Source organism: Callithrix jacchus, chromosome 14 (genome assembly GCF_049354715.1).
Source record: "Callithrix jacchus isolate 240 chromosome 14, calJac240_pri, whole genome shotgun sequence".
NCBI classification, from domain to species: domain Eukaryota; kingdom Metazoa; phylum Chordata; class Mammalia; order Primates; family Cebidae; genus Callithrix; species Callithrix jacchus.
In genome coordinates, this window is record NC_133515.1 from 55,847,134 (window position 1) to 56,135,491 (window position 288,358).

At 34.9% G+C, this 288,358-nt stretch overlaps 2 protein-coding genes and 1 long non-coding RNA gene across 16 annotated transcripts; 1 reads left to right on the top strand and 2 right to left on the bottom strand.

Moving 5' to 3' along the window:
- The first annotated feature begins 5,808 nt into the window (after positions 1-5,808).
- Positions 5,809-87,562, top strand: FANCL (FA complementation group L). Of its 8 annotated transcripts, none has more exons than XM_008980667.4 (14): positions 5,809-5,946; positions 15,685-15,743; positions 17,859-17,952; positions 20,944-21,000; positions 26,506-26,606; positions 43,327-43,423; positions 48,628-48,711; positions 80,793-80,943; positions 83,151-83,234; positions 83,502-83,547; positions 83,630-83,711; positions 84,937-85,053; positions 86,663-86,734; positions 87,032-87,562. In XM_008980667.4, the coding sequence occupies exons 4-14, from the start codon at positions 20,947-20,949 to the stop codon at positions 87,065-87,067; spliced, it is 924 nt and encodes a 307-aa protein (XP_008978915.3). In that variant the 5' UTR covers positions 5,809-5,946; positions 15,685-15,743; positions 17,859-17,952; positions 20,944-20,946; the 3' UTR covers positions 87,068-87,562. The 8 variants fall into 8 exon arrangements, with proteins under 8 accessions (XP_008978915.3, XP_002757784.3, XP_008978914.3 ...); XM_002757738.7 differs by having other exon boundaries at positions 17,892-17,952; XM_008980666.5 differs by having other exon boundaries at positions 17,892-17,952; positions 48,628-48,696.
- Positions 86,963-190,952, bottom strand: VRK2 (VRK serine/threonine kinase 2). Of its 7 annotated transcripts, none has more exons than XM_078349290.1 (14): positions 190,783-190,952; positions 188,222-188,362; positions 155,492-155,541; positions 154,673-154,742; positions 153,200-153,287; positions 151,166-151,271; positions 149,745-149,837; positions 123,520-123,652; positions 114,500-114,620; positions 111,443-111,501; positions 107,058-107,224; positions 100,286-100,447; positions 88,273-88,352; positions 86,963-87,471 (listed from the first exon to the last, which is right to left on the bottom strand). In XM_078349290.1, exons 1-14 carry the CDS (start codon positions 190,853-190,855, stop codon positions 87,423-87,425), a joined length of 1,392 nt encoding a protein of 463 aa, XP_078205416.1. In that variant the 5' UTR covers positions 190,856-190,952; the 3' UTR covers positions 86,963-87,422. The 7 variants fall into 7 exon arrangements, with proteins under 7 accessions (XP_078205416.1, XP_078205417.1, XP_035128405.3 ...); XM_078349291.1 differs by lacking the exon at positions 190,783-190,952 and adding an exon at positions 190,490-190,717; XM_035272514.3 differs by lacking the exon at positions 88,273-88,352.
- Positions 190,953-197,599: 6,647 nt separating this feature from the next.
- LOC118147141 (uncharacterized) lies at positions 197,600-204,767 on the bottom strand. The gene is made up of 4 exons (XR_004733292.3): positions 204,681-204,767; positions 204,001-204,354; positions 200,501-200,603; positions 197,600-197,713 (listed from the first exon to the last, which is right to left on the bottom strand). It is a non-coding gene; the product is annotated as an uncharacterized LOC118147141 (long non-coding RNA).
- Positions 204,768-288,358: the final 83,591 nt, after the last annotated feature.

Here is a 288,358-nt window from a genome sequence, read left to right on the forward strand (position 1 = left end):
AGTATCTTTGAAATTACAGTGATCGTATTGGATCTTTAGTCTGAAAATTTGTCAAATAGAGTATACATTTTTTTAGTAATGCCATGCCAAAAGAGCTCTAATTTTTGTGTGCATGTGAGAAGGATTTCATACTGTTACAGAAATGGAGAGTAGCCCATCTCATAAACATTCTCAACTTTATTCTTATTAATAGAACTCTAGGTAATATATTCAGCTAAAAAAAATCTGCATGTCCCAGCCCCTTTTCATAAGGGAATGGTCAAAAAGTCCTTTCTGAAGGACCTCTGAGAAAGCTATTATTGTCCTTTCCTCTAGTGATGATTAGAGTTCTGGCAGCCATTTGGGACTGTGACGGAAGGGTCAAGAAAATTTCAGCTCCCTAATGTCTGACTCAAATTGAGATTGATTTTCAGCTCTGTTAAAGAAAGTTTATCTGTTTATCTTAATTTTTAAATTAAGAAGTTCTTTTAACTAATGATTTGACACTAACAAACTACATTTATTTAGCTGATATCCTCTAAGCCTTAACTATGTGCCACACTAACTCTGAGTCTGGCACTATAAAACTTCTGTCTGAACAACTATTCATTTGATTAATGCAGTAACTTTCTGTTATGGCTGCACAGTAGAATCAGATATGATAATTTAGGTTTACTAGTCTAGGGTAATGGTCTTAGCTTGTATTAGATTTGCCTAATTAAAACATAGATTTGTTTTTGTTTGTTTATTTTTATTTTTTTGAGACAGACTCTTACTCTGTCAGCCAGGCTGCAGTGCAGTGGCGTGATCTTGGCTCCCTGCAACATTTGTTTCCTGGGTTCAAGCGATTCTAAGTGATTCTATTGCCTCAGCTTTCCAAGTAGCTGGAATTATAGGTGCACACCACCATATGCCACCAATTTTTGTATTTTTAGTAGAGACAGGGTTTGCCATGTTGGCCAGGTTGATCTCGAACTCATGATCTCAAGTGATCTGCCTGCCTCAGCCTCCCAAAGAGCTGGGATTATAGGCCTGAGCAACCACTCCTGGCTCATGAATTGGTTACACACATACTTGTTAAAACAGATTGGCAAACCTTTCTTCCTGAAATGAGAGATCCAATAGGTCAGGGCTGATGTGTTCTTTTAAGGTAATGCTGATGCTGCTGGTCCAGCGATCATACTTTTGAGAACCTTTCAGCATTACCTAGGCATCTATGTATTAAAATATGTTTTAATAATTTTAATGGTTTAGAGACAGTATTAGAGACTTTTATTGAGAATTAGTAAGATTAAATCTGTTTCCTCTCATTCATTTTGATCAATTAGCTCGAGTTTTCCAGAGTAAAAATGAGGCATTTGTGCATCTTCTTTCCTCTTTGAATGTTGAATGTCCTTTTTTCAGGGATGGAATTGCTTTGCTTTTGGTATCTTCCGGCAAGTGTGATTCACTAGCCTCAAGCAGAATTTCAAAATAAACATACAGTCATTTTTCTCTTTGATATTTGTTTCTGCATCCTTCATCCTTAACATCTACTCTTCCCTAATCCTATGTACTTATTATTCTCTTTCTTCTCCTAACCCTATAACTATGGCCTTTTCAAGTTTGCACCCCCTATAAATAGATGTCTTCTACTCTGCCAGTGTCAACAGCAACATCTATTTCCCGAGTTGTAATTTTTGTTAGGTGCTAGTAATCTGAGGACATTTCTCTCAGTTGCTTCTCAAAAAGTAAAAAAGAGCTGTTATCTCTCTAATCAGTGGCTTTCCCTGGGTGTGGAGATGCTGCTTCCTGGAAAGAGGGTCTTTGTGCTTTGCTAAGAAGCGGGCTGTTTAATAATTTAGATTCTTTAATACTTTTGAACAGCCTGTTTACCTTCTTATCCTTTCTTTAGATGATGACGCCATATTCTTCTGATCCCAGCCCAATCTTTGTAACTCATCACTCTTTAGCAGACTTAACCCTTAAATGCTCTTTTGTTCACCTGTAGTTGGGTTGTGAGTATCATTGCTCCTCAACTCTATGGCTCAGAGTGAAGCAGAAATTACTATTCTGTACCTGCAATGGATGTAGATTCACTCTTGGTAAAACTTACCTACTAAGGGTGCATGCTCCGAAAGAGTGGGGGGTAGGGTTGTAGGAGCCAGCTTATCTTCTCCGTATATCACCTGCTAAACTTTGGTCACATAATTAAGTCTTTGTAGTTTATTTCTTATGAATATGCTTTTCTCAAGGCTGAAAAATTATTCACCACATCACAATGTATACACTGCTATTTAGTGATTGGTTAGAAAAACAGGCAAGAGCAAATTGATCTTTCAAATTAATAAATGCTTTTGCATTATCAAATGCAAAGGCCTCCCTATAATTCTCAATTTTTTAGGTAGCATTTCACACTACTGATCATGACTTAATCTTAAATATCTGCTCTCTTTTCTATCCTATCTTCTCTGACAGTGCTATAGAGAATAGGATATTGCTGGCTTGCCTTTCCAGTTTTTTAAAAAACTCTTTTAAATGGCTGTTCTTCCTTCATTTTCCCCTGATTTTCACATTTCCCAAGGTTCTGCCTTCATTTCACTTCTCAGCAGACTCGAACAATCTCTCCCTTATTAATCTTATTAATGTTAATGGCAGGCATCCCATCCTCTTCCATTACTAATGGGAACTGGGAGAAGAAACTCTTGGGACGTAGCTGAACATTTGGGCTACATAATAGGGATAACAGATGCTAATTGGAATGGTATAAGCATTTTACATTTTAATTTTTAATTTTAAGACTAATAATTCTCCTTTTAAAAATTAAAATATAAAAGATAAAAGTCTCAATGAGCCATTATCCCCATTCTTTGTTCCCATCTCCCTCCCCCAAAGTAACCATTGCTAGTAATATAGTCCAACTTTATTTATATATTTGAATATAAATGTTATAATAGAAAGCCTACCAAGCTGGAACTTGTGCTTTTTATTTATCAAAATGTTTTGAGATATTTTTTCTGTGTTAGAATATACAGTTCTCTTTTAGGCAATAGCATTTAAATAGTAGTAATTTTTGTGGCAAAGTATATAAATGAAATCCTGCCTAGGATACCTTGTGGAACTTGAACTTCAATGAGGAGCTTCATGCAGTTTGTCAGGGTGATTCCAAAATTGAAATCATGTTGGTGGTGGTAGAAGCAGTTCCTTGGCTTTCTGGTCTTTAAATACATTGAGGTTGTTAATTTATTTTTTTATGTTGGGGTGGCTGACTTCAACTGGGCTATATAAAAGCAATGGTTCCAGCGCCCTACATATGAATTGATGATGGTAGTGAGCATCCAACTTTCAGTCTTGAACACCTAAGCATAATGGCCAAGTCATTGAATTATAAGGTCTTTAAATGGTATCTTACCTTGTTCCATGGTCCTTGGATTTCTTTGATTATAGATTTTATAGATAGGGAATGCTCATTTACAAGTTCAACTATCAATAACAATGACTTGGATGTCTTTTCTTTAAAAACTAAGATGGTAAATTAGCAATAAATACTCTGGAAATCTCCAAGTATAGTTACGTAGTTATGGGAATTCCGAATCAAGGAGCCAACTGCTTTTGGCAAGTGGCTATGCTGTCCAGTGTATCAATAACAAAGGTGAGTATGATGTAAGGTCACAGCCAAGACTGTGTTCTAGGAAGTGACTCCTCACCAGACACCAAATCTTGTCTTTGTATCTTGATTTTGGACTTCCCAGTCTCCGTAACTGAGAAATTAATTTCTGTGTATTACCTATCCAGTGCATGGTATTGTTATAACAACCCAAATTAAGATATTTAATAAATAATTAGCAAGTACAGTGCAACAGGCAATATGCTAAACGATTAGGGAGAGTAATAATTTTCAGAAGATAAAAAAGGTTTCCAAAAAGACATAGCACTTGAGATGGGCTTTCAAAAAAGGGTAGAAGTTCCTTGGGGAAAGTGTGGTGGTGGGGAAGTTTAGGGTATTGGATATAATACAGGTTTTAATTCACTGATCAATTATAAAGTGCTTGAAGTAAGGGACTATATGTCCTCTTAATGTTTGTGTTGATCCCACTTTTGCACAACCTTTACTTTATTCTTATCAGAAAACACATAGCATGGCCATCCTTAATCACTGAGTTGCAAAATAAAGGTGTTATGTCCTGCCCCTGCAGACATTCTCAAACCTAAGCATGCATCAGAGTCACCTGGAGAGCTTGTTAAAACACAGACTGCTGGCCCCTATTCCCAGTGTTTGGGATTCCCTAGGTTTGAAATAGGGACCTGTAGGGAATGAGAAACATCTTTCTTTCCTGTCACTAGATTCCTGGTTGAGTCCCCTATAAGAAAAGACAGATTAACAAGAGAAATGCATGCAATTTTGTTTAAGTTTTTTGTGGCATGGGAGCCTTTAGAAATGAAGCCCAAAGAAACAGGAAAACCTGTGCATTTTTAGAAGGAACAGTAGACAGTTGTGGGGAAGTATGGTTGGACAAAGGAGGCATGCTGTAATGGTAATAAACTGGGGTGAGTTGTCAAAAGTCTTTTTGTTCAGGTTATTTTTTATGTCCCTATTTCTTTAGAGATAAGGATATTTCTTTCCTGTGGGTATAGGAAGACCACCTCTGGTTGGAGGATCCAATGACCTGCCTTAGAAAAGAAGGATGGGAGAAGGTCAGAAAGTGATCTTAGGTTTTGCTGTTTTCTCAAATAGCAAGGGGCTGTATTTTGGGGTAGCATGTCCTGAACCCTATCAGTGGTGAAAACTTGTATTTCTACAAAGTTCCCAGGTGATGTTGCTGCAGGTTCTGGGATCAAATTTTGAGAACCACTGCTTTAATGTAATTTATATCTAACCACAGCTGCAGCATGCATGTTTTCTGTAAGCATTCAGAATGCTGTGAAATTCTTGTTAAACCTCAAGAATCTTCAAGATGTCCAGTTCTGTCTTGAGGGCAACAAAGATGGGTAGGGGATATAATAATCTTTGTGCAACCTTTGGCACATTACAATGATGTTCTGCAACTAGAAGGGCTCAAATGTGATGCATTGAACACTAACTGGAAAATCAAATAATCATATGGCAAATATTAATAAGTTTCTTATTTAATCAACTTTCTATAAGATGGGATGGATAACATTTTTGAGTTAGAAAAAAGTATAGCAAGGGTTGTCAGAAAAAAATTAAGTTCATCAAGTCCTTCAGCAATCTTCCCTCATGTTTTGCTTTACATATTTGTGAGTGCCATACACAGAACTAAGTCCAGTGTTGACTTGAGTCTGATCAGTACATATATAGGTATATATGTGTGTGTCTCAAATATATCTGAATAAACTTGGTAAACCATAGAACTGAAATATATATGATATATATGAATGTTATAATACATTACATCACAATAATTGATACACAAAATAATACATTATTCTGTATATTAATGGAGAGAGAACAACAGCAAAGACGGGGATGCGAGAGGTTCAAGACAGAAATGCTACAACGTCCAGGCTGTGAAAGTCATTTTATTCTGGAAGAAATGAAGCACCAAAATTGTAACAGTCTTTCAATAACGTCAAACAGAATCATCCAAAGGGCTCCTGGAACAATCGAGGCTAGAACGATCTTGGTCAGTAAGTCCTGCGGACTTGAGAGCAACCTTTCCTCCCACTACCGGTTGGGGAGCCCCGATGTCGTCTCCCGCAGAGCGCCACTTGGCCTGGCCTGCGCTTTACCTTTATTTCCGCCCGCAGAATCCTCCAGGCTCTTCCCGCCAAGGCTCGCGTTTCCGCTGAGGCGTCTGAGCGTAAGCGGACTGCGCATGTGCAGGGCCCGGCCGGTCTAGAGCTTCTCGGTGTCTCTCCGGACCTCGAGCCATGGCGGTGACGGAAGCGAGCCTGTTGCGCCAGTTCCCGCTGCTTCTGCCCCAGAACAGGTCGAAAACCGTGTATGAGGGATTCATCTCAGCTCAGGTACCCGCCCAGTGGTTAAGAGAGCCTCCCTCTCGCAGCGTAGCTGCTCCCAGAAGTCTGTGACAGGATAGGAGGTTAGGGGCCCGGACTTGTGGAGATTGAGAGGGGCGGCGCGTAACGGCTTTCCGGAGACTAGGTTTGAGAAGCGCCGCTGTCGCTGCCACCCGGGTGGGCGCCGCGCGGGATGGGGAGCGAGGACGCGCGCGGCAGGGAGCGGGGGCAGGGGCCACGCCTCCTCTCTCCCTCGCCCCTCCCTGAGTTTGGCTTCCTTTGTTCGGTATCTGTCCCGCAATTGACTGTCCTTTAGTTTGATTTTTTTATTTTTGTAAAGTTTGCCCTAACTTGATTTTAACACCTTCCGTCTCCACGGATATTGATGAGTTCATTGGGGAATCCGGGCTAATTATATTCGTGTTTTCTGTGGAAAGAACATTTTGGAAGAAAACCTTATTTTGGCTCTCAGCCAAGTCATATGTACCTGAACACCCACAGTTGCAATATTTTTTAGAAGAGGCATGACAGCAATGGAATTAATTACCTTTGCTGATTCCAGTGGCCCCTCTTAAGGAGTTTTATTACATTTACTAACACATGTGTAGGGTTTTGAAGTTTATACAGTGCTTTCCAGGTAAATAGCTCATTTAATCCCCAGCCCTTTGAGGCAGAAATTTTTAAAAGAATCATCATTCCCATTTTATGGTTGAAGAAATCAAGGCATGGGAAACCAGAGACGTTATTTGCTGATGTTCTCATCAGAATCCCTTAAACACAGGCTGTGTGATTCCAGTCCTGGATTTTTTTTTCTCTCTCGATGGCACCAGGATACCTTAGGTTAGAATTTTGAGTATAGACTTTTCCTTTCTGACCGTTACACTCAACCTGTGCCCCCTTCCCCATCACACGCATAGTCTTTGAGTATATGTGGAAATTACCATATGACTATCACAGAAAGTAGAGGTTAAAATTCTTTATTCCATATGAAATCCACCTTTCCCTCTCCAATTAGAAGTATTTTTCTTAAATTATCTAGTTGAAGACATGATTCTCGTTTAGACAACATTTAGAAAAGTGATAAAGTATTAAGTTACATTTTTTTTATTTTAGAGGAAGCATGTTATACCTAATTTTAGGCACTTTAAGTAAAATACTATTCTCATGTATGTCTATATCTGCTAAGGCCTCTTAGAAAACAAGTACAGCCATTAGAATTGAGAATAGATGAAAATTTTGTTTATGACCATGCTATAGCTACAATTTTAATTTGTACCTGCCTTACAGTTTATTTAAATCTTAACCTAAAAACTTAACATGTCTAAAAATACTTTGTATACATTTCAGATTTACAGAAAACTAGCAAGGATATACTGTACAAATAATTCTGGTATACACTTTACCTAGATTCACCAGATTACATTTTCTCCATTTGATCATTATTAAGTATGTGTATGTGGGTAGGCATATATATATATATACACACATTATTTTCCAGAACCGTTTGAGGTTAAATTAGGCATAATTCCCCTTTATCCCTAAATACTTGAGCATATATTTCATAAGAACAAGGACACACTCAACCACATTACAGTTAATCAAAATCAGGATAATAATGATATGATACTATTATCTAAGATAGAATCCGAATTTCAAATTTTATTTACGATACAGTTGTATGTTTTATACCCCCAATCCCCTACCATCTGATCTTAAGATCTCACATTACATTTAGTTGTCTTTTCTAACCTGGAACAGTTCTCAGTCTGTTTTGTGTTTTTTTATAAGCTTGACATTTTTGAAGAGTACAGGTTGGCTTTTAGGTAGAATGTATCTCAGTTTGGGTTTGAATGATATTTTCTCGCTATTAAATTCAGGTAATGTATTTTTGGCAGGGATACTAAAGAAAGATCTTTGTGTCCTTCTCAAGGCATGTGAGGTTTACCTGGTTGGTTCCATTATTAATGATGTTAACTTTCCTAACCTGGTTAAGGTGTCACCTACCAAAGTCTCCTTTTGTAATTGATAAGTACTTTTGGGGAGGTACTCTGAGTCATCAAATTTTCACATTCTCTGGTTTTAGTATTGACTTATGCTTGAGTCGACTGTTACTATCATGATTGCCAGATGATCATTTTCTAACTCTTGTCATTTCAACTGTGTTTATGAAGTGGCAGTTTATTATAAGGAGTAGCATTGCTTGCTTTCTCATTTATTTAGTTATATTAGAATGGATGCATGGATTTTTAAAAAAATTACTTGATTCTAATCATTATTTATTTTGATCTCAAATTGTCCCAGGTTTGGCTAGTAAGCAGGTTTTGTATATATAAGTTTTTAAGGCTTTGCATTTCATCTCATCACTGTCTTAAAAGTATCCTATAGATTCTGACATATAGTCTTTTTATTTATTTATTTATTTATTTTTTTGAGACGAAGTTTCACTCTTGTTGCCCAGGCTGGAGTGCAATGGTGTGATCTGGGCTCACCGCAACCTCTGCCTCCTGGGTTCAAGTCATTCTCCTGCCTAAGCCTCCCAAGTAGCTGGGATTACAGGCATGTGCCACCATGCCCAGCTAATTTTTTGTATTTTTAGCAGAGGCGGGGTTTCTCCATGTTGGTCAGGCTGGTCTTGAACTCCCGACCTCAGATGATCCTCCCACCTCAGCCTCCCAAAGTGTTGGGATTACAGGCGTGAGCCACCAAGCCTGTATGTAGTCTTATTATCACTATTCTTAGAAATGATATTCTTGACTATATAATGTCAATTTATAGTTCTGTGTACCTAATAGAAGGTTTTAAACATTTTCTCATGGAAGTTCCTTTTTGGTTTTGATTTTTGTTGCTGATTTCTAGTTTTTCTTGTATTGTAAGTAGACAGTATTGTTTGTAAAAAAAAAAAAAATGTCTCCATGGAACTTACTAGTACTTTTTCCTGTGATCTAATATACAGTCAGTTTTAGGTGTTGTCTTTATTACCAGATTTTCTCTTTCCTTTTGAGTGAGCTTTGCTAGTTTGTGTCTTTCAAGGAATTTGTTAATTTCATCTAAGTTTCTGATTTTATTGGCTTAAAGTTATTTATAATAGTTCCTTACTATCCTTCTAATGTCTTTAGGATCTGTAATGATGCTCTCTGTGTTGGTTATCTTTTGCTGCTATTTACTTCAAACCTTAGTGGCTTAAAGAATTATTGTCTCACTGTGTCTGTCGATTTGCAGTTTGTGAGCAACTTGGATGGTACTTCTTGATCAAAATCTCTCATGATTGTGCAGTCAAGGTGTTTGCTAAGACTTTGATGATCTAAAACAGGGTGTCCAATCTTTTGGCTTCTCTGGGTCACATTGGAAGAAGAATTGTCTTGGGCCATACATAAAATACACTAACACTAACAATAGTTGATGAGCTAAAAAAAAAAAAAATCACAGAAAAATCCCATGATATTTTAAGAAAGTTTATGAATTTGTGTTGGCTGCATTCAAAGCTGTCCTGGGCTGTGAGTTGGTCAAGCTAGAGTTGGAGGGTTTGCTTCCAAGATTGCTCATTCACATGGCTATTGGCCGTGAGGCCTCAGTTTGCTACTGCCCTTAACAGGAGGCCTTAGTTCCTCACCAGACGGATCTTTATAGTGTTGCTTGACTGTTACCAGAACATGGCAGCTAGCTTCCCCTCAGTGTGTGATACAATAGAGAGATCAGTAAAGATGCACATTGTCTTTAATCCGTTGGCCTCTGAAGTCACACATATTTACTTCTGCTTTCTTCTGTTTGTTACATGCAAGTTTCTTAGTCTGTATTCAAAAGGAGGGAAATTAGGCACCAGCTCCTAGAGGTAGAAGTGTCAAATAATTTATGGATGTAAGTTAAATATACGTTTCATCCTCATATCTGATTTAGGTAATTTATGTCTCCTTTTTTTCCCCTGATACATCTGAATAAAGGATATAAATTTTACTGATTTCTTCAAAAAACCTGCCTTAATTTCATTGATTTTTTTTTCTATTATTTTTATGTTTCCATCTGATAGATTTCTGATCTTAACTGATTTCTTCAGATGGAAGATTATTGATGAGATCTTTCTTCTTTTCTAATACAGATATTTACTGCTTTAAATTATCCTTTAAATACTGGTTTAGCTATATGACACACATTTCGGTGTGTTACAGTTTTGGGGTTTTTTTTTTTTTTTTTGAGATGGAGTCTCACACTGTCGCCCAGGCTGTAGTGCAGTGGCATGATCTAGGCGCACTGCAATCTCTGCAGGTTCAAGCAATTCTCCTGCCTCAGCCTCCTGAGTAGCTAGGACTACAGGCATGCGCTACGACGCCCAGCTAATTTTTTTGTATTTTTAGTAGAGACGGGATTTCAAACATGTTGGCCAGAATTGTCTCGAGCTCCTGACCTTGTGATCCGTCTGCCTCAGTCTCCCAAAGTGCTGGGATTACAAGTGTGAGTCACTTTGCCCGGCCTAGTTTTGTTTTTATTCAGTTCCAAATGCCTTTTAATTTCTACTTTGGTCTGTGGCTCACTTAGAAATATGATTATCTTTCTCAGTATTGAGGATTTTCTAGATATATTTTTGTTATTGATTTATAATTTAGTTTCATTTTAGTCACAGACTATAACTTGTATGATTTGAATATTTTAAATATTTATTGAGCATTAGTTTTATGGCCCATAATATAATCTATCTTGGTGAATATACTGTGTGTACTTTAAAAAGAATGAATATTCTGTTGCTATTGGGTAGAGTATTATATAAATGCCAATTAGGTCAAATTGGTTCATAGTGCTACTCAGACGCTCATTGGGTAGCACTGTGCTCATTGATTTCTTTGTCTGCTTGTTCTATCAGTTAGTGGGGGGGTGTTGAAATCTCCAATGATAACTGTTGATCTTTCAATTTTTACTTTAATTTCTATCAGCTTTTGCTTCATGTATTTTGAAGTTCTGTTATTAGGTACATAAACTTTTAGAATTGTTAAGCACTCTTAATGAATTGACTCCTTTAGGATTATTAAATGACCTTTTATTCTTTAGTAATAATGTTTGCTCTGAAATCTGTATTTTCCAATATTGATGTATAGATTCTTTCTTTTAATTGGTGTTACCATAGTTTATCTTTACTTTTTTCTTTATTTTAAGCTTATTTGTATTTTAATATTTAAAGTGTGTTTCTTCTGTGCTTTGCTTTGTTATGCAATATGGTACTCACTGCCTTTTACTTGGGGGTGCTTAGACCATTTACATTTAATGTGGTTATTCATATGGTTGGGTTTAAATCTACTCTGTTGCTGTGTGTTTTCTGTTTGTCTTACATACTCTTTTTATTTTTTTCTATTTTCTGCATTTTACATTATTTGAATTCTTTTTTATAATTCTGTTTTATCTCCTTTGTCAGTTTATTGGCTGCATGTTTGTTTGTTTTTAACTAGTTGCTTAAAGGGTTTATAATATGCATATTAAATCTATCATGGTCTGCCTTAAAGTAATATTAGGATTCCATTTTTTATGCACTATTAGTTTATCAGCTGTATGATTTTGTCTCTTTTGAATCTGTAAAGATGTTACTGTACTGTCTTGCACTGTTTTCTGTGAGAAATCTCTGCTCTTTTATTTGTTCTTCTGTAAATAGAATTTTTTTTTTCTCTGCTTGCTTTTAAGATTTTTCTTTTTGTCATTGGTTTCAGTCACTCTGATGTGTGTTGTACCTTGGTGTAGCTTTTTTCATGTTTTTCCTTCATAAGGCTTGTGGAGTTTCTTGGATCTGTGAGTATATATTTTCATTTAATTTAGAAAAAATATCTGCCATTATTTTTTCTTTGTTTCTTTGTTCCTCTTTTTCTGTCCTCTGGGTTGGGGACTCCAAATATGTGCATTTAGGTCACTTAAAGTTTTTACAACTCACTCATGGTCTCTTCACCTTTTTTCTCTCCATCTCTTTCTCTTTATTTGGGATATGTCTTCAGGTATACTGATACCTTCTTTTATAAGGTGGAATCTGCTGTTGATACTATCTAGCATATATTTTTTTTGAATCTCAGATATTATATTTTTTGAGGGAGTCTTTCTTTATATTTTTCCTATTTAGTAAGCTCATGCTTTCCTCTACCTTCTTGAAAATATGAATTATAATTATAATTGTTTTAATTTTTAAATCAGGTCTATCATCTGTGCCATTTTTATGTCTGTTTCTCTTGATTTTTCTCTTAATTGTGGGTATTGTCTTGGTTCTTTGCAGGAAATGTATGTGCTTGGTGTATTTTGATTGGATGCTGGACATAATGAATTCTAACTGTTGCACGCTAGATATTTTTATTCTCGAATTTTCTTGAGATTTCTTGTGAGCTACAGTTAAATTACTTCTAAACAGTTTGATCTTTCCAAGGTTTACTTTTAAGTTTTGCTAGGTAGACCCAGAGCAGACTTTAGTCTAAAGGTAATTAGGCCCTACAAGTGAAGCAACACCTTCTGAGCACTCTAATGGCTCTTACATTACAAGGTTTTCTACTCTGGATGGTTGGAACATGGCTAATACCCAGCCTTGTATGAGCATCAAGATTGTTTTGCAGATTCTGTTCCTGTATGTTCTGGTGTTTTCCTCATATCCATGGAGCAAGCGGTACTCGGCTGAAGACTCTTTGCCAGGAATCCTCTGAAATTCTCTGGAGTTTCTCTGTGTGTATTTCTCTACTCTTCATGCATCTCTCTCCTGCTTCATACTATACCTTGTGAATTGTACAAGAAATGGCCTTCCCTTACTCACGTGTTTCTTCTCAAATCAGGGAGAATGATATGCTCGTATTTGTCCATCCCTATCTTGCAGGCTGAAAATACTGCCATCGTAGAAACAGTTTTCACATTTATTTCCTTTTCAAGATCACTGTCCTGCACTGCATGTTGTTTAGTGTCTGAAAATCATTGTTTCATATGTTTTGTCCAATTTTTAAATAAGGAAGGAAGATAAATCCTGCCCATTTTACTCCATAATGGCTAGAAGCGGTTCTCTTCAGTTTCTTAAAATTTTCTATTTCATTCTTGCTTAGTTTTTTAATTTGCTTTAAGAAGTCTGTTTCCAATTATATTCTGCTTCATATATAATTTATTTGATCTTTTAGCTAGAGATGTGGATTTTTTTTTTTTAATTTTGAAAGTCTGTTACAATACATCTCAGAGTTGATCATTGTAAGTCACTTTATCATGTGGCCAATTATCCCTTTTGGTGTGTGGAACTCCAGGAAGTGTACTTGGATTATGTTTTTAAATATTTTTTCTACTATTTTGTTTTTCTTTCCAAGATCTCCAATTGTATGTTCTCTGGACTTTTTTTGGGTCTGTTTTCCATTTCATCTCCTTTTCTCTGATGGTCTTTAATTTTTTTTCTTTTCTCATTTGGTAATTTTCTTGCTTTTTCTTTGCTCTTCATGACTTTTGTATGTAATTTTGATCTTCCTTGGACTCTTTGTAAACTTTTTCTTCCACTTTCATATAATTTTGTCTTTTTCTTCATTTTCATTCCACCCTGAGTTTATTCAACTCATTCATTTCTTCCTTTACATTTTTTAAAATATAATTTCTTATTCTAGTTTTAAAATGTATGATTTGGATACAAATGCTCATGTAATCATATTTCATTCATTATTATAATTTGTTTATAGTTTCTGAGTTTTGTTTGCTTGGGGTCTGTTATCACCTAAAATGTTTGGAGTCTCATTTTCTTTTTTTTGTCTCATAGTTGCATTGATGAAAACAATATCTTTGCATTCATGGACATTTCGCCTGTTTGCAATACTTTATAAAATTCCTATTCAAGAATACCCTCTTCTGTTGGGGAAGCCAAGTGCAATTTATTTAATGGATGAAATGCTGGCAAGTGCTAGGTGGGAAGGAATTAGTTTTTTATTTGCTCATATAAGAGCCTATGTTTCCCACTCTTCTTTTTCCTCCTAATAACCAGTTTCCAAAAGGTGTCTCTACCTACCTTTTCTCCTGTCTTCTACCTCTAAAGCATTATTTCCCAGGACTGGCTCCTTGACTTTTGTGTTCACATTAAGTCTTCTCTTTGTAGGTCAGTGTTCTTATTTGCCAGAGCTTGTTTTTTTTTTTTTTTTTTTTACATTTAGTCCTCCTAGTCTCTCTTCCATGCATTTTTTTCCGACCTTCCTAGCACTCTTAAAAGAGTTGCTGTGGGAGTCACAGAATAGGTTCTGTTGGAAAGTACTTTATATTTTTCTTCTTAAAGGTAATTTGAGGTTTATTGTATATCTTGTCTTCTGACTGAAAACATAGGATTTTTGTGGTTTTATTTATTCTTAACATGTTAATTAATGTAGCTTTTCGGGATGATATGTGGGGAGATTTAGGTTTAGGCAACTGTTAATATTTCTATTCCCTGAAACCCTGGTGGAAAATCTGGCTTTTTTGAGAACAATTAATATTTTTAGATGCTTTAACTAAAAAGCTAATTTTAGTCATTTTCTTGAATCAGGAAGTATTGTGGCATGTGACATAGTATTTGACCTTTTAAAATGGCAGGGCTTTGCAAATAAGGGACTTTGGAATTTTATTCTTTCAGATAAGAGCATGTATTTCTGTAGCAGAAGAGTTCTATTTTTCATGTAAATTGTGAATTCCAAATTGTTCTTACACCTATGTGTGGGATGTCTATAATGTTAGGTTAAAGTTGCTACATAATACCTTTTAGTGCTTTAATGAAATAGTGAATTATTGTTACTTGACCTTTTGAAAAGGTCAGTAGTACATTTTGTTTCATTTTTTTAAAGGACATTTAAATGTAATGAAAGTCAGAACTGTAATATTACCATGAAAGTAAAGGTTATGGGGTACATTTAATTGTGTTCCTCTGTTTTTGAAACTGCTTTGAGGTAGACTGCTAAAATTCCACATGGTAATTGTTTTTTGAGAATTTTATTACTCTTTTTCATTTTATTCTGTTGGAGTAAAAGATTACATTTCTGTTTGTCTTTTTCTGCTATTTTTGCTCAAATTTCATGTGTATTGTCCTATATAAGTTACAAAGTTTAAACTACTTACCCATTCACTTTTCCAAGAAAGTAAAATGTAATAAATGCCTCAGAGGTCTTTCTTCTCTTAGAAAGATTCTTGAATGAAATTCTGTTTGTTCAAATACATAGTTAATATGTTACTGATATCTTTAAAAAGTTAGAGGCCCACTAATGGGAGAATTAAATATACTCTGATTAATAAAATTATTTTACTTATGTCTGTATATTTAGATTGTGTAACTAAATATATTTTCATTTTATTAAAACTTAGAAAGTTGAAAACGTGAAGCCTGTGTTATGTTATAGATCCTTAATTTATATTTTGATTTTTTTCTTCCATTTTAAAGCAATTTGAAGGAATTTCTTTTTTCAGAAATTTATTTCCTAAGAAATAACACTGAAATTTTTTTCTGTGGGCCTGTGTTAACAATTTTGTAATATGTCTTGTGTTTATGAGTGACTTTCTCTTTAAAAACAAAATCTTATCTGAGTGTTTTGATTTCCCAGTAACTACAAAGTTTCCGTAAGCCAGTTTTGAGTTATTTTCCCTCAAATGCAATATTCTGTTGCTTATATTTTGACAAGTATAAACATGTGGATACATTTGATACCTTTTAGGAAATAAAGGAAAACATTTTCTTTTCTATATGATTCTCTGTTTAACTTCTCTTAGCATTAAATGAAAGATAAAAATTTGAGTGTTCCTTTTCAATATTTTCCACAGGGAAGAGACTTCCATCTTAGAATAATGTTGCCTGAAGATTTACAACTGAAGAATGCAAGGTGATGTGGTGTTTAGTTATAAATGTGCATTTTTGCGTTTTGGTGGGACAGGCAGTGCATTTGGTATAAATTGATTCTAGTGACTAGAGTTTTGCCTAAAATGCATATAGTCATTCGCCCCAAAAGAAGCATCTCTGATTTTTCCAAACCAATGTGGCTTTTAAACATTAGTTCTTTCATTTTTTTTTTAATTTAAAGCAGTAAACAGCAGTTGTGTACGCTTCACTAACCAATACTGAACAGATATATAAGGGGACAATACCAAAGGAGTAGAAAATCTTTTTTCCAACTTTTGACTGATATTATTAATGTGTATATTCATTCTATGGGAAGACCCACATCAGTTCATTCCTGGCATAAATTAGGTACCAATATTGAATGTTGATAGATATAACTAGTCAGCATATGGGACTGAAAATTTAGGTACCACCCCAAAATCTCAATTCTGTTTCTAATTATTTCTGTAGAAGAATGGAGGAAAAGGAATCCAGAGATATTTATGAGTAGAATTGAGAGGATTTTGTGACTGATTAAAGTGTAGGTAGGAGGAGAAAAAGGAATAGAAGATGCTTTTCAAGTTCCTGACTCCGATCACTAAGCTACAGAAGACGTCACAGATGGAGAAGTAGAAGAGAGATTGTTTTAAGGCATATTGGGTGTGAAATATCAAGGGGAGCTATTTAGTAGGTAGTAACGTGTTGGTGTGAAACTAGTGTGTGAGACCTGGAGTGTGGATGTATGTGAAAGTTACAGTAGATGAAGGTTTTGGGACCTTGATTATGAATAGGCTTTTTGGTGCCTGTATCTGGACAGGAGGGGAGTGAAAGAGAAGGCCAGTGACAAGACCTTGGGGCATACCAACATTTAAAGGACTGGTCACTAAAGAGGAAGTTAGAAGGAGACTAAGGATTGACCAGAAAAGAGGAAAATTTGGACAGCAGAGTCAAGTCAAATAGAGAGAGGCTTAAGCAGAGCATGGTTAGCAGTGCTGAGGATTGCGAAGAGATAGGTTAGATGCGAGTAAGTTTTGTGTGGTGGATGAAGCCATATTGGATTTTGGACTGGATGAGTTGGTAGAAAGGAATGGAAACAGTATAAACGATTTTGAAGAAAAAGATGGTTAAAGAATGGTATGCATTCAAGGAGAAGTTATGTTTTTCAAAGATAATATATATTTGAACAAGTTCATTAAGGAGAAAAAACTAACAGAACATAAATTAAGGATACCACAATAAAGGGATAATTAATTGAAGTGACCAAGTTGGTAGCAAGGGATAGAGAGCACATTTCGAGCCCAGTTACCAATGGACATTTGAATGAACTACTCTGCCACTAACAGTGGAGACAGGGATGGGTTTGGGGGTTTTAAGACCAAGAATGGAGAGAGTTGTGATGATTTGAAAAGGCCATGTTGGGAAAAACTCAAGACAGGCTTCCTACTTGTAGGTAAGTAATTTTTAGAAAAGTTACTTAGCAGTATTGGGAGCACAGCTGAGGTGAGCCCGTAAGTGGATGAACATTAACTTATCACTTCTTATACAATTAATTAAAAGTATGTATCCTACTAGCCAGGCTTTGTGGTGGGTATCTATAGTCCCAGTTACTTGAGAGGCTGAGGTGGGAGGATTTCTTGAGCCCAGGAGTCCAGGTTGCAGTGAGCTATTCTTCTACTGCAGTCCAGCCAGCCTGAGTGACAGAGCGAGACCCTGTCTCTAAAGAATTAAAAAAAGTATCTTTTTAGTTATCTTAATCAGGAATTTGAAGATTATATTGCTACTCATGCTTTTTCAAATACATGTTGGATACATTATATTTGATGATATATTATTATCAAACTATTTTATTTACCCTACCTTGGAAAATAATCTACTTCAGTAGAAAACTTTGCTTTGGATATGTTAAAGTTAAAAAACCAGATATACTGTTTGCATGTAATTTACTGATTGCAGTTATTTATATTTTGAAATGAAAATAGTACTGACAGTTTGAAGATAAAACTTTCAACAGTATCAGTGGTAAAAATTTTATTAACAGAATTATGCTTGTCATTTTTCTGTATGTACATGTATGTTTGTGTTAGCATACAAATAAGTTTTTCCTTTTATTTCTGAACAGTGAAGAAACCATTTTGTCTCATTAAAACTTTAGATTATTATGCAGTTGGCAGCTGAGAACAATACTTAATGGATACCATCAAATAGTACAACAGGTAAGTCCTTTTTAAAAGGTTTATGTTTTAAGTGAGGATAAGAAATTACAAAATTTATTGTTCTTTAAAGACCTGCTTTGCAGAATGTTGTAACAAACTGGTTTAATAGTTGTTGAGTTTTGTAGCTTTCATCTCTGTGTGTTTTTAAATTTCAGTATCTGCAGGAGATGTCCATGTAGCCTTTGTGTTGAAACTGATTTCCATTCTTGAGACATTAGGTTCTTCAAATCCATTCACCCTTATCTATATCCATCACTTCTTGAGTGATTTTTCTTCTGAGGCTGAATGGCGGTGATAGGGAAAAAAAAAATCAGACCCATTTAGAGCTGTGGGATATCTGTGGCAAATATGGGATTTTAGCCCTAGATTTTAGCAACAGCAAAGGTGTGGTAGAAATAATTTAGGATCATGTGTACTTGCAAAATAAGAGGAGATAAAGACTGCTTAGTTGGGATAATAGGCAGGATTAATTTCTTCTTAATGTTTAGGTTCCTCTACCTGAAAATTCCTTTAAAGATTAGAAAAAAAATCAGTTACTGAAGCAAAATAAAGACATACTACAATTCCTCTTTTAGATAATAGGTGTTAGAATTGCATTTCTGTTGGTGCTTTATGCATTTGTATTTTTTTTTCTGATTTCCTGTATTTCTCTGTCTTAAAGGCCGGCTATTATCTATGATAATTGACAATCACAGTCACTCTCCCATAAAGCATTACTGAGCTGCAAAGAAGTATAGGAGATAAACTATTTGATTTGTAGAATGAAGGTTGTCACCCTGGTAATATTACATAAATTTTTTTAAGGATATGTTCAAATTATTTCTCTGTTTTCTTTTCACTTCTCTCTTTATCCCCTTGACTATTTAAATTGTACACCAAAATTTAAGAAATGAATCTATTGACATATTTAAATAGCATGGAAAAAAATGGTTAATGTGGTGTAATAGTAAGATTTATTACTCTGTTTTTCTCCACCAAGTCATCAAGAGGATTCCTAGAAAAAAAACCCAATTATTTATTTTCCCTTGCCCCCCAATTGGTCAGGTAGAACCCAGTGTTAGTTTAAGTCTTCTTTTTATTTCAAAGTCCCAGTGAATATTACTACTCTTTTGTTGTATCATTTTTAATTTTAGTAAATATGGGCCAGGGAGTCAACAAACTTTTTCTGTGAAGAACCAGATAATAAATTTTTCAGGCTTAGTAGGCCATAAAATCTCTGTTGTAGGTACTCAACTCTGCCCTTACAGCAACCATAGACAAGAGGTAAGTGAATAGGTATGGCTACATGACAAGAAAATTTTGTTTACAAAAACAGTATTGAGCTGGATTTGGCCTCTGGGCTTTAGTTTTCAGACCCTCCCAGACCCTGTCATTTATTGATCTCCTGTAATAAACTAAGGGGAAAATACAATATAGAAGAAAGGATAGGCAAGGATTTGCTCTACATACACCCACTCAAAGCTATGTTAAGATGTGAATCATATGTGTTCATGCCTTGTTGAAAACAGTGTAAAACTTGAGAATTTTCTTGGCTTTCTTTTTTTTTCTATAGTTATTTTAAGAATGAAGGATTTCTAGGAAATGGAATAACTTATTTATTCTACATTAGAAATTATTTCCTTTTTGCCATTTTATTATAACAGTTTTTACTTTAGTGAATGATTGTCTCCATTTTTACTCATGTATTAGTTGTGAGAGATCAAAAATCACAACCATAGGTAGTTTTTAAGGTCAAGAGAAAAGTAAAAGCTATTGTTAATCAATGATTGCTAATTTATTGCTGTAACTAGATTTTAAAAATTATATGGAGTTGACTGATTTTTATATTTTATATTCCTCTTCGCACTCACATCACTCCTATACTTCTTTCTTTTTTTCTCTTCCTCCTCTTTCTCCTCTTCTTCTTCTTCTTTAAAAAAAATAATGATGAGGCTGCTAGATCTGCTAGACATGGTAGTGATAAAAGGGCGTCAGGGCAGTGCTGGATAGAGAAGAATGGGTCCCTGGTGAGGGCTCCACCCACGGACCTAGGTGAGAAAAGGCACTCCTGCCTTCACACTCAAATGTTGCATTTCTTAAGACCACCCCGGCCTGCCATACCCCCATCCTGTGCCTATAAAATCCTGAGACCCTAGCAGGCATACACATACAAGCGGCTGGATATCAAGAGAAACCTATCAGTAGAGGAACATATGAGCGGCTGGACATGAACAGCATGTCAAGAGCACACCGACAGGCTCCATGCCGGCAGGCCATTGACTGGCAGAATGAAGTGGAGTTTAGCCTGGGTGATTGGAGAGCCTGGGCCGCTGAGCAGTCTGGCTCCAGGGGAAAACCATCTCCGTTTTGGCTCTCACATCTGCTGAGAGCTACTTCTCTTCAGTAAAACCTTGCACTAATTCTCCAAGCCCACATGTGACCTGATTCTTCCCATACACCAAGGCAAGAACCCTGGGATATGGAAAGTTCTCTGTCCTTGCAATAAGGCAGGGGTCTAATTGAGCTGACTAATACAAGCTGCCTATGGAAGGCTAAACTAAAAGAGCATCCTGTAACACACACCCACTGGAGTTTCAGTAGCTGTAAATATCCACCCCTAGACATTGCCGTGGGGTTGGAGCCACAGCCTGCCCGTCTGTGTGCTCCCCTAGAGGTTTGAGCAGCGGGGCACTGAAGAAGCCAGCCAGACCTCCTTTGCATCTCTGCGATGGGGACAAGGGATGTAGTAGTAAACAGTGCTCAAGGAACAGAGCAGTGTGTGAGGTTTTAAGTGACATTCTAACACAGTTTAATATATCTCAGCAAAATAGTTTTGATGGCATTAATTATTCTTTCAAAATGAAATTGGTAGTAGTAGTAAGGTTGATGACTTCATTTCTTATATTTTTGCTAATCTTTTTTTCATATTCACTTGGGCCTAAGTTTTATTACATTTTAGTGAATAGAATATTTATTGTGCAAATGAAATTAATTGGAAATGTTTTGATCTAGAGAATGCGGCACTCTCTTGATCTAATGAGCTTTATGATGGAGTTGAAGATGCTTTTGGTAAGAATTTTTTTTCTGGCCCTGTTACCAAACTGTAAGTCTTGATTTCATTTCTGTAACTCCTTTAAAAACTAACATTAGAATTTATCTTCTTAACTCTGAGTCATTTAATGTTTTCTTTTACTGTGTACATAAATGTAGATGATATATTGCTTGAACCGCATGAGGGACATGACTGTATGAAGGAACCATTTTGATTGTATCACAGACTAGGTACTCTTGATACTAGTGTTGGGCAGGTTGTGAAGAGATAAAATGCACTCTTGGCCTGTCAGAGAGTTTAACATCTAAGGAGAGATTAGGTAGTCCCACTTAAAGGTATAATATGATGTATAAATAATTTTGTATATAGCTCCAGATATCTGAAAAACTTATTAGGCTTCATTTCATATATACTTTTACATACATACTGTTTATTAAATTAATCAGTGTTGCGTAAGATACTTGATTATTTTGTTTATCCTGTAGACATTTTATTATTTTCTTAAAACCCAAGTTTATTTTATTCCCCAAGTTTTCAACATAAACCAGAGAGAAGATTATAGCAAATACTGCTGGGACTGACCAAATTTTAACATTTTGCCAATCATAGTTCCTCTTTCTACTTTTTTTTTTTTTTTGAGACAGAGTCTTGCTCTGTTGTCCAGGCTGAACCACAATATTGGCTCACTGCAACCTCCTCCACTGGGGTGTCGGCAGTTCTCTGCTTCAACCTCCCGAGTAGCTGGGATTGGAGGTCCCCACCACCATCCCCGGGTAATTTTTATATTTTTAGTAGAGACAGGGTTTTACCATCTTGGCCAGGCTGGTCTCGAACTCCTGACCTTGTGATCTGTCTGCCTCGGCCTCCAAAAGTGCTGGGATTACAGGTGTGAGCCACTGCACCTGGCTTCTCTTCTACTTTTTTTTAGAAGAAAGACACTGTAGTATTTTTTTTCTATGCTTTAAGTTCTGGGATACATTTGTAGAACATGCAGGTTTGTTACATAGGTATACAAATGCCATGGTGGTTTGCTGCATCCATCCCCCCATCATGTGTATTAGATATTTCTCCTAATGTTATCCCTCCCCAATCCCCCCACCCCCTGCTGTCCCTCCGCTAGCTCCCTCACCCACTGACAGGCCTCGATGTGTGATGTTCCCCTCCCTGACACCGTAGTATTTTAAAGGAAATTCTGGACATTGTATGTATCCCTCTGTAAATATGTTAGTGTATATCTCTTAACAACTAAGTGCTTTTTATCTGTTTTTAAATATACTATTGTAATCTCAACAAAATTAATCATTTCTGATAGCTACTTTGTTTGTACTAGTATGCAAACAAGGTCCACACATTATATTTAGTTGATATGTCTCTTAAGCCTTATATAAGACTTATAAGATACTTATATATAACAGCATCTCCTCTTTACCTCACCCTTTTTATTCATGCCATGCATTTGTTGAATAAAACAAATTATGTGTTCTATAAAATCTTCAATATTCTGGATTTGGCTTGTAGGATATTCATGGTTTATCTTTTAACACACTTCTTTACTCTCTTTGTAATCTGGCAGTAAGATCTAGAGGCTTCAGCAGATTTGGATTCATTTGTTTGATTACTTGGTGCTCTCTATTTATATTACATTAGGACATGCATGATATCTGATGGTTCCGCTTTTAGTAAATTTAAGATTGATCAGTAGGTTTAGATCCATTTAGTATAGTTTTCCATCAGCCTATCGCCCAATGATTTTAGTATCCAGTAATAATCATTATTGCCTATATCTACTATTTTATTAGGATTTACAAATGATAATTTAAAAAATTCCATCATCTGCACTTATTAGTTGAAAATCTTCTATAGAGAAGAACTTCTCATCAGTTTGGTTAATTTGAGATATGGTTTGGCCGGGCGCGGTGGCTCAAGCCTGTAATCCCAGCACTTTGGGAGGACGAGGCAGGTGGATCATGAGGTCAAGAGATCGAGACCACCCTGGTCATCATGGTGAAACCCCGTCTCCACTAAAAATACAAAAAGTTAGCTGGGCATGGTGGCGCATGCCTGTAATCCCAGCTACTCAGGAGGCTGAGGCAGGAGAATTGCCTGAACCCAGGAGGCGGAGGTTGCAATGAGCCGAGATCGTGCCCTTGCACTCCAGCCTGGGTAACAACAGCGAAACTCCGTCTCAAAAAAAAAAAAAAAAGAGATATGGCTCATACTGGAGAGCTGGATAAGGGCTTGTTTCTCTTCCTTTTAAAACAGAAACCAATTTTTAGAATAATGAGTTGGTGCCTAGCAACTGTAAGAGGGATCTAAAGTTTTTTTGTTTCTTTTTTTCAGTATCTTTATGAACTCATACATTTTTATATATTTAATTAAATTTCATTCATTGTAGTCATTTTCTTTTTTATGCTTAAATTGTCCCATTTTTTGGTCAGTACAAGCCTCTTCATGTTGACTACTGAGTTCTTTTAATATAATCCAAGTTTCTTTGCCTTCTGATACCAGTTGCCCTAGGCTCATTTATTCCTCTTATCCCATAACTTTAATCAGCCATTTATCCCAAGAATCATGATTTCTTTGTGGGAAATCGTATTTGGATGCCTTAGTCTGGAAATTTGAGTGTTCACTGCTATTATTTCTAAATCTTTTCAGTGGACAAAGCTAGGAAGAAATACTTTTTGGAAAGAATATAATTATGAGTTTCTATTGATATTTGCAATTCAGATTTGGGATTATAGGGCTTTTACTTCTTCACTTGTATGTCTTTTACTCTGAAAATGCTATTTGCTAATGATGCTGACATCATTATGTTTTTTGCTATGTTCTGCTTGTTCTGTTTCATTGACGCTTTTCTTGTCTATATGTTTATGTTTATATAAAAATTGCAATACTAATATTGCTAACAGTGGAAAGTTTTGCTATTTCTTTGTGAATCTTGTTGTTGAGATCATTTTATTCTTAGCAGCTACTACATATTGATAACTTATTTGCTATATATTTTTTCTTGAGTCATTTTTTAATGCTAATAACCTAAGATAGGACTTTGATTAAATATGTGAGATTGGAATAGTAGTGTAAAGTTAATTTCTAAAGTTTGAATTTTGATTTGAGTTTATAAATCCTAATTAATAAGGGTTATCAAAATTGATTACAAATTACATCAAAGGCCTTAATGCAATAACATTAAAAAGGCAAAGTAAACAGGTGAAGCATATTTGGTTCACATCTGCTTGACATTGGAGAAAAGTTTGAAACATTTATTTTATCTTTTTATTATAACTTTAATAAACTACACAAATACAAGGAAAGACTAAGGGAATCAGAGTAAAAATATAGATACCATGTCCTATTAAATTATTCCTATCAAAAATACCTTTATTAAGTTTTAAGTTTAGGTTAAAACTAAAATAAAATTTTAAGATCTCTGATGTACAGTATCTATTTAGTACATTCATTCCATTTCTGAATAAAAATAGTATATTTTAGCTTTGTTCAGAAATTATGGACAAAGTTGGTGATTTTATTGCTCATTTAAGATAGCATACCTAAAAATATAAGAATTATTAGTGTACCTTTACTAATAGGGTTCCTATACTATAATCACCAATGAATATGTTGAGAGCGATGCTCAAATGGAATTAGTAGTTATTGAGCTTATTTAGGAAATGTTGTAAATCTTCCATGGAGTTTCCTGGTAATAACTATCCATATAGTGGGGGTTCAGTATATATTTAATAAATGAATAATTACCTATATTTTAAAATAATCCTATGAGGTAGGTTATTTTATTTCTGTTTTGGAGCTGAGCCTAAGGCCTAAGGCCTAAGGCCTCAAAATAGGAATTGTTAAAGTCAGGATTTAAAATGTTTGTTTGTAAAGCCTTTCTGCTATGTACCTTTGCCTCCTTTTCTATGAAGAATGTGTTGCTTCTCTGCTTTTGCCTTTTTACTTGTTATGGTTCTAGAGTAGGAGTAACTTGCCTGACTTAAAATAGAAGATAGAGTTTATAAATGTCATAAACCTAGGATTAAAAAGTATTTTTACTGTTATCCAGGTTTATTTTTACCTTTAATTTTGTGGATAGCAGTAATATTTCAGAATAAAAACAGAAATTTCAAAGTGTACTATATTAACTTAATGCATTTTATTTAATGATAGTACAGCACCATCTTAATAGTATTAGGTTGGTGCACAACCTAAATATGAATTTATTTTGGTGGACTATCAGTCTATTTTTAGGTAACATTAGGCATTTATACTATAAAAAAAGGCAGTATATGCCTTGTCTTCTAGGAGCTTACTCTCTGATTAAATCCATATTGATATTCTCAGCTTTATGGATCTGCTTTCACAGTTTTTTTTTTTTATTATAAAGCAGAGTCAGAACTAAGTTGAAGTAGTTCCAGTTAATAGTTCTAATTTGGAAGTGCTGTTTTTAACATATATTCATTCTAATGTGATTTCAATATCCTATCCTCATTAAAAAAATTAACATAGGTAAAAAATAAGATTAAACATATACTTAAAAGAACAAAAATTCCAACCTTTTATTAGGATTGTATTTTTCAGAAGTGTTTATAATTTCCAACTTGTCCCTATCTAGTGTTGTTATTTATTGTGGCTGATTTAATTATTTATTTACTTTTTGTAATAGTTTTTGATACTTCAGACTATATGAACATCTAAGTAATTTGTAGATACATATATTTTTTACTTACCTTATTTGTCTAGGTTAGTAACTTCAAAATAATTGGTAATTTTAGCTTTAACAATTCTAGTGATGTTTATATATCTTATAAAAAGTTTTAGTTTTGTTTGGGAGAAACCAAACCAAATGGATAGCATAATAGCCAGATGGATAGCATAATACTTCAGCTTACTTGCTTGAAGAGTAGTACAGCGTGTAAGTCAGTGACAGAAATTAGCATGTAGATATTTATTCTGATAGTGAGGGGATTTTGTTTGTTAGGATGAGGTTCATAGTGATTCATAATCTGGTTCATAAGCTGACATACAAATATGTTAGTTTAGGTAATGTACTCAGCCTTCAGGCCGTTCTTTTGAGGTACTTAAAAAAATGTGTGTCTGTGTGTCTGTATATATATATATATATATATGTATATATGTGTGTGTGTGCGTGTGTGTGTGTGTGTGTGCGTGTGTATATATATATATGTATCACATGTTCACGGTAGTAAAGAGATAGTGAAGACTTGAGGATAAATTTAATAAAAAGTTTTTTTAAAAATCTGATAGGCATTAGTCCAGGAGAATATTAAAATCTTAAGTTCTTTTCATGGCATAAAAATTGACATTTTACATGACCTTCACTGCAGTCCTTTAACTTTTTCTTGTCTTTTTTTTTATGAGCAGGGGAACGAGTCAGCCAGATTTTCTATTAAAAAATGGGCAATTTTGTTAGGCACTAAGAAGATAATGAAATTAGGTTTTGCAATCAGGTATTAACAGTTTGTTGTCTTGCATTCCACAGCCAATTCTGGTTTTCTTCTTTTAAACAGGAAGTTGCTTTAAAGAATAGACAAGAACTATATGCACTACCTCCTCCTCCCCAGTTCTACTCAAGCCTTATTGGAGAGATAGGAACTCTTGGTTGGGATAAGTATGTCTGTTTTAAAATATGTTTTAAAAGCCTTTGTTTTATATGTTTTAACTTAATACATTTCTAGTTTTAGCAATTTATTATACCTGATTTTAGTCAAAGTGTTTCATTGTAACTAGATCCTTATTGTTGCTGTGAAATAAAGAGAGGGATATCATCATAAAACATTGGCTTACAAAGTGAAATGCTAAGTATAATTTGGAAAAAATGACATTTTTATGTACACAGTAAGATGTTACCGTAATAGGTATTTTTCATTGAACATACAACTTTTTTTTTAAATTTTCTGTATATGAAGAGTAATGTTTAGACTTATAAAAGAGACTGGAAAAATTGCAGTATTTTTGGAATAATTCTAGTTATTTTTGGTTAATATACAATTTGGCATGTCTAAACTTATATATATATATATATGTAACATTTTAAGTGCTTTTGTAATTTGAGTAGTAAATTTTAGCAACTAGGGTTTGGAAGAATCATCTAGCTTTCTTTGAAAAAGAATGATTTCTTTGAAGAAACTAATGCATAAAGAAACTTCAGTAGACATGTATGCAAGTTGTTAAAATTTAATCTATTATACCACCTGGAAAAAATATGATGATTTCCTTGCTATTCAGTTTCTGAATTTAGCTTCCTTCTGAGTGTGGATACTTGAAACATTGCATTTATCATTAGGTATATTATAACCTTTCTACTTTGAGCTAAAGCAGCAGTAAAGATATGCCAATTTAGTTCTTATCACTTCTTAACCAGTATCAATAGTATTTTAGTATTCATTTATTATTTCCATTTAGATTGCTCCATTACTAAGATAAATCAAAGGCTGACATAGTTACAATGGGAAACGAATGTGCAGTTTTTTACCACTAAGTGTTTCTGAATATGTTTTAAATATCTTATTCATCTGTTTGTTGTTTTTTAGCTATTTTTATGAGTTGGCCTTTTGATAATCAACCTAAAAAGAACCAGAAAATAAAATCGCCATTTAAAAGAGAACAAGAAACATATCTAAGTGCAGAATATATGTCCTTTAATATATTTTATACCAGGCCGGGCGCGGTGGCTCAAGCCTGTAATCCCAGCACTTTGGAAGGCCGAAGCGGGTGGATCACGAGGTCAAGAGATCGAGACCATCCTGGTCAACATGGTGAAACCCCGTCTCCACTAAAAATACAAAAAATTAGCTGGGCATGGTGACGCGTGCCTGTAATCCCAGCTGCTCAGGAGGCTGAGGCAGGAGAATTGCCTGAACCCGGGAGGCGGAGGTTTCAGTGAGCCGAGATCGCGCCATTGCACTCCAGCCTGGGTAACAAGAGCGAAACTCTGTCTCAAAAAAAAAAAAAAAAAAAAAAAAAAAAATATATATATATATATATATATATATATATATATATATTATACCATTACCTGATAACTAAAGAGAAACTAGTCTTAAACATATTTTAGAGCTCCAACGTATTCCTATATAAATTTGTTTCTAGAAGTGATAAAAATGCACTGTGATTATTAGAGAAAGAAGCAGAATTATTTTCTTTGTCTTTGCCTTCTACTTCCCTTTATATTCCTTAAGAGACATTTACTTAGAACAGTTTCTCTTCTTATCTATAGATAATTTTTTTGTTTTGTTTTGAATTACTAAAATTTGACTGAGTAGGCCATACTTCTTTTGGTGTACCTATGTGCAGAGATAGGTTAGCCATTCCTCCAGTCATAACTTTAGGTAGATTAATTTTTTATAAATACTTCTTTACCTTACTGCCTTTCTGGTTAGTAGTCAAAGTGTGTGTGATCTGTACTTAAGAGTCAAGTTATTTAAATACTGGTCTTGATAAAAATTTCAGCCTCAGATTTCAGCTGTTAAAATCTTACTAAAATGATTGCATGTAATAATGTTTCACTGTAGATGGACTGCTTAAAGTCTCTGTAATCTTATTTTATGTTTTCTCAATTTTACTCGTTGATTTTAGAACTGAACTATTTTCTTTTGCTCTCTAGTATCATTGCTCTTAAGGATGGCATTGACTTGGGTTAAAGGATGTCATATGACATAGCCCTAAGATACACAATAGGGATTTTATGTTTGAATGTCTTGCATTTTATGATACAGTACTATCTTTATGAGATGCCATGAAAGAAGTTTTATCCTATTTCATCCTATTTCTGATGCCAGAAAAGTCATGCTTTGCCTGACTATTAATAATGTAAACTTAATTAATAATGTAAACTATGTAATTGACTATGTTCTCTTTGACTTGGCCTCTAAGAAAGTTAAAGTCAAATTTTTGGCACACTTTTTAGAGCCATGCTGGATATAGTGGATATAGGATTTATATTTCTCTTTATTTTTTTTTTTTTGAGACGGAGTCTTGCTCTGTTGCCCATGCTGGAGTCCAGTGGCGCCATCTTGGCTCACTGCAACCTCTGCCTCCCGTGTTCAAGGATTTCTTCTGCCTCAGCCTCCTGAGTAGCTGGGATTATAGGCACATGCCGCCATGCCCAGTTAATTTAGGATTTATATTTCTGCATGCTAATCTTATCCTGACTTTTGTTCTCTTGTTCAAATCAAGGGCATATGTTATCTATGTGACTCATCACTGTTGATCTTGATTACCTGATTGAGGTAGTATTTGTCAGGTTTCTGCATTGTAAAGCTACTGTTTTTGCCCTCTTTCCATGCTGTACTCTTGGGAAGCCACTCTGTATAGCCTATACTTAAGGAGTGGGCAGTTATGCTCACCTCCTTTAGGGCAGAGTATTTACACAGATTTGTAATTTTTCTGCTCAGATTTTGTTCTCTCTGATTTATTTATTTTTTTCAGTCATTTATTTGAAATACTGTGAACTCATGGAATATTTGTTTTATACTTTGGGTTGTAATCTAATACTATTTTATTTTCTTGCTCAGTTTGTTCTAGCTTTGGCCATTGAGAGCTCATTCATTTGTCTTCTTTGTCCTTTTGACATGCCCCATAATTAATTGTGGAGATCTATATATATCTCCACAATTATATGTGTGTGTTTATATATATGTATATACTTTGTTTACTTTGTTATAACTATGCAAGCTAAGTATATATATACATATATATGCATACGTGTGTGTGTGTGTGTGTGTGTGTGTGTGTTTGTGTATAATTGAATATTTCCTTACTTTCTGGGACTGGAAGAAATTTTATATATTTCCTGCCCTTGTCCTAGAATCAGCCATTTTTCCAAGGAGTACTAGTTGCTTTTATTTGTGAGTGGTATTAGAAACCGGGATGTAGTTTCTATGGGTGCTTTTTGCTATTGGTGTGTTGTTGTTTCTGGGCCTTCTTAGCTGAAAACAGGAAAAAAATATGTTTTTACTAAATCGTGTGTACATATCTGTAAATTTTTTTTTATATAACCATTGGTGTCTATATTAAGGTAAACATGAGTTTATACTGATGTCTGCAACTCCAGTTGCAGACCACATGTGGTTTTCTATCCCACTTGCTTGGTATATCTGAAATTCCATTACCACATGTGGTTTTCTATCCCACTTGTTTGGCATATCTGAAATCTCATACTCCAATAGGGACAAATCCAGTTCCTATTATCTGTTATCCATTTACTTAATTGTTCAGTTGCAGTATACATGCAGAGCACTATCATAATTATTAACCTGTACCTCCCTGGGTAACAGCTTTATCAACTATACAGTGCCTGTTTTTACAGATTTTTTTTTTTTTTTTTTTTGCCTTTAGTGTTATAGGCTTCACTCATTTTCACAGTTACTTAGGTTAGAACTCTTTTCTCCACTCTCTTCAATGTACTTCTTTCCCATATTTGTAACACAGATTGTTTTGTCACATTCTACATTTCATCCTGCATTCATTTGAAAAAATGATTTTAGGATATATAGTGATGCCACCATTTTCTTTCCAGATGATGTTTTTGTGTCTTTTTAATTTTTCTTCATCAGTTTTGCAAGAGCCATATCAATTTTTTAAGTTTTCTCAGACTCAACTTTTAGCGTTGTTAATTTTCTCTGTATTTTTAATCATTAATATCTGCTTATTAAGAATTTAATTCTTTAGATTTGCTTCCTTTGTAATTTCCCGAGATAGATATATAGGTCCTTGAATTTTTTTTCAATTTATCTTACTTTATTATATATTAATTTAATGCTATAAATTTATAAGCAATTTTAGGTAGATCCCATAATTGATGTTATAGTCTTATTAGCAGTTAAAACTATTAATTTTCTTGTGATTTCTTTTGGCTTATTTTGTGTATCACTTAATTTTCAAACAACTGGAGATCTTTGGGCTATTGAGTTCCAGTTTAACTCTACTTTGGTCAGAAATCATGCTTTTAATTATCTTAATACTTTGAAGTTTACTGGGACTTGCCTTATGGCTCGGCACCTTGTCTAAGTATGTGTTCTATTTCCACTTAAAAAGCTTATGTAATCTCTTGCTAGGTACAGTGCTTTACTTTATGCATTCCTCACATTTTTAAATTATGTGTGTCAGATATCTTATATGTTCAATTATTTTTTTATTTTTTTGTCTGCTTGTCGTAAGATCTCTGGAGAGAGCTCTGTTAAATTCTCCCAGTATGATTTTGAATTTTTGGAATTATTTTTGTTCTCAGAAATTTTGCTTTATGTCTACTTGCAGTCATGCTATTGGTTGCTTACACATTTATAATTGCTATATCTTCCTTGTTGTTTTCCCTTTTTTTATTAGGACATGTTTCTTTTCATCTCTAGTAATATTGGTATCTTAATGTTTACTTTGTTATAACTATGCAAGCTAAGTAGTTACATAATTTAAAAATTTCTCTTTACCATTTGCATCTTTTAACTATGCAAGCTAAGTAGTTACATAATTTAAAAATTTCTCTTTACCATTTGCATCTTTTAAAACAGATTTTAATGCTTCATTGAAATTCTTTATCTTTTTCTCTATTTTCTTTCATAGTTTTGAAATATTTTTCTTGCTAGCAGCCCCCAGACCCTGGAAGAGGCAAGGAATGGATTCTCTCCTAGAGCCTCCAGAGGGAGCACATCTCTGCTGACACCTTGATTTTTGCCCAGTGAACTGATGTGGAACCCCTGGCCTCCAGAAATATAAGACAATAAATTCCTTTTGTTTTATCCAAGTGTGTGTGTGTATGTGTGTGTGTGTGTGTTTTCTAAGTCTATATTCTGGATTCCTTTTTGTTTTTATTTCTCTTTATTTCAGTCATACAGGGTCAGCTATTCCTTATTATTCCCTTCCTCAGTCTCTGCTGCCAAGGGTTAAATGATGGTTTAAAATATTTAAAAAGCTGTAATAAAATAACATCAAAAGATGTGGGAAGATGGATCGGGGGGGTCAGGAATCATGAAGGAGGGTAGAGAAGAGAGCCTTTTTCTCCCCACCCACTCTACCCCCGTGCTTAGACTCCAACCTGGGCAGTAGGGAGAACTACCCCATATCTCTCTGGATACATCCCAGGTTTAGGTGAGGTCAGAGGTCAGGGTATGAAAGTGCTTGTGTGTGTGAACTGGAAGGTAGACAATCTTGAGTTCTGTTTTTACTTTTTTATGTATGGTTTATTGTCACATGATCCTGTATCTTGGCATCCCTAATATTTTTTCAAAGCTAGAGGGTTTTTCTCCATTTTTATAACTGATTCAATATAAAATTGAAATATTATATAACAAAAAATATAAAATCTAAAATCTTGTCTCTGCTCAGTAAGGCTATTCTTTCTTTCCAAAGGAACTGGTGAGAGGAGATAAATGAGGAAACTGGCTTAATTTGGAGGCATTCTAGTTAGTGTACCTTTTCTCATTGCCCCTGCTGGCTGTTCTTCAGCATTTGCTCTTGGCCATTCAGACTTCAGTGCTATGTAGTGCTATGTTAACTATTGGATTATGCATAAAATAGTTTAGAGGCCCCAGATGGTATTATTTCCTTCCATACAGGGTTTAACTTTTCTCTTCCTGGGAAGATAGAGTGGGAACAGATTGCCAAAAGGTCCAAGTGGGTTCCCGGTGGGTTTTAGTTTTCAAAGGGATTAGTACACCTCTGATTGCTCCCCTCCCTCTCTAAAGTTATAACCTTTCAGAGCTTCCAAGCAAGAGCTAGGTATATTCATTGGGATTTTCCCTTGGTAGATCCTAAACTCTAACCTTTGTCTCTCCACAAGTCCTGTTTACCTCTCAGTTCGAGTCTGGGGTCCATTTTTGACAAAGCTCTATCTACTTTCTTTGCCTTTCTTTTAAGAGCAGCCTTTCAAGGGTTCCTGCAGAGATCCTGGGGTATTCACTGAGACTTTGTCTCAATGGTAGGCTCTGAATTCCAATTAATTTCTCCTTGTATTATGAGCTTTCTAAATATTCTTTCTTTTTCGTTGCATTTCTGCTTGACTGTTTATCTTCTTATTCCCTACAGCTTAAGGATTTATTAGAAGTTTAGAGGGAATATTGGCAGAATGTTAGGCCAGGTTGTGGGCCTACCTTTCCCCAGATTCTGGCCTTTCAAGTCTGTTATTTTTCTCTCTGTCCTCAAGAGTTTGCCAGAAATGCTGCTTTTTTGCCACTTAATAGCAGCTCTCTGTCAGGGCCCTTTGCCCAGATCCTCCCTCTCTTGCCCTGTGCCAGAATTGATAAATATATTGAGGAAAATGGCTTTAGAATGTTGGCTTACTTCACTTCTGTTCCCCCTTTTTTAGGACTTTGGTCCTTCAAGGCCTGGTCAGCTTAGCAGTTCTTTGATGCTTTCCATTTTTTTCCCCTTTTCCTTTTATCCACCTGCTTTAGTTGTTCACTATAGAAGTGTTGGTCTTTGGCAGGCTATTCCATTTAGGCCATAAATAGATGTTACATATAATTTTAAGTGTACTATATTATGATATTGAGGACTAGTTGATACTTGTTCATGAGATCAGACTTTATTTGTTAAGCCACTAGTCTTGAGTAGTATTTGGGATGGTTGGAGCCTTTTTAAAAAATTAAGCATAAAAATGATGAGGAGAGATAGGAAAGAAAAGCAAAAAGTTGAGATGCACTAGCAGCAGTGCCCACTGAGGTTATGATTAGTTTTGAGGCATTGATGTCATGGGCCTAGTCATTCTTTAGGTATAGATTGATGGAATAAAGAAAAATTATTTTGATTTATTTTCAGATGCTTAATGTTGAGATTTAGTTTTTAGAGCATAGTTGGGAATGTAAAAAGAGTTCTGCGAGGACAGAGGAAACATTCTAGTTTTATTTCTGTTGTGTTGAGATAGTGAGTTTGATGTGGTCTACCTGAGTGGATCTGACATTGTTGAGAGAAGTCCAATAACAAAAATCAGTTGAAGCATTAAGGATATGACATAAGATTTTTGAATCACTCATTTTTTTACCCAGCTAATAATATTTGTGGACTTCCTATAATGAAAGGCAGTATGGATACAAAAGGCGACTTAAGATTCCTCATGGGCCAGGCATGGTGACTCATAGCTGTAATCCCAGTAGTTTGGGAGGCTGAGGCGGGGCAGATCACTTGAGTACAAGAGTTTGAGACCAACCTGGACAACATGGTGAAACCTCATGTCTACAAAATACATACATACATACATACATACATACATACATACATACATACATAAATTAGCCAGGCATTGGTGGTGTGTGCCTGTAGTCCTAGCTACTTGGAAGGCTGAGGTGGGCGGATCACTTGCGCCTGGGTGGGTCGAGGCTATGAGATACTCCAGTGCATTCCAGTCTAGGTGACAGCAAGACCCTGTCAACAACAACAACAACAACAACAAAAACAAAGAATCTCATGGAACTTATATCTAGTGGAAGAGTCAGAATTTAGGTAGATGATCATAGTAGTACTTAATTATAACCATGATAGGAAGGGTAGAGTATAATTATAGGATTTTTGAGAGTCATTAGAAAAAAAGTTATAAGAGAAATACTGCAAGTATATGAAATATTTTATGGAGTAAGTGTTTTGTGAGCTAAATAGAAAGTATTGTTTTTTGCTTTGTATTATACCCATTGTTCTAATGTAGGAGAAAAGGGAGCAGATGTCTAACCTTGATAATAGATGAAAGCCAAAAATAAGTATATGAATATCTCTACCGTATTTCATTTATCACAATATTATTGTGTCTTCTTTTCACTAAGATTGTTACATATAGGAACTGCTTTTTATGAAGTTTCTGCTATGTGCCACTGACTGTGCTAGAGACTTCATGTATTTTTATTTAATTTCTCAGGACAAATTTTAAGATAAAAATTTTTATTTACAACTTCTATAAAACAGGTGTATATAGACAATGCTGGGCACATAACACTACTCATTTTGTTGAATGGTGCTCCCTGTAGTTGTCCCATAGAGCAGCTCTGATATGGAGCCTTTAATAAATTCTCCCCAGCTACTTGGAGATAGTCACACATTCAAAGTGAAACTAATAAAAAGTATCTTACCACAAATAAAATCGACTATTTGCAAAATTAACACACTCTTAGAGAGTTTCAAAATCTGTTGTGTAGATTTGTGAAAGATTATAGTTTAATTATAATGAGTAGGGTGGATGAATGACTTTTTTTTCCTCTCTCTTTTTTTCCTTTTTAAGACAAGGTTTTATTGTATTGCCCAGACTAGTCTCACACTCCCGGGCTCAAATGATTCTCCTGCCTCAGCCTCCCAAAATGCTGGGATTAACAGTGTGAGCTACCATGCCTGGCCTAGGATGGATAAATGACTTTCAATTTAGTTGCTGTTTTATACTGTTTAAAAATAAAGAATGTGTTAGCAGAAGAGAAGCGATGTGCATGGATTGTGAGAAGTCAAAGAAGATAATTGTGTTAGTGTTAATCCATTATTGTCTGGTAGAGCCACAAAACCAATCAACTTTATTTTTATGAGTTAACTCTTAAATTAGGTCTAGTACACTGATACTCTGATAAAACTGGGTTTCAGGACCTGCTGATCTGAAGCTGAGACCTGAACTGTACTGTGTGCACACTAGAATTGCTACTGTTTGAGGACCCACCTGAGGAGCTGGCTAAATTCTTCATTTAAAATACCTTTTGAAATGACACACACACAATGATTTGCATGACAGATTGATTTAAATGTATTTTCAGAATCTTAATTCTTTTTAGACTGTCAGAAAGTCTATATTTTCCTTATACTGTAAAAAATAATCTTGTAGATTTGTCAGTTTAATCATAAAATCCAATAAAGAAAAATGCTTTGTTAGGTAATGCTGACCTTGCTGTGTTTTTAAATTACATATTTGGCATTTCTAATAAGTTCTGTAGGATTAGACATTATAAACATTTTAAGTTGGAAAAGAAAAAGAAATATGTAAAATAAGATGAAAGCTTTCCTTTCTTTCCTGCCTAAATTTGCATAAGTAACAAGGAGCCAAATGTTAATCCCCAAGACAATGGGGAAAATGTCTTCAGGGCATGCCAGAGGTCTTCATGGCACCCCACCCCCCCATCATAGGCCCAGAGGCCTAGGAGGAAAAAGTGATTTCGTTGGCCTGGCTCAGGGTCTCAGAGCTGTGTGCAGCCTAGGGACTTGGTGCCCTGCATCCCAGCTGCTCCAGCCATGCCTGAAAGTGCCCAATATAGAGCTGGGTCCATGGCTGCAGATGGTGCAAGTCCCAAGCCTTGGCAGCTTCCACATGATGCTGAGTCTGTGGGTGCACAGAAGTCTAGAATTGAGGTTTGGGAACCTCTTCCTAGATTTTAGAAGATGTATGGCAATGCCTGGACGCCCAGGCAGAAGTTTGCTATGGGGGCAGGGCCCTCATGGGGAACCTCTGCTTGGGCAATGTGGAAGGGAAATCTGGGGTTGGAGCCCCCAAACAGAGTCTCTACTGAGACACCACCTAGTGGAGCAATGAGAAGAGGGCTACTATCCTCTAGACCCCAGAATGGTAGATCCACTGACAGCTTGCACACTGTGCCGGGAAAAGCCACAGACATTCAACGCCAGCCCATGAAAGCAACTGGGCGCGGGGATTGCTATACCCTGTGAAATCACAGGGAAGGAGCTGCCCAAGACCGTGGGAACCCACCTCTTGCATCAGTATGACCTTGATGTGAGACATAGAGTCAAAGGAGATCATTTTGGAGCTTTAAGATTTGACTGCCCTGCTGGATTTTGGATTGGCTTGGGGCCTGTAGCCCCCTTCTCTGGCCAATTCCTCCTGTTTGGAATGGCTGTATTTACCCAGTGCCAGTACGCCATTGTATCTAGGAAGTAACTAACTTGCTTTTGATTTTACAGGCTCATTGGTGGAAGAGACTTGCTTTGTCTTAGATGAGACTTTGGACTGTGGACTTTTAAATTAATAATGAAATGAGTTAAGACTTTGGAGAGCTGTTGGGAAGGCATGATTGGTTTGAAATATGAGGATGTGAGATTTGGGAGGGGTCAGGGCAGAATGATATGGTTTGGCTCTGTGTCCCCACCCAAGTCTCATCGAATTGTACTCCCACAATTCTAATGTGTCGTGAGAAGGTCCTGGTGGGAGATAATTTAATTGTGGGGGATTTTCCCCCAGACTCTTCTCATGGTCATGATTAAGTGTCATGAGATCTGATGGTTTTATTAGGGGTTTCTGCTTTTGCATTTTCCTCATTCTTTCTTTGCTGCCATCCATGTAAGATGGGACTTGCTCCTCTTTGCCTTCTGCTGTAATTGTGAGCCTTCCCAGCCATATGGAATAGTGTGTTCAATTAAACCTCTTTCTTTTGTAAATTGCCCTGTCTTGAGTATGTCTTAGCAGCAGCATGAAAACAGACTAATATACTTTATAAGATGCATTTATTTTAATAATCTTATGTTCCTAGATAATTCAGAAGTTAAATGGTTCTAGTAGAAATGTGCTGATACTTTTGTCCTTTTTAGACAACATATTTATCATTTAGAGTGAGTACCATTCAACTAGTTGGATTTTTCAAGTTTGTCTTGGGAAAGAGCTGAGTTTTACTAAATATGATGTGCTAACTGGGAGATTGTCAACATATATTGTTAGGTTTTTGATTAAGCTCATTATCTTAGATGCTGATTGCTGGTAATATTTTATATAATTGTTAATGCATTTTTAAGATTTATAACATACTGGGGAAATGGAGATTCTTGTTCTTACTAAATTCATTCCAATAATTATACCAGAGCTTTAATTCTGGCTTATCTGCTGTATGATCTTGGGCAAACTTACTTAATCTTTTTAAGCCACATTTTTTCATGTTTTAGAGGAAGCTGATAATACCTAATAATAATAAAGATTTCAAAGAGGCATGTTATGTGATTCACATAGTTCCTAGTATAGTGTAGGTGTATCAGGTTGTTGAAACATTAGTTCAACTAACAGTGTCAGACTGTGTCTGAGTTTTACAGTACTTAGTGTTATGACTTAATTACAACCAATAATGATAATTTTTGTTGTGTAAAACATAAGACCATAGACATTAATCAGTATGGTTTTCAGTTAAACTGAAAATCTTTATAAATAGGATGATTTTTCTTTATACGTAAATCCATCTTTGAATAACTGCAAATTATCTAGTAGTAAAAAATAAATCATGTTTTTCTAGGTTGGTAATATGTTTACAGTATTTACTTAAAACAGTTTACATTCAGCTATTGTTTAAAACTTACATATGAATCAGCAAACATGAATCAGTCTACCAACACCTTCCACATTTTCATGTATACATGGAACATGGTGCACTGACATATAACATAGAAATGTAAAACTTTCATATTCCTTTTAAAAAAAGTTTGTATTTGGCAAGCTAAAACTTACATGAAAAGAAGTCATGTGAGTTTGGAGAAATTTGAAATATTTTTGGCTGCTATTAATTTAGATGGGTTTTTAGAGGAGATGAGTGTTGGGATAAGCTTTGAAGGAATATAGAGAGCATTTAAAGGGAGGGAATGGTGAAGGCAAGGTTGTAGGAGTAGAAATGTGCGATTTATTTTTTGACTTTGGAGTAGATCATTTACTCACATAAGGGGATTAATATATTAGAGCTAAACCGAGGGGTCTTGACTGCTAGGCTAATGATTCTCTATATGCAGGTGATAGGGACTCATTGAATATTTTTGAGCAAGGGGTTGATATGATTAAAAAGGTATTTAGGAAGATTAATCTAGACAGAAGGTAGAATGTGGATTGGTGTACAGAGAGACAGGAAGTAAAGACACCCATTAGAAAGATTGTTTCTAGTAATCTAGGTATGAAGTAGTTAATGCTTAAATTTGAGAGTGGCAATAAAAATGGAAACTTGGATGCTTTATTAAAACATGAATGTCTTCAGTCTGTCTTTTAAAGCAGTCTGCCTGTTGATGTAAGTACTACTAAAATGCATCTAGGCGGCTAAAGAAAAGAAAAGCTGAGTAACTTAAACTCTTGGTCAATGTAAGTGCAGTATTTTAAGAAATGTAAAACAGATTTCTTCTGCTTTGCTGTACTTGATAACATTTAGCTATTAACAGGGACAACAACAACAAAAACGTCCCTGAAGCTTTAGTATTAACATGTGTTTCAAATGTTTAAAAAACATAAAGAAATATAGCAAATGATAAATACAAAGTGGAGTGCCAAAATAAACTATTTTATTTCTTTAGATTTTATGCTTCCAGTTTTTTATTTTCTTAGTCAGTTTTTGGAATCCGCTTAGCTTAGTGGTAATATCTAAATTCCTTCTAAATACAAATCTTGTTATTTTATGGGGGTTTTGCTAGCATTTTATTTAAAAATTTGAGCTTTCTTATGGTGATAGTTTCCTAAATGTATTATTTAAATGATTTGTATTTTTTAAAATGAATAAAAGTTATTTATTACCTGTTGTTAAAGTGAGATGTCCAACTTAAAATAGACTTAAAAGAAAAATGTAGTGACACAGTCTCTCTCCGTCACCCAGGCTGGAGTGCAGTAGTGCCGTCATAGCTTATTGCAACCTTGAACTCCTGGGCTTAAGCAGTCCTTCTGCCTCAGCCTCCTGAATAGCTGGAACTACAGGTGCATGCCACAATGATGAGCTAGTTTAATAAATATTTTGTAAAGGTGAGATCTCTTTGTGTCGTCCAGGCTGGTCTTGAACTCTTGGATTTAAGTGATCCTCCCCTCGGCTTCCCAAAATGCTGGAATTATAGGCATGAGTCACTGTGCCTGGCCTGAAATAGACTTTCTTAGACAAACTGATCTGATATCACTTGTAAGAGCTTATCACTTTTTTTTCTTTAAGATCTCTTTCATACACCAAACACCAAGATATTTTTTTCTATCATAAATTGATATAAATAGTCTCTATTAGTTATGTCATAAGCTAGGCTGCTATTAACAATGAAATGTAAACCCTCAGTAGTTCAAACAAGGTAGAATTTTATTCATCTGTCATTTAACAATTCAGAGATAGTCAGATGGTCAAGAGTGAGTTGATGCCTGTGTTCCACAAGGTCGTTCAAGAATCCAGGTTTCTTTTGTTTCTCAGCCATCTACTGTGACTGCATTTTTCAGTAGTCACATGCGGCTATTGATATTTACATTTAAATTAACTTAAATAAAATAAAAAATCTACTTGCCACATTTTACGTCCTTCATAGACATGTGGCTGGTGGCTACCGTTTTAAACAGTCCAGATGTCTCATACCTCCGTCATGGTTAGTGCCTTATAGAGTGTTGTTCCTGTCCTCATGATGTTTGCTAGCTCATTTTGGCCTGTCCAAGTTCTAGTTTGCAGGGAAGGAGAATAAGAGGAGGGAAGAGAGGAAAGCATAGTTCTGTTATACATGATCCCCCAAAGGCACACTTTGCTTGTGCTTGCAGACCACTGGCCAAAATGTAGTTATATGCCAGCACCTCTCTTCAGGGGCAGCTAGGACAAGTCACTAGCGGAGTGAACTGGATCCTGCTAAAACTTGGCTTAGTTGAGTGTTGGATGAGGTCAGGAATCCTATTACCAAAAGGAAGAAAGTAAGTTAAATATTAGAGGGCAGTTGACAGTGTAGGTCACATGTACTCAAGCTATTAATTAATGATCACAGTAAAGTTTCTTTCCACCCCTAAACAAAGTGACCAGGAAGCAGCATGGATAAAATGAACCTTGATTTTAAATGGCCATGCTGATATTAACCTGAAATTATAAATGATTTTTACTGCCTTATTTGAATTATGTCTTAAAGTTTAACAAAATTAACCTCATGGCCATTTGAGCTTGCAGGCCATATTTTTGAGCATGGCACTTTTTCTGTAATGTGTTACCTCTCTGACTTGCATTGTTGGATGAAGATAATTTTGTGTTATGTGATTACAAACAAAGGACTAAAGAGCTTTTATCTCTGTGTTATTTTATAGATGTTAAAAAATAATTTTAAATATTGTGATGGTGGGCAACAGTGTAAAGTACAGAAAGTAGTAGGTGGTGGTTTAGTTATTTCTTTCACTTCTCTTAAATGTGCATGTCCTCTTTCTCCCTCTGTATATTATTAATAAAGGTTATGAAATATTTAAGGCTTATAATGAAAAGCAGTTTCCCACATCATTTTCGATCCCCAGTGTTATTCTTTGAGACAAATACTTTGAATATTTATGTTTACAACTTCCATGTTTCAAAACAATCTGCCTACATTCAATATTTGTTTCTTTTTTAGGAATTATGAACTGATTACTGTAACAAAAATTAATTTAGCTAATATATTGTTTCTCTTTTTCTTCTTCTTTTTTAAATTTTTTTCTGTTAGTTTTACTGTTTCTTAAACCTCTTTCACATCCATTCAATTAAAGATGGTATCTCTTGACTTTCAAATTAGCAATTAAGGATTGTATTGTTTCTAATCTTCCATCCTGGTATCTTTCCCATTTCTACTTCCCAATTTTTGTCATCTCTTCCTTTTAAATTGCAGTAGTCAAATATATTTACATTAGTCTCTATAACTATAATTAAGCCTTTTAGCTTTGTGTATTCCTGGGCTCTAAAAATTGTAACTAGTAACAGTTTAATTTTGTACGACTACATAAATATTTTTAACTGAAAAATTAGTGGCAGAGTAATTACAATTTTTAACACAGTTTTATTGTTTATAATTTAGTTTCAGATTTCTGCTTTCCCTTTTCATTTCTTGCACTTAAAAAAACTTCTGTAATTTCTGCCAGTGTATCAGTCATACTCTCTATCCTATACACTGCATTTTTTGCCAGCTGTTTCTGCCTGGATTCCTTGTTCCCTTCTCTTCTGTTTTGTCAGCCAGTGCTCTTTTTTCCTAAAAACTCTACATTTTCCTAAATGTTGTTGAAAATTTGTTTTAATTAATACTATTCCTTCTTGTTTTTTTTCTTTTTGTAACTGTAGGTTTATACCTTTTAAACATTTCCTTATTTTTGAATAATTAATTTTTTAGGAATTAGAGAATATAAATGCATGTGCTTAACATCTTGAATCTGAAGTGTGGCAGTTTTAAGAGTCAGATATCAATGTATCTGAACTTTAGAGTCATGTGATAAAAATGCGGTAAAGATTCACATTCTGGTTTTATTTTTTGGAGGTGAAGGGTTTACAGATATAGCTGAAAGAAATTGTTATTTTTATGTGTATAAAACACTTTCTAGATTAGTTTTACATTCATTTGTTTTCTAAGCCCCTAAACTTTTTAATACAATTTCCATTCTATTTTTGAAGATAGATATTTTCAAATTTAGATATATTTTCATTACATTTTTTCACAGCTACTACATTGTGCATGTCTTGAAATTAGCCCATTTTATCATTATACAGTATCTAAATGGCATATAGTGATATTAAAAAATATGTTTCCTAAGTTAGGAGGCTTATATTCTGAATTCCAATAGGTCTTAGCATTAGTCTGGTTGATAAGTTTTGCAATACTCTTAGATTACTTTTTATCTTTACAAGAGAATACTATTGTAAAAATGTCAAAAATATCCACATGCTCAGTTTACTAGTAAATATACTGCTAAATTTGAACGTTTTTGACGGTAGCTTATGCTACTCAAGAGACCATGTTTTTACAGAATGTTTTATTTCAAAGGCATGGGTTTTCATTGTAGAAAATTCATGCATTTAAAGTAACTTAAAGCAAAAACAGTTGTGCTTGTGCCATATGTTTAGAGTATTAGTCATCTTGCATCCATGAGTAGGTTAAGTTTCAGAAGCTATGTATTGTACAAAAAGAAAATTTATTGTTAGGAGACCAGTCTGTACCTGTGCTTATACAGCATTTTCCTTAGAGGATCAGTTTGAATATATGAACAAATATCAGCTAGATTTTGTATGGTAACATTATTGATAATATAGGAGAAGCTCATTGAGGAGAAAAACAAAGGAAGCATAAAAGTCTCATACTGTACGAAACTAAGAAATGGATGAAAGAGTTTGACAGGAAGTTTAATGTGTACATAAGTAGAGGCTGACAGGAACATGCTGTGTGTGCCAAAGGTTCCAGTGATGGAAAACTGAAACATAGTGCTCACTGACCACAGCATGAGCCTTGACACACATTGTAAATAATCTAGAGATATATGACTGCATTAAGTGCTAGGCTGGTGTATTAACGGCAGTAAATCTATAGAGCAGAAAGGGTTGCATGCAGAAATTCCTCTGATTAATTTTTGTAATGGATTAATAGGAATATAGTAAATATTTTCATTTTGAATTCTACCATCTCTAATTCCCTTCTCCAGCCCTCCCTGGTGTGATCGTTTTTTATTCTCTGCTCACCAGACTTGTATATGTGGATACTTCCTTCAAAACCATCAAGTTAAAAGCAGAAGATGCTTCTGGTAGAAAGCATTTAATCACTCTCAAGTTGAAGGCAAAGGTATGTGCCTCATTAAACTGTTATTGTGATCAGTAAATACTTTGTGAAATGAACTCTGTGAATGCTCTCAATGTAAAGAAGTGCTAGCTAGTTGCTTCTAAAAATACGTACATGATGCTTTAAAACATTGATTTTGGAAAGCTTTGAGGCTTTATTCACCAGGTTTCCAAAAGCCTAGACAATTTCATGTCATATTTTAGTCCAAATTTGATCAAAATACAGACTTTATGACAACTATTACAAATACCATTCCATAGCCTCAGAGTATCATATTGTTAATTTTGTAACATCCTGTGTGGAAGACAGTCGACACTTCGACTATCCCAAGTTGTCCTGAGAAAATCTTTTGCATTTAACTGTTACTATAAATTTCTTTGGTAGTTCTTATTCTTACACTGATCCCCACTCCCTACCACAGACAAGTATGCATTTTTTTTTTTATAGTTTGTTTGCTTTTGCTGGGGTTTTTTTGGCTTAAGTATTTTAAGAATTTGCAGAGGTTATGCCTCTGTTTATAGATCCCTTATAGGACAGTGATCTATAATCACAAATTTTATTGGCACAAAACATGGTTGTTTCATCTTTATTTTTTAGTTCTAGATTGTGAATTTGGACAAATAAGTAGAAAAAACAAGTTCAGCATATTAATCATTTACTTAGTAATCACTGGGGAAACATTAGAATTTGGAGAAAACCAGGATGTCCAACTTTTTTTTTATTGTTCCTAGAAGTCATCAATCAACTCTATTTCAGAAGATTGTAGTGATGAAAAGATCAATTGTGTTTGTCCTTTTTAAAAATGTGTCTGGCATTTAAGCTTTTCACAAGAGAAAATTAATATATAAAGCTGTACTGGATGACATAGAAAAGTTGATATCTTATAGTGGTTCTATAACAGACAGGTTGAAAAATGACTTGTTCTTTCTCTCACACAGAATATGTAGGTCTAATTTTAAGTTCCATATACAGTAAGTGTTGGAAAAAATTAGTGGGATAGAAATCTCATTATTTGTTAAATAAGTTAGATAACTATTTTGATTACATTTAAAAGATTTTTATTTTCCTTTTTAGTTTATAAAAGTGCACTTTTTTTTTTTTTAAGAGAAATTTGTCTTTATCCTTCTAAAAGGTTACATGTTGCCGGTGGCAAGGGTTCTGTTATTTCCTTCAAAGCTCTATTTGTTTATATTTTGTACCTCAATAAAATTTGCCCTCTTTCTGTGAAGACCAAAGCTAAACATTTCATCCTGTCCTCATTTTTACAAGCTCTTCTACTTCCTAAGAAGATGATGCTATAAATCTGTGCTGCCTTTAACTTCACCTATGAGATTATTAATCCAAGATGATGACACTTCATTTATTGGTAATATTCAGAATGAGGATGTGACAATTTAATGTGGTCCATTTTGTCTGCTTTTTTCTTATACCTTTTCAAGGTAGATATGATGATGCTTTTGGTATTTCTCTGGAGAATATTTTCCAGGGTCACTTTTGCAACATCTATAGTTACGAAGCACTTTCATGGATACTCTCTCAAAAAGAAGAGGAAGCTTTATTTGAACAGGGAAGGAATTTAGGCCAAAAAGGAAAGTAAAGTTTGTTTTGGGGGGGAAAAAAAAAGCATGTAATGGAATTTTATATTGGTATGATTTATTAGAATCTTTTTTGGTCAATTTAGTTTAGCTTTTATATATACCACAGTTGTCTTTGAGATGTGGTAATTTCTTCTTTTTTAGGGAAAAAAAAAAAAGAAATCTTTTTTTTTTAGGGGAAAAAAAGAAACTGGGCCGGATTGTCAGTCTTTTTTTAGAGAAAAAAAGAAATTGGGCCTGGGATTGTCAGTCAAACACACTAATAGCTGAAACTATATTTTAAGAATATATGATGCAAAATCTTAATCCAAACTAAGCTTTAAGTGGAATACTAAAATTTTTTCCAATTAATAACATACCTTAAAGCAGACTTTTTTTGACAAATGTACAAACCTGTGTTTCTGTTATTTGATTTTTTTAATATATGGTAAATAAATGCATTTGTTTTATTTATTTTAGAATACATATTCTCCCAATTCTACCACTTCCCCTCACCGTCTCAAAGAAACTCACAAAGAAAACAAATACCCATTTTGACTAGATATCCTTTATTAAAGATAAATATGTAAATAAAAAATAAGTAGAAGTCAACCAGGTGAATTTTGTGTTTTTTTATAGGTACATTTTATATAATACTTATAGTGCATCCTGAACTGTGGGATCGAATTATCTTTGCTTTACGAAAAAAGTAGCCTAGGGCTTCTTCAGCTTTGGTCCAGATCAGAACTGCTTGAGAAACAAATCACAAATATGTATCAGAGGGTGGGCACTCTGTCTCTGTTACAATTTGTGTGTATTCACTTGTGGGTCAGCCTTACTGCTTGGGTAGTTCAGTCACAGAACAGACTTGGTTAAAATTTGTCTTAGAACAATATATTAATACTATAGAGTCTAAAAAATGTTGTGAGTGATAAAAATATATACTTATGTAATCATTATATTTTTTTGTAGTTATTTCATTTGATTTTCTGCAAATGAGATTTAGAGAACTGTGTTTTACTTGAAAATAATTAAATATTATACTTATTTTTCAGTTAATATTCCTATATGTGGAGCTTTTGTTGTTGTAAATTACTTTTGAAAGTAAAGTTTTGATAATTAGTTGCTGGTAGTTTTATATACACTTAGACAACTTTCTATTGAAAACTTAATTTTGATCAAGTTACTTATATGGTATTTAGTCATCTACATTGTAGTTAATACTATTATAACTTAGAAACTATTCTGAAAATGAATATCTAGGATACTAGTTTATATTTTAATATTTATGATAAATCATCCAGACATATAAATACTCTTTTTAAGTTTGTACTATGATGTGAGGTTTGTGACATGACAAGTATTCCTTTAACTCAGATATGAAGACGTTTGCATAAAGATCATTCTAATTTATTATATATATATTGTATTACAAATGTAAAAATATATTTGAAAGATGTCATTATCTGAGAAACTACATACTGGACTCATTTATATATGTAGGATCACATATTTATTATAACTTGCTTTTTTGTTTAACTATTTGTGGTTCTCTTTCCATATCAGTGTATCATTGATACTGTTTACTATACTGAGTCCTAGTTGAATGTAGGATCTTACCTTCTTTCAGTGTAATGAGCTATGTATGTACTTAATGAGGCCACAGATATTTTACTTTGTGTATCTACTCCAAATACAGTTAACATTTCATTAATTTGTTACTCTATCTAGATTGATGATTCATGTAAATTAAAGAGTTGATATTGTTCATTGTCAGCATTACCAAGATAAATAGCAGCAACTCAAAATGAATTAAATTTTCCATTTTTGACCCATAGAGGTTTCAAGTGTACTTTAGGTTATTTTTAAAGAATCCTGACATTTTAGAGGGAAAAGAGATTTTGTAACACTTACAGTTGAGTTCTGTCATTTTTACATTTGATACAGCCAGAGAAATTAAATGACTTGTTCAAGATCATGTAAGTTAATTAGCGGAGCTGGAACTGAAGAAAGCTGAGGTCTCTGTCTACATTTACTTTGAGATAATCATGATTTTTAAATATGGTGTACAAATTGTTTTTCCATGATTATAGCAGTGATACTCTGAAGTACATCATCTGATATTTTTAATTGTCTGAAATAGAACTTCCTCTTTTAATCTCAGCATGATCTTTTTTCCCCTAAAGTAGCCCTGGAATATTTTTATATGGTTTCTTATATATTTGCCTTTGTGTTAATTAGTTCTACATAGCCAGATAACATTAATCAGAGTGTATATTGATAGTAAGTCTTTTTAGCCATCTGATCCTTGTACTTGTAGCTAAATGTTAATTTTTTTGAAAGTGATTTCAAATGTTTTTTAAATACTACAGTGATTTTTTTGTTTTCTTTTGCTTACTCATCGGAGAAATGAAAAATAAGAGGCTGAAAAAAGTGAAAGCCTTAAACTTATTTAAATATTTTGTCAAGTGAAACTCTTCCCAAAACTATTTTTCTTTCATTACATTTGGCTTTTTAAAAATGGAAAGAAATGGGATTTTTTTTTTTTTTTTTTTTTTTTTTGAGGTGGAGGTTTGCTTTCCTTACCCAGGCTGGAGTGCAATGGTGCGATCTCGGCTTACCGCAACCTCCGCCTCCTGGGTTCAGGCAATTCTCCTGCCTCAGCCTCCCGAGTAGCTGGGATTACAGGCACGCGCCACCATGCCCAGCTAATTTTTTGTATTTTTAGTAGAGACGGGGTTTCACCATGTTGACCAGGATGGTCTTGATCTCTTGACCTCGTGATCCACCCACCTCGGCCTCCCAAAGTGCTGGGATTACAGGCTTGAGCCACCGCGCCCGGCCAGAAATGGGAATTTTTAATTACATGTGACTTTGAAGACTCAGAATTGGATTTTAGAGAAATCATGAAGTACGATTCTCTAATAAGTTGATTTTAAGAAAAATTACCTTTTGCCTTTGTTAACTTAGAAACTTGATTTGTCCTCATGACTGCCATTTTTTGTATGACTAGTTGAAGAAATAATTTTGTATTTACCAATCTTGCAAAGGTTTTTCTTGCTAAAAACCATGTTTTATTTTTTCCTAATAAGCCAGAAGACATTTCATTGTTTCTTTTTATTTACCTTTTTGCTAAAATTAATATCTTTAATATGGAAAATAATTTTTTTAAGTTGACAGCTATATGTATTTATTTTTGGGTATTTCTTCTTTTAACTGATATTGCCTATTTAAATAGTGACTGATGCTATTTGAAATTAAATTTCAGACTAGAAGAAAATTAAATTAAGTATCAACTCATTTAACTTCTTATTTTAAAGATAAACAGAAATCCAGTTTGGTTTATTTCTCAAATCATAACTTCAGCAGCTGACACAATACTGACTTAATTCATTACCTTTTACTCAACACTGATTGCTTTGGCACTTCCAAATCACCAAACTTGTACTTCCATAAGTTGTCTGTAAATCAGCTCTTCACATCACTATTAAAGTACAGCAAAAATACTTATATATAATACATCTGCAGTTACAGTACTATGTTTTACCCTAATATATCTAGTTTCCCTAAAATACCTCATGTGATATTAACACACAGAAGCAAAAATGGTCTAATTTTATGCTTTTTTCATAGTATCCTGCAGAATCACCAGATTGTTTTGTGGATTTTCCTGTTTCATTTTCTGCTTCCTGGACACCTCAGGTAAATTCTTCTCAGGTAAATTCTTAAATTTGTTTTAAATAATTAAACAGTACAGTTGTCCCTCAGAATTCATGGGCGATTGTTTCTTGGGCCGTCTGTAAATACCAAAATTCATGGATACTCAAGTCTCTTAATGTACAATGGGACTTTGTCTATATCCTATGCACTATCTTCCGTATACTTTTTAATGCAATGTGTGTGCCATGTAAGTAGTTGTTATACTGTGTTTTTAAGTAGTTTTAGTATTTATTTATTTTTGAATATTTTATGTCTGCAGTTGGTTGAATCTACAGATGTGGAATCCTTGGATAGGGCCAAATGTAACTCTTTACTCAGGTAGACATTATAGGTTATGAAGTAATCTTTTTTTTTTTTTCAGTTTTCTCTAAGCATTTATTTGTAAACAGACCTTCTGTAATTCTTTTTTTATTTTTTATTATAGTTAACGTCTATTTTCTCTTTCTCTCTCCACACACAAACACCCACTCACACCCATACCCACACATAAATACACACGGGTGCGCATACGCACACATGCATGCTCTCACTCTCCATCCAGCCTATAGATATTTATGCTTCATTTTCAATAAACATGCAGAAATACTTTTGACAGACATTTTCTTTTAAATTTAAATTCTAAAGAACTCTGTAGAAAGCGTGAATGGTAACTGAAAAACTAAAATTTTTCATACTGTTATAACTTTAACATTGATTACATAATATCGGAGAATCCTTTTCAGAGAAGAATGATGACTGAAAATGTAAACTTTGCCATTTCTACTCCATTTTTATTGTTTTAAAGTGTTTGTCCTTAGTTTATCTTTGAACTTTGACTATATATTCTTTTATTTTGTGATTTAGAACATTCAATGTTTTCAGTAAAGAATACAGAAGATTCTCTTGCCTCTATCAGTTGAATTTCTCAGTACATTATTGATATTAGCAAGATGTTTTTTAGAAGTGCATTATAAACTATAACATTATAGATATAACATGGTATAATTATCAATATACTGTCATCACCATTTCATGTTTGTGCTATTTAAGGATGTGACACAATGTGATTGGTTAGGGTATGGTTCATCTTTCACCAAGTAAATTGTGACAGTTGATAGCAAAATGGAGACAGCATTTTTATTCTTACACAAAGAGAAAGAACATTTCTAGAGACATTTTACAAATATTCTGTAAATGGAGGCTACTCATTTTGGCTGTAAAATTTTGGTTAGATTTAAGTAAAAAGTTATGCCTTTATTTTAAAATATAAATGCATGAGTAAGGTAAATATATAAGAAATTAGTAAAAAAATAAAAAGCCTAATAGGATTTAAATAGTCTTATCAAGGCCAAAATGCTATTTTAATTATATATTTATCCAAAAATTATTTTTCTTGTATTCTTTTTTGTTTGTTTGTTTTTTAAAGTCCCAATCTCCCCACAGTGGAAATTGAGAAAACATAGCAAAATAAAGTAGAGGAGGGAGCCTGTGGTTTGCTTTTGGTATTTTGATGCATGCAATAAGTAGGATACTATGTTGATTTTTTTTTCTGTTAAAGAATTGAAATTATAAGCAACAACAACAACAAAAAAAAAAGGAATTGGAATTATGCATAAATTTTATAGTTTTTTAAAATTAACATTTTCATTATATCTTTTTAAAAAAATATATACATCTTCTATTTGCCTCTGGAATTTTATTAATGTTTTAAGTGAGATCATGAGAAAATATTATATCTGGGTTGTTTTACTCTTTCCAGTTGTTATTTCCCAATTATAGTTTAATATTACAGTTCCAAGATTGAAAAGTACACTGTTCATGAGTTTCTTTGTGTTTTGTATGTAGACAATTCTAGAAGTTTCCCCAGACTTTTATCTATGGAAAAGTTTGCATTGCCATGAAAAGATTGTTTAGCACTTATTTTATTTTGATATTTAACAAAATTAGTTTGTGACTCTCTACTAAACTGGAAAATCTTTGAAGGCAATTTCTTTTAAATTTTATATTCACATGCTCAGTCCCTTATTCATATCAGCAGGGAATAAGTATTAAAAATATTAATTCAAATTTAAGTTTCAGGGTTAATTGGGTCATACCTGTTTTGTAATAACAGGTATTGACAACATTGTTTTGTAATACAATGTAGAATTAGTTGTAATGAGAGGTATAAATTCTTAATTTGTAGAATATACTGAAATTCTTAACAAAGTACAGATAAAACACCTTTTTATCACAATTCAGATTTGACAAATGTTAATATTTTGTCACATTTACTTCAGATATATCTATATTTCTCTTTCTTTTGGAAATAAAATGTCTTAAGAATAGCTAAGACCTGACCTCCTTTTCTGTTGCTCCTTCTTGTCTTTCCTTTCTTTGCTTCTCTCCCTTTAAATTGTATCTGTTTACCCCAAATTGGTAGATAGGCCATCCATGCATACTTTTTTGCCATATTTGTTAATGCCATATTTGCAGTCTCTTTTTTAATATATAATTTCAGTGATTTATCCATAACGTATGTTTGTCTAGTATATTTATTTTAAATGTTTTATATTATTCCGTTACATCAATCAGCAACTTGATTTATCCGTAGCACTACTGATAAGGTTATTCACAGATTTTGACAAACAATACTGCAGTGAACAGACTTAAGTCTTTCCTTGTACACGTGTATGAGACTTTTAGTGTCAGTTTTTCCTAGAAGTGAAAATACTGGATTGTGGGGTATGTGCCTCTTTGAAGTTACTAAATATTGCCAAATTGCCTTCTCTAATTGGTTGTATAAGTTTATATTCTCATTCTGCAATATATATTGTTTCCAAGCTTTAGTCTCATCTTAGTCTGACCTCCTTATAGATAATACTACAATAATAATTTATAATTATTGTGTCTATAGCCTTAGCCTATATAAAGTATTTTTCCTTTTATTATAAATATTTTTCTATATTTTGATACTAATTCTCTGTTATGAGGAATATAAATATCACTAGCATGTCTTTTAACTTTGTGTATGATATATTTTGTCATGTAGAGTTTAACTTTATATCTGGCCACATCCGTCTCTTATAGTTTCTGTTGTGTCTCAAATAAAATCTTTTACTTTTTTTTTTGAAAAGATACTCTGCTATGGATCAAAAAGTTATTTTTAATATTTAAGTATTTACGTATGAGATAGTGCCTATTTTCTCTATGCTTATACAATTGGAATGTGTCTTCTTTTGTGCAGGTCTGGGGTCATTTCACAGTGTTTCTTTTACACATGCCATTAATATTTTAGAAAGTTTTCAATAGATGTCATTTACCTATAAGAGTCTGGCTGTACATCATAAGGACATTGAGTGGTACCAGCAGTGTGAACTCTGTGTCTTTTAGACATGCTAAGAGTTGATAATATTAGTTTATGTTTTGAAAATAAGAAATGTGAGACTTCTTTGTTATACATGATCCTTTTTAATTGGCTGGCTGGGAACATTTCTGCTTGTGGGAGTTTTTCTAAAACAATTTTTAAACAGTTGTCTCTTAATTTAAATGTTACTGTTGTAGTTTAGTAGCAGAGTTATATTTAAAAGACTGTAAATAGATTTCAGATAATTGATTTTTTAAAAATCCCTCTCTGCTTTTGTGTATTTCCTCTTTGGATTCATTGTTTCTGGACTTTAAACTTGGAAGATTCTTTCTTTCTTTCTTTCTTTCTTTCTTTCTTTCTTTCTTTCTTTCTTTCTTTCTTTCTTTCTTCTTTTTTGTAATATAATAGACATGGGTTTGTGGCATTCATATTAAAAATGGGTAATTTTCCTTATGGTCCCTGTCTTCCTGCTGGGTTGATAATGTTTTGATGTATTTTTCTTTTGCTCTGATGAGAGGTCTGCTGCTGCTGCTCTGACATATTCATTTGGATGAATAATTATAACTTGCACAATGTCAAGCTGAAGATGGTAGGGTTTTGTGCGTCATGACAAGCCTAGTAGCCAGTGCAGGTGTCTCACAGCATGATCAGCAACAGCCAGTGTATTCTGGCTCAGAGGAGACATTTAGAGTAGTAAGAAATCAGCACCAAGGGCAAGGCTGCTGCTACAATTGCTGCCATGATATGTGCCAAAGAAACACAAAGTGCTTCTCAAAGACAAGTATCTAAGCACCTTGTTTTAGATATGTACTTTATTTGTTTGCTCAGTTAATCTTTTATAGATTTTAGCATAGATTATAAGAGTATCTCATGATTTTATTCTACTTCCTAACATCACAAATGCTTCAAAATATATCTTTAATAATTGTTTTAGACTTTTACATACATGTCAGATGTATAAATATTGTTGACTGAGACTATAGAATGCCCTAATGTCAGACTTTAAGTGCACTGATAATATGATTATATAAAAACAAAATTCCTTTTGTCCAGGTCACTGATCAAGCAAAAATGGATGTTAAAATTGCAATTTTGCCTGTATGTATGCCACTAAGTGCAGGCTTGGTGAAGTATTCTTGCCATGGGTAGCTGGAATTTTCAGGTTTAATGTGGTATAGTAAATCGTAGTCTTTATATTTTTTATCATGGAAATCTTATATTCTTGGAATAATGCCATGAATGCAAGAAGAGTAAAACTAATGATAAAGCCTCTGGTTGATAATCCAATGTTGAGTGAAAAATTTGTAATTAAATAAAGCATTCCTATTGCATAGCAGGGAGCATGATCCATTAGTTAGGGCGGCATATTAATAGTTGGGTATTCTAAGTTCTTTTTATAGTTCAGCCATTAATTTAATTGTATTATTTCAGACAAGTCATGTGACTGCCATTTGCCTCAGTTTATATGTACTGTATATGGAAATGGTGAACCCTTTTTCTTTCATGGATATGTCAACAACAACAAAAAATCTGGTTTAAAGCAAACACAATGTTGGGGCAAATCCTCCCAGGTTTTTACTCTAATGATCCTGTAGAAGTTCTTTTGACCAGCCATTTTTTTTTTCTTTCTATTTTTCTCTTCTGTTTTTGTTTGAGGACTTATAAATACTGGAATTTTATTCACTCTTAAATTGGTTAATCAGTCTTACTGTTGCCACAACGGTATGGCTAGAAAGACATCAAAGGGATCAAAACAAAGAAAATTTATTATTGAGATTATGTGATATGATAGAAAAAGTATCAGTGAAGGAGTCATGTGACCTATAGACTTAGTGACCTATCAACTACCTTTCTTTTATTTTTCTTTCTTGATAGCTATTTATTTAAACAGCAGCCTGTTCTAAAAAAGAAGAGAAAGAGGGAAAATATAAGAAAGTCAAATTAAAATATAAGAAAGTCAAATTAGAATTAAAGTTAATATTAATGCTTTTATTTAGGCAGTAGTATTGAGGTGTCACTGTATAATTGTTTTGAAACTATGCTTGTCACTTAACAAAGTTTCATTTTAAAAATATTATTGATAATACTGTGCATTTTTCTGAATAATTCTTAGAATTACTTGGGTTTACGTTTGTCCAGCAAATTAAGAATCAATATGTTCGAAATCTAGAAACACATCATCTCTACATTTAAAGTAGCCATGGTTTCTTAATCTACATGTTACATATTTTTATTGAATTTATTCTTAAGTATTTTAAGATTTTTGTTATTTTTAATGCAATCTTTTTAATTGTATTTTCCAGTTGATCATGGAAAAGTATGTGGGCAAGCTATTAATTTTTTAAAAATGTTTTACTGTGATTAAATATGTGAACATAGCTTCAGGAGTTAGGTTTGCAAGGTGTTTTTGTTATTGTTTTTGTTGTCTTTATAGAAAAAAACAGCCTTCATCTCACCTGTTTCTCCAGAGCAAACACTTTTGACTGTTAACTGATTCTTTCAGTAGTTAATTTGTCATTACATGCTCTTGTATTTATATTACATTTTGTTTCAGAAATTATCTGCTAGCTTCCACCATAGATAATGAGGAGTTTGTTGTTTTCTCTACCTATCCTCACTCCATCCTACCTTCCTGCTTTCCCCAGATAACTATAATTTTGATAATATTCAGTGTTTACATTATTATGAAGATATTTGTATCCTATGTAGATAGAAGTAACATGGTTAACTATGATTATTTTTCCTTTGTCACCCTGGTTTTTATTATTCCTAGAGGTAACTTTTTTTTTCTTTTAACTTTTTCATTTCCTTAGTTTTCTAAGTTGTTATAACTCATTTAACCCCCATATACTAAAATACCAATGATATTTCTAAGTAAATGTGTTTTGTGAGCAGTGGGATGGATATATGACTTTGAATCTCAGTCACTTACTTGCCAGATTAAAGAAGATACTGTGTTCCTATAATTTTAGTTGATTTCTAAGATTATAAAAATTGGTTTAAGCTTTGTAGAAGATTTGAGATCTGTGCATTGTGAGTACATGAGATACTTGAGGAATGGCAAAGGTCTTCCACGAATTTAAAGACCTAAAAAGACTAGTTATATGGAACAGGTTTTTTAAATCAAATGCCTTCATTATGTACATTAATTGATTTACTTGCTGACTTTATTACAGACCTTCACAGTAGGCTTCATCGTTTTTTCTGTATAGCCATTGTAGCATACATAGTATAAAGAGAGTACTGAGTCTGAAAGTCTGGGTCAAATTCTGGCTCTGACCTTGTGTCAATCACTTATTTATAAAACGAGAAATAATATTTGTACCATAGATTGCATATGAGAGCAAATTGAGGTGTTACATACAAAAATCCTTTTGAATTGCAAAATGCTGTACAAATGTACAAAGTGATGTAGGGAGTTAATGCAGTTTGTAAGTTGGTGAACTCAATATAGTGAGAGCTAAAATGGGCAAAGAAATGATCTCTCTCCATATGTAAGTATATGGTATATATATGTATTTATACATATCTATTGTGACAACAGTTATCTATGTATTGAGTTACATGTACTTTAAAGACTTTAAAGACAGCATTTTATTTGTATGCAATAAACAAGGAGTTTTCTGTGTTCAAAAATGAAATAGGGATGGATAACTAATGAAAAATCATGATCAATCTCACCAGGCTATGTAGATGTGGAAGTTGACTACATATACATTGTACTATAAATAATAGAGATAAGAGATGTTGACAGAAATGCTGTTTGGTTTTATAGGTTTTTTTTTTTTTTTTTTTGAGATGGAGTTTCCATTTTATTGCCCAGGCTGGAGTGCAATGGCGTGATCTCTGCTCACTGCAACCTCTGCCTCCCAGGTTCAAGCGATTCTCCTGCCTCAGCCTCCCAAGTAGCTGAGATTACAGGCATGCACTACCACACCCAGCTAATTTTTGTATTTTCAGTAGAGACAGGATTTCTCCATGTTGGTCAGGCTGATCTTGAACACCTGACTTCAGGTGATCTGCCTGCCTCGGCCTCCCACAGTGCTGGGATTTGAGGCATGAGCCACTGTGCCCGGCCTGGTTTTATAGTTTTATTGGTTAATATATTGTTAGTACTTGGATGAATTTAATCCTTAATATTATGGTTTGGAGTAACTCTTCTTATATAGCAGGTGTCCTAAGAGAAAAAATATGAATATTAGTCTCCAAATGGCTCCTTTAATGTTGTGATCTATATTTTGAAATAATTTTAGATAAAATTTATTTTAGGTAATATTAGTGTAACAAATTTATTTTAATTCGAGTATAACTTATTAACATTCTTTCCCTCATGTTTTGTTCCTTGCAGGGACTCTGTCTGGTAAATTGATAGACTATATCTATATGTCTCTTTGTACTTTTTTAAATCCAGGGGCTAATTTGGAATATATGGGTATTTAGATGCTTGTGCATGCATGTATGTGTGTATATGTTTTTTAAACCTTCATTTCTGAAAAATAGATGCCCATTTTGAGAATAAAGATCCAGTAGGTGAAGACAGAAATGATACACTTCAGTGACAAAAAGTGTTAATTCAAATATGACCTCCTCACACATCACTAAGAAACATTAATACTTAGAGCTGGAAAATATTCCCCCTCATCTTTTTGTGCCAAAATTGAAGTTGAATATTAGAAGCCAAACCAATTTATTAGATACATACAGAGTTGGAAAATATTAGAATTTGTAGATAGTAAATGCACTGGGAAAGTATTTGTTTATTTATTTATTAAATGATGTCACTGTTACCAGTTAGTTCCCTGGCTCTGGCTATGAGAATAACATTGGCAGCTAGTGGCAAACTCTATTAATTTTGAACTTATATGGTGTAAAGATTTTTGTGATCCTTTTTTATTTCATTGATTATACTTTGATGAAAAATTAGATATAGCTAACTTTTTCTTCAGGGATGGTGGCACCTTTTGGGATGGTATACATTTTGGGTATAACCTAACTGGAACAAAAAGCTAGTCTTTTGTTTTTTTCTGGTCCACTAATTGGCTTGGCCTTTTTAATTTTTATTTTGAATAGTCCACAGTGTAGGATGCTAGGGATACGTTGAAAGTACCTACTTATTTTCAGCATGTGCTCTAGGAGCTTTTTTTCTTTCACTTTGCAAATATAGAATTGCTATAGTTATTCTGTAATGCCTACAGATGAGATGACTAGGTTTCATTTGGTCCTGTGAGCAGATAGTCTTTTCAAATTAATTTTTTAATAACACTAGCACTTTTTTTTTTTGAGACAGAGTCTCACTCTGTGCCATGCTGGAGTGCAGTGGTGCAATCTCGGCTCACTGTAACCTCTGACTCCCTGATTCAAGTGATTCTCCTGCCTCAGCCTCTGGAGTAGCTGGGATTACAGGCACGCAATACCATGCCCAGCTGATTTTTCTATATTTAGTAAGAGACAGGGTTTCACCATGTAGGCTAGGGTGGTCTCGATCACCTGACCTTGTGATCTGCCCACCTTGGCCTCTCAAAGTGCTGGGATTACAGGTGTGATCCACTGCGCCTGGCCAACACTAGCACATTTTAAAAATGATCAGTGATCAGTTCTAGTCAAAATAACTTAAATATAGAAGAGGTGATATGTTCTTTATGGATTGCTTGACAGATAATAGCATTTGATCAAGCAAATTCAGTTACAGATATACTTTTAGAAAGAGTTGATAACATCAATGAAGCATGTAAGTGAGATCAAATGAACTGAATATTTAGAAGATTTATCACCTCTTTAAAGTTACCTGATTGGAGATACTGCCATTAATACTAAAATTAAATTTCTTAAAAAGATTTATTTCTTAACATTCTCTTATTCTATTGATACTTTTGGAATCCCCCTAAGATAAGGAAAAAAAAAAGAATTATTAGAGGATTTATCTGCAAGTATTATAGGGAAGAATATAAAAAAAATCAAAATTGAAAGCAACGGTTGCAAGTACCAGAAAATTATGCTATTAATTTAAGTGTCATCAGAGCACAAAAGATCACATTCTGGCACTGTGTGGAAATTATTAAAATACTGGAAATAATAGTACTTAAGATGAAGATATTATATTCTAAGATCTGGTTAAGTGACTGACATTATTACTTCACTTCAGGTATTATCAAAGTAACAAAATGCTTTTAAAGATAATAAGCATTACATTATGAGATTGGCAGTGTTCATACTTTTCTGCTTAAGTGCTTTTCTAGTTTAACGTAATTTAATAACAGTTACAGGGAAATAGCTAACATCTTAGTTCCCACATGTATCTTTCCCTCTTCTCCAATATATACACATTTATATATCTATATATACATATAAAAGTAACACAGTTTTATTCTTTAAGAGTTGGGTATATGAAGTCTTCTGCATTCTTTGTCCTTGCTGTGAGGTGTGTTACTATTTTGTGTTTTTAAAGTTCCTAATTATTGAGAAAACTAAGGAGAAGCTGCTGTTTTGTAGCCATTACTGTTCAGAAATCAGAATGACTTTTTAAAATAGCTTTATTGAGATATAACTGATATACAATAAAGTGAATGTATTTAAAGTGTACATTTGGTGATTTTTGACAAATATCTACACTCATTAAATTATCACCACAATCAAGATAATAAACACATCTATCATATCTCAGATCCTCCTTCCCCATTGTTGTCCCTCCCTCTAGCCCTTCCTAACCTTCCCTCTGGGCCTCAGGCAACTGCTGATCTACTTTATGCTGCTGTTGATTTGTTTGCAGTTTACATATAGAATCTTATATAATTCTGTGTACTTTTCTATGCCAATCTTTTTTCCTCAGCATAATTACTTGGAGATTCATCCATGTTGCAGCATGTAATATAGTTCATTCTTTTTTTGCTGAATATTTATGGATGTGCCACATATTGGCCATTTCCTTTTTGATGGAAATATATGGGTGGTTTTCAAAATTTGGCTACTAAAATTTTCTCCAAATTGATCTAGAAATTCAATGCAATTGCAATCAAAATCTGAACAGCTAGCTCTGCTTTTTTTTTTTTCCTAATTTAAAAAATTGACAAAATTGTGGCTAGACTCAGTGGCTCTCACCTGTAATCCCAACAGTTTAGGAGGCTGAGACAAGAGGATTGATTGAGCCCAACAGTTTGAGACCAGCTGGGCAACATGGTGAAACCTCTTCACTCCAAAAAATACAAAAATTAGCTGGGTGTGGGGGCTATACACCTGTAGTCACCCAACGACTCGGAAGGCTGAAGGTGGGAGGATCAGTTGAGCCCAGGAGCTTGAGGTTTCAGTGAGCTGTGATCATACCACTACACTCCAGCCTGGGTGACAGACCCTATCTCAAAAACAAAAGAGAGAAAAGAAATTAAAATTATTCCAAAGTGTTTATGGAAAGACTGTAAAGGTCCTGTAGTAGTTAAAATAGCTTGAAAAAGAACAAAATTGGAAGACTTAACACAACCTGATTTGAAGACTTAATAAATCTGCTTGTTTTCAGGATAATATGGTGTTTTCATAAAGGTAGACAAGTAGATCACTAGAATAGAGAATGCAGAAATAGACCCATAGATAAACAGACAGCTGTTTTCAACAGAGGTACAAAGATAGTTTAGTGGAGGAAGGACAGTCTTTTCAACACATGGTGGTGAGACAATTGGATATCTGTATGTGTTCCCTACTGTGTTTCACTCTTTCCAGTCCTTGTTCCCTGAGTTTACTTCCAATAAATTATCCCCATACATATCCTTGTTTCAGGCTTGGCTTTCTGGGGGAATGTGAAGCTTGGGCCAATTGTCATTTTTATATGCTACAGATGAAGATGTGTTGTAGGACAAGGGTCCAAATATACCAGTCATACTTATGACCCAGAAATTTACCTTCTTAAGAAAATACTGATGTTTGCTTTTTGATTATTTGACTTGTTTTTCAAGATTGAACAAAACCTGTGCAATTATATTTGACCTCCTAAGCAGTGTAACTTGGCAGGCCTTCTTTAAAATCAGTTTATAAATCAAAGGCTGCACTGAGCTTCTCTCAAATGATTTCCTTGCCCCTAGAAAATTGTAATCTTCACAGTTGCTATCAGCTTTCTTTGACTTGTGGCTATTTGAAAAATTTTCTATGACTTTTATATAACTTAACAGTGGGTAATAGGCACTGACTTCTTAGCTGCTCATATACCTAGTTTTTGGAATGTAAGAAAAGTGTTTCTCAATAGTTCAGTGGTAGGTACTGATAGGTGTTTTTGTGTTTAGACCTAAGCGTCCAAGTAATTCAGCAGTGGAAAATAACACTGTACAAGCCAAACTACTGATTTCTTTGACTAAAATTACATTCTTTAGTCATGGAACTAATAAAATCTTTTATCTCCTTATTCATTGACTTGTGCTTCTTAAGCACTAATTTTAAAATGAGATACATTTTAAGACTTTAGAATAATGATACCCAGTTTTCAACTGGTTTATTTCATTTATTAAACATGAATAAAAGTAACTAACCTTGTCCTTGCCCTGCTTGATTATCAGGGTCTTTGACTCATTCATACCTTCTCGCATAAAAATTAGTAAGCATTTGAGAGGCCTAGGAGGGTGGATCACGAGGTCGAGATCGAGACTATCCTGGTCAACGTGGTGAAATCCCATCTCTACTAAAAATACAAAAAATTAGCTGGGTAAGGTGGCACGTGCCTGTAATCCCAGCTACTTGCTGAGGCAGGAAAATTGCCTGAACCCAGGAGGCGGAGGTTGCGGTGAGCCTAGATCGTGCCATTGCACTCCAGCCTGGGTAACAAGAGTGAAACACCGTCTCAAAAAAAAAAAAAAAAAAAAATTGGTAAACATTGCCAAAAGCAACTGATGGTGCTTTAGTGTTATAAGACTATTCAGGAAGTAAAATAAGCCATTTAGTTTTCTTGTAAGGCCATGATTTGGTGACCTTTGAACAGAGTAACTTTGTAATGGTTCATGATCTCAAGGTTTAATTGTCAGATACACTGGTTGAATGGTTTGTTCAGAAATCTTTTCAGTATGTGTGTTCAGAAACTTTCAGTTGCGTTAACACAGAGATCCCAAATACAGATCTTTTCGTGGACAAACCCATATATGTATGGAACAGTCCAGGTAATTCTGATTTAGGTGGAGAGAATTTCAGTAAGTGCCTTAGGTGAACTTAATATTGGATTGATCTCTTAATATCTTTATGCCTGTTCTTTTCAAATCATGTGGAGATGTCTATTTTTGCCTTAAGATTATTTTTTTTAAAAATTCTTCTGACCTTTAATAGACTCCATGTCAGGGAACATTTCCCTGTTAAACTTAGCTTCTGTGCTCCATCTGCATGTAATATTACAGAGGTAGATTTCTAGTTTCTCTTGTTTGGTCTGTGCCTTTTTTTCTCCTACAGTCCTACCCCATGTTAAGGTAGACAAAGAGATTTTTTTAAGTCTATGGTGAGTTGGTGTGCCTTCAACATGGACCTTTGCCGTAAACCTTTTGGAAAAGGTGAAGTAGAATGTGATTTTAGTCAAGTACATTCTCACCTTGTTTTATGTTTCCTGTTTCTCATGATGTTTCCTCCTGTTTTGCAGGATTTTTTAAGGACAAGATGTTGCTGAGAATCACGTTTTTTTCTTCTCATTCCATGCTAAGGCTTAGCTGAGAGACTTCTGTTTTATCTTGATTTTTGGGATACTTTTCTTCTCTGTAAGATAGTTTATTGATTTCAGGGTACTCAGCTTTATATATGTGTGTTTAAGGGTTGTTTTCTGTTCCTAATTCCTGTTGTCTTTAATTTTCATTCTTCATTTCCTTATTATTTTATGTATGTGCAAAACAGATGGCATTTTCCTTTGATTAGCAGATATAACAGTTGTAATGTTTTGGGTGTAATTGTTAGATCTTCACTGTATTTAAGCTGTACAATTGTTTTTTATTCCTGCTAAGAATTTGTGGTTCAAAACCTATTCCAAAACTCCAAGTTTTTTGACTATTGCAATTTTTCTGTATTTTAGAAAATAATGGTATATATATACATATATATAGTGCATTTTAAATACATGAAGATATAAGGTATAATGTAATCTAAATATTTTGATTCTCATATAAAATATTTCTGATTCTGATATCTTTTGATCAGAGAATTGTTATTGTATATTAAATCATATACATTATATTTATGGATATATTCATATTTATTAAACTCTTTATAAACAGGAACTGGTAATAAATGAGATTATATTATCGTGTTTGGCATCTTGAAAGGGAATCTCAGTACTTTTATGGGGAAAGCAATACCTGCTTTATGGATTTGCAAACAGTTATATTTAGAATTCTTGACTTTTATACCTGGAAGTCACCTTAGATGTTCCCTTAGAAGTTGTCTACTGCACCATCCACAATTATAGGTGCAATGTTAAAGCTTAAAGAGGCTGAGTATGTCTTGCTTAAGATCAGATACCTTGTTACCATCAATTTTAGAGCTGTGATTTCCTTGCAAACTGAGTACTTTTATCTTTACATCAGAGAAACCAACATAGACTTGTACATGGCTAAAATGTTAATTTCATTGAATCAACCTTAATGTAGTTTTTGCTATACTGTGAGCATCAGGAAATGAAGGGATGGGTAACAGATCATTTATTTCTATTTCTACATGTACTTTTCTATGATTATAAAAATGTTATAGAAAATATGGCAAGGTACAAAGAAGAGAATAAAAAATTATCATAAAAGAAGATTTTTAAAATATAACCACACTAACTAGGGACCACTGAAAGATTAGAATAAAATCATTGAAGCAAAGTGAGAACAAAACCACTTTTGATTTTTCTGGAATGGATTAAGAACGTGGTTAAAGATTCCATAGGACCTACAAAATGCTGACCTCTTCACTGAGGTTTTGTAATAAAAGCAGTAACTAATAAGGGGAGTGCTGTAAGAGAGGAGCCAAACCATGGGATTAAGGTATCTCAGTTAATGAAGGAAAAGCTGCTTTGGAGAATTCAGACCTTCACTCATTTACTTTATTTTTTTTTCACCATCCTCTAACTCTGAAGCTTTGTGTATTCTTTTACACAGAAGCTCGGCAATTAGTGAAATAATGTTTAAACTTAAGAGTTTGGATATTTTTATTTGATCATGTATAAACTTTTTAGGGAATTATGTCTCTATTCTTCATTTTTATATTATCTGTTCATTTCTATTTTAAATATTAATTTTTCAGTAACTTTATATATATAAAGATATCAGTACATCATCTAATATGGTACAGATATCTTGCTATTTGTTATTTCATTAGGCTGTGAACTTCTCTAGGACAAGTACTATATGTCTTATAATAATGGCTCCCAACTTTCAAACATTTATTCTAACAAGTTAGCATTGTGAGGATTAACACTTATTTCCATATTACAAGTGCTAAGGGAGGTAAGTAGCTTGCTGAAAAGATGCAACTAACTTTGTTTTTTTAATTGTACTTTAGATTCTGGTGTACATGTGCAGATCATGTAAGATTGTTGCATAGGTACATTCATGGCAAGGTGGGGTTTGTTGCCACCACCCCCCCATCACCCATACCTGACATTTCTCCCCACGTTATCCGTCCCCCAATCTCCCTCCCACTATCTTTCCCATAGTCACCCCCAACAGACCCCAGTGTGTGATGCTCCCCTCTTTGTGTCCAAGTGTTGTCATTGTTCAACATCTGCCTATGAGTGAGAACATTGGTGTTTTATTTTCTGTTCTTGTGTCAGTTTGCTGAGAATGATAGTTTCTAGGTTCATCCGTGTCCCTACAAAGGACACAAATTCTTCATTCTTTATGGCTGCATAGTATTCCATGGTGTGTATATGCCACATTTTTTTTGTCCAGTCTGTCATTGATGGGCATTTGGGATGGTTCCAGGTCTTTGCTATTGTAAACAGTGCTGTGATGAACATACGTGTGCATGTGTTTTTATAACAGAATGATTTATAGTCCTTTGGGTATATACCCAGTAATGGGATTGCTGGGTCAAATGGCATTTCTAGCTCTAGATCCTTGAGGAATTGCTACACTGTCTTCCACAATGGTCAAACTAATTTACACTCCCACCAACAGTGTAAAAGTGATTCTCTTTCTCCACATCCTCTCCAGCATCTGTTGTCTCCAGATTTTTTTAATGATCGCCATTCTAACTGGTGTGAGATGGTATCTCAATATAAGTTTTGATTGACATTTCTCTAATGACCAGTGATGATGAGCATTTTTTCATGTTTGTTGGCTCCATATATGTGTTCTTTTGAAAAGTGTCTGTTCATATCCCTCGCCCACTTTTGGATGGGTTTGTTTTTTTCTTGTAAATCTGTTTTAGTCCTTTATAGATTCTGGATATTAGCCCTTTGTCAGATGGGTAGATTGCAAAAATTTTTTCCCATTCTGTTGGTTGCCGGTTTACTCTAATGATTGTTTCTTTTGCTGTACAGAAGCTCTGAAGTTTAATTGGATCTTATTTGTCTATTTTGGCTTTTGTTGCCATTGCTTTTGGTGTTTTAGTCATGAAGTCCTTGCCTATGCCTATATCCTGAATGGTTTTGCCTAGGTTTTCTTCTAGGGTTTTTATGGTGTTAGGTCTTATGTTTAAGTCTTTAATCCAACTGGAGTTAATTTTAGTGTAAGGTGTCAGGAAAGGGTCCAGTTTCTGCTTTCTGCACATGGCTAGCCAGTTTTCCCAACATGATTTATTAAACAGGGGATCCTTTCCCCAGTGCTTGTTTTTGTCAAGTTTGTCAAAGATCAAATGGTTGTAGATGTGTGGTGTTGCTCTGGAGGCCTCTGTTCTGTTCCATGGGTCTCTGTCTCTGTTTTGGTACCAGTACCATGCTGTTTTGATTACTGTTGCCTTGTAGTATAGCTTGAAGTCCAGCAGTGTGATGCCGCCAGCTTTGTTCTTTTTGCTTAGGATTGTCTTGGCTATGTGGGCTCTTTTTTGGTCCCATGTGAAGTTTAAAGTGGTTGTTTACAGTTCTGTGAAGAAGGTCATTGGTAGTTTGATGGGGATAGTGTTAAATCTATAAATTACTTTGGGCAGTATGGCCATTTTCACAATACTGATTCTTCCTAACCATCAGCATGGAATGTTTCTTCATCTGTTTGTGTCCTCTCTTGTTTCGTTGAGCAGTGGTTTTTAGTTATCCTCAAAGAGGTCCTTTACCTCCTTTGTTATTTGTATTCCTAGGTATTTTCTTCCTCCTCCTCCTCCTCCTCCTCCTCTTCCTCTTCTTCCTCTTCCTCTTCTTCTTCTTCCTCCTCTTCCTCCTCTTCTTTCTTCTTCTTTCTTCCTCCTCCCTCCTCCTCCCTCCTCCTCCCCCTCCTCCCCCTCCTCCCCCCTCTCCTCCCCCTCCTCCCCCCTCTCCCCCTCCTCCTCCTCCTCCTCCTGTCTTGCTCTGTTGCCAGGCACGAGGCTGGAGTGCAGTGCCACAATCTCAGCTCACTGCAATCTCCACTTCCTAGGTTCAAGCAGTTCTTCTACCTCAGCTTCCCACGTAGCTGGGACTACAGGCACGCGCCACCACATCCAGCTAATTTTTGTATTTTTTAGTAGAGACAGGGTTTCACCATGTTGGCCAGGATGGTCTCCATCTCTTGACCTTGTGATCCACCTGCCTCAGCCTCCCAAAGTGCTAGGATTACAGATGTGAGCCACCTTGCCCAGCCATTGTATTCTTCTTGTATTAATTGTGAATGGTAGTTTGTTCTTGATTTGAGTCTCTGTTTGTCTGTTATTGGTTTATAGGAATGCTTGTGATTTCTGCACATTGATTTTTGTATCCTCAGACTTTACTGAAGTTGCTTATCAGCTTAAGAAGAGTTTGGGCTGAGGCGATGGGGTCTTCAAAATACACAATCATGACATCTGCAAATAGAGACAATTTGACTTTCTTCTTTCCTAATTGAATACCCTTTATTTCTTTTTCTTGCCTCATTGCTCTGGCTAGAACATCCAATACTATATTGAATAGGAGTAGTGAGAGAGGATACCCTTGTCTAGTGCCAGATTTCAAAGGGAATGCTTCCAGTTTTTGCACATTCAGTATGATCTTGACAGTGGGTTTGTCATAAATAGCTTTTATTATTTTGTGATAGGTTCTATCAATACCTAGTTTATTGAGCATTTTTATCATGAAGCACTGTTGAATTTTCTCTAAGGCCTTCTCTGCATCAATTGAGATAATCATATGGTTTTTGTCTTTGGTGCTATTTATGTGGTGGATTACGTTTATAGACTTGCCTATGTTGAACCAGCCTTGCATTCCCAGGATGAAGCCAGCTTGATCATAGTGGATATGTTTTTTGATGTGCTGTTGCAATCAGTTTGCCAGTATTTTATTGAAGATTTTTGCATCTATCTTCATCATGGATATTGTCCTGAAGTTTTCTTTTCTTGTTGAGTCTCCGCTGGGTTTTGGTATCAGGATGATATTGGTCTCATAAAATAAGTTAGGGAGGATTCCCTCTTTTTGTATTGTTTCAAATAGTTTCAGAAGAAGTGGTACAAGCTCCTCTTTTTATGTCTGGCAGAATTCGGCTGTGAACTTGTCTGGACCTGGACTTTCTTTGATGGGTAAGCTATTAATTGCTGCCTCAACTTCAGCCTTTGTTTTACTGGTCTATTCAGGGTTTCAGCTTCTTCCTGGTTTAGGCTTGGGAGGACGCAAGTGTCCAGGAATTTATCCATTTCTTCCAGGTGTACTGGTTTATGCGCATAGAGTTGTTTGTATTATTCTCTGATGGTAGTTTGTATTTTTGTGGGATCGGTGGTGATATGCCCTTTATCGTTTTTTATTGTATCTATTTGATTCTTCTCTCTTTTCTTTTTTATTAATCTGGCTAGTGTTCTATTTCGTTGATCTTTTCAAAAAACCCGCTCCTGGGTTGATTGATTTTTTGAAGGGTTTTTTTGTGTGTGTCTATCTCCTTCGGTTCTGCTCTGATCTTTGTTATTTCATGTCTTCTGCTAGCTTTTGAGTTTTTTGATCTTGCTCCTCTAGTTCTTTCAATTTTGACGATAGGGTGTCGATTTGAGATCTTTCCTCATTTGTCATGTGGGCACTTATTGCTATAAATTTCCCTGTAGACACTGCCTTAAATGTGTCACGGAGATTATGGTACATTGTGTCTTCATTCTCATTGGTTTTGAAGAACATCTTTATTTCTGTCTTCATTTCTTGTTTATCCAGTGAACATTCAGGAGCCAGTTGTTCAGTTTCCATGAAGTTGTGCGGTTTTGTTCCCTTTATTTTGAATTACTTTCTTAATTCTGAGATCTAATCAATCAAATTAGATGGATTAGCAATCAGTGCTGTGGTCTGAGAGACCGTTATGATTTCCGTTTTTTTACATTTGCTGAGGAGTGATTTACTTTCATTTATGTGGTCAATTTTAGAGCAACTGCTATATGGTGCTCAGATGAACGTATATTCTGTGGCTGTGAGGTGGAGAGTTCTATAGATGTCTATTAAGTCCGCTTGTTCTAGGTCTGCATTCAAGTCCTGTATATTCTTGTTGATTTTCTGTCTCATTGATGTTTAATGTTGACAGTGGAGTGTTGAAGTCTTCCACTATTATTGTGTGGGAGTTTAAGTCTCTTTGTAGGTCATTAAGAACTTGCTTTATGTATCTGGGTGGTCCTGTACTGGGTGCATATATATTTTGGATAGTTAGCTCTTCTTGTTGTGTTGGTCCTTTCACCATTATGTATTTCACCTCTGTCTCTTCTGATCTTTGTTGATTTAAAGTCGATTTTATCAGAGACTAAAATTACAACCCTTCCTTTTTTTTTTTTTTTTTTTTTGCTCTCCATTTGCTTGGTAGATCTTCTTCCATCCCTTCATTTTGAGTCTATGTGTGTCTTTGAGTGTGAGATGGGTTTCCCAAATACAGCACACTGATGGTTTTTGACTGTTTACCAGTTTGCCAGTCTGTGTCTTTTGATTGGGGCATTTAGGCCATTTACATTTAATATTAATACTGTTGTGTGTGAATTTGATCCTGCCATTTTGTTACTGGTTGTTTGTTTTGCCCATTGGTTGACACAGTTTCTTCATTGTGTCATTGGTCTTTACCATTTGGTTCATTTTTGCAGTGGCTGGTACTGGATGTTTTTTTCTGTGTTTAGTGCTTCCTTCAGGAGCTCTAATAGGGCAGTTCTGGTGGCAACGAAATCTCCCAGTAATTGCTTGTCTGTAAAGGATTTTGTTTCTCCTGCACATAATTATGAACCTTAGTTTGGTTGGATATGAGATTCTGGGTTGAAAGTTCTTTTCTTTAAGGATGTTGAATATTGGCCTCACTCTCTTCTGGCTTGTAGGGTTTCTGTGGAGAGATCTGCTGTGAGTCTGATGGGCTTTCCTTTGTGGGGGACCTGAACTTTCTCTCTGGCTGCCCTTAGCATTTTTTCCTGCATTTCAACCCTGGTGAATCTGATGATTATGTGCCTTGAGGTTGCTCTTCTTGAGTAGTATTTCTGTGTTGTTCTTTGTATTTCCTGTATTTGAATGTTGGCCTGCTTTGCTAGGTTGGGGAAGTTCTCCTGGATAGTATTTTGAAGAGTGTTTTCCAGCTTGGATTCATTTTTCTCCATCTTCAGGTATACTAGTCAAGCTTAGATTAGGTGTTTTCACATAATCCCACATGTATTGGAGGCTTTGTTCAGTTTTTTTCACTCTTTTTTCTTTTCTTGCTTTCTCTTTTTTTTTGAGACAGTCTTGCTCTGTCGCCAGGCACCAGGCTGGAGTGCAGTGGCACAATCTTGGCTCACTGCAACCTCCACTTCCCAGGTTCAAGCAGTTATCCTGCCTGGCCTCCTGAGAAGCTGGGACTACAGGCACGCACCACCATGCCCAGCTAATTTTTGTATTTTTTTAGTAGAGAAGGGGTTTCACCATGTTGTCCAGGATGGTCTCGATCTCTTGACCTCGTGAGCCACCCACCTCGGCCTCCCAAAGTGCTGGGATTACAGGTGTGAGTCACCGTGCTCAGCCCACTTTCTCTTTATTTCATTGAGTTGATCTTTGATTGATATCCTTTCTTCTGCTTGATCAATTCGGCTATGGAAACTTGTGTATGCTTCGTGAAGTTCTTGTGCTGTGTTTTTCAGCTTCATCAAGTTGTTTATGTTCTTCTCTAGGCTGGTTATTCTACTTAGCATTTCATCTAATCTTTTTTCAAGGTTCTTAGTTTCTTTGCATTGGGTTAAAATGTTCTTTTAGCTCAGAGAAGTTTGTTATTTGCATCTTCTGAAGCCTGCTTCTGTGACTTCGTCAAAATGGTTTGCTGACTTGTTTTGCCATGCTGGTGAGTCATTGTGATCTCTCTGTTGAGGAGAGGTGTTCTGGACTTTGATTTTTTTCTCCTTTTTGTGCCAGTTTCTTCCCATGTTCTCTGAGTGTACGTCCTCTTGTTAAAGTTGGGGTTATGTCTCCTGCGTGAGGCTTTTTGTTTTTTTTAAAACACAGGTATCAGTGTGCTACTTGAGACAGTCGGTCCGTTGTCTGCCTGTGGAGGTGCTGCTGGGCTGCCTGGGTCTCAGCCAGGCTGCTGTTTATTCTTTGCCTGGTTTCCGTACTGGTGGGGTTAGCCCCGCCATCCCAGTGGCGGGCTCTTTCCCTCTGCTGCGCCCGCTGTTCCTGGGTGGAGGATGTGTTAACTGCAAAACTCTCCTGGGAGAGGAACTCTGGTTGCTGGATCTTGTTGGGGAGGGGCCTGTCTGGTCATATTCTTCTCCCTGCTTTCAACTCTCCCTTTTGTGGGACGGGCAGTTCCTTTTCCCAAGCTTTCTCGGTATTAGTCATCTGCCCTGGTCTGTGCGAACAAGGCACCAGTCTGGTAGGGCAGCTGGCATGAGCAGCCTCTGGGTGGTTCTCAACAAGGCGGTGTTTTCCTGGTCAGTGTGCTGGGTGGTTCTCAACTAGGCGGTGTTTTCCTGGTCAGTGTGCTGCTGAAGTCTTGGAGTGAATGGCTGTATTTTGATTCAGAGAACCGAGGAGGCGATGCCTCCACCTCCCCACCCCTGATCCTCCGTGTCTGATACACTTTCCAGGTGGGGCAGAGCCCCACCTTGCCTTGGCTGGACACCTTTGGGCTGCTTTTGCTGCCTTTTTTTAGGGTTAATCCCGCTGTTCAACCAGTTCCTTTAAAACAAAACCAGTACCTTTCTCAGAGATGTGGATATCTCTCTGGTCCTGTCTCACTTGGTGGTAGCTGCACTTTGGAGAAGCTTCCTTTCGGTCATCTTCCCCCACTTCCCAAATCACAACTAACTTTAAGAGGTGAGCTAAGAATGGGACTTACTTGACTATGGTTTGTGATCTTAGTCAACATACTCTGTTGCATCTTATATTTTCTTAGTATCACCAGTATCTAATATTGAATGTAACACTCAGTAGATATATTATTCACATTTGCTGGACTGAATTGTATTAGGACATTATTCATTTATATTTATTTACTTAATTTTGTGTAACTTGATGTGATGTAAGTGAGGACTTGGATTCTTCAATGCTTGACTCATATAGTTTGTTGAATGTGATTACAAATTGACTATTTTAAGTAAAGATAAAACTATTTCTTCCATAGGTTATTTGTATAAAATGGGTTTTATTTCTTATAAATTCATTCTATACCCCTCAAAAATTCCAGAATTTATCACAGAAATAAAATATTGTTTTAAACATTAGCAACAAAAGTCAAAGTTATGATGAAAATGTTCTTAAGGATGCCTTTTTGTGAATTGTATGGAAGTATGACTCTGGTAACATTTGGACTGAAACAAGAATGGCTATTCTTTATTCTTCCACTAGTGGTTCTTAACCTTATCTACACATTAGAATCACTTGCAAAACTTTTAAAAGTCCCAGTATAAAGGCTATATTGAACTAAGATCAATGAAAAAGGAATGGCTGGAATAGAATTTGTATATTAATGTTTAAGTTTCTTAGGTGATACCAGTGTCATTTTTATTGTGGAGAAAGTTGCAGGTACTGATAATATTTCTGTGGTTTCTTATCTATATCCATAGTTGATGGAAATGCTAAATTTTACTTAGAACTTATATTGTTTTAAACCTATTTAAGATTCTCTGGTTCAGAATGCTTATAGACATTTCAAAGATTATACTTTGTCATACTGTGTGAGCTTTTTTTCTGAGAAGACATATTTCTGTGTTTTAGAGAGGGTTTTAAATATATTTAAATATATAAATTTGAAGATTAATTTTAAAAGGCCAGTTATTAAACGTTTTTTAAATGAAGCATATTAGTCTATAACCTAATCCAGAAAAAATAATTTGGGTTAACTTTCTCAGTTATGATAAATAACTCACACATAATTTTTATCATTTATTTAAGATTTTTGAGATTCATTTCCCTTCCAAAGTTTTATTACAAATTTTCTGACATACAAGAAAACATTGAAAAAGTTTATGGTGAATACTCATCTCCACCATCTGGAGATTTGCTAGTTAATCTTTCCTGTATTTGCTTTGTCATATGTTTTTCCATTTTATCCACCCATAAATCCAGCCATTTTTAGTGCTATCCAAAGTAACTTGTAAGTATCTGAATACTTTCTTCAAATATGTCATCAGCATGCATACATTTAATTCGAGTTCAGTTCATTGTAAAATTTGGAAACAGTAAAGGGCATAAATCCTAGGTGTTCCATAAGTTCCAGTAAATAGATTGCAATCCGTAATCAAGATGCAGAACATCATTATCATCACAGGGTTTTGTCCAGTCCTAGTAAATCCCCGTTATTTTGATTCTTTTCCACCAAAACTTAGTTAGCCTCTTCCAGATATGCTAAACAGAGGCATACAGTATGTACTCTTTTTTACGTTATTTTACCCATCAAATTTCGGAAAGTAATCCATGTTGTGACATATATCAGTAGTTTATTCCTTTTTATTCCTGAGAAGTATAAAAAGGTATCCACTGTAAACAGTAAAAAAGTATATCCATTGGATGAATATACTGAAGTTAATCCTTTCTCCTGTTGATGAACATCTGGACTGTTACCAGTTTTTGGTACTTAGGAATGTAGCTGCTACAAACATTCTAGTAACAGTATTTTTATGGACATACCTTTTCACTTTTTTTGGAGTGAAATTGCCAGGTTATAAGGTAGGAATATATTTAGTTCTTGAATTGCCAAGTCTTTCCAAAACAGTTGTGCTGTTTATATGCTCACTGACGATATATGAAAGTTCAGTTGCTTTGCATCCTTATTGACATTTATTATCTTAATGTTATTAATGTTAGTATTCTCGTTTTTTTTCTGAAAAGTTTCTATTTCTTTTTGGTTTTACTTTACACATTACAAACAGGCAAAAACAAAAAACAAACCTTTAAACAGTGGCACAATAACTCTGTTGAGATGAGAGACTGCTTATGAGAAGTTGGCTATTTTTATCTTTTATTTTTTATTATACTTTAAGTTCTGGGATACATGTACAGAATGTGCAGGTTTATTACATAGGTATATGTGTGCCATGGTGGTTTGCTGTCATCTACATTAGGTGTTTTTCCTAATGCTGTCTCTTTCCTATCGCCCCATGCCCTGACTGGCCCCAGTGTGTGATGTTCCCCTCCCTGAATCCATGTGTTCTCATTGTTCAACTCCCACTTATGAGTGAGAATATGTGGTGTTTGGTTTGCTCTTCCTGTGTTAGTTTGCTGAGAATGATGGTTTCCAGCTTATCCATATCCCTGTAAAGGACATGAACTCATCCTTTTTTATGACTGCATAGTATACCATGGTGTATATGTGCCACATTTTATTTATCCAGTCTATCATTGATGGGCATTTGGGTTGATTCCAAGTCTTTGCTATTGTGAACAATACCACAGTAAACATACGTGTGCATGTGTCTTTATAGTAGAATGATTTACAATCCTTTGTGTATATACCCAGTAATGGAATTGCTGGGTCAAATGGTATTTCTGGTTCTAGATCCTTGAGGAATCACCACACTGTCTTTCACAATGGTTGAACTAATTTACACCCCCACCAAAAGTGTAAAAGTGTTTCTATTTCTTTACATCCTCTCCAGCATATCTTTCCTGACTTTTTAATAGTTGCCATTCTAATTGGCATGAGATGGTATCTCATGGTTTTGATTTGCATTTTTCTAATGATCAGTGATGATGAGCTTTTTATATATGTTTGTTGGCCACATAAATGTCTTACTTTAAGAAGTGTCTGTCCATATCCTTTGCCCTCTTTTGGATGGGTTTGATTTTTGTGTGTGTGTAAATTTGTTTAAGTGCCTTGTAGATTCTGGATATTAGCCCTTTGTGAGATGGATAGATCGCAAAAATTTTGTCCCATTCTGTAGGTTGCTTGTTCACTCTGATGATAGTTTCTTTTGCTGTGCAGAAGTTCTTTAGTTTAATTAGATACCATTTTTTCAATTTTTGGCCTTTTTTTGCCATTGTCTTTGGTGTTTTAGTCATGAAATCTTTGCCCATACCTATGTCTTGAATGGTATTGCCTAGGTTTTTTTCTAGAGTTTTTATTGTTTTAGGTCTTACTTTTAAGTCTTTAATCCATCTTGAGTTAGTTTTTGTATAAGGTGTAAGGAAGGGGTCCAGTTTCAATTTTCTGCATATGGCTAGCCAGTTTTCCCAACACCATTTATTAGATAGGGAATCCTTTCCCTATTGCTTGTTTTTGTCAGGTTTGTCAAAGATCAAATGTTTGTAGATTTGTGATGGTATTTCTGAGGCCTCTGTTCTGTTCCATTGGTTTATATATCTGTTTTGGTACCAATAACATACTATTTTGGTTACTGTAGTTTTATGTAGTATAGTTTGAAGTAAGGTGGTGTGATGCCTCTAGCTTTGTTCTTTTTGCTTAGGATTACCTTGGCTATATGGGCTCTTCTTTTGGTTCCATATGAAATTTAAAGTAGTTTTTTCTAATTCCTTGAAGAAAGTCAATGTTAGCTTGATGGGGATAGTATTGAATCTATAAATTATTTTGGGCAGTGTGGCCATTTTCACGACATTGATTCCTCCTATCCATAAGCATGGAATGTTTTTTCATTTTTTTGTGTCCTCTTTTATTTCCTTGAGCAGTGGTTTGTAGTTCTCCTTGAAGACATCCTTCACATCCCTTGTAAGTTGTATTCCTAGGTATTTCATTCTCTTTGTAGCAGTTGTGAATGGCAGTTCACTCATGATTTGACTCTCTGTCTGTTATTGATGTATAGGAATGCTTGTGATTTTTGCATACTGATTTTGTATCCTGAGACTTTGCTGAAGTTGCTTATCAGCTTAAGGTGATTTTGGGCTAAGACGATGGGGTTTTCTAAATATACAATAATGTAACCTGCAAATAGAGATAATTTGACTTCCCCTTTCCTATTTGAATACCATTTATTTCTTTATCTTGCCTGATTGCCCTGGCCAGAGCTTCCAATACTATGTTGAATAGGAGTGGTGAAAGAGGGCAATCCTTGTCTTGTGCCAGTTTTCAAAGGGATGCTTCCAGCTTTTGCCCATTCAGTATGTTATTGACTGTGGGCTTGTCATAAGCAGCTCATATTATTTTGAGATACATTCCATCAGTACCTAGTTTATTGAGAGTTTTTAGCATGAAGTGGTGTTGAATTTTATTGAAGTCCTTTTCTGCATCTATTGAGATAATTGTGGTTTTTGTCATTGGTTTTGTTTATGTGATGGATTACATTGATTGATTTGTATATGTTAAACCAGCCTTGTATCTCAGGGATGAAGCCGACTTGATTGTGGTGGATGAGCTTTTTGATGTGCTGCTGGATTCAGTTTGCAAATGTTTTATTGAGGATTTTTACATCAGTCTTCATCAGGGATATTGGCCTGAAATTCATTTTTTTGTTGTGTGTCTGCCAGGTTTTGGTATCAGAATGATGCTGGCTTTATAAAATGAGTTAGGGAGGAATCCTTTTTTTTCCTATTGTTTGGAATAGTTTCAGAAGGAATGGTACCAGCTCCTTTTTGTACCTCTGGTAGATTCAAGTGTGAATCTGTCTGGTCCTGGGCTTTTTCTGGTTGTTAGGCTATTACTGCCTCAGTTTCAGAACTTGTTGTTGGTCTGTGGAGGGATTTGACTTCTTCCTGGTTTAGTCTTGGGAGGGTATATGTGTCCAGGAATTTATTCATTTCTTCTAGATTTTCTAGTTTATTTGCATAGAGGTGTTTATAGTATTCTCTGATGGTAGCTTGTATTTCAGTGGGATCAGTGGTGATGTCCCCTTTACCATTTTCTATTGTGTCTCTTTTATTCTTCTCTCTTTTCTTCTTTATTAGTCTGACTAGTGGTCTATCTATTTTGTTAATCTTTTCCAAAAACCAGCTCCTGGATTCACTGATTTTTTTTTTTGAAGGGTTTTTCATGATTGTCTCCTTCAGTTCTGCTCTGATCTTAGTTATTTCTTGACTTCTGCTAGCTTTTGAATTTGTTTGCTCTTGCTTCTCTAGTTCTGTTAATTGTGATGTTTGGGTGTCGATTTTAGATTTTTCCTGTGGGCATTTAGTGCTATAAACGTCCCTCTAAACACTGCTTTAGCTATGTCCCAGAGATTCTGGTACATTGTGTCTTTGTTCTCATTGGTTTCAAAGAACTTACTCATTTCTGCCTTAATTTTGTTATATACCCAGTAGTCATTTAGGAGCAGATTATTCAGTTTCCATGTAGTTGCTGTTTTGAGTGAGTTTCTTAATCCTGAGTTCTAATTTGATTGCACTGTCGTCTGAGAGACTGTTTTTATGATTTCCATTCTTTTCATTTGCTGAGGAATGTTTTACTTCCAATTATGTGGTCAATTTTAGAACAAGTGTGACGTGTTGCTGAGAAGAATGTATATTCTGTTGAGTTGGGATGGAGAGTTCTGTAGATGTCTATTAGGTTCATTTGGTCCAGAGCTGAGTTCAAGTCCTGAATATACTTGTTAATTTTCTGTCTCGTTGATCTAATATTGACCAGTGGGGTGTTAAAGTCTCCCCTATTATTGTGTGGGAGTCTGAGTCTCTTTGTAGGTCTCTAAGAACTTGCTATATGAATCTGGATGCTCATGTATTGGGTGCGTATATATTTAGTATAGTTAGCTCTTCTTGTTGCATTGATACCTTTACCATTATGTAATGCCTTTCTTTGTCTGTTTTCATCTTTGTTAGTTTAAACTCTGTTTTATCAGAGACTAGGATTGCTACCCCTGCTTTTTTTTTTGCATTCCATTTGCTTGGTAAATATTCCTCTATCCCTTTATGTTAAGCCTATGTGTGTCTTTGCAGGTGAGATTTGTCTCCTGAATATAGCACAACAATGGGTCTTGACTCTATCCAATTTACTGATCTGTTTTTTGTTTGTTTGTTTGTTTGTTTTTTGAGATGGAGTTTCACTCTTGTTTCCAAGGCTGGAGTGCAATGGCATGACCTCGTCTCACTGCAACCTCTGCTTCCAGCGTTTAAGCGATTATCCTGCCTCAGCCTCTGGAGTAGCTTGGATTACAGGCATGTGACACCATGCCCAGCTAATTTTGTATTTTTAGTAGACACAGGGTTTCTCCATGTTGGTCAGGCTGGTGTCAAACTCCCGACCTCAGGTGATCCGCCCTCCTCAGCCTCCAAAAGTGCTGGGATTACAGGCGTGAGCCACTGCACCCAGCCTGATCTATGTTTTTTAATTGAGGGATTTAGCCCTTTTACATTTAAGGTTAATATTGTTATTTGTGAATTTGATTCATTATGCTAGCTGGTTATTTTGCCCATTAGTTGATACAGTTTCTTCACAGTGTCTTGACAATTTAATATGTTTTTGCAGTGTCTGGTACTGGTTGTTCCTTTCCATATTTAGTGTTTCCTTCAGGAGCTCTTGTAAGGCAGGCCTGGTGGTGACAAAATCTCTCAGCATTTGCTTGTCTGTAAAGGATTTTATTTCTCCTTTGCAGATGAAGCTTAGTTTGGCTGGATATGAAATTCTGGGCTGAAAATTCTTTAAGAATGTTGAATATTGGCCCCAACTCTTTTCTGGCTTATAGGCTTTATGCAGAGAGATCTGCTGTTAGTCTGATGGGCTTCCCTTTGTGGGTAATCCAACCTTTCTTTCTGACTGCCCTTAGCATTTTTTCCTTTAATTTAACCTTGGTGAATCTGACAATTATGTGTCTTGGGGTTGTTCTTTCTCAAGGAATATGTTTGTGGTGCTCTCTGTATTTTCTGAATTTGAATGTTGGCCTGTCTTGCTAGGTTGAGGAAGTTCTCCTGGATAATATCCTGAAGAGTATTTTCCAACTTGGTTCCATTCTCCCTGTTACTGTCAGTTACACCAATCAAATGTAGGTTTGGTCTTTTTACATAGTCCCATATTTCTTGGAGGCTTTGTTTGTTCCTTTTCATTCTTTTTTCTCTCATCTTGTCTTCACACTTTGTTTCATTAAGTTGATCTTCAATTTCTAATACCCTTTCTTTTGCTTGATCAGTTTGGCTATTGATACTTGTGTGTGCTTCATGAAGTTCTCATGCTGTGTTTTTCAGCTCCATCAGGTCATTTGTCTTCTTCTCTAAACTTGTTATTCTAGTTAGCAATTCCTCTAATCTTTTTTCAAGGTTCTTAGCTTTCTTGCGTTGGGTTAGAACATGCTCCTTTAGCTTGGAGGGGTTTGTTATTACCCACCTTCTGAAGCCTACTTTTGTCAATTTGTCAAACTCATTCTCCATCCAGTTTTCTTCCTTCCTGGCAAGGAGTTGTGATTCTTTGGAGAAGAGGCATTCTGGTATTTGGAATTTTCATCCCTTTTGCACTGTTTTTTCTCATCTTTGTGGATTTATCTGCCTTTGGTCTTTGATGTTGGTGACCTTCAGATGGGATTTCTGTGTGGACATCCTTTTGTTGATGTTGATGCTATTTCTTTCTGTTTGTTAGTTTTCTTCTAACAGGCCCCTCTGCTGCAGGTCTGTTGGAGTTAACTGGAGGTCCACTCCCATCCGTATTTGCCTGGCTATCATCGGTGGAGGCTGCAGAACAGCAAAGATTGCTGCCTGTTTCTTCCTCTGGAAGCTTCCTCCCAGAGGGGCACCCACCAGATGCCAGCTGGAGCTCTCTGGAATGAGTGTTTGTTGACCCCTGCTGGAAGGTATCTCCCAGTCAGGAGGCATGGGGGTCAAGGACCCACTTGAGGAGGCAGTGTGTCACTTAGCAGAGCTTGAGCACTGTGCCAGAAGATCCACTGTTCTTTTCAGAGCTGGCAGGCACAATGTTTAAATCTGCTGAAGCTGTTCCCTCAGGTACTCTGTTCCAGGGAGATGGGAGTTTTGTTTATAAGCCTCTAACTGGGGCTACTGCCTTTCTTCAGAGATGCCCTGCCCAGAGGGGAAGAATCTAGAGAGGCTGTCTGGCTACAGTGGCTTTGCAGAGCTGCGGTCGGCTCTGGCCAGTTCCGACTTCCGGGTAGTATCTGGGCTGGAATGCACCTTTCCTCATGGCAGTCCCTTACAGCTTCCGGTGAGGGAAGTGTATCTTGGCTAGGGGAGAAGTTCCCCGACCCCTTGTGCTTCCCAAGTGAGGCAACACCCTAACCTGCTTTGGCTTGCCCTTTGTGGGGTGCATCCACTGTCTAACTAGTCCCAGTGAGATGAGCCAGGTACCTCATATGGAAATGTAGAAATCACCTGCCTTCTGCCTTGATTTCACTGAGAGCTACAGACTAGGGCTATTCCTATTCAACCATCTTGCCAATCACCAAGAATGTTGGCTATTTTTATTTTTAAAAATACTTTTTCAAATCTCCCTGCAAAATACTATTGAGCTTTGATTTTAATTTTGTCTATATTATTCCTTGGCATTTGTGGTGCCCTATGTAGAACATTTAATTCCATTGTTATTATTTAGAAATAATGTATTTTTTCAGTTTGAGGAATAAATTCAAAATAAAGAGTTTTTTAGTGATTTAATGGACCAGATAAGCAGTTGGAGAAACTGTTAATTAATCACATAGCTCAGTGATGTAAGTTTTGATGTCTACCCTCTAAGCTCATTGAAATTCCTAAGAGAAGTGTTTCTGTGTCCAGCTTGTCACTTTTTTGGTCTTTCTTTTTCCTATTGGAATGTAAAAATACTGTTTAATGTATCTACCTCAAATGGCTAGCTAGTAAAATCATACAATGGCTTTTAGGTTTAAAATTAACTTTTTCTGTAATTAGCAAGTAAATTCTAGTTCCAGGGATGTTTTGTTTTTGGCCATTTTCTTATTGAAAAATTTACTTTAGTTTCTGTTCAAAATGCAGTTAAGATTTTATTTGCAGTTGTGCATAGGGAAATGGATAATGCCATTGAAAATAACTTCAAATAAAAGATGCCACTGTGAAAACCTATCATTTTTTTGGGAGAGGGGTTATCCTTTTCTTGGGTATATAAGGTAATAGGTAAGTACGGAATTTAAATACACATGTAGAAACAGATGGAGATAGAGAGAGAAATGAGAGACAGAGATACACTGCTGTACTGATTTTAAAATTAGCTTCTTGGGAGTTTAATTTTCTGATTTCTGGATTCTGTCATCTAAACTTATAGATAAGTAAAATATACTAGAAGAGAACAGACATTGTAACGTCAGTATCCTCAAAGGTTTTTTTCTCCGGCATTATTAGGCTCTAATTTCTACTCTTACACTTTTTTTTTTTTTAAATGTATGTAGAAGGTTAGAACAGTTGAATCCAACTCCGTGGAACTGAGCCTTGAATTCATCTAAGTGTAAACCTTGAGTGAAGTGACAGAATGGGATGGGTTTTCCTTAAGTATATAGATAATAATAATTTTTAAGGAAGTGGCTAGTTCCTTTTTATCTTAGGGTGTATCATATTCTTGGATTATTGGTGTGGCCAGTTATTTCAGATTGACAACATTTGTAGTATGTTACTTTACATTTTGCTTACTTGAAACTATAAAACCCTTAATTCTTATTTTAAACTATTTGTTTTGATTGATTTTATATCAAAAGTATTTAGTAAGCAGTTGTATCTTTTAAACATACCACATTGTTTTATGAGAAACTCCTTTGCTTAAAAGTAAAAATTGATTTTTAAAGTCAGTGATGGCATTACTTTAGAGCAACTATATTGAAATTAATTTCTGTAAATAATTAATATATGAAATACTGAATTCAGAGGTTGGCTAAAAGTTAAATGTGGAAAAACATCATTGTAACTTCTAATTCTCTAAAAATGTGTAAAACCTTTTCATAGTCTTTGCCTAATTAGGTCCTGAACGTTATTTTTTGATAGTAATCAAATTACAAATAGCACTGCATTTAACTTGATTGCTGCAATAAACATGAAATTAAGATTTTCATGCTAAAAGTCTATAGACACTTTGTATAGGTCCTATATGTTAGCTATATTACATACATTAATATTTATTAAAGTTTTGTGTACATATCATCTTGTGTACTCATTACTATTCCATGCCTGTAGTATAACAAGCATTAAAATATAATTATGATTTCTGAAAACCATTCTTTCTCAGGAGTATAGTCTACTGTCAATAAAAAAAAAATAATTCTGTTAATGCTGTAGGAAGAGATGTGAAACAGGCAGAGTTGACTCCTGTTTACTGGAGTCTACTTTCTATCTAAATGGAACAGAGCTTAACATTTCTATATTGAGTGTATTTTAAGTAAAAGATTACTATTGGTAGAGTGCCACATAACTTATTCAACTTTCATTTTTTCACAGAGCTCCTTAATAAGCATTTACAGTCAGTTTTTGGCAGCATTAGAATCACTAAAGGCATTCTGGGATGTTATGGATGAAATCGATGAGAAGACCTGGGTACTTGAGCCAGAAAAACCTCCACGGAGTGCAACAACACGCAGAATTGCATTAGGTAGGGACAGAAAGGATTAGGGGTTTGTTTCTGGGTGTTTGATTTTATTTTGTATTACTTATGAAAAGTAATTTAACAATGGCAGTAGAACTCAGACTTCTTTGTATGAAATCAACTATTAAAATTTTTTTGGATGAACTATTTTTTTTTTCCTACCTATTTAAATGTAAATATTTTAGGTGAAAATGGCAAGTCCGGAGGTGTTTCATTTTAAGAGGTGATGATCCAAAACATTCAGAAGTAGTGTTTAATTAGCTGTTAATTAGCACAGGAATGGTGGAGCAGGTTATTCAAAATTTACATTACTTTGAACCAGAAAAAAGGGTGTTTGAATAATGAAGTCTTCATTTGTGAAACTTAAAAATTTAGTGTGCTGAGTTCTAGGAATATTTTCTGATAGAAATACAGAGGAACATAAAATAACTTTTAGTAGACCATGCAACTGAAGACTAAACAGAAAGCACAGAGTAAGAATTTAAGTATTTTCTTCACTACAAATATGTGAAACTTATGAGTAAGATATGGTACAAACATAAATAGGTGTGCAGTGTTATCACATTCTCTTGACGATAAAATGGTTATGTATTTTCATTATAAGCAAGCAAAACAAAGTTACTTTCAGAGTTCAACCTCTCTCAAGATTTTAAACTATATTTAAGCTTACATTAAATACCGTAGCTAGTTTTAAGATACTGATTTCTGTCTTTTTTTCTAAATAGATACATTGTTCAAGGATATTTTTTAATTCTGATGTGAATCACATCCAAGTTAGTGAGTAATTTTTACACTGGATTCCTAGGTATAATATAGATTATCTGGGGGGAGAATGTGACATGCATGCTATTATGAGAAGAAGAAAGTATAGTTATACAGCAGTTCTACAAACAGTATCACTTTACTGGTTTGAAAAAGTCTAACTGTGTTTAAAATGGAATAATTAGCCAAATTATGGTATATTTGTGAACAAAATATTTTCTTCACAGAAATGTAGTAATTCATTATTTTCATGGCTCCAATAAAATAATTATTGTCATCAGGTCTTGATTAAATATACTTTTTATTTCTCATTTAGCATAAATAGCCTAGTATTTAATTCATTCTCTATTTACCTTTTAGCTTCTTTTTTCTCCTCCAGGCATGATTTGGTTTCTTAAGACCAGTTTTGAACAAGTTAATGGAAAGATTAGTTAATATGCCCTTATTAAGTGACAGAACAGTCTGGAGCCATTACTAGATGATACTATTGAGGGCTAATAAGAAATTTGTGTTCATAATAAAGAATGTGTTACCAAAAGAGATTTTAACTTTTTGTATTTTTATTTTTCTCATTGAATGGCTAGTCATTTTTTACTAGCCACTGATGATCTCTTTTTGCCAGATGTGTAATAATTGCATTTATGTTGTTGCCTGGCTTAATGAAAGGCTTATTCTATAGTGTACAGAATTTATAAAGACATTTTTACCATAAAAATGAAATCCAAATTGATCTTAATAACACTGTATACCTTCAAGAAATAGAATTAAAATTTCTGAAACTTATGCTGTAGCCCAGTACAGTTAAAAATGTATAAAAGAATCTAGTGCCAGTTTTTTTACGTCTTGGGAAATTAGGTTACTTACTGGTTTTTTTATTAAATGAACAATTGCCATTGTGAATGAAATCTTATGTTAAATTATAAGGGAAAGTTTCACATGCAGTAAAATAATTCAGAAAATGTTTTTATAAATTTTTATAAAACTTGAATCTTAAATGTTTTTACCATTTAATGTATTGCTAGTCTTTTTACATTTGACCATAGTTCTGTGAAATGTAAACTTTTTCAAGAAAGCCATGAAAAGCAATTTAGATGATTATTTCTTAAACTTATGACTTGTGATAGTTTTGATATTGAAGACCTTTATCATTCCACAGAGCATTTTTATTTGAACTTTAATACAGTTGACCAGAATTGAAATCTAATTAAATATATTAATTTGTTGGTTGGCTGATTTAAGATCCCTTTAATGATAATCATAATATCAAAAGTACTTCTTTTGGTTAAATTATAACAATATATTTACTGTTACAAAAAAACTACAAAACATTTGGTTAATCTTTCTGTGGGTATATAGTGAAATAGGTAGCCAGACCAATATCTCTTCATTTTTTATTGGCTTGTTTGATGAACAGTTCTACTTCTAAAAGTTTTAATCTTGTTTCTTTCTAGGGAATAATGTTTCCATAAATATAGAGGTAGACCCGAAGCATCCTACTATGCTTCCTGAGTGCTTGTTTCTTGGAGCTGACCATGGTATGAGATCTGAGATTTAAATATTTTTTAATAGAATCATAAAATCCTTGCCTACCATTGTTAAATTATTAGAAAATATTAATATATTAATGGTAGTTATTTTAAATGAAAATGTCTCAGCATTCTGAACTGCATAATTGTTTTTTAACATAATACATATAATTTTGATTTTTCTAATCAAGTAGTTAAGGAAACATTCTGTATCATATGGCTTTACAAATCATGAGTAAAGTATGCAATTATTAAACTTTTTTTTTTAATCTGAAGTGGTAAAACCCCTGGGAATTAAGCTGAGCAGGAACATACACTTGTGGTAGGTACCTTGGCAATATAATTTTTACTTTTTGGTGATTTTACAAAGTTCATAGCGTATTTTTTTTTTCCCATGCTTTCAGGGATCCAGAAAATAGTGTGTTACAAAATTTGAAAGATGTTTTAGAAATTGATTTTCCAGCTCGTGCTATCCTGGAAAAATCTGTAAGTTTTATCAGTGCTTTGATATTCCAAACAGCATTGCATAATGATGTTTAAATGCTTCTCTCAGTGAAAAATGAGGCTGAAAAGGGAGAGAAGTGGAAAAATAAAAACACAGACTTCTGAAGTACATCAGAGAACTTGTTACCTTTGATTGGTTGTTAACATATGATTGTCTCTTAGAATAAGGGGATTGATTTCAGGGCTGCCCATGGATACCAAAATCTACACACATTCAAGTTCCAGTTTCCCTGTGGGACCCATATATATAGAAAAAAGCCTTCTGTATACACAGATTTCACAGAAACACAGGTTCTGCCTCTCCCCAATACTGTATTTTTGTTCTACATTTGGTTGAAAAAAAATCTGTGTATAAGGAGACCTATGTAGTTCAAACCCATGTTGTTCAACTATATACTTCTTTCATGGTCTTCAGTAGTGAAGTTATTAAGGACAGACATTTATTAAAAATAAGGGGAAAGGTCCAAAGTAGCTAATGAGATGTTTGACTTTTCTACACAGTCTGTTTACTGATGGCTGAAGTACTGATTAGCTTCATATAAGTTGTGAAGCAGTACAGTTTCTCAAAATTGAATAGATACTACCATATTGCAAAAATAATAAACTTAGAATCGATTTTTGACAAGGCTGCTAAGGTTGTAGACTACTAAATGGTGGTGTTTTTCTTTTTCCTTTAGTTTTCTTTTTCATTTAGAATTTTGCTGTTTAGTAATCACTAGCTAATGTGAATTCCTATCTTTATATATTTATTAGGGACATTATATTGATGTATGATATGGGAAAATTACTAACACCCAAACATCTTATCAGCCAAAAATGGAATCTCTTGTTTAGCCTAGCTGTGTATATTTATTGAGTGAAAAAGGAAACACTCTACAATAGCTTTGCTAGGTGTTAAATAGTGATGTAATTATATTTCTTATAATACAGCAATATAGTCACTTTATAAAAACCATCTTTATATCTATAAAACATTCTTACTGATCTTACCTTGTGTTTTAAACACATAGGTGATTTCATATTCTAAAGTAGTTAGAAGAATTGTAATGTTCCCAGCACAAAAGGTAAATGTTAAGGTGATTAATATCTTAATTATCTTGATATTACACACTGTATACATGTATCCAAATATCACATGTACCTTCCCAAATATGTACAGTAATTTAGTGAGACACATATGCTTTTTATAAATATTTTTCTTTTGAAGGATTTTACTATGGATTGTGGAATTTGTTATGCTTATCAACTTGATGGTGCCATTCCTGATCAAGTGTGTGATAATTCCCAGTGTGGACAACCTTTCCATCAAATGTGCTTATATGAGGTAAAAAACAAAAACATCCTCAAGACTTTTTTCAGCTAACACAACATAGGAAGTTTGCCTGTTTGAAAGACACAGCATCTAAAATCCATTTAGTCTATAGTGATCCTCTCTTTGGCCATTAACTCCTTTATCAGATTATTCCAGATGCTATGTCTGCTTCATTTCTTCATCACAGTTACTAATGATGAAGAAATGTCCTGAAGTATCCAAGAAGGGAGAAAATCTATCCAGAATATATTCATGGACTAGCTTATTGACACACACAAATTAAACTGATTGTACATTGGAATCTTTTCTATAAATATCTTGTTACCACAATGTAAACTTCATAGATTTACCCAACGTAGCGGTGCTTGAAAGTGGCAGTAATGAAGTGAAAATGGAATTAGCACTATGTAATACCTATTACTTTTCAGGCTGCATTTAAGAATAGAATATATGCAATACTATATTGAGAAGAATGCCTCTTATGATCAGAATTATCTCACAGCACTCAGGCAATGCCTGTTTATTTACTTTATGTGAAGTCTGCTTTCATTCCTGTCTTTAGTCATTTGCCTTAGTTGATACATGATTAACTGTCGTGCAACTGTATACAGAACACCTTGCAATTGTATGGTGCCTTCAATTTGAGTCTTCCTTAATATCACATCTGTACTTTTGTGATTAGAGGTAGCAGTTGGTGCTATCTGTACTTTGCCATTGGAGAACTTAGGCAGAGACATCTGTTTACCTTATATAAAATCATAAAATACCAGGTTGAATTACAGAAATTCTCCAAGGAAATATGTGCTTTCTTTATAATTGTGAGTATTCATTTAATTTTTAAAAATTGACTGCCTCATGATTATAATCAGTGGGTTGAAAATTAACCCACTGTTAGTGATTAAGACCAGAATTAAGAAATTTTCAAGAGCCTATAGTATCTTTAATAGCAAGAGTTGTTAATTTGTGATTAACAGATTCAGGGAAAGTCTGCACACATAAACTTGTATGCATTATTTTTTATGTATGTCTATTCTGAGGATAAAGAAAATGCATAGCCGGGCACAGTAGCTCATGCTTGTAATCCCAGCACTTTAGGAGGCCAAGGCGGGCAGATCATGGAGTCAAGAGTTGGAGACCAGTCTGACCAACATGGAGAAACACTTTCTCTACTAAAAATACAAAATTAGCCTGGTGTGGTGGCACATGCCTGTAATCCCAGCTACTCGGGAGCCTGAGGCAGGAGAATTGTTCGAACCCAGGAGATGGAGGTTGTGGTGAGCCAAGATCATGCCATTGCACTCCAGCCTGGGTGACAAGAGTGAAACTTTGTCTCAAAAACAAAAAAACAAACAAAAAGAAAATGCATAATTCTCATCAAATTCTTAAAAGGGCCCATAATATGGTTATAAACCAAGTCTGGTTTAGATCTTCAATTCCATGTTGATTTCCCTTGTTGTTCTACATGTTAATAGTCTGCTATTGGCTCAGGAAATATACCCCTTACTCTTGGGAAACAAAATTAATGTAAAGTCTTCTGGAATAAAAACATAATACACTTAGAAAGGGAATGACATTTGGAGTATCTGTAATTATGCTGATGCTTCTCTTTTAAAATCTGCAGTGGCTGAGAGGACTACCAACTAGTAGACAAAGTTTTAACATCATATTTGGTGAATGTCCATATTGTAGTAAGGTAAGCAAATTGGTAATCATATCTCATAAAATGTGCCTTGCTTTCAGTAATATATTCTAGAAGATAGACCTATATAGTGTATCAGCTTATTTAAAACGTTTGAAACACATTCTTTCCTGCATTTTTATTTTTCAAATTCTCTGATCAGAAACATTAAACTCCTTTTCTAGATTTGCCAGGCGATCTGAAAGTTCAGAAAAGTGTTTTCCAAACTGTACTAAGACACTATTTCTAGTATAAAGCAATTTTATTTTTTAGAATGTCCACAAACTTTGTTAAAATATGTTCTTTTTAAAGCCAATTACCTTAAAAATGTCTGGGAAGAAACACTGAAATAAGGAGATAACATTTTGTGAGGAGCTGGAAACTTAAAAGGACTTTCAATATCTTCAGAGAAAATATAAAGCAAGACATACTAAGATCAAAAGGACAAGTATGATGATGCCATAATAATGAACTTCTGCCTTTGTCTCTTCACTAAGAGTAAACTGGGAAACTGTAGACGAAAGTCCTGTTGAACTTTCTAAGTCTGTGATACCTGGACTGACTGTGGAAGTGTATTTATAATACCAAGAAGAATATCTTGACTTCTTGAATATATCTGGACTGGTAAAATCTTGATGAGGTTCATAAAATGAGTTTGGGAATTGTCTGTAGCTGAATTCTTGCGGGAAACTGTTTACTTCATTCAAAAGTTCTTGAGACTCTTGATATTTTTGTCTTCTCCTTGTGCTTTCCTATGGAAAAAATATAGTTTGTTAGATGTAAGTTATCCAACTATTTATTTTGTGTAATGTATAAGAATGCTAAATAAAATATACAAGATCAGGTTTTTGTGTGTTATTTTTCCCAAGAAGTAATTTTTAGGTAAAGATCTTAGATTTTAAGATTTAAACTTTTTAAGAGTTTATAAACATCCAAATTTGAGTGGTTCTTTCTTTTAAACCACATAAGTAGGTAATTTCTTAAATAATTTAAATTGAATTTTCTTGGCAAAACCAAAAAAAATTGGGCTTAATCTTAAGGGGGAAAGATAGCCATAATTAGAAATATTTTGGTCATTAATGGGATTCTTAACCTTTTGATTCCATGGCAACTGAGAAGTGATATATGCTGTATAGTGGGGTAAAGGATGAGGCTTGTACACAGCCAAAGAAAACTGCCTCAGGGGTAGATACAGTGTTACATTTCTAGGAAAGTTATAAAGACTAACCACTATAGACTGAATATATACTAATATAAAACAAATTAACTGATTACTTATATGCATGTTTTGGGAGATATTTCTATGTTTTCATCATTCCTATTGGCCAAAATCCCAGGAATCAGTTAAGATTACCACTTAACTGGCTGAAAGTCGAATTTTTCTGCTTCACTTTGGTGATCTATGGCACACCCTCTCTTAGCACCATTTATCAAGTAACTTAGAAGAGGAGAAATTTATAAAACAAAGCAAAATACTTTAAGCTTGCTCATTGTTAGTTTCATCTATAATAAAAACATCTGACAATGCCATCATTCTCAGAATAGCTACTAACCTCTCAACCTCTAAATTGCCACCCTTCAAACAGCTCTCCCCTTGCTGGATACAGAGTTTTGTAAGTGTCAGAAAGGAATCCTACATAAAACAAAGGATGTTTTGAAGACTTCAGCTTTCTTATAAAAAAAGAAATAAATTACCTGAGAGTTAGATAACTCACTTTAAACTACTTTTTCTGAGATAATAGTCACATTAATGCAGTTTTTCATAAGTTTGTCAGCTTTATTAACTAAAGGGAAAATAAGTGAATAGTTATTCCAGTAGGCCTATAAAGAATAAAACAAAAATAAGCTATCAAATCATATTTCTAAAGTGTAAGGTAATGTAAGCAACATTTACATATAGCTCACATATGGAAGGCTGGGAGATATATCTGGCTTAGGTAAGAATAGAAGTCAAGCTACTATAATTTCCAGAATCATCTACGGTGTAAGCTATACACCTAATCTCTCTTGAACATCAGCAAATAACATATTGGAAAGAACTCATCTAAGAATTTAACCACCTGTTGTCCTCAGTACACTGAGAGGTCTGATTTGGATAGTCTATAACAGGAGTTGGCAAAATTTGGCTTGGTCGGATGCCTGTTTTGTGAATAAAGTTTTACTGGAACACAGCCACATCCATTTGTTTACATACTGTCAATATGGGCTTTTGCACTACAATGGCATAGTTGAATAGTTCTGACAAAAACTATGGAAGATAACCTGAAAATATTTTCTTTCTGGACTTTTAAGAAAAAGTTTGCTGTCCCCTGGTCTATGGCATTGTTGTTTGAGTATTTGAAAGCAAACATATCATCATATCTTATTTAAATGCAGTCCTCATTCAACAGGTCTAGGAATAAGACCTGAGATTCTGTGTTTCTGAGAAGCTCCAGATGATGCCAATACAGCTAGTTTGCACAGTCTACCCTGATAGTTTATTGGTTTTCAGCCTGGGTTGATTATGCCCCACAGAAGACATTTAGCAATTTCTGGAGACATTCTGGGTTGTTACTAGGAGGAGGTACTATTGACACCTAGTAGATAAATACTGGGGATGATGTGAAACATTCTACATCTCAGGACAGCTCCCTCACAACAAATAATAACCCAGCCCCCAAATGTCAATAGAGTTGCTGTCAAGAAATCCTGCATTAGAATAGTTACTGACTTTGAATGTACATCAGAATCAACTGGGAAGCTATGAAAAATATCACTGTCACTTCTACTTTGGCCATGAAAAATGGATATCAAACTTCCCCTTCTGCTGTAAAAATCCATAAATAAACACAAAACAAAATTAGACAAAATATATGAAATAGGTATCTAAAACAAGGCTATGATAGTTGAGGAAAGGAAAATAACACAGACCTAAGAAAGGCCACAATTTAATTAAGATTTACTGCAGACTAGACAGAAAAACCTGGAGAAGTTATAAAATGATCAAGTTGAATCACCAATAAGTTAACTGTCTGCTAGAAGTAAACTCAAAACTCTTTAAAGAAATAACGATAAAATCTGGAGTCTAAAGACCACAGCATCCACAATGTTCAGCATATAATAAAACTATTACACATCAGATGCAGGAAATGTGACCCATAACCAGGAGAAAAAATTAACAGAGATTGAGAGCTGATGCAGATGGTACAAGTATCAAACAAGGACTATAAAACATCTACATAAATATGTTCAAGAAATTAAAGTTGAACATAAGTAATGAACAGATGGGGGGAGGCAGAATCTCAACATACAAGAAATATAAGGTACTTCTGGAACTGAAAAATACAAGGTATAAAATGAAAAATTCATTGGCTAGGTTTAATAGCTGATTTTACAATCAACTAGAGGTCAGGCTAAAAAAAAAAATCCCAACCTGCGATATAGCAAGATAAAAGGATGATAAAATAGTTATTCAGCTGCCTATGAAATACATCAAGTGGTCTAACATGCATGTATTTGGATCTCAGAAAGAGAAATAAGAGGGATTAAGTCATGAAACAAATTGATGAAATCATATAAAACCTTTCCAATTTGATGACAAATATCAACCCATTGATAAAAAGTAACTCAATGAAGCCAAAGCATAATAAAGAGAGCCATCCTTAGAAAACCAAAGATAACAAGCACATCTTGAGAGCCTCAGAAGGAAATAGATTATATATAGAGTCAATGATAAGAGTAACTGCCAACTTCTTACAAAACAAACAAAAACCCACCATACCTAGGAAACATCATTTTTAAAGTTCTGAAAAAGAAAGATTCCATATTCAATGAAGCCTTCGAAATTAAAGTGAGGGGCATCCAATTCTAGACAAGAAAGAGTAAGTATTCCACCTTATTCTATTAATTAAAGAGTGCACAAAAAGCACCTATCAAAACACAATGAAAATTGTAGAAATGACCCTCACTTGGATCTCCACCCGCCTTGTGCTTCTGTACCTCCTATTATCCCAGCCTGGGCCATAAAACAGCCTGCAATCTGGAAACAGCAATATGTATAGACTGAAAAAAACAGAAGTCCACGAAAAACATGCTCTATCTAGCCAATAGCCCTGGGGAGGACAGGTCTACAGGACGGAATCCTTTTATACCTGCTGTACCCTAGGTGAACACCATGAAAGAAGCTGCACGTTTCTTCCTTCTCTCCAGGTGCTGTGGAAATGGGGGAGGGGAGAGGAGGGTACAGTCCTGTTGAATATCACCACCGTGCCCTAACCAGGGAGCACACCTATCCCTTCCCATCAAGCACTGTGGAGACAGGTAGAACCCTGTTGACCATCCCACATTAACCAGGTGATACCCTATCCCACCAGGAGTTAGGGAAATTGTGAGAGAGAGCTCTGACAACCTTTCCCAGACTGTATTACTGAGGTGGTCCCCCTTCCCTTCCCACCAGGACACTACCAAAAGAAGGCAGAATCATATAACCTGTTCCTCCTTGCACTAACAAGCAGATGTGCCTCTCTTCTTCCCCACCAGACACTGTAGAGACTGTAGTAGAGTTCTACCAACCTTCCCCACTTTGCACTGAGCAAACATCAGCAGAGCAACAGCAACCCTCCATGCTGGCCTCAGAAACTGGAGAGGCACTTGCCCTTTTGACCATGCCTGCTGTTCATTAAACAAACAGCAAAGAGTTGCTGGCACCCCACATCTTCCCAACTAGAAAGCTCTGTTCTCAGTAATTGATATAACGACTAGAGCAAAAATCAGCAGAGATATGAAAGAAATTAGTAACGTCACAAGCCAATAGGATCTAGCTGATATTTATAGAGTATTTCACCCCCAAACAGGAAAATACATGTTCTTTTCCACCTGCAGCTGGAACATTAAACCAGACAGACCATATCCTGTCTCATAAAACAAACCCTAACAAATTTACATGGTCAGACTGTAATATGATTAAACTAGAAATCAATAACTGAAAAAAAATCTTCAAATACTTGGAAATTAACATATTTCTAAATAACAAAGGTATTAAAAAAGATAATTTAAACTGAACAAAATAAAAATATATAAATATTTACAGGATGCAGTACAAACAGGGTTTAGGAGGACACTGATAGCATGGAATACTTACATTAGAAAAAACAGTAGGTTCAAATCAATAGCCTAAGCTTCTACTTAAACCAGAAAAAAGGGAAAAAAATATACCAAGACCAAGCTAAAGGAAAGAAATAATATAAAAATCTCAAAATGCTTTAAAATATAAAGACCCCTTTAAATGGGTCAAAGAGATCCCAGGAAAATTTAAAAATCCACTGAATTGAATGGAAATGAAAATACAACACATCAAAATACGTGGGACCTAGCTAATGTCATGTTAGTACTAAATACTTATATTAGAAAAGACAAAAGGTCTCTATTTAATATGTTTCCACCCCAAGAAATTATAAAAAGAAATGACACGTATGTGACATGATGGATTTGTTTTTTAGTGTGAGTTAAATATCCTACAATGTAGACATATATCAAAGCATCACATTGTACCCCATAGATAAGATATATACACAATTATATTTGTAAATTAAAAAAAGTTTAAAAAAAAATTAAAAAGAAATCCGAAGCAAGCAGAAATGGAAATTAGAGCAGAAATCAATAAAATTGGCAATTTAAAAATACAGAAGAATCAATCTAAAGCTGGTTCTGTGACATGAGAAATAAGAATGATAAACTAGCAAGACTGACAGAGAAAGAAAACACAAACTACCAGTATCTGGGAAGAAACAAATATCACTACAGACCCCACAGGCATTTAGGGGATTTAAATAAAGGAATACTATGAATAATTTTACCAACAAAAATTTGATAGCTCAGATGAAATGGACCAATTCCTGGAAAAATCACAAATTACCAAAATGAACTCAAGATGAAATAATAAAAATGCAAGAGATAAATAGTTGTGACAAGAGTCCATATGACCTGCAAAACCTAAATTTTTACCATCTGGCTCTTTACAGAAAAGTTTGCCTACTCTTGAAATAAATATCTGAATAGTCTTACTAAAGAAATTGAATTCATAGCTAAAAAGGAAATCTCCAGGTCCAGATGGTTTCACTAGAGAATTCTGCAAAACATGTTAAAAAGAAACAAAATCAATTCTGCACATTTTCTTCCAGAAATTAAGAGGAGAAGGAAGGCTACCCAACTCATCAGGTCACCATTACCCTGATACCAAAACCAACAAAAACAGTAGAATAAAAAGAAAACAATGGACATCAGGCTATCATGAACACAGATGTAAAACTCCTCATTAAAATACTAGCAAATTAAATCCAGCAATATATAAAGAATAATACACAATAACAAAGGGGGGTTGATTCAAGGAATCCGAGACTAGTTCAATATGAAACCACAAACCAGTGTTATCCACCATGGTAACAGTCTAAAGAAGAAAAATCACATGATCATATTAATTGATACAGAAAAAGCATTTGACAGTATTCAGCACCTATTCACAATGAAAACTCTCAGTACATTAGAAATGGAGGAGCTTCCTCAACTTTATAAAGAACATCTACAAAAATATCTGCAGTTAACCTACTAAATGATGAATGTCGAAAAACTACAAAGAAACCAAATGTTCTTCAATGGTATATCCATACTTCAGATTACTACTGAGCAATAAAAAGGAATGAACTGCTGATGTACATAAAACTTGGATAGATCTCAAGGGCAAGATGATGAATGAAACAAAGCCATCTCAACAAGTTACATAAAATCTGATTTATATGAAATACTCAAAATAATAAATTATAGTGATACAGAATAAACCCACTGCTCTCTGAGGATTAGATTGGGAAGAGGGTGTCATTATAGCATGAGTGATTCCTATGTGGTCATGGAACAGGTCTGTAGGATAACTGTGGTTACTCCATACATGTAACAAAATCTCTTGGGAAACACAAACATGCATGAGTGCATGTAAAAATTGGTGATATCCTAAGGTGGTATATAAATGTCAATTTCCTGCTTTGTAAAATTATATTACGGTTATGTAAAATGTTTTCATTTGCAGGAGTTGGGTGAAAGGGTAGGTAAGGGTATATGGAGGCTGCATGTATTTTGCAATTTCTGACTACAATTACTTCAAAATAAACTGTTAAAAAAAAGAAATGCAGAAACAAAATATAAGTCCATCGCTACCAAAAAAAAAAGTGAAGGTGAAATAAAAATATTTTCAGACAGATAAGTGGTGACAGAATTAGATTCCAGGAAACATACACTACAATAAATGTTAAAGGAATTTGTTTAGGCTGATGGGAAATGATACCAAATTAAGGTCTATTGAAGGCATAAAGAATTCCAGTAACTGTAAATATTGGAGTATTTGAAACTTTTTTCTTTTTCCTTTCCTAATTTTTAAAAAAATGGCTCCTTAAAGTGACAATAACAATGCGTTATGAAATATATTACACATGTAAAAGCAAAATGTATAACAATAGCACAAAGGATGAGGAATAAATGGAAGTATATTTTTATAAGGTTCTTACACATTAAGTCAAGATAGAATGTAATATGATCTATTAAATGTACACATGGTAATTTCTAGAGCCATGCTCTAGAATATGGCTAGTTATAACTCAGATGTGCTGTTGGTATAAAGTAGACACCAAATTTTGAAGACTATAGAAAAAGATGTAAAATATATCAGTAATATTATTCTAATTATACAATTGTGGATATGGCTTAATTAGAGGATATTACTAAAATAAATTCTACCTGTTTTTACTTTTTGAATGTGCTAGAATTTTAAAAATTGCCTTTGTGGCTTGCATTATATTTCTATTAGGCAGGATTGTTATGAGCAGGGATTTGCAAACTTGGTTCTATAAAATGCCTGCTAGTAAATATTTTAGGCTTTTTGGACCATACAGTCTCTGCTGCAGTTACTCAGCTGTGCCACTATGGAACAAAAGCAATCATAGACAATATGTAAGTGAATGAGTATGGCTATGTTCCAATAAAACTATTTACAAAAATAGCTGGTCGGCTGTATTTGGCCCATAGGCCATGGAGCTGACTGACCCTCTGCTCTAGAGTGACCACAACAAAAGAAAAAAAGGAAAGGAAAAAAAGAGACAAACATAGTTTAAAAAACCAAGAAGAGAAAAATTCTCAATTTGTCTAAAATAAAGCAAGAGGGAGGTAAAAAGGGACAAAGAACAAATGGAGCAAAAAGAAAGCAAATTGCATAATGGTAGATTAAATCCAACTACATCAATAGTTACTTCACATGGAAATTGAGAAAATATAGTTACATGAAACAGAAATGGAGCAAATAAAAGATTGTGTCCGTCAGATTTCATAAAATAGCAAGACTCAACTATATGCTAGTTACAAAAGCCATAGATAAAAAGACACAGGCGGATTAAACATAAAAGGATAGAAATGGATATGATGTATAAATATTAATCATATTAAGTCTGGAATTGTTAAAAGACAGAGGAAGTAGAATTCAGGACAGAGTATATACAAATATATAGAAAGATATTTCATAATGATGAACAGGACAGTTCAAGAACATATAACTACTAAGTCTGCATATACCTAATAACAGCATCAAAATCTATGAAGCAAACATGTATGCAAGAGAGAAATGGATAACTTCACAATTACAGGTGGAGACTGTAACATTCCTTTGTCATTAAATGATAAAACAAGAGGACAAAATAAAACAGTAAAGATATAGAAGATTTGAACACTCCCAAACAACTTAACCCCAAACTTAAGTACACAAGGAACATTGACTAAACTGGGCCTTTCCTGGGTGACAAAATAAGTTTCAATGAATTTTAAAAGATTGCAATAATACAGAATGTGTTCTGATGACAACAAAATTAAATTAGAAATCACTAACAGGCCAGGCACAGTGGCTCAAGCCTGTAATCCCAGCACTTTGGGAGGCTGAGGCGGGTGGATCATGAGGTGAACAGATCGAGACCAATCTGGTTGACATGGTGAAACCCCATCTCTACTAAAATACAAAAAATTAGCTGGGCATGGTGGCACATGCCTATAATCCCAGCTACTCAGGAGGCTGAGGCAGGAGAATTGCCTGAACCCAGGAGGCGGAGGTTGCGATGAGCCAAGATCGCGCCATTGCACTCCAGCCTGAGTAACAAGAGCGAAACTCTGTCTCAAAAAAAAGAGAAATCAATAACAAAAAGATACCGAGCAAACATTAAAAATACTTAGGAATTAAATAACATACTAATAGATAATCTACAGGTCAAATAAATCAAGGGATATTAGAAAATATATTGAACTGAATAATGAAAACATAACAAAATTTGTGGAATATAGACAGCTAAAGCACAGCTTAGATATTTATAGGTTTAACTCTGTATGTTAGAAAAAAAGAAGAAAAAATTAGTGATTTAAACTTTCACCTTATGAAGCTTGAAAGAATAAATTAAACCCAAAATAAGTAGAATCAAGGAAATGATAAAGAATTAGTGAAATAGAAAATATATCAATGTTAGGTTTAAAAAAAAAAAAAAAAAATCAACAAAACCAAAGTTGGACTTTTTTTTGGAAAAAAAAAAAATCAATAAAACCAAAGCTGGTCTTTGAGAAGATCAATGAAAATGATAAGCCCTTAGCTAAACTATTAAAAAAAAGAAAGAAAGAAACCAAAAGTTACCATTATCAGGAATGAAAGAGAGGACATCAATAAAGATATTGGTGATGTTAAAGGGGATAATAAAGAATATCCTAACTTAGTGCTGATAAATTTCACAACTAAGATGAGATGGAAAATTCTTTGAAAAATACAAATACAAAGCTGACACAAGAAAACAAGAAAATCTAATGATCACTATATATATTACAGAAAGTAAATACGCAGTTAAAAATTTTCTTACAACAAATTATCGGCCCCAAGGGTTTTCTTGCTAAATTCTATCCAACATTTAAGAAAGGCACATCTTACAAAAACATTTTCTGAAGACAGGGGAATACTTCCAACTTGTATAATTCATAATGACCCTGAAAACAAAACCATACAAGGATATTATGGGAAAACAAAGTTACATCTGCTCTATGTATGAAGTAGCCATCCTTTTTCCTTTACTTTCTTAATAAACTTGCTTTCACTTTGAAAAAAGAAAATTACAGACCAGTATCTCTCATCAATGTAGGTATAAAAACCCTCCATGGAACTGAAATTAGCAGGAATTGAGTTGGAATTCAGCAAACAGAATTCAGCAGGAAAAGACATCATGACTAAGTGGGGATTTATCCCAGAAATAAAAGGTTGATATAACATTCAAAAATCAATGTACTTCATCATACTAGTAAAGGGGAAAAATCATATGATCATCTCAAGAGATCTCAAAAAAGCATTTAATACTCATTCATTATTTACACTCATTTTTTAACAAATACAGTGAAATTTCCTCAGCCTGATAAAGGGCATTTAGAAAAAGCCAACAGCAAACTTAATGGTGAAATAATGAATGCATTCCCCCTAAGGTCAGGAACAAGGCAAGGATGCCACTCTCACAACTTCTATTTAACATAATACTAGAGATGATAGCAAGTATAATAAGACAACAACAACAACAACAAAAAAGGCATATATTGGAAAGGAAGAGGTAAAACTGTCTCTATGCATAGACATCATTAACTATGTGAAAGTCCTACGAATCTATTTAATAAAACCTACTAGAACTAATAAGTGAATTTAGGAAGGTCCCAAGACACAAGATTATATTGTATATCAAATATAATTGATATAGGAAATAAATTCTATCTCTATATACCAGCAACAAATAACTGGAATGTGAAATTTAGAAAATTACTATTTATAATAGGATAAAAAATATTTAGAGATAATTTTAATGGAAGATATATAAGACATCTACACTAAAAACTACCGAACACTGTTGAGAGAAATTAAGGAAAATCCACATAAATGGAGAGAAGTACCAGGTTTATGCACTGGAAGGCTCAACATTGTTGGGATGCCAGTTCTCCATAAACCTGTCTTTAGTCTAATGTACCCCAATCAAAATTCCACTGTACATTTTTTGGGGGAAGGTAACAAGCTACTTCTTAAATTTTATGGAGCAGACCAGGATATAAAATGGTCAGTACATTTTTGAAAGAAGATAAAGGGATTAAAGAACTATAATTGCAGAACTTGCTGTAAAGCAATAGTAATTGATGCAGTGTAGTGTTGGTGTAAGGAGAGATAAGTAGAATAAAAGATAACAGAGCCCGGAAATAGGCCCACTCTTACACAGTTAGCTGACTTTTGAAAAAGCTGCCAAATAAATACATTAGGAAAATATTTGCAACAAATGATGGTGCAAGCTATATGAAAAAGGAACTTTAACCCGCAACTCACACAATACACACGAATTAATTTGAGATGGCTCACAGACCCAACAATGAAAGCTAAAATCATGAGCCTTCTATAAAAATATAGAGCAAAATAACTTTGTGACCTTGAGGTAGGCAAAGGCTTCTTAGTTATCTTTACAGAAAAAAAAAACTATTAAGGAAAAGATTGATAAATTGGACTTCATATAAAAATAACAAATAATATAAAAAGCTTCTGCTCATCTTAAGACACTATTAATTAAATGAATAGGCAGGCCACACACTAGGAGAGGATATCCAAAATACCGATAATCTGAAAAGGACTCCTACAGCTTAACAATAAAAAGACCAATACCCAAATAAAAATTAGAACACTTGAAAAAGATCCTTTATAAGAACACATATATGGTCAGTAAAAACATGTGAAAGTGCTCAAACTTAACAGACATCAGATGAATAATTGGAACCACAATACCATACTAATACACATGTTAGAATGGCTCAAATTAAGAAGAGTGACAATACCAAATATTGGGGAGGAGGTGGAATGGCTAGAACTCTTGTACATTACTGGTGGGAGTATAGCATGGTACTTTCAAGAACTATTTGTAAGCTCTTTATAAAATTGAATATATAGCTGCCTTATGACCCAGCAATTCTACATCTCAGGAGAAATGAAACATGACCATAGAAGGATTTGTGCCAGAATGTTCGTAGCAACTATATCCGTGGTGGCCAGAAACTAGAAGTCCAGATGTCCATTAATAGGAGAACGGACTTGTGAATTATGATATAGTTATACAATGGAGTACTATTCAGTAATGGAAAAAACAAATTACTAATACATGCATGAATATGGATAAATCTCAAAAAACACACTTGAAATAATCCAGGCCCAAAAGAATACATGCTATATGACTGCATGCTTATGAAATTCTGGAAGAGGCAAATCTAATCTAGTGATGAGAATCAAAATGGCAGAACATTCCCTGGGGGAAGAGGACTGACTAGGGAAAAGAACCAAGAGTTTCTGAAGTGACAAAATCTATACATACATATCTCAATATCTCATTGCCAACACAGCCAAAAATGAATCCATTTCTTTGCATCAGTGTTTTCATAGTGCCTGGCTACCCCTGTACACCAGGTGATTTTGGTGCACTTAAGTAAGGGTTGAGAAAGAATCTGGCAATTAGAGATTTCTAGAATCTCTAAGTTTTGTCACCAAGCACAATTTGTCTTTAATTTTACAAACGGGAACTAAGATATGTCTAAGAGAAGTAGTTTTTAACATAAAGACAGACAACAAATAATGCCACGATTTTATACTAGAATAAATGTAAAAGATTCCTATTGGTACTAAAAAAAAGCATTTCTCTCTCTGGATAGACTCGTAGACTTGCTGGCTGGCTGAAGAATGCGTAAGTACTATGCTTCTAATTTTTGTCTCAGCTGCCAAGAAGTTCAGAGCCAAATTCAGTGCTCAGTTTAGTGATTAACATCCCAGCTGCCTGATATATCAATTTTTCTTGGGGTAGGATATATAAGGAGGGGTATTAAATTATCCTGTTTCATACTATAAACTACCCCAAATCCTTTTGGGGAAATGGTGTATAAATCATATAAAAGGTTGGTCATTTTGACAAAATTAAGTATTTTTTCACTGCAAATATAAATGCATTATAGGTTTCTTGTTGTCAAAAAGGTTAGATTAGGGAGGATTTTTGCTGTTATTTGACTGAGTCATCTGCTAAAGGTGAGTCACTATCCACCCAAATGACTGAGTGATATAAAAAACACATCATTTAAAAATACAACTACATTTGCAAGGAAACATTACACTTTTATTTGATTGTAAGGGTTAGACTTAAGGAACCACTGTAAAAGTAGAGCATACGTTAAGAGTCCCTAATGGATCATAGATGGCAAAAGAAATTTAAGTGCACTTCATTATATTCTTAGGATAAAGAAATCAGCTCTGTATGCAAATGTGCTTACTGCTATTCTGTTTCTGTGATAACTGATGTCAGCTGCTTTGATTTTATCAGCTGGCTAGGATAGTTTCTGTCCCTTCTCATTTAACAAAATCACACAATCTTGGCCCTTAGGAGAAAATAAGATGTTTTTATTCCCAAAGGACATATTCTAATGTAACATTAAGTTAAAAAAAGAAATCCCACCCCCACACAACCCTCTTACCTGAGCTGCTTCATTGTTCATCAATCCCATTAGCGTCTCCTCTTTTTGCACTTTTTTGCACGTTGCACAGGACTCAGCGCTTCTCTCACTGTGAACTTTTTTTCCTATTAACCTATTTTGTTCCTGATTGACTTGCTTTGTTGCAATCTTTTGTGAATCAACCTGTTGGTATAAATAAGCAATAATGTATAATGAAAACTTTTGGTATTTATTTTAAAAAAGGCATTTATGCCCAGATTCTTAAAAATTCTAAATTTGCCAAGCTTTAAAAAAAGAAATATAGAGGAAAGCAACAAATGGACATTATAGAAAAACTATGGTCATTGGCAAGATCCAGACCCTTTCTCATCAATGGGCCAAGAGCAATTAAAATTAGTGTCACTGTTATGTACTCTTTAGAAATTATCTCTACAGATAACTTGCTTACTGAAAACAACATTTTTAGAGAAAACTGTCACATTCTAAAACTGCACATGAATTCATTATTAACCTTTGCTGGGATGGATCCAGTATATCTCTGTAGTTTAAATTCTTATTAATTAAAATCTTATTTTTCTATCATTGAAGTGACCCTAATTAATATGAATATGTAAAAGCAGCTTGTGATGTTGCTTACTTTTTTGTGCAGGTAGTTTAACCTTTGAGCAAGATGAATAACAGTTCATGTCATGAAAGGTACCAGTATCAGAGGTTAAGTTCTACAAGCTTGCTGTCTCTAAGGTTTCTTTTTCACACCATGGTGATACCTGGGGGATGCCCGACTCTCAATAACCTTGCAGTAGACTCGGAAATAGAAGGGCAGAACCCACAATACTGTTGGAAGATTGAAAGCTACAGCAAAGGTCCTTATATGAAGTCTTTGTTCAGCAGCTTAATGTTTATAGCAGCTGAAAGTGCCATCACCTTTTTTCATGGGTTAAATAGGGGGCAGAAGATAGGATCAGCACCAAGGGGAAATAATGGAGTAACCAGTGCCAAAATAGAGAATAAATTACTTTGGCTGGGCAAGCAGAGCCTTAATTTGTAGTCTCTCAATTTTTAGCTTTCACTGCCAAGTGTGTTCACTTCTTCCTTCAAAATATGCTGCTGTTTTGTGGCTAGGTGTAAACTGTCACAACAGCACTCTTTATTCTCCCCTCCTCCGGGATCCCAGCTTATAAAAGGATGACAAAACCACTGCCTTTCAGTAACTTGCAAGTTGGAAATGTTTCTTAATCATGTAGGGATTCTTTATTTCCACCACTCCATCCTCCCAAACTACTAGGGAAATTTATGTCACCATGTTCTGGGCCACTTTTCCACTGAGTCATCTTGGAATGCACATCATACCATTAGCATAAAACAAAGGTCTCCCAAGGTTCTTGCATACTATTTTATTCTAATAAAATATTGATTTACCAATAACTGTGAAAATTTGTTCCATGTTATAAATGGTTAGATGAGATTTTCCCTCCCAGCTTTATTGAGATATAATTGAGAATAAAAATTATATATATTTAAAGTATACGACATGATGTTTTGATACATGTATATATTGTGAAATGAATACCACAAGTTATTAACATATCCATCACTTCACATAATCACCATTTTTTTGTGTGGTGAGAATATTTAAGATCTACTCTCTTAGCAGATTTTAAGAATACAATACAGTATTATTACAGTCACCATGCTGTATATTAGATCTCCACAATTCATTCATCTTACTACTAAAAAAGTTTGTACCCTCTGACTAGCATCTCCCCATTTTCCCCAACTCTCATGCCAACAACTACTGTTCTACGCTCTGCTTTCAGTTTAATTTTTTTTAGATTCCACATATAAATGAGATCATATAGTATTTGTCCTGTGTCTGGCTTATTTCACTTAGCATAATGTCCTGCAGATTCATCCATGATGTTGCAAATTCAGGATATCCTTCTATTTATGGGTGAATAAGATTCCACTGTGTGTGTATACATATATATACACACATATATGTAACACTGTAGTTACAAACCACACTTTATCCATTCACCCATATACCCACATATATCAAAATAAGTATAATCAAATATAAGTGTAATTTATCCATTCACCCATATACACACATATATGTAACACTGTAGTTACAAACCACACTTTATCCATTCACGCATATACCCACATATATCAAAATAAGTATAATCAAATATAAGTGTAATTTATCCATTCACCCATATACACACATATATGTAACACTGTAGTTACAAACCACACTTTATCCATTCACCCATATACCCACATATATCAAATATAAGTATAATCAAATATAAGTGTAATTTATCCATTCACCCATATACACACATATATGTAACACTGTAGTTATAAACCACACTTTATCCATTCACACACTTAGGTTGTGCCATATCTTGATTATTGGGTATAGTGTTGCAATGACCATAGGAGTGCAGATTCCTCTTTGACATCCTGGTTTTATTTCCCTTGGATACGTAGCAGGATGTGAGGTTGCTGGTATTTCTATTTTTAGCTAAGATATTATTGAAGGTTTTAGTGCCTCCTATATGCTAGGCATATTAGGTTTAAGAGTTTTTGCCCTGGGAGTCTCTGATGAATAAGCAAATTTGATATAAGATATTCAGTCCTCTGTGAAGGTTCCTGGAAGAGATGATGCCTCCTGGATCTGCTGTTAGTTGGCTGAATGGTTAGGCTGCCCTGCCGTGGGCACTTCTAGCTACTAAACAAAATGATAACCAATTTATGGATAATTCTATTTCTAAGGAAACTCAAAAAATTGTAAGAATGAAGTGGGATGATAGTGTACACAGTGAAACTTTTTCTCAAAGATAAAAAGTAAATATAGAAAACACCCGGACCTCCCTTATAATAGAAGGACACTAAACAAGTGTGTGACATTTTCAAGAAAGTAGCCACGCAAATGAAGTAGTTTTTATTTAATTTTCCATTGGAACTTCACACTGTTCTATAAAATCAAGAATACCTTTGGACTTCTAAAATTTATAAACCAAAAATGTGTTTCTAATTAAGAATTTGTACTTCACTTTCCTCATATACAGAAAATAAACATAAAGAGAAGTTCATAGAATTATTTTCAGACTTAAAGCTTAGGAAAAAATTTTGTAAACTGTTGAATTCTATACAAATCATACTACTACCAATAATAATATATTCAACCCTGGCTGTGCGATGGGAGCCTCAGGTTTAAGGTGAATGAAGGAGTAAACTTTTATTGTCTGAAATGGAGGATAGCTTGAACATTTTAGCGCTGATGTCAGACTGCAGCTACTCCTCTGCCTGGGTCAAGCATTTAGGAAGGGTGGGAGGGCTCATTATGCCCAAGTGTCTACATTACTACAATATAGTAACATATTATATGGTTGCATATTGTATATATGATTCAGGTACCATAATAAGGTGGGAGTCATTGATAAGGTGGTAAAAGGATCCTCTGGGTCATGAAAAGTAGCTTATTCGTGGGTCAAAATGGGGCCTTTAGTAATGCTCCTTTCCAACTTGGCTTTAACATTCTTATCTGGGAATTCTAGAACTTTAGCTCACTTCAGTAAGCATACTTACTGAAATATGGTTTCTTTCAGTGAATTTTGGACATAAAATCCCCATGAGTGGCATAAAGAGGCTGTGGTAGACTTGATGAGAGAGTCTTCTAATTTGATTGGTGGTGCTAACTCGGGAGCCAGTGACTTCTAAGCAGGAACTACTGGCAAGTGACTTCAGTTTCACATCCCTCATTTTGAGTCAAGAAAATAACCCAAAAGATTTTTCATGAAAAAATATCAACATCACTACTCTCTTGACAAAAATTCAATTTCAATTTAACTCCAATAACAATATTTGAGGACTTTTCTGTTCAGGTTTACAGAGAACGGTTCATAATGTCTACTAAAATCCGGTGTTGGGAAAAAAAAGCTTTTTCTTTTGCAAAAAAAGGTGATGTAAGTTTGATGAGATTCTTATGGCAATGTGTTACCTTCTAATACCTAATCAAAATATGTTTTTCTTAAAAATATTATATTTCCCTCTGTATAAGTTTCACTTGTTATTAGAAAAATAACATTTAAGGCTGGGCGCGGTGGCTCAAGCCTGTAATCCCAGCACTTTGGGAGGCCGAGGAGGGTGGATCACGAGGTCAAGAGATCGAGACCATCCTTGTCAACATGGTGAAACCCCGTCTCTACTAAAAATACAAAAAATTAGCTGGGCATGGTGGCGTGTGCCTGTAATCCCAGCTACTCAGGAGGCTGAGGCAGGAGAATTGCCTGAACCCAGGAGGTGGAGGTTGCGATGAGCCGAGATCGTGCCATTGCACTCCAGCCTGGGTAACAAGAGGGAAACTCCATCTCAAAAAAAAAAAAAAGAAAAATATAATTTAAAAGATGTAAACATTCATAACTTTTTTCCCTTGAATACTTAATGATAGTAACATTTTTATATATGTATACTTTTTCTGTTCCAATGTCTTTCTTTAAAATATCTTTGTCCAAAGAAAGTACTAGTCCAGAGTTCATTCACTAGTCTGTTAAATATTTCTATAACTAAATATTAAACTTCATATAACTAACTATAAAGTAACAAAAATGTTACTTTATAAATGGGTTCTGAAGAAATGATTTTAGTTACTAATAAGGGAATTCTGTCTGTGACTAAAAAGAAATTTGGAGCCATGTGACTGATACGCATGTTGGAATGATTTTTGTTAAGGAAGCAATTTAATGTGGAAATTATTCTATATGTGCATCATTCAGGAGAACTGAGTACAGGATAGTTTATACTGTCATACTTTGCATTTGAACATTTTCAGGTTTGGTTTTTGTGGCATTGCAAAATTTGTAAACTTAAAAAATAAAAAGATAAAGTCTAGCCACATATGGTGAGCCCATATCTTATGCTATCATTAAAAATATATGTATGCACTTAAAAATACTAGAGAAATAAGTCATATATAAATATTGATCTGCTGCAAAATATATCGCCTATCATCTTACTATCTATACGTCCAGGTTAATCACATTTGTTAACAAATCAGCAAAGGACTTAAAAGCTTATATTATTTTTAAGTGGTTTTTTTTTTAAACTCATAATCAAAATTTTCTAATCAAAAGGAAAGGAGTAAAATATTCTTGATGGAGGCTCATTGGAAAAAGTGTTTTATATTCTATTCTCTACATATAAAAATGGTGTCACAACAAACACCCTTTGAATTTGATGAAACTGAAAATTCTTGTGCATAATAATTAGGATTTTATATCAGAGGATATAGCTATCAGTTTTTAGAATGGCTTCTTTTATATTTCAATTAAGTTTATGAAACTGAAAAACTACAAAAAGGGAAAAAATCTACTTAAATTAGCATAGATTAAGTGGTGACCATTATTGCAACAAAAATACTATGTCAAGGAAATGGCTCTTTGTTTTGTTGCAAAAGTGATAAAAACACAAAAGTCAATAAAACTGTTAAAATAAGTCTCAGTAATTACCAAGATCAAAATCCAGTGGCTTTTTATTAAACATGAACTTTTGTTCTGCCTTCTGCAATACCTAAATAGTGCTGACAATTGGTTTGTGAGGCACTTGCTACAATAAAATCTAATTGTATCATGAGAGAAAGGTGACAATCAGGAGATCATGAAAAAATTACATATTCTCACTGGTAGTTAATTAGCCATGCAAAACCTCCTCAAACAGATATTCTCTTCTATTAGGAATGATTACTATGCAGGCCTACAGATGTCAATACCACAGTCATTCAAATACTTCTTTTCCTACTAATTGAAGGTTGTAAAGCTCTGGTGCCAAGGTTTTGCTTCCAAAGAGCTAATTTATGACTAGAAGGATATTTTATGTCTTCAGTTGCAGCAGCTACAAAATTCAGCAAATCAGAACCATCTGTGCACTGATACTTGACTCACCATTCATCTAGCAGCCTATCAGTCACATTAGTTTGCATCCTGCATTCTTGGCTCATGAACAAGTGTGATGATCCAAAGTTCATAAGAAATATTAAAAACGAATGGCATCCTGACCCTATCTTATTGTACATGCATCAGGAAAAAAATGCCCTCTACACTTTATTTTTGCATACAGATAGTGGTCAAGGAAGACATGGAGGCTGAGTTGCCTGTCCACTGATCTTGCTAATGGCAGCCTAAGATTTCCACCGCCCAATTAAAAATGCTCAAAATCTTAATTTTTTTATTTTTAAGTTGGTGTTGGTCTTTTGGAAGATGGCAGACTAAAAGAAGAGGTGTAACTTTAAAAAAATGGCTTTTTAAAACCTGGATCTCTGGCATAAACTCTTTAACTTTCTGTAAACAGTTGTTTCCATGGATTGAAATATCAGCATATACAAATAATCTGGTTAAATCCAAGACTATTATCACCACCAAATTATGGCCACATTGGTAGGCAAAAACAGAGGACAATATCTAAAGAAAACCTAAAGAAAAGATGCAAATGATGGCTTTCATTGGTAACATCAGACTAGCTTTACCCTAGTCACATTTCTGTGACAGTAGTGACTGCTTTATTTCTTTCACAGTACACAGTAGGTCATAGATCCTATTTTTCTCTATGAGACAACAGGTCAAAAGAACTTGGAACAAACTTTCTTGGTGCTGAATTAGGAGAAATGGGAGTTAAATATAAGGAAGAAGAAACTTAGTTGTCAGACTTACTTTGAGACCTAAAATAACTTCATCCGCTAGAAAATTATCAATAGGAGGTAATTATAGGATAGCAGGAATATATTACTTACTTTTTGACTATTTGGAATATGCACATTTATACTCTGTCCTTTCGAGGAAAATTCCAGTGGTCCTAAAGGTATTCCATCAGGGTTCAAAATTTTCTTGAGCACTTGATAGTCTGGCTTTTCATCATATGCTAAACTATGAGCACATACCAAAAATTGGGCTATTTCACCTGTGAATTATCAAAGTTTTTACATGTCATTCACAATTGGCAAGAACTGGAAAGACGCCAATAATCTCAAAATCTTTCTGTTATATCTTTTACACACTTAAATGTCCTGAAGAAACTAAAAATGATCAATTCAATGAAAAGAACTTTAAATGATATTCAGAAATGACTGAAATATAGTAACCTACAGAACTGAAAAGATGGGAAAGTTTTTAACATATCTTTGTTGATATGCTTACAATTCACTGATCTTATGAGAGGAAGTACATTTTAATAATTGTAGTGATTCTTATTTATGAGGTACAGCTATTAAGGACTACACAAATAATACATTCGACCATACTTCATACTTTAAGAACTTCTGAGAATCCAGTTAAAGTGTTACTTATTATAAAGCTCTTTACTTCTAAGAAAAAAACTGCAAATTTTAATTAAGGCTTTGATTTTGGGATTATAACAGTATAGTTAGAAAAGACCTTAAATTCCATGTTGTTAGTGAAGATTGACTTCAGAATGCATGAAACCTCCCTCATGTCCTTCATACCTAGCTAGCCTGGTACTCAGCATAGTCTTTTTGATTTTAGAGCAGTGCGATGAGGAGATGCCATCTTTTATTTTTTCTCTAGTATAAATAAATGTTCCCTTAGAACTACACAGTAACTCCCCTTCCCCCAAAAAGGTTAAGAACTACCAACTTTTAAATACAAACAGAATTAGTAACCAACAGTTACAGACTTCACTGCATTAAAATATTTGTAGTTTGCACTTCTGTTTCATATTGAGGTTCAACCTAAGATTGGAAGAGAAGTGGTGATAATTTCAAATACTATTTAAAAACTTTCATTTGTTCACAGAGATGTTTAGATATGCCTTTACCTTTCAAAAACGTATTACTTCCCAGCACTTTGGGAGGCCGAGGCGGGTGGATCACGAGGTCAAGAGATCGAGACCATCCTGGTCAACATGGTGAAACCCCGTCTCTACTAAAGATACAAAAAATTAGCTGGGCATGGTGGCGCATGCCTGTAATCCCAACTACTCAGGAGGCTGAGGCAGGAGAATTGCCTGAACCCAGGAGGCGGAGGTTGCGGTGAGCCGAGATGGCGCCATTGCACTCCAGCCTGGGTAACAAGAGCGAAACTCCGACTCAAAAAACAAAAACCAAAAAAACATATTACTGATTCAAACTCAACTACTTCTTACTTTCTCACTTAGTTGTTTATATCCATGGTGGGAAAACCTGGGAAGCTTCATGGGTTGGTGGGAGTGACTTCACTTTCCCTCCAGGCCTACCTCTATTCAAATGGAAAACTACAGAGGCACTGAGTTTCACTCCCTATAGGGAAAAATTCCAAAAGGAATAGTTAACATCCCTTTCTCCCTATTACAGTTAGAGCGACCACTTTACACCATATAGTCCAGAGCTATTTTCTGGGAACATGAAGCTAATGTGATTAAAATGTGAATTCTTGGCTCTGGGCTTTTCTTCCAGGACACGGTAGCAATTATGCAACCTATTTTTCTCATCTCTAATTTTTTATTTTTATCAAATTCTGTTATCTAGCATTTGGTTAACCAGATCTCTGTTAACTAGCAAGTGCTGCTATTTTATCACCATGTTTATAACTGATGCTTCATGCAGCCCCTTAACAGGGACTGGGGGGTATCCAATTCCTAAATGGATGATTAAAAAAAAGATTAAATTATATTCACTACACTTTAATGTAAATATTGTTGCTTTTTGTCCTTTGAAGATTGGTAAGCCAAGTTTGGTACATATTTCCATTAATCAGAATATACAAAATGAAGAAGAGAGTTGAATGTGTTGAGAACAAATCACTGTTACAAGACAATGGAAAACTCCTGGCACCCCACCAGCTGACAGCAGCTGTGCTGCAAAGCCTTCATGGGACTGGGGTTTGGAAAAATGAGGTACCAGTGAGGTAGGAGAGGGAGAAAAAAAAAAGAGAGCCATTTCCATTATTAATTTATTATTACAAACCTGAAGCTTAGACTATTGTGATATAATACTTGTTTAAATGTTAGTTTTTCAAGATTTGGATTTATTATATTAAGTACCTTGTAAAGTTTACTAGCATATTGCCAGAACTATAAAGCAAAATGCCTTTAGTATGAAATTATATTTTTGAATCATCTGCTTTTTAAGCCAGTGAAATATGAAGTATCATTACTACCAAGAGATAGAAACTTTTGAAACTATTATTATTTTGCTTAGTTGGACATGCATGCTAGAAACTTCTTGGCTGTTTTATTTCATAAAATGTTTCAGTAATAAACTTTTGTACATGAGCTCCTTTCATTTTCATGGTTGTGTTCTTCCTAAGCACAACCTCCTAATTTAAGAGGTCTTCATGTTAATATTAAAGTTTCAACATTTTGTGCTTTGGAAATAGAAATCTGCATTTTATAAATAATAGTATGGACTCAATAAAATGGTTTGTAGTGGAAAAAAAAAACTGGGCATGCCTCCCATCTAGATTATTCATCTGACTCAAATCTTAACTCTAACAATAGAGTATGATAGAATATACACTGATCCACAAGCATTTGGCTTGAACAATTCAGGGCATCTGGGCTTTCTCTTCTAATCCTAAACTGAGCAGGTCCTTTCTCTGCAGGAGTGACAAGAAAGGTAAAAGAGATAAATTTAAATGACATCTTCCCATCTTTCTTTCTTTCTGTCCAGTTGACTAAAACATAAACTGTACGACTTGGTAAAAATAACAATAAGGGCTAGACACGGTGGCTCCACACCTGTAATCTCAGCACTTTGGGAGGCTGAGGCGGGTGGATCATGAGGTCAGAAGTTTGAGGTTTGAGAACAGCCTGGCCAATATGGTAACCCTGTCTCCACTAAAAATACAAAAATTAGCCGAGTGTGGCGGCATGGCACATGCCTGTAGTCCTAGCTACTCAGTTAGCTGAGGCAGAAGAATCGTTTGAACTCAGGAGGCAGAGGTTGCAGTGAGCCAAGTTCTTGTCACTGCACTCCAGCCTGGGCTAAAGAGTGAAACTCCATTGCAAAAAAAAAAAAAAAAAAAATCCAGTAAGAATATTAGCCAAAAAGAGGTATTGCCATTTTGACCAAGTTATTCACAGTTATGAAAACAAATATTTCATCTTCTAACCCATTTCCCCAATAAGGATCTCTCTTGCATGGCTCCCTCAATCAGAAGAAAAGTTCTAAAGAAAGGGGGAAAGCATAGGACTTGCAAAATGTAGGAGGGATGTAGAAAGAAGAATTCTTTCCTCTCCTACACAAATGAAAATTTTGGTTTCTAGTGAAAGGCTGTGAATATAAATTTAAGATGACTTAACTCTCTACTTTTCAACCAGATGAAAACAGATGCTATTTGACCTTAGCTAGAGAGGACGGCATACATATCTACTTTCAGAAGTCAGCCCAAAAGCTAACTTTGAGATTGCCCAATGTAAACGGAAAACAAGATTCACTCTGATTATCTGTCTCTGAGAAAAAAGCAAGCCTGATAGTGGGCACTGGCTTTTTCTTTTAAGACAGTCTAACTCAGTTGTTAAATCAGTGTTGAATAATGTGTTGTGTATGCACATAAAAATGACAGGAATGTGAGTAATTCCTAGTTGACTTGCTATTTTATATTGATAACACTGTCAATTAAAAATTCTAAAAAGTTCTATACTAACTTGAAAGAGAAAACCATTTATGAAGTATACCTCCAAATCCCAAAATCAAATGCCTTTGCTAATAAAAAATTTTCTTTGCTGGCAGTTCAGTCAGCATAATTCAGGTCCAAACAGCATTCAAGTGTTTAATGATTTGGTTTTTTAAATGACTGATGAAAAGCAGTTTTTCCTTAGGTCAACTTTATCTTCTTTCAACAATAGATAGAGGAAAAGTTTTAACTCTAGAAATACCAGATACGGTTGACTATTAAACCCGTGCATGATTCTCACAATAGATATCTTAAAAAAGAGAGAGAGAGAAATGCACTAAGCAAAGCCTAAAACTCCACCTAAGTATCTTCTGAGGTTCTTGTGTTCTAATGTTAAAGATGATCTAAACACTGCGTTCTTTAGCAACCTATTTGCAATTTGAAGAGTTTCCTCCTTTCCACCCTGATGGGAATAGGAGCTGGTGTGTTAAGCAAAAGCTACCAAATGAGAGCAACAAATGTGGTGACCTGTAAATCTTAAGAAAGTAAAAGTTACTATTTGACTTACAGCAACTGCTTCCAGAAGGAGCCCATTTAAGCACTGACTCAGGGAGCTCATCCAACAGACTAAAACAAAATAAAGTAATGCACAATGAATATGTTTTCAACCCTGTGACTACTTTGAATAGAAAACAAAACCCTAATTTTGGTGTTGGTAGGTCACCAAAATTGTGATTTTCAATGCTTTTTTTTTTGGTTACCCAGCTATAATAGGAAAGTAAGCAGAAGTAGGGGAGAACCCTCAATGCCCATAAACTAATTTTATATCAGTAACCTAGACTAACATAGGGCCAGGAAGGTGTGGTCCCTTTTCTTACCCACCATAAGGGTCACAGCCAACATTCCTGTAACAAAAGGCAGGTTATCAGGAGAAAGTATAACAAACTTATTTAATCAGTTTTATATGACACGGAAGACTTCAGAAATGAAGATCCAAAGACCCAAAGAAGTCTATCTTTATGCTTAGGTTTGATGAAGAATAGACAGCTGTGTAGAAATGTGATTGGACAAAGGGTATGATCTAATAGTACTGAAGTGCGGTGGGGGGACCCAGTAAGTCTGTCCATATTCTTCTTGATGTGTGTAGCATTTACTCCTCCTGGGGATGGGGCAGGACCCCTTTGTAATGAGGGTCTTCAAGGGAGAAGGAAGAGGATGGCCGTTTCTACAGTAACGGGGGGTTCTAGTTTCTGTAACCTACTTTGGGGAAGAGGAATTCTGGTTTCTATGACTCTCTTCTGGAGAGGAGAAGGGATGAGACAAGAGGGCAGGAGGTCAGAAAGAGGCCATCCAACAGACTAAAACAGTCTCTTTCAGTTCAAAGGTTCTCAGTATGCCAAAGCACCCCACTTTGGGGTACTGTTTTCTAAGTCCCAATACTGAACAAGGCAGAATTATAGGAATTATAATATAAATGCTTTAACTCAAAGTTTATATATGCAGAAACACAGAAGTAGTAATATTTATCATGATTTTTTTTTCTCAAAAACAACAATAAAAAATTCATGCAAACACTGTATCTGAAGTTTCAGGATTATTTTTTTCCTTAGGCATTTACCACTGGAGAGAAGTTAATTATTATATATGTGCATTGTTCTCCACTGGGCAAAGTTTTATGCTATCCCATAATTAAACAGGTTTGCAGGATGCTCAATTGTTAAGTGTAATGCAAATATTCCAAAATTAAAAAAATCTGAAATCTGAAACACTTCTGGTCCCAAGCATTTCAAGTAAGAAATACTCAACCTGTAAAAACATTCAACTAAAATTATTTATATGTGTGAGTGACTCACAACCTCTGGCATAGGCAGAATAACAATACACACATTTATCCAGAATCACACTATGTCAGGAAAATAAAAGGAATACAGGAGATACAGTGTCTTGGTTGAATATACAATCCCACTCTTAGGGGAATTTCAGTGTCATACCTTCTCAGCAAGTTGAATGAATTATGACTATGTACTATATATAGTATATATATTATATAAATTTATATCGATTAAATTATATAAATTGTATAAATTACATAAATGTACTATACATAAATTATAATTATGTACTATAACAAGTTTGAAAATGTCTATGGTTTATCTGAATTATAAACTTCATAGTATGATATTGGCTTTACAAGTCTATAGACTTACATTATTAATCAAGTCAAAATGAAGATATTAACATATATGAGTCTCCAAAATGTAAATAAAAGTTATGCTTGATTTATTAGCATATTTTATTATTTTACATGACATCCTATTATACACAAATATACATAAGTATATTCATTATGGAGACCTACAATGAATATATATATATGCATATTGATAAAAAACTAAAACAAGTCATACTAGTCTTATTTAAATAAAAACATATAATCATTAAAATTAAAATGCTAGTTTTTAAAAAATAATATTACTTTATTATATTACTCTAATTAGGTAAACTGGTTTGGAAAATTAAATACCAAAACTGTTTATATATGCCCATCATGGTGTTTTGACTTGACCCATATTTCAAAAATGTTACATGAGAATATGGACACATCAATCACTGCAGTAAATAACTGATTTAGTTCTAATATGGACTTACATAAATGTATTAGTTTTGGGTAAGGGACTAGGATGATCAAGATTCCAAGTGGAGGAATATTTCTATACTATATGTCAGTATTTACAAATGTAATATGTATTTTTCTGAATCTGCTGGCTAATCTTTCTCATTATTAAGAACAGATGCCACACTGAATTCAAAGAGATTTCTATGAATCAGCTAATTTTTCCCTAGCTTTGTACTCTTCTGTTGTGATTGTCCTACTTAAAACTTAGCTTAGCTGATGCTTTGCTATCTGTGGATAACTACTGGTGAGCATATCTTGGTATATAATGAAAAACTGGCTATTCTGTGCTCTCTACAATTGACTTTTTCTTAGGCCTGATCAGTGCGAGAACTGCACAACAGTAAAACACCCTGTTCTTAGTCTGACCTAATTCTTATGCTAACTGAATCCAGGTAATAAAAACTGAATGTAGAATATTAAAAATGTTTTTGTGGCTATAAGATTATCTCATATAAATAGCTCATGTAAAAACTGTTTCTTCTTTGAGAAACAAAACATATTCCCTCAAAGATAGAAATAAGAGGTACGTTGCTTTCACTTGAAAAATATAAGCCCTATTTGTCCCATTTCACACTGCTATTTTACACAGTTAATATCAATCATACCAAGCTCAGACTACTTCAACATACTTGCACAATGTTAATTTAAAATACTCTTCCTTGAAAAGACTACCACCTAAAATCTAAGCTTTGGAAAATACCACATAAAGAAACAGCTATTTCACTTTATATTTTGCACTGTAATTCAAGTACATGCCTTTTTATAATGTTAACTTAATGGATTTTATGTGTTAGTTGTTTGGTTTTTTTAAACATATTTTTCAAACTAAAGAAATTTGCCTTGGTTGTCATGTTGGGTGAATGCCAATCTTCTCTGTGTTGTTAGCTCCCTTTAATGTATCCCTTCAGACCTGCTGCAGTATATGATGAAATACTTGAAAATTTGTACTTTGTTTTAGCAGTCTGCACAGCCACAGGGTCCTTCAGGTTCTGATCCCAGGGAAGTTTCCCACACAACCACCGCAGCATGCAGTAGCCAAGGATCTCAACGTCACTTCGTCTGGACAGGGCTAGAGGAGTAAGCATTAGAGAGAAAGATGAGGGATAAGCAAGTCATTGAGAAATGGAGAAATCTTTGGGTGATCTACTACTGATGAAATATGAAAAAGCCAAATGGGCAAAGTGTTTTGTTTGTTCAGCTGGAATAAAACTTAAACGCCCAAGCATTTGGCCCCAATCCACAGACAGGCAGCGACTGGATGCTGTTGAAAGTAAGGGTCAGTTGCCTCACCTCCTCCAACTTCATCTTTCCTTAGTCTGGCTTGTCACATGAACTTGATCCCCATGGCCTCTGACATGATCCAGACAACCCATAACCCGGCACCAACACTTTCTCAAAGAGCCAAGCAGTAAAACAAAGAAATAAATGTCTGCAGCTAAATTGCTAACATATGTTCCAGGAAGTCCATAGGGTCTGCGTTGGTCATGCAGAGACCCTCTGAGTGCAGACTAAACACTGATGGCCTTTCCTGTTCCACCCATACTAGCAGCATTTGAAATTGGAAGAATATGACAAAACTGCCATCTAGTGTGCAGTATTAAAAAACAGGTCTGTCTCAAGATTTTTCAATCACATGAAAATATAATAAAAATATGTCTACTGCTTTGGATATAGGGTTCTACAATTTTATAAATACTATTTATGGATATAAGCAGCAGCAAGCTAAAATTCTGGTCCTGTATCTATATTAAAGTGAGGCAATGGCATTGGAGGCAGCGGGGAGAGGTGGTGGGGAGTAGATTCTGAAGCCAAACAGAGGCTTTCAAAATTTAATATAAGATGGTTTTCCATAAAAAATACATTAAAAGCACATTTACAGGCCCTTGAAAATATCATTTATATCAAGCTATTAAATGCTGTAGACTAATTTCATAATTTAACATATATTTGTAAGTGCCTTATATGAGAAGATGGACAATGAAACCTAGGAAACATCAAACATAACTGAACTTATTAACAAACCACTGAAATAATGATTCAAACATTAGCAAATACCCATAAAATAAACCCATTTTATAGTCATTCAAAATTGTTATAAAACAACAGGCTTATACTTACATTTCTATCATTACTCCAATGTTCATCTGTGTAGGGATACATAATCTCCTAAGAGTAGTAGGTGGCTGTTAAAACTGCTGTAAACAGGTATCCTATTTTATTATCCTTTATGAAATAAACTCTGTAAAGTTACTCAGTGAACTTAGTTTTTAATTTGAAAAGTCATCTACTAAGAACAATGAGGCCACCACATCATAACTACTTTTGGTTACCATGTATAAGTTATTATAAAAGCAGAAGACATGATTAGCTCTTACACTGGATCTTAACTGCTATTAGCGTATTGGATTACTAAAGGCCCTTCAATCTAGCAGAATGCTACAGTCCCAGGGGTGCCATTTACTTTCCGCACAAGCTTCAACAATGTCCTAACGCAAGACCTGGCTTTCATATTAAAATAACAACACAATCTCTACCACACTGTTCTGTAGTGATTTCTTCAGTAATAAATCTCCCATTAATAATGGAATGGTTCCATTTGTACAGATGTGTTCACAAGTCCCTTTTCCATTATGGCAATTCCCGATTACCATTACTTAAAAAAATTCATATCCTCTAATTTTCAAAAAATGATATTCTGGCACCTGTTTGGATGATATAAGCTACACACAAGAGGCCCTTTGAGGAAAAATAATCAGAATTAAAGTAGATTGAACCTTCCTAGCCATTTCCCCCTACCCCTCAACTGAGGGATTAATTGATATGAAGCTGTAAGTAATGACAAGTCATTTAGATTTCTGAAGTCAATCTTTCATAAACTGATCTTCATTTGAAACAGCCCTTTGAGAGTTAACTTTACTTCACTATTATAGTTTGGTCTTACCTAATTAAAATACATGATCACATTTTTCAATCTTTTATTTTCTTTTTTGTATATATATATTAACAACTATGGTTAGGTAAACATTTTACCACTGTTTCTGATAAGTCCTACATAAATACATGTAGTGATAAAAAGAACATCTAATAGTCACCCTTTCCTTTGAAGGGTGAGGGACTAAAAATGTTTATGAGTATATACCTCTATCTGAAATTCCCTCTCAGAAATACAAATTGAGAAGTCTGACTTGTTTGGTGAAGTTAAAATCTTAGACTTTCCCAATGATTGTCTTCTTTCCATCTACTGTACACAGGAGTAATTTTAATACCTGTTAAATTAATTAAAAACAAATATTCTAGACAATATTAGAATCTATGTGTGCTTGTATAATTTACACAAAGAATTGATTATAGTCAGAGACTATTAATGTCTAACTATAAAAAAATCTTTTTTTAATTTGAAAGTTGCTTCTTTAATTATACAATTTTTAAACTCATTTTAAAACATGTTAAGTGAAGCAGTAAATAGAGAGAGCTCCGGACTAGGAATGAGATCCAATTCTAGCCCTGCCACTAACATTTTACATTTTCAGCTTTAAAATCAGATGATACTGTGCAATGTATTTCTTTTTCATATACTTTCATTCATTTGAATAGAAAATACGTTATGCATTATTTTGTTTCTGAGTCACGTATTTGCACAATTTATTGTAATAAACAGGGTTCTTCAATGGCATTTGGTAATTAATATGATTATTGACAATACATTTTCATATAGATGTCATAAAATGAAATGTTTACTTATTATTACTTGAAAGTGTAATGAGATTTAGTTATTTCTTTCTCAAGTTAGTTTCTAAATATTATTTATTAATAGCATCTAACTTACATTGAACTTACTAATATGGAGCAATATACATCACTCTTGTTGAAAGCCTGTGGTATTCTCAATTGTTCAACATTTCTAAATTATCAAGTATTGCCAAAGTAAAAACAATTATAAAGATACAAGCACAAGTGGGGATGTAAATTCTATTTAACTAGAAATAAAATTTTAGAAATGGCTGAGAATAGAATGCATAATTAAAAACAATTGATGTGTTTTATGTAGAGCTGCTACTGTGCCTGGCACTCTACCTGCTTTTTATTATTTCATCTAATCTTTCAAACAATTTAAAATAAGTATTATTAGCTCTAATGACAACAATATGGAGTCTCAGATAGGTTAAATAATTTGCTCAATATCACAGAGCAAAAATTAACAGAGCTCAGCACTGATATCCAAGTCTTTGAGAAACCAAAGCGTGTGCTCAATCTAATAATTACTTTGCTGTTGGGCACAGTAGCTCATGCCTGTAATCCCAGCACTTTGGGAGGCTGAGGTGGGCAGCACTTTGGGAGGCTGGGGAGGTCAAGAGTTCAAGACCATCCTGGCCAACATGGTGAAACCCCATCTCTACTAAAAATACAAAAATTAGCCAGGCATGGTGGCACACACCTGTAATCCCAGCTACTTGGGAGGCCGAGGCAGGAGAATTGCTTGAACCCAGGAGGCGAAGGTTGCAGTGAGCTGAGACTATACCATTGCACTCCAGTCTGGGCTACAGAGCAAGACTCCATCTCAAAAATAATAATAATATTATTATTATTATTACTTTGCCTCCATCACTAGTTTTAATATCACTCAAACAACATTACATACACAACTTCCACAGTGAGGGAGGTGTTTGAAGCAGGCATGTAAACTTACAGCAATAAGACATTCTGATACAAATATAGTTGTTTTGGCAAGGAATAAATAAGTGGAAGAGCCTGAGATCTAAGCTGCATCACTGATGAAATTGTTTCTTTCATGAAACAACTTATTTCAATACAATACAGAAGGATGTCTAGTTAAAATATTTATTTATAAAGTGATAAATGGACCTTTCAAACTGGTATAAGAACAACAGATACGTTAGCTTAGTGAACTCGTCTATAGTCTAAAGACAAACTGGAATAAAATTAACTGGCCCAATTCACCAAATGGACTGAAAGAGGAATTGGAGAAAAAGAAAAGTCTAAGTGTTAATTCCAAGATTAATCTCCTTACTTGCCTTAAGTTTTCTGTTTAGTTTTATTTCTTATATGGAGTAACACTATGGAGTATGAAAACAGCTAGGTTTAGTAGGAAATAATAAAGTGAACTTGAAAATTTCTCCATCAAGCAGAGTTCAAATGCCCAAAATATTAATATATGTGCTAAGACAGTAAGAAAGCAGAAAACATGTGAATAAGATGCTCACCTGGCAAAGTGAATAGTGACTATCTGCAGAACAAATTTAAAGTTTATTCTTAGTTTTCCAAGTGGTAACCTATGTAACTCAGTATTTTGTCAATTCTGATGTGTAAAGATCCAGAATATTTTATAGTGATCATGACTTACTGTAATTTTGAAAAGGATATTAGGAAATACTAGGATGCAATGTGTCCTATTTCAGATAAAATATTAAACCTAGGCCTCTCTTAGTTTTTCAGTACCTTTTAAATTTTAAGCCCCCGTTTTTTTGTGTGTGAAACTTAGGAAAAGTCACTCAATAGAGCAAATGAATCTTAGACTTGGCCAATGTGTATTCTTAACCTGACCAAAAGGCCAAGATATCTATCAAGACTTTAAAAGTCATGTTTAAATGTAAAAACTGGGTATTTGCCATAGAGAAGGAATAGATTACACTACTGTTTATTTATATATTAACCAAAGATAATTTATAGCAGTCAAATTTATATCAAAGAAGAAATCAACAGTATATTATTCTGTTTAATAACAGATCTAAAAGGGCATATTAATATTTTGATGATCCTTAATATTTTATAATTGGAAAATTAATTCACTTTTTGGAATTATTGCTTAAGAATATAAGTATTGTATAAACCACGTCATTTCCTCGAGTTTGTTAGCATGAAAATACATTCTCAGTTTATTTCACATATATTTTGTAAGTTGGAGTGTTAGATTACAGTGAAATGAAACCATGCAAGAAATAACACAAGACTTGGATTTCACATACCATAGCAATTGGCAAAAATTAAAAAAAGGTATGCAATGTATTTATTTCTTTGACACTGAATGTATTAGGTAAACAAATGGACATTTAAAATACAATTTAGATATCCTATTATATGGTCATCAAAGATGTCAAATTAAGATAGGTATTATAGACTCAATGCACAGGTCTGAAGTATTTAAAAAAATCTCAATATGTTAAATGCAGTATATCTCTAGAGAAATTAGTTATTGACTGCATGCTTCAGTGAGTAGAAAAATCTACAAAAATCTATACCACACATTGACTCAAATATTGCTTTTTAACATTACGAAGAAAGTAACAAATTTTAAAATAGTATATTTGACACAGATATAATTCTCTTTAATTATCAGGCAATAAGCCCAACTATGTCAATGTTTATACATGTTAGTTTTTATGAATAATAAAAAATTAATAATAGAAGAAATAAGCCCAACATATGTTATTCTAATTTTATACTAAATGAAGCACTTTAGCCACTTAGAAAATACCTTTAGGTCATTCAAGAGAATTGAGTTTGGAAGAATAACCACAATTTTTAAAAAAATACAGATACGCAGATGTATAGGAGTTCTAGGAATAGTTATTCGTTCATTCATCCATCTGTCCATCCATTCTCTATACATCTCCATGCATATCTTTTGGTTTGTAATAATAGCTATTTTTTCCCCTTTAAACTACCCTCCTTTTATGTAATTTGAATTAGAAAATGCTTAGATGAAATGGCTGATTGGCAGCTTATACAAGTTCCTTCATTATAAAAACTCAATCCATAGAAAAATGAGATTTAGCTTCAGTTTCTTAATAACCTGCTACAAAAAGTAGCACAGAACAGATGGTCTGATTAGTCTAACAGTAGTGTCCATTGAGTGGCTAAGTCGTAAGCCAGTTTTACATTGAAGCTTGAGTATTTCTCTTCAGGTCTCTTGGCCTGACCAGATACAGATAGACCTGACACTTGGCTAATGCTTTGGCACCTAGAAATTCTATATCCTAGTAATAATTTTGTTTTGCTCTTTATACTTTATTTTGCACTATTTTTCCTCAGTATTTATTTGACCTCATAGTTGGACTGAAAAACAGATTTTTCTGAGATTAAACTACATAGTGACTGTATTGAAAGTAAACACATGAATATTTATGAATCTGACCTGCATTTTCCTATAAGCTTTATGGCACTGTTTATTCTGGTTTCTAGATATAGCTAAATGATTATTTATTTTCTAATAAAATCCTCAACTGAAATGTTTTACTTTGGAAAATTAAATGTAAAACATAGGAGTAAACATATTCAAACATTTGAGGATATCAAATTTTCCATTTTATATCACAGACTAAAACTTCACATTAAAATGTCAGCAAATATATATATGGGTGTATATATGTGCACATATGTGCATATATATGTAATGTGTATATCTATATCTACATATATATATCAATATGCCTAGAATTTTAGTGTAAATTCTAATCCTAAATGCATTTAAAATGCATTAAGAAAATCTATTTTATAGGAATCTGGTGGAACCCTTGATAAAAATGAATATCCATTCTATCATATAACTTTTCAGCAAATCCCAAAAATACTTAATGTAGTTTCTTCTCTGAATATACCTCCCAGGGATGTAATATCATCTTTCTGTGATCATTCTTAGTTGTCTTCTCCCCAAAGACTGAGGGTGGTGAAATCTCACCAACATATTCAACGTGTATTAAGATTTTGGAATAAAAATATAAGTAGACTAAAAAATAAAAATGTCTTCAAATCTTTCAAGAGGACAACACAATGAAAATGACACCCTAAACCATGAAATTAATTGAAAAGGTCTTTCAGATTTACCACAGTCCAAACATTGACCATACCAACACCTAACAACTCTGCTCCTCCTTCCACAATCACAGTGGTTTCTTAGCAATTCTAATACTCCAAACTAGATCACAGCAGTATTAGAGCTACCAGTTGAAAAAATAACTCAAACATAAGTTGGTATCATTATTAATATAACTGGACCAATGCTTAAGAACCTGTATGATGAATTTCCAGTTATACCATTATCAAAAAAGTACTTACTGTTTTTAAAAATTCCATTAAATATAATAGAATAAATCTAGCAAAGATGAGAAACAAAATCCACTGATAGTGAAAGAACTTTAGACTGGAAAAAAAAAACCACTAAGAGCATTTAATTCTTACATTTCTTATTCAATTCTCATATTTCCTAATGTAAGATACGCCCCATATTATCTTTAAATGCTCACTAATTTATTAACAATGTGAGTACTGAAAAATCATACAACACTACAAAATTTCTGACTGATCATTACTTTTCTAACCAAACTATACTTAAAAAATATAGTCATTTATTTTACTCTGATCAGGAATAAAAAGCTAATTTCCATTTCAGAAAATGCCGCCTATGAATCTTTCTGAAACGAAGAAGGTATACTTGTTTTACTTTTTCGTTGTCCTACCTTAAGCCACTATGGGTTCTAACAGTCTGCAAAATGATCAGGACCCTCTACATTACATGGTCAATGGTCCTTTTAACAGAAATGGCAATAATACACAGTTGTTTTCACCAACTAAAACTTGTTAGAAAGTATCAGTTTAGGGTAACAGTTCAACAACCATTAAGAAGTGCAAATATCTAATTGACTTTTAGTGAAAATGTGGTCCTTTCAAAGTTGTTTAAAAATTATTTGATTGGTTTAGCATATTTGAAAATACTTTTATAAACAAAGTTTACAAAGAATATAATTTTGAAAGCCAAAGTTTTTCAATCATTACCATTTTTTCACTCGCATAACATTAGAATTGACTTTTTGTCTTGCTGACAGAGCAACTAAGAAAGTACAGTTGCATTGACCATATTGATTGTGAACAAAGCAACCATCAGTGGGACTCGGCACCATATATTTTCAATATTGACCTCCTACTTCCTTTTCCATGGCTTTCTGGGTCGGCTATTGGATTTGGACTGCAGTGTAATAAACAGCTAAGGTTTAATTAATGGTAAATGAATACAAGACATAGGTTATGACTTTAACTAATTAGGGAATTGTTGAATTAAGTCTGCCTTGGAATGCAAGGCAGTACAATCAATATCCAATAAAAGGACTATGTATGTAATTTACCTGCAAATGTGTTTCCAATACCATCAAAATGAGTTTAAATAAGTAAGATATATGAAAGGCGACTGGGAGAGATTTCCACAAATTAACACTTTATAGTTTCAGAAAAGTTATCCTTATTGTTGAGAAATGATATCTTCTAAAGCTTTGGTAAAGGTACAATGGAAAAACAGGAATAATTGTTCACATGTGCACCTTTTTTTTTTCCTGAGACAAGGCCTTGCACTGTTGCCCAAGTTGGAGAGCAGAGGCATGATTATGGCTCACTGCAGCCTCAACCTCCTAGGCTCAAGCAATCCTCCTCCCACTTCAGTCTCACGAGCAGCTGCGACCACAGGCAAGTGTTACCCCTTTTGTATTTTTTTTTTGTAGAGATGGGGTTTCACCATGTTGCCCAAACCTGGTCTTTAACTCCTGGCTCAAGCGATCTTCCTGCCTCAGCCTCCCAAAGCGCTGGGATTATAGGCATGAGCCACTGTGCCTGGCCCATGCACAACTTTACCAAATCTGTAATATACACTTCAGTATAAATATTCAGTGCTGACCTCCAAGTCTAACCTATACGAACTAGTGGTTTTCTGGCTAAAATGAGCATCATGTTCTGCTTATTTGACACATTTTTGCTCCTTCATCACTTGTCATAGTCTATATTTCTTTCCACTGTTAGAAGAAATATTCATTGGCATAACAGGAATTCACTACTTTTGATAAAAGTCTCACCAGTGCTCTTATGTTTCAAACTGACTATGCAAAGGTCATTTCATGCAGCCTCATTACCCTTGACTCTAATCATTCTTCTGAAATAAAAATTAAAAAAAGAAAAAAGAAACCCACCTACTCCCCTGTGGGCATCCAAGCTGGTAAACTCCATTGTCCCATTATGGCCTTTTCTAGGATTTTCCTGATACTGTTTGTGGTTCCCATTGGGACAATATCTGTAGGAAAGTCCATAATCTGCAAGATAAACCTGGAAGACAAGCGCAGAAGAATGAATAATGCCTTTGTCCTCTGAAAATATAACCTTTATAATTAAGTCTTAAGAAACTGATAGGTTAAGAACAGCCTCACATCTACATTTTATTAAACCAAATGGTGCCTTAGGATAAAATATGTACAACTGGGAGCCATAACACATTTCCAACTTAAATTCTTTCTTCATCATTGGCATATCTTATTTCTGAGTTGACTTAGATTTTTAATCTTTTTATTTTGCTCCTAAATTCCCTTCCCTCCAGGTGGGCATCTAGACATCATAAACCACAATATGTCTTTTTATCTATATTCACACAGTTGAGGAAGCTTTGCTTTTTCCTGAAACCCCTCCCTGAAACATAAAACTATTTCAAGCAGGAAGAGGAGATAAGAGCAAACATTCTAAAAGTATAAACTTGATTCTTGAACATCGGTTTGAACTGCACAGGTTCACTTACACGTGGATTTTCTGCTGCTTCTGCCATACCTGAGATGGCAAGACCAACCCCTCCCTCCTCAGTGTACTCAACATGAAGATGATGAAGACCTTCATGATGATCTAATTCCACTTAATAAACAGTAAACATATTTTCTTTTTCTTTTCATATTTTTAAGTTTCTTTTCTTTAGCTTTCAGAATACAGTATGTATAATACATATAACTATAAAATAGGTATTATTCGAGTGTTTATGTTATCAGGAAGGCTTTCTGGAAAACAGCAGACTATTTGTAAAGTTTTTGAAAAGTCAAAAATTAAAATTATGCAAATTTCTGACTGTTCGGGAGAGTGGGGGTCAGCACCCTTAACCCTGGCATGTCATAGGTCAACTGTAAACCTAATGTTATGAGTCTCCATTAACAGGAAACATAATGATAGTGAAGAGACTGTAAGAGGTAATTACTCAACCAAAACACAAAAAAACACCATCATGTTATCATCTGTATTTATGAATGGAACATGGATGCGGAACTTTTGACCTTTCACACGAATCCATATCATCACTGTTACCTTTCAATGTCAGTTAGGATTGCACACAGGGCCTCCAAACAGAATACAGATTGTTAAAAGTCAGATGGCAATTCAAGTGAATTTACCTCAGATTACTTTTGGAGGGAGAAGAAAGGGGGAGAAGTAGTTTTACAGACAGAGCATACATTGAATGGAGAAGTGTTTTGACTAGACATTTACTGTGACGTGTAGTCAGAAAATAGCAGTTTCCAACTATGATTACCATTCCCCCTCCCCAGAAAAAGAAAGCAGTTTCAACTTTGAAAATGTATCATTTCACGTACATTTCTCTAAAATTAAAGGATTTAGGCAGTGTTTCATAATGCAGCTTCAAGACAATAGAGTATTTACAATATTATCTGCACTTAAAATAGATCTATTAAAAGGAAAGTCTGCATTTGAATTTTAGTTTCTTTAAGTTTTTGGTTTTAGGATAGACTCAGTAAGAGATATTTTAAACTTTAAAATATAAACAGCACAGAGATGTGTTGGAGTAACTTGCAAGGCTGTCTGAAAACAAATATTTCACTTTGTCTCTCTCTCCCACAGATGCTGTTTCTTAACATGGCCTCAGAAGTAATTGATCTCTCTGCCCTAACTCAACTAGACACCTCAGGATCAAATATGGAACAGGTTGCTTGCTTTCACTGTTTCTGATGCATTTCTGTCTTTATATCAAGAACTACACAGGCTTCACATTACAAAGCAGATATCCCAAAATGGGACATATTGATAATTATACAAATGGTATTGTATTTTAATACACTAGTTTACTATTTTGAAAAAGGAGCTACTAAGAAGTTTTTTATGTACTCACCAGCACAAAGAAATAAGACTTAAATTTTATGAGGTGCCTACCATGTGCCAAGCAGTATGCTAAGTACCTTACATCCACTGATCCTTTAAGTCCCATTATCTCCATTTTATTTATATGGAACAGAAGTTTAGTGAGGTTATGGGGCTTGTGTAGTAAAATGAAGTCAGGTATCTATGGCAATTCTGACTCTAGAGCTTTTATTCTCAATCACTGTCAAAGGGAAATAGTACCAGACAAGTTAAAAACATAAGAAAGATTTCATTCAAATCTATTGCAATAGGAGAGAGGCGAGTGTAATAGGGAAGAGAGTTTGAACCAAACTTCAATGAAACAAAAGGTAAAAGTTTTAAAAAGCACTGGAGTGACATAGTAGAAAAGTACCAGAGGATGTTATAGTGAGGCTGGTCAATGTGATCATGCTATCTACACTTGCCAATTGGTGCTAAGGCTCCTACCTCCCACAATGACTAATATCCTGCAAAAGAATGACCATCTTGGGTTATACAACTGGCAGGTGGATGACAGAAAACTTAATACCTCAAAGGGAAAGAAAAGAATTTACAGTTTCAAGTATTCTTAAGTTAATGCTCTAAGAAAGAGAGGTCAGGGGCCTGCAGTCAGGAAGAAGCCTATCAAGTGGTGTCAAGCTAAGGGGAATATTAAGGCTATCTTTGTTATCACTAAGCTACAGTCCTCTGGGTTGTGCTAGGTTGCTCAAACTTTGAAGGGCAGTATAGGATTTACATTTAATATAAAGATAAAAACCTGGCCAGTCATCGTAGCTCGTGCCTGTAATCCCACCACTTTGGGAGGCCAAAGTGGGCAGATCACTTGAGATCAGGAGTTTGAGACAAGCCTGCCCATCATGGTGAAACCCTGTCTCTACTAAAAATGCAAAAATTAGCCAGGTGTGGTGGCACACATCTGTAATCTGAGCTACTGGGGAGGCTGAAGCAGGAGAATCACTTGAACCCAGAAGGCAGAGACTGAGTGAGCCAAGATTGTGCCACTGCATTCCAGCCTGGGCAACAGAGCAAGATTCTGTCTCATAAAAAAAAAAAAGAAAAAAGAAAAGAAAAAAGCTAACAATACAACAAAGAAGATATACATTAGCTATCTGCTATTTCGTCCATGAGTATTTCAGACCTAAAAACAATTTAGAACATGCATCAGTACAACCTTGAGGAGCATGATTTCTAAGAAAGTAATCCCTCCAACAACACCACTTGCTGTTTTCCAACCAATGAGAAATGTCATGGTAGTCTTAATAGGAAGTTATAGGTAGGATTCAAATAATCACTAAAAGCAATTGAACAAAACAATAGAGTTAAGACTCCTTTAGCAAATGAACAACCATCCATCCCTACTCTCAACCTTTATATACACCTTTTTTTCCTAGTTTGGACTTTTATCCACCAGCTTAGCATAGGGTTCAAAATATTTTAAAGAATATAAATATCCTTCAGAAAATTCTAGAAAATATTCTCTAAGATTCTCATAAAAGTTTCGCCACCAGTATATGTTAATATATTTTTAAAATATAGATTATGGGGCACTACCAAAGAGATCTAAGAGTGACTGTTTTTGGTGAGTAGAAACTATATGTAAGAAGTCAAGTCAATAATCTGTCCCAAATAATCAAAATGCTGACAAATTAATTTGACTTGTTGGGGCTCAGAAAATAATATTCCAAACGAAGGCACCTTGGCATGCTAAGAACTTTGAATGAAAGGAAACTGAAAGGCCTCAGAAACAAGCCTCAGAACCAAGGTCTCTGTACTTCTGCTCCCAGTTTCTACCATCCTCTTTCTTTCGGGAAGCAGTAGGAGGGGCTCTCTCTGAACTTCCATCATCTGATTAAGGGAAGTTCCTCCAGAAGAAATGCAACTGTCTTAAAACTCCTTCCCTAGGAATCTCATCAAATAACCAGAAAAGATTAGTCACCAAAGAAAAGACTAAAAGTCATAACCACACCCAGACAGGTTTTTCTTCTATTCTTCTGAGGGTAGTTCCGAGAGATTACCTAAGAGACAACTTGTGTTCATAGTAGAGTTCTACCCCTCAGCTTCCCACAATTTGCTGTAATGTCCCCCAGAGCTCAGTACAACTTTGTCCTAGGCCAACAGTCTGTTGTTTGGGCTCATTCATTTCCCTCAAAAGTCATGTGCTTCTAAAACTGCATGTACTTCCCCACTTCCTTCTTCCATATGAAGAGGGTATTTAAACCTCAACCATCTGGACCTTCTTTGAGTCTCATATTTTCAGGACTCCTGTGTCCATGTACACGATAAATTTGTAGGCTTTTTTTCCTGTTACTATACTGTCAGGTCATTCAGTGACCCTTCGGGGGAGTGGAAGAAAAGTTTCCTATCCGTCCTTACAGACTACAATTAGGTCACACTGAGAGTTCTACTAAAATAACTTGCTAGAGATACACAGTCTAAAATTCTGCTAAAACAAAGAAGGTGTGGGGGAGGGGAATCTAGAAAATATTATCAAATAAGGAAAGGAAGGGAAGAAATGAAGTAATATTTTTTGAGGTTCTACTATCTAATAATCATTGGACAAAGTACTTTTCTCAAATTATTTCACTGAATCCAGACAACCACATTCACCCTGATAGCACTGGTTTTATTTTACATATGAATAAGAAAGCTGAGCATCCCAGCAGTTAACTAACTTGTCCAAGTCATAGAGCTAGTAAAGGATGAAAGCAGGACTTGAATCCTGGCCTATAAGACTTCCAAATTCCGTTATCTTTTTAAAAAATACAATATAGAATTAAGAGTTCTGTCAACTCTGAAATTATGTTGAAGTAAAAAATGAGTTTATGCAGAACTAAATCTACAGTAGGGGTCACAGTCTTGGTCCTATTTTTATACACCCTAAAGCTAAGAATAATTTTTACATTTTTACAGAATTGTAAAGGGAAAGAAAAAGAGAAGAAAATGCAACAGAGAACCATATGTGACCCACAGAACTCATAAAAGCCTAAAATATTTGCTATCTGGCTCTTTACAGAAAAAGTTGCCAACCTCTAATCTAAAATAAAACTTGTTTCAGTTCAACTTTTTAAAAATATATTACCCATTTTTTCTATTAAATCAAAAACAACTGGCTAATATTTTTCATTTTAATACAAATATACATAGTACCCCTAGTTTTAAACAAGCCTGTCTAGAAAACTCAAGATTTACACCAGAATCGGGTAGGTGTGATTATTTGTATTATAATAAAACTGGCCATAGGAATATATAAATAGTTACTCCCTAATGCATTTATTTTTATTTTTTAATATAGAGATGGGGGTCTCACTTTGTTGTCCAGGCTGGTCTTGAACTTCTGGGCTCAAGCAATCCTCTTGCGTAAGCCTCCCAAAGTGCTGCTTTATAGGCATGAGCTAGTGTACCCAGCCTCCCTAATGTATTTCAAATGACTTTCCTTTTATGCACTTTTTCTGAATGTAGCAATCATTTCCCTTCTCCATGAGTACACGGGACAGCCCTACCTGCTTCCCTTTGCCTTGACACAGAGATTTTTCTATTATACTGTATTGACTCTCACATGGTACTCATTCTTCTCACCTTTCTTATTTTTTAAAAAAAATTTTGTGAGGTAAATAGGGAAGATGGGTGTTATTGACATTTAATAGATGAAAAATAATATATTCCCAAACAATGCAAGCCACCCCACACTAAGTCCAGCCTGTACAAGGGTTTTGTTATTTCAGTGAACTTCCCAACCCCTCCAATAAACACATAATATGAACTAATGCTTTTATGGGCTTTCAATTTTGATATTTTGTGATTTAAATGGTAGTGTTAAAGCCACTGAGGTGTGATCCCACCAAGAAAGACATGGCCCTTCACTTATGAGGAGTGCAATAGGCTGACACTCACAAGGGGCAGGGCCACTGGGACCTACCACAGCATGTGCACCACGGCTACACTCTTCTTGAGCAACTGATCATAGAGTTTGTGACCATTTCTACATAGGTGGAGTCTTTCTTAATGGGCAATCTTTGCTCTGAAGCTCCCCAATGTCTGGAGGGGGCACAGAGATTCTGTCAGATCTGCATCATGTCTGAAGCTCTCCCTCCTCAATTCTGCCTCTTGTTCCCTTTCCTTTCACAAGTGGTCAGATCAACATCCCACTCTGAAATCCTTCCTTGCTTAATCCTGCTTCCTCCCCTTTTATCTTTCATGGGCATTAGATTCCTGCCTCCAAAAAGCCCTTGCCCTCCTAATTCTATCTCAGTTTCAGCCTCCCTGAGAACTCCATTCTTGGCAAACAAGTAGGGAAATTGAAGAGAAATAAAAAACTACCATATAATAATACAAGCCACAAATTTGCATGAAAATATAGTAGCATCTGTGATACTACATACATGTTTTAACAGATATGAATGATTCTTATGAATATAAACATGCTGCAGCTTCATTCCATGCTTCATTCCCTTTTCGTCATATAGTGATTTTTGTGAATATGCATTTAATTTATTATGAAGATTTTTGCATTATGGTATCTTGTTGAAAAAACAGGAGTATGTTATGCTCTATTGAAATGACATAAATGATTGCTTTTTGTTTTAAAAAAATCATTTAAAGTTGCTGAATACATGTATATACATGTTCTTCCCAATTTATGACACAGGGGTCAATAAATCACAGCCTCAAGAATGGAATGAAGATGAAAGACAAATTAGCCTTTAAGTATGATCATGAAAAACACAAGTTTCATATACTAAGCAGCCCATCTAGAAAATCACCTTCCTATTTCACCTGGCTAGATTTGTATACGGGTATGCCATATTCTCAAGTTCTGCACTTAGTTAAGCCTGTACTTTCAGTTTTCTTTGCTTCCTAATGCTTGTAGGTGTTTACACTGCTTTATTTTTCCAGATGGATGGATAAAGCTAATGACTAAAAAGAACCTTGTGATTTTGTGGGCAATAGAATAAGACCCCATCTCAAAATAAAAACAAACTGTGTGTGTGTGTGTGTGTGTGTGTGTGTAAAGAACCCTGTTGAGTTGCAAGAGAAAGGCCTTTATATGTAGATCCTGTATGGTTTGGCTGGATCTCCACCCAAAATCTCATCTTGAATTGTAAACGGAATTGTAATCCTCATGTGTTAAGAGATGGGCCTCCTGGGAAGTGATTAGATCGTGGGGTAGTTACCCCATGCTGTTCTTGTGATAGTGAGTTATCGTGAAATCTTACGGTTTTATAAGGGGCTTTTCTCCCTTTTGCTTGGCACTTCTCTCTCCTGCCACCATGTGAAGAACATATTTGCTTCCCCTTCTGCCATGATAATAAGTTTCCTGGGGCCTCCCCAGCCATGCAGAACTGTGAGTCAATTAAACCTCTTTTCTTTATAAGTTATCCAGTCTTGGGTATTTTCTTTTTTCACAGCAGCATGAGAATGGACTAATACAGATCCTTTTGAGCACAAGGCAATTTACTGGGTTTTCACCTTGTCCACATGAATTTGCTATTTTAACAATGTACAAAGTTTTTTAGCTTTTTTAAATTTAGGCTTTGGCTCCACTTTTAAAGGCTGTAGGCTCCTAGGAGTTGAGGGACCAGGATAATGTTGTATATACATTTTTGTATCCATAACAGCACCTACTCTAAGGCCTTCTGCACAGTTGGTTTGAATAAATTTTTATTGATTTAATAATTAGACAAACTGAACTAAATTTTTTTAAGATACCTGAGTGCCAAACTTAACAGATACCTGAGTGCCAAGCATAATAAACAGGAAATGTGTACACTTCAAAAAAGAAAGAGAAAAATGAATGTTTACTTATTGAATATATGCTGTCAGAGTATTAAATGCTTTACATAAGTCAAATCATTTAATCTTCATAACCCTAAGAAGTTATTTTAAGATCTTTTGAGAATGAGAAAAAAGAATTAATAAGGCTAGGTGATCTATGTAAAACAAATAAATTCTAGTAACTGGCAAAGCTGAGACTTGAATCTCAATTAGTCTGACCAGAAGTTCTCAGATATTTTCCTTATGCCCCATATAGAAGAAAGGGAGATGGCATAAGCACCTCTACAGGCCTAGAGGTAACGTGTACTCTGACAGAAGCATAAAATCTATGAAATTTTACAGCAAGGAAAGGTTATCTCTAATAGGGAGACTCAGAGAAAGAAGCAACATTTAAGTTGGGTCTTAATTATCTATTAATCAATAGAAAAAGAGAGAGTTAGGAGGAAGGGGAGATCTGGTAAGAAAATGATTCAATCACTTTTGTACCAAAAGCAAACTGGCTGACTGGTGACTAACATCCTAATCCAACTAGTTCCTGGTTTGTCCATTTATGGAGGACTGAGTGACAGAGTAATGGTTGATGCAAAAAAGTAAAGGATGTCCTTCCTAACAAGGGTAAAATCTCCTGCTTTCCTGCTTCTCACGCAGCCAAGAACCCTGAGTAGCAAGCAGCCAGACCAGCTCAAATGGAAACATTTCTCAATGCTTGATACCAGGTTGATATAAGAGATAGGAGAATATAAGCTGAAGTAAGGGGGAAAGACATTTGGAGCTGGCAGAGAAAGAAGCATGACACCAATGTGAACAAATGTCATTGTCCACTGGGATGTGACCATGCATCGTATCACATTTGTTCACTATTTTATGTCCACCATGAAGATTCATGAGAGAATAGATGCATATACAGCTCTCAGAATGAGGTCACTTATGAAGAACAATATTAAGTAAACTAATTTTTTCTGTTGTACAATACCTTATTATAATTTGGACAATTTTGTACAATTAAATCTTTTTAATTAGCACACCTTGCTGCAATGAGAAATGTGTCCATTAAGCTCTCCTAATGAGAGACTGATGAAAATTATACTAGGAAGAAAGTCACTATTCATGACTTTTAAAAATGACAAGCTAGACAACACTTTTTACACTCTATAAATTGTTCCAGAAAATACCATGTGCATAGAGTGAAGACCTTGAAACTGAATGGATTGTTCAGTTCACAGGAAACTAAAAAATGCCAGTTACTTTACAGTATGAACAGCATTGTAGTTAACTGGTTTACAAATAAATAAAAGGTCTTCAACCAGTAAAAAAGAAAAACCTATTGGGAAGATTATATGCATATATTCAGCAACTTTAAAGACTTTTCTTTAAAACAAAAAGCCAACATTTATCTTATTGGAATAGGAAATGATATTTTCCTATTTTTCCAAAAGATACCATAATGCAAAAATCTTCAAAATAAATTACATGCACACTTATAAAAACCACTATATGACCAAAGTGAAGCAGCCACATGTTTATGTTCACAAGAATCACTCATACCTGTTAAAACATGGATGTAGCCTCACAGATGCTACTGTTTTGATGCAAATTTGTGTTTTGTATTATTGCACGAGAAAGTAGCACCCAAGTACTAAAAAGTACTACTTTTTGTATTATCATACAAGAAAGTACTTTTTTGTTTGGTAAGAAAATGATTCTTATAGTACTTTTTTGTTTCTCCTCAATTTCCCTACCTTGTTTGCTAATAATAAAACCCCACAAATGATAATAGTGCTTTATCACAATTCAGTCTAGACGAAGTAACACAACCTTAAAGAGGTGCTAGCTTACTTTCAAATATGAAGTTTATTAGAATAAGCATGAAGATAATAGTTTTCAAAACTGTAGTTTTATTGAGTTGTAAAAAGCCATTTCTGTTTTCTGATGGAAGCAACATGTGCTTATTCTTAAAAATAATCTGCTTTGTATGTTGGATCTTTTTTTCCTCCTAGAACTTATAACTATCTACTCATATTTCCAAACTGAAAATTTTATCATTTTGTATTTACTGAGTGAAAGACTTAATGACATGCTCATGAGGTCATTATACTGAAAAACCACCAGAAAAGCTGTGCCTTTATTATTACTTCATTCCATCTATTGCCCCATCAGGACCAAGACTATGACTGCCTTTAATACTGCCATAGATTCAAGTATCAAAATAAAACCTTAAGGTATATATAGTAATATTCTAAATGACTGTAGCATTTTGACATCATGATCTCCTTTTCTATTCTAACCTGGGTCTTTTAGCAAAACATCAAAGCTGTTGGATTAAATAGGACTGTGACTTAATAGGCTTTCCAGAAATTTGGGGAAAATTCACTCAGTAATTCATAGGCTAGCAGTTGCCTCTTTACTAAAAATACTTTCACCTATTATAGAAAATCTTTCTAATTACAGTCTATTTCTAACTTGTCCTTTTGACACAAGTTCTCAAGGATTATAAGAAAAAAGCCTATGATACTCTCAATTTCCAACCTAACAAGACATATAACCCGTGTTTGTACATTAACGAAATAAAAAAAGCAATGGGAGAGGGGAATCTGGATTGCAGCTACTTAATGGTCTTTCTCTTTGTCTGATTGAAATCTGAACCTAATCAAGACTTTTCAGTATATCAGTAAGTATTATCAGAGCCTAGTATATCTGTAAACGGTAGACACTGGCAAAATGGTAGCTGATATAATTCGACTGTCATTGTTATATTACAAAAAGGTTCATCGTATGTAGGCTGTGTCTACATAAAACACAACTATCCAGCATTGGAAGTAGCCTATCTGCGTTACACTAACTACACATTCCATTAAATTCAAAGACAGTATTTGAGGTCTCCAGCAATAGCCCTGCTGGAGCTACCTGCATAGCCCCTTGGAGTTCTATGGTTTTTAACACCCACTATAAAAGGGTACCTTTTAATCAGTTTAATTTACACAGTTCAAGGAGTAATTCAAAATTCAGAAATGCCACTTTCCCACACTCCCACAACACCTATACCTAGCATTTTGTGAAGCAGGATACTCAAATATTTTGGTCATAAACTGCTATTTGGTCATGTATGCATCTAGCTTTTAGAAATAGAAGTATAACCAGTGGAACTCAGTAGACACTCAATAAACATGTACTGAGTATAGACAGTCAAACATTAATTTTTCAAATGCACGAACTTTCTTGGGCACTATACTTTATTATTGGGGATAGGTGATTTAAATAGACCACCATCTACTTAGAGTATATACATTACTTAAGTATAAATACATTTCTCCTTATGGTAGAAATTAGACCCTAATAGTTCTATTTCCTATAACTACAGGGATTCTATCATCAAACCATATACCTGAGAAGAACTATATACTAAGTCTAATAAATTACCATTTTCTTTATTTAATCAGAATATATGTCTTGTTTCATAAATCTAAAGAGTTCTTATAAAGCAAAATATGAAAAGGTGTCTTTTGTTATCAGCATACCAATCATAAAAAATACTTTATTATTTTCTAGCTGTTACTGAGTGCTTACTACATGCCTTGTTCTGGTCAAAGATTTGTACGTGTTTAAATCATTTGATTCTCATAATGCCACTTTGATTCTTATAATGCTACTTAAATCATTTGATTCTTATAATGCCACTTTGAGTAAGATAACTATTATCCTTATTTTTAGCTGATGAAACAGATCTAAGAGGTGAAATAACTTGGCTAAAAACAGGGGTAACAAGAGGTAGAGCCAGGACTTAGATGCAGGGAGTCTGATTCTAGAGCTCGTATCCTAGACTGAATTCTGAAAATTGAAAGTTACATAAAATACGACTCTAGAAAATAGTTCCAACCTTCTATCAAACCTTTTGCCTGGAACTAAGAGAAGGCAAACATCCTTCTTTTGATAACTTCTTTCTGATCCTGTATAAGAATACAACTTTAGAATAAATAAGTAGACTATATAATAAAGAGGAGATCCCAACCAACATGGTAAAGAACTGCTTGAAGGGCTTACGTGCAAAACAAATCATTTTAGAAGCACTATCTGGTCTGGTCCCACCTGGAGTGGCCATAGGCAAAATAAAGTAGATATCTATTTCTGCCCTCTGTTCTCACCTTTCCCCCTCCTTTTCTCTTTTCCTGTCCTAGTGCCCACAACCGTGTGTGTGTGTGTGTGTGTGTACTGGTATTCATGCTAGTGTGTGGGCAACTTACATGGAACAGAATACTATCCTGAGATTTATATTAAAATTACTTGGAAGTTTTATTATATCAACTTCCAGCCAAAGACTTCTATGTTCCTCTATTAATTTTGCAAGGATGCTGTAACAAGGCATCACAACCTGGTGGCTTAAACAATGAAACTGTATTGCCACATAGTTCTGAAGTCTAGGTTTGGAATCAAGGTGTCATCAGGGTTGGTTCCTTTAGAAGGCTGTGAGGAATAATCTTTTCCATGCCTCTCTCCTAGGTTCTGGTATCTCAGGCACTTCTTGGCTTATAGATGTACTTTCCCCATCTCTTCCCATTGTCTTCCCCCCATGCATGTCTGTCTCCATGTTCAAATTTCCCCCCTTTTTATAAGGAAACAAGTCATACATGTACCCAAGAAGTAATTTCTCATCCCTCCTCTCTGTCCTCCCAAATCTCTAATTACTGACTAGTATTCCACACTTCATGTCCATATGTAATATTATTTTGTATTTGACTATGTTTCTAAGTTGCTTCACCTAACATAATAGTATCCAGTTCCATCCATGTTGCTGCAATGACAGGATTTGATTCTTTTTATGGCTGAATAGTATTCCATAGTACATGTACACTTTTTTTATCCAATCATCCACTGATGGACACTAAGGTTAATTCCATATTCCATAATTCACTATTGTGAATAGTGCTGCAATAAACATACGAGTGCAGGTATCTTTTTGATACAATGATATCTGCTCCTTTTGGTAGATATCCAGTAGTGGGACTGCCGTTGTGAATGGTAGTTCTATTTTTAGTTATTTGAGACATTTCCATACTATTTTCCACAGAGGTTGTGCTAATTTATATTCCTATCAACAGTGTATAAGCAATCCCTTATCTCTGCATCCCCGCTAACATGTTCATGTTATTTTTTGTCTTTTTCAAAATAGCTACTCTTACTGGTATAAGATGATATCTCATTGTGGTCTTAATTTGCATTTCTCTGATGATTAGTGATGTTGAGCATTTTTTTCATATACTTACTGGCTATTTGTATGTCTTATTTTAAATGATATCTGTTCATGTCTTTTGCCCACTTTTTATTAGGGTTATTTTATTGCTTGTCAAGTTCCTTATAGATTCTGGATATTATCCTTTGTCATATGCATCATTTGCAAATATTTTCTTCCATTCTGCAGTTGGTCGGTTCACTCGGTTGTTTCTTTTGCTGTGCAGAGGCTTTTCCGTTTAAGTCTCACTTGCCTATTTTTGTTGCTTAAGCTTTTCAGATCTTAGTCATTAATTCTTTGCCTAGAACAATGTCCAGAAGAGCTTTTTCTTCTTTTACTTCTAGTATTTTTTAATAGCGTCAGGTCATACATTTAGGTCTTTAATCCATCTTGAGTTGATTTTTGTATATGGTGAGAGACAGGGGTCCATTTTCATTATTCTGCAAATGACAATCCAATTTTCCCACCACAGTTTATTGAACAGAGTATCCTTTCCCCAGTGTATACTTTTGTTGACTCTATCAGTGATTACTTGGCTGTAGATATGTGGCTTTACTTCTGGGTTCTCTATTCTGTTCCACTGATCTAGTGTCTATTTTTATACCAGAACCATGCTGTTTTGGTTATTATAGCCTTGTAGTATAATTTGTAGTATAAATGTGATGCCTCCAGCTTTGTTCTTTGGGCTTAAGACTGCTTTGGCTACTCAGGCCCCCTTTTTAGCTCTATGTGAATTTCAGACTGATTTTTGCCTAATTCTGTGAAAAAAATGATGTGTGTATTTTGATAGATATTGCACTGAATGTGTAGATTGTTTTGGGCACTGTGCTCATTTTAACAACTCTTCTGATATAAAGCATGGAATGTTTTTCCATTTGTTTGTGTCATCTACAATTTCTTTCATCACTGTTTAGTAGTTACCTTGTAGATATCTTTCACTTTATTGGTTATTCTTAGGAATTTTATTTCATTTTTATACTTAATGTAAATAAAACTGCCTTCTTGATTTGGTTTTTAGTTTCATTGTTACTGGTGTATGGAAGTGCTACTGATTTTTGCACATTGATTTTACATCCTCAAACTTCACTAAATTCATTTATCAAATCTAAGAGTTTTTTGGAAGAGTTTTTAGGGTTTTCTAAATATAAGATCATACTGTTGGCAAATAGAGATAATTTGACTTCTTTTGAAATTTGGATATATTTAGTTTCTTTCTCTCACCTGATTTCTCTAGCTAGGATATCCACTACTATGATAAACAGGAGTGGTAAAAGTAGGCATTCTTGTCTTATTCCAGTTTGTAGGGAGATTGCTTTCAACTTTCCCCCATTTAGTGTAATTTTGGCTTATATGGCCTTTGTTATTTTGAGTTATGTTCCTTCTATGCCTAGTTTATTGAGGGTTTCTATCATGAAGAGATACTGAATTTTATCAAATGCTTTTTTCTGCACATATAAATAATCATATGGCTTTTGTTTTTAATTCTGCTCATGTGATGAATCACATTTATTGATTTGCCTATGTTGATCCATTCTTGCGTCTCTGGAATGAAACCTACTTGATCATGGTGTATTGTTTTTAATGTGCTGTGGGATTTGGTTTGCTAGTATTTTGTTGAGGATTTTGCATTTATGGTCATCAGAGATACTGAACTAAAGTTTTTTTTTGTTGTTGCTGTTGTTCTTGTTTAGCTTTGGCATAAGGCTCATACTGGCTTTACGGAATGAACGAGGGAGGATTCCCTCTTCCTCAATTTTTTGAAACAGTTTCAGTAGGATTGGTATTAGTTTTTCTTTGCACTTTTGGTAGAATTTGGCTATGAATTCATCTGGTTATGGGTTTTTTTGTTTGTTGGAAGATTTTTTATTACCAGTCCTATCTCACTACTTTGTTATTGGTCTGTTCAGGATTCTTATTTCTTCTTGATTCCACCTTGGGAGGCTGTATGTTTCTAGGACTGTATCCATTTCCTCTAGGTCTTCTAGTTTGTAAGCATATAGTTGTTCATAGAAGTCTCTGATGATCTCTTGCATTTCTGTGGTAGTAACTGTTAATGTCTCCTTTTTAATTTCTGATTATGTGTATTTGGATCTTCTCTTTTCTTGCTTAGTCTAGCTAGTAGTTTACCAATTTAGTTTCTCTGTTTAAAGAACAAACTTGTCATTTTGTTGATCCTTTGTCCATTTTTTTTTTTTTTTGGTCTCAATTTCACTTAGTCCTGCTCTGATCTTTGCTATTTATTTTCTTAAGCTAGCTTTAGGTATGGTTTGTTGTTGTTTTTCTAGTTTCTTGAGATTGGATGCTTGGTTGTTAATTTGGGATTTCTTTTTCTGAAGTACACATTTAAAAATATAAACTTCCCTCTTAGCAGTACTTTTTCCTGTATCCCAAAGGCTTTGGTATGTTGTCTCCATTTTCATTCATTTGGAAAAATTTTTAAATTTTTATCTGAATTTCATCATTGATCCAAAGATCAGTGAGGAATGTGTCATTTAATTTCCATGTATTCATATAGTTTCAAGAATTACTCTTGTTATTAATTTCTAGTTTTATTCTACTGTGGTCTTAGAGGATACTTGATATGATTTTGATTTTTTAAAATTTATTGAGGCTAGTTTTGAAGCCTAACATATAGTCTATCTTGGAGAACATTTCCTGTGTTGATGAGTAAAATGTATATTCTGCAGATGGATAGAATGTTCTACAAATAACTGTCTCATCCATTTGATCTGAAGTTCAATTTAAGTCTAGAGTTTCCTTGCTGATTTTCTGTCTCAATGAACTGTTTAGTGCTGTGAGTGGGGTGTTGAAGTCCCCCATTATTACTGTATTGCTATCTCTTTCTTTAGGTCTTGTAGTATTTGTTTTATGAATCTGGCTGCTCCTGAGTTGGGGGCATGTATATTTAGGACTGCTATATCCTCTTGTTGAATTGATGGTTTTATCATTATATCATATAACCTCCTTTGTCTTTTTTTTTTTTTTTAACTCTTTTTGATTTAAAGCCTGTTTTATCTGATATAAGCATGGCTACTCCTGCTTGCTTTTGGTTTCTGCTTGCAGGGAATATCTTTTTCAAGCCCTTGACCTTCTGTCTATAAGTGTCTTTACTAGCAAGGTGAGTTTCTTGTAACCAGTATATAGTTGGTTCATTTTTTTGCAAAAATCCATTCTGGCAATCTTTATATTTTAATTGGAGCATTTAATCCATTTACATTCAGGGTTAATATTAATATATGAGGGCTTTTTCCTTATAATGCTTTGAAAGCTTTTGAGAAGGTACAATTCAACTCACAGCAGTTCCCAGGGTCAGTTTCTCTATGTGAATGTGCTGATAGAGTTTCCTGCAAGGAAATAGTCATAATGGCTCTATTAAATAGTAAAGATCTTTTGACACACTTGCCTGATCTTCTGCAATGGGAATTTAAGAAATCTACAAATGATTTCGTTACTGTACCTGGCTATATACACTATATCTAGCTCTACTTGTTTGGCTTGACCCATTACTCCTGAACAGTGATTAACTAATTAATAAATTCATTTATGCATTAATCTTTTAAATTTCTCATTGTGCCCTCATCACTTATTTACTGAGTGCTGATTACATTCCATGCTCCATACCAGCTTCTGGAAATATAAGTTGAAATAAACACAATAACTGTTTTCCTATTTATCAGACAAGAAACATGCTCTCCAGATGTACATATATATCAAAGACACCACATTCACTTGTTTCTATACCAGTAGTTTCCTAAATCAGATTTTAGCTAACAACCAGTTCTATCCAGTGAGTCAGAGTCCATGAGAAATAAAAGGGACCAAAGAAATCACGTGATCTAGACTGCTGGATTTACAGAAAGAGAAAGTGTAGCACAAAGAGGTCCACTAAAAAAGTCACAAAAAAAGGAAAAAAGAGTTTGAGTACAATTAGAGTAATTATCTGTATTTCTATATTCTCATATTTTAGGATACATAAGAAAATGGAAGACAAAACTGCACCTTACATTAAGGAATGACTGTGAAGTTTGTTAAGAGTAGTAATTACAGGCCAGGCACAGTGGCTCACACTTGTAATACCAGCATTTTGGGAGGCTAAAGTGGGCAAATCACTTAAGGTCACAAGTTTGAAACCACCCTGGCTGATATGGTGAAACCCTGTCTCTACTAAAAATACAAAACAATTAGCCAGGCATGTTGGTGGTGTACACCTGTAGTCCCAGCTACTTGGGAGGTTGAGGCAGGAGAATCACTTGAACCCAGGAAGTGGAGAGTGCAGTAAGCCGAGATCACGCCATTGCATTCCAGCCTGGGTGGCAGAGCCAAGCTCCATTTCAAAAATAAATAAATAAATAAAGTAGTAATTACAATTCTGATAATATAGTAAATTGTCTTTAGTTTTTAGATATGTACACACACTGAAGTATTTAGATGAAATATAATGATATCTATAATTTACTTTAAAACAAGTAAACAGTTCTTAAAAGTGTTTATAGAACTGATCTGTGAAATCTAGGTATGTAGCAAATTATTAAAGTTCAAAAATAACATATTCATAAAACAGTTCTACTGGGACAAAGAAAAATTCAGTGAAAGTATATATTTTAAAAATAATCCTATTAATTTAAAACTCATAAAATATTAATTTTAAAAGTCCAAATAATTAAAATCACAGAAACTATTGCCTGAAAATATACAGCAGAACCTCACTAGGAAGGCAAGAATAATATGCATGTTAATCTATACTATAACCCTATCTACATAATAGCAAAATACTTCAAAGGAGTCTCACCAGCTATACCTCCTAATAATATTATAGCATCATTAAGCTAAGATATACAACACTACTCTGGAAATAATAAAATATAGAGGTATTACAGTAAGCAATTTTTATATTGTTTATATATATAAGTGAATAAAACTAAATATTATAGATGTTCAACAGAGGAAACACTACTTCTAAATACTGACCATATTATGTGCACATTCCATGAAAAATTCTTACAAACACATTCACACTCCATTTTACAAGCAACCTTGATTGATAAATGAATTGTGTTAGAATTCCCTCTAGCAAACAGTAAATAAGCAGCTTTAATGAGGCTTATGACCCTGCCCTAAAAATATTCTAGGAACTTTGAAAGTAAGTATTTTGTCACCAGATACAGGTCAGGTATTACAATTCCTTCTTCCATATCACTATTTTTTTTTTCTACTTTTCATCTTCCTTAATTGTGCAACAATAGGCAAGACACTTTTGAAACATTGTAAGAAACATTACCTTCTTCAACGAGCTTTATCTGGAAAACACATTTTCACAAAATCACAGAATTTTAGGGCTAGAAGGAACGTTTGAGATCACAAAGTTGAAATCCCATATTTTATACACTAGAAAGCCAAAGCCTATACAGCTTATGTCATTTGCAATTCTGCTCAATGGCAGTGCTGAAACTAGAACCTAGTCTCTTGACTAAGTCCACCACAATTCCCAGGAATCAAGAAGACACCGTGACAAGCATTTTTAAATACCACAGGTATACTAACTTCCACATGTTGACATGAAGAATTATTCTCTACCTCCGAGGGCCATCCTCTTTGACGTAGTAGGCAGCTTTAGAACAGAAACACATGCAGCATAATGGGGCAAGGACCGCTGCAATCAAGGTATACCTGGCACTGAGATGACAGATATTGCATCAAGACTGGCTTCATGCCTTAAACAGTCAATAAAGTATTTCTTGAAGGGCTATAGGAAAGAAATGCATATATATGTATATATGCATTTCTCACAGTGTGTGTATGTGTATATATATATAATGTGAGGAACATAAAAGAAGTACATCTCAATGAGTTCATTCTAGTTCAGAATGTAAGGCAACATGAAGGCAAGTGAGGCCTGAGTGCTCAGAGGCTTAAAATATACATTAGGAGCTATAGGAAATTAGAAAAAGGAAAAGCTCAGTATAGAGCAGAATCATTAAGAAAGGCTCATATAAGCTGTTGCATGAAAAGAATATGTCTCTGATCAACAAGAGGTACCTTTCCAGATGTGAGGAGAGCATCTGCACCACTAAAATAACAGTTGTTATTTCAAACTGCATCAACTTCCTTCAAGTGACACTGGGAGACACAAGCAAGTGGGCATTACTCAAAACACCACTATCATTTTTGGTAATTCCATTATAAGTAAGGAAATCAGAAAGATATATTTGTTTTCCAAATACTAGATCAGCACTCACAAGGCTACCTTTCTAGTTACCAATTGTTCAACACCATATCATATTCCAAAATCAGCAAGGTTTCGAAGAGAGCTTAAACATTTAGGTTAGGTGGTTCAAGAGGATAATATTTACCTACCTATCAATGAAGCACAAATTTATAGTTATAAACATAATATTTTTAAAGAATACAACATAATGCCTAACAAAATAAATGATCAAAAACTTAGCTAAAATGGATTTCTATTGTCTTTTCTAAAGACGTATTGCTTCTGTAAGTATATGTTTTTTAATATAGTCATGCATTGCTTAATGACAGGGATATGTTCTAAGAAATGTATTGTTAGGTAATTTTCATCATTGTATGAACATCATAGAGTGTACTTACACAAACCCAGATAGTATAGCTTTCTACACACCTAGACTATACAGTACGACTTACTGCTCTTAGGCCACAAACCTGTATAGCATATTGCTATGGTAAATACTGTAGGCAGCTGTAACACAATAGTATTTGTGTATCTAAATATATCTAAACATAGAAAAGGTACATTAAAATACTCTATAAAAGATTTAAAAATGCTATAGCTGTATAGGGCACTTACCATGAATGGAACTTGCAGGACTGGAAGTTACTCTGGTTGATTCAGTGAGTGAGTGTTAAATAAATGTGAAGGCCTAGGACATTACTATATGCTACTGTAGACTTACAAAACACTGTACACTTAGGCTACACTAAATGTGTTTAAAAATTTTTTTCTTTCTGCAGTAAGTTAACCGTAGCTTACCATACCATACTTTATAAACTTCTTTTTCTTAACTTTTTGACTCTTTTGTAGTAACACTTAGCTTTAAACACACCTTGTAAAGCTGTACAAAAATTCTTTCTTTCTTTATATCCTCATTCTATACGCTTTTTCTATATTTATTTTTTTCTTGCTTTTTAAACTTGCTTGTTAAAAACTAAGAAACGCTCACACACACATTAGCCTAGACCTATACAGAGTCAGAATAATCAAAATCACTGTCTTCTACCTCTTGTCCCACTGGAAGGTCTTCAGGGGCAATAACATGCATGGAGCTGTCCTCTCCTATGATAACAGTCTCCTGAAATACCTTCTGAAGGGCCTGCATGAGGCTGTTTTACAGTTAACTTTTTTTATATAAGTAGAAGGAATATACTCTAAAATAATAAGAGTATAGTGTAATAAATATATAAACTAGTAACACAGTTATTATCAAGTATTATAGTGTACATAATTGTTATGTGCTATACTTTTACACAAAGAGCACAGGTTTGTTTATGCCAGTATTACCACAAACACATGAGTAACATGTTGCCCTACGACATTACTGTGACTATGATATTACTAGGCAATAGAAACTTTCCAGCTCCATTATAATCTTATAGGACCACTGTTGTATATGTGGTTCACTGTTGACTAAAACATCATAATATGGTATATGACTATATAATTTAATTTTTAATTTTAATTTTTAATTTACATTTAAACCAGTATAGGGGACGAACTACATTTCCTCTACTAAATGTGATACTACCACTGTTGTTATAGTAAGTACTACAACAGAAAATTACAAACTTTCTTTTTTCTTTTTTTTTTTTGAGACAGAGTTTCACTCTTGTTACCCAGGATGGAGTGCAATGGCACAATCTCGGCTCACTGCAACCTCTGCCTCCTGGGTTCAGGCAATTCTCCTGCCTCAGCCTCCCGAGTAGCTAGAATTACAGGCACACGCCACCATGCCCAGCTAATTATTTTTTGGTATTTTTAGTAGAGACGGGGTTTCACCATGTTGACCAGGATGGTCTCGATCTCTTGACCTCACGATCCACCCACCTCGGCCTCCCAAAGTGCTGGGATTACAGGCGTGAGCCACCGCGCCCGGCCCAAACTTTCATAAATAGTTCCCCTCCCCCTAAAAAACTTGAAAGAAGATTTTTAAAAAGCACATAAAACAAGATGAAAACACAGCAAATATAGTAGCAAATGTCTACCTAATAGCACAGCAATAATTTTAAAAAACAACTACAGGAGAAGAAGGAGACAAACATACTAATAAGAGTAGATGTTTAAACAACACTCAGTATGAAACAGCTTAGGCTGATAAAAATTAACTAAAGATATAGATGACATAAACAATATAGTGAATAAGGTAGATCTTTTGAACTTCTGTTGCATTTTACATTCTGAAAATAAGACTATATTTTTCTCAAGCAAACATGGAAGACTGACAAAAACTGATCCACTTTTAAGTCACAAAGCATCAGTGCATTCCAAAGAGTAAATTACTATAAACAATATCATAATAATATTGTGATAATTCTAGGCATTAATAAAAACAATATTTAAAGGCCCTTCCACATAAAAATTTAAGAATTTCCTATTGAACTACTTTTCTGGTGAAAGAAAAATACAAACTTTCCAAAAGAATAAAGAAAACAAAAACATTATAAACCAAAATCAATTAGATGTCATAGATAACAGTAAGCAGAGGAGAATTCATAGCCTTAAACTCTTGTGAAAGGACACCCAACTGGAGAACTAAAATGATGAGAAAGGTAAAATTAAAAGAGTACATATGAAGACATAATAAAAGAAAAATCAGAAAGTAGTAAACAGAAAAAAGAAAAAATCTCAATAAATAAAAATTGAACTTTGTTAAAAATTAACAAAAGGGACTACTACAGGCCACCTTCACCAGGATAGAAAAATGGAGAAAGCAAAATAAAATTATAATACCTAGAAAGAAACAATCATTGAGGCAGCAAAAATTTAAGTCATAAGAAACTACAATGCAGACTACCATGCAAATAAATTCAAAAAAATAGATAACATGTATAACAAGTATAACAGACACTCAAATAGAAATACAGAACTTAAACGACCAATTTCTATAGAAAAAAGTAGAGAATTACAAATAACCACCTCATAGAAAAGCAAAAGAATCTTTCACATTCAAAGACCAGATGGTTCCAATGTAACAGAAATAGTTCTAAAACACAGAAAATAAAACCTCTAAAATCTTTTAATGAAAAAAATATAATGTTGGTACCAAAATATGATAAAGACAGAACAAAATTAGAAAACTATGGATCAATATCACATGAATATCAATATGAAATCACTTCACAAAATATTAGTGAACTTCAACACTGTACTAATATTATGCCATAACAAATTGAGATTTATTCCTTAAAAGTAAGGTTGGTTCAATATCAGAAGCATAGCAATATATTATACCATATGAAAAGATTTGAGACAAATATATGATTATTTCTATTTAGGCTAAAGAAGACTGTGAAAAAATTCAATACCAATTCAATAAAAATAAAAACATTCAAGAACAGAAGTTGACAGATACTTTCTTGACTTTATAAACAGATACACACACACTGATATTCACACATATATTCTCACACATATACACAAACCTTAGTCCTAAAGCCATCATCACATTTAATGGGGTAATATTTCAGGCATTTCCAATAAGATTAGGAACAGTAAAAGATTATTACCACCTTTCTTACTATTTAATACTGCACTGGATGTACCAGACAATGCAATTAGACAAGACAAATCAAATACAAAAATTATAAGAGAGGAAAAACTACTGTATCTACTTGTATCTGACAGTTTTCTAAGAAAACTCTAAAGAACCATTACCAAAACTACTCCAAACCATAAAATAATTCCATAAATTAACAGGATATAAAATTAATGCATGAAAATAAAAATTTTAATAAACAAAAATCATACGAAATAATAAATCCACATTGACAACATCAACAAAAGGTATAATATTTAGAAATAAATGTAATAAGAAATATGCAAAACTAGTAAGAAGAAAGCTTTAAAATAATCCTAAGAAGGGACCTAATGCAAAATTAATGAAAAACAAAAACATTCCTTGTTATATGAACATCTATACATCATAAAGACATCAAGGTCTTCCCCAAATTAATTTTAAAACTTAACACAATTTCAATGAAAATGCCAAAAAGTATTATTCTTATGTGAAACTAGAAAAATAATATAGAAAAATATTGTATAAATTGCTAGGGTAACATTGAAAAAGAACAACTAAGGGGACTCCTAGTCCAACCCGATGTTAAAATACATTTTATAAAGCTTCAGAAATTAACACATCAGTATTTATGCCTTGTATTGTTATATAAATAGACAAATCAGTGGGATCCAACAAAGTACAGAAATAAAACCAAGTACATGAGGAAATGGAATATATGATAAAAGCAGCAACAAATATTACTGAAGCAAAGCTATATTTTAAAATAGTGTTAGAACAACTGGAAAACCACTTAAAATAAACTCTAATGAATAAGAGAGCTTTAGGTTTAAAAATGAAACCAGGTAGAGCAAATGAAATATCACACATTGCTGATGGGAATGTATAATGGTACAATCACTCCAGAAAACAACTTGGCAGTTTCCAAGTTAAACATACACTTTCATATGACCCAGTAATTCTACTCCTAGTTATTTACTCAAAAGAAAGTGAAACATATGTCTCCACAAAGCCTGTATGTGAATGCTTAGCTTATAGCAACTTTATTTATAATTGTCAAAAACTGAAAACAACCCAGATAGCCATCAACAGGTGAACAGAAACTGTAATTTTCAGTAAAATATTACTCAGCAATAAAAAGGAATGAACTACTCATGACCTACAAAGATAAATCTCAAAAGCATTATGTTAAGTGAAGGAAGACAGACACAAAACAGTACATACCTTACAATTGCATTTATATACCATTCTTGAAAATACACAAATAAAGGGATGGAAATCATTGCTTGGGGCTGGTAGCAATGCCAGGCAAAGGGGACTACCCTGAAGGGGAATCAGAGAACTTTTGGAAAGAAATGTTCTACATCTTGGCAGCAGTAATGGTTACATAATACATACATCTGTCAAAACATATCAAACTGTACATTTAAAAAGGTAACATTTACTGTTTGTAAATTATATCTCAAAAAACCTAATCTTTAAAAAGTATGCAGATATTGCCAAATTTCTGTTCCACTAACTTTATTTTCCTATACCTATTCAATTTACATTCCCAAGGGGATTCTAAAAGTGCTGATACCTTTATCAGCCTCAATATTATCAGACTATTATTTTAGGCCTCTTCAATTTGATACGTCCTTTAAAAAGGGTGCCTCGATGTTTTGGTCTCCTTATCTTCTCATTTTTAGCAAAGGTGGCCTTTTTTCCTGTTTCTAGGACAGTCATATTCCTTTTCTGTTCTGTTTTTTCATTCCTTTCCATCATTGCTTTAAAAACATATTTAGCATTTTTCTTATTAACTTTTTTTAGTAGTGGCTAGATATTCTCAAATATTTGTCATAAATCTATTTCCCAGTTTCTCATTCACCTTTCATTTTGAAAAATGTTTAAATATACAGACATCTTAAAATCTTAAAGCTGTCAATATTTTCAGTTGAGATTTTTGTTCTCTTGTATTTTTATTTAGAAATTTATTTAACCCATGCAGAGATCAAATATTCGATTACATGTTTTTCTAATTTTTTATAGACTCAATCACTTAACTCCTTAAACATGTGATAATACAGTAGTCAACTGGTTATATTGTTATTTCAATTTAAGTTAAATTAAAAATTCAGGTTCTCAATATTAATATTTTAATATTTAAAAATATAATCTGCTTTTTTAAACAGACTATATTTTTTAGAGAAGTTTTAGGTTTGACTTAGGTAAATTTAGAGCAATGTAGATAAAACTGAGTGGAAAATACAGTAAGTTCCCATCCTGTCCACTACCAACATCCTTCACTAGACCGGCACATTTTTTACAGTGGATGAACCTACACTGACACATCATTATCATCCAAAAGCCACCGTTTACGTTATGTTCACTCTTGGTCTTGTCCATTCTGGGGATCTTAACAACCAAATGATGACATGTATCCACCATTATAGTATCATGCAGAATAGTTTCACTGCCCTAAAAATCTACCGTGCTTCACTCATTCATCCTTCCTCTCCCTTCTAACCTATGGAGATAGTAAAAAATTGATCTTTTTACTGTCTCCATGGTTTTTTCTTTTCCAGAATGTCATACAGTTGAAATTGTATAGTATCTAGCCTTTTCAGATTGGCTTTTTTCACATAGTTAAATCCATTTAAGTTTCTTCCATGTTTTCTCTTGGCTCAAAAGTTCATTTCTGTTTAGCAATAAATAATATTCCATTACCTGGATGTATCAGTTTATCCATTCACCTACTCAAGGACATCCTGGTTACTTCAATGTTTTGTTGAGTATAAATAAACCTACTATGCAGCATTCATGTTCAGGTTTTTGGGTGGATGCAAGTTTTCAACTCGTTTGGGTAAATACTAAGGAGCACAATTGCTGCTTGATATGTTAAGAGTGTCTAGCTTTCTAAAAAACTGCCAAACTGTCTTCCAAAGTGGCTGTGTCATTTTGCATTCCCATGAGCAAGAAATGAGAGTTCTTGTTATTCCAAACACTCATCAGTAGTTGGTAATATACTGACCATGTTTCAAGTATTTAGCAACATATTGCTAATGGCTACCATATTGGAGAGTCAAACAGAATATTTTCATCATTACACAGTTTTAACAGAAAAGCTTCTCTGCTTAAAACTAATTGGTTATAGAGTAGGAAATGATAAACTAATATAACAGCTTTTTATAACCTCTGCATAAATCCACCTCTACTCCCACTGGATTTTTGGGGTTCTTTGTTTACCTATATTTGCTCAGAAATTCAAATTCCTGCTCAGCCACTTCTTAACTATGTGCCCATTAACATATTATTTAACCCTCTGACTCTCAGTTTCTCATCCTAATTACTCATTAGTTTGGTATGAAGATTAAATTAGATAAGCAGGTAAGATAAATTATAACATTCAGCATGTTATGCCCTCATTTGTAAACTCTTCTGGGTTAGGAATTTGTTTTCTGAATGTTTCAGTTTCATATTTTAAAGACTTTTACTAAAAGCAAAAGTATGTATTTACCTGATCTGGATTTTTGTAACCCAAAAGTAGATTTGCTGCTTTTATATCACCATGAACATACTCATTTTCATGTATATATTCCAGTATATCCAACTGTGAAAATAAATAGATAAAATAAGGTTATACTGCTATCTGTTTAGAACTCACGATCAATTTCAACATTTTGAATATAGAATAACTTGGGTTTTTTCATATTAACAATGACAAAGTGATGTTTTTCACAATTAATGGTCAATTATTCTAAAATATCACATCTTCTGGTGGCTCATCCTGGAAAAAAAAGTTGAATAAAATGATCCTCAAAAATCAAGCGTTTTAGTTGAAGTTCCAATAAAAGAAAATTGGGATTCAAAAATGCTCATGCCTAATTCCTGATAGCCCAGTAGCCAAACTGCACTGCACAAAGAGGAAAAACACAGCATAAAATCAGAAATCTACAGTGAAACAATCTTGAAGCCCACTCAGCAATTCCTCACCTAAACAATAATTTTAAATCAAGTCTTGAGAATCTTAGAACAAAATGCCATGTCCATGAGCAAAAGGAAAGGTATTCTTCCTCTATATGGTAACAGAAAACTCCTTAGCTTCATCTCTAAAGCCCTTCGGCCTTGTATGTTACATACACTTAGTACTCAATAAACATTTGCTGGCTTGGAGGATGGATAAATGAGAAACTTAATGCATTCCATTTGCTGCATCCCAATCTGACATAAGCGGCTTCATGCTACTGAAAGTGAAAAAATGAGACTTAAAACAAAACAAATACAAACATCACAATACGAATATGTAATATAAACAAATGTATGCCTGGGTGCTATTAAGAGTTCCTTGCGGGGTCCAAAGTGGCTCCCGCCGGAGGTCGTGGCGCTTGCGAAGCCGAGGTCATGAGTTCAAGGCTAACCTGAGCAACCTTATAAGCTCAAACTGATTGGCAACAACAACAAAAAAAAGAGTTCCTTGCTACTGATTTGGTAAAGTATATTTTATTCATTGCCACAACTAATTATTGCCACCATCCCAAACTCATAATAAAAACTTTATAGCACCCCATACCATCTCATGTTTAAAATGGCTGACAATACATTTTGCCATAATTTGCATTGTTATAACTGACAAAAGAAAGATTATTCTTAATGGCAATGAAAACTTGTTGTGGTATGCAAAAGAAAGCTGTGAGGAAAAAGATCAGACTGGAGAACCAAAACCTAATTGAGTTTGCAGTGCCAGACACAGCACAGCACATTCTGTCACTTACAGAGCCCACGGTTATCAATTTCACCAAAACAGCCTCTACTCCTAACTGATGTCTCTAGGGCAATAATCCCTCATTCTCTAATAACAAAAGGAAAAGATTTCTGTACTGTAAGAAGTAAATAATTTGGAAACAGAGCATGTGAATGAAATAAGTAATTTTTTCTTACCATTCGGATACCTAATTGCAGGACAGTTGACTTTTTAAAGGTACCATTCTGGTCAGAGATCTTCTGTAAATCTATTCCTAGTCTTTCCATTACCATAAATCTGTAACTATAAGAAAGAAGCATCAAAAAAAAGATCATCCTGAGAAAGTAATGCTTGAAATTGTCTATTTAATTTGAAACAAGAAAAAGTATGCCCAACCTAACAACCAGGTATGATACAATCTAAATAGAGAATGAATGCACGTTCATAATTCTGCTATTCTTTTGCAGAAACTGCTCAGTATTATTTACTTTGCAGCTGGTTTTCTAGAAGAGAATGCTGTACCAAACCATTCACGCTATATTTACATAATAAAAAATCTTTCTAAATTAGACAGTACTTAATTCAATTTACTTTGACTCCATGACTTCTTGCAATGTGGTCTTGAACAAATTTTTGTCCACACATAAATGTTTTGTTTTTGTCATAGATGGAGTCTCGCTCTGCTGCCAGGCTGGAGTGCAGCGGCACAATCTCAGCTCACTGCAACCCCCACCTACCGGATTCAAGCAATTCTCCTGTCTCAGCCTCCTGAGTAGCTGGGATTACAGGTGCAGGCCACCACACCCAACTAATTTTTGTATTTTTAGTAGAAATGGGGTTTCACCATGTTGGCCAGGATGGTCTCGATCTCTTAACTTCGTGATCCACCTGCCTCAGTCTCCTTAAGTGCTGGGATTTACAGGCTTGAGACACCGCACCCGGCCACGTGAATTTTGTATTTGTTTCTTGATAAGATTATATTTACCTTCTCTATACATTTACAAACATATCTTTTTTTAAGTGCACTTCTTCCTTTTCTGTTCTGTTTGGTACTTCCATACCTTCTTTCCTTCCCTTCATTTATATATTCACATCAGCACCTATTCTATATCTGTCTATGTGTGCATACACAAACACACACATTTAAGAATTTGTTTTACAAAAATGTGATCATATTATATGCACTTTCTCCATCTTACTTTTTTTCAGTAGTATCTCATCAAAATCCTTCTAAGGCAACTAGTATAGCTCTAATTGACTTCTTTAATGGGCTACATCTGATGTGATATGGATGGATGTACCATGATTCAATCAGCCATTCAGTCCCCTATTGGCAGCCCTTTACTTCACTTCAAGATTACTGTTCGCTCATTTTGTTTTTATTTAAAGCATTTAAAGACCATTTGAACAAAGTACTGACATATGAGCTTATTTTCTCATCTATGAAATAAAAACACTATCACCTATCTTAATGGGCTATTCAAAGGACAAAACAAGATAAAGTATATACAAATCTCTGGCACAAAAGGGTAAATTAAAACGACAGACTTTTTTTTCTTTTTTTAAATTAGTATTAATAGATTACATATAGGACTAGCCATATTTGGTAGTTTTAAAGATATCGCTGTAACTTATTAGTTGTGCTTCTCCTCAAGAGATAGAACTTGATTCTCTCGAGGACCAATGAATCTAGTGACTAGCTTCTAGCAAAGAGAATAAAGCAGATGTAACAATAATATCCCTTTTAAGATTAGATTACAAAAAACTCTTGACTTCCTTCTTGAATGCACTTGTCTGCATGCTCTCCCTCCCACCCCCAATTACTTGCTCTAGAGAAAGCCAGCTATTTTTCATAACATTCAGGTAACTTATGCACAGACCCACATGATCAGGAAGTAAGACCTGCCAACAATCATGTAAGTAAATTAAGAAGCACATCTTAGGCCTACCAGTAGCCACATGAGTAACTATGAAAACAAATACTTCCCCAGATGAGCCTTGAGATGACTGTAACCCAACAGACAGCTGATTGTACCCTTATTAGAGATCTTGATCTAGAACCATCCAGATAAGCCACTTGCAAGCTCCTTGCCCACAGAAACTAAGACAATATAGGTTTGTGATCATATGCCAATATGTTTTGGGTAATTTGTTACATGGCAACAGATAACTCATAGACCACATAAGGAATAGTTATAGAGAAATATTTGTTTATAATCATTCCATTTTACCTTCTTCCTTTGAATTCAGTCAGACCAGATCCATAAAACAGAGGAATTCCTAAATAATCAAGTTGTTTGCGTTCTATCCACTTTTTGACTACAAAGACAAATTTATTTTTAAAAAGATTCATGTTATTTCAAAAGATATTTCTCACCTTTCTGTAGACAAATTTCTTTAGCTAACCAAAAATGTAACTAGATCTTCCTAGAAAACACATTTTTTTCCATCAGACATTTCTAATGGCCTCAAACTATTTGTTACCACTATAATCAACAAAAAAATTAGAAAATTTTAAATTAAATCAATAATAAAAATGAGTCACAGTCTTTGTATATTGATACCATATATACTAATGTTTCAATCTATAAAAAGAATTCATTACTTTATATGCTAGCTAAATTCCTAAATATAACATATGTTAACCACCCAAGGATCAGCAGCGAGATGGCTTTTTCTTCCCTATTACTTCAAAATCTATAAGCATACTGGACAAAACAACGACAATAAAAAACACAAAAACAGAAATTGGACAGAAAAATCATCTTACTTTGAAATTATTTTATACAAAAACTGGTTCTGATTAAACTTAGTTTACAAAAAAATCAAATCCACTTAAATAATCAGTTAATCATTTTTTCATGATTCTAGCCTATATGTTTTATGTTTAACACAGCTCTACTGATAAACATTCAAGTTTAATGGATTCTATTTGTCACTCTGACATAGTTTCAGTAGTTGGTAAATACAATCTTAATGTTTAGAAGACTTTTTTAAGAAAAACAAAGTTAATTACTGAGGGCAGACTCATCATTCTTATTCCTAAACATGATGTAAAAGACCTTGACTATACAGTCATTACTCCTGTTTACTTCTTTAATGTTTTTCTTAGCCCATCAACATCACATTTACAAAATGCTGTTATTTTTCCTCTCTGCTTATATTCATTTCCCATTCAAATCTTCTATCTGGTAATTCTTAACAGTTGGTATCCAGCTCCAATTAATGTTCCAACATTCAAGTTTCTAACATCTTCCTAAACATCTTAAAGTTTAATTAATCATTTCCACACCTTAGCCCAATCCATTCTATAATCGTTCCTTTCTTATACATATATCTGCTTCCCATTTTAATGTTTTTTCCTTATAGCCTTCCTATCCAAATGGTATACTGTAAAAGAAAAAATTTCAATCTACTATCTTTTATACTTAAAGAACTCTTGGTAGCTTAGATTAACAACCTAACATTTTATGTAAAGTAGTAGAAACAACTTTGACTTAAAATATATAACCCATTATGTATGTCATGTCGAGATTTGTATACCATCTGTCTTGCTTTTAGATGTTATAACAGTTAACTGTATCACTTTACAATAAAATTTCTATTGAAAAGAATTTTCCAGAAGGCCAGAAAAAGACCAAAATATCAACACTCACTTTAGCAAGAACATATACGGAATAGCTTGCTTTGCTAATTTTACTTACTACAGTCTTTTTTTGCAACTCTCTGATAAAATTTAAGTTCTGAAAATAACGGGCCATTTTCTTGATATTCCTATAAAAAAGAATAATTAATTTTACTAGGAAAAAATAATACTAAAGATGAAATTGTTATTTCACTGTGAAAATAGGAACATATATATGTAGTACATAATAGTACTTGAATCACTTTTTATACAACATAGGCACCAGATTTCCACTAAAAATCTCAGAAAACACTAAATAAACTTGAAGAATCTAATTTTTAAACAACATATTGTACAACTATCCCTATACAGTCTTACACTTTTAAAAGTAGTTTTCTTACAGAAAACACTTACTAAAAGCACTGAGAACTGTATACATAAACATACACAAACACTCACTGTATACCAACATATATATCTGAGTGATACATAGCAAACTATCTTTGTGGTCCACTCACACATGATACCTTTACTGAGTGGTCTACTGTATTTCATTCACTATACTAGGTACAGGGGACACAAAAAGAAATAAAACCCTATGCTCACCTTTAAGGACCTTACCTTCCAGATTCGAGAGGTAGAGAGGGAGAGAGGGTGTTTGGGAGGGAAAGAGAAAGAATAGCTAGATAGATAACACACCAGGGTAAGAGTTGGCAATACAGAAAAACAAAGGTTCTCTAGTCTTAATGTTTTAACAATGTGAAAATAGATCATAACATTAGGTTTACTGATAAGGCAACAGCTACAAAAATTAAGGTGAAAAACATTCTTAAATAAATAAAACAGAAAAGGGAAAAGTCAAATATATGTGAAATATAAATCTAAGAGCAACACTTACCACTTTTACTACATGTCTTGCATCTTTATCTGGTTTATTTGTGGGGAAAGCTGCACAAAAAAAACACGATGGAGAAAAATAGTTATTCCCAATTTCTGAATACCTACCATATCCCAGACACTATGCTAAGTACTTTACATATTAAGTTTATTAATATAATCCCAACAACCTTTTATGGTAGTAGGTATCCATCATCTCCATTTTATATAAGATGCTACTAAAGTTTAAGAAGTTGAATAAATAAATTGCTCACTAAGAGGTAACATATTGGAGATAGAAACTCAAATCTGCCTGACATTATAGCCCATACACTTTATCATAAACCATATTCAAATATTTAAATACAGAATCAATAGACAATATGAATCATATAGATCCAAAATGTAGGGAGAAATATTTTCTAGATATTTCTAGATGGTATTAAACCCAATAGATAATACATAGTAAAATCCATTGATTCAATTGCACTAAATTAGAATCCATAATGATTCAGAAATAAAAATTGTTTCAATTTAAGTAGAAAGCTCAAAACAATATATAATTGACAACATTCTAGAATAAGCAAGTTTAAAATGAGAAAATCTTTAAAAATATCTTCTGAACCACCAATTACTTTTACATTAAAGAATACATATCTCATAAATTCATTTCAATTTCAAGTTACCTTACTTATTTTTATTCTTATTTTCCATTTGTAGTTCAGACAGTATAATTCTACTTTTGAAAAACTCCAGTGTTCAAATTTTAAAATAAATTAATCTTTTCCTTTATATTACCTACATTATTAAAAGATTGCTGTTTTCCAATCTCAATAAGAGAAATTTATATGTATATTTATTTGTACTACAAAAGACTAAATCTTTATCATTCGTTGATTTGTTCACTCTCTATCCATTCATTTGTTTACTCGTTTAAACATTTATCAAGAAGCTAGAATATGCCAAGCACTGTGTTAACTGTCTAGATGATGTTTGAAGGAAAGGGAAAGGAACAAAGGTGGAACTACTATCGACTACAATTGAAAATCAGTAATAAACAGACTTGAGAACAGGATCAAATACATTTTTATATATTCAATATATTTATTAAAATGCTGTGTCCTCTTATTAATGTCATCCTTTTCTTTCTTATATCAGCTGTTTCCTTTTTAATCACATCTTAAATATAAAAATGTCACATATTTATTAAAATAAACTGTACACTACAGTTGAGCCAATTAACGCACAATTTTAAGCCATTCTCTAAAGTTTTTAAATCAGCAAGGCTACTAGCCAGTTGAAGAAAGTATTATTTCAATTCTACCTAATATAGATATAAATTGTAAACCCAGACCTCTTTGCAATAACAAAGAAACTGAACTTGCTTATAGCACTTAAAATTATCTTTTCACCTTTATTCATATAAAGTTATTTTATTTTTACTCATGCAATAGTCCCAAGGAAACTGCAGAAAGAGTGGATTAACTAGATCCACTTTCTCCTAAGAAAGAAGAAAACTGAAGGGTTAAAGAAAAAAAAATTTTAGAATAAAATATAAAATACAAAATAAAAACACCTGAGTAAATCTATTTTTAGCCACATTTTTTTTTTATATTTTAACATCTCTGAAATCTGAATGCATCTTAAAAGTGGTGACATTTTACAGCTGCTGTTGAGCACAGAGCAGTTATGACATAGTTATTGCTTATGCACACAACACTCAAAACTGTCCATTTGTCTTTACTTAACTGAGTTATGTACATAGCTGATAGTATTATATGTGGAATTTAACTTAATGATTTGGCACTGAGAAGAAAAATGCTTGTGTATATAGAAAAGTTAACTAAACAACCCAAAACAGGGCAGCAGGGCATGAATTTGTTATCAGTGAAAAAAAAGTTTATTAAGATATGACTGCAACTACTGAGTATGCTGAGTTTCTTAAGAAAGACAAATTTTAAGGGTATTCTGTCATAGTTTAATGGGCAGCATTAGGTATTAGATATAATCAGCTCCTACAGAAAATAGGAATGTTCTCTGGGCAAAAAAGAAACGGCAAGGGAAATTAGAAAATACATAGGACTAAAGAGTAAAAATGTCACATTGAAACTAGTTAGAATGCAGTTAAAATGCATATTTATTACTTGTCTTCCTCTGCTAGAATGTAAACTCCAAAAACAAAGAAATATTTTTGCTTTATTCAGATGTGTTCTAAGCACCTAGAATAGAGCCTTGGGCATTATTGAATAAAAAGTGTTACCTAGAGAAAAATTTATACAATTAAACATTTTGATTTTAAGAAAACTAAAAAATTAGTGAGCTAAGTGCTCCCCTTAATAACTTAGAAAAATAAAGACATAACCAGAAATTAATAAAAAACTGAAAAGGCCTACAACAATAATCTCTCAGTAGAAAATGAGCACACCTAACACACATATTATGGTTTCTAAATATCATTTTCAATAAAATGAATCAGGGCTCATTGGAGAAATGGCTGATTCCAGAGCTGAGACAGAGAAAATAAAACTTAAGTAACTTAAGCAATAAAATTTATAATATTAGGATGGTGCAAAAGTAATCACGGGTTTTGCCACTGAAATTAATCATGTTTACTTTCGCACCAACCTAATACTAATGAACTGTAATCCACAGGAAAAAAAATCCATCATCTATACCGATGTAAGTAAATAAATAAATGGGAGAGATGAGACAGCTCTTTCCTGTAGCTGAAATAAAATAAGAAATATAAATTAAGAAATGTAGAAGAAATGAGAAAAATGAAAAAAATCATCATTTGGCAAACATGACAGTAATAACTGGGGCAAGCAAAAGTCATTAATAGATACTAAAATAGATAGGCAAATGGATGATTAAAAGCAACACAATGCAAATACATTCAATTCTTTCTACAAGATACTTATTAATTGTAAATGGAAAATAAATTTATTGCAGGCTAACCTGGTAGCTAACACTTTAACTATTAAAAGGGATCAAAGTTGATATCACTAATGATGTACAATAAATCATGCATCTACTGATATATAACTGGGAGAAGCGTAATACATTTTTATGATATTCTTACTAAATAATATATAATCTGAATTTAAAGCTAACCCAAAATGAAGGACAGTCTACAAAATACTAGCTGGTACTCTTCAAAAGTGCCAAGCTCTTTGCAAATCACCTAAGAGGTAATTACACAAAATATATAAATAACTCCTATAAATCAAAATCAACAAAAGTCAAGTTTAAAAATGGGCAAAATCAGCTCAGTGCAGTGGCTCACGCCTGTAATCCCAGTACCTTGGGAGGCTAGTGCGATGGCTCAAGCCTGTAATCCCTGTACTTTCGGAGGTCAAGGTGGGCTGATCATGAGGTCAAGAAATTGAGACCATCCTGGCCAACATGGAGGAACCCCATCTCTACTAAAATACAAAACATTAGCCGGGTATGGCGGCACACGGCTGTACTCCCAGCTACTTGGGAGCCTGAGACAGGAGACTGGCTTGAGCTTGGGAGGCAGATGTTGCAGTGAGCAGAGATCATACCACCGCACTCCAGTCTAGGCCACAGAGTGAGACTCCATCACAAAAACAAACAAACAAACAAATAACATGTAACAATAAAGATAGCAAAAACATACTCAAGAGATTTTGGAAAAGATAAACTAATATGATAAACATTATCATCAGTAAACTTAAAAACTTAGAAAGAATGACAATTTCCTAGAAAAAAAATTTAGCAAAATAATTCAGAAAATAAAAAACCTGAATAGAAATATAATCATTAAAGGAAACAAATCAGTATTTCAAAAAAAAAATGTAGAGTCTTCAACTTACAATGATTCCACAGGGTTTTTCAGCTTTACAATGGTGTAAAAGCATTGTGCATTCAGTAGAAATCACACTTCAAATTTTTAATTTTGAACTTTTCTCAAGCTAGTGATATGAGATATGATACACTTACGTGAGATATTCAACACTTTATTATAAAATAGGCTTTCTGTTAGATAATTTTGTCCAATTGTAGGCTAATACAAGTGTTCTGGGCACATTTAAGGTAGGGTAGGGTAAACTATGATGTTTAGTAGATTAGATATATTAACTACCTTATTGACTTAACAATTTCAATTTATGATGGGCTTATCAGGACATAACCCCACTGTAAGACAAGGAGTATCTGTACAGATAAGATGGAGTAGGAATACTCAACTCTAGCTCTCCCACTGAAAATAGCTACAAAATATAGACAAAAAAGAAGACTAGCTATTAGAAGGCTCTTAAAAAGTAAAGAAAGGTTTCCACTCAACATATTAAGAGCTTGGAGGTCCTTACTCCCCTCTTTTCAAGGGGGAAAAAAAAAAGAAAAACAACTATCTGAAAATCAACAGCTTTTCTTTAATCCATCAGAGAACTGAGGTTACAAGGCAAATCCATCACAGAACTGAGGTTACAAGGCAAAAACAAAAAAACTGTTAGGTTACAAGTTGTGCCTAACAACTTGAAAGGCAAATGAATACAGAGAATCACAGCTTACAGGGGCAGAGTTTTGCCATGAGCCCTCCATATTCTTATAGTGAGTATCAGAAAAATCTCCCAGCTGGGGAAGAAGAAACTACTTTGCCAGAACATAATCCAATATGGGAGAAGAAAAATAACCACTCCAGCCTCCTCTAGCCTTCCTAGCTCACCTAAGCACAGTATAGGAAGCTGAGAAATACTGGTGAAGGTTACATCCTGGGGCATAGGCCCATTAAAAAAAAAGAAGATTTACACTAATCATTAGGGAAATCCAAATTAAAACCACAAGATACCATCTTGCACCAGTCAGGACGACTATTATTAAAAATTCCAAAAACAACACATGTTGGCGAAGTTGCAGAGATAAGGGAACATTTATACACTGCTGGTGGGAATGCAAATCAGTTCAGCCACTGTGAAAAACAGTTGAAAGCTCTCAAAGAACTTAAAATAGGAACACCATTCAAGCCAGCAATCTCATTATTGGATATATACCCAAAATATAAATTGCTGTACTAAAAAGACACATGCACATGAATGCACATTGCAGCACTACTCACAATAGCAAAGGTCAACCTAGATGTCCATCAGTGGTGAACCAGATAAATAAAGTGTAGTACATATACACTACGGAAAACTACACAGCCACAAAAAGAATGAGATCATCCTTTGCTGCAACATGGATGGAGCTGGAGGCCACTATTCTAAGCAAATTAACAGAGGAATAGAAAACTAGATACTGCTGTTCTCACTTATAAGCAGAAGGAAAACACTGAGTACACATGGACATAAAAAAGGGAACAAAAGACAATGGAGCCTACTTAAGGGTAGAGAGTAAAAGGAGGGTGAGGACTAGAAAACTATGCTGATTACATAAGCGACAAAATTATCTGTACACCAAACCTCCATGAGATACAATTTACCCATGTAACAAACTTGCACATGTACCACTTGAACTTAAAATTAAAGTTGGGTTGGAAAGAAAACAAATAATAAAAGTAAAAAACTGATTTAGTCATAAGATTATAAAAGGCCTCATATTCTACCACACCTTACCAACACATCAACAGTAGACCCACCTTGCAAGAAATGTTTTTAAAAAGCTCTTTAGGGTGAAGGAAAACAATATATGTGTTATTCCTCAGATCTACATAAAGAAATAAACTGTGACAGAGAGGAATAAATAAATAAATAAATAAAAGCTTTCTAAAACTTTTAATTGGCAAAGAGTTTGTTCAAGTAACAACCATGTACTGATTTATTATAGCTTATGAATAAGTGAAATGAATTACAGCAAGAGACAGGAGAGAACATTTATAAGGTACCTGCACTAATTGTGAAGTAGTATAGTGTTATTTCAAAGTAAAGTTTGATTAGTTGTAAATGCTGCTCTGTAAACTCTAGAACAACCACTAAGAATTTTTCTAAAGAAGAATTGATATGCCAAGAAAGGAGAGAAATGGAGTACATAAAATATTCAATTAAAATCAGATAAGGCAAAAAAAAAAGGTTAAAAAAAAAGAAAGAACAAGCATAACAAATAGAAAACAGTTAAAAATAGTAGCAGATATTAATCCAAATATACCAACAATCACTTTAAATGTTGATGGTCTAAATACACCAATTAAAAGACAGATAGTGACAGAGTAGATAAAATATAAGACAACTATATGATGTCTATAGGAAACCCACTTTAAATATAAAGACATAGATAACTTTAAAGTAAAGGGCAAAGAAAGATATATCATGCTATCACACGTCAAAAGAAAGCTGGAGTAGCTATATTTATTCCAAACAAAGCAGATGTGATAGTTAATACTGAATGTCACCTGGAATGGACTAAAGGATGCAAAGTATTTATCCTGGATCTGTCTGTGAGGGTGTTGCCAAAGAAGACCAGCATTTGAGTCAGTGGGCTGGGAAAGGCAGACCCACCCTTAATCTGGGTGGGCCCAATCTAATCATCTGCCAGAATGGCAAGGATAAAAGCAGGCAGAAGAATATGAAAAGATTTGACTGGCTTAGCATCTCAGCCTACATCTTTCTCTCATGCTGGATGCTTCCTGCCCTCGAACATCCAACTTCAATTTCTTCAGCTTTGGGATTCAGATTTGCTTCCTTGCTCCTCAGTTTGCAGATGACCTATTATGGAATCTTGGTATCATGTGAGTTTAATACTCCTTAATAAACTCCCCTTTATATAAATATAAATTATATATATACATATATACAAAATAAAAATTATATATTTTATATAAAATTTTATTTTATATAAATTATAAAATATATAATACTATATATATCAATATATTATATAAACATTATGTATGTATATAAAATATATATTTTGCATTATATAATTTTATATAAAATTATATATATATATATATGCACACAAACATATATATGTGTGTATGTCCTTTTCTGTCCCTCTACAGAACCCTAACTAATACAGCAGATTTAGAACCAGAAAACCATCAGGAATAAAGAGAGATATTAAATATTAATAAAGGGGTCAATTCTTCAGGAAGACATAATAACTCTTAGTGAGTATGTACTCCCAACAGAATGTTAAAATACATGAGGCAAAACCAAAAAAAACTAGAAGAATAGACAAATCCACTGTTATAGCTGGAGACTTAAACACACTTCCATCAGTAATTGACAGATCCAGCAGGAGAAAAGTCAATAAGAATATAGTTGAACTGACAGCACCACCAATCAATGAATTAAACTGACATTTACAGAATACTTCATCCAACAACAGCAGAATATACATCCTTATCAAGCTCACATAGTATATTCACTAAGACAGAAAACATTCTTGGCTAAAAAATACACCTCAGCAAATTTAAAATAATAGAAATCACACAAAGTATGTCCTCAGACCAAAATGGAATTAAATTAGAAATTAATGACTAAAGGTCAAAATATATGGAACTTAAACAATGTATGTCTAAATAACATATAGATCCAAAAACTCAGAGTACATTTTAAAAAATATTTCAAACTCAATGAAAATGGCAATATAATTTCTAAAAATGTGCAGAAGTAGTGTGTAAAGGGAAATTTAGAGCATTGAATACATATATCTGATTAGGAGAAAGACCTATATTAAACTACCTAAACTTACATATTAGAAAACCAAAGAAAGAAGAGTTATATAAACTTAAATGAGGTAGAAGAAAAGAAATAATAAAAATAATAAAAATCAATGACATTGGAAACAGAAAAGCAATAAAAAGAAGTTGAAAAAAAAACAAAAGCTCATTCTCTGAAAAGATAATAACTTTAATAAATTTCTAAGCCAGGCTAACCAAAACAAAAAGAATATATATTTTACTAATATCAGAAATGAAAGAAATAGGAGTCATCACTAATTATCACATGGGCATTAAAAAGATAAAAGAATATTATGAACACTCAATATCCACAAATTTGGTGACTGAGAAGAAATGAATCAATTTCCTTGGATGACAGAATCTATCAAAACCCACATGAGGAGAAATAAAGAATTTAAATAGCCACATATCTATTAAAAAAAATTAAATCAATAATTAACAACTTTCCAAAACAGAAAGCACTGGGCCTGGGTGGACTAACTGGTGAATTCTACAAACATTTAAATTAAAAATAATACCCATTCTCAACAATCTCTCCTAGAAAACAGAAGCAAAGGGAACATTTCTTAACTCATTCTATAAAACAAGCATCACCCTAATAACAAAATTAGATAAAACCATTAAAAGAAAAAAAAACTACAATTCAGTATCTCTAATAAATACAAAAGTCCTTAACTAAACATTAGCAAATCAAATCCATCAATGCACAAAAAAGATTTATACACCACAATTTAATGAGATTTATTCCAGGTATACATGGCTGGTTCAGCATTCAAAAATCAATTAACATAATCCAACACATCAATAAGCTACAAAAGAAACATTATATGATCACATTAAAAAAAAACAGAGAAAAACCATTTGACAAAATCTAATTCATAATAAAAACTCACAGTAATACTAGAAATAGAAACTTTCTCAACTTGATAAAAAAATCTACAAATAAAAATAAAGCTAAAATTAAGCTTACTGCTGAGAAACTAGGTGCTTTCATTTTAAGACTATGAACAAAGCAAGGACGTCTTCTCTCACTTCTCCTATTCAACATCATACTGAAAGTCCTAGCTAATACAATAAGACAAGAAAAGGAAGTAAAAGGTAAACAGATTGCAAGGGAAGAAATAAACCCATCTTTGCCCACATATGACATGATCATATATTTTGAGAATCCAAAAGAATCAATGAAAACACCCCTGGACCTAATAAATCACTATAGCAAAGCTGAAGGATGTAATACAAAAGTTAATTTCTTTCTTATATAACAGCGATGAACAACTGGAATCTGAAATTAAATATAATACTATTTATATCAGCACCAAAAAAATATGAACACTTAGCTAAAAATATAACAAAATACATACAAGATGAGGAAAACTACAAACATCTGATGAAAGAAAATCATCATGATATGGAGGGATACATCATGTTCATAAATAGGAAGACTCGTATTCTTAAGATGTCGGTTCTACTCAACTTGATATATAAATTCAAAGCAATACTAATAAAAATACAGCAAGTTATGTTGTGGATATCAACAAATAGATTCTAAAGTTTGTACAGGAAGGCAAAAGACCCAGAATAGCAAACAATACTGAAGAAGAACAAAGTCAAAGGACTTGCACTAATCAAGTTCAAAGTTTTCTATAAAGCAACAGTAATTAAGAAAATGTGGGCCGGGTGCAGTGGCTCAAGCCTGTAATCCCAGCACTTTGGGAGGCCGAGGCGGGTGGATCACGAGGTCAACAGATCGAGACCATCCTGGTCAACATGGTGAAACCCCGTCTCTACTAAAAATTACAAAAAATTAGCTGGGCACGGTGGCGCGTGCCTGTAATCCCAGCTACTCAGGAGGCTGAGGCAGGAGAATTGCCTGAACCCAGGGGGCGGAGGTTGCCGTGAGCCGAGATTGCGCCATTGCACTCCAGCCTGGGTAACAAGAGCGAAACTCCGTCTCAAAAAAAAAAAAAGAAAATGTGGTACTGCAAAAATAATAGAAAAATACATCAATGGAATAGATAGCCTAGAAATAGACCTGATACAGTCAAATATATATAGTCAGCCAATCTTTACAAAAGGGCAAGGCAATTCAATAGAGTAAGGGTAGTCTTTTTAGCAAATGGTACTAGGACTGGACACTCACATGCAAAAAAGTGAACCTAGACACTGACCTTTCATAAAAAACAACTCAAAATAAATCATAAACCTAAATGTACAATGCAAAAACAATAAGCTTCTGGAATATAATACAGATGAAAATCTGGGGGACCCAGGTGGTAACGAGTTTTTATAGATACAATACCAAAAGCATAACCAATGCAAGAAAAGAACTGTTAAATTGAACTTCATTAAAATTTTAAAAATTCTGCTCTGTCAAAGACATTATTAAGAAAATAAAATGATAAATCACAGTCGGGGAGGAGATATTTGCAAAACATATTTGATAAGACATATCAAAACTATATAAAATATTCTTAAAACTCAATGATACAAAAATGAACTCACTTAAAAATGGGCAAAAGATTTACCAGAAACTTCTAAAAAAGATGTAAGGATGTAAAATAAACATATGAAAAGATGCTCAACATATATAATCAGGAAATTGCAAATTAAAACAATGAGATACAACTACACATCTATTAAAATGGCTAAAATCCAAAAACACAGACAATGCTAAATGCTGACAAGGATATAGCACAATAGGGATTCTCATTCATTGCTGGTAAAAATATAAAATAGAACAGCCACTTTGAAAGACAGTTTACCAGTTTCTTACAAAGCTAAACACAGTCTTACTATACAATCCAGGAATTGCACTACCAGGAATCTGCCCAAATGAGTTGAAAGCTATGTTCACACAAAAATCTGCACATAAACATTTATATCCACTTTATTCATGACTGACAAAAACTGGAAGCCACCCAGACATACCTCAACAGGTGAATGAATAAACAAATTATGATACTATGATTTAGCAATAAAAAGAAATGTGCTACCCAAACCACAAAAAAGATATGGAGGAACATTAAATATATATTGTTTTGTAAAAGAAGCTAGTCCGAAAAGGTTACATACCATATGATTCTAAGTATATGACATTATGAAAACAGCAAAACGTGGTTGCCTGAGGTTTAGGGGCAGTGAGGAAGAGGACTAAATAGGTGTAGCACAAAGCAATTTCAAGGCAGTGAGATTAATCTGTAGAAAACTGTAATGGTGGATACATGATATTATGCATACATTGCATATAAAACTATACAACATAAAACCTGGGCACAATGGTGCACATCTGTAACCCTGACTACTTGAGATGCTGATGTGGAGGATCACCTGAGCCCAGGAGTTCAAGACCAGCTTGGGTAACACAGCAAGACTCCATCTCAAGAAAAAAGAAACAGAAAAAAAATTATATAACACAATTAATGAGCCCTAGTTTAAATTATGGACTTTAGTGAATAAAATATCAACATTGGTTAATAAATTGTAACTTATTTACCACACTAATCCAAGTCGTAATAAAGAAAACTATGAAAACTGTGGGAGAGAGAGGTAGTATATGAGGGTTCTGTACTATCTGCTAAGTTTTCCATAAACCTAAAACTACTCTAAGAGAGTCTCCTAATTTAAAATAATAAAATAGCAGGTGGACTATGAAAAAAGATCACAATTCATAGTAGCATCATACTTGAATCAGATATTCTGTTTTTTCCTGGTATCCTTCAGTCAGAACTCAAGCAAACCTTTCCAGGTTTCAACCTAAACTTTGAAAGTTGACATTAGTGCAAGCAGAAAAATCCCCAGGAAAAGCTCTCTAGCTAAGGCCAGAAGAGGGGGAAATGGATGTCCTAACACTCAGAGAGTGCAGATAATGCCATTATTCTTTTTTCCTATTTTTCACCTCTTGGTTCTTTCCCATTCCAGCACCCAAACAATTCTGTGGTGATTACAGTGGCAGCCACAGCAGGAACCCACAGAGATCTGAAACTCTCAAGGACAGGAACTTTCCTCTCCAATCAAATGAGTGTGGTCCCAAAGATTAGGGTATCCAGTAACTTTTTGTACTGTACATCCTCTTGCCATTTTCCCTAGATACAGATGCACAGCAAGGCAGGGTAAATAGACGCCCAGATTTCTGGTCAGAGAACCTAAAAAGGATACCGCAGAGAATAAGTACTAAGCAGATGATGGAGGGAGAAGAGCTTGGAAAAACTACCACAAGAAGCCATTTATGAACTCCTGGACTCACTCACAAGCTGTGTATATGTGGAGTGGACATTAAACAGCATATACAGACTTCAACAAATAAACTATAGGATAGACCAATACCCAAGACCCAGACTGGTAACTGAATGGAAACACATGACCTAAACAATACTTTTGCTATTGAAAAGTAAACCAACACTGTACCCCAAACACAGAAGACCAGTTAGAACTTGAAGCCTGAATGCAACCAGGAAGACTATCTGCTAAAACAAAATACCAATATTCTCTGTTAGAAATAAGAGGCCCAAATTCTTCAAGCATAATATACAACATATCCATGATATAATCAAGAGTTACCAGGCATATACAGAAGCAGAAAAAACCTCACGTATGAAAAAACAATCAATAGAGAAAAAATAAAAAGGAAAAGACAATCAATAGATAATAATGACAAAATGACAGGGATGTTAAAACTATCTGACTGACTCTAAAGAAACTATTACAAAAATGCTCCAACAAGTACAGAAAAACATGTTTGAAACAAAGAGAAAAACAGAAAAATGAAACAAAGACAGAAAATTCAAAAAGAACCCAATAATGTTTTTGGAACTAAGATATGTAAACAAATTTTTTTTTTTAGTTCCTGAGGGGGTGCAGTACAATTATGGAGATGACATAAGAAAAAGTCACTGAACTCAATGACAGATCAAAGGAAATTGATCCAACCTGAACAACAGAGAGAGAAAATATGAAAAAATTGACCACCACCTTAGAAACTTATAGGTAGTCACAAAACACTGAACATGTGGAGGCCCAGAACAAGAGAAGTAAGCTTGCGATACTGAAAAAAACATTTGATGAACTAATAACTGAAATGTTGCAAGTTTTATATACCCATAAGCCTATATTCAATAATGTCTCAATGTCAAAGAATCCCCAAGAAGATAAACCCAAAGAAATCAATGCCCAGACACGTTATAGTCAAAACCAAAATCTCAAAGAAAAATCTTGAAAGCAGCCAGAGTGAACAATGCACTATGTACACAGGAACAATGATTCAAATGACTGCAGATTTATCATCATCAATGATGAAGAAGGGGAAAAAACTGTCAATCCAACATCCAGCAAAAACACCCTTCCGAAAAGAAGACTAAATGAAGACATTCTCAACTGAAGAAAAACTAAGAAAATTGATGGCTGGCAGACTTGCTGTGTTAAGAATTGCTGAAGAAAGATGTTGGAAAAGAGCCTGTAATCCCAGCACTTCGGTAGGCCTAGGTGGACAGATCACTTGAGGTCAGGAGTTCAAGCACAGCCAGGGCAACATGGTAAAACCCTGTCTCTACTAAAAATACAAAAATTAGATGGATGTGGTAGCATAGCCTGTAGTGCCAGCTACTTGGGAGACTGAGACAGGAGAACTGCTTATACCTGGGTGGTACAGGCTGCAGTGAGCCAAGATCATGCCAGTGCATTCCAGGCTAGATGACAGAGTAATACTCTGTCTCAAAAAAAAAAAGAAAGATCTTGAGGAAAAAGAAAAGTTATACAAGGACATTTGAAATATTAGGAATAAAGAAAGAGAAAACATGGTAAATAGCTGGGGAAATGTAATAGATTGTCTCTTCTTCAGTTCTTCAAAATATATTTAACAGATGAAGCAAAAAGTGTAACATGAACTGATGGGATTTTCTATGAATGGAGATTTAATACACAAGACAAGCACAATATATAAAAATCTGTGAGATACAGTCTAAGCAGGACTTAATGTAAAAAATATTTATATAGAAAATAACCAGAAATCAATGACATGGAATAGAGTACACGAAATCAAGAGCTGTATCTCTGAAATGGTCAATAAAATCTATAAACCTGTATCAAGACAAAAAAGAAAAAATCATTTAAGAGATCAACATCAAAAATGAAAAAGGATATCACTATAAAACCTAATTACATTAAAAATATAATAAATATGAACAACTCTATACTCATAAATTTGACAACTGTATTAGTCAGGTTCTCTAGAGGGATAGAACTAATAGGATAGATGTACACAGATGTATATAAGAAGGGATAGAACTAATAGGATAGATGTACACAGATGTATATAAGAAGAGGAGTTTATTAAGGACTCACATGATCACAAAGTGAAGTCCCACAACAGGCCATCTACAAGCTGAGGAGCAACAAAGCCAGTGAGAATCCCAAAACCTCACAAGTAGGGAAGCCGACAGTACAGCCTTCAGTCTGTGGCTGAAGGCCTGAGAGCCCCTGGCAAACCACTGCTGTAACTCCAAGAGTCCGAAAGCTGAAGAACCTGGAGTCTTCTCAGTCAATGTTTAAGGGCAGGAAGCATCCAGCAGGAGAGAAAGATGAGGCCAGAACACTCAGTAAGTCTGCTCTTTCTACCTTCTTCTGTGTGCTTTATTCTAGCCTCACTGGCAGCTAATTCAATGTAGGTAGGTCTGCCTCTCCTAAGCCACTGACTCAAATGTTAATCTCCTTTGGCAACACCCTCACAGACACATCCAGGAATAATACTTTGCATCCTTCAATCCAATCAAGTTGACAATATTAACCATTCACAACTGAAGACAAAATGGAGCAATTTCTTAAAAACCAAGAACGGGGAACGATCCAAGATGGCCGATCGCTAACATCCCGGGATTGCAGCTCTCAGGGAAGGCGCGGAGAACTAGAGGACGCCACACTTTCAGACAAAGTCTGGTCGCTCACGGAGCAGAAGATCCCCCAGTGGTGGAAACACACGGGTCGCCAGCGCGACTCTCGTGGTCGGCGCAGCGGTTCTGCCGGCACCTCGGCGCGGCAGCTCTCGGAGCAGAGTAAACGGGACCGCTTCCCCTTCTGACCGAGGTTTGGAGCCCCGGGAAGGCAGAGTCGCCTACTACGGAAACAAGAAGGAAGCCCGACAGGAGAATCCTGGGCAGAAAAGCACCATCAGTTTTAACGCCGCTGCTCTGGCCCTGGGAACTAACAACCTGGACGTCCACTCAAGAGACCTAATCTGAAAGTTGGTAATTTCAAAGACGAGAGGAGGATAAATTTACAATGACGGGAAGAAACCAGCGTAAAAAAGCTGAGAATGCTCAAAGTCAGAACGCCTCTCCCTCTAAAGATGATCACAGTTCCACATCAACAATGGAACAAGGCTTGATGGAGAACGAGCGCCTCCTGATGACAGAATCACTCTTCAAGGAATGGATAATAACAAACTTCGGTGAGTTAAAAGAACATGTTGTAGCCCAACGTAAAGAAACTAGGAACTTTGACAAAAGGCTTGATGAAATCCTATTGAGAATAGACAACTTAGAGAGGAGTATGAGTGAATTAATGGAACTGAAGAATACAATACAGGAACTCCGAGAAGTATGCACAGGTTTAAACACTCGAATTGTTCAAGCAGAAGAAGGGATATCAGAGGTCAAAGTCCAACTTAATGAAATAAAACGTGAAGAAAAGATTAGAGAAAAAAGGATAAAAAGGAATGAGCAAAGTCTCCAAGAAATGTGGGACTATGTGAAAAGACCAAATTTACGTTTGATAGGTGTACCTGAATGCAACGGAGAGAATGAATCCAAGCTGGAAAATACCCTTCAGGATATTATTCAGGAAAATTTTCCTAAACTAGCAAAGCAGGTCAACATTCAACCCCAGGTAATACAGAGAACACGACAAAGATATTCCTCAAGAAGAGCAACCCCAAGGCACATAATCGTTAGATTCACCAGGGTTGAAACGAAGGAGAGGATACTAAGGGCAGCCAGAGAGAAAGGTCGGATAACCCACAAAGGCAAGCCTATCAGACTTACAGCAGATCTCTCGGCAGAAACTCTACAGGCCAGAAGAGAGTGGGGGCCAATATTCAACATCCTCAAAGAACAGAACCTTCAGCCCAGAATTTCATATCCAGCCAAACTAAGCTTCACAACTGAAGGAAAAATAAAATCTTTTATGAACAAGCAAGAACTCAGAGATTTTATTACCACCAGGCCTGCTTTACAAGAGCTTCTGAAAGAAGCATTACACACAGAAAGAAACAACCAGTATTAGCCTTTCTAAAAATACACCAAAAAGTAAAGAGCACCAACATAAAGAAGAATTTACACCAACACATGGATAAAACAGCAGTCAACATCAAATGGCAGTAACCCTAAATTTAAATTGACTAAATTCCCAATCAAAAGACACAGCCAAAACCCAACGGCATGTTACATCCAGACCTGTTTTACATGCAAGGATACACAAAGACTCAAAACAAAGGGATGGAGAAAGATTTACCAACCAAATGGAGAGCAAAAATAAATAATAAATAAATAAAAAGCAGGAGTTGCAATTCTCGTATCGGATAAAATAGATTTTAAAGCAACAAAGATATAGTGGTAAAAGGATCAATGCAACAACAAGAGCTAACGATCCTAACACCCAGATAGGAGACTTAGATTCAATGAGACAGAAAATTAATAAGGATATCAAGGACTCGAACTCAGATCCAGAACAAGTAAACTTAATAAATATTTATAGAGCTCTCCACTTCAAATACACAAAATATACATTCTTGTCAATACCACATCACACCTACCCATTAATTTAAATGAAACATTGATTGGCCATTATTAATACCCAATTTTTTTCAAAATAAAGCAATATTTTCATTTACTCTCCCTCTTTCTCTTCCTCTTTCTTCCTCTCCTTTACTTATTTTTTTTTTTTTCTTTCCTTCTCTCAAAAAAAAAGAAATCAACTTGTAAACCTCTAGATCCAGGTCGGCAATGTCTCTTTCATTGCTTGATTTCCTTTCTTCCCTTCCCTCCCTCCCTCCCCGCTTCCTCCCTTCCTTCCTTCCTTCATCCCTTCCTTCCTCCCTACCGTCCTTCTTCCCTTCCTTCCTGCCTTCCTCCCCCCAAAAAAAAAAAAAAAAAAAAAACCAAGAACTACTAAGTTACCTAAAACAACCAGATTAGTCCTAAATAACTACTAAAGAAAGTGAAATCATGATTTTTTTAAAAAAATTGCCTTTCTGAAAAATATTTTTAAGCCCAGTTAGCTTCACTGTATAACTATACAAAACATTTTTAAAATGAAAACTAATTCTACACATTCACTTTCAGAAAACAAAATACTTCAGAACACATTTTATGAGGCTAGCGTTACCTTGATATAAAATTAGACAAAGATGGCAGAGGGAAAAATAAATAAATAAAAGTATACATTGATAGCCCTCTGTAACAAAGATGGAAAGAGTCTCAAAATAGAAGCAAATCAAATCCAGAAATATATAAAAATAATAATAATATACCATGATCAAGTTAACTTACGGAATGCAAGAATATGATTCATTTTTGTGTGTCAACATTATGAATTTGGTAAACCCAGTTATTCTAGGATTGGGTTTTCTTTTGTGAATTTTTGGTTTTCCTGTACATATAAAAGTTATGTTTACACTACAGCCTATTAAGGGTACAACAGTATCTTTTTAAAATAATGTATGTGCCTTAATTTAAAAATATTTTATTGCTAAAAATTTTTAACAATCATCTGAACTTTTAGCAAGTTGTAATCTTTTTGCTTGTGGAGGGTCTTGATGTGGATAGCTGCTGACTGATCAGGGTAGTGGGTGATGAAGACTGGAGTGACTGGCAATTTCTTAAGATAGCAATGAATTTTGCCACATCAATTGACTCTCGCCTTCACAAAAGATTTCTCTGTAGCTCACATTGTTTTTTAGCATTTTATCTACAACAGACCTTTCAAAATTGAAGTCAATCCTCTCAAACCATGCCACTGCTTTATTAGCTAAACTGATTAATACTCTTAAAACTTCGTTGTCATTTCAACAATGCTTATGGCATCTTTACCAGATTAGATGCCATCTCAGGAAACTACTCTCCTTGTTCATCCATAAGAAGCAACTTGTCATCAGTTAAATATTATCATGAGATTGAGCAGTTCAGTCACATCTTCAGTTTTCACCTCTAATTCCAGTTCTTTTGCAATTTCTGTCACATCTACAGTTTCTTCTTCAATGAAGGCTTGAACCCAGCAAAGTCACCCACAAGGGTTGGAACCAACTTCTTCCAAACTCTTGTTAACATTTCTATTGTTATCTCCTTCCACGAAACATGAATGTTGTCAATGGCCTCTCTGGACTGGTGAAACCTTTCCAGAGGACTTTCAATTCACTTTGCCCAGATCCATCTGAGGAATCATTATCTATGGCAGCTGAAGTCTTATGAAATTTATTTCTCAAATAGTACAGTAAAACTTGAAAGTTAAAGTTACTCCTTTGATCCATAAGCTACAGAATGGACACTGTGTTAGCAGGCATGAAAACTTTATAATCTCCTTGTACATCTCCATCAGAGCTCTTGTGTAACTAAAGTGCATTGTCAACAGCAGTAATATTTTCAAAGTAATTTTTTTTTTCTGAGCAGGTTTCGACAACAGGCTTAAAATACTCAGTAAACTCTTTATTATTCATGCAAATTTATGGGGTACATGAGAAAATTTGCTACATGCATCAAACACATGGTGACCAAGTCAGGGTATTCAGGGTGCCCATTATCCAAGTGCAATACATTTTTGTTAAGTATACTCATCCTACTCTGCTTTCAAACACTGAATTTATTTCTTTCAGCTTACTGTATGTTTGTATCCTTTAACTCACTTCTCTTCATCTCCCACCTTCTCCTAAAGTGGGTGAGGGGCAGTTGTTCTCACTCATATGTTAAAAACAACAACAAAAAAAACCCCAAACTATGATGTATGCCTTAAATATATACAATCAAAAATAAACAAACTAAAAAAAAAACAACCAGCAAACCATACTACAAACAGATGTGCTGTCATCCAGGCTTTGTTCTTCCATTTATAGAATATAGACAGAACAGACAGTAAACAACATAATTCTTAAGGGCCTTAGGATTTTCTGAATGGTAAATATGCATTGACTTCAACTTAAAGTCAACATCTCCATTAGCCCATAAGAAGAGAGTCAGCCTGTCCTTAGAAGCTTTGAAGCCACTTATCTCTAGCAATGAATGTCCTAGCCAGTATCCTCTTCCAATAGAAGGCTGTTTCATTGACACTGAAAATTTGTTAGTGTAACCACCTTCATCATTGATCTTAGCTAGAACTTCTAGATAACTTGCTGCAGCTTCCACATCAGTACTTGCCACTTTACCTTGCATTTTTGTTTTGGAGATGACTTCTTTCCTTAAAACCTCATGAACCAACCTTTGCTAGCTTCAAACATTTCTTCTGCAGCTTCCTTGCTTCTCTCAGCTTTCCCAGAATTAAAGAGATTTAGGAGTTTGCTCTGGTTTAGGCTTTGACTTAGGGAATTTTGTGGCTGGTTTGATCTTCTATCCAGACCACTCAAACTTTCTCCTTATCAGCAATGCTTCAATTTCCTATGATTTATGTGTTCGCTGGAGTAGTACTTTTAATTTCTTTCAATAACTTTCCTTTGCATTCACAATTCAACTAACTGGTGTAAGAGGCCTAGTTTTTAACCTATCTGAGCTTTTGACGTGCCTTCCTAAGCTTGATCACTTTTAGCTTTTGATTTAAAGTGAGAGATGCATGACTCTTTCACTTGACTTCTTAAAGGCCACTTTACGGTTATTAATTGGCCTAATTTCAAAATTGTTGTATCTCAGAGAATAGAGAGGTCTGAGGAAAGGGAGAATGATGGGAACACAGCTGGTTAGCGGAGGAGTCAGGCCATGTGCTACATTTACCAATTAAATTTACTGTCTTGTATAGGTGCAGTTCATGGTTTCTTAAAACAATTACGATAGTCACATAAAAGATCACTGATCACAGATCACCATAACAGATATAATAACAAAAAGTTTGAAATATTTTTAAAATGACCAAAATGTGACACAGAGACATGCAGGAAGCACATGCTGCTGGAGAAATAGCACTGACAGATTTGCTTGATGCAGGGTTGCCAAAGCTTTCAGTGTGTAAAAAGCTCAGTTATCTGCAAAGCATAATAGAGTGACGTGCAGTAAGACAAGGTAAGCCTGAATATGGAAGAGATAAAGCAGAAATGTTCAGGTTGAAACATGGGAGGGGAGACTAGAAACTTTATCCGTTTCACCCAAACCTGGGTTCCACAGAGACCAGCGTGAAGACTTAGTGGTAACCGATTTTCATTTTCTGAATGTATTTATAATATCTCCAGTCATATTTATAATTTCTTATTGGATGTCTGCAACTTTCTCTTCAAGGAAAAAAATAAACAACAGCATTCTCATTATATGAAATCCTATCATTACATTTTCACTTTATTAACTTTTTATCTTATATAATATCCTTGTTTAGCTCTCTTAATGACTTTTACTGTGGAATATAAAATAACAGCAGATCCTGCTACTGTTTTACTGTTTACTTACATGTGTATAACAAAATCTTAACCTTTCAGTGTCTTTATAGTTCATTTTAAGCATTTCTCTTTTGGCAATTGATTATGGAGTTCTGTCAATAATTTTTAATTGAGACTTACAGTCTTTTTTTCTATTTTAGTAACTGACAATTTTATTATAATACACTAATTTATACAATTATTTTTTTTCTTTGCTCTCTTTTGCCAGTACTTACTGGTTGTGGTATATACTACATAGTTATTTCATTTTACAACGAATTATATCTTTCAACCCATTTATCTATTTCTCAAAAATTACGAACACTGATAAATTCTAACCTAAATACATTTTGAGCTTCCCTAAAGGGCTGATATGTAACTTAACTGTTAACCTATGGCTTTGAACCACAGTTCAATCTAATTTAGAAATTTAAACTTTGTTACAAAAGTCTATATTCATAACTTATAGTTCTTAAAGAAAAGTCTCCCAAGTTTTACTAAATTACTTTTGCTTTCTATCATCAAATCTTTTCTTAATATTTTAACTCATTTATCTCTTGTAAGTCACTTTCAATCATATACTACTTCCAAGCCTATTTTATCTTAGTGATAATCTATTAAAAAATGATTTCAGTTTAACTAAGACCTCAAATGTTTCCTCCTATCTCCTAAGAGACATTCAATTTGACCATACAATAGAATGAGAGCCATTATTTTTCTTAGCCATCATGAATCCTGTCTTCCAAATTGACGGCCGAAGTAGTTCTTGACCTCCCTTCCCCAAATAATATTATAAATTCTGTAATTTAGGCTTAAAAACCTATTATGTAAGAATCCTTAGTCCTGCTTCAGCTTTTTTTGAAACACTTTCTAATATTTATGCTGAAATTAGGCTGCAAATAAGGAAAATCTTTCTTATATTTTTCATGATAGCCTATATTTTGCATGTCTTTACATTTTCCTGATATTCTTAATATCCAAAGATACATTACGTAAAGAGATAATAGAACCATTATTTTTTCTTCCTGACGGTTCATTTTTCTGTGGCTGAGATTTGCTTCTTTACCAGCTGCATCCATTCTTTCCTTAAGGCCTCTCCCCATGTCTCAATGACAACAGATCATTTATAAATTTAACTTCATCTTTCAGGAGTTCACAGGTTTTCAGTCAGAAGGAACTTAAAAGCGCTCCCCCCCAATAAATACTTATTTTTTACAGCAATTCTTTATTGCATTCAATTTATATTAAACTAGTTAATTTCAGAAGATTTATCTTGCTCAAAAGCTTTCTGCTAAAGTAGGCATTCTGATGACTCTGGAACACTAAACAATTTTTTTCCTCCCCTTTTCATCACACAGCAACGTTTACCTGCTAGCTATACAGGTTTGTTTTGTTTTCTTCTCACTTTTTTTGAAGTGTCTAGTGTGAGAAATTTTTTTTTTTTGGGTCAGTTTTACTACTTTTTCTTCTACTACCCTCCTAATATTGTGTAAGATAAAAGGTTTACGTAACTAATACTCCGTTCTCAATTATAATATTCACATTTGATACTGGAGATGTAAGATAGAACTCTAACACATGATTTTTTATGATAAACAAGATCAAGCATAATGAATAGCTTTTCTTTACATTCTCCAGAATTTGAAATTAATAACCCCATATCCCTTTAAGTGCTCAAGAACATGTATTTAATGTAATAACTGGTATTTTGTTTATTCTTTTCCTTGCTAAATATATACACACACCAAATAAAAAAGTATTCTAGTATAAAACCTTGCATGGCAATAGCTAATAAATATCTCTTCTCTATTATAAACACCCAAAGGTTTACCACTACATGAAATGTCCTAACTTCTTCATGAAATCACCTGTATGTAATGAATCACGACTATTGTATAATATCTTGGAATAACTGAATAATTTTATTTAGCAATTTAAAAATAATTTTCCAAAATCTAGACTTTTATTATAAATAAAATATATTGATATCTGAAACAAATTCTGTAAAGGGATATGTTCTTTAACACAATTCTATTTATCTTAAGTATTTTGTGTTTTACTCTTCAAAAGACCTAGTTTTCTAAGCAGTGTATCTTTAAATTATCACCCAATAGAAAAAAATATGGTCAAGAATCATTCGATATTTTTAAAAGTATCTATTTTTATATGGTACTTATTAAAATCATATCATAGGGATTTAAACAGACCTCTTTAGATCTTCCTGTTGCTTCTTTGACTCAAAACAAATGTATAAAATATATAAAACTAGACAAATGTATTCAGTTTTGCAAAGGCATGAAAATCCAACAAATCTTTCTCATCAGATTGCATGAACTATTGGATGACTATTCGTACTTTTTTACATAAAAATATTGTTTGAGGTATGGTACATTTTTAATGTAATTTTTCCAGTGCCTAACATTAGGTTTACTATAAATATCAGATGTTCTTTCACAGATTTTGAGATCTTAATAATATCAAAAACATATCACTGATGCTCTATGCCTTCAGTTGTCAATCTGAATGAAAATGACACCATTATTAGCATCATCTCTAACAGATTTCTTAAATTAGCTGCCAATACTATCAATTACATATTTTGCTGTTACTTTAGAAATGAGCTTGTCATAAGCATGCCATTTGCTACTATTTTATCTGGCTAGCAATAAATTCAAAGGGTTCTTTGACAAGGGACATCAGTAGGGCAGAGACCCGAGTTCAAATGCAGAAGAGGCGATTTTTTAAATTGTGGCCAGGAGGCAATTTACATATCCTCTTTAGGCCCCAATGTTTTCCTTAGTAAGCTGCTGAGAGGATTCGATGAAATAATTCATGCAATGAACTAAACACAGAGCTTGGCACACACTAAGTGAAAGATTTTAGTAGTTGATAATAAAGATAATTTCCTAAAAAAAGAATTCAAAAACTAGTCCCAGCGTTTATCAGATACTATAGACACGTTTAACACATCTGCTACTCTACCAGACTCTTCTTTTATTCTTTTTTACTTTTCTGTATTCTACGTTCATGGCCTCATCAGTGAGGCTTTGGTAACATTACCTCTAAGAAGTTCATTAGGTGGCACTTAGAATACCTGAAATGGAAGCTATGTTCTCTATGCGCCTCTCATACATGTTGAAGCTTCTGATTGCTCTGGCTTAAAATGAATTTGCGGGAAGCTGCCTTTACTCTACACTAAGCGTTGGAGAGAGAAAAATGGCCACTGTCTCTGGGGAATAATTAACAAAAGACAGTTTGTTTCATCTTCATGATAAAATACAGCATCCCTATTAAAAGGCAAATTCATCATTCCCAAAAGTTAAATAGAATGACACTTTTAAAGTAATTCCAGCTGATTAAATTTAAGGTTTTGAAAAAAAGTTAATTCATGAATATACTCTGAATCTTTCATTTGATTTTAAAATGTATAAATGTTCATTTAACTTTGAGCCCTTGCCTCTCAGTGTTCTATTCTGAGCTAGTCAAACAAGTGGTAGCAGGCATGCTGGGCTCAATAATACTGCCTCTCATATTTAAATACTCTATTTCACTTGGATTGCAAATTAAAGACAGTCTCCTGAATGCTGACACATTTTCAATGATTGATTTTGCAAAACGTGTTGATTTTTCCTACACTGTTTTGCCTCTCTGTGTGTCAACTTTGGCCTTCTTTTCTTGCTCCTTTGCAGCACTGCTGTCTCTTTGAAGACATTGTCTGCCTGATATAAAAAAATGTACATTAAACCTCATGACTAATTATGTGGATAGAAAATTCCCGATCTCAAAATACCCCTGCCCAGAAACCATAACAAAAGCTTCTGACTATGTATAAAACCCTTAATCAAACCTTTCACAGACTTGGATTAAAATAAATCCCAATAATTTATTGTCTGTTAATATTGTGTTTACATTCTTTGAAAAGTTGATTTCTTATGGATGTTATATGCCTGTAAGTCTATCCATTAATAGTAAATATCATGCTTTTCCCCACAAAAGTTTATACTTGCTATTAGGTCTACTTCAATTAAATACTACTCAAAAGAACGGGTTCATTAAAAAGAGAAAACTGTTTTGTCTTAACACAATGTCCATTTTTTAGCCCCCTCACCATACTATACATTAACAGAGTAGACTCTTCACAATAAATTCTACAATCTATGGATTAAGTACCCAGCTTCTTGTATTTTAAAAATATACTTGCAAAGAATATAAACACATACTTTTCTCCCCTCAAACTCCCCAAAAGATACAAGATTTCCTCTAAGTCTGAAAGTACTGTGCCTTACACACAGATCACATATAGGATAGAGCCTGGAATTTTGTCTCAGACCACCTATATATTGGGAAAATGATTTTCCATAATAGAACAGTTCTAGAGTTAATTTAACAAATCATTTTTAAAGAACTATCACATGCAAGGCCATATTAAGCACTGTGAGTGACTGCCTGTAAGGAGTTTATAATGTAGTGCCTGTGTCCACAGAAGATGGGGGAAAACAGGTTAGAAAGACAGTATATGAAATAGTGACCATCTGAAATAATGAGGTGAGCACTGTATGAAAGCAAACCATGGGAATAAAGAAAGAGAGAGAGAAGTTATGAGCACTCCCCAGCGTGCCTCTTTAGCATGTCGGAGTTTTCATAAGCCTACCAACCGCCATTGTTTCCACAATCAGCCACAGCAGCAGACCCTCCTCACTTCCAGTCTACCAAGTCTAGGTACTCTGTTTAGCTGTTGCTTGCCTTTTTGTTAAACCAACTCTCCTCTACCTCTAGTTATACATCTCACACTGTTACCAAGTACAATAAAAGCATCACATGCCACCACACTACTATTCTGGGAAGCCCTGCAATGACTATCAGTGTACCAATTCACCAGTCCAACCCTGGATATAAAATGTTAGTTCCTGAAAAATGTGTTCCAGAATGGGAGATGAGAGGAGGTGGGGTGAAAGTAGCCACACTAGTTACTTACTCTTCAGAAATAGCCACAATACCTAAGCAGAACAGGTTGGATTAAGGTCTGCACATAAGCCAAAGCTGAGAATTCATTGCCTTTGTTGGCTCATGTCACTTCTTTAATTAATGTCACTTTCTCTGGTTTAATATCAGAGCAAGTGACAAGAGTGCTTCTGGATGAATTGTGTTTTCCGAGGACTGTATGGCACACTCTCCTGCAGTCTGACAGAGGGACGTGCCAGTTTTACTTGGCAGTTACAATGCACCAGCTTTAGTTTTAGTAGTTTAATTTGTGGCAGTTATATGTTTTGAATACGTTGAAGTATTCACAACGGTCTCATGGAATCTGTTCCATAGATAAAGTTTACACAGTGAAAAAGCAAAAGCAACGGCTATAAGGCGATTAGGAAAAGCTTCTCTTGGCCACAGCTGGTCTTACAGGCATTCCTGTAAATTTTAGAGCATTTAGAAAATACGATTAAAGTGATCAGAAGGAAGAGTGCCCTCTTTCAGGGGGTGGGGGAGGGGAGTTCTATAGTGGGTGTGAGACAATCAGAAGGAAATATGATGTTTAGAACTCAATTTTATGCAAAATCCATTATTCAAGAAGCAAAGTTTATATACATGATAGACATGCAATGAAATAAATGTAAAAATAGAAAGTTTTGTTACTTATGCATTAAGTTGGTTCTAACATTTTGGTTAACTAAGTTTTTATTGATAGAAAACTCAGAAGATTTTCTGCATTGAGGAGAAAGAACTAAACTTTTTCCTTCGGTTTGTTAAAAATCTTTCGGTTTCAGGATGAAATTTTCTGAAGGTCTTTTATTTGGAGTTTTCCCTTCATGTCCTTCATACAATTTTGTGGAGCTTCATCAGCTCATAGTGAAAAGAGCTGCCTTCCACCAAGGAGTTCTTCTAAACTTTGCCTGCCCTTTCTAAATTTAGGGTTCTTTATTGCAGCAGGTTGAAGATCTGGCTTTGATTGCACCTGGCTCTGCTGGAGAATAGAAATATTCATCTCCACTGAATGCATGCTGCTTAAGTGCTGGAGGCACTTGCAGGAGAGTAACTCTCATTGGAAACTTCATTACAATACTTTCTCTTCCCTACATGAAGTAGTAATTCACATTCACCAAAGATAGGATTTTGCCTGACACAACCACAGGAGCTCCTGTTTGACTTTCAAAATTAATCAACTTCTACGCTGGAGTAGAAATGGCATGTCCTTTAACCTTAAGCACAAAAAGCTCTCAACAGACTGCAGTTTTTATATCCCTGGATGGGAATTTGGGCCCCTGATACTTAAACTTGATTCACATACTGGGTTTCTGGCATGCTTTTGCCCATACCCATCTGCTAGCCTGGCACTGTGCCCATTCAGAAGGTGTGATGCCAGTTTCAATAGGGCATAGGTGCCAATCAAAGATGGGTTTGGAGGGGCAGCATGCAGAACGCAGCAAAAGTCAGTTCTTCTGCCAGAAGATCCTCCTGTTATCATATAATGCCAATGAAGGGCCACATGCTTCATTGCTTGGGATCACATTGCATCTGTAGATGTTTCTGGCCTTCAATGGATAACTTTCTACAATATATTTCCCTCAAGTATTACTTGATTGAAGATGTTAAAGAAAAGATAAATCCACCTGGCTAACAAAAGGCCACGCTTTTAAAAGAAAGAAGGGAAGTCCTCAACAATTATCTTGAAATGACTGCTGAGTTTCCTATCTTTTCTCCTAGAATATTTTTTCAGGAGAATACAATAGGGTGTTCAGGAATAACTCAGTCCATGTAATGGAGCTATCAGGAACAAACATACTAAAGAAATACTAATTACAAAATCAAGTATCTAAGCAGTATAAAATCCATAAGTGCCTTTAAGTGTAGATGATGAACAAATTTTCATCATCCAAGTTGCTAATTTCTAATGAGCTCTCTCATTTAGAGCTTTAAAGTTTCTTAATTTTCTTCTCATTTATCTTATAGATATTCCTGTCTTAAAAGAAGAAACACACCTCATACTATTTATTCTTCTTCTTCCTTATCTAAAGAAAAAAAAACTGAAACACTTCAGAAGCAGAAGTCTATCCATATTTCATAAGGAAGCCAGAAGCTCTTAAAAGCTGAGAATTCTTTTATTGTGTGGCAATAGAGGTGAGCTCATTTCAGGAAGAAGAAATTTCCCCAAAGCAATAGGTTTCAAATTAAAAAAAACCTTGACCACGGTAAACAGTTACAAGATAGTAACAGGTGCAGTGGAAGAGACATATAAATGCACTGAAGAACAGAGTAGTTTCTAAATTTTTCCTTAAGGCACAAGAATTTGACAGTAAAATGCTGAAAATGAAGAAGAACTATAATATAAAATATTCTTCAAAATTGATTTTAAAGAAATGAAAAAGCCAAGCAAAGGCCAAGTCTTATAAGTCTCACTTTTTATGGAAGGAACCCAAACTTTCTTAAACACCTAGATTTCTCAACTGATAGGTAATTATGTACTGCTCTTTAAAAACTCAAAATTTAAATATACATACAAAATTAAAGTACATCTTGTAGGGACTTTTATTTATTGTCTGCAAGTCCAACAAGTGTACTAAATTTATAAAATTCCAAGTGATCCCCTTCTAGTTTTGCGTTTATATTACCGCTTATCTACACCTCCTGGGAACTAATTTATCATAAACACTATAGTTTCTAGTATAAACTATCCTCATTTTCACATTTATTACATTCTTCTCTTTACTCCCTCAGTATCATTTCCAAAACTGCCTAATAACAATTGCAGTGGCAACATAATACTGCATTGTGTCAAATAAGACTATTTATCTCAAAGCTCTCTCTACAAAACACTACGAAAATAACATGTAAGAATGTAATATGTAATGAAGTAATATGTGTTCCAATACATTACCTTGTTGCTACATTATCATTGGGCTCTTCTGAACTTTATTCTGCATACCTTAAAATCAATCTATTACAGCTCACTATTTATAGAGAAAGTAAAATATGGTTTATTTTATGAAGAAGTAAAAAAAAAACTGTGTATGTAGATTATACTTGTTTTAAATATAAATGTTTCCTTATCAGTAAAATAAATGAGTTAAACTTTGAGAATTTCTAAAAATCTATCCCAACAATAGATTCCTTCTATGTTTCTAAAGTATGAAATTAGGCTCATCTGACAGCATGATCCAAAAATGTCTGGAAGTCACTTGGATAAAATTTAAACATCTGTCCATGGCTAAATGATCTGATTTTCAGGCTTTATAACAGTTAATTTTAGTTATAATAATGTGTTATTCTTCATAAAAGATATTGCTATTGATGTCTTGTCAATAAAGCATGTGCACATTCTTCTAGATGTCAAGATCGTTACCTTGTTTCAACTTTCCTGGTGACTAAAAATACTAATCTCTAGGGGTAGACTAAAGTTAAGAGTGATGTCTATAATTATGAAAGAGAACAAAGCAAACCAGCTTGTGTGGGTTAAGTACTCCAATCTCAGTCTCAATTTCTCAGGCAAGAAACTGTGGAACATCTATTCTGTGTTTGACACTCCAAAGATGCTAAATGGTCATCACCATGCTCACCTTCAAAAACTAAAACTTCTACAGATAAATCATATCTATTTTTACTTATACAATCAGCCTTCAAAAGAATGTGCATAAAGTTTATCCTGTAATTCTGTTCTTCTCAATTCTGAATAATTTCTAAAACCAATAGCTTTCATATCTGAGGCAGATAAGACACAGCTTATATGAAAACTTTTGGCTACTACAGCAAATTTTAGGGGGAGCTTTTATCAGTAACTAAAATGTCATAAAGTCTTCTGCTGACATTTTCTCTATGTTCTCAGTTTTACCACACTAGTAGTTGAATCCACCAAAATCCATAGTAAAATAAATAGAAAATCCACCCTTCCAATGGAGTGAATTTTGTCACCATCTTAATCCACTATGACAGCATTTTTTTGTTTTTTGAGACAGAGTCTCACTCTGTCACACAGGCTGGAGTGCAGTGGCACGATCTTGGCTCACTAAACCGCTGCATCTCAGGTTCTAGCAATTCTCGTGCCTCAGCCTCCCAAGTAGCTAGGACTACAGGCACATGCTACCACAACCAGCTAATTTTTTTGTATTTTAGTAGAGATGGGGTTTCACCATGTTGCCCAGGCTGGTCTCAAACTCTTGAGCTCAGGAAATCCACCTGCCTGGGCCTCCCAAAATGCTAGGATTACAGGCATGAATCACTGTGCCTGGCCCCACTATGGCACCAATATTAAGAATGGGAAAGTCTAGGTAAATAAGTTACATTTATTAAATGCTTACCAAGTTTCTTAAAAAAATCTCATTTAACTTTCCTTATAATTACTATTATCGCAATAATGCAGAATAGAAACAACCCAAAGGATCAAGTAACTAGGTGAATAAGTGGCTCAATCAGGTCAGGATTCAGGTCAGATATGCCTAATGCCAAAACCCCTGCTATTATTTATGCAACTCTCCCTTAATTTACTTGGTTCTATGTTATACCTAGCATTAAAGTTAAATTCTAACCCTCACTTGTCTCTCCTTCCTGAAGTTTAAAACACTTTTTTACTTATTTAATACTAAAATGACTGCAATTTTTCCCAATCCCCTACACCAGTTTCGCTTCTTCCTCTTTCCTCCCCTTCTCTTTTCATATACAAAGAAAGAACCTTGACTTTCTTCTTGTATTCAGACTTTTCACTCTTACATTTTATTAATGCTACAGGCACATTATTTCTCCAAGTCAAGAGTAAATAGCAAACTTCTCTGCCCCTTCCCCTTAACTGTAAGCTGCTGATTACCGAAAGGCCCTGGCTATTGATCTCAAAGCTAGAGGACAGTTTACATGCACAATGAGCTAGGCAGAGCGGCTAGCTTTTTCTCAGCCTTAGGCAGCAAATGCTGATCAAGTGTCTGCTCAAACAGGGTATCTGGAAAGAATACCTGAAATCAATGTTGCTGAACACAAAGGTATTCAGGAAAATTGGAATTGTACTGTTTCTTCTCTTCATTTATATAGGGGAAGTGATGAGAACCATGGTAAAATGTAAAAACATGATGTAATTTCATACTGTTTTGTATATATAGCTTTGAAAATAGGAAAAACTAAGTTTAGTGAAGTTAAACAGATTCTGATTCATTAGTATCACTTTTAATGGAAAAGTTACAACATTTGGACCATATATCTTTATTATAAATTCTGAAGTATCAGTCTTTTTTCTGAAAATAGCTAAATATTTCTTTAAAGTCTTTCCCCAGTGCTGTGTACTTGCTAATCTTCCTAGGGTCTAAGTTCTAAAGTTCAGATAATGGAGAATGTTCCATTACATACTGAACCCAAAATATATTGTAAGACAAAGAGTATTATTTTGGTAATTAAAAAAAAAGTAGGCTGGGCACGGTGGCTCATGTCTGTAACCCCAGCACTTTGGGAGGCTGACACGAGCAGATCACCTGTGGTCAGAAGTTTGAGACAAGCCTGGCTAATATGGCAAAACCTCATTTCTACTAAAAATACAAAAATTAGCCAGGCGTGGTGGCAGGCACCTATAGTCCCAGCTACCCTGGAAGCTGAGGCATGAGAATTGCTTGAACCTGGGAGGTGGAGGTTGCAGAGGGCCGAGATGGAACCACTGCACTCTGGCCTGGGAAATAGAGCAAGACTCCATCTTAAAAAAATAGAAAGTAAAAATACGTGACACTGTACTTAGATTGAAAGAAGCAGTTTTTTCAGTGTTTGAATAGGAATAAGTCACATGTCTATGCAAATATATTCCCTTATCATAACAGTAACAAGTAGTGACTGTGTACACATAGATACATACATGTATACAGACATAGGCTTTAATCTTAAACATTCACTTGAATTTAAAAACATATATTTACATTTCAAAAAGAGAAAAGGAATAAGATTATCACAATCAATGCTTTTCTCTAGTTCTTTGAAATTACTCAAATAACACAAACATTAGAAAACAAAAAGTGGTAAGCCCTGGAATCCAAGGCCATAGCTCAGCCACGTCAGAAATAATTTATTCAACACCATATCTCTGACCTTGAGTCAAGACAATTTACTAGAGATCTTAACTCTTTGCTGTAAAAGAGAATTCACTAAGTTTCAAACAACGCTTATTCTCACAATGCTTATTCTCACATAGCCTTTATTCGCACTATTCTATACAGCAGCCACATGTGGTTACTGAGCACACGAGCTACATATGGTAACTGGGCTCTTGAGACTAGATATACCTTGGATTTTGAAGACTTTCATTAAAATAAGTAAAATATTTCATTCGTTTATGTTGAAAACATATTGAAATATTTTTGATATGCTGGATTATATTATTAAAATAATTTCACCTGTTTCTTTAATGAGTTTTAATGTGGCTCCTAGAAAATTTTAAAGTACATATGCAACTCGTATTACATTTCTATTGAACAGTGTTGCCTATGTCACTCACTATGTCACTCTAGCACTTAATAATCATAGCATTGTTTTCAAACAAGTTCAAACCCTCTAAATGAGGTAACTGTCCTTTACTTGGCCCATTCAATTTTTTGTGCTGATTTTGTCTCTCCTAGCAGATTAGACAGTGAAGTAACTAATAAGCAGCTACTTATTGACCAAATTTCATTCCTTCATTCAAAACTACAATCTTAATTTTATCAGAAGAGGATCTTTATCTTTCAGGATTCATAAAGCATGTTTGTCTGGAAATATTTGATGAGAACCAAGATTCCCTCCAAGGAAGTATTTTATCAACTCCTTAAACTCCTATAGAAATAGATGTGATCTCAGTCAGTACATTTAGGAGAATTTATCCTTGAGAGCATATTTTTTAAAATTGCTAATATTTTCCTTATTTTATTCATCAATCTTTTAATGGATATCTCTTCCTCATTCCAAACAGATTTAAGATAGCCTTCAATGATCCATTAAAGTTCAGTGTAATTTTTAAATGCTTAAATACAATGTAAAAGCCTACCTGACCCATGGTTCCTTACCTATACCACAGAACACAGAAAATAATTAAGTATTTATTTTCTCAATTATCCCAAGAATGGCACATCTCTAGGACCACTCTAGATGCACAAGAAAAAAATTAATTCACTCCACAGAATAGATGCCTTAAGTTTTATCTATGAATTCTCCAGCAGAGCCCAGTGAAGAATTGACTAGACCCTTGTGTTGCCTAAATATTAATGATTAAGATTCAGAAACAGAAAGTGTTTTTATGTGTACAGTTGTGGTTTCTCACAAGCTCTCAGAAAAAAAAACATTAGAATTTTGTCTGGCAGATTGTATAATTATGCTCTTAAAAGACTTCTAAGAGTTATTTAGAAAAACATGGACAAGGAGTGGGACAGTCATGCCTTGAACCTAGACTAGACACTGTACTATATTTTTACTTAAAATCATAAATTTTAATAAAGTACACATATGAATTCCACATTTCCATTTTTAAAATATCACCAAGTAATTACAGTCACAGATATAAGAATAATTGGTAATTTAAGGTTCTACTTTACCCAAATATATCAATCCAAATCCTCCAGAGCCAATCTTCTGGCCCAGTACCCACTGATTGCCTTCCATATCGTCCAGAACCTTGCCTTCTGGAAGTGGAATAGGAAGTTTGTATTTCTCATTTCTTCTTGGTGGCATCACTTCTGTTGGCAGAAGGGGTGAGATAAATGGGTAAAAATAAAAACAAACAAAACTCTTTATAGAGTTAAAATACATTTCCCAAAATGTTTTCAATGGGAACTTTCCCAGGTTCCCAGAAATTAGGATTCTAAAGTTAATTCAGTTTGGAAAAGTCCACACATTATATTCAAATTAGAAATTCACATACATTACAATACTGAGATCTAAGAGGTACTGATATTAAAAAAAAAACAAAAAAAAACAGAAACAATCAAATGTCATTTAATACATTTCCAAAATTCATTTCGGAGGTCTATAGCACATATTAACAGTGCAGGATAAACCTTAAGAAACAAGAAATTAACAATTTCCAATGAAAAAAGAAAATACATTTCATATACATGGAATTATTGCTTTCATTGAGAATGTGAAGTGTTAAAAATGAGAGGATCTTCAGCCCTAGAAAAGAACACAGAATCGGATTGGGAAGACAGACAATGGCAATGGACATCACCACCACCAAGCAAAGCATATGACACCGAGGAGGTATTCAGTAAACGTTTGTTAAATGAGCCAGGGATTTTTATGGATATATAATTTAGCAGAATACTAGACCATTGTGTAGTTCCCAGGCTGCCAAAATATTCTCAGCATTTTGTCTTCATACTCTCTCCTTCTCAGTTCATCACAGTGAAATGTGATGAGAGATTTGACATAAAACTTGCATTGAGGACTTCATCTTAGCCCTAGGAAGGTACCCAGAGATTACTACCTTGCAGATTACGGCTGTACCACCACCAACAAAAGCATAATCTCCACAGTATAGCCATGCAACTTTAATCAACTAATTGTACATGGGTTATCAAATTTCTCAATGGGAGATTTTGAGTTAAAAGAGAAAATTTCTTAGGGGAAATATATATATATATGCGCTAGCATATATGCCTGAAAAGGTAACCATGGTCCTCTGAGTATTTCTGAAGAATTTGTAAAAACTATTAAGGGCTTTTGATATGAAAGTTAACTATAAACATATATACGTAAGTGTGAAGTTTTCTTTATGTAATCTTACCTTCTGTAAGAGAAAGTGTCTGTTTTTCCTTTAACAGGCTTTTCCTCCTTCACTTAATCCAATGCCCTGCTTTTTTACTAAGCAGCGACGTCCAGGGTAGAGTCGCTGCTTGTATCTTTAACAATATTCACCTGTCCTCCTCCTGATAAGCACACAAGGGAAGCTAGGAATTTGGATGGTGAACCGAGCCTAGAGCATTGATTGTATTATAAAATAGGAAAAGTTTTTGTAGAGGTTTTCCTTAACCAGTGCGTTATAGATGCTGGTGCCTAGTACAGATTTGCTGATTTAAAACTTAAAGTCTTCGAAGTGTAAACTACTGATTAAGGCAGTAATTCTTAATAATCAAGAGGATAAACACACTTTGGGGCAAGACAGTGGCATCAGGACTTGAGGCGAGAAAGGAGACCCTATGAAATTCACATCCTGGGGGCGGGTCCCAAGTTCATCTGCTCGGGGAAGCGACAGCCTCCTCTCAGGGCCAGTCCCTGTCACGGTGTCCCTTCAGCTTCTGGGTGCCTTCCGGGGCTAAGATGAAGTCCTCAACACGAGCTTCCGGGCAAACTGGTACCAAGAGGTTAACATAAGCCAGGGCTGACCTCCATCCCCGCGGCGGCCCCTGACCCTGCGTCTATCAATGAGAGCAGCGCCGCTCAGCTGCCCCGTCTGTCAGTCCTTGGCGCACCAGAGACCCCCCGCCATCCCCCGGCCCCCACTACCGCGCAGCGAACTAACTTCCCGCCCCAAGTTCTCTCTGCACCGGCAAAAAGACAAACCCCACCCTCTTTTCCGCTAACACCTGGGATCCCGCTTTTGGCAAACGGGAGTTGGAGACTCCTAGTTCTCACTCCAAGCGGAGAAAAAGCCAGGAACGAAACGAGGAAGCAGCGACCCTGCCTGAGCCGGGGCTGAGGGCCGGGGGCTGGGACGCGGCCTGGAGCCCAGGCGCCTCACCCCGACCGCAGCCCTTCCCCGAGTGGGGCCGCGGCTAGGGCACTACAAGCGGAGAGCTGGGCGCTGAAGTGCGGAAGTGCGGGGGTGCAGCCTCCCACCTAGGACCACTGACCAAGAAACTGACCGGGCTTCACTGTCCTCCGCCGCGGGGTAGCGTGCGCCACCTCCTGCCTGCCTCTCAGCACCAGGCGGGGCCCCCGGGCCTGCAATCCCGCGGGTAGGCGTGCCCAGCACTCCAGCAGGCCCGCGGTAGGGCCTTTGTAACTTCTCTCCAGCTGTGTCGGCCTCGTACTGCAGCGGCCTGCGGAGCCTCGCACAGGCCGCAGCCGGTTCCTTCCAGCGGCCTGTCCACGCCCTGGAGACGCCCAGGGGAAGGAGAGGGCGCGGCTACATGGGGAATGGGAGCTGTGTCATTACCTCCACCCTGGCCCGCCAGCGTCTGGACGAAGTGCCGCAGCCACACCAGTTTGGGACGAAATAACCAGGACATGGATTTGTGTAGGAGTGTTAGGTCTCCCGTGTCATGACCTGAGTACTACGAGCTTCCAAATGGCCAGTCCTTACCGAGCTCTCGCCGAGCAACTAGTGGTACTAGCGAAGATTCCACTTACCGGGACCTGTAACTCCCCGCCTTTAAATTCTCAAAGGCATGTTGGTTCAGGACCTATTTCTGCCATTAATCGTTGGATAATTTTAACAACGTAATTACAAACTTCAGGTTATATGTCTTTGAAATGGAAATAATCCTAGTTATTAGATTATAAGGTTGTTTATAAGATTATGATGTGAGGACTTTATTAAGCACTTTTCGAATATATAAAGATTCATAATGGCCAGGCGCGGTGGCTCACGCCTGTAATCCCCAGCTCTTTGGGAGGCGGAGGTTCGTGGATCATCTAAGGTCAGGAGTTCGAGACCAGCCTGGCCAAGGTGGCGAAACCTCGTCTCTACTAAAAATACACAAAAATAGCCAGGCGTGGAGGTGGACGCCTGTAATCCCAGCTACTCAGGAGGCTGAGGCAGGAGAAGCACTTGAACCAGGGAGGCAGAGGTTGCAGTGAGCTGAGATTGTGCCATTGCACTCCAGCCTGGGCAACAAGAGTGAAACTCCATCTTGGGGTGGCGGGTTGGGGAGGGGGGCCAGGAAGACTCATAGTAAGCTTATATTTTACACTAGACCAAACAAATGCTTAGAAAAAGGTTATTAAACAATACGTCAGCATTCTACATAGGAACCACCAATAATTGGTTGGGATGAAAATACTGAAAGGAAAATTGGAGCCATTTAATGACTTTGATAGATTAAGGAATTGGGACCTCCTACATCTTTCAAACTATCACCAAAATGAAAGATGGCATGAGAAGACGTTTCTAAAAACAAACAAAAAGTATTTTTTTAAAAACTTAGTCTATAGAATAATTGTGCCCTGCAGACATTTACTGGCCCAACAGTGTTCATTCTTGTTTCCGTAAGATATAGATGTAACAGATGCAATTGGTTACCGATCCTAATATCCATATTGGGTACTCTTTCCTCCTTTCCAAATTTGTTCAGCTTTCCACCACTTCCCCAGGTCCCTTTTGGGAAGACACAACTTCAGTACCAGCCACAGCAGATTACTTATAGGTGGTTCCTCTCTCTCCCTATAGGTATATATGTATCCCGTGTGTTAGTAAATCCTGTTTGCTCAACCTTCAAAATACACTCAGCATCAATCACTTAGCACCCTTACTGGCATTCTGGCTCAAACCATATTTTCCCTAGGTAATTGTAATACCCTCCTAAATGTTGTATACCCTCTTGCCCCTTTAGTCTTTTCAAAACAAATAGCCACATGGTCCTTAAAACTTAAATACTTCCTGAGCTTAAAATAATTCAGTGTCATTCCAACTTACTCACTACTAGCCAATCTTCTCTATGACCTTAAACAGCATTTCTCCACCTGGGCACTACTGACAGCCTGGATAATTCTTTGTTGGGGTTATAGAAGGAGGAGGATTGAGAGGATACTGCTGAATATCCTGTGCGTTGTAGGATATTTAGCAGTATTCCTAGTCTCCCCAGCACTCCCTCCCACACAAGTTATGACAACCAAAATGTCCCCGAACATTAACAAATTTTGCCAAACTTGCCACTGGTAAAAAACAACAGTGATCTACCTATTATGCACCCCCACTCCCCAATCTCCTATTACTCTCTTCAACTACAGTGGCCTGCTGTTCTCAAGAACTTTGCACATTTCCTGCCACCTGGACCACTCTTCAACCTCGTATTTGTATGGCCTACTCCATCACTTTCTTTAGGTCTTTATTTAAAAGTCAATTAGGTGATAACTTTCCTGAACCAATCCTATCTTAAATTTCAACCCACCCAACAATATTTCATAGCCTCTTTCCCTGTATTTCCCCCTAGTACTTACTGCTATACAGCAATATATTATACAATTTATTATTTATTTTGACAAGACAGTTTTTTCAGTAAATTGTATGTTTCGTGAGGTCAGGCAAGATTTTTGCTTGTTTTCATTACTACTGTATCCCTAACCCCTAGAAAAGATATAGACAACCATTTCCTTGTTGAATGAATAAATGAATCATGGTGACTCCATTCCCATTTCAATGATTGGTTTAGACAGTACAAAATAAACATGTGTTGAACCTAGGTAATAAGAGGTGAAAAAAGTTTCCTGAACACATTCTTGAAAGATATAATATGTAATGTGATGCTTAAAATGGCTACAGTCATTGTGTGACCATGAAGGTCAGAGAAAGTACAAACCTAAAACCCCAGGAATGGTAGGATACTCAACAAATGATGTTAGAACAGCTAGACATCCACATATACAAAAAAAGAAAGAGGCTGGGCGCAGTGGTTCATGCCTGTAATCCCAGCGCTTCGGGAGGCCAAGGTGGGCAGATCACGAGGTCAGGAGATCAAGACCATCCTGGCTAACACAGTGAAACCCTGCCTCTACTAAAAATACAAAAAAGAAATTAGCCATGAGTGGTGGCAAACACCTGTAGTCCCAGCTTCTAGGGAGGCTGAGACAGGAGAACCACTTGAACCCAGGAGGTGGAGATTGCATTGAGATGAGATTGCAGTGAGCCGAGATTGCGCCACTGCACTCCAACCTGGGCAAAAGAGAGAGACTCTGTCTCAAAAAAAAAAAAAAGAAAGAAAAAGAAGAAAGACAAAAACCTCAGCCCTAATTCATACCTCATGTAAAAATTAACTTGAAACTGATCATACAGCTAAATGTAAATACAAGATCTAAATCTAAAACTTTTTAGAGAAAACCTAGCAGAAAATCTGAAATCTTTGAATCTGTGTACTTATAAGGAACAAAAAATTTAAAAGCTGGAAACCTTAAAAGAAGAAATTGACAATTTAACCACATCAAAATTAAAACCTTTTGCTCTTCAAAAAATACTATTAAGTTACAAAGTGTTAATAAGGATTTGGAACAACTTGGAACTCTCTTATATTGCTGTTGATGGTATAGCCACTTTGGAAAACAGTTTGGCAGGTCTTTATAATGTCAAACATGTAATTAACATACAACCCAGTATTTGCATATTTACCCAAGATAAATTGAAACCTGTGTCCACACAAAGACTTGTAGGGGAATCTTTAGAGCCGTTTCATATGTAATAGCCAAAAACTGGAAATAAATTTCCATCATCAACTGGTAAATGAAGAAACAAATTATCTACCATATAATGGATTATCACTCAGCAATAAAAAGGAGCAAAGTACCAGTACAGTCAACAAGCTGGATGAATCTCAAAAGCATGATTCTATGTGAAAGAAAAAGACACAACAGAATATATACAATGTAATCATTTATTCAAAATTGAAGAGCTGGGCTTGACTGCAAAGAGCTGAAATGTTGCAAATGTTAAATCTCTTTATTGTGGTAGTAGATATATTATCATACATTTGTCAAAATTCCTCTATTTATACACTTAAAATTGAATTTTATATAAATTATGCCTCAATAAAATAGATTTAAAAGAATGGCAAAAGAGAAACATGGGAAGATCCTGAGTCTTTGAAGCCATTATTGAACTACTAATTCAGCTAATCCTGAACCACCATATTTTCGTATTCATCCATAAGGTGTTAAGTATTCTTATCATTCAAACCACCTAGCATTGGTTTTTATGTTTCTTGCAGCCAAAATCTTCCTAAGAGTAAAATATTCAAGTTTCTTAAGTGCCAGTGATTTTTAAATATTAATAAATTTGTACTAAATAAAAATGGCAACAGAAGAGCAGGTAAACCTATATTGAGAATATGTGTTTTCTTTAAGTGTTGGGATTTAATGCAGAATTTTATGATTCAGAGCATATTGCTGTGTGTATGTTTCAAGATGAAAACTGACAGAATATAGAAATACAAATTTTGGAACTAGTGAAAGAACATCTTCTGAATGAACATGATGAGAAACAAGAAAGAAAAGAGAATCTAGACATGAAAGCACTGAAGTGTGAGTCATCAGAAAAAAATACGGGGAAAACAAGGTTTTCAAACAAAGCTATTTTGATAGATCTTACAGGCTGTGAATGATTCACCACACACACACACACACACACACACACACACACACAAGGACTTTCTTGGCTGTATGCCAACTTGTAGGTATGGCATGGATTCTGCTTTTCAAAAAACCAGGTGCTGTAAAATGCCTACATTGGTTAAAAAGAAAAAGAAATACCCAACCATTTAGTGAGCATACTTTGCAAGGCCAATATCATTTCAAATCAATTAAAGTGCATAGACAAAACATTCAGAAAAAGCCAATTTTTGTTATTTAAAGTGAGATAAGGAGATCACATCAGTAGAAGCATTTTGCCTGCCAAAGAAGAGCTAGTTTTTTGTTTTATAAAGTCAGGGGCCATTTGCACTCAAACTCACAATCTCTAAACAGCTAAGCAATTCCTGACATAGAAATTTTGAAAATAGTAGAATTCAGGTAAATGGAATTCCAAGTAATCAGATATACAATCAGACCAAATTTCTGTGTCCTCTGCATTCTTTACATATAAGATCATTACAAAGTAAAAACTTAATCGTCCAAATTACATAATTCTCATTTTTCTATATAAATGAAGGATTCGAATATTAAAAATAATTTAAAATGTCATGTCAGTATGTCATGTAAACCGAAAGTATCTAAGTCTCAATCAATTTGGAAGTTTGTTTTGCCAAGGTTAAGGATATGCCCAGGATATAGCCTCAGGAGGTTCTAAGAACATGTGTTCAAGATGGTTGGGCTACAGTTTGGTTTTATATGTTTTAGGGAGACAGAAGACATCAATCAATACTTGTAAAATATACATTGGTTCAGTCTGGAAAGGCCCAACAGCTTGAAAGAGGGGTGGAAGGTTCCAGGTCATGGGTGGATTCAAAGAGTTTCTGAGTTTATCTAAAGATCTGGAATCAACAGAAAGGAATATCTGGGTTAAGATAAGGGGTTATGGAGACCAAGGGTATTAGTTTACTAATGGAGCCTCCAGGTAGCAGGCTTCAGAGAGAATGGACTGTAAATGTTTCTTATCAGACTTAAAAAGATGCCAGATTCTTAGTTAATTCTCTCCTGGATCAGGAAAAAGACTTGGAAAGGGAAGGGGATTCTCTACAGAATGTAGATTTTCTCCACAAGAGAAAGTTTGCAGGGCCATTTCAAAACATATCAAAGAAATATATTTGGGGGTAAAATACTTCAATTTCTTCAGGGCCTGCTATCTGTCATGTTGGTATCTTATTGCTACAAAGAGACTGTCTTGCCAGTCTTAAGGTCTGTGCTTTAATATTAATGCTGGTCAGTTGTACGGGAATTTAAAAGGAGGAAGGTATAATAAGGCATACCTAACCACCCATTTCCATCATGATCTGAATTGGTGTTTCCAGTTAACTTTGGAATGCCCTTGGCTGAAAAGAGGAGTCCATTCAGTTAGTTAAGGGGCTTAGAATTTCATTTTTCATTTATAGTCAAAAGGTTCAATAAAATTTTTTTAAGAATATCAATTTGTAGAGCCCTGATGCCAAACAATCTAAATACAAATATATATCAAATTCTCTCTCAAATAATTGTATGCAGTAAACCAAATATTGACTAGCCAAAAGTGGTATGATTCTTAGCCTGTCAATTCCCCCAAATACAAGCACCATAAAAGGTTAATCATAAGACTATATTTACATTCTACATCCTTTTTTCCCCCAATTAACATGCCTGCAGTAACCAAAAACATGAGCTGGATAAGGAGGAAGAGGAGCTGGCTGAATGATTTTTAAGCAGAAGCTGAATATTCAATAAGAATAGAGTTGATGATACACTCGGAGGAGAGGTAAGAAACAGATTTTAGGCTCTCCTTTCATTCAACTGCAATAACATCCTCTAAGGGACTTGAAAGAACCTTCTATTCCCCAAATATTTTTGGCCATTCCCAAAGACTATCTCATATCTGCTCCATCATTTTCTCTGAACCCTTTGGTTGATATCTACTGTTCAGCCATAGTTTACCTAACAAACTAGGTGGAAGTACCTGGCTAATGTTGCTAGCTGCCTTCTTCCACACTGCTCTATCCCTGACACTCTGTAGCTTGCAAGGCATCAAAATGGACCTGGGTTTTCTGGAGCCCTTAAGACACTTAAATCAACTTATGGTCCACACAGAAGCAAGGTTTCTCCTGTCCGTTTGGGTCACAATTTCTCTTACTGCTTTACTACTTCCACTGTAGGGGCTAACCAATGTTTAAGGTAACCAATGTTTTAATGTAAACAGTGTATTTACATTATATTATTAATACATTTAGGTTTTCTTCTAAGTCTCACTGCCAATTTCAGGACCTAACCATGCAGTTGGGAGCTAATGTACACAACAAGTGAAAGATGTTATATTCAGATTTATTGTCCTTTAGATATCAGAAAAGTTATTGAATAAACCTAGTCTTCCTGACTTCTCTTACCTGTTATATTGAGTTAACTCACTGAAGATTCCTTGTTATTTCAGGCAAATAGACTCAGATATCTCTGGATCTAGAAATGAGCAAAAAAAAAACAGATTCCAGCTGAGATATACACAATTATCAAATTTCTTAAGATATACTAATATTTAAATCCATTTATTATCAAATATATCCTTACCTCGGCAACATAGCAAGACACTGTCTCTACCAAAAATTATTAATAAAAAGTAAAAAAAATTAGCCAGGTGTGGTAGTGCCTACCTGTATTCCCAGCTACTCAGGAGGCTGAGGTGGAAGGATTGGGAGCCTGGGAGATTGAGGCTGCAGTGAGCTATGATCACAACACTGTACTCCAGTCTGAGCAACAGAGCAAGACTGTCTCAAAAAAAAACACAAAAACAAAAAAAACTATAATTAAATCATAAAATGCATGCTTATAATAAATATTAAAGAAAATATCAAGAAGTAATTATAGAGGAATAAATCTCCCATAGAAAAACAATTTAAAAATAATCTCTGTTAACATTTTAGTGCATTTTCTTTCAGTATTTTAGTTTTTATCATGTAAAAGGTTTTAGGTTATATGCTTTCCACAGTTGTACTCAAATTGCATGTATATAACATTTTTATTCTGCTTTTTTAAATTAATAGTATAACAAAATTGTCCCCCTCTCCAGTCATGTGTCATGATCCTCCTATCCTTAAACAATTAGTCACTTTCATATGCTTATTGGGGTAAAGATTTGGGGAAAGACAAGGTGTGATCTCAGGAAGCCAGGGAATTCATATTGAAATAAAAAGAAATGCTAGGGAGAAAAATAATAAAGAAGGCTAGAAGAGAAACAGAAAAGACAAGAATTCAATCCTGTCGGATGTAGGAGAAATTTTTAGGGAATAAGGAGAGAGGAATATGAGAGTTTTGGGGGAGAACAGCTGCTCTGAGATAACTGAGACTGAAAGAGAAATAAAAAGAGCATTTTTAAGAGTTAAATGTACTTCCCCTTTTGGCAATGTTCTGAGGAAGTGCAATAAGGATGCACATTGCTTTCAGTTATCTTTGGCTGCAGGAGAGTTGTTTCTTGGAATATGATCCTATGCTGAGGATCTTTTAAAAATGAGGGTATAAACTGGCCAGGATGATGCAGGTTGTATAATAGCTCTTAAAATTGTTTTATTTTTACGTAAATCAGATAATTACTTGTTTCACATCTTGATTTTTAACAACTAATAGTACTGTGGCTTCTGCAACCTACATCAATATATAAATATTTTATCATATTCTAGTTGTACATGTTTTCTAAGATTCCATAGTGTAGTTGTATCATCATTTAACCATTTTTCTTTAGAGGAATAATTAGGCATTTTAAATTTTGTTCCGAATTAACAAGAAAGCAGAGATTTAATCAGTCTTATTTAATCAGCACCTATAGTACTGGCTGAAGGTTGTGTGGTTGGGGCTTGCATATTAAATTGACAAAAGGCAGATTAACAGGAAAAAAGTATAAATATATTTTGAAGAAGTGACTAGACAAAAGAAATGAAGGCTCCTAGAGGCAGTAAACTGTGGAACAGTGACTAGGAAATCTAGGGTAGACAAGACTCGTTTAATCAATTTCGTTAGGCAGATAAGAATAATTCTCCTCCTTATGGTGCTGTAGTGGAAAACACTTTTACAAGTGGAAATCTATGTTGCCTTTACAAAGGGAAATTTATACAACACTGTCAGGCAGAAAGGAGGAGGCCAGAAAGTTCTCCTTGTGTGTGCTCATATTAGTCCTTTTTCACACTGCTATTAAGAAATATCCGAGACTGGGTAGTTTATAAAGGAAAGCTGTTTAATTGACTCACCGTTTAGCATGGCTGGGGAGGCCTCAAGAAACTTATAATTATGGTGGAAGGCAAAGGAGAAGCAAGTACCTTTTTCGTAAGGCAGCAGTAAAGAGAGAGAGCTGGGGAAACTGCCACTTATAAAACCATTGGATTTAGGAAGAAGTCACTCACTACTATAAGAACAGCATGAGGGAAAACCACCCCCAGGATCCAATCACCTGCCACCAGGCCTCTCCCTCAGCACATGATGATTACAATTTGAGGTGAGATTTGGGTGGGGACACAGAGCCAAACCATATCAATGCTGCTCCTCAATTGCTTTCACCTTAAAATTATCCGTATACGGAAGTGGCATATTTTGGGTGTGTCATATTCTAATTCTTATATTGGCATGTAGCAAGCAATAAGATTTATGTTTGTTGAATGAATACTTTCTACACTGCCTGTTTTTCAGAATTTTATATTTTCTCAATGAGATGACAAATTATTATGTTGCTTTAATTTTTATTTCTCTGATTACTAGTAAGGTTCAGAAACTTCTCACTTGCTTATTAGGCATTTGTACTTTGGAAAATTAGTTTTTTGTTCATAGCTTTACCAATTTTTCTATTCAGTTTTTTGATCATTTTCTGAAAACAGTTTCTTTAATGGCAAAAAAAAGGGAGACATATTATAGGAGTATTATAAGGTTTAAATGAGAAGATGGCAAAGACCTAGCATAGTAAATATCTCCTTAGATATGATTGTACGTCCTCAATTTTCTCAATCCTGGGAATACTCTTGAGTAGGAAGATATTGGCCCACATCTTTTAAAACACTCATTCGAAAAATGGGGGATTTTGTTTCTGTGTCTTTGGCAAACAGCTTTTTACTTTAAGCTTTCCATTGTACACATGCAGTTGTTTATGGAACAAGAGTCAAATCCTACCTCTGAGCCCCTCACCCTACCTTCCCTCTTTCCCAGAGAAAATAAACATAATCTAAGTTCTTTCAGATTTCATTTTTAGGACCTGTGGCTCTTGAGCTTAGTTTGTCTGAGCTAAAATTATACAAGACCTTGAGTGATAAAGAGTTTAGCCTTCACATTATAGACCTTTGCTTCATAATACAGTAGTCACGAAATACCTGTGACCATTTACATGCAAATGAATCAAGACACCGGGAGAGGTGACTCATGCCTGTAATCTCAGCACTTTGGAAGGCTAAGGCAGGAGGATTGCCTGAGCTGAGGAGTTGGAGATGAGGTTGGGAAACATGATGAGACCCCATCTCTACAAAAATACAAAAATTAGCTGGGCATGGTGGTGCATGCATAAAGTTTCAGCTACTCACGAGTCTGAGGTGGGAGGATGGCTTGAATCCGGGAGGTCAAGACCACAGTGAGTAGTGACTGCACCACTACAATCCACACTGGCCAACAGAGTGCAACTCTGTCCTAAATAAATGAATGAATGAATAAATAAATAAATAAAATTAATTAATTAAGCAAAATAAAAAATTCAGTACCACAATTTCATGAGTTATGTTTCAAGTGCACATTAGCCACATGCAGCTCGTGGCTACCCTGTTGGACGATATAGATTATAAAATACTTCCATCATTATAGAGTTATGTTGGACATCACTACTATAGACAATAGAAAATCACTGGAGACTTGAGCAGGAGGCTAATACTAACTGCTCATGTGTGATAACCACACAGAATATAGAGTGATATATGAGAAAGGTCTGTTCTTTAGCCAATACCATATTTTTTTAATTGTAATTCTAAACTATATTTACTTTCCTTGGTCTTACATATTATTTCTGTATATACAAATATATATTAATTTGAACATAGAAAAGGGTGTGGAAGGCATACACCATACAGATTACATTGGGTTACATCAGCATACAGAATACAAGGAGTTAGAGTAGATTAATGCTTTATTTTAGACCTCTGACAGTTTTTACTTAATACAACAAAGAAAAATTCATGTTTGTTATTTCCATAAAATGAAACTAATGATTTGCCCACTGTCCCTTCATCACATCCATTTTTTTAAAAAGGTCCTAAGGGAAGATAATTTAGTACTACATAGAAAGTAGATACTTTATAGTTTAAAGAAATATATATTCCTTTTTTTGCAATATAGGAAGCCAAAAGTGATATTACTTTATCAAAAATACTTCCTTTTCTGGTGGAAAAGAATATATAATACTGTTTCTGTTCTACTTCCTATCTACCACATATATTAGGTGAGAAAAAAAGGTCATATAATTGGGAACACTTCAGTAAGCAATTGGATAAAATTAATGACATATTATGTTAATCTCGGTTCTGAAAAGACCATGCTTATTTAGTCGTCTCAGACACGTTAAAAAAATTACTCTTTTTCTAGGATATTTAAGAGGATACTTATAAGCCACTCTTATGAAGTCTTTTTAATGGATAACAACCCTAACTAGTCATGGAAATTCTTTCTTCTAAGATTATTCCCCATTTATATAGTTCAGAAGAACAACTCCATTTTGAGGACAGTGTTTTTTTTTTTTACATAGTAATCTAGTTTTATACCCAAATATTATCCACATTTTCTTATTTCATATTTTCACACATATGTGGTTGGGTCCCATCTGATGCCACTTCAATTCACTTATAAAACAGAATTCTGCTGCCCTTTCATACATCATGGAGCTTTCTCTCTCCTTTTCTTCCAAGTAATGGAGAAAAAGGCTACAAAAACCTTCTTCCCTAGAAGTAAAGTTAGCAATGCTGAATTGATTGGATAAGGGTAATGAACATTCAAATGTCAATATATTGGAGGGAGTCAATAGTGTGAAGTATTTATGACAGTGCTGATTCATTTCACAAGGCTACTCAATCAACTATGAAATGCAAATGTTGCTCGAGTCATGAAATCTTCCTCTGAAGCTGTCTGGACAATCTGTTACAGAATAATTCATGCTACATAGATACTCTTGAGTTTTTAATGTACATAATACTTTCCTGGAATCCAATTCCTACTCATAACAAAAATAAACTAATAAATAGATAATAGGCAAAACAGAGAGTAAGGAGACCATAGACTGATGAAAAAAATCTTTGAAAACTTCTGGGTAATTTAATGATAAGAGCAGATGTTTATCTCCCTGCTCCCCTATTTCCATTGAAATATCCAATATAATGTTTTTAAGGGGGAAGGAGGAAAAAAATTCCACAGTAGCAACAGAAAGGAAAGATGAATACTGACAATATGCAGGAAACTGTGGGGACATTTCTGTTAAAAGTAGTACAGATAGGATCATACTGAAGGAAGGCATGGAGTACCCATGTCAAGCATCCTCTTCTAGAAAAGCAATGTACCCATAAGATAGTAGAGAGCATATTAACTGATTAATACCACTACACCTTGAGATTTGGAGGTATTAGGGCTAAAGATAAATCTCAGGCATCATGTCTTCAGGAGCACAGCCTCATTTATGTTGACTGAAAAATTTGGACTATATCTATGCATGCAAGGCTTCATGGGGCAATGACCTGGCACCATTGAACCTTGTCCCCACACCAAGAGCGAACCACCAAGCATTTAGAATAGTACATAGTATACAGATGTTCAATAAATATTTTGAAGGAATAAATGAAGTTTTTTTAAAAAAAAACCTCTGCAAGCCTTCCTTTAGCACTGCCTTGAGGAGTGAAGAACAATGATGAGAGATGGTGATCATGCTCTAAGGCCAAGGTAAGTTGATGGACTGGAACAGAGGGTAAGATGGAATGGCCAGAAATAGCAAACCAGATTCATTCACTCACTCAAATATTCTTGGAGCTTGATTGAAGAGAATGTAATAAAAGAAACCATCCCTGCCTTCTTAAAACTTAGAGCCTTGTAGAAAGAACAGCTGTTAATCACTGAGAAAAACTATAGGATTCTATTAGGAGCCATAACAGGAGGAGCCGATTTTAGCAGTCAGGCAGGATCATGGGAGTAACACTGTGAGGGAGTAACACTTGAGACCTGACAGATGCGGAATTGGTAGCAAAGTGGGAAAGGTAGAACATTTCATAGAGAAAAGGACATACACAAAGGTCCTGAGGTGAGAAGAAATTTGGTAAGTCTCCAAAACAACAACAGCGAGAGGTGATAGCAGAAAATGATTCTGAAAGGTAGGCAAAGACCAGACCATACTGAAATGTATGAATTAAATATTTTTGACCTTTTCCTAAGTAAAATAAGTAGCCCACTCTTCCTTAAATAATAAAATAATATGATATCATCTATATTTTAAGACTAGCTATTAAGTAGAGAATGATTCGTAGTGAGAGGTGGCAAGTCATTATTAAAATTTGTAAGCACCTACCTAGGATTCTCAGAAATTATTTGGGAAGCGATTAGATCATCCATACTCACATTGCATGGGAGCTTGAGTTATTTTATTTCTATAACAAAGGAAAGAGTTGATCTAGACAATATATATGCTAGTAGGAAATTATATCAGGTTAACAGAAACCAAGTCTATTTCTTTTTAGCCACAAAACAAGACAAGGAAAGCACGGATAGCTCTCTGTGGCTGACCAAACTGGGGAAAACCATTATATTTCAGAAAAGATCCTATAATTTAGACTATATTCCTTCTTCAAAGAATCAAACCTGCCTTCTATTAAAAATAATTTATTTTTAATTATTTAGCTGCAATAAACAGAAAATCCTTCTAGAAACATTTTGACTCATATAAATGTAAATAACAACTAAAGAGGATTTTTTTTAAAGATAGCATGTATTAATTTACTATAGTCGATTAACAAATTACAAAAAGCTTAGTGTCTTATACAATATAAATTAATTCTCTTACAGTTTGGAGGTCAGAAATCCTAAAATCAAGACGCTGGCAGAGCTGTGTTCCTTCTTCAGACTCTAGGGGAGAATTCATTTCTTTGACTTTTCGAGCTTCTAGAGACTACCTGCATTCCTTGACTTGTGTCCCTATCTTTTATCTTCAAAGCCAACGTTACAGCTTCTTCCTGTTTTTCTGTCTCAGACCTTCCTTCTTCCTTCTTAGAAAGCCTCTCGTGATTACATTGTGCCCACCCAGATAATCCAGGATAATATTTCTATCTCAAGATCCTTAATGCACTCATATCTGCACAGTCCTTTTGCCATGTAAAGCAACATATTTGTAGAGCTTCAAATATTCTTCTTTATGACACTAAATGAGAGAAAGAAAGGAGTGTCAACCACAGAGTTGTAAACAAAATGATGGTGCTTAAAAATTCAAAACACAGTCAAGTTATCCTTATGCATGAAAGCAAACATAGAGATATTTTCAAATACATAAATGTCAGAACACATATGCTATAGACTGAGTGTCTGGGTCCCCCCAAAATTCATATGTTAAATCCTAACACCCAGTGTGATGATATGTGATGGTATTTGTAAAGCAGGTTCACTGTGCACTGGTTACCAACTTATCTGAGTCTGGTGAGACAGAACACTCACACACAACAAATTACATGAAGCAGATTTGCTACTTACAGATAGGCAGCAAGAGACAACAGAAGCTAGGATTCATGGTGAGCCAGTTTCCCAAGGCTCAGGAAAGCTGGCTGGGGTGGATGGAATCTCAACTATGCATGTCTCACTTGCACATTAGCAGAGGGAATGTGAAAAGCAGCCAGTCCTGTGTTTCATCCTGTGATGTCACATGAGATGCTGAGCTAAAGCACTGAAGGACATCCCTTTCTATTCTAGAGGAGGGGAGACTAGAACAGAACCTGAGCTGTCCCAGCTAGCTCCCCTTCATCTCAAGATCTGGCATTGCCAGCACATTCTATAGTTACTTTTGAGAAGTATAATTGAGAAAGGATGGAGAACTGTGTCAGTCCAAGGTCAACCAGAGAACTACAGTATTTGCAGGTGGGACCTTTGGAAGAACAGCTCATAAGGGTGGAGCTCTCATGAACAGTATTAGGGCCCCAACAAAAGGGAATACAGAGGACTCCCTTCCCTTTTCTGCCATGTAAGGACACATGCTATTTTATGAACCTGTCAGTGGGTCCCTACTAGCCATGAATCTGCCAGTGCCTTGATCTTGGAGTTCTCCGCTTCCAGAACTGAATACATTTGAGAAATAAGTCTCTTTTGTTTATAAAGCCACCCAGTCTATGGTATTTTGTTAGAGTAGCCTGAGCTGACTAAGATAACATACGAGGACACTTAGACCAACTAAAAGCCTAGGAAAAAACATAAAGTGTGAGTCAAAAGTGAGCACACAGCTTCTTTTCTATCTATTCATAACCACAACAACTCTTATGGGAGAGATTTTTGTTTCCTCAAGCCTCTGAAAAAAAATTTCTCTGTAGAAGTAAGAAATAATTTGGATTGATTGAGTTTTCCAAGAGTGAGTGAAGAGGAAGGAAGACAGAAAGGGAAGAGAGATCAACCAGAGAGATGCTATGAAGCTGTGTAGGGTAAAGGTCATTGTAAGACACTGGTTGTGGGTTGGGCAAAGAACCTGATAAGAATGATAGTGTCTACCGTTCTACTCAAAGTTGTTTGAATTATTATAATTTCAATTCCTCTTCTACCTTCCTTCTACTTTTTAAAATTTGTATGAGTGTGTAAATTGAAGAGTCCATGTTTCACATCTGAGCAGATTTGATTCAAATCAGAGATAGCAATGAAAAAGCAGCCAGCCAGAGGCAGCTAAGAGAACAAAAGCCTCTGAAAATCCAGAAAATTTAAGGAAGGCGTTTTGAGTCAATTTTACCTAGATTTTGACAGAATAGGAAAGATGTGGATTGCAACCCAAATGGGAAACATTTGGATTGCAAATGAATTAGGGAAATTATAGCTGGTGGACACCGTGGTGTTAATGATCTGATGTTGACATAATCATTATAAATTTCATTTAAAAATGTACTTGAATGTTTTCTTTATTTTAACTCTCAACTTCAGTGATTTGTTTTGCTCTTCCCTTCCTGAAACCTATCCCTGAAGGGAGGAGATTAACCCTCATACTCTTAGTCTTCTTATCACTAATAAATGTTTCCCTCCCAAGCTCAACTCTCTTCCTCTGATTTTCATTAACACCACATTCTCCCTCTCCTGGTGCTCCTTCTGATCCATCACTATTCCTTTTAAGTCTACTTTGCTTAATTTGCTTCTGCTCAGTCTGTACCCAGAGTGCAGACACTGGCCATCTTTCACTGAAATGAAAGATGTGATGAAAGACAGTCACTTACCTTTTTTTTTTGTGACACGCCACTGCAAACTTAGCAGCATAAAGTAACAGCTATGTATCATACTCACATATTCTGTGGGTCAGGATCTTGAAAAGGGCACAGGGAAAATGGCTTAGCCCTTTGGGAAGGTGTGCATGCTGTGGGTGACTCAGCCTAGGAACTGGAATTATCTAAAAGTTTGATCAGTCACATATTTGGACTCTAAGCCAGACTGACGAGTGTAAGTTGGTTTCCTCACAGCCTGTCAGCCTCAGAGTGCTGGCACTTCTTACATGGTATCTCAGGGCATCAAGTATGAGTGTTCCAAAGAACATGACAGAAATTGCATTGCCTCCTCTTACCCAGCCTCAAAAGTCACATGCATCACTTTCAACCCTATGCTATTGATTTAAAGCAAGTAACAAGCCCACCCAGATTTAAGAAGAGAAATAGACCCACCTCTGGATGGGAGTATTATGGAGATCACAATAGAAGAGAGTGTGGAGGATGGGAGAGATTTTTGCTGCCATCATTGAAAAGTACAATCCGTCGCACAAGTTTTGACCGATCCAGTGAGTTTCAAGCTAGTATGTTTACTTTCCTGCTTGATATTTCTACTGGGATCTAACAGGCATTTCAAATGCAACCTGACCAAACAAGAAAATACGATATTTTTTGCCCAAGCCAAAGCTTAGGATGATGGCAAGATTGTGAGAGGAAACAAGAGGTAGAGTGTATGAAAGACATTTTAGATTATTTAGATGAAAGACAAGGAATTAAGGTCTATACAGTAAGGTACCAGAGACTTAAATGTAAAACCCCAAACTATGATAACCATTGCAAGTAAATCCAGGCAATACCATTCAGGACATTTAAAGATGATATTTAAAACAAAGACAAATAAATGAAACATCTAAAGACATTTAGATTATTTAAAATGATTATTTAGATGTCAAATTGTTACGTATTTTACGTTAATGTTATTAGAGCTGAGGAAAAAGCAGCAAACTGTGTGCATATTCATTGAGCAAAACCTTGATATCAGTATCAAGTTGATGAGAGCTAAAGGAGGACTCAGACAACCAGAAAGACAGCAACAGTTTTATAAAGGCAGAGGTCTTATCGCCATTGTAGGATAAGAACAGGCATCATGCCTGAGACCACCTACCGAAAAACTGACTCCGAGGCTAAACTGGGTTGTTAACTTACATGAAAAGTAAAGTACAGCTGGTAGAAATTAATCTAAATAACTAGCCTCTGAAGATTCTTTAGACTGGACCAGACAGAAATTCAAACTCCAGGAAAATATGGCACATCAATGACTGTACAGTTCAGCAATATTCAGAAAGGGCAAATGACAATGGTAAGTGCTGTGTTAGACATCTCTTTCAGATGGAAATGTGCCTTCTTCATCTAGATACTCAAATAAAGTAGGATGAGTTAGAGATAAATGTAGACCAGGAGCTCATTGGACCCTGAAGCTGGCAAAGCCATTCTGTTACAAAACAAACAAAAAACCCCCAAATCCTAAAAACCTCAAAAAGCAGTCCGTGTCTGCCTCAGTGTAGCAATCTGAAAAATTTCGTCTGGTCATAAGAAATGATTGTTGCTGAGAAGAGAGAATGGAAAGATCTCAAAAGCTATACCACTTTCTTCTGGTCAAAACTTTGGTCAATGTAGAAGTACTTTTAACTTTTTCTTTAAATGTTAGTGAAAGTTTCTTTTGTAAAAGTCAAACCTTGTTTCCATCTGCATTGACACAAAGCAAGATGGTACCATCTAAGCAATGTTAAGAGGAAAATCCGAGCCCTTAAAATGTGTCACATATACACCATGGAATATTATGCAGCAATCAGAAATGATGAGTTTGTGTCGTTTGTAGGGACATGGATGAATCTGGAGAACGTCATCCTCAGCAAACTGACACAAGAACAGAAAACGAAACACCGCATATTCTCACTCATAGGCAGGTGATGAAAAATGAGAACACATGGACACAGAAAGGGGAGTACTAAACACTGGGGTCTATTGGGGGGAAAGGGGAGGGCCAGTGGGAGGGGGAGGTGGGGAGGGATAGCCTGGGGAGAAATGCCAAATGTGGGTGAAGGGGAGAAGGAAAGAAAAGCACACTGCCATATGTGTTCCTACGCAACTGTCTTGCATGCTCTGCTCATGTACCCCAAAACCTAAAATCCAATAAAAAATTAAAAAAAAAAAAAAAAAAAAAGAATTTAACTCCAGTGGTTTACATGAGGAGACTGGTTTAAGACGGAAAAGAATGGTGGAAGTAGGCCAAACAGGTAAAAGGTAGTGAAGGTGGAAGAAAATTGGAGATACAAATTATGTTGATCTCTTCATGCTTGGAGATTGTCTGTTATTTTTTCCTCTCTATTTCATTTGTAATACAAATAGAAAATAGCTCATCAGTTTTCATAGAACCCTTAAGGCTTTTTAAGAAATTTATCAAATAGACTTCTCAGCTGGCTTTTTAGGAATTATTGAATAACTGAACTACAGTTAGACCTCTCATCTTCCAGAATGTCTAAGCATGTTTTTCTAGAGAGATCAAATTGCTAAGTGTTTCAATATAACTGTCAAAAGTTTTAAGAATCTAGGAACTATTCTATTGGCTTACTCTTCCTAAGAAACCGCTTCTCTTCTTTATATTCCTAACCCTTGACATAGAGCTGTAGTAAATAGAATCTATGGATAAGACCAGAAAATTATGTTACCTCTTGTCACTCTTAAGTGTCACCTCTTTCTGGGAGCTTTGGAGTACAAATCACTAAATCAGGATCAATACAAGTCCCAAGATAAAAACAGTTTCCCTTGGCTCTCTATTCTAAAAATAGCTGGCAAGTCCAGGTGCAGTATTTAGACATTTTCCATCTAGATTAAAGACCTAGATTAAGGGATTGTTTGAGCCTATTTTATAATAGATTGTCACTGTCTTTCTTACTAGACACTTCTTCACTTGAAAGCCTAGGCTCTGGTCTTTCTCCTTCACCAGACAGATAAATACTGTAGGGTTGGTCACATTTTTCTAAAACTATGTTGTTTAGCCACATTAAATTCCACTTCTTAAGATCTCTCTTTAAAAATTTTGGCTATATTCATGAATATTTAAATTTGTTCAGGACAGACTTTGTTCCCCTTTATTACTGTCACCATTCCTATTATTCTCTGTGGTCACCTCCCATACTGGACTCTTAGACTTGAATAAATCTTACAGATGGAGCTGGTATTATTTTTCTAGCTTAAAACACTTGTAATAAAGTTATGTCATTATTTCTGTCTTTATAGGAGTCAATATTTACATACATTGACTCAGAAGTACAAAAAAGTAATTTTAATTTATATAGTTGACTAACTTTAGAATTGACTATTTTTTTTAACTCTGCAGACCCCCTTTCCACAGATGGCTGACTAATCCACCAAGCCCTTTCTAACCCTTTCCACTATTACCCTTCATTACTACTGCTAACATGAGAATCAACAAAATCAGATATTTGTTAAGTAGGGAAAATCCTATTTAAAATGCCATTTAAAAGGCCTCTTTGGGTATATATTCATTCAATTTAAAGGTTATACTATCAATCATGGCTTTTTTCTCACCACTATCCATCCCTGATCCTTTTCCCTGGATGTAATTTGAATACCTGTGGAAACTTGCATATGACCATAGGGTTGGATGGCAAGGCATTTGGTCCCTGGATTCTCATTGAACTCCAGTGAGATTTTTCTCATTTTGCTGAGTCACTGGGCAACCTGGATTCGTGCCTTTAACTTTGAAGTACTCTGGGATAGAGACACTAGATCATTAGGAAGGGAGATGGTTAAACAGAGAAGGGCACCTTAGTTTGAACAAAACACTACTACTAAACTTATTATTACTTTATTTAAATAAAAGTTTAAAATTACTCTTTAGTTAGCCATGGCTTAGATAAAAGTTGTTAAAGTTGGCTGGGCATGGTGGCTCAATAATCCCAGCATTTGGGAGGCTGATCACTTGAGCCTAGAAGTTTAAGACCAGCCTAAGCAACAAAGTGACATCCTATCTCTACAAAAAAATTAAAAAATTAGCTGGGTGTGGTGTGCATCTGTGGTCCCAGCTACTTAGGAGGTTGAAGTGAAAGGATCTCTTGAACCAAGGAGGTTGAGGCTACAGTGAGCTGTGACCATGTCACTGTATTCCAGGCACTCCAGCTTGGGTGACAGAATGAGATCTTGTCTCAAAAAACACAAAAACAAATTAAAAAACTGCTAAAGTTTATAGATTCATATTCCTTTAGCAGTCAACAAAGAAAGATTTACCTTTTGACACCAGCCTATAAAAATAAGGTTATTAAGTGGTATTTTATTCCATTAAGGTCAATATATTCTAAAAATAAAATAAAACCATACCCACACTTTTAAAATGCTACACATGCCAATACTGACAAGCTTCAACTTCTTGACAGTGAAATTCACTGACAAGAATTTCACATTATTTGGGAACCTACTTATTTTTCATAATTGAAAATTCATAGAAAGAGTAATTGTGGATATGTAGAGTCATATTAACTTTCCTTAGCTTAATATATAGGGTGTTCTTATGCTATAGAAATTATTTACATAAACTAGATATTGCATTGTCTCGCTTTCTCTTTCTCTTTTTCATTCTTATGTGTATGCACATGTGTGCACACACACACAATTAGTCTCACTGGCAACACTTGTTCTTAGGTAATAAGCATTCCAATAAGCTTAGCAATTCAAAGATGTTCTATTATTCTCTTAGAAGGGACCATGTATTAGGCAATTTTCACTTTGTACTTCTCCATTATGCAGTGGAACAAGTAAGACAGTACATTGAAAGAGGGAAGACTTGGAATAGGCGAAGTATTAAAATCCCCCAGTGAAGTTACATTTCATTTCATTTACACATAGTTTTATAGAACATCATTTAATGCATAAGTAGTCATCTGTACTGAAATCACAGGGACCATTACAAATTGATGAATGCTTTGTACACCTTATAAATTAGATAAAAAGAAACTATAAGTAAAGGAGCAAAAGTTAGATAAAGGAAGCACTACTGGGAAAGGCTGAAAAGGAACCAGTAATCTGCAAAGGTCAGGCAAAAGGTTTTGAGTGTCCCTAGCAGAAGCTTACCTTTTCTATAAAGGCCACCCAGCTGGCAACTTTTCTCTGGTAAACTGAACCAACATTGATATATACTAAGATAAAGCATTCCAAAACAGAAAGGCATCCTTAAGCCATCTTGGGGATTCATTCTATCCCTGAAAAATAAGTTCAGGTTACAGTTCTTGGCTGTCTATGAGGTCTAAGTTAGACAATAAGATGATTTGTGGCTTATGAATGAGCAAAATTTGTAAAATAACCTTGAGGAACAAACATTAGATAAAAAACAATTAAAATGATTAAAATATAGCACACATTTTAATTAAAATAAGAACTAGCCTATGATTCTCTTCCTTTGTCTGGTCTTTACTTGGGGATTTCCCCAAAATCGGCCTTTGAATTCTTATTAAGAAGGAAAACAGAAGAAGAAAACCACTTTCTTGGTGATAGCAGTAGTAATGACTTACCACATAATGAGCTATCAATATGTGCCAGGTCCAGTTCTAATTGCTTTATAGGCATTAGTTAATTTAATAGTTAAAAAAAAAAAAAAAGATGGGGCATGGTTTCCTAGGCCTGTAATCCCAGCATTTTGGGAGGCTGAGGCAGGTGGATCATAAGGTTAGAAGATCAAGACCATCCTGGCTAACATGGTGAAACCCCATCTCTACTAAAAATACAAAAAATTAGCCAGGCATGGTGGCACGTGCCTGTAGTCCCAGTTACTCAGGAGGCTGAGGCAGGAGAATTGCTTGAACCTGGGAGGCAGAGGTTGCAGTGAGCTGAGATTGTACCACTGCACTCCAGCCTGGGCAGTGCTGACTCCATCTCAAAAAAAAAAAACTTAGAAAAAATATGAGAAATGCCTTTTCTTGTCCCTATTTTACAGTGAATCAACCTGAGGATCTGAGCAGTTTAGTTATCTGCCTAAGGTTATATATCTTCGAACCTAGGAAGGTTAGCTACAGAATCTGGGCTATTGGCCACTCTACTAAGCTGCATACAGTGTTCAGTGCAACATGGGATTAAGGACAAGGATGGCTCAACTGAAGAGGGACCACATGAAGTGTCCTTTGCCCAGAAGAGAAGAAGCCTTATCACTTAGCCATTCTCCCTTTATTCTACAAATTACAAATTTCAGAAAGCAATGTCTATCATCCATATTTACATTTGGTTTCTAGTAAAGGTTTTTTTTTTCTTTATATTTGAATTTCTTTTGATAATCTTTAGCTCCAAAAATGATTGATTCTTCTCATAAAATTGCTCTCTCACTAACCAATTAAATTTAGCATCCTCAGCATGAATTATTACTTAAATATGATGTGACATCTTAAGAGCTTAGTATTTTAGGAGTCGATTCTTTACGATAGCATTAAAGCCTTGAAATAAAATGTCTTAAGAGGTTTCGACCCTTACATGGGAGACCCAATTTTAGGAAAAACATTTCCAAAATAAAATATCAGGAAGGCCACAGTTTGTTTTTCCACTGAAAATAAACAATACTGTTAAAGCCAGTGGGAATTTCTTCTCAACGAAGTGGTGCTGAATATTACAAATTAACTGAATTTAGGATTCCACTACTAATTGAGGTGTTACTCACTTAAGTACTTTAATCACTGTAATGAATAGCAACCCCCCCCCCGCCCGCAAACAAAACCTTCTATTAATTCCGTATTTATTTGTTTTCTAAGCCTATCATATCTACCTCTAAATTGGAAATATTTGTCACTGAACCCTCAACCCATTTACAAGTGTAAATGGCGCTTGGGAAACCTGAGGCCCATTTACAGGAACTACAATTTCAGTCTAAATATATGTTTATTTCAGGACTGCTCCCCTCTCTCCCCACATTTGTACTTTTCCTGAGAATCAAAACTATATTTTACCAGCTAGTTATTGTTCATCATTAGTACTTGTCTGATTACAAACTTCTTTCCTTTTTTCAGTATATCTCCATATTTAGATAGTTGGGTTGTTTTATAGTTGGGTAGTTTGGCTGTGAGCATGACCACTCCTCTCCAAAGTGTCTATATTGATTTTTTAATGATGTTCAGGTGCTGTTCCCAGCTGGCCCGTCTTAGCAACTCTGATTGTACTTTCTTTCCAACATATCTTAAGGGCCTAGAAACAGAAATCTTTGACTTCTAATGTGTATCTTTGACTGCTATTTAAAGTCGAAGACAGAAACATGAAAGGAAATGTTAAGCTTTGGGGATTTCCTTGATTTCACTTTCAAATTAATGATCATTTTAATTGCAGACATTTTATTTTAATTTGTTAGCAATTTCTAGGCAGAGGGTAGACTTTCAAAAAGCACATTTACTATTTTTTGCTTCAAAGATAACCTTTCAGATTTGAAGGTAGGGATTTGAACAAATATATATTTATACATGTATATGGATGTTCATTGCAACATTATTCACAATAGCCAAGAAGCAACCAAAGGGTCCATTGACAATTGAATGGAGAAACAAAATGTGGTGTGTATGTATATAGAAATGCTGTTATATGCACACATACACACACATACCTATGCACACAAACCAAAGGGTCCATTGACAATTGAATGGAGAAACAAAATGTGGTGTGTATGTATATAGAAATGTTGTTATATGCACACATACGCGCACATAAACCCCTATGCACAATGGAATCTCACTCAGTCTGAAAAAGGAAGACAATTCTGATACATACTACAACAGGGATGAACTTTAAAGACATTATGCTAAGCGACATAAGCCGGTCACAAAAGGACAAATACGGTATGATCCAACTTATATGAGGCGCCTAAAGTAGTCAAATTCATACAGACAGAAAGAAGAAAGGTATGGGAGGAAGGGTTATCTGGAGAGTATGGGAGGAAGGGTTATGTGGAGTTGTTTTGTAATGGGTACAAAGTTTCAGTTTGGGAAGATGAAGAAGGTCTTGAGATGAATGGCAGTGATGTTGCAGAACAATGTGAATGTGCATAATGCCACAAAACTATACCCCTTTGAAACGGTTAAAATGCTAACTTTTATGTTACGTATATTTTACTATAATAAAACAACCTTTGTAATTATTTTATAATATCTCTCGATATCTCCCCCATCCTCCAGTATGTAAACTTCTTTTTTTTTTTTTCTGAGTCAGGGTCTTGCTCTGTTGCCCAGGCAGAAGTGCAGTGGTGCGATCTTAGCTCGCTGCAACTTCTGCCTCCAGGGTTCAAGCAATCCCCGAGTCTCAGCCTCCTAAGTAGCTGGGACTACAGGGAAGTGCCACCGTGCCCAGCTACTTTTGTATTTTTTGTAGAGATGGAGTTTAGCTATGTTGCCTGGGCTGGTCTCGAACTCCTCTGCTCAAGTACTGTCCACCTCGGCCTCCCAAAGTGCTGGGGTTACAAGCGTGAGCTACCGCGGGCAGCCCAGCGTGTGAATTTCTTAGCTGTCTTATTTGTTTTGTGACACTATCACAGAATTTCTCAATGACAACATATTCTTTTCCTACATTTGCTCTTTTCCTACCCTTCCCCAACTTTGAAAAACTACCTTGTTGCTTAAAACACTATGCAAAATTTACATTAGAAACGTAATGTCTATGTAGATCAGCACTGTGTCATTCACGTTTTCCCACTTTCAGTTCTAAGCAAAGTATCCATGACTGTCAAGCAGTATAGCATTCCATGCTCACTCAATTCTCAAGGCTGTTTCTGGCAGTTTCTCAGAACTTTTCTAGTAATTACTTTTTTAGTATCAAGGGACTTATAACAACCAAAGAGCATGTTGCTCATCTCAGTCATTGTCTGGGTGCAGTGACACCCATTCTAAAGGCACTGACACTATTTTGTGAGCCTGGCCTCATGATTGAGATCACATAATTGCAATAATTAGGAAACTCACCTCAGGATATTATCAAAATGACCCACCCAAACCCAAGTCCATATGGTTTGAAATAGCTAATGAGTCAGTTAATGTGCTATGTCCAGGAGTAATGGGTACTCAATATGGATAGCATGAAGGTATAATTTACCATTGTTCTGACTGATGAAGGGTTTCAAGTGGACATTTGGCAACTTAAAGAGGGTATGAAGTATTAACAGTTTTGATGGTTGAGACAAAAGGAAGAAACAATGTTTAAAAGTCAGGGACATTGGAACTTGAACAATTTCTTTCAATCGTGTTTTTCAGGCTTACAAAGTTAATGCTGTATAAAGTGGAATGAAGATGTGGGTTTCAGTAGCCAACTGTGATAATGTGGAAAGGTATGGGGGATGCTACTGGCTGAGTCCTTTGCATAACAGAAAAATGAAGAAAATGTTAAAAATGTAATCCACTGATTTGGGGGTGGGGTGGAGAAAAGAGAGAAAGTTCTCTTACAAAGAAAATATAGGATTAATATTAACAGATGTCTATATGGAAGGGATTCACTGAGTGATTGATATATTTTATTTCATGTTAGTACAAACTCAAACAAACGGTCATAGTATTTTTGGCTAATTTGTTGTCTGTGGTATTTTGGAGACAATAAATATTCCAAGCATAATTATAAATTGGAATTAAGAAAAATTCTAAAGTAACATTTTAGCTACTCATTTGAAACCCCTATGATAAAGATCTATATTAAATTTTTTAAAATTGTGAATATGAAGGGATTTAAGCCCAGTACATTCTTATAAAGAAAGAGTCCTTAATTTGGAATCCATAGACACACAATGGGTCCCTGGATAGATGTTAGGAACAATCTGTGAACTTGGAAAGGAGGGGAGAAAATCACATCTTTATTTTTCACTCATTTATACTGGAATTTAGCATTTCCTGTAATTATATAGCAAACCATTAGGATTAAAATTATGTCTGATTTTATTTTTCCCACCAAAAGTAGTTGAAGATGTTTTCATATCACAATAGAGCTGTTTAGATCTTCCAAAATATCATTTATGTTCATCATTATTATAAAAGTCTGGCTGATATTAGACCTGCTTCCAGATCTAATATTTAAAAATGAATTTTAATACTTTGTTTTATAATTCTATATTTTTAGTTTTATCCATTTTAAAAACATCAAAAACTTATGGAAAATGGGTCCAATGACTCTCCTATACCCTCAAAAGGGTCTATGACACAATAAAGATTAAGAACATATGTTATACTATACAGTTATTTTTATGTGCTGCAAAGATTTGGTTTATAAAGGTCCAAATATTTTATATTGGACCAATGGCTTTTAGTTACAGATATCAGAGTTAACTTGGAGATTTTAATTATTTTTAAAAAAGATAATATATGCACTTAAAAAATGTTCAGTTGTACAAAAAGTTATACAGTGGAAAGTGTCTCATGCCTAACTGCTTCCCAGAAGCAACCACAATTTCTTATAAGCCTTTTTGGAGACATTCATATTTAAGTATATAATATATGCCAATGCTTATTATAAATATGAATTTACATAGAAAATGTACTTTTCTGCTTTTAACACAAATAGTAGTATATTTTGCACAATCACCTTGATTTGCCAGGTAACAGTATATCTTATCAGGGCATGGTGCTTTGTACCTTGTAGTGCCAGTGATTTGGGAGGCTGAGGTAGGAAGATTGCTTGAGATCAGGAGTTCAATACCACCAGCCTTAACAACATATTGAGATGATGTCTCTAAAATAATTTTTAAAAAATTAGCCAGGCATGGTGGTATACACCTGTAGTCAGAGTTAGTTAGGAGGGTGAGGTGGAAGGATTTCTTGAGGCCAGGAGGCTGCAGTGAGCTGTTATCACACCATTGCACTTCAGACCGGGGCAAAAGAGCAAGACTCTGTCTCTAAAAACAAAGCAATATATCTTGGCAATTGTTTTATATCATAGAAATAAACTATCTTTTTATTTTTAGTGCCTCGGCCATACTTGATTATATGAAAGAATCATACTTTGTTTCACCAGATCTCTCTTAATTGCCACTTAATTAGCAATCTGTGCTTTACTATTTCAAGCAATGTCCCTAAGTAATATTTTAATATTTTCTATATGTGGACCTTCCACATGTTTTAATATATTTATTTGTAGTTATGTCACCTTGTTTTAGACTTATTTTTACTTTTAATGCTCCTTTTAAATCCATTCCTAATAGTCTGTGCTTTTTTGTTTCATATGTTATTTGCATTTGCCTTCTAAAAAGTTCAAATGGTTTGAAAAGTTGTGAATTTATAGTTTTCTAGTTCATCTAGTTGTTCTACTAGATGTTCTAATTTTGTTTAATATAATAAATTTTGTGTAATATAATAAATTCTCCATTTCTTAAAGCATTATTTATTTACTCTGAACAATAGAACACTAGTATTGTCCGAGAAGTAGTTAGATGCCCTGGTCATCTACAGAAATTCAGCTTGGTGAATAATATCACGCAGGTTATTTTTATGTGCTGCAAAGATTAAAAAGAACTTGTATAAAGGAAGAGTTTACACTCGAACTAAGAAGCCAGGAAGGTTGAATCATTCTAAAATAACTGGAATGCTAATTCTTTTTCTGTAGCATTTTAAAATCAAAGATGGATTAAGTTACCTACTTACTGTCATTTAGGTCCAAGCTTTCTATTCTCATCACACACTATAATTTCCTGGACAATTGTCTCACTTCTCTAGATCTCATTTGCTATGAAAAGCTAGTATGAATACGAGTCATGGCTAAATGCTAACTAATGTCAATATTGCATAATGTTTACATGCATGCAATCACTGCTAAATTTCATAAAAAGATAAATTCAGATATACTTATTAATTAGTCTTAAAGCAGGTACTACTCTGACACATAAAGTACTAACAGTTACTTGTATTCTTAGTGTTGCCAACTTTGTAATAGCAATGTAAAAATTTTCTGCTTATTGTTCTAATGTTTAACATGGTCACATTATTCAGCAATTAATTCCACAAATGTTTTTTTGAGAAGTGGATGTTATGCTTGGCATTGTAGTTACAAATTTGAGGAAGACCTAGTCCTTACTTGCTATGAATTCAATTTATTTATCTAGTAAGAGAAGCATATAAAGATGCATCTAAAATATTATATGAAAAGTGCTTTAATATTGACAAGCATATGCAGGTTTCTCCAAGTATATTAATATTGATAATATAAGCTAAGTTTGGTGGTATAGGAAAATTTCTCAGAGAAGGGGACACACAACTAATGTATATGCAGAGGTTATGTGGATGAAGTGAGGATGTATATTGGAAGTGGATGAAGTGAGGATGTAAATTGGAAGTGAGGTCCTAAGGCAGGATAAGCATTTCAGGCAGATGGAACAAACCTGCAGAATGGCGAGAACCTGTCATTATACCCTCATAATTGATTGTGGCCAGGTTTGCCTACCTCATAGAGAAGAGAATTAAAAGAAAAAAATTAGAGTTTTGTTCTTAGCCATACTGTGTTGCTACTATAAAGGTAAATAAACACAACCAATGTTTAGATGTAATTTCTCCATAATGGTTACTATTTTTATCCAAAGGAATTAGAAGAGTCAGATGTATACTTAGGTAGCCTGGAGGGGTTGTAAGAATTTCTGTAGAAGTATTACAACTTAAAGAAGGTGTAATTCAATATTACAACATTACATTAATACATTTAAAAAATACCTCTTGAAATATAAATTTCAGAAACATAATTATCTAAAATTCTCTGCTACAAATGGAACACAAATTTTAAAATATGGGAAACCAGTCACATACATGATTTGCAAAATGGGTCTCTTTAAGAATTAACAAGGTACAATAAACCGAATTTAAAAATTGCTCTCATTTCAGAACTGGACTGAATTTAATATTTCTAATGCTTTTGTTTTTTAAAATATATTTTCAGCCAGGCACAGTGGCTCATGCCTGTAATCCCAGCACTTTGGGAGACTGAGGTAGGTGGATCATCGGAGGTCACAGGTTCGAGATCAGCCTGGCCAACATAGCGAAACCCCAACTCTACTAAAAATACAAAAATCAGCCAAGCAGGTTTGCATGTGCCAGTAATCCCAGCTATTATGCAGGGCTGAGGCAAGAGGAACCTCGGGAGGTGGAGGTTGCAGTGAGCCAAGATCGTGCCACTGCCTGGGTGACAGAGCAAGACTCTGTCTCAAAATAAATAAAATATATTTCCTAACATTCAAGTGAGATTTCATCTACATATTTTTTGTCTCTATTATGATACAGTATGTACTATGAATCTTTTCACATAATTATCAAGTAGCAGCTTAAAACAATCATGTGATCTGGTTTATTTATTTAACAGAGATTTAACAACAAATCTAAGAGAGTGGCTTTACTATCATTAAAAGGAAATAAGGTAACTGACTTCCCTTTTGAAGAGATTTATTCCATATTTAATCACATACTTTAAATCTGGGTTCATTATATACTAATGTCAGTGCTTTGGGAAAGTAAGGATCTCCCATAAAAAGGAAAAATAGAAACTTTCACCTTCAAGATAGTAATGTGTGCAAATATACTTAACACTCTTTCCCTAATTCCCAAGGAATTAATCAGAGAAATGCAAATAGTGGGAAAATGAAAAAGAAATCATTAGCAGTGTTGGATAACAAGAAAAAAGCCCATTAAGAGGCCCCAACTGAGAAAATTGTCCCTATAAAATCTGCGTGGATGGGATCAAATTGGAGACTATAATAACTAGTCTCTGATTAGGCAGTTATGATGAAAGAAGTTCACCTGTGGAATAAGAGAACAGAGTTTGAACCTCCACTCCAAAATTTAATATCTGAACAGAGCTGGGGAATTGAGTTCCCTGGAGTAGTCAGTGGAGAGCAAATAAAATGACTTCTGCTGCAGTCATGTTCACTAATAGGACAACTGGCTGAGGTAGGCAACATCACAACAGATTACCAGAGAGATCAGTAATGTCAGGTGGAAAGGTAGGGACAGGTGCTCAGCTAACGTTGGGCTATTCAACTGTGTCAAAAGATATCTCTTATCAAAGAGGAGGATTTTCTATGCTATGACTGGTCCCTAGAAATTCTTGTAGTGCTCACTACAGCCACCTGGGATTCCCAGATCTAACAAATAAAGGGACAAAAATGGTAAACATTTTTTTTTCATTTTTGACAAGAGTTAAAAGTTAGAAAAGAAAATTCCTATAATTTCTGGTTGCTCCCATGTCAACTCCCCTAAACAAAATGTCTGATTTGTAAAGATGAACAAATGGAAGAGTCACCAGGCAAATGAAAGTATTTGGTAGTTTCAGGTATGGAAACTATTGTGGGGAGGTAAAGCAAATGTCTTTTGAAGAGGTATAATAATAGATTTATTCCAAGAAACAGTTGCAAATTTTCAGAAGTCTCTACTTCATATTCTCCATGAGAGTCTAGAAAGCACATTGTCTATAAAAATGCAACAATTTAGAAATTTAAAAAATACTGCATTTAGATGAAAAACACTATTCTAAAATTAAAACGTAGCCAGGTGGTGGCTCATGGCTGTAATCTCAGCACTTTGGGAGACTGAGGCAGGCTGATCACTTGAGGTCAAGAGTTTGAGACCAGCCTGGCCAACATGGTAAAACCCAATCTCTACTAATTAAAAAAAAAATACAACACTTAGTTGGATGTGGTGACATGTGCCTGTATTCCCAGCTACTTGGGAGGCTGAGACAGGAGAATTACTTGAAGCTGGGACCTGGGAGGTGGAGGTTGCAGTGAGCCAAAATAGTGCCACTGCACTCTCCAGCCTGGGTGACAGAGCAAGACTCTGTTTCAAAAAATTAGATTAAATTAAATTAAATTAATTATGCAAGGGCTCACAAAACATACCACCCCAGGAGCAGTGATCCAAGACAGCTGAATAGGAATAGCTCTGGAGTGCAGTTCCCAGTGAGAACGCAGATGGTGAGTGATCACCGCATTTCCAAATGAATTTTTACTGCCCACCGACCAGAAGATTCCCGGGCGGAAAAGTGCCACGAGTCTCCAGCACGGCTGTTTCAGTTGGTGCAGCAGGTCTCCACACAACAACTCACTCAAATCTGGGTGGCTGTTTCAACTGGCACCTGGAACACCTGGGAGACAGAGTCAACCATTCAACTGAAAAAAATGGGGTTGAAACAGGGAGCCAGGTGACCTGGCTTAGCAGGTCCAATCCCCACAAAGACCAACAATCTGAAACACTCTGGACTGAGAGTTTCACAGCAAGCACAGCTGGACCTGGAATAGTGCAGGTCTGTAGGGGAAAGGGCATCTGACATTACCAAGGTAGTCCACCACTACCCAGGCAGTCCGCCATTACCAAAGCAGTCCACCATTACCAAGGCAGTCCACCACTACTGAGGCAATCCACCATTACCAAGGCAGTCTGGCATTACAGAGACAGTCTGCCATTACTGAGGCAGACTGCCATTACTGAGGCAGTTCTAACTATACCTCTATAAACAAAACCACAAGCAAGTTCATACAGTAGCTGCACAGAGCCCACAGCAGCTCAGCAGCACCTCTGCTGGCAGACTGTGACTAGGCTACTTCCTCACTGGGCAGGGCATCTCTGAAAAAAGGCAGCAGCATGTTAGGAATGTATAAAGAAAGCCCCACCTTCCCAAGACAGAGCACCTAAGAAAAAAAAGCAGTTATGAATTCTGCTACAGCAGACTTAAACATACCTGCCCAGCAGCTCTGAACTGAACAATGGAGCTCACAGCTCAGCACTTGGGCTCCTATAAGGGACAGACATCTCAAGCAGCTCCCTGACCCCCGTATATCCAAAGAGACACCTCATAAAGGAGAGCTCAGGCTGACATCTAGTGGGTATCCTTCTGGTACAAAGATAACAGAAGATGAAACTGGCAGCAACCCTTACTGTTCTGCAGCCACCACAGGTGATCCCCAGGCAAGTAGGGTCTGGAGTGGACCTCCAGCAGTCCTAGAGCAAAGGGGCCTGACTGTAAGAAGGAAAACTAAAAAACAGAAAGAAATAAATTTATCATCAACAAAAAGGACGTCCACTCAGAGACTCCATCCAAAAGTAACCAACCTCAAAGACCACAGGTAGATAAATCCACAAAGATGGGAAGAAACCAGTGCAAAAAGGATGAAAACACCCAAAACCAGAATGCTTCTCCTCCTCCAAGGGATCACAACTCCTCACCAGTAAGGGAACAAGGCTGGATGGAGGATGAGTCTGATGAATTGACAGAAACAGGCTTCAGAAGGTGGGTAATAACAAACTTCTCTGAGGCACAAGAACATGTTCTAACCAAATGCAAGGAAATTAAGAACCTTGAATAAAAGGTTTGACAAAATGTAATGAGAATAAATAGCTTAGAGAAGAACATAAATGAATTGATAGAGCTGGAAAACACAGCAGGATAACTTCGTGAAGCATACACAAGTTTCAATAGCCAAATTGACCAGTCAGAATAAAGAATATCAGACATTGAAGATCAACTCAATGAAATAAAGTGAGAAGGCAAGATTAGAGAAAAAAGAGTAAAAAGAAATGAACAAGCCTTTAAGAAATATGGAATAAGGTGAAAAGACCTAATCTACATCTGACAGGTGTACCTGAATGTGGCAGAGAGAATGAATCCAAGCTGGAAAACACTCTTCAGGATATTATCCAGGAGAACATCCCTACCTAGCAAGGCAGGCCAATATTCAAGTTCAGGAAATACAGAGAACACCACAAAGATATTCATCAAGAAGGTCAACCTCAAGGCACATAATCGTCAGATTCACCAGGGTTGAAATGAAGGAAAAAATGCTTAGGGCAGCCAGCCAGAGAGAAAGGTTGGGTTACCCACAAAGGGAAGCCCATCAGACTCACAGCAGATCTCTCAGCAGAAACCCTACAAGCCAGGAGGGAGTGGGGGCCAATATTCAACATCCTTAAAGAAAATAACTTTCAACCTAGAATTTCATATCCAGCCAAACTAAACTTCATAAGTGAAGGAGAAATAAAATCCTTTACAGACAAGCAATTGCTGAGGGATTTTATCACCACCAGGCCTGCTTTACAAGAGCTCCTGAAAGAAGCACTAAACATAGAAAGGAACAACCAGTACCAGCCACTCCAAAAACATACCAAATGGTAAAGAGCATTGACACATTGAAGAAACTGTGTCAACTAATGGGCAAAACAGCCAGCTAGCATCAAAAAGGTAGGTTCAAATTCACATGTTACAATATTAACCTTAAATGCAAATGGTCTAAATGCCTGAATCAAAAGACACAGACTGGCAAATTGGATAAAAAGTCAAAAACCATCAGTGTGCTGTATCCAGGAAAACCATCTCATATGCAAGGAGACAAATAGGCCTGAAATAAAGGGATGGATGAAGACCTACCAAGAAAATGGAGAGCCAAAGAAAGCAGGAGTTGCAATCCTAGTCTCTGATAAAATGGACTTTAAACCAACATAGATCAAAAGAGACAAAGAAGGGCATTACATACTGGTAAAAAGATCAATGCAACAAGAAGAGCTAATGATCCTAAATATATATATGCACCCAATACAGGAGGACCCAGATACATAAAGCAAGTTCTTAACAACCTACAAAGAGACGTAGACTCCCACACAATAATAGTGGGAGACTTTAACACTCCACTGTCAATATTAGACAGATCAATGAGACAGAAAATTAACAAGAATCTCTAGGACTTGAACTCAGATCTGGACCAAGCAAACCTAGTAGACATTTACAGAACTCTTAACCCCAAATCCACAGAATATACATTCTTCTCAGCACCACACCAAACCTACTCTAAAATTGACTACATAATCGGAATTGAATCACTCCTCAGCAAATGCAAAAGAATGGAAATAATAACAAACAGTTTCTCAGACCACAGTGCAATCAAATTAGAACTCAGGATTAAGAAACTAACAGAGACCACACAACTTCATGGAAAATGAACAACTGGCTCTTGAATGTTGACTGGATAAACAATGAAATGAAGGCAGAAATAAAGATGTTCTTTGAAACCAGTGAGAACGAAGACACAATGTACCAGAATTTCTGGAACACATTTAAAGCAGTGTCTAGAGAAAAATTTACAGCGATAAATGCCCACATGAGAAGCAAGGAAAGATCTAAAATAGACACCCTATCATCAAAATGGAAATAGCTAGAGGACCATGATCAAAAGAACTCAAAAGCTAGCAGAAGACAAGAAGTAAATATGATCAGAGCAGAACTGAAGGAGATAGACACAAAAAAGCCCTTCAAAAAATTAATAAATCCAGGAGCAGATTTTTGAAAAGATCAACAAAATAGACCACTAGCCAGATTAATAAAAAAGAAAAGAGAGAATAATCAAATAGATGCAATAAAAAATGATAAAGGGGATATCACCACTGATCCCACAGAAATACAAACTACCATCAGAGATTACTACAAACAACTCCATGCACACAAACCAGTAAACCTGGAAGAAATGGATAAATTCCTGGACACTTGCATCCTCCCAAGCCTAAACCAGGAAGAAGTCAAAACCCTGAAGAGACAAATAGCAACGGCTGAAGTTGAGGCAACAATTAACAGCCTAGCCACCAAAAAAAGCCCAGGCCCAGATGGAATTCTACCAGACATACAAAGAGGAGCTGGTACCACTCCTTCTGAAACTGTTCCAAACAATTCAAAAAGAGGGAATCCTTCCCAAATCATTTTATAAGAACATCATCATCCTGATACCAAAACCTGGCAAAGACTTAACAAGAAAATAAAACTTCAGGCCAATATCCATGATGAACATAGATGCAAAAATCTTTAATAAAATACTGGCAAACTGATTGCAACAGCATATAAAAAAGCTTATCCATCATGATTAAGTAGGCTTCATCCCAGGGATGCAAGCTTGGTTCAACATACGCAAGTCTATAAACGTAATTCACCACATAAACAGAAGCAAAGACAAAAACCACATGATTATCTCAATAGATACAGAGAAGTCCTTTGACAAAATTCCATAGCCCTTTATGCTAAAAACTCTCAATAAACTAGGTATCGACAGAACGTATCTCAAAATAATAAAAGCTATTTATGACAAACCCACAGCCAGTATCATATTGAATGAGCCCAAACTGGAAGCTTTCCCTTTGAAATCTGACACTAGAGAAGGATGCCATTTCTCACCACTCCTATTCAATATAGAATTGGAAGTTCTAGCCAGAGCAATCAGGCAAGAAAAAGAAAGAAAGGGTATTTGTTTAGGAAAGGAGGAAGTCAAATTGTCTCTATTTGAAGATGACATGATTGTATATTTAGAAGACCCTATCATCTGAGCCCCAAATCTCCTGAAACTGATAAGCAACCTCAGCAAAGTCTCAGGATACAAAATCAATGTGCAGAAATCACAAGCATTCCTATACAATAACAGACTTAAAGAGAGCCAAATCAAGAATGAACTACCATTCACAATTGCTACAAAGAGAATAAAATACCTAGGAATACAACTAAAAGAGGATGTAAAGGACCTCTTCAAGGAGAACTACAAACCACTGCTCAAGAAAATAAGAGAGGACACAAAGAGATGGAAAAACCATCCATGCTTATGGTTAGGAAGAATCAATATTGTGAAAATGGACATACTGCCCAAAATAATTTACAGATTCAATGCTATCCCCATCAAGCTACCTATGATCCAGTTCACAGAACTGGAAAAAACCACCTTAAACTTTATATGCAACCAAAAGAGAGCATGCATCACCAAGTCAATTCTAAGCTAAAAGAACAAAGCTTGAGGCATCATGCCACCTGACTCCAAACTATACTACAAGTCTACAGTAATCAAAGCAGCATGGTACTGGTACCAAAATAGAGATATAGACCAATGCAACAGAACAGAGGCCTCAGAGGCAAGGTCACACATCTACAACCATCTGATCTTTGACAAACCTGACAACAACAAGCAATGGGGAAAATATTTCCTGTTTAATAAATTTTGTTGGAAAAACTGGCTAGTCATATGCAGAAAGCAAAAACTGGACCCTTTCCTGCACATTACACTAAAATTAACTCCAGATGGATTAAAGACTTTAACCATAAAAACCCTAGAAGAAAACCTAAGCAAAACCATTCAGGACATAGGCATAGGCAAGGACTTCATGACTAAACACCAAAAGCATTGGCAAGAAAATCCAAAATAGACAAATGAGATCTAATTAAACTTCAGAGCTTCTGCACAGCAAAAGAAACAGTTGTTAGAGTGAAACAGCAACCAACAGAATGGGAAAAAATTTTGAAATTTACTCATCTGATGAAGGGCTAATATCCAGAATCGACAATGAACTAAAGAAAATTTACAAGAAAAAAACAAACCCATTCAAAAGTGGGTGAAGGATACAAACAGACACTTTTCAAAAGAAGACATATATGAGGCCAACAAACTAAGAAAAAATGCTCATCATCACTGGTCATTAGAGAAATGCAAATGAAAACCATATTGAGATACCATCTCACACTAGTTAAAATGGTGATCATTAAAAAACCTGAAGACAACAGATGCTGGAGAGGATGTGGAGAAACAGGATCACTTTTACACTGTTGGTGGGAGTGTAAATTAGTTCAACCATTGTGGAAGACAATGTGGTGATTCCTCAAGGACCTAGAAACTAAAATTCCACTTGACCCAGCAGTCCCATTACAGGGTATATATCCAGAGGATTATCAATCATTCTATTATAAAGACACATTCACATGTATGTTCACTGTGCTACTGTTTACAATAGCAAAGACCTGGAACCAACCCAAATGCCCAGCGATGATAGACTGGACAAGGAAAATGTGGCACATATACACCATGGAATACTATGCAGCCATAAAAAAGAATGAGCTCGTGTCCTTTGTAGGGACATGGATGAATCTGGAAACCATCATTCTCATCAAACTGACACAAGAACAGAAAATCAAACACTGCATGTTCTCACTCATAGGTGGTGTTGCACAATGAGAACACATGGACACAGGAAGGAAGGCATCACACACTGGGGTCTGTTGGTGGGGACTGGGGAGGGACAGTGGGGGGTAGGGAGTTGGGGAGGGATAACATGGGGAGAAATGCAAGATATAGGTGACAGGGATGGAGGCAGTAAACCACATTGCCATGTATGCACCTATGCAACAGTCCCGCATGTTCTTTACATGTACCCCAGAACCTAAAGTGCAATAAAATATACTTAAAAAAAAAACATACCACCTCCATATTTTTTTCTCAAGATTGTAGTTAAAAAAAATTCTTGTAAAATTGAAGTAGATTTTAATAAAATGACTGAAACATTGAAGTAATAAAAACTACTTAAATTTCATCTTTTATAAACATAAATATGTATGATAACAATTTAAATACTTAGTGCAAAGGTCAAAAAGAGTGCTTGAAAGGAAGATTATGACATTTCATGCTTATTGAGTGATTGCCTAAGTGCCAGATGCTTTTCATGCATCATCTAATTTAATATAAAATAATAATGAGATAGGTATTGAATTCTCAACCAATTTTCCATGTAAGGTCAATAGAATCAGAAAGTCTGCATAATTTGTTCATGGTCCCACAGCCAGGCAATAGTAAGACCAGGATTCATAGTCAAGCATGCTTGACTCCAGAACAAACATTATACTGCCTCATATGAAAAATGTTAATTAATAATTAGTAGAATTTAAAAAGCTGAATAATTTAACAAACACACAAGAAGCAAATGAACAAACCTAAGATGAAAAATGATGGCAAAAGCTAAATGTTTGTTCCATCTCTGATGTAACCACCCAAGAGGACTTAAGAGACTCCTTTTTGTTCTTGATTCAGCAGAGAAAGATAAGCTGACTATTCCTAAAATTTGAATATAGCCATTACCAGGATAAAAAATGGTTGTATAACTTTTGTATTGTGTTCTGTTGTGACTGTAACAAATTACCAACTGTAGTTTAAAAGTGCACAAACGTATTATCTTAAAATTCTCGGGGTCAGAAATCTGAAGTGGATTTTACTGAGTGAAAATCAGTGTCAGCAGAACCTAAAAAAAGAGAAGCAGTGTTTCCACTTGAGTTCTATTCCTTCTTGATATCTTCCTGGTTCCCTGTCTTTAGGTGTCTACTGCAGATCTACACCCATACAATAATACTCTTTTACCTCAACTACCTTTAATGGGTGTCTTTTTAAATAAAACTTACAAAAGTTCTAAAATGTGGTATCATTAAATCTAATGTCAGTTTCCCATACTAGAAGATAAATTTTTCAAAGACAAGGATCATAGTGTATTCATCTCTGAATTCCCAGGACCAAACATAGTGTCTTGCATATCGTAAGTACCCAAAGCATGTTTGTGAACTGAAATGCAATGCTGCATACAGTGCAAGTAGAATAGGAGTGAAATGGGTCTTTGGATTACTCAGCACAAGTGGCAACCTGAGTTGTTGAAGTAGAATGCAAGGGTCAAGGCTATACCTGGTTTTAACTGGCAAGAATTATGAAAATTTCCCTCGCAGTGAAGCTAACGAATCACTGGTTTAATCAAACTGTTTTTATTTTATAACTTTCTCCCATATCTTGAAAGATTGTAATCAGTGAATCTGCTCTCATAATAGGAAATTAGCTAGGTGTTTAAATGTAGCAGAAAGGACATTTATTAATTGGAGTTATCTTTGACCATATAGTATTAATAATTTACGTTACTGTTGACCAATGCACAATATACATATTTGGTAATTTATCTCCTTAGGAATATAGCACAGCGAACTACTTAGAGCAAATTACAATATAGTATGTTCCTGAATTGGTGCACTAATTTTTAATACATGTATCAATTTTAAAACCGATAAAAATGAACCAACTAGCAAAGAAGTATCTCTGCTAAAAATAGCTGTTGTTAAATCCTGGCTATGAGAAAGTGGAAACATTGTGATATTATTATATAGATGATATTTCTATGATTGCCTGAAAGTATTATGAAAGTATTACCCTCTAGCATAAGCAAATTTGAGTAAATTGACACAATTTTGCAGTATAATATAAAATTAGTATGACTATTTTAATCAGTTTGTATTGAGCAAGGTACTGTATCTGTTTTTTAAAAAACGTTTTAGCAATTTATTATTACTTGTTTATAAAAATATAGAAAAAGAATTACAGATTCAAACATTTTAGATAACCTCAAAATTAAGTTCTTTACATGATTACCATGGATAGAGCATTTTGACCTATTTATAGCATATTAGCAATCATAATGCATAAACATATTATTCAAAGTTGGGTATTCTGCATTGCTGCCTCATTATGCATTTTTGATGACATTAGTAGATGTGTAAATAACAGACACAAATAAATGTGAATGGAAGTTACATAAAAGCCTTCTACAAATGCATATAAGTTATGTACTGGTAATAATCAAATTTTGGTTATGATAGCTAGAGATCTTTTTATACTATATCTACTTTCATATCTCATCATGAAAATATATTGACATTTAAAGTAAAAACTTCAATAGATTTTTTTTGATGCTTGATTTGTTAAAACTTCATTTTATTCACCTAAAACTGGAATTAAATATTTTTATAAAAACATATAAGCCTCCTTCTTCCAAGTTACAATTTATAAAACTTTGCATACTTTTGAATTTTTGGACATTGATATGTCAAGCTTTCAACACTCTAAAATACATGGGACAGTTTAAGTTTTATATTTTTCATTTAAAAATCTGGCTGCATAATGGTAACTAAAATATTTAGTATTTTTTAGGTATAATATGTAAAATGTCTTTGGCCAGAAAATATGATTTTTCCACTGTGGTATAATAAAAAACAGATTTGGTTTGTCCTGGCACTGAGTGCCTAAATTCTTTGTAATTTCTTAAGTGCCTGGTGTGCAGTTTGTGATTTATGAAGAACCCCTTTAACATACCTGAGTTTATGCTAATGAGTGTACTCCAGGTAGGCCCTTAGATGATTTCAAGGGAAGAACTGTCCACACATATAATTTGAGAGCTTGAACTTTTAGCTCTGTCCCCCCAAACTCTGAAGAGGGAAAGAGGGCTGAAGATTGAGTTCAATTGCCAATGACAACTATTTAATTAAGCATGCCTGATTAATGAAGCCTTAAAACAACCTCTTGAACAACAACATTACAGGATCTTCACACTGGTCCAAAACATTGAAGTGCTGAAAGGGTGGTGCTCATGTTACAGAAAAGAGGTCTGGATGCAGACCTCAAGAGAGGGTTCTTGGATCTCATACAAGAAAAAACTCAGGGCGAGTCGATAAAGTAAAGCAAAAGTAAGTTTATTAGGAAAGTTAAGGAATAAAAGAATGGCTACTCCATATGCAGAGCAGCCCTGAGGGCTGCTGGTTGTCCATTTTTCTGGTTATTTGTTGACGATATGCTAGACAAAGGGGGATTGTTCATGTCTCCCCTTTTTAGACCATATAGCATGACTTCCTGATTACTGTATGTTTTGTCCTTGAAAAGCTGTAAATTTTAGAGCTACTATTTTGTTTGCCTTTTCTCAGAATAACCAGCTCAGAATATGCCAAAGAAGTATTTTTGGAGTAACAGTCTGGTGACTTACAGCCATATTTTGGGGTGTTGGGTCTTGAGCCCTAACATGTGATTTAGCCATTATATCTGTGGAATCTGCCACTAGTGTTAGAATAGGTTTGAATTATAAATCACCCAGTTGATATAAAAAGTCAGAAAATTGTTGAAAAATGGCAGACCTAGATACTGTTTTTCATGGAGTAAGTGGTATTTAGTTCAGAAAATTGCATAAATTATGACATTACAATGAGAATCTCTAGATTTCAACCATTATAATTTTATTTTATTGAACTGGTTTTGATTTTCCCTGCATATTAACCCTGTATGTTTGCAAAATACAATGTCAAAATGAATTTTGCAAAATAAAATGTAACAAAATAAAATGTCAATACCATGAATATATCTCTTACCATCTTAAAAATTTAAGCACTATTATTAGGAAGGCAAAAAAATTCATGAAGAGGAAAAGCACACCAGACACAACTTGTATATTTCTTCCCTGATTTAATATGATTTATTAGCAGAATGGCACTAAATCATTATTTATAATACTTAATTGAAATTCCAGTTCAGGTGTCTTCTGCTGACAGCTTTGGGTAGAAGCTTTCTGACTGGCAGTTGAAGTAACCATAAATGGAGGCAGAACTTTAGAACTGAAAAGAAGTGGTGAGAACCCAAAAATGGAATGCCATTAATATTTCTAACTAAAACCAATTTCATTGGATGATATATGTAGAGCAGGGTCTATGACCAATCAAGTTTTTCACCCCTGTCTAACCAATATTGCTGAAGTTTTGCCCTTGCCCTAGGGCAGCTATCATTTGAAGGAAAGTTGCTGCTCTTAATGCAAATTCAGTGACTTCAATTGTCTTCTCTGACATTACCAAAAAAAGATGCCCTGGGCTGTTAAATATATATATATATTTTTAATTGACGTACATTGGGGAAAGTCCAAATGATCGGTTCTAAAAACAATGCACTTGACCTCCAAGGTATGGAGGCCAGCTAGTTTCACCTGATGGAGTTCCCCATTGAAATACCTTTGAAAACAAAGAACACTTGTAGAGTCACAGTTTTACTAAAAAGTAAGGTTGTTAATATATCAAAATGTATTTATTTGAAATCGTATGTTGGGCCAAGCCCTTATGTAAACATACAGAAAATATTCCCTGTCCTTGTAGAGATATTATTCTAGCTGCCATAGGCTTGGGAGCAGGCAATAAACAATTACCTTACTTTGTTAGAAGGTCAGGAGTGCTATGGGGTGGGAGGGATACACAGACTTGTCAAACACTGAAAGGATTAACTGTGTAGAAAGATTAGAAGAAGCAACAATTGAAATAATGTCTGAGCCTTTGATAGGTAGGAGATAGGAAAGACTCCCTGCATACCCCCATTTTCCAACGCTGTTTCAGAAATGGAGACCTGTATTCCAACCAAAAGAGCCACACTTTTTCCCTGATGGGGTGAGCAAAATTAACCAACAGACTAAGTTGTCCTTATCCATTGAATGGTTGAAATTCGAAGTATGTAAACTAGCCAAGGGTGAGTAGGGGATACTAACCCTTAGTATTAAATTGACAGTAAATAAGAACAGAATTAGAAAAAAAAAATAAGGAGCTCGCACTCTATAGAAAATGTTTATTTTCATCCAGCATTTTTAGTAAAAAGATCTAAACGTAAATTAATAAGAACACATACTTGTTTGTCATGAAATTATAACACCCCTGTGAGGTAGTGATTATCATCATCTCTGTTTTAGAAATCTGCTAACAAAGGAAATGACAAATTAAGTGATTTGCCCAAGGTCACAATTCTAATAGGTTGTGAAGATGGGATTTGAACCCATGATGTGAGATTCTAAGCTCTCCAAATTAATATACCAAGTTGCTTTCTCATTGTAAAGGAGCCAGGTAGTAGAGATAAGTAAAAATAAATCCTGCCCTAGGCTTACCAAGTAAGTGTCTTTAGACACCACAAATTTGGGAATGTTCTGTAAATAACTATTGTGCTTCAGCTTAAGGTATGGGAGAATTTTGGCAGCATCCTAGTGGACATTAAGTATTGGATACTGGACTACACACTCACACTGTCAATTTACAACTTGTAGGCTTGGATGTATTGCTTCTCATTAAAGGATGGGTAATGAGGAGAAAAAACAATATAGGAATAAATACAAATATCCTCCCAGAAAAGTATAACACAGACTTAAAGACGATAGAAAAATCTTAGCTAAATGAGAAATAAACTTTTGTTAAGTATCTGTCTTGTCCTCTTCACAATTTTAATAAAATATGAGCAGCATGAAAATGAACTGGTCTGATATGTTGAATGACAGAAAGAACAGTAGCGATTAGAACTGACCCTGTAGAAAATCAAGTTATAGGAATTAAATAATATGTGCATACAATGCAAGGTGTGAACATAATGGGTGAAAACAAAATGATCTATTGAGTGGTTAGAAGACACACTAGTCTATTAATTGCATTATTTTAAAATGGAAAATAAAGGCATCAACCTTATTAATATTTACTATACAGATTGTGATGGGGCTTTGCTTTGTTTATATATCACATGGTCATGAATGACATTCAGTACAAGCGGTTCACAGAGAAAAAAGTAGAAGAGGCTCCATGGTATAGCTTAAGAGATTGGCAGTGGCTTTCTTAGACACCTGTTTATTTTTTTTACTCTACGTATAGCAATGTATGTATATACCTGCACAATATATCATATGTACAGTTACATGTATTCACAGATTACATTTTCCTAATCATGGATTTCTTTTTCAGTACAAGAGATGAGAAGTGACTGTAAAAATAGTGCACACACTCCTAATGATATCCCCTGCTACGGTTTCAATGTGTCCCCTGCAAAAATCAGGAGATGCCAATGGGCTAGCATTAGAAGGCGGGACCTTTAAGAGGTGATTAGGCCGTGAGAGCATCTTTCTGGTGAATGGAATTAGTTGCCCGTATTAAAGGGGTTAGCAGAAGAAATTGCCCTTCTACCTTCTCCCTGTGAGGATATAACATTCCTCCTCTCTGTGGGATGCAGCCACAAGGTGCCATCTGGAAAGCAGAGGGCAGCATTCACTGGACAACTAAACATTCCAGTGCGTTGATCTTGGACTTCCCAGCCTCTAGAACAGTGAGAAAATAAATTTTTGTTCTTTGTAAATTACCTAGTCTCTGGTGTTTTGTTATAGCATCAATGGACTAAGATATCCTCATTCCTCCTTTATCAGATATAACCAGTCTATTGAATTACGTATTAACAATTTCCTCACTTTTTGTATAATATCCTTGTTTTATATTTTATTAATATCTGCTTTTATATTTATTATTTTATTCCTTCTACTTTTTGGGAAGAGATGTAATTCCTGTTTCTTTTTATTTACTAACTACGTAAATCGGATGCTTAGATGATTAGTTTCCTCCCTTCCTACCTTCCTTCTTCTCTTCCTCCCTTTCTTCCTTCCTTCACATTTGTTAAAGTGGCCATTATTGTAGATTTGTCTGTTTTCCTTTGTAATTTTCTTGTTCTGCTGCTTCATTTCTTTGTTTCTTCTTTCCTTTTCATCTTCCTGTTTTTTCTCTAATATGACCTTAAATTTGATATTATGTATTTTCATCAGTTGACAATATTTTCTAATTTTTTATTGTAAGTTCATCTTTGCCCCATGTACTATATAGATCTTATTTGACCCTAGTGTAATTGACCTCTTAAGAAATATTCAAAGGGAGTTTTTAGCTATTCTTCTGTAATTGATTTCTAGTTTAGTTTCACTGTGATTAGGAAATGTACTCTGTATGATTTCAGTTCATTGAAATTTGTTACAACATATAGTTATTTAAAAAAATGTTATGTAGGATGGGGAGGAGGAGGAAAAGAAAGAGTTGTTCTTATTGTCTCAGCGGTGGCAGAGGTGGAAGAAAATCCACATGTTAAGTGGACATATGCAGCTTGAACCTGTGTTGTTCAAGGGCCAACTGTATTCATTCTGTGAGCCAGGATTTTCCTGAGCAAAGATTCAATTACATATACATACATAAACACACATATGTATGCATGTATATATATATACACATATACATATATACATACATATACATATATATAGAGAGAGTGTTATTATAAGAAATTGGCTCATTTAATTATGGAGGCTGAGAAGTACCAAGAGCTCTATTTAGCAAACTGAAGATGCAGGAGAACTGATGCTATGGTTTCAGTCTTAGTCTAAAGGCCTGAGAAGGAAGAATATTGATGGTGTCAGTTCCAGTCTAAGTCCAAAGGTCTTTGGGGAAGACTGAGAGAAAGGTTAATAATTTTAATTTTTGACAATGTACTTGGGTTCTTCCTTGAGAGGACCCAGCCTTGTCTTCATTAGAACGATTCTGGATATGTAAACCGGCTTGTCTGGGAATTGATTGGGAGGTCATGACTCTCATTTTTATGACTCAAATTAGACTTCTGTTCAGTTGACCTAGAACTTTTCTGTTCATAAAGGTCAAATAAGAATTTACTTCCTTTCTGTTTCACTTTTAGGAACGGCCAATAATTAAATAGCTAATGCCATAGGTCAGTTCAATGCAGACTATTCTGACTGTTGCTTTGACTCTGCTGTCCATCACAGTAACCATGCCCACCTTGCCTTGGAGATTGAATCCTGCCTCTTGGCTCTTGCCATCCCAGGATCCAATTACTCCCATTGCATTTAGGTTTTATAATGTAGTGACTTTAGCTCCCATTGTGAGGTCTGCTCCACAGAGAAGAGTAATCACAAAGATTTACAAGAATGCTGATGCTTTAGTTACAAATTTATTTCTCACAGTATTGGTGAGTGGTATGTCATCTAGACCTTCCCAATGTGAGTGAATGGATTTTAAATGGTAAATCCACTCTAACATTCCAATATCCCTAAGACATTGAATTCTTTCCTCTAAGTAAAACCAAGGCATGTCTGGCATTTTTAATTTGCTCACTGTGGGCCACCTTTCGGTCCATTTTTCAGTTTCAAACAAACTTTTAAAATTCCTCTTAACTCCCAAAGCTTTAGCATTAAATTCAGAATCTCTGCTCAGTGAATCTTTGCCAATACATTCAGCCTGATCCAACATTATGTGCCTTTCAATATTATCTCACATTCTTTATACCTGTTTCCACACATGTTCCCCAGATTTCTGTCTGCATAAAGTAGAAAAATCAAGTAGTTCTTCTGGAGTGTAGCACATATCTCATGGGTTACACCTTTTACCTCACCTCTAGAGGAATGCTGGGACATGAGTCTAGCTAAAGGTCTAACAGCAAAGAGAGGTGATGGGGTGGGTTCTGAGGAGAATCAGCATTGTAGTATCTGCCTCAGGGGAGGCTATTTCAGTTTCTTCGGGCAAAGCACAGCAATCCCCTCAGAAGAAGGTAGAGAGGCTGCTACCATTGGGGTTGGAGAGGTCCCCTTTACTGGGGCTGGGGAGGCCTCTTCTATTGGCAAAGAAGACTCCTCAGCATTTAAGAGTTTAATGTCACTAGCTTCATCTGGGTCTTCCAACTTACATGATCCTGTTTTTTCCCAATCAATGCCCTTGCTTTAACAGTGGACACCCTACGAAAGTGAGACAGTGTTTACCTCCTAGCTCTTTGAATGTTGCTACAGACCCTTTCAATAATTTGTCCATGTCTTTTTATTTCTCTTATATATGTTTCATATTTTTCTTCTTCTTGCATTTTTATGTCATTTCAACAGATTTGTTTTGCATCTTAACATTTCTTCAGTTAGGTTTCATTTATTTTTTACTTTGCCCATTGTCTTTTTAATTTTAATTATCTTATTATTAAAAGCAACATATAACATAATTCCAATTTTATAAAAATATTAATATTTAGAAGACCAGAAACAACTATATCAAAAAAGCAAGAGATTTCTAAAAAAATGCCAGAGTAAGAAATTTTCATTTTAATCTACATACTTTCTATATTTTTGAAATTTTTTACCGTGAGCTTGTATTACTTTTGTAACCATAAGAAGATTCTACATTTTTAGAAGAAAGCAATCTATTTTGATAATATTTTAAATGTTAATATCTTTATCTTCTTAGTTGTTGTTTCTGTTATCAAGTTAATCCCTGTGTAAGCATGGTTTTCTGACAAAATAGTTTTTGCATCTAAATACCTACAGGCTGACCTAGCTAATTGCATAGTCATATCATGCAGAATATAATATATTGGACAAAACGTAATTAATATTTTCTTGATGATAATTAAAATTGCAAGCCTTTTCTTCACTGCATGAATGTTAACACCTAAATGTTTACACATTTCTTTGCCTTTCAAGTGTGAAATTAGAGTAAATGGGTCACTAACTGGTCCGCGAAATTAGAATAATGACCAGCTAACTGGACTGTAAGTCTCTACAATCACTAAATGCTGAGAATTTGATAGGTGATTATTTAATACAGTTTCAAACGGTCTTCGACTATACTGGAAGAACTAGTATATGTCTCAGTAATGCCTGATCAACTTCAGGATTTTTGATATTTCACAAAACAATATGTTTATCGTATTTGCCTGTTTTATTGAAAGAACTCAGATAAAATGTTAGGTAGCGAAAATTTACCACTCATATGAAAGGGAAATTATATTCTTCGTTTTAAGTATTACTTTTCTTTGTCAGAGGACATAATTTAAAAAAATTAACCATTATTGAGGAATATTAAAGGAATAGAATATTTCCTTTTATAAACAAAATCCAAAACAAATGACAAGTAGGTATCCAAGAATATATTTGTTTGATTTTTCTTCAAGCTCTGGTTTAAACTTCTTTATTTCAAATGTCACTTATTATTTCAGTATAATGCCTAGATTTGTTCCACATTCTAGAAACATTGCAATAACAGATTAGAAAACAGTCAATTGCCATTCTAATAAAAAGCTTTTGGTAAGAGCTCATTTACAAGTCCTAAAAGATATAGATTTCGTCACTGAACCACTCAGTAATACATTTTAGAAAAGTCATAAGAATCATACCACATCTTCAGATAATATGCAGTGGCTTAGTAACTCTGTAGCTTCAAGAACTACTTCGGTTGAAACTGCAAAAGCATATTATAATCCCATAGGTTGTGGTAGGTCAGGATGTGTATGTTTGTGTGTTTGTGCTGTATGCAAGTATGTGGTGTGAAAGAAAAAGAGAGACAAAGAGAAAAAAGAGAGCCAGACATTGAGAATGAGCAAGAAGAAAAGAGGAAAGTTAATACTTACTATTAAACACAGGATTCTGAGTAAGAGTCAGAAGCTGTTAATCTTTGAATTAAAGTAAAGAGATAATGCATTTCCTAATATATGAAAAATGGTAGTCTGGAATTAGGAATGCTAACTAGCTGTTCCAAATGGTGCAAATATAAATAACATGAATAATTCAATCTATAAGAAGGCATTAGTGACAAGATCTAAACAGTTATAGTAAACAATTATTAGAAAATTAAAATTTTCTGAATTATTAGAAAACACAATTTTGTGCAATAAAAATGTATAAATACAACTGCCTTGATTCAGCCTGCATTAGAATTACAACTGAAATCACAGGCCACAAGACACCATGGGTATTTGATGAGAAGAAAGAAAGTTGTAGAAACAATTGCTTTTGAGAATGCGATGCACTGTTGTATACTAAAATTGACAGAAAAGATAGAGAACATCCAGCTAAATTTCAGATAATCAATAATTTTATAGTAAAACTATGCACAAAATATTGCATGGAATATAATTATGCTAAAATAATTTGCAGTTTTCTGAAATTCAAATTTTACTGTGCATCCTCTATTTTTATATGCTAACCCTGGAAACTATATTAGACATTAAGTGAGAATGTAAATAACAGAGAGAATATTGATACATATTCATGAATTTTAAAAAGCATAAAATAATTTTCCTGGTGATCTGAAAGCCAGGTGCTTTAAAAACAAAACAAGGTTGAAATATAACTTCAATTCAGTTGTTATAAAGACCCAAGGAATAAATAATAGTTAGCAGTCAAGTTACATAACTTGTGTTTATATGCAACCTATATTTTGTCATTATAAATTTGAATTTGATTTCCTTTTTTAAGCAAGAAGGGCAAGAAGCTCTCCTGTGATCTTCTTTCTATTACAAAATAATTATCTCTTATAGAATGTAACATTTACTCAAGGCTTTGATTATTGTAAAGCTTAGTTTATTATAAGGATGAAAATTTTACTTTTTGAAACTATGCCTGTTTGAATTTGAGTTTACTTACCTAAATTGTAGTGTATATACCAACACAGAATCCTTAACTAATTTTCTACAATTTAACTTCCAAACTATTGTGTATAAGTGGCATGAATTTACTTACTGGGCATCATGACCCTGAGTTGGTTTTCTTTCTACAAGTCTGCATGCAAATAGTGTATTTTGTGACGTTAGCAGATTCATTTCCAAATACACACAAAGCATGCCTTAACAGTTGTAAAAGTATTATTCTAATGTTCGAAAAGAGGCAGAGCATCTGTGTAAATACCTTATTTACAAACTTTAAATATATTGTAAAATATCTATTGAGGAGAGCATCAAAATTTCTTATGTTCATTTCTAGTTTTAAACTTAGGCCAGTTCTTTTTCCTAGCCTAAAATAATTGATTCTGAGCTTCCACTTATGCAAATTTAGGCTTAGCCTTCAGAGCTTGGATGAAGTTATAAAGATTTGATAAAAAAAAATTATCCAGCAGTTTCAGCTTATGCTGATCTTTCCATTTTTCTTCATTCTCAAAATAAGCATGGTCTCCACTACCTATCCTCACATTATAAACTACTAATTTTACTTTTCTTTTAAATATACAACCAAATAGCAGATATTATTGTTCTCTATTATATTTTTCACAGCACTCATTCATTAATTCATTTAACAAATATTTATTGAGTTGATACCATGTTCTTGGTTTGTGCAATACGGTAGGAATTCGACCATTGTTAAGATTCTTTGGAATTTGTAATCTGACAGAATTGATAGTGCTTGTTAAATTCTAGTCATACAAAGGTGTGAATATCATGATCTTAATATTCCCTGGAATACTGTAGATATCTAAAATGTGGTTGTGGAATGGAACAAAATAAGATCTCCAATGACGCATATATTTTATGATTATTGTAATTATTTTGAGACAGTCTTGCTCTGTTGCTCAGGCTGCTGTGGAGTGGCTCAGTCTCAGTTTACGGCAATCTCTGCCTCCCAGGTTCAAGCAATTCTCCTGTCTCAGCCTCCCGAGTAGCTGGGATTATGGGTGCATGCCACCACACCCGGCTAATTTTTGTGTTTTAATGGAGACAGAGTTTCACTATGTTAGTCAGGCTGGTCACGAACTCCTGACCTCAAGTGATCAGCCTGTCTCTGCCGCCCAAAGTGCTGGGATTACAGGTGTGAGCCACTGTGTCCGGCCAACTCATACATTTTAAAGGACTGGTTAATGTTTTTATTTTCCATAGAGCTATAACAGATGGTTAACTCTTACATGAAACAAAGTACATTTGATTTTTCTTCTAAAACTCTCAGAAAAGCAGAAACAGCCATTTCATTTTGAATTTGTGGCTGCATTTTGCTGATTTAGGGTGCATGAATCAAAAAAAAATAATAATAGTTAAAACATTCTTCTTTTATTATATCCAGTGGCATGTGGAAATAGCCACAAGGATTTGTTCAAGTAAGTAAACATAATTGAATATAAGGAGAAATGATTAGATACATTTTGAAACTTGATTATTCTTCATGGATTAAGGCATAAATGTATGAAAAAAGTATGAAATGTATGAAAAAATAGTTCAGTTTATCTTGCAGTTTAAAAATTTTCTTGGGCTTCTATTTTTATTCAATATGCCTTTTTAATTTAATATGTCATTTCATCTGAATAGTAAGAAGTGCTTCATTATTTTGGAAATTATGTCACTCATTAAAATATTACATTATGTATATAGAACATTGTGGTAGATAGAAAATTAGAGAATTCAGTATTTGAAAACCTGATCATCTGCTATGCATATTTATCTTATTCTAGCCTAGATGATTTCAAAGGCATTTTCTTTCACAGAGTCATCATGGAAGCAAATAAAAGTCCAGCTTCTGAATTTCTACTTGTATTATTACTATCTAATGAATTCTGCTGTACAGCAGGTGTCAAATCATATCTGTTATTTTGCAATTGAGTATGAGTAGAAGATGTATTGCTATTGCAAATGAATCTAATATAAAACTAATGAGCAGTAATGAGCAACTGTTTTGTCATTATTGAGGCAACCACTGAGATGCTAATAAACTCTCATTTTTGCTCTTCAGAAAAAGCAGTGACCAGGATTTATAACATGGCCTTAATGTCCCCAAAGCCTGAGGCAAAAATAAATAAATAAATGAATAAATAAATAGTGAAATACTAAACTGAGAATAGTCATTTTCTATATGATGGTCTTCTCTCTTATTAAAATGATCCAGTTATAATGCCTTTCAAGAATTTCTATAACTGAAGCAAAAGATGAAGTATGATTGTCCATTAAATGAATATGAAGTTGAGAAGATAGGCATCTTGCCTAATTTTCCTTAATGTAAATATAATAATTCTAGAGTTTTTCACTTGCCATTTCTTTTATACTATAATGAAGCTAATGCAGACAACATTTTAAAAAAACCCAGTTACTTTAGAGGTAAAATTATTGAGTGATGTTTTGTAATTAAACTTACTAATTTCTGTGAGTGGCCTAACTTGGTAAATAACCAAGAGTACTTATCACACAGAATTATGGCCATATGTTTTATGTTTCTGCCTTCTGTACAATAGTGTAAGAGCAGAGAGGTCAATAAATATTTATAGGATGAATGAAGAATAAATAATTGAATGCATGGGGGAAAAGCTAGTGCATTAAATTTGCTTTCTTAGGTAGAAATAATAAGGTTTATTGTGTGTGTGTGTGTGTGTATTAAATTTGTGTAGAGATGGAGTCTTGTTGTGTTGCTCAGGCTGGTCTCGAATTCCTGGCCTCAGGATGATCCTCCTACCTCTACCTCCTAAAATGCTGAGCTTACAGGCATGAGCCATCAACTGGCTATAATATTTTTTAATACACATTTATTTAATGTGTCATAAGACCCTTAAGAACTCTACTTTGACTACTTCATACTTCCAGATAAAGTATTTTAGTATGTATGATCTATGTAACTATGTTACTTTAACTAATAAACTTACACTAACTCTAAAAACTAATTTTGTTATCCTTCTACATACGTTTGCTACAACTGATGGTTTTAATATATAACCCAAGACTTAATCAGCATTTGAAAACCTGATGTTTTTGATATTCTGATGCCAGGAAATTTCTGGCCTGGGCCATGTTGCCCAGGCTGGTCTCAATCTCCTGAGCTCAAGCGATCTGCCCATACAGGCTTCAGTAATATTCTTTCCAAATTTTTATATATTTATATAAATTTTATAGGCTCAAAAGTTCACCCATCTGATTAAAGATAATCAAATCTGTGAATTATTAGCTATCTTTGCTTTTATGAGGTGGTTGTAGACTTATGTCTACAAACACGAAGCTATTTCATTTGAAAAATTCAATATTGCTCACTTTAGTAAGACATTTTTCCCATTTTTAATGAAGTTAACATTACGTGCATACAAGCAGAAATTTTACAGTTTTTCTGATATGTATTATCAAACTACATATAAATATTATAGTATATTTATAGCTTATAAGATCTACCAAAACAACCATTTAAATGTTTAAAACATACAAAAGAAGAGTATTATATGGCCTGAAATACTATGTGACCCTGAAGATCCAAAATACTACACAAAGATATTCTTATACAGAGTAAGCAAGCTGGTTTAAGATGGAGGTATTTGGCTAAATGGGCTGTGCCTTCAAAACTGTTCTGTGTTAGGTCCTCCTCCAAATGAACCCAAATGTTTTGAGAACTTCCATCCCCTTATGTCTTGTAACAACTGTCCAAAAGATACAAAATGCTTTTCATATTTATTAATGTACATACAATTCTACAAAGTTCTAGGTTTTGTAATGTATGAAAATTGAAAGTAAATTCTACATTTTGCTCTTACAGTATGGATTACTTCAAATTACCTTCAGAATGAATTAGTCCGACATCAGACAATTCTTAGCATAGGCATCTATGTTATTTGGAAGACTCTTTTTCATAGACTTATTTGTTGTAGCCAACAATATCTGTGACTAATTGTACTACTCATAAATTCAAGTGAAACAATGTCCTCAAAATACACCATGTAATTACTATAGGTCTTAATTCTCATGGTGATCTGAAGAACAGAAAGGATAGTTAACTATGTCATATAGATATAAGTTATGGCTCATCAGGGCCCATTCATTAAAGTAAAATAAAATTCTCAATATAATCTTTAGTTTTGGTAGGAGAACCTCCTATTGTTCAAAAACATTCATAACTTTTAAAGAAATGTACCCTAGAGATAACTCAAATGTTTTAGGCTATTTTTCATTGTTTCCCTGTGATGATGGGAAATAAATTAAAATGATAAATTATCTCCCAGATTAAGACTTGAAGCAATTCCTTTATATATTTTTGAGAATATATGTGAAGATACAATAGAGATTTTTAAAAACTGCTACTAAATCAAGGAAACATTTGCCTGCACATTTTGTTGATTGATTCTATCGAACATCAATTACTTACATACTTTAAAGAGAATAGTAGCACAGTTTTTAAACAGTGCTAATTATGGATAGGGTGGCAATATGATACTCATATTTTACTATTACTTATCATAGGAATACATACATATAGTAAAAATTAAAACAGCACAGAAAGGCTTTTAATAAAAAGCAACAATTCTGCTCAGCCCTGTCCACCTTTTTGGCTTGTTTCCGTCTTTATTTCTTTCAGTGTTACTTCCTAATTCTTTTTTAAAAACAGAAGTGACATGTAGCCAGTGTGTCCCAGTCATTCTGAATATAGACTTCTGTTCTGATCATTATGTGTCTATATCATAATAGTTATCAAATATTAAAGCTGTTTGACTGATACAATTTACATCCTAATTTCTTTCTTTTTTCTTTTGAGTGTCTCCCTCTGTCACCCAGTTTGGAGTGCAGTGGTACAATGTTGGTTTACTGCAACCTCTGCCTTTGAAACTCAAGCCTACCTCCCAAACTCAAGCCATCCTCCCACTTCACCCTCCTGAGTAGCTGGGACCACAGGCACACCCCACCACTGCCTGGCTAATTTTTGTAATTTTTGTAGAGACAGGGTTTCTCTATGTTGCCCAGGCTGGTCTCAAACTCCTGAGCTCAAGCGATCTGCCCACTTCAGCTTCCCAAACTGATGGGATTACAGATGTGAGCAACTATGCCTGGCCTACATTCTAGTTTCTTAACACATTTAAGCATTATCTATTGACTCAGCATATCTAAGAAAATTTATCTCATTACAATACCTGTCCCTCTTACCTTTCCCAATTTGTGATAGTTGCATGATTTTAAAAATCTTAACTTTAACTTTGTAACTTTAAATAATCTGTCACTTCAATGCATAGTAGTTTCCCTGTGTTTTTATTCCATTAACTTTCAATTACATCTCTCAACTCACCAACACTGAGGATATTCTTAGGCCTTCTACCATTTCTTCCCATCTTTTCTGCTTGGTCTCTCCAATATTGATAATATTTACATGTTTTTCTGTAGCCATATTGAAATCTTATGTACTGGTTATGTCTATCTCTAGATTTAAATATATATATATATATACATATATATACATGTATATATATATGAAATGAGTAAACAGTGTTTTATCATTATAACTATACAAATCAAGAGTCAAAGTCCCTGAGAAATTCAAAGAAGAAATTTTCTGGCAACAGACAAAATGGATTATCTTTTTTTTCTTTCCATTGATTGCTCAGAATTATACCTTACTGAGTTTGCTTCTTATTTGGATCAGAATTTCTTGTCTGGATTTTTTCTTTTATATCTGGATTCATCTTTCTTTCCTTGTTGAGATAAGCAACACATCAGTCATTTGATCATATCCCTAGCTTGTTACTCACTCTGCCTATTGAATGAATCTTTCCAAAATATTTGGAAAAAACATAATAAAAACAGTACAACAATAAAAAAATACAAATGAAAACAATACAGTGTAACAACTATTCATATAGCATTAGATTGCATTAGGTATTACAAATAATCTAGAGACAATTTAAAACATATGGGGGACGTACAAAGGTTATATACAAATACCATGACATTTTATATAAGGGGCTTAAACATCTTAGAATATTTCAAAAATAATTGGAAAACATATAATAAAAATAGTATAATAATAAAAATGTTTCTCTTTTTTGGAAGACATTCTTTCTAAAGTCTAGAGACTTCCTGTTCTAATTTTGACTGAAATTATCCTTAACCTTGTGAATACAGGTGTATCCAATCAGTTTTAATTGATTCTCTTTATTCTCCTCAAGACATCAGTTTTGAAAAGGTTGGCTGCACATGTTTGACTTCCTTCAGGATATGACCAATACCTATAGTACTGAGATTTCCCTTCTAATTTACAAGTGCAATCATTAGATAGTCAGGAGCCTTTGGCTCTGGTCAGAGATTGGCCCTGCTTCTTACTCAGATTCTCACAGCTCTTGCTTATTCCTTGGGCTTTAACAAACTTTTCTCTATTTTGTCAGTTTTCAAAATATGGTCTGTGGACCTCTGGATGCCTACAGAACCATTTCGAGGGGTTATGAACTGAAATTATTTTTATAATAACACTAAGACATTACAGTCATCCCTCGATATCTGCAAGGGATTGGTTCTAGGACACCCCTCATGCCCCACTTTGTCTCCCCATCCCCCAAGAATGTGAAAGTCTGTGGATGTTTAAGTCCCTTTTATAAAACAGCATAATATTTGCATATAACTTATGCACATCCCCCCGTATGCACTAAATCATCTCTAGGTTACTTATAATACCTAATGCAATGTAAATGCTATATAAAATAAAACTGTATTGTTTTTATTTGTGATATTTTTTATTTTTGTATTTTTTTTAATAAATATTTTCAATCTATGACTGGTTGAAATCTTGTGATGCAGAACCCATGGATACAGAAGGCTGACTGCACTTTGCTTATTTCCTTGTGTTGACATTTACACTGATGGCGCAAAAAGCAAAGGTGGGTAAAAGTGCTGGCACCTTAGCATTAATCCGGGCAGTAGTACCAAACTGGACTAACAGTAAAAAGAAAAGAAAAGCCAGTTTCACATAGAAAGTTCTTGATTAAAAAATAACACATTATTTTAATTAAACCTTGATGCTTGAGTACTAGTTTTTTACTATACTGTGTGACAAGACAGGAAGTACTCATAAAGCCCTTTTGCTGCATATTCAGAGTAAGCCTTGAACAAAAGCACTTACACAGTTATTTGAGACGTGAGCTGAACTAGACACTTTTTTCATGGCATATCATTTTTATTTGAAAGAATGACTGACAAACTATGATTATGTAGAATTGGATATTTGACAATATTTTTTCTTGATAATGAATGAGATGAAACTATCACATCGAGGAAAACAACTCACAGTATTTGTTGCCAATAATAAAATATAAGCTTTTGAGAAAAAATTCAGTTTCTGGAAAATTTGTATCTGCCACTGTGAGCTTGGCAGCTTCTCAATAGTTATTTTCTATTGAGATTGGTGGTGATATTAATCAACATGATTTTTAAAATGTATTTTGTAATGGAAGATCTACATAACTCAGTGAGCCATTATTTTCCAAACAACCAGTGCGTGATGATATAAATCATAGATGGTGAAAGAGCCATTCAAAATTCAACATTGACCCATCGATTTCAGTGTAACAGTGTATGGAAAATTCATTGATATGATCTCAGATTCCACACTGCAACAAACCTTACAGAAACTGCCACTTGTCATTATCAATGTAGTACCAAGGAAGAATACCTAAACTTGTCTGAAAAGACTATTAAAACACTTTTTCCCTTTCCTATTACATTTCTGTATAAGAACAGATTTTCTCTATATTTTTCATCAAAATTAAGAGAGCACAACAAATTAAATATAGAAACATAAAATTCAGCTGTCTTTACTAAACTAGATATTAAAAGAGATTTTCAAAAGTATAAGATAATGTCATTCTCATTAATTATTTTTGTTTGGGAAAATATAGGAATTTTTGTTAAAAATATATGTTGTTTATGTTAACATAATGAGTTTATTGTTTTTTGCAAAATGAATTAACAAATATTTTTTCAGGTTTAATTTCTAAAATAGCAAATATTAAAAGATATAATCCATGTAAACATATGGTCTTTGGGATCTTTAATAATTTTTATGAGTCCAAGGAGGGCCTGAGACCAAAACTCAGTGATTGGGAAACACTGGTATTGAATTCCTGCCTGCAAAGACCTGAAGTATTTGCCATATTCTTCATACTTAGCTAAGTTCTTGTTTCTTTATCTTTCTAAGTATTTTTGTTATTCTATCATTCATCCCAGTGGATCAGCAGTGAATATGGAGATTGGCCAATTTTTTTATTCCTTTGAACTGTGTAGACAGTAGATATTTTAAGTCCCACCAAAACCTTCACTTTGGAAAAATAATTATCTAGTTTACTTATAGAGTATTAAATTTATCAGATTATTGACACGGATAGATGTCCCTATTTCTTTAAACTGATACAATTTATATTGTAATACTATGTCAATATTACCATTTCCCCTTCTATTTGTAAAGGCTGTTCTCCTGGCAAAGTTATGGATTTTATTTTCTTCCCAGAAAGCTAACCATGACCTTACACCTTTCTGATTTAAAGAGGTGGGATCTTTTAAATTTCAATGACCGTAAAGTTTTCTTTAAGAAACTCAAATAGAAGCATCCATCGACATTTCTGATAATTTTCTGAAGTAATAAGAAGAGGACAACGATGGATACATCCTTTAAAAAGGGGAGCCTTTATCATGGTAGCATTGATTCATCTTTTTCTACAAGACTTGAAAGACTGTTTTCAGTAATTTATGTTAATGCTTTATTTTCGAAGTTTTCTTTCTTTCATAAGCTCTTCATACTTTGACCAAGATCTGACCTTTCCCCTCTTTGAAATTTACCCTCCAACCTGCCCCTGTCTCCGGGCTAGCTTTTCATTAGGGAACATGGGAGACATACCCTGATGTTGCTATGCATTGCGCTCTGGTGGCAGGCCTCCTGACAAAAATCAAAGAGCTGCTAGTGCCATAAGGATGAACTCTGTGATCTCAGCCCCCTAAAGAGAAGCATCCCAGAGAGAGGTTCAATTCATGTCAGAGTTAAATCTTAATTCATCTGAGAGCTGAGAAGCAGTCAGGCTTTTGAATATTTTTATTGAGAAACATTTTTCAAATCACAGATCAGATTAATATTTCAGTTACTTCTTTGAATGAATCTAGTTCAAGGCAACAAACAAAGCCAATGGCTCAGAGTATGCAATGCGATTTAGAAAGAACTTTTAGCATTTTTAAACACTTTCTGCTACCTTTTTGTTTAAAGCTGAGTAGGGACATGGCTTTTCTAGAAATATATTGCTTTCAGGAGCTACCCATTGGTTAGTACAGCCTAATTCTAATGTAACTGTACTTGGGATTCTTAAATGCCATCAGTAGGAATGCATGGAGTGTACTCAGAGGAATTAGAGGCTTCCTTTTACTTTATGATGTTAAGTACCATACTAAGCTAAATAAGATTGTGTTGACGTACTGGAACCTGTCTTAAAGTGGAAGTGAGTTGTTATAATTCTAGCTTAGTTAAACTCTGACTGAGTTTAATTTTGCCAAATGTTGAAAGGCGTTTATCTAACCTTTATAGGAATGTCTTGTGGCCTTAAATTAAATAATCATATTTACTGAGCACTAAAATGTGCCAGTTACTGTTCTAAGTAATTTACATGTATTATATTATTTAACCAGTAGAACCACTTCATAGGATCAGTGCATTCATTGTGCCTATTTTTTAGGCATGGAAACTGAGTACTGAGACTTGAAACACTTTACCCGAGGGAACTGGTGTCAGAAATGAAATCAGAATGCAGGCACTGGGGCTGTAGAGAGCCTGAATTTATCTACTACACTGTTATTCCACTCTGGATTGTCAATATGTAGTGATCATAAAGAAACAACACTGAATTCTATCAGCAAGCAGCTTGTGAGTTTTTCGTTATTTCTTGTGTTTAACTTTACTGATTTCCCTTTCACTGTAAAACAACTGAGATATTCATACCTTTGTACATGCTCCCTACTCTGGAATGCCCCTCTTTCTTACTATTCAAATTTAACCCATTCTTTAATGCTCATTTCTCCATAAAACTGTATCTATTAAAAATCAGGCTCCCAAAATTAGAGCTGGTATAGAACATAGTGGATTTCTAGAATTATTTCTTCTCAAACCAAGTGATTACTGAGGCAACACTGGATCCATTAGCTTCTGATTAAAAACATGCTGTTACTGGGTACCTAATATCTTCTCTTCATAAACTTTTACTTAACTACAAATTCTTACCACCCTAAACTAGACTGAAACCTTCATTTTTTGACAGAAATTTAGGATTATACAACTATTTATTATTAATCTCCTGTTTATTCATAGATAAGTGCTTTTGATATATATTTTACTGTACCACTCTTCCAGGTGCTTAAAGATAAAATAGTAAAGACATTTCGCCTTGTCTTTAAAAATCAGTATTTTTAAGATGTCTAACCTAGACTAGGAGACTAGGGAATGGTTCACATAACATTCATGTGTTAGTGTCTGTGAACTAACATGTGAGTGTTATGAGTCTGCGAACATTATTTGGACCCTCGTTTGGTAAATGCTACACAGTGAATAAACTCTACTTCCCTTAGGCTTTGTAGATCTCCAGCATTCATCTATCCTGACAGCTATTTGTAACGGTTTTTCCTATGTAACTATATCCAGATTCTTCATGACAGTGCATCCACCTCTCAGCACTTTTTTGCTGAAATATAATTTACATGGAGCATTGTTTATCTTTTTTTAAGTGTAGTTACATAAGTTTGGCAAATGCATACAAATCATGTAACTGTGACCACATTAGAATATAAAATCATATGGAATATTTAAAACTTAATTTCCTAAATTGATGTGTAAGTAGAGGCACTGATGGTGGGGAGAGTTACTGGTGAAATTTGGTACACTCAGAGGGTTTGTTTTTACAGGTGAAAAGTGCTCTTGGGTTCACTGGTAAACATAGAATCTGTTCACATTAGAGGTAAAGAATAGTATGTAGATTAAATTTTTTTAAAAGCAATTCTTGACATTCTCTTTCAGAAAGTGAATTTTGGAATATTCAAGAATGTCTTTCCCCCCCCCCCAACCCTATTGACAAGGGAATTCATAAAATTCCTATTCCAACTCTTCCTAAACTCAACATATGGGTTGTGTCCTCTACTTTTGTTTAATCGTGTGTGTGTGCATGTGTGTGTGTCACTATCATAACGGGAAAATAAGAGGAACAAATTACATACTGAGTCTTTTCTCACGTGAACAGCTATCAAAGTATTTTTTAAACAATAAAGTATTACCGAAATGTGAGATATTCTTACACTTCTCTCATTTTCACAATAGCGCTCAGCAAAAAATGGACAAAAGTTTTTATTTAACGAGTTCTTCTTTTTAATTGATTTAATGATTTCTTCCATATGTGTGAGCTCTTCTGTAACACTAAGCAGTGATGCAGCAGTGAGATTTACTTTAATATTAGGCTTACAGCTGTTTTCTGACGATCTTTTTGATGATAAGTATAAAAAGTTGCTGTGCCATTTTGAAAGGCAAACTTTAATGTATTTCTGCCTGTGATCTGGTCCTATCATCTGGACAATATTTACCCTGAATAATTCTTTTCTTTCAGCTCAGTATGACATACTCGTTTTTAGTACAAGATAGGTCATGTTTATCTGTTGCACTGTCTACGGTCCAGTGATCTCTTTTGTAGTCCAAGGGGAACTGTGTGAAGACTGAACTGTGTCAAGGAGACTAAAGTTCACGAAGAAATCAAGATGAGCCTTTGCAGAAACAAGAGGGAGTTAAAATTAGTATGAATTGATTTCCTACCCCCTTTTCAGAAATTGTTCTCACATGTTGAGAGCCTTTGGCCATTTATGTTATGCTCTGTGTTAAGACTGTGACATGACTATGCCAGAGGATGGCCAAGGTCAACAATGTGACCTATTTTTATTTTTTCTTAATAGGAAAAAGTTGCCATTCTTTTCCAACACTAGCAGAATCTTTCTGTGTGTGGCTTTCTGTGTTCCTTTTTGTGAACATTTCACATCTTTTCCTTTGATTAGGCTTGTTAGATTTCAGACCTCCTTGAACTTTAAACTTCTCATTTCCAGCTTTTCCAGTTAGATGTTCTAAATCGAGTGATCTATTATACAATATTATTAGCCTATCTGTCCTTTGACCACTCATCATTCAGATATTTTTTCTTAAAATAATAAAACATACAGGAGATAAACATTGTTTTAAACAGTTTCTATTTAAAATTGAGTGAGTCTATATACGTTTGAATTATCTAAAACAAAAATGCATTTATTATATCAATACTTTATACATCTCAGCTTATTTTTCAGATTTTCTTAAACTTTGAGTTACAAAGAGGTCCTAATTGTTTATTGATTACATCAGTAGGACTTTGTTGGTTTAATCATGAATCTGCCTGAATGATTTACCAATGTATTAAAAAAATAATATATCATCAGTCACTATGAAAACAACAAAATTTTTACTAAATCATGAAATATTTAGTAGATTGAAGTCATATGATCAGCAATTAAATATAAAATTAAGGCAAATATTTCTTTTTCAAAATGTCCAAGCAATTACTTTAATGTTCCAACTCACTTTTGGTATATGAACCAAACAAAGTGATATTAGAATTGTATTAAGAAATATTGCTGTGAGACTTTTTCAAGATGGCAGACTTAACTGATGAAATATCACTCAATCATTTTCTGGACACAAACAAAGAGAAATTCTAGAAAAATATAAAATAATTTAAATGTGTATTTGAATGTGAATTCAAGATATGGAAAGCTTTAGTGCCAGAAACAAAGACTAAAATCAGAGTAATGAGCGGTTACTGAAGCTGGATGGTTCACTGGTATCTCAAACCCTTGAGGCTATGTGGGAAGGTGATAAGGAATTGGATCCATGCAAACTGGGGTACTGAAACTGAGCTAGAAAAGGTTGCTATGTTCAGGAAAATGGGAATAGGGAAAAAAATCCCTCTGTTTGCTAGACTGGGAGCAATAGGAAGAAACTGGTATTTTCAGGTATCTTGGGTAGGAAAAATCAGGAGCTAGAATATGCAACCTGGATCTGTGTTTTGAATAAACATGGGGTCTGTATTAATCAGGGTTTTCCAGAGAAATATAATACATATGGATATAGAAGAGGCAGCTTATTTTTGGGAATTAGAATTAAAGAGGCTATGAATTTCCACAACATGCTGTTTGCACACCGGAGAACCAGGAGATTGGTGGGGAAATTCAGTTCAAATCTGAAGGCCTGAGAATCAGGGAGTTGAAGGCTTGGGAATAGGTGGAAGCAGGTGGAAATGGTGTTGATCTGCATCTCAGAGTACCAAGTTCAGAGAACCTGGAGCTCTAATGCCTCAGGGCAGGATATGATGGATATTACAGCTCAAGAAGAAAGAGAATTTGCCCCTCCAATACCATTTGATTCAATTTGGATGATGGATGGATTGGGTGATTCTTCCCCATATTGATTAGGGTAGATCTTTCATGCTTAGTCTACTGATTCAAATGCTGAGCTCTTCCAGAAATACCCTCACAGACACACCCAGAAATAATGCTTTATTGGCTATCTAGGCATCCTAGCTCAGTCATGTTGACACATAAAATTAGCCATCACAGAGCTCAAATTTACACTGACTACACTTGCTGTTAGAACCAGAACATTGGACTTGACCCATTGCTGAAGATAACATATCTCAAGAAGTAGAAATTATAAAACTACGTGAAGAGATTTTAACATAAATATGTAGAAAATGTTAAAGAGAAAATGGAAGAGAAAACATAAAACTTGAATAGGACAGTATAAAAATGAAATGAGTATCTTTTAAACTTTTAATTAATTATAATTTAATATACAGTAAAACTCACCCCTTTTTTATACAGTCCTGCAAGATTTGGCAAAGGTATATATAGTTGTGTAACTAATATTACAATCAAGATATAGACTAGTTCCAACACCCCCCCGCAAATTTCCCATGCCCTGCTTTGTTGTCAATCCTCCCTCCCAACCCCAGGCCCTAGTAACAACTGATCTGTTTTCTGTCTCAGTAGTTTTGACTTCTCCAGAATGCCATGCAAATGAAGTTTTTAAGACCTTACTACATATATTTAAAATATACAAATACAGTAGCTTTTTGAGTATAGCATCTTTTACTCAGCATGACAAATCTGAGGTTTACCTATGTTGTTGCATAGATTTATCTATGTATCAGGAGTTTCTTTTTTTCTTTCACTAAGCAGTATTTTCTTGAATGGAGTTTCCAAAATCTTTTTGTCTTTTCCCCAGCCAAGGGATATATAAATTTTTTTTAGCAATTTTGAATATACTATAAATATTCATATATAGGTTTTTATGTGAATAATTTTTATTTCACTTAGATAAGTATACAGGAGTTTAATTGCTGCATCTTACAGTTAGTGTATGTTTAATTTTATTGAAAACTTCCAAACACCTTCCAAAGAGGTTATAATAATTTGCATTCCCACAAATAATGTATGATGATTCTAGTTTTTCTGCATCCTCACCAGAAACTAGTAATATCAGTTTTTTTGAAAGCTATTTAAATAGGTATGTAATAGTATCTCATTATAATTTTAATTTGACTTTCCCTAATTACTAATGATCTTGAACACTTTTTCAGGTGCATGTTTGCCATATGTAATGTAAATTTTCATTTGTAAAGTATTTGTTCAGAATTTTGCCCATTTATATTGGATTTTTTTGTCCTTTTACTGAGTTTTGAGAGTTCTTTATGTATTCTGGATACAAGTCCTTTATTAGATAAATAATTTGCATAGTATTTTTTGGTTTGTGCTTTGTTGTTTTATTATAAACACCTCAGAGAGAAGAAATTTTTACTTTTGATAAAGTTCAATTTGTTAACTTTTCTTATCATATTTTCTGCTTTTGATATTTCATTTGTTTTCCCCTGGATGTTTCTCCTGGTTTCAGGTTTTACTTTTAATTCTGTTATCCATTTGTATTTAATTTTTTTATATGGTGTGAGGTATGAAAGGAAGTTTATATTTTTTTGCATGGGCATATCCAGTTGTTCCAACACAATTTTTAAAAAAGATTATCCTTTATCTAAAAATTACTTTTGCATTTTTGTCAAAATCAATTGAGGCTGGGTGCAGTGGTTCACGCATGTAATCCCAGTACTGTGAAAGGCCCAGGTGGGTGGATTACTTGAGGTCAGGAGATCAAGACCAGCCTGGCCACTATCTCTACTAATAATACAAAAAGTATTAGTACTTTAGCAAAACTCCATCTCTACTAATAATACAAAAAGTAGCCAGGTGTTGTGGCATGTACCTGAAATTCTAGCTATTGGGATGCTGGGCAGGATAATAGCTTGAACCTGGGAGGCAGAGGTTGCAGTGAGCTGAGATCCTGCCACTGCACTTCAGCCTGGGAGACAGAGGGAGACTCCATCTCAAAAAAAAAAAAAATCAATTGAACTATATACTAGTGGGTCTATTTCTGAAGTCTTTTTTGTTGCATATATATGTATGTATACGGCTTTATAATCTTGATATCAGGTAGTATAAGTCTTCAAATGTTCTTTTTTCAAAATTGTTTTGGCTTTTCTAATTTTCTGGCTTTCCATATAAATTTTAGAATCAGCATGTTGATTTCTATAAAAAAATCCTCCTGGGATTTTGATTGGAAATGTGTTGACTCTATATTGAGTTCCAAAATCTATGATAGATCTGTCAGTTTGAAGAAGTTGACATTTAAAGAATATTGAATCTTAATAACATTATGTCTTCCAACTTATGAACATGGTATATTTTTCTATTTATTTAGGTATTTTGGGCATAGAGAACAGAATGGATATAATCTGAATCCTGTCAATTTTTCTCTAAACTGTTTCTTAGCTGCACTGTTTATGGAAATACCAGGACCAGTTTATATTTGTGGTTTTGGAAAAAATTTTTTGGGTTGAGGTGAATGTGGTGGGGGTGGAGGGAATTGAGTTGGGGGTATTTTCTAATTCTTTTGAGCATTTGGAACAGTGACAATAAATGAGACCCCTTTAAAAAAAATGGAAGGGAGATGACTTGATTAATGTTAACTATTCTTCTGCTTTCTTGAATCCAGTTGTAAGTCTTCTTTCTGCTTCTCTTCAGACACTCACAGGGTAAAATTTCCATTTTTTGCTCTGCTTTCTGCTTCAAGGTATACAAGAGCATGATCTTTTTAAGTAGGTTACAAAGGCAGGCATCTAAAGGCATTCTTTAAATTTTCCTACCATTGTTTTGTAATTTTCAGGATGTAGTCCATATTTTGTTGGATTTATGTCTAAATAATGTAAATGATACTGTTTTACTTGAATTTGCAATTGTTTCTGGGTAATATATATATACTTTTTTGATATCGACTTTGATTTCTTTGTGCTTTTTAGTTCCAGTACTGTTTTAGTGGATTCCTTAGGATTTTCTACATGGGCAATCCTATTATTCATAAATAGTGGCAGTTTTATTTTGAATTTTCCAATATGGATGCTTTTTGTTTCTTTCTCTTGATTTCTTGCCTACTGAAGCTACGACCTGGATTATAATTTTGAATAGGATGAGTGAGAGCAGAATGTTCTTACTTTGGTTCTGATCTTAGGGAAAAATCATTCAGTGTTTCACCAGTAAGTATAATGTTGGCTGTAAGTATCTTGTAGATGTACTTTATTAAGTTAAGAATATAATATGGTATCAGATATATAGGAGCAGTATTAAAACATGTTTGGTAAGGAAACCAAAAAAATGTCAAAAGAGTGGCTGGTTCTGGGGAGGACTGGAGAAGGAATGGAATGGGAGAAGAATATTAACGAATTTCAAATGTGTGTGTAATATGTTATTTACAAAATATCTGCAGAAAGTGTGTCAAACCTTTATGTTTATTAATTCTAAGTTTTGAGCTTATACATATTGGTAGTTTTACCATCCTTTTCTCTAAATATTGGAAATATTTAACAAAGAAAGTCTTGCTGCAGTATATGAACATCTTAACAAACATTTCATTAACCTTGAGACTTTATGGTTGCATTAGTGAATTGCAGAAACCTAAATTTTAATATAATTCAAAATGTAATTATTAAAAGTGAGTTTCACCCAATATTTTTCTATTTACCTATCTCTCTATCCGTCTTCCATCCATCCACTTCATCAGGAGGCGTATTTTTTATGATATGCCTCAAATAATATTATCAGAGATGCTTATTTTATAAGCATTTAAATAATTTTAACACATTTTAGTTGTTTTTCTTCTGGGGTAAACAGTAATAGAAACAAAAAATATATAATTTATTTTTCTTCTTTTCAAAATGTAGATCTCATTATTGTCCTTATCTAATTAGGTGGACTGGAACTACAAGGACAATGTCAATATACTGAGCATCTGTCCCCCCCCCTCCAATGTTAAAAGGATTTAATTCAGTGTGTCATTGTCAGGTATATTGGGTTGCATTAGGCATCTTTATTACGTTAAACAAGGATCTTCCCTTTTCTAGTTTAGTAAGAAGGTTTGTTTTGTCAAACTTTTAAAAGTGTCTGCCACAGTTAGCTAAAAATACAATGCCATTTATCATTTATTCATAACAATTACATGGTTTTTTTCTCTTAACCACAGATAAATTCTATTGATATATGTCCCACTCTCCACTCTTACATTCTAGAAATGACCTACTTGACCACTGAGTATTTTTCTTTTAACACACTTAAAATACTTTGCTATGAGTTTTTTTTCTTCTCATTTTCAGTGATACATTTGGTTGTTCTACACAGTGTTTTTTATTGCTGCTTGCTTTATTTATTTATTTATTTATTTATTTATTATTGCATTTTAGGTTTTGGGGTACATGTGCAGAACATGCAAGATAGTTGCATAGGTACACACATGGCAGTGTGTTTTGGTTCCTTTCTTCCCCTTCACCCACATTTGGCATTTCTCCCCAGGCTATCCCTCCCCAGCTCTCCCCCACACTGGCCCTTCCCTTTTCCCCCAGTAGGCCCCAGTGTTTAGTACTTCCCTCCCTGTGTCCATGTGTTCTCATTTTTCATCACCCACCTATGAGTGAGAAAATGCGGTATTTCATTTTCTGTTCTTGTGTCAGTTTGCTGAGAATGATGTTCTCCAGATTCATTCATGTCCCTACAAATGACACGAACTCATCATTTCTGATTGCTGCATAATATTCCATGGTGTATATGTGCCACATTTTCCCAGTCTAGTCTATCATCGATGGGCATTTGGGTTGGTTCCAGGTCTTTGCTATTGTAAACAGTGCTGCAATGAACATTTGTGTGCATGTGTCCTTATAGTAGAATGATTTATAATCCTTTGGATATATACCCAGTAATGGGATTGCTGGGTCAAGTGGAATTTCTATTTCTAAGGCCTTGAGGAATTGCCACACTGTCTTCCACAATGGTTGAACTAATTTACACTTCCACCAACAGTGTAAAAGTGTTCCTTTTTCTCCACAGCCTCTCCAGCATCTGTTGTCTCCAGATTTTTTAATGATCGCCATTCTAACTGGCGTGAGATGGCATCTCAATGTGGTTTTGATTTGCATCTCTCTGATGACCAGTGATGGTGAGCAGTTTTTCATATGATTGTTGGCCTCATATATGTCTTCTTTCGTAAAGTGTCTGTTCATATCCTTTGCCCATTTTTGAATGGGCTTGTTTGTTTTTTTCCTGTAAATCTGTTAGAGTTATTTGTAAATTCTGGATATCAGCCCTTTGTTAGATGGGTAAACTGCAAAAGTTTTTTCCCATTCTGTTGGTTGCCGATTCACTCTAGTGACTGTTTCTTTTGCCATGCAGAAGCTGTGGAGTTTCATTAGGTCCCATTTGTCTATTTTGGCTTTTGTTGCCAACGCTTTTGGTGTTTTAGTCATGAAGTCCTTGTCTACTCCTACGTCCTGGATGGTTTTGCCTAGATTTCCTTCTAGGGTTTTTATGGTGCCAGGTCTTATGTTTAAGTCTTTAATCCATCTGGAGTTAATTTTAGTGTAAGGTGTCAGGAAGGGGTCCAGTTTCTGCTTTCTGCACATGGCTAGCCAGTTTTCCCAACACCATTTATTAAACAGGGAATCCTTTCCCCATTGCTTGTTTTTGTCAGGTTTATCAAAGATTGTATGGTTGTAGATATGTTGTGTTGCCTCCGATGCCTCTGTTTTGTTCCATTGGTCTGTATCTCTGTTTTGGTACCAGTACCATGCTGTTTTGATTACTGTAGCCTTGTAGTATAGTTTGAAATCCGGTAGTGTGATGCCCCCCGCTGTGTTCTTTTTGCTTAGAATTGACTTGGCTATGTGGGCTCTCTTTTGGTTCCATAGTGGTTTTTTCCAGTTCTGTGAAGAAAGTCAATGGTAGCTTGATGGGGATAGGGTTGATTCTGTAAATTACTTTGGGCAGTATAGCCATTTTCATGATATTGATTTTTCCTAATCATGAGCATGGAATGTTTCTCCATCTGTTTGTGTCCTCTCTGATTTCGTTGAGCAGTGGTTTGTAGTTTTCCTTGAAGAGGTCCCTTACATTCCTTGTGAGTTGTATTCCTAGGTATTTTTTTCTTTTTGCAGCAATTGTGAATGGCAGTTCATTCTTGATTTGGCTTTCTTTAAGTCTGTTATTGGTGTAGAGGAATGCTTGTGATCTTTGCACATTGATTTTATATCCTGAGACTTTGCTGAAGTTGCTTATCAGTTTCAGGAGTTTTTGGGCTGAGGCAATGGGGTCTTCTAGGTATACTATCATGTCATCTGCAAATAGAGACAATTTGGCTTCCACCTTTCCTATTTGAATACCCTTTATTTCTTTTTCTTGCCTGATTGCTCTGGCTAGAACTTCCAGTACTATATTGAATAGGACTGGTGAGAGAAGGCATCCTTGTCTAGTGCCAGATTTCAAAGGGGATGCTTCCAGTTTTTGCCCATTCAGTTTGATATTGGCTGTTGGTTTGTCGTAAATAGCTTTTATTACTTTGCGATACGTTCCTTCAATACCGAGTTTATTGAGGGTTTTTGGCATAAAGGGCTGTTGAATTTTGTTGAATGCCTTCTCTGCATCAATTGAGATAATCATGTGGTTTTTGTTTTTGGTTCTGTTTATGTGGTGAATTATGTTTATAGACTTGCGTATGTTGAACCAGCCTTGCATCCCTGGGATGAATCCTACTTGATCATGATGGATAAGTTTTTTGATTTCCTGTTGCAATTGGCTTGCCCGTATTTTATTGAAGATTTTTGCATCTATGTTCATCATGGATATTGGCCTGAAGTTTTCTTTTCTTGTTGGGTCTCTGCCGGGTTTTGGTATCAGGATGATATTAGTCTCATAAAATGATTTGGGAAGGATTCCCTCTTTTTGGATTATTTGGAATAGTTTCAGAAGGAATGGTACCAGCTCCTCTTTGTGTGTCTGGTAGAATTCAGCTGTGAACCCATCTGGACCTGAGCTCTTTTTGTGTGGTAGGCTCTTAATTGCTGCCTCGACTTCTGACCTTGTTATTGGTCTATTCATAGTTTCAGCTTCCTCCCGGTTTAGACTTGGGAGGACACAGGAGTCCAGGAATTTATCCATTTCTTCCAAATTTACTAGTTTATGTGCATAGAGCTGTTTGTAATATTCTCTGATGATGATTTGAATTTCTGTGGAATCTGTGGTGATTTCCCTTTTGTCATTTTTTATTGCATCTATTTGGTTGTTCCCTCTTTTCTTTTTTTATCAATCTGGGCTAGTGGTCTGTCTATTTTGTTGATCTTTTCAGAAAACCAGCTCTAGGATTTATTGATTTTTCAAAGGATTTTTCGTGTCTCTATCTCCTTCAGTTCAGCTCTGATCTTAGTTATTTCTTTTCTTCTGCTAGGTTTTGAGATTTTTTGATTTTGCTCCTTTAGCTCTTTCAATTTTGATGATAGGGTGTCAATTTTGGATCTCTCCATTCTCCTCATATGGGCACTTATTGCTATATACTTTCCTCTAGAGACTGCTTTAAATGTGTCCCAGAGATTCTGGCATGTTGTGTCTTTGTTCTCATTGGTTTCAAAGAACTTCTTTATTTCTGCCTTCATTTCATTGTTTATCCAGTCAACATTCAAGAGCCAGTTGTTCAGTTTCCATGAAGCTGTGCGGTTCTGGGTCAGTTTCTGAATTCTGAGTTCTAACTTGATTGCATTATGGTCTGAGAGACTGTTTGCTATGATTTCAGTTGTTTTGGATTTGATGAGGAGTGCTTCACTTGCAATTATGTGGTTAATTTTAGAGTAGGTGTGATGTGGTGCTGAGAAGAATGTATATTCTGTGGATTTGGGGTGGAGAGTTCTGTAAATGTCTATTGGGTTTGCTTGTTTCAGGTCTGAGTTCAAGCCCTCGATATCCTTGTTGATTTTCTGTCTGGTTGATCTGTCTAATATTGACAGTGGAGTGTTAAAGTCTCCCACTATTATTGTGTGGGAGTCTAAGTCTCTTTGTAAGTCATTAAGAACTTGCCTTATGTATCTGGATGCTCCTGCATTGGGCCCATATATGTTTAGGATCGTTAGCTTTTCTTGATGTATCAATCCTTTTACCATTATGTAGTGGCCTTCTTTGTCTGTTTTGATCTTTGTTGCTTTAAAGTCTATTTTATCAGAGACGAGAATTGCAACTCCTGCTTTTTTTTTTTTTTTTTTTTTGCTCTCCATTTGCTTGGTAAATCTTCCTGCATCCCTTTATTTTGAGCCTTTTTGTATCCTTACATGTGAGATGGGTTTCCTGGATACAGCACACTGATGGGTTTTGGTTTTTTATCCAATTTTCCAGTCTGTGTCTTTTGATTGGTGCATTTAGTCCACTTACATTTAGGGTTAATATTGCTATGTGTGAATTTGATAGTGCCATTTTGATGCTAGCTGACTGTTTTGCCCGTTAGTTGATGTAGATTCTTCATTATGTTGATGCTCTTTAGCATTTAGTGTGATTTTGGAATGGCTGGTACTGGTTGTTCCTTTCTATGTATAGTGCCTCTTTCAGGAGCTCTTGTAAAGCACACCTGGTGGTGACAAAAATCTCTTAGTACTTGCTTCTTCGCAAAGGATTTTATTTTTCCTTCACTTATGATGCTCAGTTTGGCTGGATATGAAATTCTTGGTTGAAAGTTCTTTTCTTTAAGGATGTTGAATATTGGCCCCCACTATCTTCCGGATTGTGGAGTTTCTGCCGAGAGATCTGCTGTGAGTCTGATGGGCTTCCCTTTGTGGGTGACCTGACTGCCCTTAGTATTTTCTCTTTTATTTCAACCCTGGTGAATCTGACAATTATGTGCCTTGGGGTTGCTCTTCTTGCGGAATATCTTTGTGGTGTTCTCTGTATTTCCTGCATTTGAGTGTTGGCCTGCCTTGCTAGGTGTGGGAAATTTTCCTGGATAATATCCTAAAGAGTATTTTCCAGCTTGGATTCATTCACTTCATCACATTCTGGTACACATATCAAACGTAGGTTAGGTCTCTTCACATAGTCCCACATTTCTCGGAGACTTTGTTCATTCCTTTTTGCACTTTTTCTCTAATCTTCATTTCTCATTTTATTTCATTGAGTTGATCTTCGACTTCTGATATTCTTTCTTCTACTTGGTCAATTTGGCTGTTGAAACTTGTGCATGCTTCGCAAAGTTCTTGTATCGTGTTTTTCAGCTCCTTCAATTCATTCATATTCCTCTCTAAGTTATCCATTCTTGTTATCATTTCCTCGAATCTTTTTTCAAATATTTTTTCAAGGTTCTTAGTTTCTTTGCATTGATTTAATACATGATCTTTTAGCTCACAAAAGTTTCTCATTATCCACCTTCTAAAGTCTAATTCCGTCATTTTGTCACAGTCATTCTCCGTCTAGCTTTGTTCCCTTGCTGGTGAGGAGTTTTGGTCCTTTGTAGGAGGCTAGGTGTTCTGGTTTCAGGTGTTTTCCTCCTTTTTGTGCTGGTTTCTTCCCATCTTTGTGGATTTATCCACCTGTCATCTGAGTAGTTGCTGACTTTTCGATTGGGTCTCTGAGTGGACGCCCAGATTGTTGATGATGAAGTATTTCTGTTACTTGGTTTTCCTTCTACCAGTCTAGCCCCTCCACTGTACGACTGCTGAGGAACTGCTGAGTTCCTGCCTTGTTGCACTTGCTTGCAGGGCAGCTCAGTTTGCCACTGGCCAATCCTGTAGCTCTTTCATCAGCAGACCTCATCTAACCTTCAGAATACTTTTTCAGATTGATCCCTGCCAATGCAGACCAGCCTGCTGCCTCCCCCAGCCAGTGCGTACCACATGCAGCCTTCCCCCACTGACAAGCACCTCCCTGCAGCCTTCCCTTGCTGGTGTGCACCTGCCCACAGCCTGCTTCAGTCACTTTGGTGGGGTGGCACTAATGCTCTTGCATGCAGAGACCCGCTGTAGCTCCTGCTGGCACATGTGTGTGTGCATGGACTCACTGCCACCCTCTGCTCAGAGCCCTTTTGCCATCAGCTCCTATTAGAGTGTTGTTGCCAGCAAACTAGGAATACCCAAGCTCCTCCAGTGCAACAGGTGCTTAACCTGAAGAAGCTAGAGAGCAAAGCCAAAGGCCAAGTTCCAACCCCCCAGGCTTAGAGCACATAGCCCAGGAGTGCTGAGCTGAACCTTGGCCCCTGAAAGCATCCAGAATGAAGCCTATTAACTAAACCCAACTTATACCACAGTCATACCTTCAAGCCATCACAATAATATAAAAGCAAAAAGCCCCATCCAAAAGACAGAAACTTCAAAGATTAAAGGAACATAAGCCCACACAGATGAGGAAGAACCAGTGCAAGAACTCTGACAACTCTAAAATCCAGAGTGTTTTCTTTACTCCAATGACTGCACTAGTTCCCCAGCAATTGCTCTTAACCAGACTAAAATGGCTGAAAGGATAGACACAGAGTTCATAATCTGGATGGCAAGGAAGCTCATTGACATACAGGAGAAGGTTGAAATCCAATCTAAGGACCACAGTAAAATAGCCTTACAGCTGAAAGATGACATAGCCATTTTGAAGAAGAACCAAATTGAACTTATGGAAATTGAATAAAATCTCCAAGACATATGGGATTATGTAAAGAAATCAAACTTATGACTCACTGGCATTCCTGAAAGAGACGGAGAGAAAGCAAGCAATGTGAGATTATTTTAGGATTTTGTGGACATATTTTAGGATATTGTCCACAAAAATTTCCTCAACCCTGCCAGATACTATACAAGATGACTCATCCCCAAGACACATAGTCATCAGAATCTCCAAGGTTAACATGAAATAAAAAAAATCTTAAAGGCGGCTATAAAGAAGGGGTAGGTTAGCCAGGCACGGTGGCTCATGCCTATAATCCCAGCATTTTGAGAGGCTGAGGTGGCAGATTACCTGAGGTTGGGAGTTCGAGACCAGATTGACAACATGGAGAATCCCCATCTCTACTAAAAATACAAAATTAAATTAGCTGGGCATGGTGGCACATGCTTGTAATCCCAGCTACAGGTACCCTCCAGGCTGAGGTAGGAGAATCGCTTGAATCCAGGAGGTAGAGACTGTGGTGAGCCAAGATTATGTCATTGCACTCCAGCCTGGGCAACAAGAGTGAAACTCCAACTCAAAGAAAAAAAAAGGGTGGGGAAAAGGGAAAAAAAATAGAGAAAAGGGGTAGGTCATATAAAAAGGGAATGCTATCAAGCTAAGAGCAAACTTTTCAGCAGAAAAAAGTTCTGCTGAAAACAGAACTTCTCCATGTCTGACCAAACTAAGCTTCATAAATGAAATACAAATAAAACATATTTTTCAGACAAGCAAATGCTAAGGAATTCATTACTATAGGACTTGCCTTATAAACGGTCCTTAAGAGGGTGCTAATCATGGAAATGAAAGACCAGTTCCTGCCACCACAAAATATACTTAAGTGCATAGTCCACTGACATTATAAAGCAACTATACAATCAAATCTACATAAAAACTAGCTATTAACACCAATGCAATGACAGGATCAAATCCTAATATGTCAACACTAGCTTTGAATGTAAGTGGGCTAAGTGCCTCACTTAAAATACACAGGGGCAAGTTGGATAAAGAAGCAAGGCCCAACTGTATGCCGTCTTCAAGAGACACATCTCATATGCAGTGACACCCATGTGCTCAAAATGAAGAGAATGAGAAAAATCTATCAAGCAAACAGAAAAGAAAAACAAAACACACACACACACACACACACACACACACACACACACAAAATGGTTGCTATTCTTGTTTTAGACAAAACAGACTTTAAACCAACAATGATCAAAAAGGACAAAGAAAGGCATTATATAAATATAAAGGGTTCAATTTAACAAGAAGACTTAACAATCCTAAATATATATGCACCCAACACTGAAGTACCCAGATTCATAAAAAAACTTTCTATAGACCTTGAAGAGACATATAACCAGACAGTAATAGTGAGAACTTCAACACCAATTGATAGTGTTGGACAAATCATTGAGACAGAAAACTTACAAAGATATTCGATACCCAAATTTGATATTTGACCAAATGGCCCTGAGAGACATCTAAAAAATACTCCACCCAACAACAGAATATATATATGTATTCATCTGCACACAGCACCTACTCTAAGGTTGACCACATGCTCTGCTTTAAAGCAATTCTCAACAAATTAAAAAAACAACAACAAAATGATACTAATCATACTCTTAGACCACAATGCAACAAAAATAAAAATTCATGCCAAGAAGTTCTTTCAAAAATTATACAATTACAAGGAAATTTAACAATCTGTTCCTGAATGATTTGGGGTAAACAATGAAATTAGGGAAAAAAAGGAAATTCTTTGAAACTCGTGAAAACAAAGATAAATATACCAGAATCTGTAGGACACAGCTAAAGTAGTGTTAAGACGAAAGGTTATAGTGCTAAAAGCCTACATCAAGAGGTTAGAAAGATCTCAAACTAATGACCTAACAGCACATCTAGAGGTACTTGAAAAATAAAAGCAAACCAATCCCAAAAATAGCAAAAAAGAAATAACCAAAATCACAGCCAAACTGAACAAAACTGAGATGCAAAGATTCATGCAAAAAGTCAAGGAAACCAAAAATTTGTTCTTTGAAAGAATAAATAAGATTGATAGGTTCCTGGCTATATAACACAAATAGAAAATCCAAAAAATAATCAGAAATGACAAAGGGAGTATTATCACAAATCCCACAGAAATACAAAAAACCCTCAGAGACTATTATGAACACTTCCATGCACACAAATTAGAAAATCTATGAGAAATGAATGAATTCCTGGAAACACAACCTTCCAAGATTGAACCAGGAAGAAAGTGAAATCTTGAATAGATTGTAACAAGTTCTGAAATTGAATTAGTAACAAAAACTCTACCAACCAGAAAAATCCCTGGACTAGACATATTCACAACTGAATTCTAGCAGATATATAAAGAAGAGAGGGTACCAGTGCTGGTTAAATTATTCCAAAAAATCAAGGAAAAGGTACTCCTCCTTAACTCATTCTATGAGGCCAACATCATTCCAATACTAAACCTGGCAGAGTGACATGAAAAAAAAAACAACTTCAGGCCAATTTCCATATGAACATAGATGCAATATCCTCAACAAAATAATATCAAATTCAATCCAGCACTATGTTAAAAAGCTAATTCACATGCAAATCAAAACCAAAGTGAGATACCATCTCATGACAGTCAGAATGAGAATTATTGAACAGTCAAGAAACAGTAGATGCTGGCAAGACTATGGAGAAATAGGAGCACTTTTACACTGTTGTCGGGAATGTAAAGTCCAACCATTATAGAAGACAGTATGGTGATTCCTCAAGGATTTGAAACCAGAAATACCATTTGACTCAGCAATCCCATTACTGGGCATATACCCCAAGGAATATAAATCATTCTACTATAAAAACACATGGACATGTATGTTTATTGCAGCACTATTTATAAGAGTAAAGATGTGGAACCAACCCAAATGCCCATCAATGATAGACTGGAAAAAGAAAATGTAGTACAAATACATCATGGAATACTATGCAGCCATGAAAAGGAATAGCATCATGTCCTTTGCAGGGACATGTATGAAGCTGGAAGTCATTATCTTCAGCACACTAACACAGGAACAGAAAACCAAACACTGCGTGTTCTCACTCATACGTGGGAGTTGAACATTGAGACCACATGGACACAGAGAGGAAAATAACACACATCAGAGGAGTGGGAGGTGAGGGGAGGGAACTTAGATGATAGGTCAATAGGTGCAGCAAACCACCATGGCACATGTATACCTATGAAACAAACCTGCACATTCAGGAAGAAAGAAAAAAGGAAAGAAAGAAAGAAAGAAAGAAAGAAAGAAAGAAAGAAAGAAAGAAAGAAAGAAAGAAAGAAAGAAAGAAAGAAAGAAAGAAAGAAAGAAAGGAAGGAAGGAGGGAAGGAAGGAAGGAATGAGAAGAAAGAGCGAGAAAGAAAGAAAAGAAATAGAATAAAATAAGCCAATTCAAAAAAAAAAGATACTTGGCTTGAGGGATCGCAAGATTCATGCCTCTAGTGATGTGGTACCCAACATGTCAATCAATATGATTTAGAGCTGGATGGTAAGTTGGCAGCATGTTTGAAATCTCATAAAGATTTGTGTGCTTACCTTAATTGTATGATCTCAATGACTTAAATTTCATAATTATTTTATTAAGCAAATGACTGGCTTTTTAGGTCTTCTGCTATCAAGACTTGTAAGTGGACATGGCTGAGATCTAGAATGTAGCTATGAGGCAAATCGAAAGTAAAGCATTATGTCCCATATTGTAAATTTATAGGAATCACTGAAATAATTTTTTTCTAATTGTTTCTATGTCCATCTGTAACCTGGTTACTGATCAGCAAATTTTTGAAAATGTGTAATTTTTTAAGAATCACCAGAACTTCACATTGAGTGGTATTTTACTTTATGCTTTGGAATCAGCACCAAGTATGTTAATAGACTTTTTTTTTCACCCATTAAGTCCTTTTTTTTGTAACATACCTTATTAAATAATACTCTTAAAGTAGAAAAAAAGCTAATTCACTATGATCAAGTAGGCTTTATTTCCATGACTTAAGTTCCATTCAGCATACACAAGTCAATAAATGATTCATCACATACATGGAAAAAAAAGCCACATGATCATCTCAACAGATGCAGAAAAGCTTTAGATAAAATTCAACACCCTTCATGTTGAAAACCCTTAACAAACTAGGCATTGAAGGGACATAACTCAAAATGATAAGAGCCATCTCTGACAGACCTACAGCAAACAACATACTGAATGAGCAAAAGCTGGAATCATTCCGCCTGAAAATCAGAACAAGACAAGGATGCCCACTGTCACCATTCCTATTCAACATAGTACTAGAAGTCGTAAACAGAACCATCAGGCAAAAAAAAAAAAAAAAAAAAAAAAAAAAAGAAAAGAATGAAAGGAAGAGAAAGAAAAGGCATCCAAACAGGAAGAGTGCAAATCAAACTATCTGTCTTTGCAGATGATATGAGTCTATATGTAGGAAACATCATAGACTCTGTTCAAAGGCTCCTAGAACTGATAAACAATTTCAGTAAAGTTTCAGGACACAGAATTAATGTACAAAAATCAGTAGTATTTCTATATAGCAACAATGTCCAAGCTGAGAGCCAAATCTAAAGCACAATCCCATTCACAAAATCCACAAAAAGAAAAAAGTACCCAGGAATATAGCTAACCAGGAATATGAAAGATCTCTACAATGAAAACTACAAAACACTGCTAAAAGAAATCAGAGACTACATGAATAAATGAAACAACATTCCATGCTTATGGATAGTAAGAATCAACATTGTTAAAATGGCCATACTACCCAAAGCAATTTACAGGTTTAATACTATTCCTATCAAACTGCCAATGTTATTTTTCACAGAATTAGAAGAAAATGATTCTATAATTCATTTGGAAAGAAAGAGCCTGAATCACCAAAACAATTCTAAATTAAAAGAACATGAGCAATCACCAGAGCAATCCTAAATTAAAAGAACGAATGGGATCCAAGATGGCTGATCGCTAACAGCTCAGGATTGTAGCTCCCAGTGAAAGCGCAGAGAATGAGAGGATGCCACACTTTCAGACGAATTTTCGTCGCTCATGGACCAGAAGATTCCCAGTGGAGGGGCCCCACAGGTCGCCAGCGTGACTCTTGTGGCTGGCGCAGTGGTTTTGCCGGCACCTCGGTGGGGCAGCTCTTTGTGCAGAGTAAACAGTCGGAGATTCCGGGGCAGAAGAGCACCATCAGTCTTATCGCTGCTGTTTTGGCCGTTGCAGTGGGTTGCTCAGATTCCAGAGCTGGGAATCAATAAACTGGGCATCTACTCAGAAACCCAACTAGAAAGGTGGTAATCGTTAAGACGACAGATGGATAAATTTATAACAAAGGGAAGAAACCAGCCTAAAAAGGCTGAGAATACCCAAAATCAGAACCCCTCTCCCTCTACAGGGGATTACAGTTCCTCATCAGCAACGGAACAAGCCCTGATGGAAAAGGACTGTGTGCCATTAACAGAAGTAGGCTTCAGAAGGTGGATGATAAGAAACTTCTGGGAGTTAAAAGAACTTGTCTAACCCAATGTAAAGAAACTAAGAACTTTGAAAAAAGGTTTGATGAAATGCTAACAAGAATAGACAATATAGAGAGGAATATAAATGAACTAACGGAGTTGAAAAACACAAAAACTTAGCAAAATATGCACAAGTTTCAATAGCCGAATTGATCAAGCAGAAGAAAGGATATCAGAGGTTGAAGACCTACTTAATGAAATAAAATGAGAAAACAAGATTAGAGAAAAAAGGATAAAAAGGAATGAACAAAGTCTCCAAGAAATATGGGACTATGTGAAAAGACCTAATTTACATTTGATAGGTGTATCTGAATATGACGAAGAGAATGAATCCAAGCTGGAAAATACTCTTCAGGATATTATTCAGGAAAACTTTCCGAATCTAGCAAAGCAGGACAATATTCAACCCCAGGTAATACAGAGAACACCACAAAGATATTCCTCAAGAAGAGCAACCCCAAGGCACATAATTGTTAGATTCACCAGGGTTGAAATGAAGGAGAAAATACTAAGGGCAGCCAGAGAGAAAGGTCAGGTTACCCACAAAGGGAAGCCTATTAGACTTACAGCAGATCTCTCAGCAGAAACCCTACAAGCCAGAAGAGTGGGGACCAATATTCAACATCCTTAAAGAACAAAACTTTCAGCCCAGAATTTCATATCCTGCCAAACTAAGCTTCACAACTGAAGGAAAAATAAAATATTTTATGAACAAGCAAGTACTCAGAGATTTTATTACCACCAGGCCGGCTTTACAAGAGCTTCTGAAAGAAGCATTATACATAGAAAGGAAAAACCAGTATTAGCCTTTCTAAAAATATACCAAAAAGTAAAGAGCATCAACATAAAGAAGAATTTACATCAACGAATGGATAAAATGGCCAGTTAACATCAAATGGCAGTAACCCTAAATTTAAATTGACTAAATCGCCCAATCAAAAGATACAGCCAAAACCTAATGGTATGCTACATCCAGACCCATTTCACATCCAAAGACACATAAAGACTTAAAACAAAGGGATGGAGAAAGATTTACCAACCAAATGAAGAGCAAAAATAAATAAATAAATAAAAAGCAGGAGTTGCAATTCTTGCATCTGATAAAATAGATTTCAAAGCAACAAAGATATAGTGGTAAAAAGATCAATGCAACAATAAGAGCTAACAATCCTAACACCCAGATGCATAAGACTCATAAAGAGATTTAGACTCAATGAGACAGAAAATTAATAAGGATATCCAGGACTTGAACTCAGATCCAGAACAAGTAAACTCAATAAATATTTATAGAGCTCTCCACTTTAAATACACAAAATATGCATTCTCCACCTTAAATACACAAAATATTGATCGGCCATTTTTAGAATAAAGCTACATTCCTGTTCTCTCTCCCTCTTTTTCTTCCTCTTTCTTCCTCTCCTTCACTCCTTCTTTTTTTTCTTTCTTTCAAAAAAAAAAAAAAAAAAAGAGTATCCTTCTGTCACCCAGGTTGGAGTGCAGTGGTAAGATCACAGTTCACTGCACCCTCAGTCAAACTCCTTGGTCCACAGTTCACTGCACCTTCAATCAAACTCCTAGGTCCACAGTGTGGGTAACCTTCCATCTGGGCATCGAGGAAGGAGAGCTAAGCAGATCCCGGCACAATTAGTGCCTGAAGAATATCTCAGTTTATAGTGTTATTACTCAGTTATTTCCTTTTTATGATTCTTTATATATAATCATATATTAGTTTATAGAAAAGAAAAAAAAAAGAACAAAGCCAGAGGCATCACACTACCTGACTTTAAACTCTTCTACAAGGGTACAGTAACCAAAACAGCAGGTAATGGCACAAAAACAGACACATAGACCAATGGAGCAGGTTAGAGAACCAAGAGATAAAGTTCCATGCCTAAAACCATCTGATCTTTGACAAAGTCAGACTGGGAAAACTGACTAGACAGGTACAGAAGGTTGAAACTGATCCCCTTTCTTTCACTATATACAAAATCAACTGGAGAGGAATTTAAGATTTAATTATAAGACCTAAAACTATAAAAACTTCAGAAGACAATCTAGTACATACCCTTGTGGATATAGGTCTGGCAAATATTTCATGACAGTCTCCAAAAGCACTTGCAATGAAAACAAAAGTAGATACGTGGGACCTAATTAAACTAAAGAGCTTCTACACAGCAAAGAAAACTTTCAACAGAGTAAATAGACAACCTACAGTATGGAAGAAATTATTTGCAAACTATGCATGCAACAAAGATCTAATATCCAGAAACAATAAGAAATCTATAAGGAAGTCAAATTTAGAAGCAAAAGACAAACAACCCTGTCTCAGCCTCCCGAATAGCTGGGACTGCAGGCGCGCACCACCAGGGCCAGTTAATTTTTGTCTTTTTAGTAGTGATGGGATTTCACCATGTTGGCCAGCATGGTTTCCATCTCTTAACCTTCTGAGCTGCCCGTCTGGGCCTCCCAAAGTGCTGGGATTACAGGCCTGCACCACCACGCCCCGCCAGCTCTTTCTTAAGAAAATTTTTCAACTAATTTTTTTTCTCCACTAGATATTGGCCTCAGCTGCTTTGAACATAGAGACTTTGGGGGATATATACATACATATCTTTCAAGAAGTAAAAAACCTCTCAGGAAGTTGTCCTTTCTTTGTTGTTAAATTTCAGCCCTTGGAACCGATGTGCTTCTTTGCAATTTTAATAGTAGTTTCATCATATCTTCCAGAAAATCCTAAAATGTACTGCTTCTTTGATGGCCCACTTCATAGTTTGACAGTACTGTTAGATAATTATTATTTTGTAGCTCTTTTCCTTTCATCTTATTGAGAGGTAAAGAGGTAAATATATAAGGAGAATTTGTTATATAGAAATTCAGATTTTAAAGCAAAATAATCCTAAGGAATAGGTATTGAATGACATGCTGGCAAATGCTTTTAGACTATTTTGAGTAAACATATTTAAATTTGATATATTTATGTATTATAATCTGTTTTCTTATTAGTCAACACTCTAATTAGAATAAATTTACTTTTTAATATGAGATCATACTTTTTATATATTTTGTACTTGCATTTGCTTGGTCCTTAAAAATAGGAAAAGATGTTCAAATTTATCCATAAGAGAAATGCCAATTAAAATTACACTGAGTTATTACTTCTTCCCTATCATGTTGGCCAAAATCCAAAAGTTTGACAACTGTTGGCAAGGCTGTAAGGAAATAGGCCCTCTTATATATTTCTGGTGATACAACAAAATGGTATAACCCCCATGGAAGAAAATTTGGCAGTGTCTAACAAAACTACATAAGCATTTACCCTTTGACCCAGAACACTAATTACTAGGAATCTATCCCAAGGATATTCAGGAAAAATATGAAAAGACATATTCACAAGACTATTTACTAGAGAATCATTTATAATAGCAAAAACAAAAAGAATCCAAGTACTCATCTGTGGGGGATTGATTAAACTATTGTATACATGGAAATATGTAGCTATAAAAAGAAATAAGGAATACTTTTATACATAACTATGGAATAATTCTTAGTACAAGTTTTTAAGTGAAAAGGAAAATCCCGTTGTAGAAAACTATGAATGATTACCTATAGGGCTGAAAGAAGAAATAAACAAGAACATAAATGTTTAAGATAAATAATTTATATGTTTTGTTTCTTCCTAGATTTGACTTTTTAATCATAAATATGTTTTATGTAAATATTAAAAATTAAGAGAAAGAATGCAAACAGTTAAAAACAAAATTAAAATGAGACAAATGAATCTAATTTTATATTGAATTCATGGTATAAGCTCCCAGAAACTAATCATGCCAAGAGATTTTAAAATAAAGTAAACTGGATGAACTTTCTTAGTGGGTTATATGCTGAGGACCAAAATAATGTGGAAAAAAATAAACTGTTTCTGGTAATCTGCTGTTCTATTATTGTCTAACTGTTGCATGTGTATAATAGTATAAAGCAAATAAGCACATTAATGTCAGGAATTAAAATTTTCTGTAAGAGAAATGTAGATAAAAAATTAAGAAATTGAATCTTAAATTGTACATTGGAGTTAGAAATATCAATATGATATTAATATTCAATATATTAAATATCAATATTATGAATCTGAAATTATACACTGGAGTTAGAAATAGCAGTATTATGTCATAATTATTTTCTAATGAAACAAAAAACATACTTCATAGATTTGTCTACTGAAAAGCCTAAAAATAATGACAAACCTGATAAAAATGAACATCCACAATTGCCAAATTGTGATCTCTAAGTACCATTTCCCAGTAAAACAAACCAAGTCTCCTTGAATACATGGCTGAACTCAGGTCCAAGGCAGAAAATATGGAAGATAAACCTGGAATACTGTGTCAAGCCAGAAAGCAAGGATGCTGTTAAAAACTACTACAGTGGACAACAGTGAACAACTCCAAAGCCAACCTGAAGAAGCTCTTATTGGCCAAAGACAATTCAATGTAAACAGTAATTAGATTAACTGTAATGAGTTGAATACATAAAATATGTTTAAATAGATAAACACATAATAATAATTTTTAAAAATTTTACCGATCACCTTTGAGGTTGCTAAGGAATGAGTTAAAGCATTTTTGTTTTCACCTTTCCTATGTAAAGTAGACTTTCTTGTATTTCTTATTTTAATAATTTACCTTCTTTTTATGTAAGTAATCCACCTAAGTGAAAAATGATAATATTATAATTTTTCAATCCCAAATGAGATAAATGGAATTAGGCATTAATTATAAAATGGATAGTAGCATCACAAACATAGATATAAGCAGGAATTCTGAGCCTCCCAGAGAAAGATTTTACTTACAAAGTATTCTTTCAAAATAAATAAATAAAGTTAAGACTGTGAAGAAAAAAGTTAGCAGGGCTGAGACATCTTATCCTTAGAGAAAGCCCTGCTTGCAAGATAGGTTGATCCTTGACTGATGTCGGAAAGCTGAATTTCGAGGGAGTTAACATCATTCCCTACTAAGAATGATTACTGTGCTTAAACTGTTTAAACAAACATTGTGGTTTATGGTGAACCCTCCTTTCTTTCTGGAAGTCTTGAATTGTATATATCAGGCAGAGGGTGCCTCCATGACAATCCTTAATGGTATACAACATTTTACATGTGCTGTCATTTGCTGCTAAGTGAGTACTATGTTATCCCACCAGGAGAGGACTCTTGCAAGTATGCACCTTATTTCCTCTGGACTTTGTCCCACGTACCATTTCCCTTTGCTGATTTTTCTTTGTATTCATTCTCTGTAATAAATAATTGCCATGAGTATAGCTGTATGTTGAGTCCTGTGGGTTCTAGTGAATTATTAAAGCTGGGACCCCAATGCTAAGACCGTACCTTACCACCAGTTTATAAGAAATACGCAGAACAGAGAAACATGTAAATAATACTACAGAGATGCAATCAGCAAAATCCAGAATGTGAAAAGCTCTATATCTCTTATTAAATATTTAAAGATAAAATATAACAATGTCTGAGATTAGTTTTAACGTAATATAGCAAAGGTGGTGGTAGGAAGAGAGTAGAATTATAGAGGAAACAAGATTGGTCATGAGATGACATTTGTTAAAATTTAGTAATGAGTTTATATAAATTTATTGTACTTTATAATAAATTTTAATGATATTTATTTTGTAAGACAATTTTAATTAAAGTTAAACTTAATAATTTTTAAATTAAATAAAATTTTGAAACTATGCTTTGCTAATATTCTAAAGTATTCTTGCATATATGTTTACATGAGGTTTTCTTCAATTTCCTTTTATCATTGACTGCTTTTAAAATTAATGTTTTCTTTATATTTTCTCTATGCACTAAGAAAATATATATTAAAAGAAAAATTTGTTTCATGAAGATAAAAATAATCCACACATAATCTAAGCCAATTAAATAGACAATCCCTTAACATTTGTTTTCATTTCTAATTTCTGGTTTACCTTGATACTTCTTTGTAATTATGTGATAATGGTTTACTTCTTACAGAGAATATCCATTTCAGAAAATTCTGATTTTAGGAAAATATACAATAGTCTCATATAATTAAGATATTTTTGAGTCTGAATGTGAATATATGTATATATACATATACTTGTAAATATAAATATTAATTATATTATAATGTAGTATTATTTATGATTATATATTTACATCACAAAATTTGTTCATTTCTTCTAGCATTCTGAGACCAGTTTTGCTGTTGTTCCTCTGATATGAGTCTAGCCTTACACTAAAGATTATATATTTACATCATAAATAATATTACATTATAAAAATATGTACATTCTGTGTATATAAATATGAATGTATATATACATTTTACATACCATTTATCATTTGTAATAATTCCATCTTCCTTCCCACACTCAAATAAACCTGATTCTGGACCTTAGCAAAAGAGGGTGGAATATAGCATTATATGAAAAAAAATAGGTTAAGGGGGAAACTGAAATTGAAATACGTCCATACCGAGGGGTCAGTGGAATTCTTTTATAGTGAAGCTGAAAGACCTCAGCGTATGGACAGAAAACATGTTTGAAGCTATGAGGTGGACAATGGGGCTACCAAATCAAAGCAAGACTGCTCCAAAGGCAGAGTAAGAGGAGAGATTTCTTAAGCTGCTTAAGTATAGCCTCAGTTGACCCCAATAAAAAAAATCAGCTCAAGGCTTTTGTTTCTGTGATTTCCTCGGGTTTTCTGTTTTAGGTTTCATTAATTTTTGATTTGACATTTACTATTTCCTTTCTCTTCATTTCCTTAGAACTTCTTCAAGTACTGTTTCTAAATTCTTGAAATAAAGTTTAATTCCTTTAATTGATTCCTTTTCTTTAATAAAAGTTGTGTATAAGACGTGAATTTACTTTTGATGCAGCTTTAGCTCCACTCCAAAAGCTTAGATATAGAAATAATCCTAACTTCATAATTCTTCTAAATTGTTATTTTTAAAAATTGTAAGTGTGAATAAAATAATAACTAAATTTATAATTAATTTTCTCCTTGATCTGCAGTTAGGCAAATGCATTTAAATTTTCAAGTGTTTGATTTCCAAAACCATTTTTAAACTTATATTTATTTGAATTCAAAAAGAACCTTGACTTCTTCAAATGGAAGATGAAAATTTTGTGTGTTGTCTACTTTGTTGGTTCCCAATACATTATCCATCCCCTCTTTGTCATTCTTATCTTTGTCATTTTGATCCCTTCTTTTTCTTTTTAACAAGTATTTCTTTATAATGTTTGTCTCTTATGTTCTATTTTTAGGTCTATTTATCACAATTATTTATGCTAGCATTTCCCAATTTGTGACTCCCCAAAACACTGTTTTATAATACATTAATAAGTGTTTTGAAAAAAAAAATCTTTGACGGTAAGGCAAGCCTTGCAATGAGGCTTGCTGAAGTAAGCACAATTATACTGATATGTTTATTTTAAGAGAGGTTTTAAAGAAAGAATAATATAATAATAAATATTGTGGCTTGTCTTCAGGAGGTTGTATTATGCAAACTTTTTCAAAATTGTTTGACTATGCAGTTGATTTGTCCTAGAACATTTTTTAACATTCCATGAAGTTGATGTTTTCGTAACAGAACTACACTGCTTTGGGCTTATCTCTAGATCTTTAACTAATATAAATGCTCACTGCCAGTCAAATCTCCAATTTCTTTCTGATTATCCAGTTTTTAGTTTTGATTAATCTCCCGGTAACTTGGAGCAAATTTTTATTTTTGTGTATATCAAAAAGTACAAAATGGTATATTCTCTGATGCATTGATAATCTTAAGACCGCATTCACATAATAACAACAGCTTGCTTGGGTATAAAATCTTTGAGTCATAACTGTTTTCTTTCAAGGTACTACAAATGTTCATTTCCTTCTAGCATTCTGAGACCAATTTAGCTGTTGTTCCTCTGATATGAGTCTAGCCTTACACTAAAGAATTAAGCATTTCACTGGAATATGTTTTGATAAGTATCTGTTTCTTTCCTGAGTCATGCTGAGCCTCCTCCATGTCTAGATACAATATTTTTTGGATGAGAGATGCTTTCTTCTGTACCTCGATCACTTCACTTTGAATTTCCTCTTATTCTCATTATTTATAGTTTGTATGTTTATTCTTTTTCCATAGCTATTTTTCTTTCTTTCATGATTTACACTGCTTTATCCTTTTCTTCAACATACGAAAGGTACTTTTTTTTTAATGTCTGTTCTACATACTAATTCAATTTTTTTTGCAGTCTCAGGTTGGCTCTTCTAATGCTTCTAAGATTTAGCTACCACAGTTTTATTTTGGGGAAATTGCTTCCTATAATAATTTTTCTCTTCTTGTTTTAATCTTGTTTATTATTTAATCTTATCTCATGTATAATTTATCTCAGTATGGCAGGCCCTACTTGTATAGAGATAATGCTCTTTTACATACTGGGACACTTTTCCTCTTCTTTTTTGTTAATTTTAAGTCTTGTATTTGTTGTCTTCTGGCTTACCCTTGAATGAAGAAATGTTTTTGCTCCCTGTTGTGAAACATTCAGAATAGGTCTCTAACTCCCTTTTAATCTATTCCTGGTTAAATTAGTCCTGATCCTTCAAATATTTTTATTTGTTTAATAAGAAGCTGATCATAGAATTTTAGAGCAGAAAATAACTATACAAATCATCTAGCCCAGGTCTCCTTCTATAGATAAGTTCCTGAGGTTCAGGAAGAATAATTGCTTAAGTGCTCCAACCTTAGTACTGGTAAACACTAGAATGTAGGTAAGTTACCTTTGTACTATATCAACTGCCTCATGCAAGTTTTTTTTGTTATCTTATATTTTATTTTCTTGATTAATTGAAAAGCTTTAGAAGCTGAGATTGAGAAAGAAAAATAGCTTCCCCCCTCACCAAAGGTGATTAAATTAGAAATGAATATTGAAAACTACCCTTGTAAATTGTTGGCTTACACTTCTGATGTGTTATAAAAAAAAGAACACAAGCTATATGAGATTACCTATCTTAACATAATACCATTTGTATCAGTGAACAAACTGAGGATGTAACTTATTTATTTAGGATGAATATGTAAAAACTTCCCCATATAGTCTCTGAATGCCAAATATAGACACCTAAATAATTCCTCTCAAACCCAGCACTTTTACTAGACCCTCTCCTGCTAATCAATCACATGCCTATCCTTCTCACTAAACCTTCACTACTATTTGGTTCATTACTAACCATTTTAGTAACCATGTGATAAGTAAAAAGGTAGTGAATGAATCTTTTGGGTCACTTTTTATTAGTCAGTATACATTTAATATTTCCACAGTTTTCTGGAAGATTTTTGTCCCTGAAAAATTTCCATAAACTAGTAACTCTCTCTTAAAAATAATTTTAGAAAATTGATAACTATTATTATTTCATTATTTTGTATCTGTTTTTCCATTGTTACATTTCAAGAATTATTCAACCTTCATTTGTTTGCCTTATTTTTTTCTGAAAAGCTTTTGTACATATATTTAATACTTTTTATAATTATTTGATGAGATAATGGAGTAAGCAATTTCTAAAATTCCATGTCAGTTGTCTCCATGAAAGAACCATAAATAATAACATTGTTTATAGGAGAAAATGTTTATTTTGGAGCTGGACATATGCTAAGTGAACCAAACTGGAAGGCAGTCCTTAGGGGGTATAAACTCAAAAACATAACAACTTATTACCTAAATACTTACTTCCCTTTTACCTGTCTCATGATACTGAGCAAATTATGTAGCTGGTCATGCAGGTAAGCCAAGTTGGTCAAAGTGACCACAATGTGACTACTAGCTTGTTTGCTCTTCGCCCTTGATCTTGTATTCCTCAGCTGCAACCCAACCCACTGTGTGAAAATCATCCATTCGGTTCATCGCAATGTCCATGGTCCTTGGGAGGCAAGGGGAACCCGCAGTACAATGATGACGCACTTTCTGTTTGCTGAGTATGAGTAATAAACCATCTTGCTCTGGTGTAGTAAGTCTTGTTGTCTACTTCTGACATCTAGGAAGTGGTAGCATGTTCACTCCTTGCCATACTTTGTGAGTTTGGAGTTGTTCCCTGACAGAGATGTTAAAGCCTCTAAATGTAGGTTCATTATTTTAACTTGAAATAACTTGAAAATACTTAAAAAAGAGTGATAGATTGCAGGCCTTGGTGAGATATAAAGGACTGTATAATAATAGTGCATACATCTGAATATACTTTTTATCAATTAAATTAATGAATTCATTCATGTATGCTATATAAGGGAATGGCCAATGAAGTCTGGTTGGTCACAGTGCTGACAGGGCCTCTATGTTTTATCACCTCAGTCTGGGGTCTGGACCTCAGCCTTGGAATCTCATGAAATGAATGCTGTCATATGCTTAACGTGAGGTAGCCTCTCATGGACGAAGTTAGGCTAATAAAGGTCATGTCTAAATCAGAGATACAGTTTATTAATTTATAATGAGAGACACTCTTTCTAGAGAAAATAATGGAAGTATTTGCTAAGTAGGGAAAGCTCCCTCTCGCTTATCAAGAAATCTGAGAAGCAAATTCATAATCAAAAGACTGCTCTGTAAGATCAGAACAGAGGTGAGACTGATGGTAATAAGTGAGGCTTGATGGAGCAGCCCTGTCTTACTTCTCTGATGCTGCTGCAGTTACTCTGGCTCCTATACATTATTGACTGGCACATCACCAACTTTCAAATTTCTGGTTCCTAGTCTACACTTTTACTGCCTTCTGTGCCTGTTTACCCGATACATTGTTTTTCTTGAATGTGTTATTATGACAGATTTAGCTATTTTCCCATGAAAGTATTTTTTGAAAGAGCCTGACCAGAAGAATATCGCCAGCTCTCACCCTTAGCTGTGGAGGTTTTCAGGCTCCTTAAGATGACTTTGTAAATACCCAATCTAATATTCGTTTATTTATTTTATTGTATGATGATCAGTTTTCAAGGTATCCTAATGTTAAATAATACAGTTTATACCTATGATTGAGTATATGCATAATGTCCCAATTTAATGTTAGGTACATGTGTTTTCAATCACATATAAATGGTTGAAAGTTCATTTATGCATTCAACAAATATGTATTTTGTATCTACTGTGTGATCAATGCTTTTGTAAGTACTGGTGATATAGTGATTAGATGGTCAAGCTTTCTACCTTAATGTGACACCTCACATTATAGTGACAGTTATTTGTTTGTTTGTCTTTGAGATGGAGTTGCATTCTGTCACCTAGGCCGGAATGTAGTGTTGTGTTATCAGCTCACTGCCACCTCCACCTCCCAGTTTAAATGATTCTCCTGCCTCAGCCTCCCGAGTAGCTGGGACCACAGGTACATGCCACCATGCCTGGCTAATTTTTGTATTTTTAGTAGAGATGAAGTTTCATCATATTGGCCAGGCTGGTCTCCAATCCCTGATCTCAGGTGATCTGCCCACCTTGGCCTCCCACAGTGTTGGGATTACAGGTGTGAGCCACCGTGCCTGGCCTATAGTGACCGTTACCAAGTATGAACGTACATTTGGCGCTTGAACAACACAGTTTTGCACTGCATGAATCCATATATACATGGATTTTTTTCAATAAAAATTGCTCTGAGTGTGCCAGCCTTTCCTGTCTCCCCTTCTGTCTCCTCCATCTCTTCCACCTCCACCATTCTTGAGACAGCAAGATCAACCCCTCCTCTTCCTACTTCTCTTCAGCCTACTCAATGTGAAGATAAGGATGAAGACCTTTATGATGATCCTTGTTCACTTAATGAATAGTAAATATATTTTCTCTACCTTATGATTTTCTTAGTAATATTTTTCTTTTCTCTAGTTTACTTTATTGTAAGAATATAGTGCATAATGCATATAAAATATGAAATCTGTTTTAGTTGACTGCTTATGTTATCAGGCTTCCAATCAACAGTGGGCTATTAGTTTCTAAGTTGTCGGGGAGTCAAAAGTTATGTGGATTTTCAACTATGTGGGGGTTTGGCTCTCTAACCCTCATCTTGATGCTCAATCATATATTTATAACCTAATTTTAGTTAGTAATAAGCTTAGGAAGAAAAACAAAGGCAAGTAAAAACTGAAGGAAGACAGGGATGGCTTCTTTAGATGGTATCATGACAGTTTAAATGATTCTTGGAGCACCCAAGGCTATTGGGAATGTCATTAAACAAACAGATGTATTTGCACATTCTCTTATATTCAATTTGATCATAAAAACATTGCCATAACTGTAATGTAAATATGCAACATCAGTCAACAAATCTTGTATTCTCTTATCTTTGTGATGCAGACATTGCTATTGATTGGTTATAAAAAGAAAATATAAAAATTTTTATTCCAAGGCAGTCAACATGTAAATACATTGAAGTCCCACTGTTAATGGAACTGATATTTGAATGTGTGATTAAATGGAGTGGATGCTATAGAAATTCAGATAATGTTCAGAAATTCTCAAGCTTCAGTTAGCATATTGGTCTTTTGTTCTTTCATAATCCACAAAAAGCATGCAGCATACGGTAATGTGTCAAGAAATTTTTAAAAAATCCTATTTATGTGTCTAAGTTCACATAAGATGTATCTCCCTTTGCGTATTATATAATAATGCTAAAATATGAGGTCATTTAAGGATTTGCCAAACATGTAAAAGAAATATATTTGCAGTTTTTACATTAGGATACAATTATGCTTTGGAAAAGTACTATTGCCTAAATACATCTTGAAAATATGCTTTTGAGAGGGAATGAATAGCACACAAATTCTGATTTCTTTTAAGTCATCTTGAAAAACAGACCACAGACACATGAGCTGAGCTTTAATAAAATGCTAATTAGGAGTGCATGCTACATTTGAATGGTGGCTATATAATAACATGTACAGAAATAGCAGTAGCGGACTGGTGTTTAGCTTTGGGGAATTAGCTATGACATCTAGGTGCTAGTCCTTTGATGGCATGACTCTAAAACCTCTAGTGCTGCCAGAGATTTTGAGATTATCTATTCAAACTCTCAATTTGCATATGAAGAACTAAGGTTTAGCATGGGTACGTGACTTGCTCAAATCCCTTGGTGAGCTGGCCATTACTGGTGAGTTGGTGCCACACCTTTTGTCCCATGCTGCCTCTCCTCCCCTCCCATTTGCTTTTCTACCATTTTGTTGAACTTCACAGCACAAGGGCTTAGAAATAAAGTTAAATTCACAAGTGTAAATTATCCTTTCATTTGCTAGCTCCTCCAGTGAAATTCTTTGCGGAAGAGAAGGATGACAGTAACATGAAAAATGAGGATTAGGAATTTTATTTATCCATCTTTTTCTTACATTTCTACCATAAGAAATGTTAAAAATTCATAAGCGTGAATAAGATGGTATCAGACATAGAGGTTGGAAGTACCGCATGTTCTCACTTATAGATTGGAGCTAAACATGAGTACACCTGGATTCAAAGAGGGAAACAACAGACACAGGAGCCTCCTTGAGGGTGGAGGGTGGGAGGAGGGAGTGGCTCAAAAAACTACCTATGGACTACTGTGCTTACTACCTAGGTGACTAAATAATCTGTACACCAAACTCTGTGACATACAATTCACCTATATAACAAACTTGCACATGTACCCCTGAGCCTGAAAGAGAAGTTAAAAAAAAAAAAAAAAAAAGAAATGGAGGTTGGGAGGAGAGGATTGGGGCAGAATTGGTCAGAAAAGGAAGAAAAGTGGAAGGGGTGTGCTGGACCCTTGAGGTTGATCATAGTTCCTAGCCCACCAATTCTCTCTCTGGAGAGAATATTCTTTTCTGAAATTGAAAATGAAAATATTAACCGTTTTGGGCCTTCCTTTCCTTATCTATGGGATGAAGAGGGTTGACTAGTTAACCTCTCCTTTCTAGTCTCACTAATCAAGGACTAGGTATGTACTCAGCCTTCTGGAAATGTTATTGGAAGACACGAATTATACTATTTGTTTGTTTATTTTTTGAGACGATGTCTCACTCTGTTGCCCAGGCGGTAGTGCAGTGGCACGATCATGCTTAGTGTAGCCTCAACCTTTTGGGCTCAAACAATCCTTCCACCTCAGCTTCCCAAGTAGCTGGGACTACAGGCATTTGCCACCATGGCCAGATAATTTCTATATATTTTGTAGAGACAGGATTTTGCCATGTTGCCCAAGCTGGTCTCCAACTTCTGTGCTCAAGCAATCCTCCTGCATCAGCCTCCCAAACTGCTAGGATTAGAGGCCTGAGCCACTGCTCCTCACCCACACATAATTCTTGACTGATTTGTCAATGCTCTCTATATACAACTGGCAAGTGTTGATGTGTATGTCCAAGTAGAGATAAAGCTATCCTTGCTGGTCAGTTAATAAGTCAGTTAATTTGGAATTATAGTCAACTATTGATTAGTCAGAGTAACAAGTCGGCGGGGCGGGTACAGTGGGAGACAGCATAGATGACCACAAATCCCATATGAAACAAGCCCTTGTTTTCACGGATCATTCCAGCATGGTGGTTAGTAGCATGTGGTTAGTCTTGTGTTTAAACCCCAAATCTACACTTCCTAGCTGTGTGACTCTTGTCAATGCCCATAAGAGCTTACATTATAGATTTTTTTCTTTGTTTGTTTACTGTATCTGTGACTTAATGTCCTGCCTCATCCTTCTGTTCTCACTTTTTTCAAGCACAAAGTCCTGCTTGCTCTGCCGTGGTCAGGCTAAGTATGCTCTCATCTCAGGGACTTTGAGTAGGCGGTCTCTGATTGCACAGCTCTTCCTCTTTCCCTGGACAGATAACTGCATGAAGCATCACTCTTCTCTTCCCTTTTTTCTTCTTATGTCACCTTTTTAGAGAAACCATCCTGGCTACGCTAATGATAATGATAGAAATCCAACTCTTTTTATTCTTACCTTGCTTAATGTTTCTTTATAGTTACTTTCTGAGATATTATTAATATATGTGGGTTTTTGCTTGTTGTCTTTTGTCTATTCACATAAAGAAGTAAGCTCTTTGGTGATGTCCTTGTGTCTATTTTTTCCATTGCCATATTACCAGGGTCCAAAACAATGCCGGGCACATAGTAACTGCTCAGTACATATTTGTTGAATAAATGCATGCTAATATCCAGTGGAAGAGCTGCTAACAGACATGATTACATGTTGCTGCTCTGGGAAGAAAGACTGATGATAATGGAGGAGGGCATGGCCCTTACTTCCCATCTATTACGTTTGTTTTTACCCTGTGCATATTACACTTACAAATTATTTTGAAGAGATTATGACTAGATCCTGGTCTAAAATATGCCACCACACTATGCACATTTAATCTGTATTTAATTTTATTTCTTCCACTTCAATCTACTTTGCTTCTGATCATAAATGGAAATGAGCCAGCAGAAAGGAGATGGCATCTATCCACCCTGTATCTGCATGGGAGTTCACTGTTCTGGAACCTGAATGCCGTGAACCCTCACTAATGACCAAGGATATGAACCTAGGAAAATACTTGTATATGAACTAATTGAAATGATACACATTAAAAGAGCTGCTAATGTGAATGTGAATGCAAATACAAGTAGATACATTCAGTTTAAGTGAATGCACTAGACCATTCATGTGGCCACAATTTCTCAAGCCCCACTAACTTCAAATATTTTTTGTATCTGGCTAGCTTTATTTATGTCTCTTCAGCAGTTTGCCTTAGTGTGGAAGACTGCATTAGAAGAAAAGACTGATGGCATGTTGAGGAACACTGGAGGTGAGGGTTATAGTATAACATGTGACAAATTCAGTCCTCCTTGATTGTTATCTCTGGCAGGTGTTTTGTCTTCCAACATGAAGCATGTAAAAAATATTCAGATCTCCACTCTTTTTGGTTGTATGATATTAGAGATATGAAAAACAGACAACCCAATTAAAGAACACCTTTACACATGGGCACAGAAGCATTTATATCAGTGAAAAAGAGAAAATGCCTTTGCTTTTCTCCCTGCAGCTCCTGTCATCCCCCAAACACACACACCTCTCCCTTATACATCTAATTCACACACACACACACACACACCCTTGCACACACACCCGGATTTCTCACCCCAGGGCTCAGATGATCAATGCTCAGTCTCGGCCTTGCTCCTGCTGAAGTCACAAGTGAGTTCTAACAAACCCCCCTGTAAGGCTGCCTCCTATCGCCTGCTCTTCAGGACATGAGGAACACATCCACCGAAAACCATGTTTTCTTTGCATCCTAACTGAAACAGCATTAAAGGGGGAAATGGGAATTCAGCTCTGCCAGCCACAGTATCTCTCCTATCAGTTCACCAATAAGGCCTGGTAGGGACCTGCCGAGCCTCTGGATAAATTGTATTTTCCAAGGGTTAATTAAGCTGTCTTGAGCTTCTGCATGAAGAGGAACAAACTGGCACTTGCAGCGCTTTCTGAAACCTGCTGTCGACATTACAGTCCCTGCTGCTTTTAGCTGTATCGATCCGATGCCTGACCTGTGAAATCCTTGATGGCTGCTAACACTAGAAGCTTACTGGAGCTTTCCAAGGGAGCTTCGGGACAGCTTGTGTAGTCAGGTACAATTACCTATCCCTCCAGGAGAGCCAATTAGTTCACAAAGAGCTGGAGCAGAACAAATGTTTTGTATGTGATTTAGAATCCTAAAAAAGAAAAGGAAAAAAAAAAAAAGGAGAAAAAAAGGCTTTGTTCTGTCTGATTCTTTTGTTCCTAATTTTATGATTATTGTTCGATTCACAGTGGTCCTCACATTTCCTCACGTTTCTGAAAGAATGATAAGAACGTGATAAACTAGATTTACAGTCTTCTCTCTTTAAACTATGAAAATTGCCTTGTGCTATTTAAGATCCAGTTTCTGGACTAATTGTATGAACTCAAAGATAGAAAACCCAAGTTTGTTCTACTTTCTATATTTCAGAAACTTTTTCTTTAAATGATACGATACATTTTAGTCACAGTGAAGTGCTCCTAAAAAAATAGGCAATGACTATTGAATGGCAATGACTCCTGCTTCTTAGTTTTGCAGGTAGAATGTAAGAATAAGAGATTCCTAGATAGAAATATGCTACACATATCCAGGCCTATATTAACATTAGCAAGATTGGTTTTCAAGTACAGCTAAACTTTACAGACTGTCAACTAATACTGTGGTGGCCTTTGAATACAAATGATGACACAACTGATCTACCTCTGTATGCCCTGAGTCTAAGACTGTTTCCTCTGTAATAAATATCAGTGGTACTGAGATATTCACACTCCCTTGACCATTTTCCTTTGTGACCAATGATATTAATTTATGCACTAGCTACAGGATGTGGTTTGTTCATCAAATACATTAAAAATTTTATTCTGAATACTATCTAAATCATGCAGGGATCAATAATTAGCCTTTAAAACATAATTTACCAGTAGAATTAACTGCAAATGAAATTTAATGTACTCTAATATCAAATAAGCATCAAAATAAGGGAAAAATAAAAATCGGTCATTTTTAATAATAAAAAATTAAAAAAACATGGTTCCAGATCTTCTTTTGGTAAATACAATCACATATATGTGATATATATGACACATATGACACACATATATGTGTAAATATACGCACATACATTATACATACATACATACATATAACTGTGTGGTAGCTATCAAATCAACTGGGACCAGATGCTTTGGTTCCAGCTCAGAAGAAGCTCATGTAGATATTCAATATTTTTTTCTGAAAAGAAGTGCAATTAAGCTGATAAAAAGGTTTCATTATATTTTACAAATAAGTAATCTAAGTAAAAGTAGTTTCTTGACCTAAATTAGAGTCACAAGTTCAAAGACATTAAAAATAAAACATAACAAAAATATCAGTCAGTTGTATTTTACTTTAGCTCCTCTTAGCAAAATCTGATTTTATTAATTTTTACTAAAATGATCATTGCACAAGGAGAAGTAAGGGCCTAATATGGACCTGAAGTAGGAGAAATAGAGGACTCCATACATGGGAGTAGAGGGAAGGAACTCAGATGTATGTTAATGTCTGAGTGCCTGAGATGTCCTGTGTCCTGAGAAGGCCTGATGTTTTTCTCATGGACACAGTCAGTGTGAGTGAAAGTAGATTTGCATTGCCTCAGCTTCTCTATATGAGGAAATAACTGCATAGCCTCAATCTTTTGTTGGTCTATTTGTAAAATGGATGGGGAATTTGGCAGCAATGATAGTCTACTGTTTCAAATGCTTTCCTCCCTTTGTTATTAATGTCAAGTGGTGTTGAGAAGACTCCATTTAGGGTGTTGGAAATGAGTTGGTAACAGTTTCAGTACTGAAGAGTCTTGGGGTACACAATTTGGAACTAGAAAAAAATGACCCTGCATTCAGAGCTAAATTCACAATTTCAATTGGTAAGAGGCAAACAGATGGTTCATTCCATTTGTGGTCAACCATATGTATATGCTTTTGTTGGTTAGAAAATAAATGTTTTGAAAATGAGATCAAAACCATACGATTTTGATTCCTCTAGAGTCCTCACTTTAGTGCATGATCACTGATCATAGTCTTATCCAATCTAGGTGATTTTTAGATGTTTCAAGTCATGCTCTGAGAAAGCATGGAGTAGGTAATGTAAATCCTTCACTGTCACTAAAAAAGCAATCTAATGTTGGTGTCAGTAGTATGACCCAGAAATATGAGCTACCTGTTACTTACTTATTTTTCAAAATGTATCTTTTTACAATTGAAAATTAATTTAGAGTACCAGTGAAAATTATTTGAAAGTTAGTAAGAATTTAGTAAACTCTTCCTCAATGTATATATAGGCCTTTTGAATAGACTGTAGCTTTTGTTCTACTCCAATTATAAAAGACTATCATCAAAAGTGAACCTGGAACCTACAGATATGAATTAAAGACCATCAGTAAAACTTCCTATTTTTTTCTCACCTCCTCTATTGAGTCTTGTAGTAAGAGAGAGAATAACTTCCTAAGGATTCAAGTTGAAAGCTTTCTATTTAGTTAGCAGTATAAAGTACATGACTATCTGATTTTCCAACTTGTAAGGGAACTTAGAGCAAGGTGTTGAAGATACACAGTACAAATGAGATCCCAAACTACATTTGCATCTTTGAAATATCCATGTCCATGATACTTAACACAATGGCAGACATTTAAAAACTGTGTTTTAATAAGGAATTAGCAAATTGGTGAAACCTGGAGACTGTTCTGATAGCTTCATTTCTAAAATATCAAGAATATTCTTATTGAAAAATTGCAGCTGATAATCATAAAATGCCTGCTTTCTTTTCCAAATAAGGCATAAATAATCCATGCTTT

Excerpts from the sequence above, each read along its gene's own strand:
- FANCL (XM_078349293.1), top strand. The coding sequence starts at position 5,851 with ATGGCGGTGACGGAAGCGAGCCTGTTGCGCCAGTTCCCGCTGCTTCTG. Across the intron at positions 83,235-83,501 it reads GTTTCTTGGAGCTGACCATG|TGGTAAAACCCCTGGGAATT; the intron begins GTATGAGATCTG and ends TTTAATCTGAAG. Across the intron at positions 85,054-86,662 it reads ATCAAATGTGCTTATATGAG|TGGCTGAGAGGACTACCAAC; the intron begins GTAAAAAACAAA and ends TAAAATCTGCAG.
- VRK2 (XM_035272514.3), bottom strand. The coding sequence starts at position 190,855 with ATGTCCTGGTTATTTCGTCCCAAACTGGTGTGGCTGCGGCACTTCGTC. Across the intron at positions 155,542-188,221 it reads ATTTGGATTGATATATTTGG|CTTTCCCCACAAATAAACCA; the intron begins GTAAAGTAGAAC and ends TTTTTTGTGCAG. Across the intron at positions 100,448-107,057 it reads ATATTCCAAATAGTCAAAAA|GTTGATTCACAAAAGATTGC; the intron begins GTAAGTAATATA and ends TTATACCAACAG.